Genomic DNA, 288358 nt, shown 5'->3' with positions numbered 1-288358 from the left:
GATAGCCTTGACACACAGCAACAGAAAACACCACCATGACCAAATTCAGAGAAACGCAGCCCCTTGGGGAACTGAAGCACTAGCCTCCCACCCCCTCCACTGCACTGAGACACAAATGCTTCTCCCAGGATGAATGGAGGAAGAGAATGGAAATAAAGATGAGGGAGGAGGAAACGCTAAGAGAAGAGAAGCTGAACAAACCTAACCGAGCTCCTTATTTGCACATCTTAAATAAAGGGCTAATCTAGGTTCCTCCTGCCAATTAAGGTAAACGCTGAAAGATGTGATTTCTGGAGTTGGATGCCGACCTCCCCCATCTCTCTACTGCTCCGTTTCGGAAAGCACAGCTAACTGAATGATAGATGGTGAAGTCACTTGGGCAGTGGCCAGGAGCTATCTCCTTCTGCTCTGAGACCTGCATCCAAATTTGAGCCTGTGAAATGGCTTGGGTGATCTTAATTTGACAGTTGTCAACATTTCAAAATCATTGCCAAGTTCAACCAAATGGAAGTCTTTGATCAGGCATGGCTTTCTGTGTATGTGTGCATGTGTGTGTGTGTGTGCCTGTGTGTGTATATCAGAGAGTTGCCAATCTGAGCCCAGATAATACACCTGTGCACCCTTCTTCCGTCATATCTCATTAGCATCTCTCTTCGTGATGAATTCTGTGGGAGGGTAAGAAAAAATGGCACTTCAACTTCAATAAGTTTGGTCCAAGAAGGAACAAAATATGCACATAAAAATTTTGGATAGTGGATTCATTTAAGCATCACAATCTGAAAAAAAGTAAATTATTGCACAGAATATAAAGAATATAAACTTGTACATAAAACAAGATATAATCATGAATGAAACACTTCTTAGTATTATTGACTCAGTGCATACATTTTTCAGCACAAACATCTCAGCATAAGCTAAATTTCAGAACGATTTAACCAATTCAACATCAGTAGAAAAATCACTAATAAAAGTAGTAATAATAATCATAAAAACAAGGCTTGGCGTGGTGGCTTACACCTGTAATCCTAGCACTTTGGGAGGCTGAGGTGGGTGGATTGCCTGAGGTCAGGAGTTAAGCCTGGCCCTAACACAGCGAAACCCCATCTCTACTAAAAATACAAAAATTAGCCGGACATGGTGGTAGGCCCTGTCATCCCAGCTACTCCAGAGGCTGAAGCAGGAGAATCACTTGAACCTGGGAGTGCTGAAGTTGCAGTGAGCCGAGATCACACCTCTTCACTCCAGCCTGGAGTGAAACTCCGTCTCGGGGAGCAGGGGGAAGCAACAATGAGATTTGCCACATACAAGATATCTCATTTGAAAATGAAACTTTTGGCACCGTAAATATGGCATCAGCTTAGGGAAGTTATTGAAATAAAAATGCAAAAAATCTAAATACTCCATGTAACAAATACAGCTGTGGGTTTCGGAATCTTTTTTCTTTATTCTCTAAGGGGCACTCACAGAATCTAAAGGTCATTTCTATCAGTGCCAAATATCAAGAAAGCAGATAAAGGACGTGTTTTTGAGGCTTTCCCTTTTTTTGGTTTCAATGTGTTGAAATGATTGCTTCCCAAAAAATTAAAGTCTTCATAAAAGTTGTGTGTGTATAAATACAATGTTTGTTAGATAAAAATAGGTCAGAATGGCCTATTTTTGGAAGTATCTAATAAATGTTTATGGAATAAATAAATGGACAGCCAATGAACATAAACAAATCCATATAGTTCCATAAAGCAATAAAAATGTTTTTAAAAGCTGAGATTTCTGGTTAATTCTATGGTAAAAATATTTCCAAAACTGTCACCAGGTGAACTGTGCTAAGTTCATAAGTTTCGAAGATATCGCCAATGCACTTTGACATCCTATAATCAGCTCACTGGAATAGTAACTAAGCATCAATCTCTAAAAAGGTCTGGAATCTTGTCCAATAATCCTAATCAGAGCCTCTGAACAGCTCAGCCTCTGGAGTCAAATACTCACCTGTGATTTGACGCAAGGTGCTTCTCATGCAGATGTGTTGACCAACATGAGGGTCTGCCTGTCAAAGGACATCAAAACTTCCTCAGCTGCCTTTTCCACCTGGCCTATTTGGGTGAACTTGGAGTGATCAGATGTTTTTTAGAACTGCCCCATGACTCAAGGTAGAGTCATGCACCTCCACCTTGTGATTCTATTGCAGGGCCAATTAAGTTTTGTAGAGGAAAAAGAACTCGTGAATATTGCGATGGTTTAGAGAAAGAAGTTTCTTCATGGCCATGGATCCACGTTTCATATTGACGATGGCCATTCACTGGAGTGCCTGCAATGGTCACAGGGTTCCAAGTTTTCCATCAGCAACCAGATATGACTGCCCCAAATAGTCAATGAACTCCAGAAAGTATAGAGATGATTGTACCCATGATAAAAGTTTTATATGTTAGAAATGGAAGGAATTATCAGTAATCCTACATATTTGTATGCCAATAGTTGGGGGGCTTGATTAAACTTTTTATTTTGAGATAATTGTAGATTTGCATGCAGTTGTAAGAAATAATACATAAATCCAGCACTTTGGGATGCCAAGGTGGACAGGTTACCTGATGTTAGGAGTTCAAGACCAGCCTGGCCAACATTATGAAACCCCGTCTCTACTAAAAATACAAAAATTAGGTGGTGGCATGTCCCTGTAATCCCAGCTACTCGGGAAGCTGAGGCAGGAGAATCACTTGAATCCAGGAGGCAGAAGTTGCAGTAAGCGGAGATCACGCCACTGCACTCCAGCCCAGGTGACAGAATGAAACTCCGTCTCAAAAGAAAAGAAAAGTAGTAATACAGACGACCCCTTACACTCTTTCTCTGGTTTCCCTGAATGGTAACATCTTACAGAACTAGAGTGCTGCATCTCACCAGGATTAACCTAGCCGGGATGCAGAACATTACCTTCCTCACAAATCTCCCTCCTTTCACCCTTTTACAGGCACACCCACGTCCCTCCACACCCACCCCATCTTTACCGTGGAAACAAGCTGTTCCCCATTCCTAAAAAGTGATCATTTCTAGAATATTATGCCAATAAAATCAAACAGCATTTAACTTTTGGGTCTGGCTCTTGGAAACAAAATAATTCTCTGGAGATTTGTCCAGACTGTTGTATGTATAAATAAGACTCCAATTTATTGCTGGGTGATGATCCAGCAGTGGTGTGGTTGCTGCTTCTAGGGTGAGGTTACTATTTACAAAGCTGCTATGAACATCCATGGACATTGCTGGTGTGAAAACACATTGCATTTATTTGAGATACACGCCCAGGAGTGCGATTGCTGGATTGCATGTTAAGTGTGTTTCATTTTTTTAAGGAACTGCCCAACTCTTTTCTAGAGTGGCTGTACCATTTTACACTCCAACCAGTAATATATGAATGACTCCATTTCTTTGCATCTTCACCAGAATTTGATGTCGACCCTATTTATTTATGTTAGCCATTTTGATAAGTGTGTAGTGATATCTCATTGTGGTTTTAATTTGCATTTCCCCAACGTTGAATGATGTTAAACATATTTTTGGATGCTTATTTTCTATCTGTATATCTTCTGGGGTGAAATAGCTGTTCATGACTTTTGTCTGTTTCTAACTGGCTTGTTTCCTTATTGTTGCATTCACTCCCAACTCACTGACTCCTCCTTCCCCTCGTTCATCCCTTAAACCTGCCCATTGAAATTTTATTCCACTTACTGTATTTTTCACTTTGACAATTTCAATTTGCTTCTTTATACCTTCTACTATTTTGTTGAGGCTTCCTATTTCTTTGCTGGGATTCTCTATTTCTTTTCTCTGACTTTCTGTTTCATTCATTCGTTTCAAGGGTGTTCATACCAGCTCGTTGACACGTTGTTGGGGGCTTCTTTCAACCCATTCTGGATAATTCTAACACTTCTGACCTTTGGTCTTGACAGCTCCTGATCATCTTTTTTCATTTCATTTGGGATCTCCCTGATTCTCCATATGACAAGCGGTTTTCCACCGAAACACAGACATTTTGGGTACTGTCTTATGTGGCACTGGGTCTTCTCTAGACCTTCCTTTTAGCTGGCTCCCTCTGGCACCCCTCCAGTGGGGAAGGGGGTCACCACCTCATCACTGCCGAATGAGGACAGAAGTTCAAGAGCCTCAGCTGCATGCCACTGACACCCAGGGTGGTGTTGGTCATTACTGTGGTAGAGGTGGTTTCTGCCCTCCCACAGGCCTCTGCTGATAATTTCCTGTCCAGAAGGGGCTGGAAAGCCAGTCATCTGCTCCCTTCACAGCCTTGAATGACACCAGCACTCTGACCCCAAACCAGAGGCGCAGGAAGGGGCCTCCTTATCACTCAGACTGCCAAACACTGGGACATCTTAAACCACAAGCGGTAATTTTCTCATAGTTCTGGTGGCCGGAAGTTAAAAATCAAGGTGCCAGCAGAGCCCATGTCTGGTGAGGGCTCCCTTTATGGCTTGCAGACAGCAGCCTTTTTGTTGTCTTCACATGGACTTTCATCCCTCTCTTCCTCTTTTTTATAAGGACAGTAATCCTGCAGGACCAGGATCTCACTCTTATGACCATATTTAACATAATTATCTCCTTCTAGAGCCTGTCTCCAAACACAATCATGTTGTGGGTTAAGGTTTCAGCATATGAATTTTGGAGGATACAATTCAGTGCATGGCAGGAGGTGAAGTTCAGTTTCCCAAAGTGATCTGCACTGACACAGACATCACTGCCAGCCAGCGGGATGAAACTCCCATCTCCTGGAACGCAGCCTTCTCTGACACCACCCTGGCAGGGAATTGGCTGCCTCAGTCCACGTGTCTAGGTTCTCCACCGGACCTTTTCTGGCGGGCGGGGCCACAGTTTTCCTGCAGTGTTTCACTGATGGAGTGGTTATTGTCTAAAAATTCTGTTGTACTTGGCTGCCTCTTTCCTGCTCCTCTGGCAAGACAGCAAGTTTTATAGGGGCTGCTTTCATCGGAGCATGTTGACTTTTCCAGGTTGCCAGCTTCTTCAGCTGTAAGTCTGACGTATACTGCCTCTCACAGTCTTTTTTTTTTTTTTTTTTTTTTTTTTTTTTTTTTTTTTGAGATAAGAGTCTTGCACTTTCGCCCAGGCTGGAGTGTAGTGGTGCGATCTCGGCTCACAGCAAGCTCCGCCTCCCGGATTCACGACATTTCCCTGCCTCAGCTTCCTGAGTAGCTGGGACTACAGGCGCCCGCCACCATGCCTGGCTAATTTCTTGTATTTTTGGTAGAGATGGGGTTTCACTACATTGGCCAAGATGGTCTCGATCTCCTGACCATGTGATCCACCTGCCTCGGCCTCCCAAAGTGCTGGGATTACAGGCGTGAGTCACCGCACTCGGCCAGTTTATATTTCTTAAAATAATTTTAGAAACATTTGTTTTTAAGTGTATTGGTATAAATACATTTTTTTTTTTGAGACGGAGTCTCGCTCTGTTGCCCAGGCTGGAGTGCAGTGGTGTGATCTCAGCTCATTGCAAGCTCCACCTCCCGGGTTCATGCCATTCTCCTGCCTCAGCCTCCCGAGTAGCTGGGACTACAGGCACCCACCACCACACTGGCTAATTTTTTTGTATTTTTAGTAGAGACACAGTTTCACCGTGTTAGCCAGGATGGTCTTGATCTCCTGACCTTCTGATCCTCCCGCCTCGGCCTTCCAAAGTGCTGGGATTACAGGTGTGAGCCACTGCACCCAGCCCACAGTCATCTTACGTGTGTTGTATATATCGTGTCCAGCGGGGTTAGCTGTGTGTAATGAAAGGAAGAGAGAAAACTATATTTACCCCATCTTTCCAGGCACAGAAGTCTCAGTTATTGTTTGTTAAGGAGTTGCAATTAGTTGTCAACATTTACAAATTTTCTCTAACTCTGTTTCTATGTTTTCTTAAACAGTCAGAAACACCATTCCCTGAGAGCAGCAGAGGCAAGATCTACGTCTTGTCTACTCCCTTGAAAAGGTCACAGTTACTCTGGTTGCTTCAGCTCCCACCTGAATGTTCATGCACACCAGTTACCAGCCCAGCCCTGATGAAGGAGGCTGAGCCAAGCTTGAATGAGGGTCTGGGCTATTGCTGAGCGTGTCAGTCAGTGTTCCATTAGAAAAACAGAACTCCTGGAAAAGACACACAGACACATAGAGATAGAGAGAGATGGAGAACTGTGTGTCAAGAATTGCCCTGTGTGATCGTGAGACTGAAAAATAGATCTAAAATCTCATAGGGCAGGCAGTCAGGAAGGGTGGGCCCAGTGCAGGGTGAGCCATGGACACCCTGATGCTATTTGGAGTCCAGAGCAAAGAATACCTGAGCCTTCCTGTGCAGTGCTCTGCTGATCACACCTCCCAGCATGCTGAGAAGGATTCAATGGCATCTGCAAAATCCCTTCACAGCAGACCACAATGAGTATTTGGTTGAATAAGCAGAAAAGTGTGTGCATGCTACACAATGGCAGCTCCTCCTGCCTCCTGTCCTCATTCAGCCTAGCTTAGTTGACGTCAATAAACATCACATGGGTGGAGGAACAGGTACTTCAAGGGAGGGCTAGTGTCCTGCACACTCACTTCCACATGCTGTCACTCATTTCTCATCATCACAGACATAACAAGCATCATACCAACCTATGCTCATTTTAAAAATTTTTCAAAAGGTATCACTTGCTCCACTCCTAGGTATATAACTAAAAGAATTAAAAACAGGTATCAAACAAGTACAAGGATATACAAGGTCACAGCAGCATTGTTCACAATCACCAAAAAGTAGAAACGACCCAAATGCACACTGATGGATGGATGGGTAAACAAATTGTGGTATATCAATACAATGGAATATTATTCAACCATAAAAAGGAATGGAGTACTGACATGTGATACAACATGAATGAACATTGAAAGCATTATGCCAAGTGAAATAAGTCAGACACAAAAGATCACATGTTGTATATCTATTTCCACAATAGGTAAACCTATGGGGACAAAAACCAGACTAATGGTTCTAAGACTAGTGGGTAGGAGGCAAGGAAGACAGGCTGCTGACTGGGTACAAGGTATACTTTTGGCGAGGTTAAAAGGTTTGGGGACTAAATAGGGATGGTGCTTATACAACATTGTGAATGTACTGAATGACACCAAAGTGTGGACTTTTAAATTGTTAAGCATATGCTAATTAACATAAATGTATATATTCTAAATGGTATCACTTTAGGAAAATGTGCTCAAGGAAGAAAGTTCTCCCTGCTGCCCTCTCTGTGAACCTGAAATACCTAATTCAGGCCCGACCTTTCACATACGAGGCTGCTAAATCACCTGCCCCAGGCCAAACAGGTAAGGAGACAGACAGGGCAGGGACATCACTCTGAAAAATGACGACTCTTTAAACACTAAAACTGCTTCTCTCTGCTAAATATGGTGAGTGTGTGGTGTTGTTTATATTATTTCTGGGAAAGCACATGTTGTGTTGTTTGTTTGTTTTGAGACAGAGTCTCGCTCTGTCGTCCAGGATGGAGTGCAGTGGCGCCATCTCAGCTCACTGCAAGCTCCGCCTCCTGGGTTCACGCCATTCTCCTGCCTCAGCCTCCCAAGTAGCTGGGACTACAGGCGTTCGCCACCATGCCGGGCTAATTTTTTGTATTTTTTTTTAGTACAGCCGGGGTTTAACTGTGTTAGCCAGGATGGTCTCGATCTCCTGACTTCGTGATCTGCCCGCCTCGGCCTCCCAAAGTGCTGGGATTAGAGGCATGAGCCACCACGCCCAGCCAAGCACATATTTTTAAGAAGAAAATAAATGCCACCACATCTGCCTGCCTAGTCAAATTTCTGCTCATGACAACTTGAGGCTCAAAGGTAAAGAGAAGAAAGCCAGAGATGGGAAATTTGATAAGCCTCACAATATAAAGAAAGGAAGGAAGTCAAGGTAAACCCCATGAGATAATAAATCCACTACTGTATTTCTCAGAGAGCCCTTTCCCTTGAGTTAAACCTAAACCTCGTCAAGGGGAGCAATGCGCATCTGTGACTTCAGCAATAGTCAATGGCTGTCTCTGATAAGGAAATCCAGTAAGGGATCCAGAGAGTAGAGGAAGAAAAGAGCAGTCACTGCAGGGCAAAAAGCAGAGGCCACCCCACTGCACCCACCCAGATTCCCAAGACATCTGGGGAAGAAGCTGCCAGGCTCAGTCATGGGCCACAAGCACAGAGCGCTGTGTTTTGCTGCTGTTCCCATGACTACGTTTGCCTCCAGCCTGGAGGGAACAGGATTCCTTCTCAAACTTGCTGCTCTGGTGAAAGTGTTGACCGGCATGCCACCCTCCACACCCCTCCCTGCAGAAGCACAAAGGGAGGTGGGACAGATTCTCAGAAGCAGAGATCAGCACAGCGTGCTGGGATCCGGGGTGGATCGGGTGGATGTATGAAGGCAGAGGAAGTGAAGGGGCTGCAGGGACAGAGAGCGACTGGACTGGAGCTCAGACTTAGGGGGACCTACTGCTTCTTGGGGGTTTCAGTTTAAAGCCACACTAAGTGGGGTGACTTAAATGCTCATGGAATTGGTCAGGCTACGGGTTTGGTATTTCCTATCACTTTCCAAACAGGATTGCATGAGGAGGTTTTGTATTTCACAAAGCTCCTTGGAGAGGAATAGTCTATGCTTTCCTTTGGTAGCATATTCCCAATCTTACTAACACTCCATTTCCGCAGTCATTTTCTGGTTTCACTTTTTTTTTAAATTAGTAATGTTTGTTCGCTTGTTTGTTTGTTTGTTGCATTTCTCAAGCTCTTTTGTCATTAAGGGGAAGCTTTGTGGCCATCCTAACCAGTTCACACACTAAAGAGACTATCTCAGGTTACCCTCAAAACTACCTACACAACTGTCTTTCATAAAGAATGTTCATGCCAATGGTCTATGATAAGGAATCCTTTGAAGTAAGTAGAGGGAAAACTACTTTCTTAACTCTGAGAGAGGAAATTTAGGAAGCTGGTGTTGTATTAACGAAGGATGGATTTCTTCTTTCTACAGTAAGTGTTTATGTACATAGCCTTCAAGTAACAGAAGCAGATATGTAAATAATTGAACTTATGAGACATTATTTACAGAAAAATCTCCGTTCTCTCCGGGATCAAGATATAGAAGAAAAGTTAATTCACTTTCTAGTGTTTACACATAGCAAATGATACCAATTTGAATACTCTTCTAGGTGCTTTACATGCTGTCTTTAATTCTCACCGTAATTCTACAACTTAGTCTGTATTGATCTCATTTTACAAAGAGAAAAACAGGCTGACAGCCTGCCCAAGGTCTAACAGCTCATAATTCTTTTCTTAGCCTAACCCTGGACTTGGGTGACACAATACTCTTTGATCGAAGGAAAAATGCACCAGTTAGCTATGCCCCAAATAGGACCACACATCGACAATAGTGTGGATTACTGTATTTGAAAACTCACATTTTACCACTATCACTGATATATGAGATTTCTCCTTCCACTTCGTCACTTCAGCCTTTCCTAGAGAAAGTCTCTGGGTTTCTATTATTTTCTGTAATTTCTCAAACTGAATGTCTGTTCAAGGCCAGAAAAACCAGGCAACCTGAAGCTAAGTTGCTATCGAGTTTCATTTTACATCTATTTCTTTTGGTTTCCAAACTGGCTGTATAGATTTTCTTCATTTCTATAATTTTATTAAGGAAAGAAGTCGTTAATGAAAATAGAGTGAGAAAATATGTAAATTAGTTAAAACAGACAGAAAATTAATATCCATAAAACACAAGGAGTTTCTTCAAATCAATGAGAAAAAGCCAAGCAAAAAGGCAGTGGATATAAATAAGCTTTCCACAAGAGAGAAATCAAATGACACAAAATTTGTGAAAATACGCTCAAACATACCTCTAATCAAGATGAGATCATGAATTCCTCTTCTGTTAATAAAAGAGTAGCTTGTGTTAGACTAACTTCCAACAGATAAAAAAATATAAATTTTGAAAAAAATATAAAAATCACTTAATTAGAGATTAATGAAAAGGAGGCACAAAACCCGAGGGAACTTAATATTTTAAACAGGGGCCTGCACAGGGTGAGATGCAGGATTATATGGCTTTTTCCTGAGAGCACACGCTCACCTGGGTGGAATAAAGTTGCTGAGACTCAAGCAGAAAGCCAGCGATTACCGCCTTAAGAAGTCAGAATACAAAATTTGGGAGGGATTACCGCCTTAAGAAGTCAGAATGCAAAATTTAGGACCACCAGAGTGTGGAAATTGAAAGAAGAAATCACAGAAAGGATGATAGACAAATGAGAAGTTCTACTTCCAAACATAAAGTCTGCCCAAAATTTTAGCTAATGTCTGATTTACATATGCACAGGAGAAACTTCAGGTGGATCAGCAGAAAAGATGAGTAAAAGGGAGAGATTTTAGTGGTGACAGAGAAACAGGGTTTGGAGTTTGAGTTCAGTCAGGGTAACTCACTGCTAGAATGTTCTTCAAAAAATATATAAGAAAATCCAATGTCTGCAGTGTAATAGCCAGACTCTCAAGTACGCAATCAAAAATTAGTAGGCATGCAACAACAACAAAAAGCAACCACAGCCAAGAGAAAAAGCAGACAATCAAAACTGACTCCAGCCCAGCGCGGTGGCTCACGCCTGTAATCCCAACACTTTGGGACGTGGAGGCGGGGGGATTACGAGGTCAGGAGATGGAGACCATCGTGACTAACACGGTGAAACCCCGTCTCTACTAAAAATACAAAAAACTAGCAGGGCGAGGTGGCGGCGCCTCTAGTCCCAGCTACTCGGGAGGCTGAGGCAGGAGAATGGCGGGAACCCGGGGGGCGGAGCTTGCAGTGAGCCAAGATGGCGCCGCTCACTCCAGCCCGGGTGACAGAGTGAGACTCCGTCTCAAAAAAAAAACAAAACTGACTCCAAGATGTCGTATATGTTAAAAATTAGCAGAAAATAACTTAAATCAGATATTATAAATATGTTTAAAACCTTGAAGGAAAATATAGTCATAATCAATGAAAAAATGACAAATACAGCAGAGTAAGAGAAACTATTAGAACAAAACCCAAATGAAAATTATAGAACTGAGAACTCCATTAACTGAAAGAGGGAATATAGTGAAGTAGCACAGGAAAGAATCAGTAAAATTGAAAATGAATGTACACAATAATACAACCTGAAGAACAGAGAGGGTCAACAAAAAAGCAAATAAATAAAAGGACAGCATCTCACAGACCTAAAGGAGAATATCCAAGTTATAAATTTATACGCAGGCCAGGCGCGGTGGCTCACGCCTGTAATCCCAACACTTTGGGAGGCCAAGGCAGGCAGATCATGAGGTCAGGAGATCAAGACCATCCTGGTCAACGTGGTGAAACCCTGTCTCTACTAAAATACAGAATATTAGCCGGGCGTGGAGGCGCGAGCCTGTCCCGTGCCTGTGGTCTCAGCTACTCAGGAGGCTGAGGCAAGGGAATAGCTTGAACCCGGGAGGCAGAGGCTGCAGTGAGCCGAGATCTCGCCACTCCACTCCAGCCTGGTAACAGAGCAAGACTCCGTCTCAAAAATAAATAAACACATAAATAAATCAATAAATAAATAAATAATTTATACACATAATTGGAGTTCCATAAGGGCAAAGCAAAAAAAAATTAAGAAATGACGTTGAAATGTTTCCAATTCAGTGAAGAATATAAACTTACAGATTCAAGGTTCTCAGTGAAGTCCCAGTAAAATAAAAATTTTTCAAAGAAAAAAGAAAATCTTGAAAATAGCTGAAGGAAAAGGCACATTACATACAAGAAAACAACATCAGTGTTATTTATCTTCTCACCAGACACAGTGGAGGAAATGGAATTAACATCACTAAAAGTGCTGAAAGAAACTGTAAGCCCAGAATTCTTTGTCAAGTAAAATTATTATTTAAAAATGAACATAAAACAAAAACATTTATTTCTTGTTCTGTATATCTGCGTAACAGGTAAATTTTTGTAGTCTGAAGGCAAATGACACCAGGTAGATCTATAAGAAGGAAAGAAGAATACTAAAAGTGGTAGTTGTATAGGTTGCTATCAAAAGTTGTAATTTTCTCAATTTAACACATATCGCTATTTAAATATTACAGCAATGCATTGTAAAAATAATAACATACATAGTTGTAATATACATATAACAACAATAGCACAAAGGATGGAGGAACTGTTATAAATTTCTTACTAATTATGTGAAATAATATATTAACCCTAAGAAGAGCATTATTAAAGATGCAGTGTAATCTCTGCAGCAATCACTAACACATAATGTAAAGTGTAACACATAATGTAAAGTGTAACACATAATATAAAGTACTAACACATAATGTAAAGTGCTAACATAATGTAAAGTGTACCACATAATGTAAAGTACTAACACATAATGTAAAGTGCTAACACATAATGCAAAGTGTACCACATAATGTAAAGTACTAACACATAATGTAAAGTGCTAACACATAAGGTAAAGTGCTATAGTCAAAAATACAATTAAAGAATTATATTAGAAGCCTAAAAGAATATTTGAATAACCAAAAATAGGAGAGGAAAAGAAGAATAAAGGAATAGTTCAACAAACAAAAAAAGATAAATGAAAACAAAAGAGAAAACCACAAATAGACTATATTAATAATTACATTGAGTGTAGGTTAATTTTCATCCAAGTAAAAGGCAGGGATTCTGAGACTGGATAAAAAATGTAAACCTCAATGATGTGCTAGCTACTAGATTCCTGTAAATATGAATATCAACGTAAAACATAAGTATACAGGTTGGAAGTAAAAGGGTGAAACATACATTGTATATATCTTATAAAAATAAGCTGTAATAGCTACATTTTATTTTTAATTTTCGTGGGTATGTAGTAGGTGTATGTATTTAAGAGTACTTGAGAGATTTTGATACAGGCATGCAATGTGTAATAATCACATCAGGGTAAATGGGGTATCCATCAACTCAAGCATTTATCCCTTGTGTTACAAACAATCCAATTATACTTTTAGTTTTTTTAATGTACAATTAAATTATTTTAAATCAGATTATTATATTTTTTCCTATAGAGTTGCTTGAGCTCCATATTCTGTTTATTAATCCTTTCTCAGATGAGTAGTTGGCAAATATTTTCTCCCATTCTGTGGGTTGTCTCTTCACTTTGTTGATTTTTTCCTTTGCTGTGCAGAAACTTTTTAACCTGATGTGATCCCATTTGTCCATTTTTGCTTTGGTTGCCTGTGCTTGTTTGGTATTACTCAAGAAATCTTTGCCCACTCCAATGTCCTGGAGAGTTCCCCCAATGTTTTCTTTTAGTAGTTTCATGGTTTGAGGTCTCATATTTAAGTCTTTAATCCATTATGATTTGATTTCTATATGTGGCGAGAGATAGGGGTCTAGTTTCATTCTGCATATGGATATCCAGTTTTCCCAGCATCATTTATTGAAGAGACTTTTCTTCATACAATGTATGTTCTTAGAATCTTTGTCAGAAATTAGTTCACTGTAAGTGTATGGATTTGTTTCTGGGTTCCATATGTGTCTATTTTGTTCCATTGTTCTGTGTGTCTGTTTTTATGCCAGTACCATATTGTTTTGGTTATTATAGCTCTGTAGTACAATTTCAAGTTAGGTATTGTGATTCTTCCAGTTTTTTTCTTTTCACTTAGGATAGCTTTGGCTATTCTGGGTCTTTTGTGGTTCCATATGCATTTTAGAATTGTATTTTCTATTTCTGTGAAGAATGTCATTGGTATTTTGACAGAGATTGCATCAAATCTATAGATTGCTTTGGGCAGCAGGGTCACTTTAACAATGTTGACCATGTTTAACAATGTTCCAATCCATCAACATGGAACATCTTTCCATGTTTTGATGTCTATTCAATTTCTTCCATCAGTGTTTTATAGTTTTTATTATAGAGATCTTTCACTTCTTTGGTTAAGTTAATTCCTAGGTATTTAATTTTATTCATGGCTATTGTAAATGGGATTACTTTTTTATTTCCTTTTCAGATTGTTCACTGTTGACATATAGAAATGTTAGTGGTCTTTGTATGTTGATTTTGTATCCTGAAACTTTACTGAATTTATTTATCAGTTCTAATAGTTGTTTTGTAGAGTCCTTAGACTTTTCCAAATATAAGGTCATATCCTCTGCAAACAAGGATAATTTGATTTCTCCCTTTCCAATTTGGGTGCCCTTTATTTGCCTCTCTTGTCTAATTCCTCTAGCTGGGACTTCCAGTACTATGTTGAATAACAGTGTTGAAAGTGGACATTTTTGTCATGTTCCAGGTCTTAGAGGAAAGGTTTTCAGGTTTTCCCCATTCATTATGACACTAGCTGTGGGTCAGTCATATATGGCTTTCATTATGTTCATGTATATTCTTTCTATACTGTTTTTTGAGGGTTTTTTTTGAATCATGAAGGGATGTTGAATTTTATCAAATGGTTTTTCAGTATCAATTGAAATGATTATATGGTTTCATCCTTCATTCTGTTGATATGATGTATCACATTGATTGATTTGTGTATGTTGAACCACCATTGCATCCCTGGGATAAATTCTGCTTGGCTATGATAAGTGATCTTTTTAATGTATTGTTGAATTTTGTTTGCTATTATTTTGTTGAGAAATTTTGCATCAATATTCATCAGAAACATGGGTCCACTTTTTTTTTTTTTGATATGCCTTTGTTCGGTTTGGGTATGAGAGTAATACTGGCCTCATGGAATGAGTTTGGAAGTATTCTATCCTCCTCTACTTTTAAGAATAGTTTGAGTAGGATTAGTATTAGTTCTTCTTTAATTGTTTAGTAGAATTCAGCAATGAAGCCATCAGGTCCCAGGCTGTTGCTTGCTGGGAGACACTTTATTATGACTTTGATATCATTACTTGTTATTGGTCTTTTCAGGTTTTGAATTTCTTCGTGGTTCACTCTTGGTAGGTGGTGTGTGTCTAGGACTTTATCTATTTCTTCTGGATTTTCCAATTTATTGGCATACAGTTGCTCATAATAGCCATTAATCATCCTTTGAATTTCTGCAGTATTGATGGTAATGTCTCATTTTCCATCTCTGATTTTATTTATTCGGGTATTTTCTCTTTTTTTCCTAGTTTGGTGAAAGGTTTGTCAATTTTGTTTATCTTTTCAGAAAACCAACTTTTCATTTTGTTAATCTTTTGTATTATTTTATTCATTTCAATTTTATTTATTTCTACTCTGATGTTTATCATTTATTTTCCTCTACTAACATTGAGTTTGGTTTGCTCTTGCTTTTCTAGTTCTTTAAGATGTATTGCTAGGTTTTGAAGTTTCTCTTTCTTTTTGATATTGGTGTTTATAGCTATAAACTTCCCTCTTAGCACTGTTTTCACTGTATCCCATAGGTTTTGATATGTTGTGTTTCAATTATTATTCATCTCAAAAAATTTTTCAATTTTCTTCTTTATTTCTCCATTGACCCACTGGTCATTCAGGAGTATATTATTTATTTTCTATATGTTTGTATAGTTTCCAAAATTCCTGTCTTTATTTATTTCTGATTTTATTCCATTGTAGTCAGAGAAGATATTTTATATTAGTTCAGTTTTAGTGAATGTTTTAAGACTTGTTTTGTAGCCTAACATATGGTCTATCCTTGAGAATGCTCCATGGGCTGAGGAGAAGAATGTGTTCTGCAACCATTGGATGAAACATTTTGTAAATATTTATTAGATCCATTTTGTCTTTAGTGTAGATTAGGTCCAATGTTTGTTGATTTTTTGTCTGCATGATCTGTCCAATGCTGCAAATGGAGTGTTGAAGTCTCCAGCTTTTACTGTATTGGGGCCTGTCTCTCTCTTTAGCTCTAATAATATTTGTGCTTATATATCTGGTTGCTCCAGTGTTGAGTGTATATATACTTACAATTGTTATATCCTCTTGCTGAATTAATCCCTTTATCGTTTTATAATGACCTTGGTCTCTTTTTATAGTTTTTGTCTTCAAATCTATTTTGTCCAATGTAATTATAGCTGCTCCTGCCCCTTTTTTGGCTTCCATTGGCATGGAATATATTTCTCCATCCCTGTATTTTCAGTCTGTGTGTGTCCTTATAGGTAAAGTGTGTTTCTTGTAGGTAATAGATGGTTGACTTTTGCTTTTTTAACCATTCACCCACTCTACATCTTTTGATTGATGAGTTTAGTCTATTTACATTAAATGTTATTATTAATAAGTTAGGACTTACTCTTGCCATTTTGTTGTTTGTTTTCTCACTGTTTTATGGTCTTCCTTCTTTCACTCCTTCTGGTCTTCCTTTTAATGAAGGTGATTTTCACTAGTGGGATGATTTAATCTCTTGCTTTTTATTTTTTGTGTATCTATTATATGTTTCTTGATTTTGAGGTCACCATGAGGCTAGCAGTTCATACCTTATAACTGATGACAACTTAACATTGATTGCATGAATAAACAAAGCAAAAAGAACATTAATGAAAACTCTACAATTTAACTTTGTCCTCTTGCTTTTTAACTTTTTGTTGTTTCTACCTATATCTCATTGTTTTGTCTATGTTTTGAAAAAAGTCGTAGTCATTATTTTTTATTGGTTCATATTTGAGTCTTTCTACTTAAGATAATAGTAGTTTATGTTCCATAGTTACTGTGTTACAGTATTCTGTGTTTTTCTGGGTATGTACTATTACCAGTGAGTTTTGTACCTTCAGATGATTTGCTATTATTAGCGTTCAGATAAGTTTAGTACCTTCAGTGAGTTTTGTTCCTTCAGATGATTTGTTCTTATTTGCTAATTAGTGTTCTTTTCTCTCAGACTAAAGAACTCTCTTTAGCATTTCTTGTGGGACAGGTCTGGTATTAGTGAAATTCCTCAGCTTTTGTTTGCCTGGGAAAGTCTTTATTTCTCCTCCTGTTTGAAGGATGTTTTCACTGGATAAACTATTCTAAGGTTAAAGGTTTTTCCTTCAGCACCTTAACTATGTCATACCAATCTCTCCTGGTCTCTAAGGTTTACACTGAAAAGTCTGCACCAGGCATGTTCGTCCTCCATTGTAATTTATTTCTTTACTCTTGCTCCTTTTGGGTCCCTTCTTTATCTCTGATTTTGGGAGGTTGATTATTAAAAGGCTTGTGTTAGTCTTCTTTGGGTTAAATCTACTACATTACTATAAGCTTCTTGTACTTGAATATTGGTACCTTTCTCTAGGCATGGGAATTTCTCTGTTATTATCTCTTTGAATAAGACTTCTACCCCTATCTTTCCCTTCTAATGCCAATAATTTTTGGATTTGCCCTTTTGAGGCTATTTTCTAGATCTTGTAGGCAGGCATGCTTCATTCTTTTTTATTGTTTCTTTTGTCTCCTCTGACAGTGTATTTTCAAATAGCCTGTCATCAATCTCACTAATTCTTTCTTCTGATTGATCAATTCTGCTATTAATAGACTCTGATGCATTCTTTAGCGTGTCAATTGCATTTTTCAACTCCAGAATTTCTGCTTGATTCTTTTAAATTACTTCAATTACTTTGTTAAACTTATCTGATAAGATTCTGAATTCCTTCTCTGTGTTATCTTGAATTTCTCTAAGTTTCCTCAAAAGAGCTATTTTTGAATTCTCTGAAATATCACATCTCTGTCTCTCCAGAATTGGTCCCTGGGACTTATTAGTTCATTTTGGGAGGTGATGTTTTCCTGGATGGTCTTGATGCCTGTGAATGGTCGTCAGTGTCTGGGCATTAAGGAGTAAAGTATTTACTGTCATCCTTGCAGTCTGTTTTGAGCTGCCTGGAGCTGGGGGAGGGATGACACAAGCACCCCTACGGCAACCACCACTAGGACTATACTGGGTCAGATCTACAGCCAGCACAGTACTGGGTCTCACTTACGGCCTGCAGTAATCTAGGCTCCTCTCTGACCCAGGACAGGTCCAGAAATGCTATCCAAGAGCCACGCCCTGGAATCAGGGTCCCCAGGAGCCCACTTTGTGCTTTACCCCACTGTGGCTGAGCTGCTGATAAGCTGCAAGGTACTCTTCCCTCTGTTTTTCTCAAGCAGAAGCAGTCACTCCTCATAGCAGCCACAGCTGGGAATCTACTGGATCACACCTGAAGCCAGCATGTTTCAGAGTCTCAACCAAGGCCCATAGTATGTACTACCTGGTTACCACAGCAGATTATTTATTGCCAAAGGGCTCTTTAGTCAGCAGGTGATGAATCCTGCCAGGTGTGGGTCCTTCCCTTCAAGGCAGTGGGTTCCCTTCTGGCCCAGGATATGTCTAGAACTGTCATCTGGGAACTAGGACCTGGAATGGGGGTCTTACAACTCTGCCTGGTGCCCTATCCCAGTGTGTCTGAGCTGGTATCCAAGTTGCAAAACCAAGTCTTTTTTTCTCTTCCCTCTCCTCAAGTGGAGGGAAGGAGTCTCTCCAGGAGCTGCAAGCTGCGCTGCCTGGGGTTGGGAGAAGGTCATGCAAGCACTCTCATTGATGCCCCATCTGGTGTCCCACTAGGTTGTGTGCCCTACACATCTATTGGCTTTGAGCCCAGCACAGCACTAGGAGATGCCGAGGATGTATAGAGGAGAAAGAGGCAAAGAAAAAATACCAATCTGAAATATCTATTGTCTCCAGTTAATCTTTAGTTACAAGAAAATAAACAACACTAATGTTTAAATTAAGGAAGAACGGGGGGAACATAATAAAACAAATCCGAGCAGAAGATAATAGATTATTTGGACAGAATACTCTAAAATTTCTCATCCAAAAGAATTTACCAAGTCAATATATTCAATCAATTCATAGAATCTTCAAATAGGAAGATTCATATGCACAGTTCCAAAGTATTTGTCCTGATATTGTATTATACTGATTTTGTGGCATATTTACTATAGAAATTAAGTTTTCCTCAAGCTAATGGTCAAAATGACTTACATTATTCCCACATAAAGACCCCAAAAATGTATGTTAGGTGATAAAACCTCAGGCTGGGATAAACACTGTACTGTGCAGAGTCCATACAAAGTTTATCCATGTAGATTTGAATTTAATTTTCTTTCCCAAAGCAGAGTCTCAGATTAACATTTTTAAGTCTTTAAGTTTCGAATATTGTATATTATGATGATCCACCAATAAATTCTAGTAAATTCAAGGAAGTTAAAAATAAATAAATAATAAAACATAAGGATTAACTCACTATGGAAGACTGAAGTTAAATCAAAGTGTAAATATTTTCTTAGCATGACTTTGATGAAATGACTCTTCTTCTCACCCATAGTAGCAAGTGTCAGTGACCTGACTTCACAAGAACAGGAAGTTTGTTCCTAACCCCCCTCAGGGTGCCAGATCTGGTGCCAGCCAGGGTAGAGTACCCCATAGGGGATATAGTTCAAGACAGGAAATACTAAATTAACACCACAGTCCAATTATCCACTTCTTCCTAAGGACACAGACAGTGAATGGTTGAAGCCAATCTGGCTACTGAATTTCTATTCAAATGTCTAAAAGAGAAGTCCTATCATGGAAATATGGAAGCAACAACATGAAGATACCTCCTTCCCTCCTAACACAACCAAAGGAAACATGTTTCCTCTCATTCCTCACCTAGGTGTAAATCCATTGGTTCGAAAAGGGAAAAATAAGGTTTGGCTTGGAGCCTTCAAAGGCGTAAAGTTTAGCTAAGTATTTAAACAACAATATCTTGTTCTGTGTAAACTGAGATGATGAGAGAGCCTGCAGTGGCCTTTGTGTTTGTTTTGATAGTTACTTTTAGTCCCACTCTATCAGCTTGTGCTAGGAAATATTTCAGAAGTCTCAGAATCAAAAACTGAAATTCAAACACGTGATGGCGGGGGGGTAAGCATGGTTCATTTTTGCTTACATTTTTGGGAACAGCTGATCTAGTTGCTGAGAAAAATGGGCAAAGAAAACCCACTAAAACATACTTTGAAAGGTGGGAGTTCCACAAGCTATCTCCCAGCCAGGAAAATGCAACCTAGTGCCCAGAGCGAAAAGGGAGTTGGGCTAAACCTAAGGAAAAATGAAGCAAAATAGCAATAAAGTCGGGTCAGCCCAAAGGAGATGAAATGTTCTCTTCAGTCTTGTAGTTGTCTCACATTTATTTCCACAGGAATCTCTGTTTCTCAGAAAAACTGTGACTTTGGATGTCTTCTTTCAGGACAGAGTTGGGTGGTGCAGTTCACTGACCAGCTCATGGATGAGTGGCACGGAACATGCCCTCTGGAATGGGCTGGAAGTTGAGGAAAAGGCCCAGTGGTCAGAGCAAGACATCCAAAGAGCGGGGCTGAGGACCTCAAAAGTCATCACAGGCCACCAGAGGGACATCAGGGTGTCCCAGTAGGTATGGATCCCACAGTGGTGGAGACTTGGGCAGCAAGTGGTCCTCAGAATGTCCAGTCCAGGTGGCACGTGGCTTCTTCCTGGGCATGCCAGGAGCCCTGGATGCTCCACTCAAGTGTGTCCAGCTCACAGCTGGAAAAATCGTCTCCCAGAATGTCCTTCCATGCTCCACATAAGACTCAACCCCTCTACATTGCAAAGCCACATGCCCTCTCTTGATCTGATCTGTTCAAACCAATATTGAGTTGACTGTGGGTTTCAGTTCCTTCCAAGACACTGCCATGAGCCCAATATTTTAGCCCTTGGGAAAGATATGTTCCTGGCTCACACATACGACCTTACATACACAGCACCCCACAGACTCCCTGTACATACACACATGGCCCAGGCTCTTGGCATACTGGCATAGATCTTCAGGGCGCATTTTTCCAAAGGAGTGACCTGACCTCAGGAAGTACTTGGTATCCAGAGAATACTTCCAGAAACTCTATCAGCAGGAAGCAGGGCACAACCCCTAAAGTGCAGTAAAGGACAGGACAGTGTAGAGTGACGGGTACTGCAGCAATGATACATGCTTCCAGTATATTGCATGGGCTAGAAGCTAAAAAAAGGCCATCCCCTAGACTTGCGTGCAGCTAGCAATCCAGTTGCAATTTAGGTTCTGCACTCAAAGTCCCCTTCCTCAGGGGACCTGAATTTGAGATGTATTAACCAGTACAGACTGCTTACAGCATCTGTTTCACTGATGCAGGTTTTAGTAGGTCCACGTGGCTCTGGGGCCAAAGGTTTCGAGAGTGGTCTCCCATCATCCGATGGCAGTTAGGATACCGTGTCCTAGTGAAACAGTGGCGGTGGGGACTTTCTGGTCTGCAGACTGTGAGTGTGGAGATGTGGCCCTGAAGAAAGGATGGGGGCAGCAGCTCCCCAGGGTAAGCCAGGGTACCCTTGCCAAGTCCCACTCTACTGGTCAGGGAGCCAAGCTGTGCCTGCTTCTCCAGCCTTCCAACAGTTCTGTGAACATCTAAGCCCCTGTGTGGAACCAACATCTGCTTGGCACCTAGGAGGCATTTATTGCTGTCATCGAACATCATAAATAATAATAAATACTTACTGGCACAGTAGTTGATGACACAAATGATGCAGGCGACTGCACTCAAGGCTTGCCACTGGGGCTTGGTCATCTGACCACATTGCATTGGTGACGTGGGATGCTGGAGCCTATGGCCCCGTGTGGAGATGCAGTCATGCTAGTATCACCTGCCATGACCTGGGATGTGTCTATCTGGTGAAGGACGGCTGTCGCAGCAACACACCAAGGCCCAGGGAACAGGCACTTTGGAGATGCTTGGCTGCTTCTCTCCACACTGAAGAATTGAAAGAAAAGAAACAAAAGGCTGAGAGCTTTACCTCCTTGGCTCACTCACAGACACAAAGTGGTTTTACGATGGCTCTAAGTTTTCTCCACAGCCCCTGGATGCTTCAGCACAGGCTCACATTCACAGCACGGCCCGACAGCCTCCACAGAAGTCTAATTGTTGGTTGGGAAAGAGTGGGACCCAGTCCTGGGGTTGGTGACATTTGGTAGCACTGGTGTAAGTCCAGTTTCACAGAACACCAGGACATCACAGAGCCTCCCACGCCTAGTGATGCTGACACCGGTGCCTGACGTGTGATTGATGGAGATCCTGCCCTGTGCCACCATCATGGGTACAAATACAGATAAAACACCACAGTCTCTAATCTCCCAGATGTATCACCTACAAGGAGAACTGGATGTGCTTGTAGAGAAACAGAAACAAAGCGCTGTTGGAAATCACAGCCGTTAACCAATTTGGGCTGATGTGGGGGTTGGGTTTGGGATTTGGAGACCGTGCTACTGAGGAGGGTTTTCATAAAGACAGTAATATTCGTTCCAGCTTTTGAAAGTGAGCAAGGAATTCTCAGGTTAGTGGATGGAAAAACGTCTGAGTACAGAACAGAATGACAGTTTTGGAGAATGGCACATACTTCAATACAGCTGGATCCCAAATTTCCCTGGGAAGGTCAGAAGGAAATTAGTCTAAAAAGCAGGCCAAGAGTGGTGGTTCACGCCCGTAATCCCAGCGCTCTGGGAGGCCAAGCTGGGTGGATCACCTGAGGTCAAGAGTTCGAGACCAGCCTGGCCAACACAGTGAAACCCCAGCTCTACTGAAAATACAAAACTTAGCCAGGCATGGTGATGCACAACTGTAATCCCAGCTACTCAGGAAGCTGAAGCAGGAGAATCACTTGAACCCAGGAGATGGAGGTTGCAGTGAGCCGAGATCATGCCACTGCCCTCCAGCCTGGGCCACAGAGCGAGACTCCATCTCAAAAAAAAAAAAAATTTAATCCAAAAAATAAAAATAAAAAGCAGGCTAATGTCTTACTAATGACATTTTTGCTTTACAAACAAGTCGGGATTCATCCTGTAGTTAAAATGGAGCTAGAAAAGTCCTCATTAGGGTAATAAGATGATGAGATTTCAATTGCAGATAAGTTGTTCTCCTATGATGCGGAGGAGACAAGTTGAGCCTGGCTCCAGACAGGCAGTCAGCAGACTGTTCACAGGAGAAATGGAATGATGCTGGCCTGAACCCCCAGACTTCTAGGCCGAAGGAAGGGAGCTGCCCAGGTACATGCCTCTGCAATGCAGGGGTGGGGGCAGGGGCGGAGAGCGCAAAGAAATCTAACTGCTCAGTTCCTTCTTCCCCGCCCATTCTTCAGGGGCTGAGGTCACCATTTAGATCCAAAAGGTCTATGTCATTGGCCCAAAGCCCATGGCATCCCCTTGGCTGCCACCGTCAATATATTCTCCTTCAACTAGAGTCACAGACCCTGTGCCTGGAGGAATGGCTCCGGGCAAGGGAAACCAGACATGATGTTTTCCTAAATCCATAAAAGAGTGGCATTTTATTTCAGATGTCACATTTTAACAAGAACAAGGGAGGGTCAAAGAGAGCAGGCAGCACATAAAAATGGACAGCTACATCTCAGCACCTAAAAGAGGGCGTAGCTGGGGAATCTCAGCCCCACAGAAAAGGCAAGCATTCATGGGGGAATGGAAACATGTGGCCATGAGTCTCTAAAGTATTAAATAGCACAATCATTGCATTTGGAGGGAAATCATGAATTAAAATTCAGAGCAATATAATTGGCAGTAGCCAGATTTAAATTTTGTAAAGAAAAATTACAAGTGGCTCACACTTGTAATCCCAGCATTTTGGGAGGCCGAGGCAAGTGGATCACATGAGCCCAGGAGTTCGAGACCAGCCTGGGCAACATAGCAAGGCACCATCTCTACAAACAGCACACAGATTAGCCAGGTATCGTGGCGGGTGCCTGTGCCAGGCATGGTGGTGTGCCACCTGTGGTCCCAGCCACTTGGAAGGCTGCAGTGTGAGCATCACTTGACCCTGGGAGGTCAAGGCTGCAGTGAGCACTGATCACTCCACTGCCCTCTAGCCTGGGAGAAAAAGCAAGACCCTGAAAAAAGAAAGGAAAAGAGAATGCGAGAAAGTGAAAAGAAAAATAAGAAAGAGAAAAGAAAGAAAGAAAGAAAGAAAGAAAGAAAGAAAGAAAGAAAGAAAGAAAGAAAGAAAGAAAGAAAGAAAGAAAGAAAGAAAGAAAGAAAGAAAGAAAGAAAGAAAGAAAGAAAGAAAGAAAGAGAAAAGAAAGAAAAGAAAGAAAAGAAAGGAAAGAAAGAAGAAAGGAAGGAAGGAATGAAGGAAGGAAAGGAAAAGAAAGGAAACGAAACGAAATGAAAGGAAAAAAATTAAGCCAAATACCACAAGATATTTCCTCAGAAACCTCTGTACATAATCACAGCCCGTGGGAGTGGCACAGCTCTGAGTCTTATGAGATTAAACAAAGCATCGGTCAAATATTTTGAGAAACAAAAGGCAAACAGAAGGGATCTTTTACTAATGCAACTTGAGATTACTGAGATTTGAAAATATATAATATGGAAAGATATTTTTGTATTGGGGAAGAGGAGGAAGAGAGCTCCATTATTTAAGGGAATATGTGCCTTTTTTAATCCAGCTAAAATTTGAACTAACTAAATAACAGAACTTTCTGTGCACATCAAAACAACCCCAGGAGCTCTTGGCAGGGATTCCAAGCTCCTGAAAACACCTGCCCACTTGGAGAGACACAGCTCTGACCGGCTAAAGGGCATGGACACTCTGAGCACAGAAGGTTTTATCAGAATTCCAAAAGATTCCATACACACCCTCTACAGAGGGGCCCTTCAGAAATATCCATTTTTGCTAATGTTTGTATTTCTTTTGCTGTTATTTGAATCTCAGTGGGAATCTCAAAATGAAAAAGGAAAGACTGTTTTCTGAAATCAGTTCTCTACTCTTCCGCCTTCCTGAATGAAAGCCAGCACTCAGCCAAGACTCTCATCTGTATAGGTGTAAACACACCGGACGTGTGGAAAGCTCCCCTTTCCCATTCATTACGGTCATCGATTTGAAAAGAAAAAAGCAGGGGTCATTTATTAGAGGTTATTTTTCATGCAAAACACCCCATGTTAGCCGTCATTCAAAGGACTTTAGTCTACGCCCTCACTCGTATATTAGCAGGGCTTCGGGTCATAACCTTTTATGGCATTTGGAATTCCAGAACCTCTGATTAGTGCAGTATTTACATATCCTTTGGTAGAAACGTTCCTCCGTGGAAATGCATGAAGTGTTGTAAATTTGTTTGGCCTTTAGTCTAGACTATACATGAACTCTGAATTCAAAGCAGGGTACATTAAACGATATTACTTTATCTTGTGATAGTGTTTCCATTAGTGGGACTCCAGTTAACCCGTTAGAGATAAACCAGTCTTTCAAGCCAGGAACATCAATTGAGGGAGGTTTTTTCCATAAAATTAATAGTTGCCACTTACTTGAACTACCTTGACCATCTGATCCCATTTATATGTTTCCATATGAGAGAAGTATCCGTGTCAAAATCAGCCTTGATTTAATGGCCTCAGTGGGATTTGAAATGGTGAGAATTTACTGGAAGTTTTAAGAACATTAATGAATTATTGCATCATTACCTTAGAGGAAGACATCACTAATCCCTGACTTTCTGATCTACAATAATAAGAGAGCATCTTTTGTTTGCATTTCAAGATCAATATATGCTTTGTTTTTAATTTGCCAAATTATATTGTTCCACTAGCTGAGACTACTAAGTCTGCACCTGACTTGTGAATTTAGCCAATGGGTAGACGGTTGAAAATTGCCATACTTCAGTATGAAAAGAGTGGCCCAACAATCTACCAACTCAATGTTACTTTACAGGGTAATTTTTGTTAATAAGTTTTATGTAGAAAAGATGTCCATAAGCTATGGCAGAGGTCTGCCAGGAAACAGATGACTGTATGCTTATTAAAATTCCTGTGCCACTCAAACTGAAGAATATGATGTGCTTTTTCAGAAACAGTTTACAAATCTCCCTTAATCTGCTACTCCAGCTGCACTGGGGTTTTTTAAAGACACATGTGTTACTGTTATCTTCTTCCAAAACACGGTCTTCCTCCTGCGAAATCAGACGTGTGGATGCCTCGTGTAACATCAAATTTCAAAAAGAATTTCATCTCAGACAGCCTAATTCCCACCTGAAACTTCTGAGCATCATTTAAAATACATTTGGTTGCAAGGGGTATCCAATGAAGACATAGCCGCATTTTTTAATTTTATGTTTTTGAACTGTCCACTCTGCGCTGAATTGTGAATGTTGGAATCCATCTTCCACATGTGAAAAATGACAGGGCTGGTGAGTGGTAAGAGGCAGGAAAGGGTTTGAAGATCAAAGCTGGGTGTGACCTGTGGACACTTACAACACTCAGTCCCATTTACAGCCCCTTCAAAACATAGGACGACGGACATGTTTACTTTAGTCTTGAGGCCATTACTCACAAGCTGCTTCTACTTTTTCATCTGACATTGCTTCTTCTTCCCCGTCTTCCAACCCTGTTCTCTTTGCTTGAGAACGGTTTCCATCTTTCTGACTAATCACCCACCAGAACCTTGTAAACAAATGATATGTATCTAATACAGCTGCACTTTCCAAACACCTGTTAACAGCAGATAACAAAATCATATTAGAATTCAATCCATAAAACAGAAAAATATCATAACTGCATTTTATAAGTCAAAAGAATATTAAAATTAGTCATTTCTTCCCAGCCTCTAAAAAGATATGTTAATTTTTAGCTTGGTTTGAGAAACAAGTGTGGTTGAAATAACACAAATTGTCTTGGAAGGAAATCTTCACTTTAGCGTAAGAACATTCAGACTTGTTTTTTTTTTTGGGACCCCTGGGTATTTGTTGCAATCAGAAACATGGTTTGCCAAATAAAATTAGCAGCTACCCTAACTGCACGTGGATATTGGAACGACAATAAGTTATATGTATTATATTACTTAGTACTCACTGTTAATACCCCTGTGGGTGTGGAAATTGTATCTTCAGCTGCGGACCCTGAGGTTCAGAGAGGGAAATTAACTTGTCTAGGGTCATGGCTGGGTTAGTGGTGGCAAGAAAGCGATCTGAGCTCTCTCCCCATCTGTTCTTATGTCCAGCATCTCGGTTGTGATGCACGGGGAGGGGTTGCACCCTGAAGATGCCCTAGTTGTGAGGTCAACCTGATCCAAAAGAACTTAAAGCTGCCCCTGGCCTGAAGGAGGCAGTGAGTAGTGTCCAGATGTGAAAATACAATGAAAAAGCTGATTCTCGTCTCTTTTGGAAACAGACTGGCCATTATCCATCTTTGTTATGGGATCTACAGTCTTCCTGGACCTACTGAAAATGCAGGTATAAACAAATGCAAATGGTCTGAGGATGACCCAGTGTTCTGGATTCTCCACTCCATGAAACACTTTTATTACTGCAGGGAGTCACAGCATCTGCCAAAGTAAAAATCTGTCACACAAAGAGGAATAAATATCTGACTAAATGGGTAAAACAAAATCAAGCAAACAGGACATGGTCTCACCAGCCACCTGTAGCTCTCCCAACACACATGAGAGGAGGCTGAGCATTTTATCATCACTATGATCATAATCATTTTATAATCACAACCGAAACCTACCAAATGACAACCAGGCTTCCAGGACAGGCTGTGCACACGCTGTCTGAGGGAAACGGGGGGACACCCACAAACTCTACAGCATTATCCTGCTAAAGTAGGTCAGAGCAATGAACTTGAGTACTGTGTGAGTAATCCACTCTGATAAGAGTCTAACATGACTTTAATGGGTAGAAAGGGAAGTTTAACTTCAACTGCAAGTCCCAGCAACCTCCTCTCTGTGAAGACATGCTTACCGTTGTGTTATTTCTCTTTCTTAGGCATAAAAGTGAAATTCTGACATTCTGTTTAAAAGAAAATAAACATTTGTTATCACTTCTATAGAATAATTTTACTTCTGCTGTGGTCATTAAAGTCTACATGAATGGAGAGGGTGCAGAGGGGCAGAGAAAAGTGGAGGACATTTGTAAGGGCCCAGGTGGGCTGTTTGGAAGGTGTGAGGTACGCGAGGGAGGAGCTAGTGATTAACGCATGTGGTCATCACCTGTCCCTTATTGCAGCCAAAATCTGGAGCCGGGCACAGGCACCAGCATGTTCTCTCTGGTTCCACTAACAGCCCTTGCTCAGGCCCCTCCACAGTCATTTCTATTCAATCTGGGCCATGTCCCTTTTCCTTTTAACAGTAGAGAGGGGCCGGGCGTGGTGGCTCACACCTGTAATCCCAACACTTTGGGAGGCCAAGGCAGGCGGATCACTTGAGGTCAAGAGTTCGAGACCAGCCTGGCCAACATGGTGAAACCTCATCTCTACTACAAATACAAAAATTAGCTGGGCATGCCTGTAATCCCAGCTACTCGGGAGGCTGAGGTGGGAAAATTACTTGAACCTGGGAGGCAGCAGTTGCAGTGAACCAAGATCATACCTCTGCACTCCAGCCTGGCCCACAGAGTGAGACTCTGTCAAATAAATAAATAATAAAAAGCAGTAAAGAGGGAAAATCTGGAACCTGCTCAAAGCATCTCCTTGTCCAGTGAGTCACATTCCTGCTGTCTTACTCTCAAATGGACAATGGCTCATTCTGCCCAGCATGTGGATTTGATAAAGGTGGCTGTGCATTAATGTGGAAAGAGGGGCAGTTATTTATTTCAGTCATCAGTCAGGACCCTAGGTAGGAACAGTTCTCAAACACAACTACAGATTCCATTCTGGAACGCAGCTTTAGCTCCAGCAATCACTTCCACCACAGAGAGAAATACGTCCAGCTGTCTTAGGAGCAGGTATTCCTCTCTTCCACAGTAATATTTGCTTGCCTGACCCCCGGCAGTTTCAGAAACAGAGACAAATCCATTTGCTTAAGAAGACAAAACCACGCACAATGCTTAACTCATCAGAATGATTTAGCCGTGGCTGGGTATTGGTTTTGGCTGAGTGCACTGGAAGAAGTCCTGTGTATACAAATTTTTAGATTTCATACTAATACTTTGTCTCCTATCCAAAATATTCCCAATCCAAGACCATGCTCCAAGTCCTGTGGCAAAAAAAAAAAAAAAAAAAAAAAAGGCTACATAAGAATTACCCTGTCATGGAGACATTTGCCAAGCTGGTTTTAAAAATTAACTGTAAATAAACGTGATTTTATGTATGTGGTGGCCGTGAGTTAAACAATCTGGTAGAAAGGCAGGCTCCATCTCATTTCTTATGCACTCAGATATTTGCTAAGCAAATGTAACCACAGTGATAACAAACAACCACATCATTGTACCCAAATGCACCCTTTTCTCCAACATTTATTTTTGTTCCCCTTCTCTAAAAAACGTTCATACCCAGAAAGAAAATAATCACAGTGTGGAAGTCCAGAGCCCGCAGATCAATACTCCCCATTCTGCGAGGACGTTTCTGTCCCCTCTCTCATTGGCTTTTTGAGCATAGAAGATATAAAATAGGCCTCTGAGATTTCAATGAAATAACTCTACTTTATGCTCAGATCACCCATAAAATGCACAATGAGAATCATGAATATAATTTTTATACCCAAATTGAATTCCTAGGCAAGGCAGCAGTTGTACTTTGACTAGTTGACTGGGCTAGTTATCTTCAGCAAACTGCAAGGATAGGTTGTGGACTCCACTCTTTGCTGGCCTGTCAACTCTGCTCTTTTCTGTGGCCACAGACAGCTCACCTAATACCAGGTGAATGTCTTATACTTAAACGTCATCAGTCACAGAGCGTTTGGACAAGAGAATGGGAAGGAAACCACATCATCCTAACTCCAGAAAGCTAACACTACCGAACGCTGGTCGGTCTTACGTCTGTGTGTGGTGGACTGAAGGAGTGAACGCTGAATGAATGTGTGAATAATAGCTTTGAAAATGGTGAAGTGCCATACAAATACAAGTTTTCACAAGAGACCAAATCCAGAAGGTCTGGCAAAAACAGAACTAGAAAGTCGTTGTTATGCCTACAGTCTGAACCAGGTTTCTTATTGCAAGCCCTTCGCTGAAGTTATAAGTGGTTTGTGATTTGATCATGAATTGAAGTATGGCACATATTTAGAAATTCCAAGTTACAAGAAGCTGTAAGCTTATCTAAATCCAATGCCCTCACTTTACTATTAAAAAAATATTCAGCTACTCGGGAGGCTGAGGCAGGAGAATGGTGTGAACCTGGGAGGTGAAGTTTGCCGTGAGCTGAGATCACGCCACTGCAGTCACTGCACTCCAACCTGGGAGACAGAGCAAGACTCTGTCTCAAAATAAATAAATACTAAGTTGTTGTGAGGATTTAATGTGCTTATGCACAGGAAAGGCTTCTCACTGTTCCCGATGCAATAGATACCTCCTCATAGGTTAAATTACGTGCACTACACTACGCCTGAATTTGTAACACCTTGCCAGGTTACCCTATGCTCTTCCTCGCAACTTTGCAAATTCCCATTGTCACCTCCCCTGTGGAGTCTTCCTCACTTCTCCCATCCTCAAAGCAAAATTAACCCTTTCTTCAGCATTTCCTTCAGAGATACAGAGAGCACTTATGTTATGCCAACGGTGTAGTTTCTTTTTCATCTCTGTCTCCCTGTTTCTAACAGTCTGACTCGTATCCAGTATGTGTTCAATAAACTCATGTGAAACCTATTTGTGTCCTTTGGGGCTTAATGGCTGGTAACCAGAAGTGTCATTTTCTCCGGAGAGGCAGACTTTGTCTTGGCCATGAGTCATTCAAATTAGTAATTCCAACAGAGCTAGTTGGTAAATATCACCATGCAGCTATATGCAACCAGTACTAAATGTGCTACTGGCTGAGGCTTTTCTTTGGCAACAAGAAGAAAAGACTCCTGTTAATAATGGAGGAGAAATCACCAGGTACTCTTACTGCACTGTAGTTAGCATCTCGAGTTCTCTCAGAGAACGGCAAACTTCTAATAAGAAGTTCAAAGACATCCTTAAGAACGTGCCATTCAAGTTACATGAATACATTCAAGATGTGAGGAGAACCCTCAACGTAAAAATTACAATACAGGCCGGGTGCAGTGGCTCATGCCTGTAATCCAAGCACTTTGGGAGGCCAAGGCAGGTGGATCACCTGAGGTTAGGAGATCGAGACCAGCCTGGCCAACAAGGTAAAACCCTGTCTCTACTAAAAAAAAAAAAAATTAGCTAGGCGTGGTCGCAGGCACCTGTAATCCCAGCTACTCAGGAGGCTGAAGCAGGAAAATCACTTGAACCTGGGAGGTGGAGGTTGCAGCAAGCCGAGATCCTACCATTGCAATCCAGCCTGGGGCACAAGAGCGAGACTTCATCTCAAAAAAAAAAAATTACAATACAGATAGGCAATCTTATTTTGCATAGAGCTCATGTTCATTTTGTCACCTGAATACAGCAGATCAAATAGTACGGTACCTACAGTAAATCTAGTCAAGCCTCCCAAAGAGGACCCTCTGCAGTGAGAAGCTAAATGTTACTTGGTGCAAATGATTCAGCAGCTGGCATAGCTGAATTTAGAAGCTGGGCTGAGAAGTCTGATGCGGTGAACTAGATTATATCACGTGATGCATCATAAAGTAATTGATATATATACTATGTGCAAAGAGAGAGCTGGGTCAACTTAAACTGTACAGCTTTTTTTTTTAGCTTTATTATGTAATCGTCCTCAATTCATCACAAAGATTTTTAAATCACAAAGATTTTTAGAAGACTCCCCCTGCTTATTGGTAAAACTTAAAGGGCAACTTTTACAGCTGTTTTCTTAAGAAATATAATGAGTAAGCATATTGAGACATTTTTAAACACACACGGGAAAATATTTTTGTCATGTAAATTTTCCAGGGTATGGTTCAGAGAGGCAGTCATTTGGGTTAAGCTATATTAACATGCTTATTTAAAAAATAACTCCAAATTTGACAAGTTGCTCTGCCTTTAAAGGAAAATATTCAGAGAGCTCATTAAAAAACCACAGAGAGAAAACTAAAACCTTCCAAGAGGTATATCTCAACTTCTTCCAAGCTATGCAATTTAATTCAAGTCTTTTTTTCTAAGTGTCTATATTTATTCAAAAGTGACCTGACGCGAAGGTTGGATAATTACTGGAGCGTCTACGCTGATCCAGTACCGATTACTGCGCCGGCTCTTACATCTCAGTCGTCTATCTCAAACACTATTAAATATTAGGGATTCCTGTGATTTGTTTTGTCATCTCTCTACTTCCAACTTTCCTGCCACTCACTGCCGAAAGATTGTGAACAAAAGCCTGCTGCTTTAATCTCAATTTGTTACACTAAAAATGCAAAATTAAAGAAAAATGAGGAAAGTTTAATATTACCAGGGAATGTGATTGATAACATTGTGTCATGTTACAAGTTTTAATATTATAAACTGAGTTTTATGTTACTCTCTTCTAATAGTGACATATTTAACATTTTAAGACTGGATATAATAATTTTATGGGGTAAAATGGATATTATTAGATGATTAGACTGTAGTACTTTGTCAAATTCTTGTATATTAAATACAAGAAAATACAATAAAAATAAGAGACTCTCCTACCGTCTGCTGAGTGAAAGAAGATAATGCATCCATCTACGCGTCCCCCTTGTGCTCAGTGCCATCCCGGACCCTGCTCAGGGCTCTGCGTCACATCGTTCCTGTGGCACCAGATAAAAACCAAACATTGTCTCTTATCTCCATAAGCAACTTACAATCGTTTGTGGCTGGCTATCGTGGCTGAATCTTTGTTTTATTCTCAGGTGGTGCTCCCCGCCAAATCTCACTCATTCCTTGGAACGCATTTCCAAAGCAAATTCGAATCCAAGTCTTGAAGGACAGTTCCCAGGTGACCAGTTAAAGAGGGGTTGATAGGAGAAGAGTTTATTCAAGCAATACCACGTGAGCCTCTTCAATAACAGTAAAAGGCAGATCAGACTTCCGTAGTAGAGTAGAAGTTGCTTGGGGGGCAAAGATTTGACATAGTTCACAATGTGGGCAGGTATGAGACCTAACAGGGGATGTTCATGAAGGAGTGAAATAAGGAAAGGTGAGAAATCAGGTTCTGCACTCAGTTGCCAAGTGAGCTATGATCTAACACCATGCCACCAGCAGCGAGTGGGAAGGTGAGTATGCGGAGACCTGGGGAGGTTCCAGTTCTTCAAAACAGCTGAAACCAAACAGCAACAGGGCTCATCAATTACTATCATCAACAACCACATGCCATCTGTGTTAGCTCTTTCCATGTGCCGATACTGAGTTAAGCATTTCATATACATATGAAATACAAATACTCATCCTCACAGTATTTTTAAAGCATATACTATGTGTATTAGTTTACAGATTAAACTGTAACTCCTCTGCTCTCCTTCCTCTTCTCTTTACACACACTTCTGACTCACAGCCTCCCGTGAGGCAGGAACATCGTAATGTTAAAGACTTTCAAAGCCCCCCATTTCACAACAGCTTAAGATTTGGCACAAGTTGGAGGGTTCAGTAGGGGTACACTCAAAGACAGAACCCAAACTGATTCTAACAGTACAGCTGTCCATCTGGTGTACCTGGATCCAAGCCTGAGAAGTCCTGTTAGCCCATCACCTACACCCAGGTGAGGACAGGCAGAGGCTCAAAGCCCGGGCTTCTCAGTACCGGTTCACCTGTTAATGATTCTCCAAAATCCACGGTTTGGATAAACAGAGGACTCCAATCACCCTTGAATTCACATTCACAATTTTCTGAAAACAGTAAAAGTGAAAAACAAAAATCAATCTTCATTTTCAAATGCTAAGAATGCAATTTCATCCCAAACATCTTTGTGGCTTTTCTCCTCCCTGCCCTCTTTCATTCTCATGCACATGTATTCTATGTCTATATTGGTATTGACGTGACTAAAAAATGCAAACATAGACACAGGTGTAAGTAAAGGTACAGATGTAGTTTAGATTTAGAGTATATAGATATACATATATCTGGTTATATTTCTGTCACATTTTGCGATCTAAATATCTGTGGTCATATTAGCAAGCCAAGATTTTTTAAATCTACTAGAAATATATCAACCAAGAAGAACGCCCACCAGGCCAGTACCCCCTGGTTCTTATGGACTGCCTGGTTGGTCTTTAGCTTTCTCAGGTCATTTGAGAGGTAAAACAGGATCAGTAACATCCCATCCTTATTTTCCACCCAAAGAACCTGTAAGAAAAGCAGGCCCTGAGGCTGGTAAACGTTTGGGTCTTCTGACTCACAAAGTAGAAATGCAGCCCAAGGTCAAGCGCAGGTGGAAAAATCCATATCAGTAAATGCAAACACTGAGCCTCATTTCAGCTACAAATGACGGATTTTTGGTGTGATTTATTATTTCAATAATTCAAGTTCCCTGACCCAAAGGGGGCTTGTAGAGCAAAGTGGTAGCCACAAAGAACAGATAATATATGGAAACAAGCCTTCATTCACACGACTGCAGCCTAAAAGATGTCAAGACAGCCTCGCGGAGCCCAAGCCAAGGACTCCATGGAGATTAGGGTTGGAATTGCAAGAACAGGGCTGTGTCACTCAGACAGTCTTCCTGTCACCCTCTGCTTTCAGGAGGTGTGACATCAGTAAAGACTGTTCACCTCTCCCTTCCGGACAGCAGGTTTTTCCCTGTTAGGCCAGTGGTAAGAACTGTGGGGCAAGGGGCAGGTATTCATCGGCTGGGAAACGAAGAGCAGTCCACAGAGCGGGCCTGAGTTATCGCACCTGTGCCCAAGCTGGCCCACGGTCTGCACAGTTGCTGAGTTTGAAGTTATCTGGAAGACTGTGCGGATGTGTATATTCCAACACACTGTTGGTACAGAACTTGTCTATCTTCCCACACGGAGTAAGATTCTCAGCCTGGGTCCAGCCCCAAGACATTATATTAACTCCACAGTTTTGACAAAAGCCTCTAAAATGTATTTGGGCTTGGAAAACAGTTGATTTCCAGTTGCTTCTTGTTAAAGAAAAGCAATCTGCTAACCAAACAAATTTTTAAAATAGATTACAAGTCAAAACTTTTCTCAAAAATTATTGGTGTTATCTAAAGACTCAAACTGTTCAACTAGCTTCTTAGTTGTACAGATCTACCCAAAATTTAGCCACCTAAGGCCATCAAATGGATGAATTTAGTCATGATAAGTGTAAACAATTTTACATTTGGTCGCTGGCTTAAGATGTTTAAAAATGCTTCATGGAGGCTCAGACTTACTGTCCTGGGGTGATGGGTTTTACAAGGTAGGTCCTGTGGCTTTCTTTAGATGATACAACTAGTTGGATAGGGCTGCACTCCCTATATGGTGCTTTATCCACTCTGCCTGACTAAACACTACTCATCCCTCAAGTCTCAGTGGAGTTCCCAACACAGCCCTTCTTTGGAAGTCTCTCGTGATACCCCGGTAGGGCTAGGTGGCTCCAGGAAGACCCTCTAGCCTCCGTTTCAGTTCGGTATCTCGATCATGACAGGTGCTGACCACAGGCTCACTTCTCCTCCTGCACTCTGGGCTCCATGAAGGCAGAAATCACATCTGTCTTGCCTTTGTGTATCTGATCACCCAATGAATGGATGTGGGCATCTTTTAATCACCTCCTCGCTCTGACACCCTGTACCCAACATAATTCCGGGAGCGGGGTCGAGTTATTGCAGTTATTGAATGTGGTAGATGCTCAAAGAACACACCAGTAAAACAGAGCAGAAGGTGGAGAAGGCTTGTGGCCTCTGCACCTATTAACAATGAATTTTATTGCATAAAAGTAATATTATTTTCATGTTTGAGATTGTCACATGTGCCCACACAGGTCCAGCAGTAAACAAGCTCTACAATACCAGAGAAGACTCGAGTTGCCTAAGTGAATCTGATGTACTGAGAGCAGTAGAGCAGCAAAGTGTTACTGGGAAAAACAAGTCAGACAGTGGGGCCAGGCAGACCCGAGTTCAAATCCTGGCTCTGCACGTTTACAACAGAGACGTTTGATAAGTTAATTAACCTCTTTGAGCCTCCAAGTGGCAATATTAATATTTTCGCATCCCCAAAGTGCAAATAATAAAATCATCCTTAAAAGGTTGTTAGTAGATATAAATAAGATATGTATATGAAGAACACAACAATATGTTTTAAACTAAAATAACTCATTAAAATGCCATGAGAAGCCAGGGTATGTGGGAAGAGCAGAGAATGAAAAGCCAACTTCGAATTTAGTGAGAGAAAAAAGCTCAGAAGACATTTAGTGATTCAGCTGCACTGTTATTAATGTTATTATTTATAAAGCATATTGAGTGCCTAAGACATTTTACCAAACACAGACAATAACTTGGTCTCTATTTTTACTTAACAATCACAAAGACATAAAACAAGCCTGCTAATGTCTGACAGAGTAAGATGTGTTCATGGTGTTTTAAAGAAATGCAGAAACCATGTTGCTGTTCTTACTGCTTCACGTTACTTATGTTGGCAAAGTAAATATATTATCACATACGCCCTCCCAAAACCCTGAAGAAGTTGGAAAAAAGAGAGGGAGACTTGTCATTGGCAATATCATTATCCCATAACAACAACAACAAAAATTCTTATCAAAGTTAGAATGGCACCAAAAATGTCAAGAAATAGAAAAATAATTACTATTCTGGAAGGAATTACTAGAACTACTAGCAAGTGTATACTTTAGATCAAAACCCGAGTCTGGGCCAAGATATAAAAGAGGTAAAACTTCAAAGGTATGTTGCACTGATGTGCTCCCTTGGGTTGGATTCTTTCTCTAACTCACAAAGGTCAGGTGATGGCACTCGACACTACTGACAAGGGGGGCCTGGGTGCTGTGTCTGATCCCTGCAAGGGGAGTGTTCTATACATTACGGCTTGCAATATAGGGAGACGGTTGGTTCATCTTGGCTCTTGCCCCTATCAAAGCTAAAGAAACATCCATCTCATAAACGAGGGTGTTTATAGGGAGCACTTTGGTTGAGTTTCAAATTGTCAAAAATTATAAAGCAGCCATTTTCTAAGTCATCGTACCACCGAGCTAATCGCAGCGACTATTTTCTATTATGACATGTTCGTGGCACAATACGATGGTAGCACATGGACTTGTCAAAACAAATAAACCTTTTTTTTTAATTTAATGAAATCTATTGCACAAAGAGCTAAATAAATTATGGGGTTGAGGTAAATGTCTACTACACCATCAGCATTTAATACCTGAAAAAAAACAGTGGAAACTTTCAGGAATTGACTGAAAACTTAACTGAGCACAAATGAAAGACTCTGTTACGGATGGAAGGACGTACCAGGGGCCAGTGCGCCAGGATCTGAAACACAGTTTACCACTCAGATTGCAAATGACTGTGTGCAGAATTTCCGAAGAGATGGTAAGGCCATGCTGTGGCTAAGAGAGGGGACAAGGAGATCATTCTCAGGTTATCAGAGAGGATTTATGCATGGCCACTGAAATGCAGAAATTGGTTTAGCACCCACATTGCTACTTTCTTGTTTTCAATCAGAGAAGAGATCATTGGCCCAAAACCAGAAAGGCAAGTAGACAATAACTGAATGGACAATTTTAAAAAAATAGAAAGAAGCCTCCTTTAAAGGGAAATGAATGGCTGATGGGTCATCAGCAAGATGGCTGATTAGAAGCCCCTAGCCCTCATCCCCCTACCAAAGAAAGCCAGAACACAAATAAAACAAGCACATTTTGGTGAAAATAACTGAGGGAGAACACCCGAGTACATCAGAGAAGTAACAGAAACCCTGGTGAGCCCAGACACCCAGGATAGCCATGTAGAGAGCAGAAGGAAAAGCCAGGCCTCCACCACCCCATCGCCAACCGGGATCAGCTGGGAAAAAGAAGGAGCTTCTCCCTACAGCCAGGAGGCAAACAAGAGGATTTCAGCAATCCCCATCCACACCTTGGACACCTACAAAACACCGCACCACTCAGGTCCCCTACAGTCCCCACCAGCACCAAGTCCAGCTGAGGGAGCTGCCCAGAGACCACACAACTGTGCTTTCTCCAGAGAAGGAGCCAACACTGTCCCCACTCCCGGTGCAGCCACGTTGCGGTGCCATCTTGCAACTAAATGATGGCTGGAGCATGTCTTGCTTCAGCAGCAAGTAAGCATGGCTCCGCTTCATCCCTGAGGCTAAGTCACTGATGAACCAGCCCAGCCTGATGGCCCGACATCCCTAAGCTGAGCTGCAAGCAACTGTTATCTCTCTCCCCAGGAGGCCAAGCAGAGGTGGGTCCCTTCCACCTACCCCTCCTGCACCCTCTCCAGCCTGAGCTGAAGCAGTGCCCTACCTCCTGGGAGATATAATACCTTGACCACTCTGAGAAGTTAACGCCTCCTCTGTGCCTAAGCTGAAGTAGAGGCCTGCATCCTGCGGAAATGTCTGGGCCACACGGAACAGTCACATATTCTGCACTTGAGCTGAAGCAGCACATCAACCGCTGGGGAAACAGTGCCCAGGCCAAGCTCAGCAGCACAGCGGCTGTGCATCCCAGGACTGAGCTAATGTACTATCCTGCATCTCAGGGAAACACAGCAGTGGCTGAACTGAGACACCCTGCCCCACAGGACAAACGATTCTAATACCCTACTTTCCTGGAGCTGCACTAGCCCTCTAGAGTCTGAGCCTTCGAGATACCCCTCTTTCCAGGGAGTGGAGTCATCACTATGCCATTTTCTGATCCCTCTGTGCCCAAATTACAGCTGTGCTCTGGAGTATTTGCTGCCACTGAACCTATCCTCACAGAGTCCCAGATACTGCCCCCCACCCCCACCCTAGAGTCTAGAGTCACTACTACATGGTGCCTCAAACCCTGGGACCCAAGATGCCACTGAGCCCTATTGGCTCACATTCCCAAACTGCAGCCATACCTGCTCTTCTGGCCCAAACCTCCAGAGCATTCTTTCTTCCCCAGAGTCAGGCCACGGTTGTGCCCTGCCCCCCAAGGGCAAAATCACAGGTACTACTCAGTCCCCAGACTTATACTACTAAGAGGTACCTCAGAGTCACAGATCCTGGCTCTGTGAGCAACCTACATTTAATCCTGCTAGAGAGAGCAAACCTGTACCCCCAAGATTCCAGTGTCATAATAAGTTTGTGAGACCCCAAAGCTAGAAATCTGGCCCCAGAGCCAAACACTTGCACCTGGAACACAGCACTCCTTCAGCTGTTTATAGGCAGTCTCAGACCTGAAACCAAAAGGGAATCTTCTCAGCTAAGTCTCCCCATTATGGGGAAAACAAGAATAGGAAGACCCCAAAAGCCTTGACACAGAGGTCATTAACAACCTATGCTGCCCCTGCCATAAATGTCTACAGCCTAGATCACTGAGGTGCCCACAGTTTTTGCTGATATTGAACACAGCTGAAGAAGCTGCAATGGAGACTATGCCACGACACCTATCTGGAAACTGTTACTATACCCTTCTCAATCAGCACACTAAAACCCAACTGCAAGTGAAAAGCCTTTCTCTATGAAAGCCACTGTAGAAAGTTTGGAAGAAGCAATTGTTCCATCAGATGCACAGACATCAATACAGGAACATAAGGAGCATGAAAAAGCAAGAAAAGACGATGCCACCAAGAGAACATAACTTGTAGTAACAGACCCCAGTGAAAAGAAAATTAATGAAGTGCCAGAAAACGAATTCAAAATAATGCTCTTAAGGAAACTCAACAAGACACTACACATACAGGAAAATAATTCAGTGAAGTGAGAAAAATAACTCATGAATAAGTAGAAAATTAAACAAAGAGATAGAAATCATGAAAAAGAACAGAACAGAAATACTGCAGCTGAAGAATGCAATGAATTAAATTTTAAAATGCAATAAGAGCTTACACAGTAGATTTAATCAAGAAGAAAAAAATGATCTCTGAACTTGAAGATAGGTTACTTGAAATTACCTAGTCAGAGAAAAATAAAATAATGAAAAAGAGTGAATAAAGTCCGTAAGACTTACAGGGGACACCATTAAGCAAACAAATACACATATAATGAGATTTCCAAAAGCAGAAGAGAATGAAAGAGGCATCAAAAAACCTATTTAATGAAATAATAGCTGAACATCTGGACATCCAGGTCCAGGAATCTCAAAGATTCACAAATAAATTCAAACCAAAAAAGATCCTCCCTGAGGCACATTACAGTCAAACTGTCAAAATTGAAAGACAAAGAGAGTTTTCCAAAAGCAGCAAGAGAAAAGTATCTAGTCAAATGTAGGGAATCTGCATTAGACTAACAGCAGATTTCTCCACAAAAACCATACACATCAAGAGAAAATGTGATAATATAGTCAAAGTGATGAAAGAAAAACTTGTCAGTCAAAAATATTATACTCAGCAAAGCTATTTTTCAGAAAAGAAGAATAAATAAAGTCTTTCTTTGACAAGCAAAAACTGAGAGATTTCAATACCACTAAACCAGCCTCACAAGAATTCTCAAAGGAGTCCTATATCTTAAAGCTAAAAAACAATAATCACTATCCTGAAAACATGCAAAAGTATAAAACTCACTTGTAGAGGAGATATGCAAAAGAGAAAGAGAAAATAAACTTTATCACTACAGAAAACCACCAAACCCCAATGATAAACAATAAGAAAGGAAGAAAGGAACAAAATAGCCAGAAAACAATTAAATAAATGACGAGAATAAGTCCTTACCTTATAAAAGTAACATTAAGTGGAAACAAATTCTCCATTTAAAAAACATACATGGCTGAATAAATGAAACAACATGACCCAACTATATGCTGCCTGTAAGAAACTCCCTTCATCTGTAAATACACACACAGACTGAAAGTAAAAAGATAGAAAAATATATTTTGCACAAACGGAAACCAAAAGCGAGCAGGAGTAGCCAGACTTATATCAGGTAAAACACACTTTAAGTCAAAAATTATGAAAAGAGACAAAGAAGGTTATAATACAATAATAAAGGTATCAATTCAGAAAGATGATGTAACAATTGTACATATGCATGTGCCCAGCATGGGAGCACTCAGATATGTAAAGCAAATATCATTTGATCTATAATATAATAGATCAAATCAATATAATAATAGTTGGAAACTTCAAAATTCCATTTTCACCATTGGACAGATCATCTAGACAGAAAATCAATAAAATAAATATCAGATTTAAAGTGACTTCTAGACCAAATGGACCTAACAGACATTTACAAAACATTTTATCCAACTGCTACAAACCACATATTTTTTTTATTAGCACATGAAACATTCTCCAGGATGGACCATATGTTAGGCCATAAAACTATTCTTGACCAATTTAAAAGAATTGAAATCATATAAAGTATCTTTTGTGACCACAATGGAATAAAACCAGAAATCAGTAACAAGAGAAACTTTCAATATTATACAAATACATGGAGATTAAGTAATACATTCCTTAAAAGACCAGTGAATCAATGCAGAAATTAAAAACAAAATTTAAGGCCGGGCGCGGTGGCTCAAGCCTGTAATCCCAGCACTTTGGGAGGCTGAGGCGGGCGGATCACAAGGTCAGGAGATCGAGACCACAGTGAAACCCCGTCTCTACTAAAAATACAAAAAATTAGCCGGGCGCGGTGGCGGGCGCCTGTAGTCCCAGCTACTCAGGAGGCTGAGGCAGGAGAATGGCGGGAACCCGGGAGGCGGAGCTTGCAGTGAGCCGAGATCGTGCCACTGCACTCCAGCCTGGGCAACATCGTGAGACTCCGTCTCAAAAAAAAAAAAAAAAAAAAAAATTTAAAAGATTTTTGGAACAAAAGAAAATAGAAACACAACAAACCTATGGAATACAGCAAAAGCAGTATGAAGAGAGGTTATAAACACCTACATCAAAGAAGTAGAAAGATTTCAAATACACAACCCATGATACATTGCAAGGAACCAGAAAAACAAAAACAAACCAAATCCCAAATGAGTAGAAGAAAATAAACAATAAAAATAAGAGAACTAAATTAAATCGAGACTTAAAAAATACCATAGATCAACAAAAGGAAAAGTTGGTCTTTTGAAAAGACATTTTTAAGTCAACAAACCATTACCTAGACTGACCAAGACAAAAAGAAGACCCAAATAAATTAAATCAAAAAAGAAAAAGAAAACATTACCACTGATATCACAGAAATATGGAAGACTATTAATGAGTATTACAAACAACTATATGCCAAAAACTTACAAAACAAAAAGGAAATGAATAAATTCCTGGACACAAACAACCTAACAAGACTGAACCCAAAAAACAGATAGAAAACCTGAACAGACCAATTACAAGTAACAAGACTGAATATTTAATAAAAAGTCTCCCATTAAAGAAAAGCCCAGGACCCAATGCTTTCACTGCAAAATTCTACCAATCATTTAAAGAAGAACTAATACTAATTGTCAAACCCTTCCAGAAAATTAAAGAGGAGGAAATTCTTCCAAATTCATTCAAAAGGCCAGAATTACTCTGATACCAAAAACAATGAGAAAGGAAAGGGAAGGGGAAGGGGAAGTAGGGCAGAAGGGAAGGGAAGGGAAGGGAAGGGAAGAAAGAAAAAGAAAACTATAGGCCAATACCTCTGATTAACATAGATACAAAAATTGTGAACAAAATACTAGCAAACTGAATCCAGCAGCATATTAAAAAGATCATTCACCATGATCAAGTGGGATTTATCCCAGGGGATACAAGCATGGCTCAAAATACAAAAATCAATAAGCATGATATATCATATTGACAGAATGAATGAAAAAATCATATAATCACCTCATAGAAAGAAAAAGCATTTGATAACATTAAACATCTCTTCACAATAAAAAAGAAACTCTCAACAAGTCAGGTACAGAAGGAACATATGTCAACAGCATAAAGGCTATATATGACATACCCACAGCCAACAGCAATCTGAATGGGAAAAGTTGAAAGCTTTTCCTCCAAGAGCTGGAACAAAAGAAGGATGCCCATTTTCACCACTTTTATTCAACATAGTACTGGAAGTTCTAGCCAGAGCAATTAGGCAAGAAAAAGAAATAAAGATCATCTAAACTAGAAAGAAGAAAGTCAAATTATCCCTGTTTGCTAATGACATGATCTTATATATTGAAAACCCTAAAACTTCCACCAAAACCTTTTATAACTGATAAATAATTTAGTAAGGTTGTAGGATACAAAATCAAAGTGCAAAAAAAATTAGTAATGTTTCTGTACACCAACAACAAAATAGCAGAAAAATCAGTAAAGTGGAATTGTAAAGCAATTCCACTTACAATAGCTATTAAAAAATAAAATACTTAGGAATAAATTTAACCAATGAGGTGAACAATTTCTGCAAGAAAAACTACAAAACACTGATGACATAAACTGAAGAAGACACACACACACACACACACACACACAAAACGGAAAGATATGCAATGTCCATGAACTGGAAGAATTAATATTGTGAAAATGGCTGTACTACCAAAAGCAATCTACAGATTCAATGCAATTTCTATTAAAATACTGACGACATTCTTCACGGACATTAAAAAAAAAAATCCTAAAATTCATTTGGAACCACAAAAGACCTCCAATAGCCAAAGCAATTTTGAGCAAAAACTGGAGTCATGATATAATCAGACTTCAAAATAAATATATTACAAAGCTATAGTAACCAAAATGACATGGTACTAGGGGAAAAAAAAAACTAAAAATGTAGAAACAGACACATAGATCAATGGACCAGAATAGAGAAATCAGAAATAAATCCACATGTTTACAGTCAACTTGTTTTCAACAAAGACATTAAGAACATTAACTGGAGAAGAAATAGCCACTTAAATAAATCGTACTGAGAAAACTAAATATCCATATGTAGAAAAATAAAACTAGATCCTTAACTCTCACTACATACAAAAATCAACTCAAAATGGTTTAATGACTTAAATGAAAGACCCAAAACTATAAAACTACTAAAAGAAAACATAGGGGGTACATTTCAAGACCTTGGTCTGGAGAAAATTCTGTGGAAAAGACCTCAAAACACGGGCAAAAACAAAAGCAAAAATAGACGAATGGGATTATAGCAGTCTAAAAACTTTTGCACAGCAAATGAAACAATCAGCAGAGTGAAGAGACAACTTGCAGAACGGGAGAAAATATTTGCAAACTATTCACCTGGCAAGGGATTAATATCCAGAATATACAAGGAACTCAACAGCAAAAATAATAATAATAATAATCCAGTTTTTAAAATGGGCAAACAAACTGAATAGACCACTCTCAAAAAAGACATGCAAATGTCCAATGAGTATATGAAAAAATGCTCAACAGCATTAATCATCAGGGAAAATCAAAACAAAACCAAAACCAAAGTGAAATATAATTTCACCCCAGTTAGAATGACTATTGTCAAATATATATATACACACACACACAAATATTGGCAAGGATGTAGAGAAAGGAGAGCTCTTATACACTGTTGGTGGGAATGTAAACTAGCTCAACCATTATGAAAAAAAATATGGAGTTTCCTCAAAACAACTAAAATTAGAACCACTATATTATCTAGCAATCCTGTTACCTGGTATATATCCAAAGGAAATGAAATCAGTCTGTCGAGGAGATTATCTGCACTCCCATGTTTATTGCAACACTATTCACAATAGACAAAGTATGGAATAAACAGAACTGTTCCTTAAGAAAAGAATGGATAAAGGAAATATGGTATATATACACAATGGAATACTATTCAGCCATTAAAAATAAAGAAATTCTGCCATTTTTGGCAACATAAATGAGCTTGAAGGACATTGTGTTAAGTGAAATAAGCCAAGCACAGAAAGATAGACACTGCATAGTCTCACTCATACGGGGAAGCTAAAAACGTTGATCTCATAGAAACAGAGAGTATTACAGTGGTTAATAGAAGCAGGGCAGGGGACGGGGGATAGCCGGAGGTTGGTTAATGGATACAAAATTACAGCCAGATAGGAGGAATAAGTTCCAGGGTTCTACAGCACTATAGGGTGACTAACAACGATTTATGTTGTAATTTAACAACAATTTATGGTATATTTTTTAATTAGAAGAGCGGATTTTGAATGTTCCAAACACAAAGACTTATTAAATCTCTGAGGCAATGGATATGCTAATTACTCTGATTTGATCATTGCACATGTATTGAAATATCATACTGTACCCTATAAATATGTACAGCTACTATACATCAATTAAAATAATAAAAGCAAAAAGGAAATGGATTAAAATGTGTAGGGAGACATTTAGCACAGGTCCAGGGAAGTGGGCCCTGCCACACTATGCTGCTGAATCAGCCTTTCTGGGTGGATGGTTATTTGACAAGCGGTAGCAATTATCTTTAAAAAGAGCTACAGTTTCCTATCTAGGGGATGTCCCAAAGAATCAAATAAGAGTACATAGATGGGTGAGCAAAATATAATTCTCAGATATTTGTTTATATTAATTTTAAATATATATATAAAATAATCGATAAGCCCATCAAAACAGAATTGGTGATGCAAATAGTACATCCACAAAATGGATTGCTTTTCAACCATTAAAATAGGGCTTATGAGCACAAAAGCTATTCATGTAGCAAATTAAATAAACCATTTATAAAACAGTATGCAAAATACAATCTCATTTGGGGCAACGTAGTATATTATATCCAATTATAGATCATATCATATATAATGTATTATTTGGAAGCATATATTATTTGAAGGAGTAGTTATCTCTTCACTATGGGGTTTCAGACTAGTTTTTTTGTTTGTTTTTTATTTTGTTTTGTTTTGGCTTACTTGTCTTTTCTAATTTTTTAGAAAATAAACATATTTAACATTAAAGGAAAACAATTTGAAATAAAAAAATAAAGTGACATTAGAAGAAAACGTTGACACTAATGCAAACTAAAAAAGAAAGAGGAGGAGAAAGGAAGGAGGAAGGGGAGGAGAAAAGACATAGAAAAAAGAAAAGCTCCACAAATACGTAGCAGAGAAAGGGAGACAGCAAGACAGCTATTGGAGCCACTGCCAGGCTTTCTTCCCTCAACCTTCGATCAACCAGGTTCATTTGTTTTCAAGCACTGCTCACAGCCTCCCTCTCTGTTTCTGAACATCATTTTTAAAAATAAAATCCTGCATAACAGGGTGGTGAGGACAGCAAACGCTGCTTGACTTTGGGAGCCACAGTCCAAGGGTCTAATAGTTCATTATTAGCTGGAGACGCAACACACATCACGTGCTACCCATTGAATTTTTTCCTACCAATTTATTTTAAAAAATAGTAACCCTATTATCTAAATGAGATAACACTAAATCTAAAATGAGGCCAGACTTCCTGGACAATAGTAATTCATTAGACAGGCTGGCATTCACCACCATGACATGTCTTTAAAATAAACATGGGTGTGAGACACACCAACAGCCACACAGATCTAGAATCAGACTGCTGCTGGCTAGAGGAGGGTGATATTGGGTAGGACCAGAGGCTCTGTTCACCGGGTAACCCCAGATGGCATCCCCAGCGCTTGGAAATGGTGAGGGACTAGGAGCTGGCAGCCCCTCCCCAGTAAACAAGAGGCCCTCTGCATAGAGTCTCAATGCAGCACCCAAGGGAACACAGAGGCTCCCAGCCTGCGTGCCGGGGACAGCAGCTGCGCTTCGGAAAGCACCTGTACACTCCGATGGTGATGGGTCTCAACAGCATTTCCCCGTGTGAAGGTTTCTTTGGTTTACATCATTTGGAGAGTGAAGGCAAGTCTATTGAACGCGGGATGGATATAATATCACTTTCCACTTTCCAGGTTCCTGGAAATTCCCACTTTTTTTGTTTGTTTGTTTTTCAGTCGCTTGCAGGGTTTGGGTGTTGCTGCCAACACAAACCTGTAAAAGAACTGTTTTTCAAAAGGAAAAGAGTTTGAATGAACGCCCCAGGGACACAGGTTTGCTTCCCAGGTCAACCCCCTGTCATGAGAAGCCAGCTGCGGGTTCTTGCCTCTAACCTCTGCACAGGATGAGGCCCCTCTGTACCCCTTGTAACCCCACGTCACAGAGCCCGTTCATGCATTAGCAAGAACACTCACAGCTAACGTGGCTCTAAATCATTTCAATGCGGGAAAGGAAATCAAGCAACTTCTGACAATATGTGAAAAGCATGCATCGTTTTAATACAAACAACAGAGGGGCTATAACAATCACTTGATCCAAACTTTGCTTTTTGGTTATGTTAGGTTGTGTTTAGTTGAATACCTCCCAAGGACACACTTAGAAGAATTGCACACATCATCTGATAGCATTTAGTCAACATCACTTTACAAGGAGCAGTGTTTACGTCTCTCCAAGTGAAGGATTCCGACGTGAGCACATTCACAGGGGAGAGGTGAACATGAAGAAATGCTGAACAGGATGTGCAACATCAATGTGTATTTCCTGTGTATGGGACACCATGCGTCATGCCTCACCACCGAGCCTCGTGTGCTGTGTGGTCCATAATTATCAATGTGTATTTCCTGTGTATGGGACACCATGCATCACAGCTCACCACCGAGCCTCATGTGCTGTGTGGTCCATAATTACCATAAGTCCCCAGGACACCCACAAGAGCCTGCTGAGTTCATCCCGGAATTCCAGGGGAACTTATGCATTTGCAGCTTAAAATAGAAAGAGCAGTGAACTTGGAGGAAGAGAACTTGGGGCCTCGCTCGCGCAGCTCCAGCCCATCATAAGGGCTGTGTCCGCAAAGCACAACTTTCTGTGCCTCCGTTTTTCCAAACTATAAAGCAAAGTTAAAAAGTATCCCGCAGACGTACCCCCAGGGGTCCTGTGACAATGAGGGTAAGAGCACAGGGCAGAGTGGAGAATGCCTTCAAATGTCCATGCTGTTGTTTCAATTTCGGCATGTCCAGAGTAAGGCACATAGTCCGTGACGTTAGAAGATGGGAAATTCGAGATATGTTGATTGGCAAAACAATCTGCCTTAATTAATTTGCATTTGCTGGAAGCCTCATCTGCCCTTGAGGAAGGTGCCGTGACAGTACATGGATCATTAAGCCAAGGTAGTGCGTTCTCCCTCCGTGGGGCTGGAACTTTTGGTGTGAGGAGTAAGAGAGATCGAGCTTTCTTCCTTCACTTGACTTCCTTTCTTTTCTCCTCCACTTTCGAGCAGTGAAAGGTGACACTTACGGAATAGGTGAGGAGAGCTTGCAGGCAGCAGAGAGCTTCTTCAAATGAGCCAGTGAAGGGCCAGGAGCAGTGAAGAAGAGCTGCCAAGGTTGGAGCTGAATCAGAGGGATGGAGACGTGGGTTATAAAATATAAAAGAACATCAGTGAAGGTCACACATGCGTCAGATCAGCTTCACAGGGTGGAAGTCAAAGTTCCAGCCAGCAAAAACAATTGTGTGGCTGAGCTCCCCTGGTCATGTCCCTGGGGAGCCTTGAGCTGATGGTGGACCAGGATTCGGGATTCAGGATTCAGGCTCCTGACTTGAAAATAACTAAATCAGTTGGATTCTAACTTTGCACCAGGGTCTATGTAGGGCCATGTAAGGCCCTAGGCACAGATTTGTTTGCATAGAACACAGGCGGGAGTCGGGAATCACTGGAGGGACTCACTAATCACACCTCTCCCATCTCTAGAACACACTGCTTGACGGATGAGAGAACCACAAGTCACCTACGGATGTGAGTCGGACCTGAAGCTACCCTGAGGTTCGGTTTGTGAGACCCACGCACTTACCCATCCAAACCCAAAGAATGGACTCGGAGGCACAAAGAACAGCAGAAGCCAGACTTTTAATGGCGGTCCTGCAAGATCGGGTGTCTGGTAGGCGGGCACACCCAGAGCAGTTCCAGCAGGTAGTTTATCTGCTATCAGGCAAATCCCTCCCCCAGTTCCCCACTGGTCAAATACTCTGGGGTTACAATCTTCCCAGACATCGCCCAAGTTCTATTATCCCCTTATAAGGATATACCCCATCCCCTTCCCTACTTAAGTTTCAATTTCCCAAAAACAAAACTTTCTTTCTTTTTATGGGCTGACCCCTCCTCTACATTCTGTTCACTTATCATAACCTTCTAGGTGCATGAGCCATGCGGTTTGTTACATTCGCAGGCTGGCTACCAGTACTTAGATTTATCATGCCTTAAAAATGGACCATTTAAAATGTTTTCTTACAAGTATGTCTGGGCATGCATGAAGAATGGCTGGGTAAAGAGAGTCTCTAGCCAGTGAAACAATGTACCTAATATCATCATGCCCACTGGGTCCCAATGACTCATATCAGGGAAAAGGGGGGCCCTGGGCAGGAGCTGATCAACCTATTCTCACAGCAAACCATGGCGGACACTGCGGGGACACTGGGGTTCTTGTTGGGATGTGCCAGTGACAGAGTTGGGGGACAGACTCCCTCATCATGGGTCACAGCTGGTATGCAGCAAGGGATGCCTCTGGAGCAGCTGAGCCTTGGCGCGTTGGACACAGAGTCAGCACTGTGAGAGTGGACCCCCTGCCCACCATATGTGCCCCATGGCCCTTGGCAGGCAAGAGCAGAGAAGAACAAGACTCTGTGACCTGGAGGGGCCCTGGGGATATGAGAGGCTCAGGGACAGTCAACACCGAGACGAATGTTCCCACGGAATGCTGCAACTTGGGTTATCGTTTTAATCTCTTGGGATGAATACTACAATAATATTGGCAAGCATTTATTGGGTACATGCTGTGTGCTGGGAGCTGGATTATACACATATTGTTTTATTTAATGGTAACAACAGCCCTGGGTGGTAAGCAGAGTTATTTCCTCATCCTCTAGATGGGGAAGCAGAAGCTTCAGGAAGTTGGCAACTCCCCGGCATCATGCAGGAAGTGAGCAGCCAAGCCGACATCAAGCCCGGACAGGCTGATTCCAGGGTCCATGCTCTTGGCTCTGATCATCAAGCAAGCTGTGTCCAGGACTGGCTTCTGGGGCATGTAACCAGGGACCTGTGCTTGGGTTCTAATGCTCTGTGAGTGCCGTCTTGAAATTCATAATGATTTTATCTTTTAATTTGTGTTTTATAAGTGAAATCCACTGGAATAGTGGAGCATGTGTCAGGGGCTTGGAGCTTTGATGGGGCTTACACGCAGTCCTACTGTAAAGGTAGCAATGGCCTTGGAGTCACCCATTCATGTGCGATGGGATCGCAACTACATGGGAGGGGAAATGCCAGGCTGAACCTTTTGCCTCATCAAGGCTCCACACACCAGCCCAGGACGGACAGCACTTGTGCCAGGTCATGGGGTGGCCCCCAGTGCCCGTGAAGGTCTGTGCCAGGCCCACATGCATGTCTGCATCTGAAGGAACCTGATGCTATAGAGTAACTAAAAATCACCATGATAGCAGAGAGAGAGAGACCCAGAAGAAACGCAAAATATTTCTGTGGCACCTGTCCCTCTAATGACATCTTTCATCTTGCTTCTTTAACAAAGGGCCTCCCTGCATTTTCATTTTACACTGGGCCCTAAAATTATGGGGCTGGCCCTGTGTGCACAAATTTCCGTGGAAACACAAAAGACCTGGCAATTAAATCTGCATGAAAAATTTGGGAAGGGGTTCATAGGAAATTTGAACTGGATAGTGATACATTTGTTTGTGTAGGTATTCAAAAATATCTTTTGAATTAACAAATAACTCATGCGCAAGCCTTTGCACAATGGATTGGAAGATAGGCACCTGAGGCAGAGGACACAAAAGAGGCAAAGATATAAAGATTCATGCATATGTTTATTTAATTAACATATTTCCATTGAGTGTTTCCCTGATGCCAGGCACTGAGCTGGTCACTAAACCCCTCCAGGGAGTGGGAAAAACTCCGCAGGGGAAGCCCATGATTGATTGTGACTGGAAGCTATGGTACTTGGATTGAGAGAAATGACAGTATGAAGAGAGTTGAGTTTAGAGCGATCGATTTGGGGTCATGTGAAGGGTGACTGCTTCAGGAAAACAGAAGCCAAGCTAGGTATTCTCCGTTTAATGCGGGAAATCATTGGAGGCTTCCACAGCCTCCTGGAAGGCTGGAGGGTGAAAGATGGAACCCAACTGCTCAAGCAGATAATTTTCAGGATACTCAATGCCACCAAAGCTTTCAGACATCCCAGCAGGAGCTCTCCCCCAAGCACAGCTGCAGGCAGTACCAGGTGGATGTTGCTCAAGAATGCACCTTCCACCTTTGTTTCTGCCAGCAAGTCTACTGGAGAGTAACAGTTCTCCTTATCCTCCACCTTCCAAACCTCCCAACAGTGCCTCTTGGCAGTCTTTAACCTAGAACCCTGCAGCAGAAGGGATGCTGGTCAGTGTAGCTGCGGGCTTCTCTTCTGCAGGGCACAGGAGACTCTGGAAGAGATTGAGGCACAGTTGACAACAGATACAGCCAATGCCAACCAGAAAAATATGCGAGTTTTAATACTGTCCGAAGAGTTAAATGGTAGTTCAGGATTTCATTTACAAAGTTAGTTATAAGCTTTGTGGTGGGTAGATGGAGGTAAGAGAAGATGGATGCAGAAAATTCATTTGGGAGGATTTTAATTTTCTGAAGGCAACATGGAGCAGGATTAAGTTAACACAGTGGTGGAAGACTTCCTTGAGAAACATTTTAGAAGAATCAACAATAATTGATGACTGGTTGGCTTTTGGAGGGATATAAGAAGTGTGAATTTACATACTGTTGGTGTCCACAATATCACAAATGCCATCAAAGAAAAGTCATTGCAATATGGCGTTTTGAATTAAGTGCCACTAGGATCTTTTTCATACCTTTCAGCATTTGTCATCTAAAAATCAGGCTCCCATGTCCTCATGGCAGTCGTTGAGAGGAATGCTAAAGAACATATGCCCTCTGGCAGCCCCATACGAATTAGTCCACTGGCCTCCACTGCATTTCACCTCAAAGTTGACTTTGCATTGTCATCCAGGTGTCTGCTCCTCCTCTAGTGATTCTCCTGCTCAGGAGATGCTCCTCCCATTATGCCTCCCAGAAATCTGGAAGCCAGCCTTTCCCTTCAGCCCAGTCCCCATCCTGTCTAAGCCATGACAAAATCTTGCCACTTTGCCTCCTAAATATGTATTGATATTGACCAAGGTTTGGCTTCTTTCCACCACCTTTTCAGACCAAGTCACCATCTTCTTGCCCCCAAACTATGAGAGACTTCCCCTTCCAGTCCGCTCTCCACCCAAAAGCCATGACAGGCTTTGACAAACAGAGTTTAGATAATGTCATAACCTACTTTGAAAAACCTTCAATGTGTTGTGTTTTCACTTAGCATCAGGAGTAGAAGTCCTGGCCCTAACATAACCCATCCATCCTGCGTTTCTGGCTGCCACACAGCACTCCAGTACAATTCTGAACCATTCTGATCCTACCTCACCATTCTTTACCTACACTTCTACTCTCATTTTCTCTACTCAGCCAAGTTTCTTCTTTTGAAACGCCCTTCCCCCACCATTCCCCTGGCAAACTTCTACTTTTCCTTCAGACCTCAGCTTCAACATTACCTTACTAACAAGTCCCTGACCCCCTTCCTCCAAATCTAAATCAGGACTCTCATTTTTAAAATGTTAATTTCTTGCTATATGTCTATTTGTGTTGGTATTCATTAAATATCTTTTGAATTAACACATAACTCATGAAGAGACCTTCTCATTTGTATTAACATCCAGCTCATATTCCTCATTTTTCTGCAAGGAGAGCTTGCCAAACGCCGTGCTGCAGTCCAGATACATCCTCTCTCTCTTAATTTTCTCACTTTCTAAGTTTTTAAATCTTTCAAAGGAGGAAAGGCAGTTAGACTAACAATGCTTGTTTTAATAATTTTTATTTACTCAAAGTTCATTTTCAGAATACCAATTCTACATGAGCACTGGGCTAAGAGATGAAGACATGGTGGGGCACACTGGCATTGTTCTTGGTGAATTGCTTTCCCTTCCAGGTGCTCTCAGACCATTTCTTTAGTAATGTCTTCCAGAAGACTGCTCAAGCAAACCGGTATGCAGTGTGTGAATCTACCATCTTATTACTTTTAAAACAAGAGCAACATTTGTCTACTCTTTTGGCACTCCCTCAGTTTTCCCAATCCCTCAAAGGTCACTGACAGTGCTCTCATTTGCCCGTGGTTTCCATGTCTTCAGCTGGAGGCGATGCAGTACAGGACATTCAAATGAATTTCAAGCATCCTGGAGACTCTTGCAACTCCTTCCTCTACCTTTTCTTTCCCTCCCTCCTTTGTCACCTTGCTTCCCTCCATCCTTCATCAAAACGCCAGATGTAGTGTAAGGTATTAGGCACATAAGCATGGCCCTGTCCTCAAGAAGCATTTCCAACAAATCAACCCATGGTTATATAATCTAGAATGTATCTAAAGGTAATAAACAGCCTTGTCGATGCCAGATATCTTATCTTATAATCACTTATTTGCCTTGCAATTATGTTGCTAAGAAAATATTTCAGTGACATTGTAAGTTCATCACAACTGAAGAGTTCACTATTTTTTCTCCTCTGCAATCTTACATTTAACAGAAGCTTCTTCATCATTTCCTAAAGTAGTACTATTATAAAAGAAATAGTCTGGAAATCCCCAATGACAATTTTCTTCTAAGAAACCATTTTAAAATTGCATAACTGATTTACAGTGGCTGCTGAATTCTTTCTATTAATAGTGCAAATTTAAATTCTGGTTCTCCATCAGACATTGCAGAAAGGGGATTGTTATTTTGGTTAATCATAAACCCAGCAGGTGTCCAGCAAAGGGCCTGACTTCTGTGGGCTTCCCTGAGGTGCAAGGGCAGCTGAGTGGTAGACATCCTATGATGTCTGGTGCTGTGATAGGTGCATGCTGCAATCTGAATTCTGTCCACCACTCCATGGAAACTGCCCTTCCACATCAGCAGAGACGGGCTCTTTCTAAACACAATGGCCTCATCTAGATTCGTGTTTGCTTTGATTTAACTTCAGCTTTGAGTGAGACCTGCCAGCTCCATATCTGAACCCATAACTAGCTACATTTCCTCTTCCCTTACTCCTATAGGAGCATCATCACCTATTGATACTTTGGCTTCTTTTTCATCTTTATTTTTTTCTTAGAGAGTTTACACATTTTCATGATTTAAGCATGAGTCTAATCACACATGAATCTCTATTTTCAATCTCACCTCCTCCATAAACCTTCTGGCCTATATTTCCAATTAATTTTAGCATGGCATGAATTACATATGAGGATAATGGCAATGATGAGGATGATGGCAATAATGATGGTGAAGATGGTGATGACAATGACGGTGATGGTGAAGATGGTAATGATGATAGTGATGAAAATGGGATGATGGTGATGATGGTGATGGTAATGATAATTGTGATCATGGCAATAATGGTAATAGAAGATGGTAATGATGATAGTGATGAAAATGGGATGATGGTGATGATGATGATGATAGTGATGGTGATAATGGTGATGGTGATGATGATGATGATGGTGCAGACAGTGGTGATGGTAACAGTGATGATGATAGTGATGGTGGTGATGGTGATTATGATGATGATGATGGTGGTACAGATAGTGGTGATGGTAACAGTGATGATGATGTGGTGATGGTGATGATGATGGTGATTATTATTATGGTAATAATGCTGATGGTGATTATTATGGTAATAATGGTGATAGTGATGATGGTGAAGATGGTGGTAATGGTAATGATGGCAATGGTGATGATGGTGATAATAGTGATGATAGTGATGGTAATGATTATTATGGTTAAACAGTGATGAGGACGGTGATGGTGATGATGATAAAGGTGGTGGTAATGATGCTGCTGCTGATGATTATGACGGTAATAATGGTGATGATGATGTAGGTGATGGTGATAATGGTGATGAAAATGATAATAATGGTATCATCAGAACCTCAGCCTTGACCTCGGAAGAATCCCTATCTCAGGAAACTATGGTCATTCAGAAGACAGTTTAGAGAGATAGAGAAGGACAAACCTATTCAAAGTAACCTGATAATCTCAGAAAAATAAAGATACCACTTTTGAGCCCCAAGTCTAATCAAAATACATGAACTTAGTACTTGTCACAGTGACTTAATGTTTTTAGAAAAGGAGACTGATTCCTCAGGCATTATAGAGATAAAACCTATGAAAAGAGAAGAAATCATAGAAATTCAGAACAGGACTAACCAAATAGGTCCAGAGCTCTCCATATGCAAGTCCTCATGTATATCAAAGAGGGAAGATTTTAGTGGAATTTAGTTAGCTTTATTTTGCTCACTAATTGCTTTAGGAGTTCATCTTTTATGTTATAAATTTACATAGATAGACACACATGAACTTTCCCCAGAAGCCTTCCCTGCACCCTAAGGTTTGGCTAAGTCTCCTCTGTTCTCACAGGGTACTGTGCATGCTTCTACTGTTGCACTCAGCACATTATTTGTGGTAGATTTATTACAAAAATACTTTCAAATCCTTAGCCTTCCCTGTATTCACATTTTTTGCAATGCTACTTGCAGACCATCCAGTCAAGAGGTGGAATCTATTTCCCCGCTGGGCTGGCTTTGGGAATTACTTTGGCCAACAGAATGGGGTGTGTGGAACCAGAGGCTGGTCTCTGTCTTGCATATCTCCATTCTGAGTCTGGCCTCTCTGCCTTCATCACCAGGGTCCTGCTGAAGAGTGAGACCCAAAAAGCAACAGCTGCCCCAGCTGACCCCCAGGCACATGAGAATGCTCAGCCATGATCAGAAACGCCCCCTCGCTGATCTGCAGCTGACTGCAGATGCATGAGTGATCCCTGGACCTGGTCAGCCTAGGTCAGCAAAACCACTCATCTCATTAATGGTGATGGCAATGATGGTGACAATGATGATACACAAACCTCCATGGTCATTGTTGTGTGGATATTTGTTTTCTAGGTCATGAAATAAAGCAGTGGCAGGCAAGACAGTCTCTGCCTTTAGGGCATTTATATTCTGGTGTGGGAGACAAATAATAAGCTATGTTTATGTGTGTGTGTATATATGAATATATACATGTATATACCTGTATGTATATTCATGTATACATATATACACGTATATACCTGTATGTATATTCATGTATACATATATACACGTATATACCTGTATGCATATTCATGTATACATATATACACGTATATACCTGTATGTATATTCATGTATACATATATACACGTATATACATACATACACGTATATACATATATGTATACATACATATACATATACATACATATACATACACATACTCATACATACATATACATATACAGATACATGCATATACATACATATACATATACACATATGCACACATATATACATATATGCACACATATATACATGTATATATTCATATATATTCATGTATATATATTCATGTATATATATACATGTATATATGAGTGCATACATGTATATATGAGTGCATACATGTATATATGAATATATACATGGTTAGTGTGTACATATGTATATGTATACATATATACACGTATATACATACACATATATACATATATGTATACATACATATACATACATATACATACACATACAAATACATATACATATACATATACACATATATACATATACATACATATACATATGTACACATATACATATATACATGACTATATACATGTATATATGAATATATACATGGTGGTAAGTATGTATATATGTATATCTATACATATATACACGTACATATACACACCTATATACATATATGCATACATACACATGCATATACATGCACATGCATATACATACACATACAAATACACACATACATATACATACATACATATACATAAATATACACATACATACATATACATATATACATATGTGCACATATACATATATACATATATGCATGAATATATACATATATATGAATATATACATGGTGGTAAGTACGTACATATGTATATGTATACATATATACACGTATATACATACATACACACATATACATATATGTATACATACATATACATACACATACAAATACATACATACATATACACATACACATATATACATATACATACATATACATATATACATATGTACACATATACATATATACATGAATATATACATGTATATATGAATATATACATGGTGGTAAGTACTAGAAAGAAAAACAGCGGGCAAGTGGATAGAGCATGATGAGGGAGCATTCCAGCTTCTACAAGCAGCCAGGGCAGCTGTCTCTGCCCTCTGGGAAGGGGCATGGGGGCTGAGACCTGTGAGACCCAGATGAAGGGAGGCAACAAGCCAAGCAAAGGCCTAAGGCAAGAGTATTCCAGGAAGCACAGGTGCTTCGTTGAGGACAGTGTTTCATTGGCCACATGTGGCCTACTTCCCAGGACAGAGATAACATTTGGTATTTGTCGATCAAAATATGGAAAAACACAGGGTGTCTATTATTGTGCTTCTGAAAGATTTCCAAATGGTGGCCAAAATTAGAAGATAGGCGTCTTTCCCAAAACCAGAAATATTTCTAGCTTTAGTTAAATTCACTGTATTTATAGGTGGGCTAACTGTCAAGCTTTCATCTAGAAAAATACTTACATTTGAAAATCTAGGAATACCTTAAAAGTCTAATCCACCTACACTTGACTCATCAAGAGTTGTTTTCCAGAACCTTTCTATTTTTCTTATTATTTCAAAAGGTGAAGAAAATCCACAGTCAGGGAGTCATTCACAAGGGACGAATGAGCCTCCAGTCAGTGCCACACAAGGGCCAGGCCCTGGCTGCTGTGTCCTGCCTCCCACCCTCCCCATGGGCTCTGGATCTGCATCTGAAGGGTGGCATCCTTCCTGCCTGGCATCAGCTGAGCCTGCACTGCCCAAGGTCCCCAGCGGTTGGTTGAAGCTGACTGGTCAGGGCCGGACCAGCGGGGCATGAGTGGCTCTCGTGGCCCACCGTTGGCCTGCAGAAGGTAAGCAGGGATGGCCACGTCCCCTCTTAGGAGCCCAGCCTGGGATAGGGGAAAACTCTGCCTGTGGGCTCCCAGCCGGAGCTGAGGGTCGGGTAGATCCAGGGGCTGGTGCAGCCGCTGGAGGCCACACGCAGGCAGACAGCTGAGCAGATGAATTCCATCCAGACAGGGGACGGCGGGACAGAACCCGGGGGTAGACTCAGGGCTGGGGCCGTGGACGGCCAGGACCACGCCAGGCTCCTGGGAACACTGGGTCTCTGCGGGGGCCTCACTGCACGTCCTCTCCCCAGAATGCCTGAGCCCTCGTTTTAGTCTGAGAATCCAATGTCATTTATATCGGGCCAGCCTGAGGAGGCTTTGCTCCTTACGGCAGTCCCAGGGGGCACAAGGCCCCTCAACCATGACAATGTGGGCGTGACAACCTGGGCAGCCCTGCTTGGCCACCAGTTTCTCTCTGAACAATAAGCTCTTGGCTTCCCAACTTTCAAACCAGCCATTGGCTCATATTCTCCACAAAACACTCCACCGGTAAAGATGACGGGAGGCAGCCCAGCCCCACGCGCCCCACCTGTGAGGAGTCACGGCCTGGACCCCTTCTGTTCCCTGCCCTAACTGCGTCCCTTGCAGGCACCGGGGTGCTGGCCTCTGCCTAGTTCTTTACCACATTGCAACCTCCCCAGGCGACAGAAAGCCCTGAGGTTCACACCTGCCCGGTCCAGCTTTGGTGGGGCCGGTGCTCAGGAGTCAGCCCCAGGCAAGACAGGGAGGAGGCATGCCTTGCCTCAGTTTCCCCTGCATCATCCATGAGGCCTATGTCTGAGTGGCCAGGCCCTCCTCTTGCACCTGCTCCTCCCCAGCCTCCTCCCAGGGTGGGGGTCCCTGCTCTAGGCTAAGCTTCATCTCCCTGTCACCTGCCGCATGAGACCCTCACCCCCAGCGTGACTGGTGTGGAGACAGGGTCTTTTAGGAGGTCGCGAAGGTTATGTGAGGTCACTAGGTGGAAACCTGATAGGACATGATGGGTGTCCTTTTCAGAAGAGGAGATTCAGACACAGAGGCCAGCAGAGGGATGAGTATGTGAGGACACGGGGAGGAGACACTTCCTGCAGCCGAGAGAGGCCCAGAGGAGCCAGCCTGCAGCCTTGGCATCCAGCCCCCAGGACCTGTGGAAAGAGGCCCGGCTGTGAAGCTGCCCAGGCCTGGCGTCCTGTGTGGCAGCCTGAGCAGGCAAATGCACTTCTGTCCCGCTGAGGAAGAAGGAAACTGTATTTCCCAAAACGGAGCGTCTGTGTCCTCTGCCTCACACCTCCAGCTGGCCCAGTGAGAGCCGTCCCCAGATGCCCCAGGCGCCCCCTCAGCTGCCGCCCCCCTCGCGCTCCTGGTCACTGAGCCCGGCTGTCCTCCTCCTGCCCCCTCAGCCACCTGGGCAGCCTCTCCCTGTGCTGCTCTGGCCTCTTCCCCTCATTCTCTGAACCCAGGATGAAGGGGTGCTCCCACCGCTCCTCCAGCTCACTCCAAGCCCCGCTCCGCCCTCAAGGCACCCACTCTCCAGCCTGGAGACACCTTCTGAGCACTCAGGGTTTCCATCCCCAGCCCCTAGCTGCCTTCGCGAATGCACACCCATGTGAGTAGCTGTGGGTGATGCTTCCCTGAGCCCCCAAGAACTCCAGGTCCTACCCCCAGATCACGCGATCCTCTCCCATCCTCCCCAGTGAGGTGATGGCACCACTTCACACACCCCGAGGCCCAGGCTCCCAGGCCTGAGGCTGCCCCAGGTCTCAGGCTGCTCAGTCAGGCCCGGAAGGCCGGAGGCATCCACTCAGAACCCTTCTCTCCTCCAGCCACGCGGGTCCTGTAAGCCCTACAGCCCCCGCCTGCCTGTTCCAGCCTCCCCCAGGGCCTGTGAACAATGGCTTTCAGCTTTTGTGTCCACACCAAAGTACATTCCACACAGGCAGGGGGATCCATTCTGCCAACGGTCAACAGCCAAGAGCCAATTTATGTTTGTCTTTGACAAACACAGATCAGATTATGTCACCCACTGGGCAACACGCCTTAGCAAGGGCTGCACGGCCGGGAGAATGCAGCCACGCACCCAGCTCTCCGGCCTGCCCTCCCTCCTGCTCCTGTGCGGAGCTCCTGTGTGGAAGGCCTCCCTTCCTTGGGCGCACACAGTAATCTCCCTCCAGTCCTCGTCCTCTCCTGTGCCCTGAGTCCTGCTGACTCCTCAGCCTGCAGGCAGAGGCCCTGGGATGAGAGCAAGCTCCCTGCCTCCAGACCCCCTGCCAGGCTCTGCCTGTCGCACTTGTCTCTTTCTGAAATGTCTGCATGTATCTGCTTGTCTGATTACTGCCTGCATCCCTAGGAGAACGCAAAACCCCATGAGAGATAGGCCTTCCACTTCTGAGCTGCCGAATCCCCAGTGCCAGGAAGTGAGCCCGAAATGTGGCAGGGATTCGGTCAAGATCCGCGGGCAAAGCAGCATATACCATCGTCACTGTGGGCCTGTGTCAAACCCTGCCAAGCAGCGTGAGGCCCCAGGGGCCAAGCATGTCATCTTCAACTTGGTAACCCCTTCCGCATGCAGCGGGCGCTTAATTTATGCCGGCTGAAAATAACGAAGTGAATGAATTTGCATTCGGGGTTGCTTCACATTCATGTGTGACGTCCATCTACCATCTAGTGGTAGAAGAGGGCAACTTCAGGCAAATGAGCTTTTGAGAAGAAATTAGAGGAGCCCTTCAAAAATGGATAAAGGCAGATGGGTGGTGGAGAGATGGGCGCTTTGACTGTTGATTTACAATCACTTCCATCCCTGCTTCCTAGAGAAGCGCTGAGAATTCCCCTGGGAACTGATTCTGGCACATTCTGCGGGAGGTGAAAGTACGAAGGCAAAGGCGGGGAAGCCCCAAGGCAAAATCAGTACTTGTGCTTCTCCTGACCTGCACACCAAGAGAGGACAGGTCCTTACATTCCCCGGGCACTGCATGGGGCAAGCCCGGGGCAAATGTCGGAACACGGGAAGGCCGTCTTTCCTGCTTCTTAGTAAACGGAGAGAATGTGGGGAAAGTTAAGCTACATTGAGAAGAGTGAAGAATGCAAAACCAAGGGGGCAAGGTGGTGAGAACGCAATAGAAAGAAAAGGTGCTTAACACAGAAAACCTGAAAGGCAAATGTAATTTTGATGATGTAACAATAACAGAAACACAGAGTAAAACTGAAGAGGCTCACTAAGGACCTGTGAACACACGGCACCTCCAGACCTCAGCTCCGTCTGCCTGATGGAGAATGTTAGACTACCTGGTCCCTAAAGAGTGTTTGAACCTTCGAGTGTTGTAACTCTCTGATTTTAAAATTAATGTAAGGTAAATCCCTGACAAAAACCTCTGTATTTGTCACGAGACATTTCTTTGAATAACTGCCTGTCTCGGCGGGGGCTCTTCTCATTCTGAAGGGGGACACTCCTGGATCCAGGGTCGCAGGTTGAATTCACACCTGAGCCTGTGCCACGGTGTAGGACGCCCAGCAGCAGCTTTTGGAGAGCAGAGAGCCGGGGAGCGGCCATTTCAGAGTAGGCCCAGGACAGCTGGGGCCCAGGGCCTTCCCAGCACAAGGTGGGCCAGGCCCCACAGGTGGCCCCAGAATTGCAAAGCCAATGGCAGCTTCCTAAGTGGTCACCGAAAAGCACTTTCAGTGTGGAGCCCCTGGCCTGTGCAGATGCGGCAATCCCAGCCATCCACCTGACCTCAGGCTACGAAGACGATGGTGGCTGGAGCCGGCTATTTGGGAAAGCAGCGGGACCCGTGGGGACGTGGGCTGCCCGCCACCAGGCGTCAGGCCCACTCTCTGGCTGGCACCGCGTCCTGCTCACCTGTGTTGTGGTGGGCTCGCAGAGCAGGCCACTTGACAGGGGGCATCCGGAACCGCCTGGTGCCAGCACAGCCTCAGGGAGCAGCCCCTAAGTTGCCCTGTGACAGCCGATCGCCCACTTTCCCCCCGCGGGAAGTCTGTGTCGTGGTCAGAGCCTCTCACCCTCCCAGGGCCCCCACGCGGTGGCCTTTGCTCTGCTCAGCACCTCCCAGGGCAGCGGGCAGCTGCACCCAGAAAACCGTCACCACCTGATCCCGCAGAGAATGCCCCGTCCTCTCCGGAATTCTGCCCAACTCGCACTGAACTCAACAAAGAGGAAAAGCCTTTTTCTTTTTCCAAATCCACCTCCATTTCAGAACGGACAGGGCAGCTTAGGACACTTACAAGCCCGAGAAAAGAGCCAGATAAGGTAACGTGTGAAATGCTGAGAAATCGGCTCAGTTTTCCTTTACCAGCCCAGTAAAGGACCCATCCCCGCAGGCACTTCATCCCAGCAGGGCTGGAGGCCTGAAACTACAGGTCTAAACATCGCGGGGTGTTCACCAGTTTCTATTAATTCCTGTCCTTAGAGAATATGATCACTCTTCTTTAATAGCTGTCAAATAATAGTAAACAGTTCTCATTAAGAGTGCCATCAGTGGCTGGGTGCGGTGGCTCATGCCTGTAATCCCAGCACTTTGGGAGGCCAAGGTGGGCGGATCATGAAGTCAGGAGTTCAAGACCAGCCTGACCAACATGGTGAAACCCCGTCTGTACTGAAAAAAAAAATTAGCCAGACGTGGTCGTGCGCGCTTGTAATCCCAGCTACTCAGAAGGCTGAGGCAGGAGAATTGCTTGAACCTGGGAGGCAGAGGTTGCAGTGAGCTGAGATAGCGCCACTGCACTCCAGCCTGGGTGACAGAGTGAGACTATCTCAAAAAAAAAAAAAAAGTGTCATCAGCTTGCTTTTTTTTAAGTCTACCTGAAACCTACACTTCTGTGGACAGAAGAAATCCAACTGTTTACCTAGTTAAAAAAACTTATTGAACAAGGGAAAATGACTTACATCTTGTGTGTCATAGGTAATAGAAATTTCCAGATTCATAAATGCAATATAGTTTAAGGAAAAAAAAGTTGGTGTCTAGAGACCATGTTTATTTAAAGACAACCTTACGGGACTTGAAAAAAACATTGTCACTCAAATTTCTCGGAAGTAATTCCAACTTACATTTATATATTGCATTAAAGTTGACAAAATGCAGCCCATATCACAGTAACACCAATACCGGGAGATGGCCATTCCCACTGTACAGCTGTGGAAACTGAGGCACGCACTGATCATGTGTTCATTTAAGAAACATACACATGGAAAGCCATGGGCCTGGCTTTAGTGCAGCCACAGAAATGCAGTGCAGTGCGTCTGCCCTCAAACACTGCCAAGCTCAGCTCAGTGGGAGGAGGCAGAGAGGGTCTATTTAGTTTCAGATGTTGTGATTGGTGCAAAAGCACACCAGGATATCCAGAGAGCTGGGGGAGTACAGAGCAGAGGCAGGAACCCAGCCTCCTCTAGCCTGGGAGAGGCGAGAAGAGAAGTCAGAGTGGCCAAGGCTCCCGGGCAGCTCCCCTCAACTGGAGCCTCTGAGAAGGCAGGAAAACCGGCGCACAAGAGCGCAGCACCATTCACACACCTCGTTTGGCATCGAGTGTCTGTGGATGACTTGTGGGCGTCAAATCGTGAAATGATTTGCATGGCACAGGGAAGCATCTGGGATGTTTCTGGAGGTAACAGAAAATTACTGAAAGGTTTCAACCAAGGTGGTAGAATGATCTGTGTTCCGGGAAATACCTGTGGCAGCAGCACAGAGTGAGCTGGGGTGAGTTGGCAGGTGTGTAATCCCAGGAAGAAAGACCCAGGTGGTCTAGGCGGTCCTTCCGCAGGGTCAACACAGAGGGCAACAAGGCCAAAGCAGTGGACGGAAGGAAACGTAGCATTCACAGAGAGATACATAACTAGATCTACAGATGATACCTCAGTTGCTCCGAGATGCACACTGAGTTATTTACAGTCGAAATGACACAATGTCTGAGAATCACTTTGAAATATTCCAGGACAAACGACAACAAAGGGTAGAAATAAAAGTTAGCAAAATATTGCAATTGTTGCATCTGGAGAGTGAAAAATATATAGAAATGTGTGTGTATGTAATGTGTACTTTTTTCCTTTTACTCTACATTTTATCCTAGCTTTATTTAAGGAAAAATAATTATACTCAATGACTATGAGGATCTTGATAACTTTGAGGAGAGACATTTCAGTGAAGTAGGCATTGGTGATATAAAGCTAGAACAAGGAGGGTAAAGTGATCACGGATGATGTTTTAGGAAGGAGGAACGGTAAGGACACAACAGGTGTAGAGGGTTCTGGGGTCCCAGGAAGGTGTTTCCTTGGTGGTGTTTTTGGGAAGGGGGTGTCTTGAGCATGTCCACATGAGTAAGGGAAAGAAGTAACAGAGGAGGAGATAGAAATGGAAAGAAAAAGGCTACTGGACATACCCATTTGGCATGCAACACACCTGAACTCACACCCAGGTCTGCAGAGATCCCAGCGTTCTTACCCCCATGCACATTACAGTTGGACTTACAGAAGGTCACCCAGAAGAAGCCTTGATCCCTCTGAGGCAGAAGCTCAGAAATCCGTAACATCTTGTTTTGATCCACTGAGGACCTCCAATCGTCTCGCTGACGGGATCCACACCCCAGGTTGCTGCAGTGATCCATGCGGGTAATGGGTGTCTCAGTGTTTTGGAAAGTAGTAACACGTGCTATAGTTTCGATATGTGTCCCATCCAAACCTCATGCCCAAATTTCATCCCCAATGTTGGAGGTGGGCCTAAGGGAAGGTGTCTGGGTTATGGAGGCAGATCCTTCATGAACAGATTAATTCCCTCCTAGGGGTGGGGTTTAAGGGATTTCTTGCTCTACTAACTTCCAGGAGGCCCATTGTTTAAGAGCCTGGCACCTCACCCCCTTGCTTCCTCTCTGCTGTGTGATCTCTGCACACACCAGCTCCCCTCCACCTTCCACCATGAGTGGAAGCAGCCTGAAGCCTCACCAGAATCCCAGCAGATGTTAGTGCTGTGCTTCCTACACAGCCTGCAGAACCGCGAGCCAAATAAACCTCTCTTCTGAATAATTACTCAGCCTCAGATATTCCCTTATAGTGATGATCGACAGGGACATGAAACAGGGATGATCCTTCTTACTAACTGCATGCATCCCTCCAGTCAGTATAACAAAGCAGAAGAGTGCAGACTGGTAGGTCTGCACGCACAGCAGACATGGACTCCACTGGTGTTTCCACAGGTTACTGGCTGTGTCTCTTTGGGTACGTTACCCTTCTCTGTCAGTTTTCATCTATAAGATTGAGTTAATAGTGCCTACGTTGAAGAGCACTGTGAGACTTGAATAAGATAAATTAGATGAAAACATCTGAGTTCCTGGCACACAGGTAGCCCTTTTAAGTATTAACTTTTTTTTTTTTTTTTTTTTGAGACGGAGTCTCGCTCTGTCGCCCAGGCTGGAGTGCAGTGGCCGGATCTCAGCTCACTGCAAGCTCCGCCTCCGGAGTTCACGCCATTCTCCTGTCTCAGCCTCCCGAGTAGCTGGGACTACAGGCGCCGCCACCTCGCCCGGCTAGTTTTTTGTATTTTTTAGTAGAGATGGGGTTTCACCGTGTTAGCCAGGATGGTCTCGATCTCCTGACCTCGTGATCCGCCCATCTCGGCCTCCCAAAGTGCTGGGATTACAGGCTTGAGCCACCGCGCCCGGCCTTAAGTATTAACTTCTTATAAATCTCTCTCTCAAGACTTAAAGCTGTATTGCCTACACATAGGCCTAGAGAGTCACTGTACAAAATGTCTATCTGATCCATGCTGTTCCCGTCACAGACTTCCTCTTAGCCTCTTAACTAATCCATCTCACTTTTTCTACATCTGATGTTGAAGTTTCCCCTCAGCCACTGTGTTGTCCACCTCTGGCTTTTGTCTAGTTCCTTGAATTTTAGTAACAGATGCACATATCAACTCAGTAACAGGCACACGGTACCTTTATGGCGCTGGTGGGCCACCGTGCCATTTTCCCCACAGTCTCCTGCCTGCTGATCCACAGGCTACCAATTTTGCTGCCTGAAGCCTCACTTTGAATTAATGTCATCAAGGAATAGTTGACAACGATCTCAGTCTCTTTCCTCTGTCAGATTTGACAAAGTATGTTCTAATTGTACTACGGGTTATTTCCAAAAATACACTCCCTTAGCTTTTCCTCACTGAAATTTACGTGTCACTTGTCTCTCCCATCTTAAGATCTTCTTACAGATTTTCCAAGTCAACTAAGGTTTACTATCAGAGGCAAGTTTTAATGCCACCTAATTACCCCATTATATCACATCCTTCCAAAAGTTTCACGTGGGTGTCACCTGATTAGATCCTAGATTAGATCTGATTAGATCCTAGACCTCACTCCCCAATGGAAGAGGCTCCATTCTTCTTCCACAGACATTGTGAGCTTGTATGTATTCCCTCTGAATTACAACTCATCTTCTTTTTGTTTTTTGTTTTGTTTTGGTTTTTGTTTTTTTTTTGAGACAGTCTCGTTCTGTCATCAGGCTGGAGTGCAGTGGTGTGATCTCAGCTCACTGCAACCTCTGGCTCCCTGGTTCAAGCGATTATCCTGCCTCAGCCTCCCGAGTAGAGCTGGGACCGCAGGCGCCGCCACCACGCCCAGCTAATTTTTGTATTTTTAGTAGAGACGAGGTTTCACCATGTTGGCCAGGATGATCTCCCACCACGCCCAGCTAATTTTTGTATTTTTAGTAGAGACAAGGTTTCACCATGTTGGCCAGGATGATCTCCATCTCCTGACCTCGTGATCCGCCCACTTCGGCCTCCCAAAGTGCTGGGATTACAGGTGTGAGCTACTGTGCCTGGCCTAGAACTCATCATTTTTAGACCCATGTTCCTCCTCCACTGTGACAGCCCAAAAAGCAGGTTCCGTTTTGTTCATCTTTCTATGCCTGCACCTATTTCAGTGCTTACTATATGGCACAGAATTTGTTAAGCAAATTCATACAGTTGAAAACTTTCTGTATGATTTCTACAGTTTTAAAGAAGCCTAAGATCTTCTGATTAAGTGAAACTTGCATGTTTATCTGGTTCCAATTTATTTCTCCGAGTAAGGACTCTGATATTGTATTCCTTAAAAATGAATGTTGAGTTTCTGCTAGGACGCAGGGTCAGGGCGAGTTATCTGCTGCACAGCCTGACCCACGGGTGGCGTTTTATGTTGAGGCAGTGTCAGCCTATTCCTTCCACCACACATCGACAGTTCTATAATCAAAATACCCATACCAGACCTCCAAATATTTCACAACGGTTCACCTAATTTTGTGAAGTCTGTCTTAAACCCTCCCTTTAGACCCAGTAACCCTGTCCTGGGAACATTCGGTCCATCAATGCCACTCTTATGAATGGAAGAGCAGGACATAAGGAGATTGATGTACGGAGTCAAGTGGGTCTCATGCTTGTGACCTGAATACTGTTCTTCCGTGGACAAATCTGGGCACATAAAAAAGCAAGATGGAGTCCCCTTGTCCTCCTGCCCTTTAAAACTTGAAACTGTTGGCAATGAAGTTAAGAATTTACTCTTGGCAGATGGAAAAACCCACCCAAGGACTTGGAATGGGAATCTCCACATCTTCGTCAGTTGAAAAATGAAAACAGGAGAGAGCATTTGCTACGGTTTGAATGTCTGTGTTCCCACCGAATTTCTTACGTTGAAACCTGACACCCGATGGGTTGGTATAAACAGGTGGGGTCTTCGGGAGGTGATCAGGGTCATGAGGGCAGAGTTCTCAGGAGTAGGATCAGGGCCCTCATCAATGAGGCCCGAGGGGGCTTGTTCGCCTTTCTCCACATGAGGACACAGCAAGAAGGTTCCATCTATGAAGCGAAAAGCTCTGCCCAGACACGGAACCTGCTGCCACCACATTGATCATGAACGTCCCTGCCTCCAGAACTGTGAGCAAAAAATATGCCCAGTCTTAGGTATTTTGTGATAGCAGCCTGAAAGGACCGAGACAGCATTCTCGTTGCAATTGTTTCACTACATTTTTCCCACCCATAAGGAAATCAGAGAGGGATGTGTGACCGTCAACCTGCGCCAGATCCCTAAGGAAGTTCCCCTTCCTCAAAGCCATCATAAGCCCCCGTGCCTCGGCGGACAGTGAGGAAATCACACATCCCAAGAACTTGTCACACTGGTAAAGACCAGGGCATCTCACGTTCTCTTTCTGTAATTTTACAATAGTATCCTTTTAAAAGGTTAAGATTGAGAACATTAGTAACACACATTAGAAACGCACCACCGTTTTCAAACAGCTAAGGAAGGGAAAGTAAAGGTGCTGGGATGAATGTATTAAGGTTTTAGATTGTTGGGGGTGGGGGGGCGTCACGATCCCCAGCTTCTGCGCCTAGCATGACATGGACGAATTGCAGACACGGGGGGGCGTCACGATCCCCAGCTTCTGCGCCTAGCATGACATGGACGAATTGCAGACACGGAGACCGCGCACCACTGCCTTCCCCCATTTCCCACCCAGCGAGACCTCCAGAGCAGCCGGTGTAGACGTTGCGCCCTCACTGCTGGGTGAACAGGAGGCGGATAAAGGACGTAAAACTGCCTTCCGTGGGGAAGCAGCTTGGTTACTTGTGGAACCAAAGGGTCTGGGATGCAGCTATAGCAAACACCAGTAAGCTCCTGTGCTACCGGGGGGACTGACCATGTCCCGTGACACAGGGAGATGTAGGCCAGGGTTTTGTTTTGTCCTAACACAAGTGTTCTTAGCCCTTCGCTTCAATTACCTATTAAGGACTTTGGTGTTGCCACTTCGTTTCAGATGCACGCCCTTCTCAGAAGAACCAGCCATCCAAGAGGAAGGAGGTTCTAAACAGTGAGGCATAAACCTCGGCTGAGTTAGACAAGCTCCGCACTTGACGCAAAGGCCTTTCGGATCATCAAAGGCCTTCCGAGGCAGCATTTTCACCGCAGAGTGGCGCAGAGGGCTAGAGGCTCGGGTGGGGGGAGGGACGCCCACTGCTGTTCAAAGTTCCATTTCCTGCCCAGCCCATCTGGGAAGCCACATTCAGGAACTTATCTAGTCCGTCCTTTCTTCAGCCAGTAGAGACACAGTTATATCTTTTAATTTAAAAACACATTTTATCTTTTTAAATTAGAATCTTTATTGCATCTGATGGTCCTGTCTCATTTTCGCTGTCTCATCAGTAAACCATTGCAAATCACAGCGCCAGCCCCTCTGTGTCCCCACGTTTGACACAGTAATTTCCTCCAGGTGTGGCTGAGTCAGAATTCCTTCTGCGTCCATCCCTATACGTCCAGTATGGGTGACAGTGCAAGGGTAAGAACAGTGAGTGTATTCAGTGGGGAAATAAGAGGTGCTGCAAAAAAAACTGAGAAAAACACAGCATCTTCCATTACAAACAGTGAATGTCCCGGAGTCCACAAGAGTTGAAAAAAAAAAAAACTCGGGCCATCTGGGCATCTTTTCAGATGAACGATCTTGTGAATCATCCTAAAATTCTTCTATAAATAAAGAGCATTAACACTTTGGTTTATGTTCAGCCAACAAAAATAAATAACCACAGATCAAAGCGGGCTGTCAAACGATGTAAGCCACCCTCTGAAATTGGGGAAAAATGTCTTACAAATCTCAGAACTCCAAGATGTTTTTATTTATTTCAAATTCCAATAGAATGAATATGTTTTATCTAAATATTTTTATCACACAACTAAAACATTGAATTACTTTTTCAGAAATAGAGTTAAATACATCAATCTAGTTACAAATTCTAATATAAAGAGTACAAAATATAATGTTATAAATTGTATTTTAAAAAAGGAAATACAAATTCTATGGCCTTTTGCATTTTACTGCCTCAAAGTAGAATTAGCAAAGCTGATGAAGAATGAACATTTTCCCTTGGGCGGGTGGCCCCTGGATCACTTCCCACAGGCATGTTACCGGGCCCCAGAGCGGGCTCCCACCAACCACCAACCACGGCAAACACAGGCGTCCTCCTCACTTGAAGTCCTGGCCTGTGGTGGTTGCATCTTTTTTTGCTCAGTGAACAAAACGTTCTGAAATTAGAACTCACCCAAGTTAAAAGCAGTAAAACAACATATGCTACTTAAGACGTTCTGAAGTGGAAAGTAAAGCTATATGAATGCCGTCCTTCCTTCCTTCCCTTTTCTACAGCTTGGAAACCTCTGAGAATGTGCTGGGGGTGGCAGAGGAGGGTTTGTCTAGTTTGAAGGAAGGAATGTTGGCAGACAGTCTCCAGCCACGAAAGCCCAGGAGGTGCCCTCTTCCACACAGCGGACTAAGCACTGCACCCACTTTCTTTGATCCAGAAGGCATCACTACTGACCCCGTAAGCCACACCCTGTCTCTCTGTCCAAAGAACAGAGGCCCACCAGAGAGGCCCCCCTGGAGAGGCCCCCTGGAGAGGAAGCTCCCCTTCCCGCGCTCAACCCTGCGCCCTGAAGGCGTGTAAAATGATGAAACCCACATGTGCCGGAGCCCCTGCAGAGGTGTTCTCGTGCCCTCAGCGACCTGTGCACAGTGGCCAGATCAGGGGCGTGGCCTGTCATACTGGGCGCTCCCTTCTCTGACGAAGTAACTGTATACAACTCCCAACTGCTACTTCCTGAAGCACCTGCTTTTCAGGAAACCAGTGTCATTCTTGGCTTAAAAAATAAATAAGTAAATATTGGGGAACCTCTTATAACATTTAATACTTTTCACAGCCTCAAAGGTAAAATTCACCGGGCTTTGAAGCCAAGTCTGTATGGTGCTGAGAACGGAATCTGTCCGTCTAAGATGGCAATAAGGCCTTCCGGGACCAGGCAGAAAGGTAGGCAGGTACAGTGGCTGATTTCCCAGGGAAGATCCTCAACAGCTGACTTTTGAGAGAATTTAAATATTCATTCTTCAAATTAAGGGATACGAGTGAACAACCTGAAAGATTTTTAGAAGCTCATTAGCTGTGTGTTATTTGAATGCAAAAATGAGGAAGAGATGTGAGCAGGAAACAGGAAGAGTGTGGGAAGGCAGGCCAGGGTGGAGCCAGGCCCCAGCAGGGGCAGAGGGGGAAGCAGCGAGCGGAAAGCAGGGGAGAGACACAGAGAAGCTGCAGTGTAGACAACCAAACCCTTTATTGTCTAAGTTACATTAGACGCAACACTGTAAAAAATCCTGTTAAGAAACAAGGAAACAGCAGATCGGGAGAGGTAGTAGAAAGTCTGTAACAGTCAGAAGACAACGTACAGAAGTGTATCATGCAGAAATTACCATTCGGAAAAAAAAGGGAATCAAACAGTGGCTAAATAAATAAGAAAACACAAATCATATTAAATACTATGACTGAACTGACATCAACAAATTAACAAACCAATACAATACTGATGATTGGTGAAGGAAGGGACCACACACCTCGGCCTGCCCACAGCTGGCCTCAGGGGATGGCATTCTTGGGGGTGTCCCCCCCGGTCTGTTTAGCTGGGTGAAAACCTTCCTCCTGCACTCTGCGCGGCCCCGCAAGCTGACTGTCCTCCACGCCTGCTCTCCTGCAAGCCAGGAAGGATCCAGCCCGCGGCCGGCGGGGCCCCAGCACCAGCCCACTCCCCACCAGACTCTCCAGGATGGAGACTCGCCAGCAAGACACTTCCAGCTCCAAAGGCCAACTGCACTTTTCCATGCCGCTTCTGAAACCGTAAAAATGTAGACTACACTTTTGTGTCACTTTGGGTCCAGAATGTCTTTTTAATTAACTAACACACAGAGAAACGGGACTGGGCCACTAGTCCCTGACATTCCTAACAGTCACCGTTCACTTCCGGCCAAGAAAACAAAAGCCAGAAAATGCAGAATGATCACTGTGGGGAAACTACTGAAATGATTAAACATAAATCAACACAAGAGTCTTCTGATTTCTTAGGTGGACAGAGGAATGTGTGTCTGCAACTCTGCTCAAAATAACTTTACAGAACAGCCAATTACAGTTGCTTAACTGTATCTGCATGGACATTCCTAATTACACCCACAGAACAGATCATTTTCGTACATATCTGGTGTAAGAGGATCAGAAAAAAATAAGTAAAAAAAAAAAAATATATATATATATATATAAGCTAGCCAGTTACATTGCATTGTTTGAAAGTGTTGCAAAGTAACCTGAACCGTCAAGTAATTTAAACTCAGTAACAAGTAGAATCCAGAACCAAACATTAACTAATAACAATAACAACAACAATAATAATAATATTATAATAATAATAATATTCAACAAATCATTAGAACAGGAAACCCACACTTTAGGGTGTGTGTGTGTGTGTGTGTTTAAACAAGACTTTGTATCAGAAGCCCACTGTCTACAAAAACTGCACTAATCCATTACTGTATTAAGTAAACTGTTGCTCTCACCAGTATTAAAGGTTAGGATAATTTCTGTACATGTAAAATTATTGCTTTTTTGAAAAATATATTTAGCATGCTCGTTTTAATCCATTTCCTGCCTTTACAAAATTTCACAATTAAAAAAAAACCTAGTAAAGCTTTTGCAAAAAATTTCACAGAACATTTTCATTCAAGGCAGCAGTAACTTTTGATAATGCATAAAATCATATGTGCAAAAATCTGAAACTCTCAGAAATATTACCATCACACATAGTGTCACGGCAATGGGAAAAGAAAATATTTATATCTGTGGAATACAATTTCAATTGCGTACACTGCATGGTTTAAGATCCTTTGTTATGGGCCTTAACCCCCACCACAAAAACTCGCATTTGCATTACTGAGGAAGAGGTATATAGAGCCGTCCCCACCCAAGGGGCTGGTGATCCCCACCCTTTATGAACGAAGTTACTCATCCTGTGGAGGTCACCAGGCCCAGGGAGAACACACACCCACTTGCTGGGGTGGCTCAGGGAAGGGGCGGGGAGGCAAAGAGTGGGGACAGAAGGTGCCAGAGCTCAGCACCCTAGTTATCTAGGGCCCCTGAACCTGCTCAGGGATTCTTCTGCCATTACTAAAACAGGTCCGAATCGGGAGGACTCAGTGGCTAAATAATTTGTTAAGACGTATAGTCTTCCTTTGTAAGCAGTTTGCAGAATGTAGCCCTGTTACAAAAAGGTCCTGAGAATAAACAAGAAGCCTGCTTTTCTTAGTGTTCCACTAGCTCTCTTCCGAGGCAGAATCTACGCATTCCCACAGACGTGTCGCCTTTGCCAGATTCGCTCAGTTCGAATGGTGGAAGGAATGGAACAGGCACACGACCCTCAGGGAGAGTGCGACGGAACCAGCATGAGGGTCCCATCATCATGCCCCTCCACCAAGCCTGCTTCCCACAGCACCTGAACCTTCCCCTCTCTCATTTACTATTTTAAATACCCACTAAGACAAGGAGAGGCAGTAGTATTAATACTCGATCAACCTCAAATCCACCACGGTTTTTGCTGACATCATCTCCACAGTCCCTCTTAGCATGGGAGGCCCCTGTGACAGTGCTCAGCCTCGCCACTCTGTCCAACACACGTAACAAGTATCTTTTTTTCCAGTGTCTCAAACTTGTCTTGAATAAGATAGATGCCTTGTGCCCCTACTGTGCCTGCCAGTACTACTGTTTATTATAAGAAAATATGGGACTATGGGCGATGAGCACGTAAATGTGTATATAGTATCTACATGTATTTCTAGAGTACAGCATCTTCATTTATTTCTGAACGTTTAACAAGGAGAGGCATCTGCCTTCAGGTTCCACTCCAGCGCAGCGGCTCGGGATGTGAGGTGTCTGCTCAGGAGTTCTCCGGCTGTTCTTCCGTGGAGTGGCCAGGTCACAGGTGGGAGGCTGCGGGGACATCGTGAGGGTACTGCTAATGGCCGTTACGGGGACCTGGGGTGCGTCGGAAACACGCCTTTAGGTTCCCTTTCTGAGAGGCACTGTCTGGACGGTACCTGTGTTAGAATGGTCTCTCCCCTGGGTGAGAAAAAGGAAAGAACAGGAGAAAAGCTCATTTCTGCCTTCTGGTTTCTAAATGCATTTTTCCTATTAATTTTCTAATCAACATCCAAGAACACAAACAATGACCTTCACAGAGCAAGCCAACCAAGTAGGCAAAGACCTGACTTGAGCTGTAACTCATACTATAAAACAAGCATGAAGTAAGTTTAAATGTGCCTTGCTGCCCTAAAGAGAGGCGGTTTGAAAAAGAATCATTTCCAGTGTGATTTAGAAAGGATCATTAGACTTCTCTGATGGTTTCACATGTAAGAATGGCAGATGATAACGTCTGAACCAGCTCTGGAGAGAAGGTTACAAGTTGGCAAGATGAGGAGGCAGCCAGATTGTAATTTGTATAGTACAAAGCGGATTTACAAGTGAACGGTAGTTCCAAAACAAGGCTGAATTTGGGGCCATACAAACAAAAAGCACGGCTCTCACACACGTCTGTCAGAACTTCAGCGCGTTTTCACCCATTTCCATCAACAATTACCACACCGGAAAAAGGGAAGGGGTATTTTACAGTGAACTGCGAGAGAAAACCAAGCATAAATGGGGGTCCACAGCTTTCAGAGAATGCTCTCCAATGACATGTGAAGCATCCCTGTTTGAACAATAGCGTTTACAATCTGAGGACAAAAACAGTATGGCCAGATTTATCTTACTTAACTGCATTAACCTTCAGCTAAAATCCTGAAGTGAAACTGACCACCAGAAATTAACATGCATACGTAAACCAGGGGATTCATGTAAAATTCTAACTGTTTCCAGCTAGACCTATAGGAACCCCAGAAATAATGGCGGAGTGGGGGAAGGTCTGGTTGACATAATGAATTAAAGGCTTTTCTTAATAGTTCCAGAAAACTCCTCCTTACAGCTGGCTCTGTGTTCATGGCATCTACCAGTTGACATGCAGTGGAAGACAGAGAGATACTCGACAAAATTTTATGAGGGCTTAGGGGGTGGGTGCAGTGGTGGAGACAGCAGTTTATTTGAAATGATGGAAACAGTAACAGAATGAGAGATGTGATAAAACTTCCCTAAGTAGATGGTGGATTTCCTGCAGTAAACGGAGAAAGATTGTTTTACATTTTTGTACAGCGACATCAGGCTGTGAAGAGATCTCTGAGGTTCTGACGGGAAGTATTCATCATCAACGGGGCTCACCAAGAACCAATTCCAAATACATTCGGGAAGGAAAATGGTCTTGTGTTTACCGGAAGAAAACTGGGAGTTACAGTCAGCTGTTGGGTGGTTGGTCTTGACCGTCTCTGCATAGTGAAAAGAGCCGTCAGGGACCGTAAGAAGTGGTCAGGGGGTGCCTATGAACACAGGGGCTTTGTGTGCCTAGATTTCACATGGACGGCACCCCCAGGGCACATCCACCTGGGTAACTCTTCCTTTGGACCAGAAGTCACAGACTTGCATTGGGTTAGGCCTCAACGGACTGTTCTAGAGGCGACAGGAAGACGGCCTCTCTGTCCATGACGGGCTAACGTTTCACATTACAGGGCTCAGACGGCTTTAAAAATATTTATTTTGGAAGCACTGCAAAGTCCGGATAAACCAAACAACTAGGTGGTTAAACTGTGTTCACAAATCCAGATGCAGAGATGCCTATTGTCTCTTCATAATTGAAGGGATGTGTTCCGATACCTCATTTTTTAAGAGAGTTGTTTTAAGTTATTGATTCACCAGAGGCCACCATGTCATTATTCAATAAAGCAGCCCCAGAGCATTTTTAAGAAATGAATAAAACATGGAAGAAAGGAGGCACAGAAATATTCAAATTAAGTGGACACACTGTAATCTTTTGAGCACATCCACATCGCCTTGTCCTCCGGAAAGGGAAAGAGCAGTCAAAAAATGGGAAGCCTGCTTTTAGAAGATTGCGCTTTTCTTTTTTGCAGCGGTGAATTGTGGGCTTTTCAGTAATGCTGAAAGAAATACTATCTTTCTGGAAGGTATTTCCGTGTTGTAGGGATGGATATTGACTACTGGAACTTTATGAGGTCTACTTTCTCTTTCTTTTAGTAAGGCAAGGGAAATGTGTATGTAGTGGTGGGTGTGGATCAATGGCCTGCACACAAAACACCCACCATATGCCCCAGGACACACGGGGCACCTCTCAGCCTTCAGAGGGAGGTCAGCCTATAAACAGGGCTTGCGGTCAGCCACGCAGGCAATGCTAAGTGCCTGAGGACCAATTATGCACGATGCTTTATTGACTAAAACCTTACCCAACAAGCCGTAAACAAGGGCTATGCGACTGGGGTGATTTTGGATAAGTCACCAGGTCTAATTCATGATTTTTGGTAGCATATTTTATTTAGAGAAAATGGAAAATGTGTTTTTAAGATGCTTGTTTGGTTTAATAAACAAGAAAAGCTTAAGCAAATGAGCTGAATTTCAAACTCTGATCTGTGATGCTGAGACTCTAAAAGTGATACTGAAAATAGATTATGCATATATTCAAATGTACCAACCTACGTGATTTCTCCATCATTTGCATTATAATAGCCACAGCTAAAAATGAGACAAATTAGGTCGCCATTTATTTTTTCATTTCCTGTTATTTTGATTAATGGAATTATTTATCCAGCTTAACTATTTTTAAATAACATTTAGAATAATAAGAAATAAACTATTAATCATAGTCTTTAAATTCTGGCAAGGAATCCAAACAAATCAAAACACCAGATTTCATATTTCAGCAGTCATGCTGGTCTTTTAATAAATCCCAAAACCACGAGGTTGGGGGGAATAATTTTTCTTGGTTTCAAAAATCATTTTAATTTCTAATGTTTAACAACAATGTAACAAAAAAAATCAATTTATCTGCAACACCAGAGAAACTTCCTAGTTTTTCCTCTAACATCCACAGGACAAAACACCCAGATTTCAACATATTGTTTTCAAAAAGTGTTTCTAATGATGAATACTGATGATTACTAGAAATTAAACATTTATTCAGTTGTGCTGAACGGATGACCAAGCATCTTTTAAACGACAACATGCATGAGCTCTTCCCCTCATTTAGAATTTGATTTGGAGGATCGGCAGTCCTTGGCATTAGAACCATCTTAATCCAAAACACAGTAAAAGCACCAAGGACAAGCACCAGGGCCACCGCTGGGCTGGAAGAATCAGCCACAGGGGCGGATGCCCTCACAGTTGGGCTCCTGAGGCCCAGGGCCCGGACCCTCTCACCATCTTCCTTCCAGCTTGTCTACGATTGAGGCCAAAGAGTGAGATGCCTAGAGGGGCGTGCTGTGAGCATCCACAGCCTACGGGGAGCCCTGTTATATTTATCCTCCATCTCTGCCTTCCAAGGCTCCAGGCATCCTTTCCACCCTCACCGCCTACCAAAGGAAGGTGTTCAGAAAGAAGTGGCTGCTTGACTATCTGGTTTTCATGATGTCCTCTGCGGTCTTAAAGTAAGTGTTTGTAACACGGAAGAGGTTTAAACAGTGCATGTGCTGAAAAAGACTGCTACTAGTGTCACCACGAAAGGAAACTACTTTATTTCTCCTCAAGCTTCAGGTGTGTGCTGATGAATTAAACTGACTTTAATTTAATTATTTATTCTTGATTCTGACCTATGGTGAAATAAATCAATTTCAGCAGATTTACCTGGCCCTCGTGCCTGTTGAATTGTTTAGCTGAGATAGACGGTGTATCATGATTTCTCAGAATTTTCCAGTATAGAATATTCAAATATTAATATGACAAAGTAAGGGCAATTGTTCTACAAAAACCAGCAATGTCTGTCTACCAACCGGAGGGCTTTTGAACAGAATGTAGCAAACGAGGTAACTATGCCTATCCTGACAATACTTTTCTCAAACTCACAGTTTTCCTGCATCCTCTCTTTAATGAATAATTAACGACAAGTCTCTTAAACCAAACAAAACAAAGAGAAGCATGCTGGCAGGTTCCAACAAAGCCACAAGACACCAAGTAAAGAAAACATGCCGTCAAACTGAGTTCATAAGCAAAATCTACTAACCGGCTTATCAATGACAGTCATCTGTCCACACAGGCGTTATGTGTGTAGACGTGTTCACATGTGAGCTCACCACAGAAATGCTCTCCAAGTATGTGAGTTTCCTCCAGTTATTAAGGAAAATTGCTTATTTTTGGAATAAATGACGAGGTCACATTGAATGTGTGCTTCATGGCGTATGTTCTAACTTGATTTCCACAGCAAGTATACAAAATAAGCACCATTATCATTATTCTATAGATAAGGAAACTTAGGTTACATTATATGTCTATGGTGGAGGATCAACGTTAAAGCCTCTACTCAATAGCCCAAGAGATTAGTAATTTATATTATCTGGGTCTCTAAAAGTAGCACTGGCTGACCTTGAATGAATTTAAATGTTGATAGCTATTAGATATATTTAGTCTCTGCCAGGATCTCTCCTCTCCACTTTAAACCCGTATCTTCGCCTGCCTATTGGACATTCCTACCTGGGTTTCCACGAAGCTCTCACTTACCCTGAATTCCACCTGGAAATGTTTTACCCTGCTCCTCCTTCCAGCCTCAGGGAAATGGATCATGCCTGGGGCCAGCTGCCTGAAGCCAGACCTGGGGTCAATATGATTCCCTCCTGTCCCTCACTTCCCACACCCAATCCCTCTGTGTTACCTCTCAAATCTACCCGCTCTCTCCAGCCCCATGCCAGCTCAGGCCACCTTGTCTCTCGCTGGGATCAAGCGAAGCGCCTCCCAAGGGCTGCTCCTGCCACCAGGAACCACAAAGCCCATTCTCTGTGGCGTGTGACCTGCTCACTCTTCTCACGCTACAACTCTGACGGTGTCCGTCCTGCCCCTGGGCTCTCTACCCCCCATGGGAAGAAATTCATGAGTCTCAGCAAGGAGACCTGGTGCTCCCTAGACCCTAGTCCCGAGCCTCTGCCCACCCACTCCGGCTCTCCCTCCCTGAGCGGACCCCCACCCAGCCCCTCCAGTGGAATGTGTTCCTCCACTCTGGGCCTTCCACGTGCTGAGCACTTCAGGAACGCCCATCCCTCTGCCCCTCCAAAGTCTTCCAAGCGCCTCCAGCCTCAATGACAGGACCCTTCCCATGTCACAGCGCTGCCCTGCTCTGCCCTATTTCCTGTCTAAGCCACCCATGGACCTTTGGAACCAGAGAAGCAGGAAAAATGGTTTTCTTGTCTCCCCAGTACCCTGTACAGGCCTGGCACACAATGGGTGGTCAATAAATATTGTTAATGAGTGAATAAATTATTATAAAATGGAATTTCCAAATGCTGTTTCAATTAAATAATTTAGCATCTATTATGTATATCTATAAAAGTCCATTGACTTTTAAGTGTCACATCAAATAATTTCTGCATGAATACACAGTGTTGCATGATCCAAAAAAAACACAGCCATGATCCCTAGCATCTAAAGCCCACAGGAAAAGAATCTGATTTAAATATTAATGAATGTTGGTAAAGCACTCTCAATATGAAAAAGAATATGATTGGTAAGTATGAATCACATTCCAGACATACATAACTACAGAATATTTTTCTATAAATCTATAAGGTATTCTAAATTTAACATAGCTACTGTGATTTCTGTAAACAACGAGAACTACAGGATAAGAACAAAGAACCCTAGGATTTAAACCTCTACCTATTACTGATGTGTTTTGCAATTATCCTACGCAACAAATCTGTATGGGAATGCTTAAAGATATAGTTCCAAAGTACGTTAAGGAAAATGCAATTTCCTTAGAGAACCAGAGTATTCAGTGGTAAATCACCAAAAGCTACTTTAAATGTAATGAAAGACAAAAAGTACTATCAGAGGCCATGATCTCTTATACAGAATTTAACAAACTGGCTGCCACAGCAGGAGACGCATACAAATCTAGCTCAGTTTTAATGCCAAGGCCTGAACTGTCACTGTCCTACGAATGCAAGGGAAGCTGGTCCACTGAGATCTTCACACCAACAGTGAATACATAAGCTAAGTCTGAAAGATACATTAACTCAGACCACAATATTGAGTTACTGTAAACTCGAAACTAAGAGTTAGCTGGTGTGAAGTGTAAAGTAACAACGTTTTAGTCTAGAGAGACAAAGACAATGATGAAACTACATCTTTTCTATATCAGAAGCAGGAATGAGTAACAATTATTATAAACTCCCAGCATAACCAATAAGTAACACAGAAATTATTGAAAATACAGTCTACATCAGTTGCTTTTTGATCTCCTACTTCTCCCTAGGACAAGAGCTTTTCAAAGGGGCTCAGGCAGAATTAATAGACAGCAAATAAAACTGCCATGCATTCCTGAAGAATCTCATCAACTTGTTCATAGATCTGCCTGGCCTGGCTTCCCGCCCCCGTCAAACATTCCTACCCAAAAGCCAGGTCTTTGGTGGGTTTAACGGGTCACCTGTGCAAGCAGGAACACTTAGGACTCACTCCAGTTGTAACATCAACTTGTAATTCTCAATTACGGCATGACCTTGCTGTTACTACATCCCACAAACACATGACGGTGACTGTTTGTGGCAAGAGGGTTTTATTTCTGTTAAAAAGGACAACGCTTCCTAACTGCAGTGGAGGTCGTGCATTTGGAAATCGTTTAATTCCGTTTTCAGAAAGATGTTTTATTTATTTCATAAGTTGTCATAGTAGTGGGTAACTGTGGGTTTTATTAAGAAAGGCAGAAGCTAATTATTTAAAACCTGTAATAAATGGCAAGGCTTTTTGTCAACAATACGTGAAGCAAAGGCCTTTAACAACACATAGAAATTCTACCAAGGCAATAAAGGAAACGAAATCACTAATCAGGTAATGTCAATTTGACATCCAGCCCAGCTCAATCACTCATTAGCAGCGGGCCCTTGGTGAAGCCATTTCATGCCTCTCACACCTTTTTCCTCCAGAAATAAACTAGAATGATTCTCGAGTTTCCTTTGAGATCTCACTAGATCATACTGAGTCTTGGGATCCCTCGGAGGTCTTAATCGCCCTCATCCTCACCAGCAACCAGGAATCCCAGAATTAGATTTGTCAGGGCAGAAGACACAAACTGAATTCAACCACCCAGACAAGGCTTGATTGTCATGGCAAAGAAACTCTTTCCTCAGTGACAAAGGAGAGCGTTTGTCTTTGGAGAAAGCCAGAACGTTATTTAGAGAATGCTTGTGCAACACGGGTGTGACGTCCTCCGAGGGCAAAATGGGAGAGCAATGAAGATACACACTCTCACCCTGAAAGAACGCAAGAGACCCGCTGCGGGCTGTGGGCGCCGCACTACTTTACAGCAGGACTCAGAACCGCGTGCTGACGCAAGGGTCCTGCACACTCCGTGTATACTGAGTGGTGTATGTACACAAGTCACACCTGGATGGAACGGTGCATCACGGGCACAGGCACACAGCTACCTTCAGGCACTCCGGCCATGCCAGTCGTGTTCGTAATGCAGAGAAACAAAGCACAAAGCCGCAAGACACAACGCTGGACGTGAAACTTTTCTTACAGAATAACACAAAATTAATGTTCCTCAAGGAGGTTAACCATCATTTGTTCTCAAGCAAACTCATATCCAAAACCATCTCGGAAAAAAAGGGAGTTTCTAGTGTTTGCAGTCACCGCCAGTCTGTCCTGACTTCCTCCTCCCCAACACAACCAACAAGCAGCGGTGCGCACCTAGACCCTGCACCACCGGCTGGGAGGGCTTCGGTGCGGGGACTGCCCACAGACGGCCCCGAAGGGTCACGTTCCAAGAAAGTGTATAGGATTATTTACACATCTTGTGAAAAAAAACAAAAAGGAGGTCATGCTCCAGCGATGAGCATCATGGTGCACCTTTCCCAGCTACTGCATCAAAACCCAGACATCCAATTCATCATGAGACCTACTTGTTTGGGGGCGTCTGCGGAGGTGGTGTGAACTTCAGAACCCCGGGGTCCATCGGACTCAAACACCACTGTGGGAACAAGGGGTTTGTTAACAGATGAGCGTGTGAGCTTCAGGACGTGCACATTAAATGAGTCCATTACAGATTAAGTACTTTCACAAAAAAAGACACCAGCGCCTAGCCTGTGGCTGGAAAATACCAATTTACCGTAACACTTACAGTAAAGAGACTGTGATAATGGCTGCCTGGGGCCACTGCCCTTTTTAATTCAGACCTCGCTGCTGAAAAAAGCAATCACTGACAACATTAATTATCGGTGTGTGTGTAAGGGACCCTCTTCTTGCATTACTTACCATTTGGCCTGTGTCATCTTGCATCAGACCAGCTTCTGTGTGCATCCTTCACAGTCCTGATAGAGAACCCCGTCTCCCCATCTCTCTAATGCCCCTGCACTGTCCTGACAGTTTCCAGCCTGATCGGGCGCAAGCTCTCTACATAAAGGCTGAGGGATTTTGCAGTACATCCTGCCAGGTAAAAAGGGGCCCAGGCGTATCCCACAGAGTCCAGTCAGTGCCAGCGAGGACACAAAACCATGCCTACACAGTGCTAAAAGGGTACTCTGATTAAATGTGTGCTGGTGGCAATGCCGTTTATTAGCATATTCATTTCTGAGGAGTCAGTTACTCTCTAATTAAAATGGAACATTTGCAAACAGGCTTATCTCAAATTAAACCACATGGCACATGGATACCAAAAAAATCCATTTCAGGTGTGGAGTGGGGGCGGCCGGTATACGATCCCGGAGGCAGATGGCGGGGCCCCCCCATCTGGTAGGGGCTGAAATCTCAGTATCTCCCTGGCTGCGGATGGTCAAGGCACTGACGGAAGAGACCCCTCTTCCTCTGCTTCCCTCAGGGACAGCTGGGCGGGAGGGCGGTACCTGAGTGTGCCCGCATGTGGGCCCTGAGGTGGCCGGGCTGGTGGAAGCTCTTCCCGCACTCGATGCAGACGAACTCTCCTGGCCGGGCCTGCGTCCGGAGCGTCCCTGCGGTGGCGAGGTGATGGTAGTGGCAGTGGCGGTGGCAGGGCCGTGGCGGGGTTGGCGTGGAGGTGAGGAGGCAGGAGAGCGAGAGGGAAGCGAGAGGAAAACATCATTAGTCTGTCTAACGTGTCATCATGTGAGGCTCCCTTCAGGCCCTGGTGACAACTGTCAGCCTTCATCTCGGCTCTGCTGACAGGCCAGGCACTCTCAGGACTACAAGGATGCATAAATTACAGCGAATTAAAAACCGCTCCCCGGGACGGGAGGCGCCCGCCAGGCTGCACGTCCGGCTGTGCGGCTCCGAGCATCTGCAGGCTGGGCCCAGCCATCACCCAGCTCTGTCAAGCGGCTCATCCGGCAAATCAGAGTGACACCAGCGTGACAGAGACAAGGCTCATGGAAAATAGGAAGTGAGCGGGACCAGAGCCCGCCGTGACCCGGCCGCGATCCTGGGAGACCTACACAGAGTGAGTGCAGCCACGGGGCGGCCCCACTTCTGGCCCTCTCTCCTGCCTGCCTGGGTGGCTCTGAGGCCACGGCCCCCAGCAGAAGGGAGGAGACACCTGCAAGCACCAGGCAGCAGCCCCCAAGGTGCGTGCACTTGCTGGCCATCGGCAAGGTCGGAAGTCCCCAAGTCCCACCTTCTCCCCAAAGATCTTGCCACATCCCTGTACTCAAAGGCCGGGCTTTGTGTTTCCTTCTGATCCAAAAAGCCACACGGCTTTTATTAGAAAGGGATGCAGAGTGTGTGTCTGCACACCTTTTCTCTCTGAAGAAAAGGCTTGTTTTCCACATGCTGGTAGCTCCAAAGACATTTCTCTGGCTGGGAGAGTCACTGTCACGTGCAATAGTAACTCAACTCAGTAGGAAAAAAAAATAATAACTAGAAAAAGTCACACCTGTTGCAATAATTTTTTTAAAAAGCTGCTTTACGCAGCTGAGTTTTTATGTATCTAAAGGCTGACACGTGAATGTGAACAGCAAGTGAAGAGAATGACAAAAGGCGGCCGGGCGCGGTGGCTCAAGCCTGTAATCCCAGCACTTTGGTCCGAGACGGGCGGATCACGAGGTCAGGAGATCGAGACCATCCTGGCTAACACGGTGAAACCCCGTCTCTACTAAAAAAACAAAAAAAAATACAAAAAACTAGCCGGGCGAGGTGGCGGGCGCCTATAGTCCCAGCTACTCGGGAGGCTGAGGCAGGAGAATGGCGTAAACCCAGGAGGCGGAGCTTGCAGTGAGCTGAGATCCGGCCACTGCACTCCAGCCTGGGCAACACAGTGAGACTCCGTATCAAAAAAAAAAAAGAGAATGACAAAAGGCACCTTAGTCACACTGGTTGAAAACAAATCTTCAATATTGTTTCTCTCACTCTAATTGAGAGTAGCTCAATAGGTAAAAACATAAAATCATGTTTACGCTATAGATGTTTATGGAAATAATAAAGAAATGCACGAACTGTGAGGCACATCTTGTCAAATTTCTTAAATGACAGATCATTAACATGAATCAGAGAAATTTAACACCTTAGCCATTGACTACTCAACATTCCCATTGCCTTACATACACAAAAGGAATAAGAAGAAACATTTCAACCAACACTCAAGTTAACAGGGGCCAGCTGCGGTGGCTCACGCCTGTAATCCCAGCACTTTGAGAGGCCAAAGCGGCAGGATCACTTCAGTCCAGGAGTTCAAGACCAGCCCAGGCAACAGAGTGACAGGCCTCATCTCTACTAAAAATGTAAAAGCTATCCAGGCGAGCGGTGCATGCCTGTTTCTAGCTACTCAGGAGGCTGAGGTGGGAGGATCACTGGAGCTCAGGAGGTCAAGGCTGCAGTGAGTTGAGATCACACCACTGCACTCCAGCTTAGGTGACAGAGTGAGACTCTGTCTTCAGAGAAAGAAAAAGGAAAAAGGAAAAAAAGAAGAGGGGAGGGGAAGGGAGGGGAGGGGAGGGGAAAGGGAGGGAGGAAAAGAAGGGCAGAAAGAAAAGAAGGAAGGAAAGAAAGGAAGGCAAGAAAAGAGATTTTTAAGCTATTTTGCTCCCCCATTCATTTGCACTAGAAACACCAGCCAGTGGAGCTCCTATGAAACAAATTTCTGAATACTTTGGTTGTCTGGATTTTCCCAGGTACCATCTAGACTGCATCTGCAGGTGGAATCTGACCACACCTACACAGAATACTGACTAATGATGACGACATGCAATGTCATCTAACATTCAGAACTTTCAAAAATGAAGTCATTCTCATTCTTTTTTCAAGTAATTGTGGTAGCTATTTCCTATCCAAATGAGCAACAGAGAAAACACGGACAGTCCTCCCGCTCACCTGTGCTTATTTCCTTCAATTAAGGGTGCATGAGCACGCGTGCACACGCACTCACGCAGGCGCACACACTCACGAGTGCACGCGCACATATGGTTTTCCCACACATTTCACCATATCACTCTCTCTTTACTTTTTAAAGACAGGGCACTTGCCCTTACGGCCAACAATGTTATGCCCAAGCTACCCCAACATTCCGAGTTAATCACAAAGGCGACAAACTCCATTTGAACAAAGACCACCTGGTGAGCACGCAGCTCAAATGTTCTCACCTAGAAATTCAGGTTGTGTTTGGAAAGTGGACTTAACAGTGAAAGAAAAAGGCCTGGCGAACTTCAGAGGGGTCACCCAGTCCTGCAACGTTGTGTGTCATTATGGGGTGTTGTGCTATCCATAGAGAAAGAGGAGATGAAAAAGACTCTACAGAGAGAGATCAGACTGCAAGGAAGCATAAAGCTTTCATCACCATAATATGAAGGCCTCCTTGGTACAAATGACTTTTTTTAAGTCCTAATAAGAAATACCATCTATTTTATCTGGAATTATCTCATTTTATTAGCTTCAAATTTTATTCTAAGATTCATCGTATCAGATCATCTAGGCTGGCCAAAAGGTCTGAAAACACAGATCACGTATTATTTTATTGCTATTGTAGCAATAAGTCATTTATGTTCTATTCCTGTATGTTTACAGACTTGGCAGTCACACTGTACAATGATCACAGAAAATGCAGTGAGTTTTTCTTCTTAAATGGTCAGGGAACCCCTAAGGGAGGTAGCGATAGTTCTTTTCTTACTGTTTGGGTAGAGTTTTTAGACTCTCCCTATCTACAGAAACATCACCCGAACACATGCGGGGGGCGGGGAAGTCTCTGAGACTCCCGTTTCCTAACTTCTGAATAAAACCTGTCTCAGAAGCATCCTGCAATAGCAACGTTCTCTGTATAAATGGAACACGTCCACTGCAAAATAACAGAATCACACTTCTAGCATCCACAACTGTTGCATGTACACATGAGATGACTTCCGGTTCTCTGAGACCATTCTCCTCTGCATATTTCTACCTCCTCAAACTACAGAATCATGCTACAGCAATAGATGTAATCAATGACCACGCACAGAAAAGTTGTGACCTTTAGATCTGCAGACAACACCCACCTAGCAGACACGTAACAAATGCATGGGGTGAGAAGACCAGAACGTACAGATACACTTGTATAATAAGACACGTCAAAAAGACCAATTTGACCAAGGGAGGAATGAAACAAGATTCTAGACTCATGACTCAAAAACTACAGGTACACCACAAAAAATAAACAGCTGAACAGAAACAAGTGGAAGAAAAAAGTCCTAAGAAAGTGTAGTTACTCCAGTATTCAGTAACACTCAAAAAAGGAAATCTAGGCTGCACAGATGTCCTGGGTTGCACTAACAGAAATCGAGTCTCTGTAACAGGAAACACGAGTGTTCTGTTCACCTTTCCAATAGTCTGACCACGCCAAAGTTGCTGGGTTTCCTTCTGGCTACAACACTTTAAGGGCGTCAGAAACAAACATTCAAGTATGGAGAAAGGAAATGTGGAAGGTCCTGGAGACCAGACAGAGGATGGACGTGAAGGCCCTAGAGACCAGGTAGAGAGTGGACAGGGACGGCCCTGGAGACCAGGTAGAGCATGGACGTGAAGGCCCCAGAGACCAGGTAGAAGGATGGACACAGAAGGCCCCAGAGACCAGGAAGAGAGTGGACGTGAAGGTCCCGGAGACCAGGTAGAGAATGGACACAGAAGGTCCCGGAGACCAGGTAGAGAATGGACACAGAAGGTCCCGGAGACCAGACAGAGGATGGATGGGAAGGCCTCGGAGAGCAGGTAGAAGATGGACATAGAAGGTCCCGGAGACCAGAAAGAGAACAGACAAAGAAAGTCCGGGAGACCAGGTAGAGGATGGATGTGAAGTTCCTGGAGACCAGCTAGAGAGTGGACAGGGACGGCCATGGAGACCAGCTAGAGAGTGGACATGAAGGCCTCGAAGACCAGGTAGAGAATGGATGGGGAAGGTCCCACAGACCAGGCAGAGGATGGATGGGAAGGCCCCGGAGAGCAGTTAGAGGACGGACAGGGAAAGCCCTGGATACCAGGTAAAAGATGGACGCAGAAGGTCCCGGAGACCAGACAGAGGATAGACAAAGAAGGTCCCGGAGATCAGGCAGAGGATGGACGTGAAGTTCCTGGAGACCAGGTAGAGAGTGGACAGGGAAGGCCATGGAGACCAGGTAGAGAGTGGACAGGGAAGGCCATGGAGACCAGGTAGAGAGTGGACAGCAAAGGCCCTGGAGACCAGGTTTAGAGCATGGACGTGAAGGCCCCAGAGACCAGGTAGAAGGATGGACATAGAAGGCCCCAGAGACCAGGCAGAGAATGGATGGGGAAGGTCCCAGAAACCAGGCAGAGGATGGATGGGAAGGCCTCAGAGAGCAGGTAGAGGATGGACACAAGAAGGTCCTGGAGACCAGAGAGAGAATAGACAAAGAAGGTCCCAGACACCAGGCAGAGGATAGACAAAGGTGGTCCTGGAGACCAGGCAGAGGATGGACGTGAAGTTCCTGGAGACCAGCTAGAGAGTGGACAGGGACGGCCATGGAGACCAGGTAGAGGATGGACGTGAAGCCCCACAGACCAGGTAGGAGGATAGACACAGAAGGCCCCAGAGACCAGGCAGAGAATGGATGGGGAAGGTCCCAGAAACCAGGCAGAGGATAGATGGGAAAGCCCCGGAGAGCAGGTGGAGGATGGACAGGGAAAGCCCTGGATACCAGGTAGAGGATGGATGCAGAAGGTCCTGGAGACCAGGTAGAGGATGGACACAGAGGTCCTGGGGACGAGGTAGAGGATAAACACAGAAGGCCCTGGAGACCAGGCAGAGGATGGATGTAAAGCAGGGATGCTAGGTCCAGGAAAGACAAGAGACAAGTGTCTGAAGGTTTAAAGGACTATCACATAGAAGAGCTCTCAGCTTGTTCTGATGGCTTCAACACAGAGACCTGCAGGCAAGGGAAGTTCACCAAAGCTAGGGGCCCAGGAGGTGCCGAGCCCCTCACCAGAGGCGTCCCATCTGGAGATGCTCAGCACTTCTCAGGTGCGCTGACCGAGTATCTAGACAGGCTGACCTCAGGTACTCTATACCTGGGAAGCCAGGATCCTAATAATGCACCTACTAACAGGTGTATTTTAAGACCAAAAAAGTGAAAGCACTTCCCTTAAGAAATCCAATTTAGAGTAGACTTAGAAACCATAGATTTGCTGACTCACGCTATGTCTCGATGTGTACATTATAAGAATAAATAACCCAAGATGAGCCCATGTGCTTTATGACTAGTATTTTTCACATATGAAAGATAAATATTTAACCTCTCTCTTTCCAAAAAAAAAAAAAAAAGGCCTTAGAACCATTTATTTTTAAAGATGTCTGTAAGAAAAGGGAAAATACTTCAGCCTATTTTGGACTTCAAATTCTATCATCCGAAATTTCAAATCCTTACCTTAGAACTCACTTCTACTTTCTCAGAAACAGCAACTATGCCACCCACAGGGCAGCTCAGAGGCCTTTTAAAAACTGGGGATGCCACTTTCCAGGTGTAAGCTGACAGGTTTAGAACTTAGGGTGTGTGCAGGCTGTGAGCGCGTGACTACATTACGGGTCAGGTGGACTAAGCGGGCGTCAAACCCCCCATGCTCTGCTGGGAGGCAACCACGAGGGGAAGGACAGAGTGGGCAAGGTGCAGCCAGGGACACCCAGCTTCCAAGACAGCGGAACCCTCACCACTCAGCCTTCTCTGCTTCGGGTTCCAAGAAAACCCACATCTCCAGAAGTGAGCTGGCATCACGTCAAAGGGCCACCAACAAACTTGTTTTTCACTTTGCAGCAAATAATCTACATGACTGAGAAACCCTGCTGAGGCTGAGAGAACTCACTCACTTTAACTGAACACGGGAAAAGTCAAACCATCAATCCACATGGCACTGCACCGCACTTCCCACCCGTGACGGCCTCCTCAGGTTACACCATCCACCCAGAGCACACGGGCAGGGAGAAGAGATGAGGATCTACGACCCCGCCTCAGGGACCCCCACTCCCGAGTCACACCTCAGCCCAACACATCTCACGAGACCCTCGAGTGTCCGGGTCTCGGCCTCATCCTAAAAAGTTCACAAGCGCTCAGCGGTCTAATGTAACAAGGTCGGCTGGAGTAAGGCCTTCGCCGGCAAATCTGTAAGGCGGCAGCAGACCTGCGATGTCTCCTACTGGAAAACACCTGGGGTGAGCATCCCTCATGCCAAGACGGCCCCAGCAGGTCACAGATCTAGGCTGGCTCTGAAACCCCAGCCTAAGCCAGGAGCTCAGCAGGTGACTCCAGCACCCACTGGGACATCGTCCCACGGTGGATCTGGGGAAGCTCACTGCTGACATCTCAACTCCCAGACCCAGAACCACACCCTTCACAGTCCTGCCAGCGGCCTGAGTTTGCAGCCCTGGCTCTCAGAGGCCATTTCTAATGGTAACCACTTTAAGAAACCGCAGGCTTACGATGTTATTTATTTATTTATTTATTTATATTTTTTGAGATGGAGTCTCACTCTCACCCAGGCTAGAGTGCAGTGGCACGATCTCCGCTCGCTGCAACCTTCGCTTCCTGGGTTCAAGCAATTCTCCTGCCTCTGCCTCCCAAGTTGCTGGGATCACAGGTGTCCGCCACCACGCCCAGCTGATTTTTGTGTTTTTAGTTCGAGATAATGTCTCTCACTGTATTGGCCAGGCTGGTCTTGAACTCCTGACCTCGTGATCCGCCTACCTTGGCCTCCCAAAGTACAGGGATTCCAGGCGTGAGCCACCGCGCCCGGCCACAATGAACAATTCTAACAAAGCATGGTTAGGACTTCTCAGGTAATGAACTGAGACTGTGTTTGGTTTTGGTTTTTAACAGAACTTGGGTTTCTTTGTGTTCTGGACGTTAAGTGAGAGTGACCTTCAATTTATGTTCCAGCACAGGGTGCCGCATGCAGGGCAGGGCGCGCACCGGGGAGGCAGGAGGAAAGCAATTCCTTCTCAGTGTTACTGTGACACAGCAATACTAAGGCAGAGGGAGAAGCGAACACAACCCTTTCCAAGTATTTTTTTCAGGAATTTTTGCACAAATCCCATTCTCCAGACTTACATGGTATATCCGTCCTCTGCAAGGCTCTCCTTACTAATACTAGAGAACTAAATAGGTGTTTTTTAAATTATAGATATATAAAAATATATTAAAAAATATATAAAAACCTTAATCACACTACATAAATATTCTTGTCTTTGGAGACACAGGACAATGAACATCTACGGTTTCTGTTTAAAATGACAAACACGTGAAGTGCAATCACGTCTGCCTGCTCCTGCAGAATGTCGGTGTGGAGGAAACATCCTCTCAGCAGGAAGGAAGCCGTGCAGGGCTTGCGACTCCTCCCAGGGCCAGCATGCAGAGGACCACCAAGCCCAGGCAGGCGTTCCCCGGCAGGGCAGTGGCGGAGCCTGGGGGGGCTGTTCCCATCTGCTGTGCTCCCGGGCCAGGGCCAGGGTGTGGCTCTCAGCTCAGCAGTGGGAGGGGGCAGGCTGGCTCTGTCCTCAGAGGCCGTGGGCAGGCAGGTGGGCAGCAGCCCTGGCCTTCCAGGGGTGGCTCTGGAGGTCACATGTGGCCCGGGGAAGAGGGGGCCCGCACATCTTACCTCTGTGCTCCAGCCCAGGGCCGCTGACACCCCAGCCCTGGTAGAGGGTGGCAAAGTCCTTTGGAATGTACGTCTTAAAGATGTTGAGGATGTCCAGGCGCTTCTCATGCCCCTCGGCCACCGGCTCCTGTTTGATGGAGTGTAGGATGGGGGGCGCCCCAGCCACGCCGGGCTGGGCCTGCAAGGCCGCGTCGCCCCTGGACCCCGCAGCACAGCTGGCCAGAGTCCTCAGCTCCTGGGCCGCCTTCGAAGGGGGCTCGCGGGGAGGTAGAGGAGGAGCGCCCCCTTCGCCCTTTGCAGGAGGTGGACCCTGAGGCTGAGGGCTGAATTTGGCTTTCAGGGAGTCTGGGGCACTGTGCTTACTTGTGGGGGCAAAGCCAGCCCCCGCTGGGGGGACCCCAAACTTCTCCACGGGCTTGCTGTTAGCCGAGGGCTGCGCGCCAGCCCGGGTGATGACGGTGGGCGTGGGGGTGGCGCTCCTGCTGAAGCCCCCGCCACCCGGGGCAGGCACCGGTTTGGAGCTAGCCTCCTGCCTGGGCTTGGCCGGGGGCCCCTGTGCGGCCGCGCCATGCGGCTCCTGGCCGTGACAGGGTTTGGTCTGTCGATACCCGTCGGGGCCGGGCGCCCACAGAGCACAGGGCCCTCCGGGATGGCTCTCCTTATTCTTAGGCATGCTAGCGGCTTTTGTGACCCCTCCCAGGGGAGAAGAGCCACTTTTGGGCCCTGGCACCCCCCCTGGCACCTGAGTGCGGGTGAACCGAGCAAGGAGCAAAGGCTGGCATTCTTTGCCACCGAGGGCAGGCGGGGGGCCCGTGCGTCCGCTCCGGGAAAGGAAAACCAAATTGCTTCTGATGCTTTTGTAACCGTTGGGCTGAATCCACGGGGGAGCCACGGAGTTGCAGCTGACGCGGTGCCAGATGCGTTTGTGCATCCACAGGACCTCGGGGTAGTAGGTCTTGTGGCTGCAGTAAGGACACGGGTGAACGACTAAAGCCGCCTGCAGGGAGGAGGCTGTCTCCTTATTGCTGGGGTCATCCCGCGTCGACCTCGCACTTAAATCCAGCGGCACGAGGTCTGAGGCCAGCGCCCGCTTCCCTCCCCCAGAGTGCTCCTTGTTGTGCAAATCGGACAGCTTTTCTGCAGGGTGACCCGTCTGGCCCTCCGCTCCCGTACTGGAAGGGAACTCCACGCCATCACCAGGAACGGGCACCTCCTGCTTGGGGTGAAATGCTGGCATTTTTAAGTCCGTAGAAAATCTGTGCTGCTCTTGCCTTCTAGAAGTCTCTCTGCTACTGTTTTCAAGTATGGACACAGAAGCTGCGATCCCCGCCTTGGACTCGCCGGTGTCTCTTTCCGAGCCGTTATCTCCCAGCTTGTGACTCTGGTCTCCATTGGAGAGCTCGGTCGAAGTCACCTCTTTGGGAAAGCAGCAGCGGCGCGGCTGTCCCCCTAGAGGAGGCAAAACATGAAATGGGAAGTTACCATTTCTCATCAGAACACAGCACCACACAGCGCACGTACAGCTACAGCACATTCCAAGCGCATCTGTCTTCAGCGGGACAAACCACCCTTGAGTCTGGGGGGGGTCTCATAAAATCCATGAGGGGCCACCCAGACAACAACAAAAGGAGGCAGAGTCAGGCAGGGTTTCTTTCCTCAATTTAAATGACCGGAAAGATCACAGGGAAAAAAATACAATAGCAGTGGTGTATCTAGTTACACGTAACTATGCTGTCCCTGGTTAACAGAGGGTGACTGGCATATTAAAACTCAGGAAAAAAAGTAATTGTTCAGCAGTATAAGGTCTGTATGACTTTCAAGGAACAAGGAACTCTCCATTTAGGGCTCTTGTGGAATCTTCACAATCATTCATTACAGGGTAAGAAAACCAGAGAAGTTGGGTGGAGCCCACAGTCACAGAAGCAGGCTAGGGTAGCAGCTTACTCTGTCCAAAGAACCCCAGTGTCTGCCTCCGGAACCACCAGGCTACCGACCACCTTCCACCTCAGCCGTAGGGCTGCCTCCCTACGCATCTCTCCTGTGAGGTCCAGTTCTCAAGCCCAAAACCGTGATGCCCCAAGGTCCCCCAGAAGCGCATGAGCAAAGGGCAGCCATGCTCTCCACCTCCATGCCGCCACCTGTGGGCTGTCCAGGAGAAATGAGCCTGGGGTTCCGCCCCCAAGCTCTGCACCCCTGATGGTCCGGCCTTGGCCTTGACGGAGTGTGTGTCTGAGCCATGGTCTGAGATGAACTCTGCGGTGGGAAGGGATGGTGAGGTCAGAACCCTCCCACTTTACCTAAGGAAAGTGTGTGACAGGGAGAAACACAGCTGAGGTGTGGGTTGGGCTCAGAGGTTTTAAGGCTTTTCCAAAGTCAGAAGAGACTGTATGTACTGCAAGTGGACACAACACAGGGTAACAAAAATTGGGTTTTGTGTTTTGCATTTACGGCCTTGGGTTTATTTAAATCTAGACATCAAAACTGGGCAGGAGTACAAGTGTTTCTGGATATCTTAAAACTCTCTGAACTACAAAACACGAGATTCTTTACCACCCAGCCGCCATCTGCAGTCTCTTACAGCCATGTCTCAGTGGGTGTCCACTTACGACGACAAGGCCCCATGTTCTTGGTTTTCAAATAAGATTTTAAGAGATTTTTAACATTCAGTAGAATGGAGGGATCTGCTAACTCAGAATGTTCCTTTAAATTGTTCTAAGTATATATTTGGAGATAACACTTAGGAATCCCATCAAACTGGTAACAAACCTATTCCAAGGGGTTCTTCATCAAGGTGAGACAGCGTCTGTCACTGAAGGCACTTGCCCAGATCTGAGGGACACATTAAGGCTGGTTTTCAATTAGTGGGCAGTTAATGTGCAATTCATACGCAATGTTAAAGGATATGTCCATGTACAAAAATGTCAGCAGTAAGGGCTGATCAGCAGAACTGATGAGGAGATGAGACAAGGAGGAAAAATCTATCCAACTCCTACCGGCTCCTAAAGGCTAATATTTAAATAGTCAGGGTAGACACAGTTGCTTATGCCTGCAATCCCAGCACTATGGGGGACCGAGGTGGGTGGGTCACCTGAGGTCAGGAGTTCGAGACCAGCCTGGCCAACTTGGTGAAACCCCATCCCTGCTAAAAATGCAAAAATTAGCCAGGTGTGGTGGCGTGTGCCTGAAGTCCCAGCTACTCCTGGAGGCTGAGGCAGGAGAACCGCTTGAACCCAGGAGGCAGAAGTTGCAGTGAGTTGACATCATGCCACTGTACTCTAGCCTGGGCAACAGAGCAAGACTTCATCTTAAAAAATAATAGTAATAATGATGACAAAATAAATTTTAAAATAAAAAATAAATCAATGAAGTCAGGTATATGAGTCTGTCATATGCAGACACTGGTATGAGAAAGGAGACTGGGCAGCGCTAGGATGCACCACGGATAAAAACGTGGACTTTACTCGGAATTAAGTGCATGAAAGAGGAAATGTTAGCCTTTGTTTAAGTCAGACTGGTGCTCAGTACATTCAATTCAATTCTAAATACTCAAAAACAGCAACATCTGGCAGGGACAGGTCTAGGTTTCCCTGCAGTAAAGGAATCAAGATTTCTGAACACACATGTTCAAGACTACTAGTGGAGTTTGTAAGTTGAAACAATGCGGCTGTGTAATCTGCCCCTGTACCTCTGTGGGTTTTCAAAGCACGACTGTCAAGCTTCCAAAATGTTCCCCAAAACAATCATAAAACATCACCCAGGACTTCCGGTACTTCTGACCAAGACACTGAGTAATAAACTAAAAGTGAATAATCTGCAGGCACATTGGCTCAGGCCCATAATCCCAGCACTTCAGGAAGCCGAGACGGGCAGATCACTTGAGGCCAGGAGTTCGAGACCAGCCTGGCCAACACGGCAAAACCCCGTCTCTACTAAAAACACATAACTTAGCCAAGCAAGATGGCATGTGCCTGTAATCCCAGCTACTCGGGAGGCTGAAGCAGGAGATTCGCTTGAACCCGGGAGGGAGAGGCTGCAGTGAGCCGAGATCACGTCACCACACTCCAGCCGGGGCAACAGAGCAAGACTCCGTCTCAAAAAAAAAAAAAAAACTGAATGGCCTAGCCGAAGTGATCGAAGTCACCGGTCGGGAGTGAATGGCAAAATGCCTCAGGAACACACAGACCCTGCACAGAGTCCCAAGCCACCCCAGGTGGGCGGGAGAGAAGCATGACCACGAGTGGAGGGGCAGAGGCGAGAAACTGAAGCTATTGACAGAAGCGGCTGATGAGCAGACAGACTGAACAGCTTTCCAAGGACCTCCTTTCTTTCCAAGGAAGAAAATATGTGGCTAACTGGAGAGGTGCAAGATCCTCAGCAACAAGGAACCAAGCACCTTCTCAGCCAGGGAGCCAGGACCCTCTTCCCCAGACTCTCTTCTAGCCGAGGTTTCTTCAGTTACAGGATCAGGGCCACTGAAACAGCAGAGCCTCTAGCCAGCTCCTGATCGGGCCTCAGGCCTTGGTGTGCAGAGAGGCCCAAGTGCTCCCCGCATTGGACATTGGTCATCAGAGCCCCAGAACAGACAGCTTTGCCCCTCGTCCCTGGCTCCTGGACCCAGTGCCGTTGACAAGGACCCTCCAGGGGCCTCCAATCACGGGAACAAACTACTGCCAATCCAGTGGGCCTGGCAAAGTGCTGCCACGTAGCACAGCCAAGGTCTCCTTACTGCCACCAAGGTTTCGTTGCAGCCAGGCCAAAGCAAAACTAAGACAAGGGGCCTCCCAGGCGGCCCAAGGGGACCACGACACCCATCTGCTGTTCCCAGGTTCCTGAGTGCCATTCTGACTTCATCTATTCCTTCTCTACACTCCCCATTCTCGTGTGGAGCACAGCGGCATTCCATCGTCACACGCAAGGTGAACCTCCCAGAGAAATACGCGCCAGCACTGGCCAACGGGCCCCCTCAGGGCACCCCACAGGTGGCAGCAGGCACAGACACACTTGTGTCCCCTCCACGGCCCCACGCCCCCACCACGGCCCACGCCCCTTCCTCCATGGCCCCCACACCCCCACCACGGCCTGCGCTCCTTCCTCCACAACCCCGACGCCCCCACCATGGCCCACACTACTTCTTCCCTGGCCCTCCGCATCCCCTCACGGCCCCCACCCCTCCCCGTCTACGGTTCTCACGCCCCCTCCACAGCTCTGACGTCCCCACCACAGCCCGCACACCTTTCTCCATGGCCCCCACACTCCCCCCCTCCACAGCCCCCACACACCCCCCTCCACAGCCCCCACACTCCCACCTCCACAGCTCCTACACCTTCCTCCACCGCTCCCACGCACCCCCCGCCTCCACAATTGGGACTCAGCGTTGGTGGCTTCTGATGTTTCAGTGGCCCTGATCCTGAAACGGAAGAACTCAGCTAGAAAAGGGTCTGGGGAGGGGGGCTCTGGCTGCCTGGCTGAGGAAATGCCTGGTTCCGTGGCTGCCACGCCACGAAGGGAGAAGGTCTGCAGGAAAAAGCACTTCTGCTCCTCAGTCCTTGCCAGTCTGACAGCCCCTTGGTGGCAGTGCTCACCGGGCACTTTATTAGAATTAAACAAAGGAAAGAGAACGGTGCTGATCTGAGAACGGCGTGGCCTTGCACAGATGGCTGCCTCTAACCCTAACCGCAGTGCCGAGGGTACACACCAGAAAGGCTGTGTACTGGCTCAGAAAGGCCTGGCAGCAGCCCTGTGCAGAAGGGGCAAGATCTCTAACACGCACCTCATGCTCTCTGGGTGCACGGAAGCATGCGCCAGGAGGAGCCAGCCGGGTCCAAGCAGCCAGCCGGGTCCGAGCAGCCCTGGGGAAGGCGCACGTGGTTCACGACTGAGTGTGCACGCACATGCCACGGACGGCAACACTGGCGGCTCTGCCCTTGGCCCAAACACACCGGGGGCTCCCGGGTTCCTTTCTAAGCAGGACCTTCCTGATGTGTCTTGGAAACACAAATACGGAGCAGGTCTTGGGTGACTCCACTGCATCCCAAGCTGGCCCTGGCCTGGCTGGTTCCGCACACCGTGGACAAGAGTTGCACACGGGGCCCAGGGAGTGGCGGACTGGCACTGTCTGAAGTCCCTGAGGCAACATCTTCAACACACACAACTGCCCTCAAAAGCACAGACATGCCGTGAGGGCACTTTGTATAAAAAGTTACTCCCCTTTCGCTTAATTGTTTTTATTATTATTGTAGTAAAAAATACATAACAAAAAGAAGTCTGCAGCCACGCAGCCACGCAGCCACGCAGCCACGCAGCCACACAGCCACCCTGAGGTTCTCCCCTTCCACGCTTGTGGCTACTCTGGGGCTGCCTGCTCATCTTGTTTTCGGTTTTCCATGGGTTTTTAAGGCACTTCGTTCTTAGTGCACATTTGTGCCTCTTTTCTTCTTTGCAAAATAAACAGGACCCCAGGATCACGCTGCTGGCTATCACTCCAGGAGGTGCAATGGGCAGCAAGCCTGGGTCTGCGCCTGGCTCTGGTGATGCTGAAGAACCAGGCCTTGCGTCTAGGGTACTGCTGCGCCCCATCCCCCGGGAGCCGTACCCCCACGGGAGTAGTCGCCTCTCTCTCTCCTTCCCAGGCTGTCCACCTGCAGGAGGCAGCGCCAGCCCCGGCGCCAGGACCCTCATGCCCCCTGTGCACTGACAGCACATCCTCCAGCCTGTTTCCTGAGCTGCTACTCCTACAAAGCAGCCCTTCCAAAAACCAGCTTCCTCCTGAAACGCACCCCCACGCTCCCTCTGCAAGACACTTTTCTTGCCTAACTTCTTAAGTGTTTAAAATGAAGATTTTTCCCATTTCTGCCCCCTCTATACTGGGCTTCATAAAAACCATTATTTATTTCCATCCATAACAGATACAATTTAGTTAACTCCGTGAACAGAAAGGGGTGTCTGTTCTCTCCGGGTTTCTAAGTGAAGGTTAGAGGCCCTGCCTGGGGACTGGGAGCTGTGGTGCTTTGCTGGGCTGGGCTTTGTTGCACACACAGGGTGACTGCAGGCAGGCTCCCCGCTCCGCACAGTTGTTGGACCCGTCTGCAGTCAAGTTCATGGCACAGCCTGAGCTCAACACCGGGGGCTCCCCTGCATATTAACAGGGAGTGAGAAGGGAATGAACAGGTAATTGCAAGCATCACATTCATCAGTGACATCTGTGATTCAACTTTAGGCTGACAAGGAAGAGGGGACGGGAGGTGAGGGAGGAGGGGAGGAAATGGTACTACTTTTATAAAGGTTAAGAAAAGGTAAAATTCCACAATATTAAGATTATACAGGGAAGAAAGTTGATGCTCTTTTAGAAGACGAATTCAGTTCAGCGACCATAATTCTAAGGAGCCTTGGGAATAAAACTTCTCACCTCCCAACCTACAAACGGCATCAGAACTACCAGAAAGGGGCCGTTTAATGAACAACTGCATGTACAGAGACTTGTATGAGGACTTTTATCTGGTTCTAAATTTTTCAACCTTATCACAATGATTTCCTTTCTAATGGATAAGACAGCTTGACTTCTGAAGATTTTCCAGTTCTATGACTGACAATTTTACTCACACATGTCATTTTCATTATGCAGCCACACATCTTAAATATCTTATTCTACAATTTCAGCAACCAGTTTCAGCTAACAATTATGTTACCACATCCTTCCCACAGGAAAAAACCTGCCGAGGGCATGAGGAACCCGTAACAACCCAGAATCTCACTGGACTGATCTCTCGGCACGGGCTGATCGGACACCCACTGCCCTGAGACCGGAACCCATCGCCGGAGCCCCGGCCACTGGCAGGACCGTGCCCCGCCCCTCTGAAGCCTCCGTCATCCACGAGGACTCGGTTCCTAGGACACGGCCACCACGGGACGAGCCCACAGCCCCTCTCATTTCAGCCACATCAGCTCAGGTCAGACACGTGCACAGCATGCACACTTCTTCCAGGCACCCCACCACGATAACAGAACAGGAAGAATCTTTGCAGAGACGTGGCATATCCACGCACCACACCTAGGCCAGTTTAGTAACCTACGGGATGATCCTTAGATGCCTCACACATACTTTGCTTTTCCAATACATTGTACGTTGGCAGGACTGAAGGCACTGAACAGAAAGGGAGGCAGCCCGCACAGGTCCGCACACGCTCTGCCGCTGACCTGCTACAGAAGCAAATGAGATCAATTCTGTGTGCGGTGGTAGGTGTATAAAATACAAATCGTTTCAATCTATTATATCCCAGACTTGGCAAGAAAAAAGGAAAAAAAAAAAAAACAGTCATGCAAAAGTGCATCAACTATATAACGTGATTTTAATTTTTCAGAGGATTACTAAGCTGGTAATGTAGGAGGGCTGAAGCATGCATGGACCTGGTCTCTCCCTGACAGTCTTGGGGACAGGAAGGAGAACATGGCTGGGTACAGTGCACAGAGGTCAGCTGGGAGCAGGCCCGATGCCTCTGCCCAGGAATGGCCATTCCTGAATCTGATACGGACAGGAGACAGGGAAATATTGGGTAGAAGAGAGTAGTTCCCTAGCAAAGGCCCCACCCTGAAGCTTGAAAACCTGTGGCCCTAAATGGGAACAGGCATTCCTGTTTTCGAACTCAAATGTTGCCTTTTGGCCCACCATGCCTCCCTATCCTGCACCCCCAGAAACCCCAAACCCCAGACTCTGAGAGCAGAGCAAAAGACCAGAAGACTAGCAGAGTGGCAGAACGGCACGGCAGAGAAGAGAAGGAGCATCTGAACATCTGGAGGAGTTTGGCTGGGGACAGAGAGGAGGTCGGCCGTGGGACACCTGAATTCTAGGGCAAGATCATCTTCCCACTCCATCCCCTTTCCAGCTCCCCATCCATCCCCGAGAACCACCTCCACCACTCAATGAAATCCCTGCACTCACCATCCTTCAAAGCCCGTATGACCCAATTCTTCCTGGACACCAGACGAGGACCCAGGTACCAAGAGGGCAGGGTGTAAAAGGCTGTCACCCTGATTCTCCACTGAGCTGGTTGAACACTTAGCCATCTGCAGATAGCAACTGCTAAAACAGCATTAATTGTCTAAACACTACCATGGGGCCGGTGCCCAAAAGCACTCACCCAGCTCCTGCACCTGCCCATCTGCTTGCTCCCCCTCCTATAAGGGGGTTTGAGTGCAAATGAGCAAATGGCAAGTCCCGCGAGGGGTCAGGGAACTCACCTGTTTCAGATCCACAAGGAGGGAGGTCTCAGAGGTTGCTGTAGTGCCCGCCCTCCCATGAGCCGCCATCATGTGCACTGACGACCCAGATGGGGAAAGGGAACTGGACAAGCTTATTGGACCAGGGCTGACACTCAGAGATGAGGGAGACCAAAGCAGCACTGAGACTCAAAAGCTCTCGATGAGATGCAACAAAGGCTTGAAACTAACAAGATGAAATCCCGTAAGGAAAGACAAAGTGCAAGAAGAAAAAGTTCTGGCCACGGAAAAGACCCTAAGCTTCCAGGAGACCACAGGCTCAGTGTGAGTTACTCGGCTCAGGGTTGAGATCAAACAGAAGCATTCTCAGCAACAGCCGGGGATGGAAGGTCCAGGACAGGTCTGGCCAAGGGTCCTCTCTCCACACTAGGCAGCAGGAGCCCAGCCTGGGCTCTGAATCGTACATGGAAGAGCATCAAGTGAACAAGAGAGAGCGCGTCCAGAACAAGCCCACGGGAGGCTTCCGGGAACCAAGTAATACGAGAATGACTGCAAGAATGTGGACTGTTCCACCCAAAACAGGGGGCTGGTGGGTTGGGCTGCCGCAAACCCCGATGTCACTCGGTGAGCACTGAATGGACACAGGAAAATCAGTTCATCCAGGACAGCCTTGCAGGTGGCATCTGAGAATCATCTGTCAAGGTCACGAGCTACAGCTGGCAAGAACTAATCAAGGCCAGAACTTGGCCTAAGGTCCAGGTTTCTGAGGGAGTGGCCTGCACATTCTCAAAAAAAAAAAAAATCTCTGGGTGATTCTAATTGCAGCCAAGATTGAGGAGGGCTGGGCAAGATAGGACAAATAAACAGAAATCAATGAGAATGAGATTTCAGGGGAGGCCAAGGGAGAAGTGTTCATCTGAGATAAAGAGTGCATCCCTCACCACCGAGAGGGGCAGGCAGAAAGCAGGAGGCAGGAGGCAGCTCTCAGGAATTCCGCAGGGACAGACCCTCCATCCGCACACACACGGAAACATGCTCTCCCCCTGTCAGTTCTAAGGTTCTAAGTTTTGTGTATGGAAACGACCCAAAAACTGCTAACCAGACAGGAGTGATTCATTTCTTATGTACTCTTCAATGTCATTTTTATTTTCTATTCAATTCCTTGTGACTTAGTTGATTTTTGCAGAGGTGTTTCTAAGCAGTACAAAGTAGAAACACACTTCTTTTCTAAAAAAATGTTTTGTCATTTCTTAATCTCTACCTTTAAAAATAGCAAGCAGTGATTTCACTCTGAGGAGCACTTACACAGCCATCACTGGCAGCCACCACTGCCAGCACCCCTGGGACCTGAGGGGGAGATGGGTGACTCCGGAGAAAAGGCCGTTTCGTACGAGTCTCGCTGCTAGTCCGGCTCGGTCCCATGACCCCCCCCTGTGGTCATGAGCGATCGCGGGCAGCATGCTGTTTTATTACATGAGGCAGTGTGCCTCCCTGCTCACGCTTATTATAGCAATAATTTCAGAGCTTCTCACTCTTGGTTAAAACACAAAACAAAACAAACACAAATGCAATACCAAGCATGAAACCATGAACACCTTTGAGTACCTGGGCTCTTCCTCCTACACAAAACGTCCCGCCGGGTCCCTCAGAGTGAATCTGTGGTCACGACCCAGACCCCTGCTGCCTGTGCACTGAGTGTGCGCTGAGGTTTTTTAATACAACCGGCCTCTTTCTGTTGTCTCCCCAGTTGCTCACCCCAGGTAGCTGGGTACTAAACGCAAACTGGTCATTCTGATATGAGAACGAGCAAATCTACCAGAAAATTACGAGCCATGAGTGTCTGTAATGAAATCCACAAGGAACCATGACTGCAGTTTCTCGGTCCCCATGGCACACCTGTGTCGGGGTTTATGCCAGTGGCTTTAATGATACAGCCCAATGCACACACCTGTTGCAGGGCAGAGCAGGTCACCCAGGGAGGCCAGCCCCAAGCCGGGGAGCAGCACTGACGTGCCCAGGATGCATCCCAGCTCACCAAGGACCAGGGGACTTCAGGGAAGAACCAGACAGGCCTTGGGACGATGGCCAAGCAGCCTGGCTGCCAGTGCCACCCCACAAGTCTCCAAGTCTCCAAGGAAACAAGGGACACAGAGCAACCTGGGTCCTACACACAGTAGGCCCATGTGGACGTCAGTCATTACCCTTTGGAGAGGAGAAGCTGGGTTTGCAAACACAGCCTGAGCACTGCATTCCCCAGCCAGAAGCACCGAGCGGGGGTGTGATAAAAACATGACACTTCCCAGGTTCACTGGGTGCCTGGAACCATGCCAGGAACTTCACATCCATGACCTGCCCCTCGGAACAGGTCTAGGGACGGAAGGTAACTGTCCCATTTTGTAGATAAGAAACCTGAGGCACAAAGCAGCTTATCTAAGGCCACCAGGCTGAGAGCTGATGCCAGCTTCAAATGCGTCAATCTCAGCCCACACCCCACAGCACTGGGCACATCGACACTGGCAGGAGGTCCCAGATCCCAGGAGGGCCGTCAGGGAAGGAAACCAGGCACAGCAGGTACGGGGTGGGGGACACCAGGGGAACCCAGGAGGGATGGAGATGGCACAGAGAAACCAATAAGGGGGCTGAGATATTTTGAAAAGAAAAGAGAAAATGATATGAAGAGTCTGCACTTTAGGAAACAGGATGTGGGGTGAACGGGTGTGAGCGGGAGGGGACTGACAGAGGAGGGTACTACCGTAAGCATGAGCCAAACCCTAACCCTAAACCTAGCACTAACCTTAACCCTAACCCTAACCCTAGCACAAACCCTACCCACAGCCGTAGCAATACACCTAACACTAACCTAACAACATGAACACCTAATCCCCATCCTAACTCCTCAACCCTATCCGTGAGCCAAACATAACCCTAAACCTAACTGCTAACCATAACCACTAACCCTAGCCCTAACTATTAACCCTAATCCAACTCTCACCCTAACCCTAATCCAACTCTCACTCTAACCTCTACCCAATTCTCACCCTAACTCTAATCCAACTCTCACCCTAGCACTAACCCAACTCTCAACCTAACCCCTACCCAACTCTCACCCTAGCACTAACCCAACTCTCACCCTAACCCTAACCCAACTCTCACCCTAACCCTAACCCAACTCTCAACCTAACCCTAACCCAACTCTCACCCTAACCCCTACCCAACTCTCACCCTAACTCTAACCCAACTCTCACCCTAACCCTAACCCAACTCTCACCCTAACCCTAATCCCACTCTCAACCTAACCCTAACCCAACTCTAACCCTAACCCTAATCCAACTCTCACCCTAACCCTAACCCACCTCTAACCCGAACCGCTCCCACTTTAGCCGCGGACTTGCCCGCAGCCAGGTCCTCCTGCGAACCCGCACGGCTGTTCTTGCCAGGACCCCATCCCGGACACGTGACTAGGCAGGGGTCCCCAAACATGACGTACCTCCTCCTAGTGGCCTGGCCAATCGCACCAGCCCTACAGAACCTGTATTAAAACACCAAATGAGAAACAGGAACTTCCACAGGTGCCCAGGCGGCCAGGTGGAAAACCGCAGACACAGAGCTCGCAGTCAGTCCGTGGCCCCAGCCTCACCTGTGTGCTTTGGGGACAAGGCTGTTATCTCATCCGTGCCCTGAAGACCGGAGACCCCATCAGACCGAGACAGGCAGAGCCAGCAGGAGGGGGCCAGGCAGGGAGGCCCACAGCAGGGAGGCCACAAGAGCAGGGAAACACGAAACACAGAGGGAGGGGGATGGCGAGGCAAACACCACCATGGTCCTCTCTGCCGTGGCTCACGATGCCGCCCCTGGCTTCCGGGGAGCACACAGCTGAGGAAGAGCCCCATTTCCACCACCAGCGATGACAGTCGCACCAGAGAGCCAGCGCAGACTCAGCCACTGGACCAAAGAAACACAGCACAGCCAAGGGACAGGCCTTACATCCAGGGCTCGGGGTGGCCTTTTCCTCGCTGTCCCCACGAAAATGAGACGACTTCACAGGAAAGGAAAGCAGCATCTTTTGATATACGGGAAAGACTCTAGGTTCTAAATAGATGTAAGATCACAGGGAGTGTCACTAATAACACGTTATAGTTTTATAATCTTCTGGTCAGCCACAGGCTCTGGGGTTGGCAAACAGGGCTCTTCACCCAGAAGGTGACATTCACAGGGCTCAAAATATGTCCCAGGCAGCACAAGTCACCAGGAAGTAGCACAGCTTGGGAAGCCCTTTGCGTGTTCAAGAGCAGAGACCAGGAAAGGCCAGCTGGGAAGACAGGTGGGAAGGCTGGTGGGAAGACTGGTGGCCAGGTGGGGGAAAAGCAAGTGGGAAGGCAGGTGGCCAGGCAGAAGGCAGGTGGGAAACCAGATGGTCAGCTGGGAAGGCAGGTGGCCAGGTGGAGGGAAGGCAGGTGGAGGGAAGGCAGGTGGCCAGGAGGGAAAGCAGGTGGAGGGAAGGCAGGTGGGAAGGCAGGTGGGGGGAAGGCAGATGGGAAGGCAGGTGGCCAGGAGGGAAAGCAGGTGGAGAGAAGGCAGGTGGGAAGGCAGGTGGCCAGGCAGGAAGGCAGGTAGGGGGAGGGTAGGTGGGGAGGCAGGTGGGGGGAAGGCAGGTGGCGGGGAGGCAGGTGGGGGGAGGGCAGGTGGGAAGGCAGGTGGCCAGGCAGGAAGGCAGGTAGGGGGAGGGTAGGTGGGAAGGCAGGTGGGGGGAAGGCAGGTGGCGGGGAGGCAGGTGGGGGGAGGGCAGGTGGGAAGGCAGGTAGGAACACAGGTGCGGGGAAGGCAGGTGGCCAGGTGGAAGGAGAGCTGGTGGGAAGGCAGGTCAGAACACAGCCTCCAGGAGAGTGTGCTGTCCACATACGGGAACTCACCCATTGCCCAATCACCACACATGCCCTTTCTGACTGAACCATGGTTGACTGGGGGAACTGGATGATATCCCAGGTCTGCACTTTTCAAACTCAGTCCCGATTCCAACTCCTTCTGCTCTAACTCAACACCCGAGTGAGCATTTGGTCATCTCAGGCCAGGCAGGAATACTGGAAACTGATAGAGCAAAGTCACAGAGCAAGCCTGCGTGCCATGTTTTCAGGTTGTAAGGGAATGAATGTTAAACCATAAGAAAGGCGATTTTGGCCCTAACCCAGCAGAGCGGGTTTCCCACACAGGCACTCCTGCCGCCGCAGGGCCTCTGCACTCGCTGTTTCCCCTGCAATTCACAAGGCTGCATCTCCTCCTAAACGAGCATCTCCCCAGACACCAAGAATGCAAACCTTGTTTCACAGCTTCATCACCACTATCTAGTGCGTCTGGCTCCTGGTAGAGCGACCATCAACAAACATGTATTTATGGGATGAATGAGGCGAGTAGAAGACGTCATTTAATATCCAAGACTCACAGGCAATGAGACAGTGCATAGGAAAGTGCTCTAAAAAGCATGAAGAGCAAGATGAACATGTTAATTCAGCAGGTATCTCTTAAGGGCCTGCAGGTAAGAACAGTAACGTTAAGTACAGGCAGCCTCGGGGCAGGTATGGAGTCCTGGCAGCACAGAGCACAGCTCTTAACCCAGTTACCAACCTCGAACGGGTGCTGAGGTGGACATCCCAGAGCTACAGTAACTGGACTCAGTGACGACGGACAGGCTGGAGGCCATGCATTCTGGATGAGGGAGTCTCTCTCCAAAACAAAATGCACCAGCATGTGCCAAGGAAATCAAGCTCAACATGACGGTAAGATAAAGCACTTCCCAAATGACGGCTCCACCCCGGTCACACTGCAGCCGGCCCTGAGGATGGGCTAGCAGCCCTGCAGGAGCCAAGTATTTCAGGGGCAGGAACCCGCTCCTTGTCCAGCTCCCCCCACTGCGAGCTTCACCGTCCGGAAGTGTGCAAAGCTGCAGGTGAAACAGGAAGCTCTGCCTTCTCCCCAGCGTCCATGCTCTTGACCCAGAAGGTGATCCATGTACAACCTGAAGTATGAGATTTCATTAGCAGCCCACTCTCTTAATTAAAACCCAGATGGAATATTTGCAGTGATGGCCTCGAATGGTAGACAGTGCTCAGGGTTGACGGCAAATGGGATAGTCAGGTCACTGGTTCTCCCACCCCCAGCAGCTATGATTAGGAGATGGCCATACTCCTTCACTTTCCTCTTCTTAGACGTTCCCTCTTATTTAAAAAGAAAAATCTATGAAACTAGCCCCATACAAGTGTATGGGGGTGGGTAACAAATAGGTATTTGTGATACAAAAGCGAACAGCCTCTATCCAAATGACACTGGTGATTTCAACCACATATGGCGGGCAGGGTCACCCTCCTCCCAGGGTGAACACGCACGGCGCCAGAAGCCTGACGCTGTCTCAGAACTCAGGGCCGCTGCATTCAGAATCATTTCAAGATCTCAGCATGTACTTCTAATATTTGTGAATCTGTAGTAACTTTTATAACAGACACTACTAGTCACCAAAAACCTGGATTTGACAGCAAGAACACCACAGTCATCAACAGTGTTTCTCAGAAGAAGATCCATCCTCTATCACTTTTAACCTGTCCTGAAAGGGGGAAACTTGATGAAATCAGGCATCCAGATTTCAGCACAATTTGAATTTCTAAGACAATCAAAATGCCAGAGACTCAGAAAGAGAAAACTCCATAGACATCTGGGGGGAAAAAACAGCCCCTGGAAAGATACTCAAGCTGAAAGGATCTTGGCAGCAGGCAGAGTGGTTCTCCAAGCCGTGGAGAAGAGAGGCCGTTCCGCTGAGAGTGAAGGCCGGAGCACGCTGTCAGATGATGTTTTTGGACGGGATGTAGAAAATACTCGAGGAAAAGTTGTAGCTGTAATATCCGGGGTGGGGGGGGCTTTTCCAATAAAAACAAGACGTAAGCTGCCTGTGCAAGTGCAGCCAAAGAAGTGCTTAAAACCACTGCCACGGGCTGGTGTGATCTGCAAGTTCTCCTCCTCAAACATACAGAAATAACCAAGACAGACTCAGTGCTTCAGAGGGACACAAGGGGCACAGAAAAGCCGGGGGACACACAATTGCTTTCAGAGGCTACGCAGTTCAGAAGCAGGTGCAGAGCCAATCAGGAAGCCACGAGCCCCTCCAGAGGCACCGAGTCGGGGAGACCCACGCCCCAAACACCAAGGCCATGGAGCAGGAAAGCGACAACGTGGGTCTTGCCCTCATCCTCATCAAAGGGCAGCCCTGGGCTTTCATACAGAATAACAAACGCTGCTGCCAATCGTCCAGTTCAGTCCTATGGCCAGGAAAGTTTCTTCTAAAGAAATGTTTTAAAGCTTTCTCATTCTTATCAAGACACACACAATGTAAACTACAAAAAAAAAAGCCTGAATGACAAGAAAATGCCAGGACTAGAGCAACGTGGAAATGAATGATATTATAAAATTGTTATAAATTATACCCCAAGATGTTTATTCTACTTTTTCTGGATGACTGAGTATACATGTTTTCATTTTAAATGATAATCTATTAATATAAACGACCTGCAGAAGTATGTTATCTGCGTTAATAGAAAATTATGTAAATATCTTAGTACTCTGGACACTATATTTTATTTTTGAGACAAGGTCTTGCTTTGTCACCCGGGCTGGAGTGCACTGGTGCAGTCACAGCTCACTGCAGCCTCAACCTCCCAGGTTCAAGCCCTCCTCCCACCTCAGCCTCCTGAGTAGCTGGCTCTACAGGTGTGTGCTACCACGCTTGGCTACTTTTTTTTTATTTTTTGTAGAGATGGGTCTCACTTTCTTGCCCAGGCTGTTCTCAAATTTCTGGGCTCAAGTGATCCTCCCTGGCCTCTCCAAGTGCTGGAATTACAGGCATGAGCCACTGTGCCCCCAGCCTTGGAAACTGTATTTTGATGTCCGAACAAAAACAGTCCCAAATTAAATACAGAATTTCTGACTAGACAAATTATTCATGTTACTTTTTAAATCGGTGAGTACAAAATCAACAATTTAAAGGTTAATCAAATACCTCCAGCTTCCATGACAGCTTTCAGTTAAACAGCAGTTCATCCAGCATAAAACATAATCACGTTCTAGAAACCTAGAATTCACTAACTGCTTCCTATTGACTCGACCACAAAGAAAACGTGTCGCCCAGGTTTGGTTTTTCTGTTGTGAATCAAATGCTGAAGTGAATCGAATTCAAGCTGGCTCTCACGGCTACTCTACGCTTTACACACCCTCCTTCATCCCCAAATCCTAGCAGCAAACCAAAACACATCCACTGGGGAAAATGCAATCAATACAAATATTCTTTTATTATTTTTAAAAACATGGCAAACCATACTTTAATTAGATAGCAATGAAGATTTCCATTTACAAATTTATCCAAGTTGGCAAAAAAATAATTAGCTAGCACAAATCCTTTCTTGCATGACGCGGCGTTCGGAACCAGATGCCAGCTAGCACGCGGGCCGCACATGAAGTCTTATCAAGAACGGTGGCGGGGACTGTCGGGAAGAAGGTGCTGACTCCGCTTGTAGATGTCAGAACGAAAATAAGGAAGCATCGAGTAAGGAGGACAGCAGGAAAGCCTGGACCATAACACAAGTTTTGCATTTGCTTTCTGAAGCAATGGGGGCCTGGAATCTTCCAACAGGGGTCACAAAGAATACGATTAAACCACTTGTGTGTTTTCTCCTACACAGAGTGTTTTAAGAGACATAGGAGGGAGGAAGTCTCAGGAAGAGAAGTAACACTGTACACGTCTCCAACTTACAGCCAACTAATATACACACAAACTAACTAGCATCTGCATGGCTTTCTACAACTTTTTCTGCTGCAACGCATAAATGTCCAAAAACACAAAATCCAGATTCTGTGTCTTTTACAAAGAAACTGTAATGGTTCTTTAAAAAAAAAAAAAATCAAGATCACTTATTAGTAGAGTCTTCAGATTTAAAATCAGGCAAGTGTCTGACTTGCGGAACAAAGGCCATTTCATAATACAAGCAGTTTCTGTCCTCCATGACAGAGGAAGGCGGATTTCCCTGAGGCACCCTGGCAGCCCACGCAATGCATGGAAGCTACCACTAGATGGCATCTGCGCCCAAGCTATAGCCTGACTCCCTCCCGGCACTGGTGCTACTCGTGTGGTCCCCGTAGGTTAGAACCAGCGTGGAAGAGCCATCCACTTTTCAACACAGGTATTTATCTGCAAAAGACTTAACACTAAAAGATTGCCTTAAAAGGTCATCAGGACAAATGCATACGTCTTTTGAAGCACAGCGCTGTCAGTATAGCAATGCACTCTTTTGATCTGCATCTTATATTTTAGTTTGCACCTTCATCAATATTTTCAGAGGCTAAAAATGCAGAGGGCTTTAAATTAATAATACACTTGTATTTTGGCAAAGATGGAATTAAGCAAAATATGTCCGTGGGCATTTGATTTGGAGAATTATATATATAGCCAGCATAACTTCAAAAATGCCCAACCTTGCAAAAACGTATTCAATGTAATGAGTTAGCAATTGACTTAAAATAGGTTAGTCATTTAGTAACTGACTTGAAAATGCTCGCCATGCTGGCTTCAAGGTAGCTCATCTCAGCGAAAGCCTCGGTGTGTTCTAAGGGCAGGAGAGGGGGTTCTGGAAAACAGCGCCTGAGTTGTCTTCTATCACTTCTAGACTCAAGGTCCAGAGGTCTGAGTTCTAGCCCCAGGGCCCCCCGATACTGTATAACTCAAGAAATCCTCTCATCCCTTGAATGTAGCTCTGGGAGACACTGTCCATTCAATACCAGTCCCAGGCTGTCACCACCTGCAGCAGGAGACCCAGCCGCCAGCCCTCACCACGCTTCTGCCTGGAACCAGCAATAATCACTTGAGATTGTGAGGGACACAGGGATGAAATGGAAACTACCAAGATACCTGGTTCCTTGGCCTAGTTTGGCCTCCCAGTGGGGTGGTTTCAAGGGTAAGGATGTGCCTCTCCCATCGTGGGATGAGCAGATAATCACCGCAGGGCAATCAGCTCTGCACAAGGGCAGCAGCCCTTCTGAAAGTGGTCCCTCCTTCACACGTCCCACTTCAGCAAACTGAGGCAGAAGGGTGTGGAAGGGCCGGAAATTCAGAGCGAACAACTGGGAGGGGAGACGGAGGGACAATTTCCCAAGAGGCTGACTTGGGGCAGAAGCCAGCGAGGGAAAAGGACAACGGCCAGGTCTGAGCCTAGGCCAGAGATGAACACGGAAGCAGGTGAGGCTCGCGGTGTTCACGACACAACTTCATTTTCTAACTTCTTTCACAGAGGTTTATGTTACAATTCTTGTCATTCTTTGGGTTTTGTGATGTGTGTCTTCTGGTAAGATGGACTAAATAATTCTAGGAACAACTGTTTCTGGGCACTTGCTAGGATTTGCTACCTAAATGCCCACAAAGTTAAAACGTCATTATTTTAGGACACTAAATAAGTAAATAAACATCCCAGCTTGCCCCATCAGACATTCTTACTCTTATGGTGCTGGTGAATTCATAACCTGGCTGGTACTGACCCCGTACTTGGCTGAATGTGGATTATAAAGCTATGAGCAGAGAGCGGTGACCGAGTGGAATCGAACCACATAGGCACGGCCTGTCTGGTTAGGAAGCTTGTCCACCCAGAAAGCTGGGCAGAGCTAAAGCATGTTATGGTGACATATATAAACAAACGTGAGACATGTAGGTTTTCTACATCTCCCACATGCAGAGTTCAAACTATTGTGTAATAGAAATACTGAGTCTCAGAAGTTCCACTCCACCATGGATACCTAAGGAAAAGATCTGACATTTTACTTAAAAGTTTCAGCAACTCTCCCCAAATCACATCACTATATTGTTCCTGAAATATGTTGGGCAGGCTTCCTTAGTCACACTGTAAGGTGTAACAAAAGGGTTGTAATTATAGTATCCATTAAAATGATGCAAACAAAAAACATATATTTCTCCTTCAGACTTCATTCCTTTATTTTCCTCTTCTCTATTTTTAGAAAGAGGAAATAATTGTATTTTTCTTTCCTGTACATCTTAACCCATTTATGCCTAGTGTTCCACTATTTGAACGCTAAGCCCATGGGAGTTATTTACATCCTACTGCTCAAGGTCATCACCAAGGTCTGATTTTTCACCAAAAAAAAAGAAAGAAATTTGCAACCTCCAGTATAAATGGGTTATGTTTTGCTCTTATAGTTCACCTTCAATTTATCTGGTTTTTTGTAAGAAAAAAAAAAGAATTTCAAGCCCCAATTGAACAATGCCTGAGAAAAATCTGCAGCAAGCCAGGCCCTGATTACTGCATTTATCTTCCCAACCACTCAGCCATATTTCCATTTTGAGAAGGAGCTACCGAATAATATCTCTGCAACTGTTTCCCCGGAGCTCGCTGGCCAAGCTGGAGCCCTAGATCTAGGAATTCAGAATTTTGAAAGCTAAGTAAGCTGTTTTCCATCAAGCACTACATCAAATAGCTGGTCACAAGAGGCCAAGGCTAAGCCTGTCCCTCTCCACCCACGGGCTTCTCCGAGGCCATCTCCGAAATGCCCTGCATCTGCTGGCAGAGCCCGCCTGGGCCGCGATGTGGCCCCTGGACAGAAGGACGGCAGTCCTGGGGCAAGGTGAGCCCAGAGCACAACGGGCCTCGCAGCCGCTCCCTCCCGGAGCCCTCGGAGCCAACCACGCACCTGCGCTGCATCTCCCCACTACTGTTTTATAGGCTCTCAAGTGGGATACAGAAAACCAGCATTGTTTGAGTGCCAACTCTGCATCGGCAATTTCTAGAGAATGACTGCACACGTATGTGCGTGCCTGTGTGTGTACACGTGTGTGTGTGTGCCTGTGTGTGTACACGTGTGTGTACACATGTATGCGCGTGCCTGTGTGTGTACACGTGTGTGCGTGAATGTGACCAGCCATCTTTGCATCCCCCAGGGAGGGGAGGGCTTCTCTGAAAAGAAATTGTGTATGCACAAGCCTCAGCCCCACGCCTTCTATTTGCTGAAGACATCACCTCGGTCAACACTAATGAATTTATTCACTCTGTGAATACAAATCCCGCCAGTGGTCGCAATGTCTCTCGCTGAGTTCAGCGGTGAACGAGGCACACACTGGGCTGTCCCACAGCTGCCTCCAGAGGAGAAGCCGAGAGTAAACCTGAAGAAAGGGTGTCCTGCCCTCCCGTAACCTCCTGGAGCCACCACCCAGAGAACAGGAAGGGTCCCCCAGGCCCCTTCAGCTTTACCGTCCTAAGACGCCCAGGTCAGAGGACATTTCCTTGTCATCCAAGCTACAGGCATCCCGCAGCTGAGAACCCAGACCTGTGTGACCTGTGCCCCCCCTGCCACCCACGTGACAGGACAGACCGTGGACCAAGTGGCCCCACAGGGACCCAGGCTGTCCGAGGCCCCTGCTGGGGGACAGAGGAACCCATTACTTCTCCAAGAACACAACTGACACTCGGGCACTCACGGACAGTCGTGATTGCAAAACGAGAAGTGATCTGAATAGTCGCAACGGATCTGAACGTCTAAATTCCGCTACTTAAACGAACTTCTTCAGATTGGCAGTGACTTGACAGGTTTGACACTCACGTGCTTTCTCCTCTCTGAACTAAAAGCGAGCTCCATCGGGCCGCTGTGCTTCTGTCACCTTGAACTGATGCCCTCCGTGTTCCGACGCTGGCAGCTGCCGTGTGCGCTGTGCAGGACCACAAGCGATTCACTGGCTGTGCCACAGAGTCGAAGCCACAGGGCCGAGAGCCGGAAGTCACCTGCAAAGGGAGACTGCTCACCTGTGCAGCTTCCCAGCTGCTGCGGAACCACGTGCCGGCCACCAGGCCAAAATCACCAAAGGTGCTGGGCACTACGGTTGTTTCCAGTATTATCAATGGCTATGACTATTTCTCTATAATTATCCATGTTTATCTGCCCTGCGTTTACTATACACAGGAATAAAACACAACTGCTTAAGTTGTTCAGATCCATCTGGAAGTCCATTCAACAGTACTATATTGGTGCACCCGTAAGACACTTCCCTTGCCCAGGGCTGCCTGCACCTGTCTGCTTGACCCGGTTCATCTCTTCTCACACAGATGCAGTCAGATGAACAGCCACACACACAGGCAGGCTGCCACACACACCAACACGGGCACACACACAACACAAGCATGTGGTCATGCATCCATGGACATACATACAACTGTACACACAGCCACACCTGGGGGGCACACACGGCACAAGCACATGTGCAGTCACACACACATTCGCACAACTTCCCGCAAGAGGATCACAGCATGGTCTCGGCTGGGAGGGACTGCAGGGGTCGGCGCCTGTACAACGAGACACAGAGCACCCGGCCCTGACCCTCACACACCTCCTACAACCAAACACAAGGTCTAGAGTTTCACACTCATGAATCCACCATTCTTTAAAGCGAGAACATGGGTGCATGTTTGGAGGTAATTTTTAAAGCTGAGAGCATCCCATCTATATCCTTCATAACCTGGGTAAGAAATCACACACATGCCACGAGCTAAACACGTTATAAGGGCCTCACCGTCTCCTATTGACAGATTTTCATCAATTTCATGATCTATATGATGCACTCACATCAAAACTAAAAGATGCAACTGCCAGTAATGAAATGCTTATTATTTCTAAAATCTGGGGACACATACATAACCCTTGCAATAATCCCGACGTCTTCAAAAGGCACAGGTCCAAAGACTAAGCATTCTGCAAACAACAAGCACCGACCGCCACTCCCTGTGGCTCCCACGTGGGTACCAGGGCAGGCAGCAGACAGGCTGGCAACCTAGGGCTCCTGTCCACTGAGCAGGGCTGGGGCAAAACTGGCCTCCCCACTCCACCCTGCGGCTCTTCAACACCCCTGGGGACTTAGCAGTCTCCAGTGACAAATGTTGCTGAAAAGTCACCAACCCCAAGCCCTGGGCAAAGGGAAGACCCTCTGAAGCAGGTGGTCCCCCATGGTATCGCCCTCTTCCATGAACCCCAGAGCCAGGGGCGTCCCCAAGGACCTCACATGCAGCTCCACACACGCACCAATGAGGACCTGGGAGAGGTGACGCGATCCCACTTGGCCCCCTCCAGCATCTGGTGCATGTGGACCGTGTGTATGTGAGTGCATATACTCATGTGGACCGTATGTGTCAGTGCATATACTCATATGTGAGTGTGTCAGTGCATATACTCATGTGTATGCGTCAGTGCATATACTATGTGTGAGTATGTGTGAGTGCATATACTCATGGACTGTGTATGTGTCAGTGCATATACTGTGTGTCAGTGCATATACTATGTGTGTGTATGTGTCAGTGCATATACTCATGTGGACTGTGTGAGTACATATACTCATGCATGTGTGTATGTGAGTGTATATACTCATGTGTGAGTGTGTATGTGTCAGGGCATATACTCATGTGGACCGTGTGTATGTGTGAGTACATATACTCGTGTGAGTGTGTATATGGGAGTGCATGTACTCGTGTGAGTGCGTATATGGGAGTGCATGTACTCGTGTGACTGTGTATGTGGTGAGTGCATATACTCGTGTGTGTATATGTGAGTGCATATACTCGTGTGAGTGCATATACTCATGTGGACCGTGTGTATGTGTCAGTGCATATACTCACGTGGACGGTGTCTGAGTGCATATACTATGTGTGAGGGCGTATGTGTGAGTGCATATACTATGTGTATGTATGAGTGCATATACTCATGTGTGGACTGTGTGCATGTGTGAGTGCACATACTATGTGTGAGTGTGCATGAGTGCATATATTATGTGTGTGTGCATGTGTGTGAATGGCAGTTTTAGAATGTGTGAGTGTGGGGTGAGCATGAGTCTGCACGTGTGAGTTTGTGCATGTGTGTGAGCAGGAGTTTGTGCATGTGTGAGCATGTGTGTATGTGCATGTGATTGCATAAACGTACTGTGTGTGAACATGAGTGTGTGAACGTGTGCATGTGTTTGTTCGTGAGTTTATGTAATGAGTAAGCATGTGTGCATGTTAGTGTATGTGCGTATGAGTGCACCTGTGTGAGGATGTATGTGCATGTGTACATGGGTGAGCATCTGAGTTTGTACCCGTGAGCATGAATGTGAGCATCAGCACATGCACGTGTCTGCATGTGATCAGCATGTGCATTAAGCGTGTGCATGAGCATATGAGCATGTTTGAGCATGAGTGCATGTGTGAGGCATGTGCATGTTAGCATGTGTGCACGAGTTTGCAGTGTATCACTGTGGAACTATGTGTGCATGTGTGAGCATCTGTCCATGTGTGGAGAGTGTGAGTGTGAGCATAAGCGTGTGGGGGGGCCATCCCTGCAGACAGGAGAGTCCTAAGCCATGGTCGACGGTCCCCTACCCTCCTTGGTCCCCTCGCCGCACACGCAGCACACCAGGTATAAGCAGTACCCTGCCCTCTGCTCCAGGCAAAGACCTCAGGCGCTGGGCCCATCGCAGGCACAAGCTAGGCAGATACTCGCTCTCCTCAGCACCTGATGAACCAGCTTCCCGAAGCCAAGGTAACGACACACCGTCGAGGTCATCGGGGACACGGTTTCCAGGGAACAGGGTCTGCACTGGCACCACAAACCCAAGCGCCCCCCAAACTGTACAGCCTCCCATCAGACAGTGTCCCATAGATTTGTGCACACGGCAAAACAAGGCAGCACTTTTTTTTCCTTTTTTGAGACAGGGTCTGACTCTTGCCCAGGCTGGAGTGCAGTGGTGCGATCATAGCTCACTGTGGCCTCGACCTCCTGGGCTCAAGTGATCCTCCCACCTCAGCCTCCACCCCTCACTGCCCACACCCACCAGTGCTACCTGCATAGGACAGGACACTCAGGAAGGGCTCAGAGGGGCACAGACAGGGCGTGGGCGACGGGAGGAGGACTCTGCAGTGCACTCAGCAGGAAGCAGCTGAGCACAGGCAGCAGGCAGCAGGCCCCAGCCTGGGAGCAGGAGGCGCGGAGCTTACAGGGCCTCCTTCTCCGGCTCTTGCCTTCCCTTCTAACCCTTTTACTTTCGGGACACTCGGTTCTGTTGTATTCTCATCATGGTTCTGCTCGCAGTTCACTCAAGCACCACAGTGAAGCATTCGTCCCTTCGGAGACATTCAGTCACCAGGCCTGCAGTACTTTTACAAAACACCCCGATGTGAGTTGGTGACTCCGCTGACACACGCGTGATGAATATGTGTGTTGTCCGAGACACAGAGCCACGCCGTCACACTCAGCCCGAGTGTAGAGACGGCGTTTCACCATGTTGGTCAGGCTGGTCACACTCAGCCCGATGACGGCTGCCCTTCCCCATACTGCAGTCGGGGTCAAAGGCGACTCACCTTCCTTTGGAATCCCGTCGCCTCGTCCCAAGGGTGACAGGTCCATGCCAACCCCATCGGTCAGGGACTCACCTCGCATGGTGGCTTCTGTACGGGCTGGTCAGATCCACCTCTGACACACTGAACAACTCAAAGTGGTCATGCCTGGCCCTCACACCCAACATCCACACGACAGGTGTGCTGAAGTGTCCTCGGCAGGCCCAGCTGCCATCAGACAACAGCACCCGCAGGTGAGGGGCCTCCTTCAGGGCAGCAGGCACACAGGACACCCTGCAGCCCCTTCTCCAGAGGGCACCACCTGGCCTGCAACTCGCCGGCGCCACCCGGAACCCAAACCTCTCTTTTACCCTGACTTCTTCACCACCACGTGGCACCTGTGCTAGATTTCTACTCGGAAGCCTTATCCATCTATTTACCCGATCTTCCTCTTAAAAACAAAAACAAGGCTGGGCGCGGTGGCTCACGCCTGTAATCCCAGCACTTTGGGGGGCCGAGGCAGGTGGATCACAAGGTCAGGAGTTCAAGACCAGCCTGACCAACATGGTGAAATCCCGTCTCTACTAAAAATACAAAATTTAGCTGAGCGTGGTGGTGCACACCTGTAATCCCAGCCACTCAGGAGGCTGAGGCAGGAGAATCACTTGAACCCTGGAGATGGAGGCTGCAGTGAGCTCGATCGTACCACTGCACTCCAGCCTGGGTGACAGAGCAAGACTCCATCTAAAAAGAAAAACAAAACAAACAAGAAACCATAAAGCCAGAGACAGCCACGCTCCGTGTCTCCCCTAAAGCTCCCCTTTCCTGAGCCTTCCTGGCTGTGCTGGCCTGTCTGCATGTTATCATGGGTTCCAGGCTTTCGCCAACATGTTCCTGTAGACCTAAGAGATGTCAAAGTTCCCAACAGTCAATAAAATTACCCTCTTTCTCACCATCACAGCAGGAAGTCCCCACAGAACCCACTGATGGCCCAGGAGGGCAGAGTCTCATCCTTCTCAGAGACAGACCCACACAAGCACCGCCTCGAGAATAGGAGACAGCAGCCGAGTGGCCGCATCTGAGTGTCTTCTGCCAGGCCGGAGTCCCTGAGCTCTGGGCACACAGTGCTCCGGGCACACAGTGCATCTCCGTCTACCGTTGGGTGAGACCTCGCCCAGTCAGAATCCAGGTTCTCTCATGCACAGGCTGGGTGGACAGGTTAGAATGGCTCTGGATTCCTCCACTACAAAATGTGTTAATTCTACTTTGTGAGGTGGATTCAAGGACACCCAGGGCAGGCATGGTGGCTGATACCTGTCATCTCAACACTGGAAAGCCAAGGCGGGAGGATCACTTGAGTGCAGGAGTTCAAGACCAACCTGGGCAACAGAGTGAGACCCCCATCTCCACAAAAATAAAAAAATTAGCCAGGCATGGTGGTATGCACCTGTTGTCCCAGCTACTCGAACAGCTGAGGTGAGAGGATCCCTTGAGTCCAGATCAAGGTTGCAGTGAGCCAAGACTGCACCACTGCACTCCAGCCTGAGCGACAGAGACCCTGTCTCATAACAAAAAAGAAGCGGGGAGTGGAGAGGAGGAAACCCAATAGCGCAGGTTCAATGCCGGGGCAGGGGCTCGGGCAGCAGCGCCCACGGTTAACGGGAGACGGGGTCATGTGATTGGAACCCCAGCCTTCCTGGCACAGACAACACTGCCCTCTGAACACAAGCCATGCCAATCCACTCATCCACCACCCAGCATCATTCTAGCAGCGCTGCCATTTCCCCCTTAACTCTCTCATCCTTTCTGACGGTAAAACACCATTAGATACAGAAAATACCCAACATGACGTACAGTTTAATCAGTTATTCGAAGGTGAACACCCTTGTTGCTACAACCCGCCAAGAAACAGTCATTGCCAGCCACCCAGACACCCCTCCACGGGGACCATGGGCTCAGAGCCCCTCCCCAGTTTTCCACAGCGTTCACTTCTCTGCATTACTCTGTGTAGTTCAAACACGCAGCCCTCTGAGCTGCAACCCCGGGTCCTTCCCTGATGTGTCTGAGGGTCCCCGGCCCACGGGCTGGCCCACTGCCTGCTTCCCACCACCTAGATGATGCCAACTGCGCCCTCTTGGTGCAGCCCGCGCTGCCTCTGTCCTCTGTATTTTTGGCACGCTAGCCATGCACCGTTTTAAAAGGACCAGAAGGCTTTTTCCCATATGGTTCACGGGATGACAAGGGAGGCAACAGTCTCTGTGAGGAGCGACCCAGAGCCTTGGAGGGACAGAACTGGCAGGACCAAGACAGTAGACCTCGCATGAACATTCTTAATCGCACGTCACTGTGACCTCCCCGCTGTTATCGGAGGCTGAGTTCCTAGCGACAGAATGACTGTTTCCAAGGTGGGTGAACAGATCCTCATCCAAGAGCTGCTGCAGGCTGGTGTGGACGACAAGCTCCGCGGAGGCTGCGGCGTGCATCTCTCCTGACAGCCACACACTTGAGACTCTCCGGGAGTTCCAGCTGGGGTGAAAGCAGTCACAAGGGACTGGCTCAGGTGTAGCTCGGAAAGTACACTGTGAGGCTGAAGGGATGGTTTACTGCATGGCTCGGGTGTAGCTCCGAAAGCACACTGTCAGGCTGAAGGGACGGCTTAAAAGAAACCAGGAGGTGAAAAACCTCTAAAGGTGGAAGGCGTCCATGTTTGTCACCCAGTTAGGAAACTGAGGGCGCATGGCTCCCAAGGCTGTGAGAGACTCTGGCACCCTAAAACCAAGAAGAACGTGGCCGCTAACAACAGAAAGAGGAGTAAAGACAGGTCTTTCCAAACTGACCCATGTCAATGTTCACATGATGACACGTTTGTGTTCGCTCATTAATTCACGTGAAACGGCTTCTACAAAGCTGTCCTTAGATTTCCAGTCATCTATCACCCTCAGCTGACAAACATTTTCCTATGAAATACTTAGCACCCACTTCTAGTCCTCTGTCTCCTGACACTGTGAAGGGAAGCTACCATGAAGCTGGGCTCAGGACACTGATGAGAGCTGCTAAACTGAGGCTCAGACTGAGGTTCCGCCCCCATTCAGAATCCAAGCCAAAGATACAAAAAGTTAAATGTATTCTTATCTATCTAACCTTCAGAAAACAAAGAAGCTATAAAAAAAAAAACATAAAAGTTTTATACTTGCAGTGAAATATACAGCAAATAATAGATATAATCATTTATATATAAGATCTCCCCAATATAAGCAAATAAAAAATATTTACATAGCCAAAGTGGAAGAGCAGCTACAGAAAGATTTCAGGGAAATTAGACTTCGCTTAAATGTGGTTGTGGAATCCATTTTCTCTGCACAGGTATGTTCTGTACATTTATAGAAACTCTATTTTTATACACATCAGGAACACCAGAGTTCTCTGATGACTGAATTTTCATTACCAGATTTAATCACAAAATATTCATTATCAAAATTAATTAAAATGTATTATCAAAATTAATCAAATTCTATTTCTTAACCTGATCTCCAAAATGACTGCAAGAAATGCTACCATTGTCACAACTAATTTGCCAACAGAAATTAAAAAGAAAAAATTCTAAGAAGCTGATTTTGAAGTTACAGTAAAAATTAGTGTTGCAAAAAAAAAAAAAAAAAAAAAAAAGCACCTACATTTCATCAAACTAGAGACTGAAGAACAATCAGGTGGTGGGCCAGACTGTTATTCTGGCAAGAATGATATTATACCAAATATTACACCAAAAATATGCTCAGTGGCCAGTCTGGATAACTCTTCACATCTGTCCCGGGCTCTCTGGATTTGCTACTTCACCGTGAGCCCACGCTCCCTGTAGCTGGAGACGGTGGAAAACCGAGAGAGCTGCATGTCCCAGACTGCCTTGCAGCTAGGCTTTGCTATAACTTACATGTCCCCAAATTAGACGCACCAGTGAGATCTGGACATCAGAAGTGGTATGGTTTGGTTGCGTCCCCACCCAAATCTCACCTTGAATTATAATAACCCCCATGTGTCAAGGGCAAGGCCAGGTGGAGATAACTGATTCACGGGGGCACTTTCCCCCACACCGTTCTCATGGTACTGAGTAAGTCTCACGGGATCTGACGGTTTTTATAAAGGGGCGTGAGTTCCCTGCACACACACTCTTGCCCACCGCCACATAAGATGTGCCTTAGATCTTCCTTCACCTTCCACCATGATTGTGAGGCCTCCCCAGCCATGTGGAGCTATGAGTCCATTAACCCTCTTTCCTTATGAATTACCCAGTCTTGGGTATGTCTTTGTTAGCAGCGTGAGAACGGACTCATACAGGAGGCTCCCAGCTGCCAGTGCCGGCAGGCAAGGACAGGGAAGCATGAGGGGTCGCCACTGTTGGGTTCCTTCTCCAGACCCCCGGTTGTCACAAAACAGTGGCAAAAGTGAGAGCTTCTTGATAGAGCTTCCCGATTCTCGGGTCAGGGCTTCAGGTATCCATTCTCTGGTTTCCAAGGCCTCAAGAAGCGGTTTTCATTGACTGTGGTTTCTTCCTTTAAGCACAAAGAAAACAGCGCCCTGAGATGGGCTGACTCTGTCACTTTCTGGGAGCCACTGGAGGAGGCCTTGCCTAGAACAGGTCCCGAAGCTCGCGCAACGGCTCCACAATGCCCTATACAGCCTGCATTCCCGCTTCAGGTACCCAGAGGTTTTCTCACTACATTGAACTCTGACAGGTAAAACTCGCTTTCTGGGAGGAAAAATCCTATGATTTTAAAAACTTCAATTTGTTTTGATAGGATGGACATCTTCCCCTTGCAAATTTATTTTGGGAATCCAAGAAAATAAACCATTCACTTGTGGGTGACTTGAGAGTCGGCCGGGGTAGAAAAAGAGAAATTTTAACACAGGATTCTATCTCATCTCCCAATGTTCACCACGCAGCCATAACACACAACACACATCCAATCAGCAGCAATCTCCCGGGGGAGTTTTTTTAAGATCTCAGGTTATGGCCAATTAAACACATCAAAGAGTAAACACCTACACCTTCAACTTTCTAAATGAATACACAACAGTGTTGTGCTCAGTCTGCCTTTCAATGTATCAATGAGAAGCACTTGCAGGTCCTAAAAGGACATAAAACTTTCAGATTGAAGACATAAAAGACCAGCTAGAATTCTAACACAGCTTTGCTGCTATGAAACGCTTCCATATTCAGAAGCTATGTTCTCAAGACAATTGAAAAGCACGTGGACCCTGTCCAACAGGTCCTCCCCCGGGATGGAAACGGTCTCTAAATCTGCCGTGTCCAACACACAGCCTCTCGTGGCCAGGGGCTACTCACGAAGGACCGCGCAGCCTTGAATGTCATGGTTCTGTCATTCTGGATGCAATGGGTATCGTGCACCTTTCCCAATACCCCGCAGACAAAATGCCTCACTGCACCCCAGCTACACACAGTGCAGACTCTACATCAACAGCCTCCAAAATATACTAACAGAGTTCCACTGCACACCACGCACTGGAGACAAGAACATCTCCAAGCACTTCAGCAAGCGAGTCGCTGCTTCGACAAAAAGATTTCTTAACCACAGGTAATTCTAAGGTTGGATTCTTCACTTAGGATCACTGACATCAGAGTTAATAGATAAGACACTATTCCATGGCATTCAGAGGAGAGCAGCAAAGGTGGGGAACAAAAACTATAGAATACTTAAAAGTTACAAAATATGCCGAAAGCATGGAAAGTTGTGTCGAAAACACCACAAAAAAACTTAGGCAACACAAAAGCCCAAAGCACCAAACTCAACAAGTCCTGAAATTACAGCTTGACTATGGAGAGGGCTCAGAAGGCTCCAAAGACCTAAAACCTCATCCTGACCTTCCTTTTTCATCCACAAAATGAGGAGGTGCACGGGACATTCCCTGTCAGGAGCCCCCTGCACTCAGGCAGTGGGGAGACAGTGTTTGAAAACCCGTACCACCCCTCCAGCATAAAGCAGTTTTTAAAAGATTTAAAATACCGCTTTTTATTAACACATACTTAGATAAGAAAACTAGCAAAGCACACAGGTCATCTTAACCTTAAAATACTCTTAAAAACATCTGAACCTCCAAAGGAGTCAACCCAGGATGATCCCGGATCATAAAACGCATCCTCTCCAAGACCGTGTGGGTGTGTGTTCCAGATTTTTCAATGACCTCGGTAAAATGCAAGAGCAGCCCAGAGACCACCATGTAGATGGTAAATAGTGACACTGTTGCAGCTGAACGTCAAAAACTATTTTCAGAGGAAGCAGCACTAATGATTCACGGCTCCCGGATGAGGCTGCATTCCAAAGTCCGGGACCACGACCAGCGAAGGTCGCCACGCTGACTGCTGCTGACTGCCACTGACTGCCGCTGACTGCTGCTGGCTGCCACTGACTGCCGCTGACTGCCGCTGGCTGCTGCTGCACTCAGAGGGGAGAACACCCTGGCAATGCTCTCCCCTTCCATGCTGGGGACAGAGGGGACGCACACGGCGTCCAAAGGGACGGCCCGAAACAGGAAAACCTGAAAACGGCCCAGACTCTGGGTGGGCCACTCCAGCCCAAGGCTTTCCTCCCCTCCTGGGAGGGCCATTCCTACTCTTAGCCCTACTGCATACGGGCGTGACCCCAAACACTGCCTCCACTCACCAGGGGACTGACAGGAGTCCACGCACTCTACGAACCCACCTGGCGATCAGCAGGGCCAGTCCTAGGAAAACAATGGCCATGGAGACTGACCTCGTCTCTTCCTCGAGGACTGCAGTGCGCTGAGTAATGGAGGAAGGGAGGGGAGGCCAGAGGACAAGGACGCACCGTGCCTCCTGATGTTGAAGCAGGAAGTCAAGTCATTGCCAAGATGTGGCCACACGTGACAAAGTGACCGACAGCACCTGAGGGAGCTCCTGGACTCTTTTCCTCTCAAGATTTTGTCTGGACACAGTTTTGGGCAACCAGGAGTCCATGGTCCCACTGAGTCCTCTCCTCTCCCAAAGGACTCCGGGTCTCCTTACTAGTCTTTCTCCCTCAATGTCCCAGGACACCCGGCTGAGCGTGGCATCCTCCCTCCACCTCACCCACCTCTGAGTCCTGCCATAACCTACTCTACCCGGAACCTACCAGAACTTAGCATTACTGCACACCACCGCAGTGAGCCCTGCTCAGAGACCCACTTCTCCTTAGACATGAGACACTGCACCCACCAAGGTGATGCTGAAACCAAGAACTCTGTGAGGAAGTGGGAAGTGGAAGCAGAGGCAGAAACGAACTGCTATTATTTGGAAACTGGACGTACTGCTGAAAATGCCATATGGCTTATTCCCATTTTTAAAAAAAGGTTTTCTGTGGCTTTAAAGTTGACCACACTCTCTCTTTCCTTAGTGACTAATTCAATCCTGCAAACCTTGCCAAAACAATAAAAATGTAGTGTAAGAACTTTAAGTAGAATTTAGCAGTTAAATCCTACTACTACATGACTTTAAAATTATATATAAAGTACATATATCTAAGGCACATATAACATATAAAGTGTATTCATGTCTGCGTGTATAGTAAGTATAATTTCTGGGTAAAACTGGCATATCCCTGTGTTCCAGACATGCCGCATGTTACGGCAGTACAGAGGCTTCTCTGGCGGACGCCAGGCGCCTAGGCAGCAGGGAGTGGGTATCGGTGATCTTGCCCAGCAGCACCACACCCAACAGAGGTCTGTTCAATCAGTCAATTGATAGAAAGACGCTAGGACTAAGGAAGAGAAAGGATCCATGTTTCCCATGCAATCCCATTATCAATCAACAAACTACATTCACTTTTTATGACTGTATGAATAAGATAAAGTACATTTTTTGTTTCAAAAAAATATTACGTCATGACTGGTTCAATTTCATCCTCTCGAATACTTCAGCACACCCTGACACCCACCCCCAAATATCTGGGCTGCCAGGGTTTCCTCCACCCAGAGCTGATTTTATGCTAAGATATATGTTTTCCTCATCTAACCCACTTTGGGCAGGGGTTCAATGTGACTGTATAAAACTAAAATCGAAACAGGTCTTTAAATGATGATGTAAAAACCAATAATATTGGAGAACAAGAAAAATCTTCATAAAGTCTCATGAACAAAAACGTCCCGTCTTCACACAATTTTTTATGTATTCAAGACCACTGAACATCTGCTTATTTAAAAGGTTTTGTTAAATATTAAACATTGAAACAGAAAGTTTTCTTCTTGAGAAATTCTTAGGCCATCAAAACATTCTCTTTTACCCTTACTCAAAAACTTCACTTTTAAACTGTATTTCTTACAGAATTTTAAAGACTAACATGTACATATACAGATTCCTATGTATTTACATTAAATTAGTGAAATCCTTCATTACTGTTTGGATTTCAGCATTACCGACTGTGTACAATCCAGTTGTTTCAAAAGCCTACTTATTCTGAAACAAGTCATTTTCCTACCTTCTTGAACAGCATACTAGCACATCCTTAAGTACAATTTCACTGAAAAATAATCTTATTTGAAGGTGGGATACCAGCTCCACGTGTTATTTTCCTCAACTGGGTTTCAGTTTTTTTTGTTTTTTTTTTTAAAGGTTTTCATCCCTAAAATGTAATATACTGTCTTACAATGTAGCTGAGCACAGAACAAACGCCCTCCGTCACTATGTACCCCAGCTGGCAATACAGGCAATACTGAATGTACACAGCTTTCGTGTCTATGGTGGTTTTCAAAAGAGTTACACATGTAAACCACAACCTACTATTTAAATCTACATACTACTGTCGATCAAAGTTCTCTTTTCAGGTTTTCTTTAACTTTCTTCACCCAAAGGAGGTTACCTACTTCATTAGCACTGGAGTTGTTTAAAGGCTCAATTAAGAATAATTATATGAATGATAAACCAATAAATTCTAAAATTTGGTCTTAAATTTCTTAAAATGACATAAAGTCATGAGAAGGATGGGCCATTCATGTTCCCACAACTATGTGATATTAAACACACAGAGAATCTGGCTTTTAATCTATTTTTCAAATCAAGTAATATGTGTGTGCACACACAGACACCACACATTCTTAAATGTCTCACCACAACGGACCAGTTCTGCGTTCTAATACAAAAAAAAAAGTTGTTTACGCCGGGCACGGTGGCTCACGGCTGTAGTCCCAGCACTTTGGGAGGCCGAGGTGGGCAGATTACCTAAGGTCAGGAGTTCGAGAGCAGCCCGGCCAACCTGGTGAAACTCCGTTTCTACTAAAAATACAAAAATTAGCCAGATGTAGTGGTGCATGCCTGCAGTCCCAGCTACTGGAGAGGCTGAGGCAGGAGATTTGCATGAACCCAAGAGGTGGAGGTTGCAGTGAGCTGGGATCGCCCCATTGCACTCCAGCAGCATGGGCAACAGACCAAGATTCTGTCTCCAAAAAAAAAGACAGAAAAGAAAAGAAAAAGAAAAGAGTAGTTTAGAGTCAGCTGAGAAGAGCTCTTAACAGAACAGAACTGATAAGGCGTGAGTGTTCCAAGCGCACTTATTCTCGGGCCACCTCATGTGTGTGACAATGGCCTGGCACTGACGGTGGTCACAGCAAGCCTGGCTGTGGCTTTGACACCCATCTAACTTTACTAGATGTCAATTTTCCAACCACAAGTGCACGCCTCTGAGCCATTGCCTTAGACTGGAAGTAAGTGGATGTACATTCCATCAAGGGGCTGCAAAGAGGGCACAGCCAGCTCTCCACGGCGGCCATGCAGGGCCTGCCTCTCCTTTGGATTCTTCGCAGGTGGGTTCTGAAGGGCAGCGGCTGCAGAGGAGTCGTCGGGGTTCTCAGGGAAACAGCCATGGAAAGAGCCTGTTTTGCTGTTTGAACCAAGTTACACCTCTTGCCCAGGAAAGAATGCTTCTAAATAGAAGCTTATTGCAAATTGCATTTCTCCCATTTCAACCGCAGAAAGAAACCAGCTCAAAATGCACCATGTCCTGAACAGAGTTCGGGGTTTCTGATTCAGGATATGTCTGCACCACTCAGGTTCCACGAGGCATAAATGAGGCCCTGGATCCCTTAACAATGTGTATCTTCAAAAGTTAGCACTTCTCTGACTGTAAAAGCTACGGGTTTAAATACTTGCTTCAGTTCCAACCGCCAATTAGCTCAGTTTGCAAATGAGTCAATATACTGTTAGCAACCGTTTTCAATAACTGGAAATGAAGTTCATTAATTTATACTAACAGAGTAAGCTGTTTCTAACAATATATCCTCCTATACTAAGTGTGCAATCACTATGGAATAAAAGGTCAGCTTGTAGCACAACAGCACACAGAATCACTAAATCTTACTGAAAGGAAAGGAAAAACTCTCAGAAAACACAAATGTTCACTTGGTAATGAACACCACTTTGCACCAAGACATTTTAAGAAAATCATGTTTGGAAACCACACTTTGGTCCTCCTTGGAAGACATGGCCAGTTCCCCAGGAAGAACTGGCCCTCCTGTACTACACACCAGGAATGAACTGCCCTGGCCTTCACCACCTCTAGACAAAGCTGGTGATGCTCCCCAAATCTGTGATAATGCTGAGATGTTCTGGGGCACAGTCTACACTGAAATGTCACCCATGCTTTACACCATGTCAAAGGTCGTGAGATTTTTCCATTAATAACCAAGGAGGTATAAGTTATCCAAACTTACTGTTGGACGGTTTGGGGATTTTAGTCAAATACTTAATCCTGTTTCAAATAAAACTTTAATCCAAGCACAAATATTAGCTCAGGAAATTGTGATTTGGATTTTCTGTAGGCCTGAAGAGCCAGAAACCAATAGTTCCTCATTTAGACTTCATGAGAAACATCTCTGAATAGTAAGTGTGAGGACCATCGCCCACACACGTAAGCCTTTACGATAGTTGAAACTAAGGTTTAAAAGTTTCATATAAAATAAAACTTTGAACTTCAGTGATTGGCAAAAAGCAAATTGAAAATATCCATTAAAACACATTGTCCCGCTTCTTAAATTCTGCCTCCTTCGTCACTGATTTTAGATAAAAGAACATATCCTTCTTTCATTTCTCCATTGTCCCTCCTCAAATTAAAGGGGGGAGGGATTTTAATCTCAAATTACCGCTGTTGTTAATAAGCAAACAAAAAAGAAAAAAAAAACGAAAGCAGAAATATTTAGCTGTTCTCATGCCTGGGAAACATAACCCAAAGACCTCCATAAATAACTTGGAGAATACAGGGTCAGGGCAATCTGGGATATTGAGAAATAAACAGATTTTCACAATGCTTCTCAGCTTGCAACCATTCGATGGTTGCTGTGAAGTTTTGAAATGAAATTTGGCAAATGGTCTCAGTGAGATGCCTTTGAACTCCAAATGCCTCGATGCTGTGGCGGCTACTGAACAGCTCATCTGGTCCCTCATTCTCAACTTCAAAGAACAGGCTCTCCTTGTCCCAGGCAAGGGTAGAGAGCTGGGTGCACAATTTTAGCCTTAAATGTTTTACTCTACACTCCTCCTGGCTCTTTCAACATTTTATTAACCCATGAAAGCGTGGAAACCAAAGCTGTAAGAACAACGCCAGGAATCTTGAGAAACTTAAAATCTCAAAAGTCTTCTGCCTTCAATAACGGGAAAACATCAATGACTTTTTGTTTTCACCAAAGATGTTTGCAAGTAACTCATCATTTTTTCTAACTCATGCTTTGTAGACACATTTAAATAGGTATATAATCCAAGCATGGATTTTTCCCTTAATGTATCATATTAAAGATTCTTCCATAAAAACCTGTTTCAGAATTTACATCTGATACTGCTTTGTTACTGAAAGCCACGAAGTAATAAAACTTGAAAGGAATTTTTCTCCCTTTTTGATGTAATTATATTAACTTGGTAGCTTTCAATTAGAGAAAATACTAAACTCGAGATTTTCTTACTATTCCTAAAAACATACGTATCATTTCCTTTATGGAATTATGACTACCACTGAGTTTCTGCATAAAAGTTTCAGAAAGCCCTAAGAAGTTAGGAAATACTTGTATCATCTCAACCTCTGAAGAGAAATGATATTTAAATATACAAAATGCAAAAGAGTGTCACTTATTACATGTGAGATTCCACAATTTTGCTAGTTATCTTACAAAGGATTCTTGGCCAGAGGGTCAAACATAACAGTAACATTTCAAAATTGAATTATAAGCAGTTTCTTTGTAAAAATAAATGTCAGTTGAATAAGAGGATTCTACATTTCTCTTTCCCACTGCTTGTGGCAGCCCCACGACTGTTTCCCTACCACATCCATTCACTGTCAACACACACAGAACATAACATACACTGCAACACATGCTATAACATGCACAGTAACATACACTGTAACACACACTGTAACACATGCTGTAACACACACACCCTATAACACACTAACACATGCTGTAACACTAACACATGCTACAACACACTGTAACATACCACTATAACACACTGTAACATACACTGTAACACATGCTGTAACACACTGTAACACACACTAATATACACTGTAACATGCTATGACACACTAACACACTGTAATATACACTGTAACACACTATAACACACTATAATACACTAACATACACTAACACACACTGTAATATACACTGTAACATGCTATGACACACTGTAACACACTATAATATACACTGTAACACACTATAACACACTAATATACACTAACACGCTGTAACACACAACACACACTGTAACATACACTGTAACACACTGTAACACATGCTGTAGCACACACTGTAACACACACTATAACACACTGTTAACACACACTATACCACACACTGTAACACACACTATAACACACTGTTACACACTATAACACACACTGTAACACACACTATAACACACTGTTAGCACACACTATAACACACACTATAACACACACTGTAACACACACTGTAACATACACTGCATCCTAACTCCCCGGGTCACTGGTGCAAACACACAGGCTTAAGATATGAAAAACAAATGATTAAGAAATAGAAGACTGTGCTTCTGGGTGACCTCTAAATGTGAAAAAAGGAAAGTGGAAACAAAAATCCTTTAGCAATAACTTTATTTTAAATGTAATTATAATCTCAATTTTCTTTTTGGAAAGCTATAATGTAGTGCAAAGCCGGGGAAACCGATGAATTTAATTTTAAAGCCAAAATTGAACACAAGATGTAAAATCCCATTTACAAGTAGAAGTTAGAAAGCCTTGTGACCTAGGATAAGCAAAGGAACAGAAGCCTGAGGGCGGAGGGTCTGCAGGGCGGATGGGTCCCCCTTCCTCCAGCCCAAACACCTCATTCTGCAGACGAAAAATGTGAGACACAGAGCAAGCTGGTGCCCAGCTGGTACTGGACCCTGACAGGATAGGGGTCCACTTTCATTTCACACCACCTCACCAATAAAACACATCCGTTAGGCACAGATACTGCGGGTCACAGCCACTCCTACTCTGGAAACCTGAGTCTCTAAATGCCAGAAATGAGTTACATCTCTACTTTCTGAGACCCTGGGGGCATTCAGAATGGTCCAGGATTATACATGAGGCTGTATACACGTGGACAACAAAAGCTCACAATATATTAAGTTGAAACAATGGGATAGAGACAAATATTTTCCAGATGTGCTAGGTGTATGTGTGTACACTCAAGAGAAAAACATACTAAAGGGACATGTGTATCAAATGTGTATACACAAAGGATATTCGTAGACAGGTGCAGCCAGTCCAAAATATCAAGTCATTACCTGTGAGCAGTGACACCTTCTTTGTCTTTTCCCTCATCTGCATTTTCTACGACGATTAAATTATACGTAATGTAACAATACATAAATAAAATACGTCCATTTTGCAACAGTTTGATATGCTCTGGTTGCGTCCCCACCCAAATCTCATCTTGAATTGAAGCTCCATAATTCCAATATGTACTGGGAGGGACCCAATGGGGGGTAACTGAATCATGGGGGTGGGTCTTTCCCATGCTGCTCTCGTGACAGTGAATAAAGCTCACGAGATCTGATCGTTTGATACAGGGCAGTTCCCCCACACAAGCCCCCTTGCTTGCTGCCATGTAAGACATGCCTTTGCTTCTCCTTCACCTTCTGCCACGATTGTGAGGCCCCCCCAGCCATGTGGAACTGCGAGTCCATTAAACCTCTTTGCTTTATAAATTAGCCAGTCTCAGGTATGTCTTTACTAGCAGCATGAGAAGAGACTAATACAAGTTCATGAGAACATATACAATAAAAATATTACTTGTCTCATAAACACTGCTCCTTTCATATTCGTTCCCAGCCCGGAAGCCAGGAGTCCCCACTGTGTGTGAAGACCATGCACGTGGAGCGAGAGGCAGCCCCAGTCTTTCTACTGACCTCACACAGGTGATCATGAGGGAGTGACTCCAGGTACCCGCGGATCCCATGGCTCCCACAATAGCCCCAGGTGCTGAGGTGCTTTTGTTTAGTAGGCATTTAATATCTGCCATTTCTATAGCTTTTCATTCTTGGTAGTCAGTTTTCACTGCTCTTACATCTGCACTAAGCTTAAGATCTAAGTAAGCCTGTTGGAGATGGTGTAAAAGGTGCAGCACTGCAGATGCTAATTCTCCAAATCTGTTGACGTTTGCTTGACTATCCGAACTCCTCCAACGTCCTTCTCACCCTCTGGCCCAAAATCTGCTCTCTACCCCCAACCCTCATTGCTGTCTCTATTTTTTGCTCATTTCTATAAAGGTCATCTTACCATACACCGAATTCCAGAAAGGTCATTTGTCAAACTGCTGATATCAGTAAAGTATCAGATCATAAGGAGCAAACTCAACCACACTGCTCATTTTACGTATATATACACTATTCTCAGGACTATTTGTATGTGGAAAATGGGGAGTGGCACATGTTATTTCATGGAAAACACTGGATACTTAAAAAAAATATTCTGGCCAGGCGTGGTGGCTCAAGCCTGTAATCCCAGCACTTTGGGAGGCCAAGACGAGTGGATCACGAGGTCAGGAGATCGAGACCATCCTGGCTAACATGGTGAAACCCCGTCTCTACTAAAAAATACAAAAAACTAGCCAGGTGAGGTGGCGGGCGCCTGTAGTCCCAGCTACTCGGGAGGCTGAGGCAGGAGAATGGCGTGAACCTGGGAGGCGGAGCTTGCAGTGAGCTGAGATTGCGCCACTGCACTCCTGCCTGGGCAACAGAGCAAGACTGTTTGCCACCACGCCCAGCCAGAATATTTTTTTTAAGTATCCACTGTTTTCCATGAAATAACATGTGCCACTCCCCATTTTCCACATACAAAAAAAAAAAAAAGTATTCTAAGTAGGAGAAATGATCAAAAAAACGTGCAGGTAAAAGCAATTCCTGTGGTCGTAAAAGTTTATGCTTCCCAAGCCTCTATTATACCTTGCCATGCTGGGCTGGGGAGGGGTTACACCTCCTGAATGTGTCATATTCTATAAACCAAAAGAAAAGTAGTTATAAACTGGCTGTTCAAAACTAAAAATGCACTTTCATCAGAAAAGTTTATGATCAGTAATGAAATTCCCAGATCAGTCCACGAACAGGTACTTCATCCACAATATCAGTAAGTGTGATTGAATTTCCTTAGTGATGTCTTTTGAAAACACCAATAGACCAAAAAGTGGATTTGCTTTCTAAATCATGAATTTTGGTGGTGCCCAAAAGAAGAGAAATGGAAGAGAACAAGCAAGGAGACTTCCCAGGATGATTCTGATTCTGACTTGAGCACCTGGACGTGGACAATTTCTAACAGCTCCTGCCCTAGAATGCAGTGTGCGCTGCGCCTCCTGCTTACGATCAACCTACATCCCAAACACCTCTCCTGTGCACAATATGCATGTCCAGGGTCAACTACGGATACACGTTTACAAAGCAAGATGAATTACCCTTAGGAAGTCCATCCTGCATTTAGGCTGGTGCATACTGGAAAAGGGCTCTAGAGACAGGGTTTGAAGTCAAGTTCGGAAGTCATAAACCTCCCAAGAGGAGCAGGGCAGCTGAGGCTCTGAGGCTGCTGTCCTGGCTGCCGGAGGCATGGCGGGCTACGCCTTAGGTGACGGAGACGCTGCGCTGGCAGCTGCTCCAGGGCTTCGTGCTTTAAGGAACAAGTCCCACGTCCCAGCTGGTACCCTGGTCCAGTCCGTGAGGCCAGACCTTGTCTCGGAGCTGGAAAGCAGAGCCCGGGCTGAGCCCCCATGAGTTCTGTGTTTGCAAAGCTACCACTGGGTCCCTCCCTCTGCTCTCCATAGAACCTGCTAGACAACTCAAGGGTTCGCTTGAAGGGGAAATGGGGCAAAAGAATTCCACACTAAGTTCCTAGAGTCTTTTCAAAACATCCAAGCCACAGGGAGCAGGTCCTAGGGGTGAACATCATCCCAAAATAAACCTTGTAAAATGTTCCATTATTACAGAGGACACTACTTCACACTAAGTATCACCTATGTTTTGCCAACATCTCACACTTCTTTGATTTTACCTACAGTAAGAAAGTACACAAAGGGCCACAGCATAAGTATTTTCAAAGAAGAGACAAGTTTCTGAAAAAGTTTCTGCAGATCTCAATCACACGGTGGGCCAGGGCTGGCGCCCAAGTCATCACGAATTTCTCTGCCTCACACATGGATCAAACTGTATGACATTGGCCATTTTAAGGCAAGTGGTTTTTTTGTTTTGTTTTTGCTTTTTAATCTAAGAAATTAAATAATGCACCAGACTACCATGAGTATCACTGTTATTTTAAACAACTCCATGGCTACATGAGCCAGTTAAGGTAAATCCCAGAAAAATTCAGCCAGGGTATCTACGCTAATATCACCCAATTGGAATTTGGTAGAGTTGCCTAGAATTCAGGAAGACATTACCATCAGCTAGAGACGTGGAGTTAGACACAGCAAACAGTTCCTGGAGAGGGCCCTGACCCAGGAAACCGGGAGACAGCTCCTGCCACAGCCATGCAGAGGAGCCTGCGGAGAGCGGGCCGGTCCCTTGGTACTCCCTGCACTGCGGCAGTGAGGAGCAGACCACGGTCTCCAGGGGCGTCACGGCCGATGACCGGGTATTCATACACTCAGGCTATGCAGCAGTGCTGCACCTGCAAACACGTGACTGCCCTAACTTTCCGGAAGCTAAATGTAGGATTCAGAAATGCAGACCAATCGACAGTGAAAACAACAAGCACAACCTCAGAATTAAATCGACTCATTATGAGGCAGTTCGAAGGCTATAAGAGAAGTGGGACTCTGTATTTATGTAGAGGTAGAGAATTAAAAGATACCCAGAAACCACCATTACATAGAAATGGGTTGTGAAGTAGACATACCCTAGTACAGAGCAAATAAATGGAGGGCTCCAGCCAAAAGGCAAAAGGCAAGGACAGGATGATGGGGGGCAGACATGGGGCACTGGGGAGGCATGGGAGGAGAAGATATGAATTCCATTTATCCAGAGGATAGGACAAGCAGAAACTGCATCTACTGTGGGCAGAACAGCTTAGAAAGAAATCTCCAATCGTGAACTATGACAAACTGGAATAGATAAGAAAAAAACAACTAAATGAATTCTCCGCCATACAAATCCTAAAGAAAAGCAAAGATAATTTATTTTTGTCACCGGTTCATTTTTACCTGATAAAGGAAGACAAGACGTACTCTCAATATCACACTGAGCTCTGTAACTAAATCTGGATGTGTCTGGCCACCTGGAGTTTGCACGGAGACCCTGGGCTGTGCACACCGCAGGACTCTCACCTGGAACACTCGGAGACCCCAGGATTCAAGCACTCTGCAGCTGGCCGCACAATCTAACAGAGACCCATTAAAATGGTTGTCCACAACAGAATTTACACACATTCTTTACAAGGGAAGGGATGCGAACACATTCCCAAAAGAAAAACAGCCACAAGTTTTACAAGCTAGGAAAGGAAAAGCTGCATGGATCAAATGCTAGGGTTCGTGAAATTCCTCTGAGGAGAGAAACAACACAAAGCCCTTCCTGTGTGTTCTCGTTAATACGTCCTTAATGTGAACTGACAGTACCTTGCCTCAAACACCTTTTAAGCAACAAGACATGACAAGACATATGCTGGCAGGAGATAAGGCTCACCCCTGAAACACACGCAGGTGAAAAGGTTCCCCCCCGAAACACACGCATGCAAGTGAAAAGGTTCCCCCTGAAACACACACACACAGAGGTGAAAAGGCTCCGCCCTGAAACACACACATGCAGGTGAAAAGGTTCCCCCATGAAACACATGCATGCAAGTGAAAAGATTCCCCCCAAAACACACGCATGCAAGTGAAAAGGTTCCCCCTGAAACACACACGCAGGTGAAAAGGCTCCCCCCGAAACACACACACGCAGGTAAAAAGGCTCCCCCCTGAAACACAAACACGCAGGTAAAAAGGCTCCCCCTGAAATACACACGCAGGTGAAAAGGCTCCCACTGAAAAACAGGCAGGTGAAGTCGCAACCTCCCCTACTGGGAAGGGCCTTATCTCGGAGCCACACCAGGTTCCAGAACCTTCATCAATTATACATCCATCTCTCAAAAAAAAAAAAAGTGTGAGATCTCTTTGCACATGGAGGCATGGGAAGAACCCACTGTTTTATGCCTTTTTCATTTGCCCCGTGGAATCTACAACTAATCCATCAGTAATTCTTCAACAGTTCAAGCACAGGACACAGAATTCCCAAGAGAATGGCGATTGGCCACTAATTTTTTCACACATATTAACTTAGCATTTTTAAATCAAAACTAAATAAGGCTAGCTCATGCATAGACAAAATCAATTTAGAGCCAGAGGAAATGTGTCCACCAAAGGAACCACGTCACAATGAGGGCTGATATCCTCACACGCTGTGTGCGATCCTGACCACTGATTCCCCATCTCTTGTGAAAATCACAGGCCACAGACCACATGCCGCTGAGACAGCTAAACATTTCTCCACATCCGGGAAGCCCACATCTCAGGAGGACCGAAGGAATTCTTGGGGCTGTTCTGATTTTGAATTCAGGAGGTATGCTCATGCAGATGACCTGACGCCTCTTGGTCGGAGCTGCGTCTTTTGTCAACACCTGAACTCTTACCAGAGCTTGTCCTGCATTTTCCAGGGTCCCACAAAGCAAATGAAATGTGATAGACCCACCCACGCGGCACTCAAGTCACTGACAACTCACGATGGGTCGACGTCCAGGAAAGAGACACCACCAAAGCCTCAACACAGAAATTCACCTGCAAAAATACCCGAGCCCAATCAAGCTTCCAGGTCTGACAGCTGACATTCACGCCAAGCAGGCAAACCCCCCAGTGCTGGGCACAGGGAATTTCAGACGTCAAATTAACATAAAACTGCCTTCACGTTGCATAGCAAACTTGAGTACATTCCTTCATCCTAACTCAAGAAACTTTTAGAGAACCATAGAAAATGCCAGCAGTCACTTTTTTAATTCAAATGAAACAGAAAGGTTATTTGTTTTCTTTTAAATCTCTATTTCCACAAGCATTGTTCTGACCCTCAATAGAGCTAATCCACGCGTTTAAAGTATTAACAAATGTAAACTGCAGAAAGAAAGCAAACTCCACTGAAGGATCTCCCCTCCTCTCCCTCAGCGAATTATTCTTCCAGCCTTTGCTGATGTGAGGTAGCCAACATCTACCATCTAGTAATGAACAAAAGGAGTTGTGCTCAACAGGCTTTGATCAGCAACAAGAACAGACATTTCCGCCATGCATTAAAAGAACATAACCTACCAGAAAAGGTTTACTCACAAGACACTCACCAGCTCAAATACCGCATGTCCGGTTATCTAAAATACAGATCTTCAGATAAATAACAAATAAATCTTTAGTGTAAGTATATCCCAAATATTGCATGGGACATACGTAAACCTTTTTTAAAAAGTATTTATTGTTTATCTAAAATCCAAAGTTAACCAGGAGTAATGTATTTTTATGTACTAAATTTGGCATCCCTAACTTCTAAAACAAACACATTATTTGAAAGAATTACTTAAAGGAAGCCTCAAGAGTCCAAAAAAAAAAAAAATGTGTAAAGGCTGATGTCAACACATACACATGGATAAAGAGGAACATTATTTCTCATCCATGTGCAGCATCATTAGTTCACTGGGAGGAGTGGAAATTATGCACAGGAAATGGAGAAAAAGCTAGGGGGCGCCGACATCATCTCCCAAAAACCCAATCCTCAGAGCCTCAGCGGCCCGTCAGTACTGGACAGGGCCTCTGGATGGACAACACTGACCCCTAGCGTCTCCTTCCAGGCAAGCAAGGATCCTGGAACCGAGGCACGGTCCTTTCCTTTCTGTCTGGACAGGCTACGGAGACATCCCACCTGCAAGTCCCAGCCCAAGGGTCCTGCTATCTGGGCCCTGAGTAGGGACTGCGAAGGTGAGGATCAGGGTGGAGACAAGAGCCTGAGAGAGAGAACAGGCACAATGCCAGGAAAACAGGGCAAGTTCCTAGCCTTCATTTCTCCATCTTCCTGCCCTTCTTCCCTTCACACCCTGGTGGCATGTCATAATATATTATTATATCTTATTGGTTTCAACACTTATGACTGGAACCATCTTGAGAAAGTTTACTTAACCCTCTAAACTTCAGATTTCCTATCTGTGTTTTGAGACAAGTGGCACCTTCACCTCATGAGGCTATGCTGGAGGTTTATATGAAATACAGATAAAGCACACAGAGATTGAGCCTATGACAAGGTTACTACATTAAATCAGTGGGAAAACATAACATAACCTACCAGAAAACATTCACTCAACTGATTGTTGAATAAATTAGGTTGGAAAAACCAGATCAATGTGGGAAAATGTTTAAAGTACCTCACAGAATATATACGAGGTTTTACACGGGTTAACACAATGTGGAATAAAGCAAATGTAATGAAGCAAACTAGATTGATTAAAACAATGAGGATAGTTTAATGGTAGGGTAGAGAACGTCTAAAGTATATGTAAAATCCAAAAACCCTAAAGACAATTCTGATGTTTTAGAACTTCTACAATAAAAGACTTCAGAAAGTAAAAGACAAATGATAAACCAACAGAACGCATTCAAAACATGAGAATCAAATCCACAATATATAAAGAGTTTCTATAAATTAACAAGAAAAGGACAACACATTTTTTAAATGTGCAAAATTCATGGACAATATACATCAGGCAAGAAATACAAAGGCCAGTAAACATGAAAACATGCTTATGCTCACAAAAAAAGAAAAAAAGAAAATGGAAATTAAAGCAATAAAAATATACCATTTTTTTTCTTTCAGACAGGCAATTTTAGAAAATTTATAATACTAAGAACTATTGAGGGCGTGGAGAAACACACACACAAAACTCATAAGCTTTTGGTGGACATGAGGATTATTACACCCAGCAGCATCTATCAAAATATAAAATGCGCAAACTCCTGAAACTACCAATTTCACTTAAAGAAATCCATCATGGTCCAGGCGCAGTGGCTCATGCCTGCAATCCCAGCACTTTGGGAGGCCAAGGTGGGTGGATCACCTGAGGTCAGGGGTTTGAGACCAGCCTGGCCAACACAGTGAAACCCTGTCTCTACTAAAAATACAAAAAAAAAAAAAAAAAAAAAAATTAGCCGGGCATGGTGGCATGCACCTGTAGTCTCAGCTACTCAGGAGGCTGAGGCAGGAGAATCACTTGAATCTGAGAGACAGAGGTTGCAGTGAGCCGAGAGGCAGGAGAATCGCTTGAATCTGAGAGACAGAGGTTGCAGTGAGCCGAGATCGCACCACTGTACTCCACCCTGGGTGACAGAGCGAGACTCTGTCTCAAAAAAAGAAAAGAAAGAAAGAAATCCATCATGAAACACTCCTAAGTGCTGTCAATGGCCTGTCACCAGTATGTTTACGGCAGCACTGTCTGTAATGAAATTTGGAAAGGACTTGAACAATGATCAATAGGCAAATAGAACAAGATCACCCAGCACTCTCAAGCAGTCCAAGAGAGGAGAGTCCTCCGCCCACACGGGGAGATTCCCAAGACATGCTGCCACGTGGGGAAGCAGGCTGAGGAACAGGACACATCAAATGCTCTTACTACATACCAAAACAAGAAAAAAATCTACACATACACGTATACCAGAAAACACATTTTAAAGACCAAGGAGGGTCAGAAGTAAACTCTCTGGAAGAGGGGAGGCCAGTCAGGACAGTCAACAGAGGAGGACCGCTCCTTTCCAAGCACTTCCTCACCTTCTGGATTCTTTACCATGTGCAGGTGTTCACAAAAGATGTGTGGATGTTCTAAAGGACGAGCAGAACTCTAAAACCAGGAGCCTAGCATGGGTCTAGCCCAGGAAATGGGAGCTCCTCCGGCCAGAGCTAGCCCTGAAGCCCAGGCAGAGGCCAAGAGGCCGCTCAGGAGGAAGGTGAGCAAGCAGGGCAGGGAGGTCAGCACACGGAGCAGGCTGACCCCGGGGAAGTCGGGCCTTGCCTCACCCTCACTCCCGCAGGGATAGGACCAGCAGCACCTGGTAGGGGATGAGGAGTCCTGAGGCAAGAAGATGGATCTGGGGTCTCAGGTCTTGTTTGGAAGCCCCTCCCCGAGCACAGGGCATCACAAAGAGCTGAGAAGTGACAGATGCAGATGGCACCCAGAGCCAAGGGCCTGAGGGTCCCAGGAGGAGACAGGTGTGTGGGGAGCAACAATGGCACATGCAGGCACATAGAGACTGCTCCTGGTCTGGGATTTTGTCCATGGCCTTGGGACAGATAAAAGACAATAAGCTCAGGCATCCTCTGAGATTGGACCTAGAGCCAGGGCCTCCAGATCCAGCCATCCACGCTCCCCAGCCTCTGGGCTCACCAAGGTGTTTGGTGCTAAGATGCCCCCGGGCTCCTGACTCTGCCCATTTTAGTAGGAAGAGGAGTAGGGGGAGGAACAGAGGTGCCCACAGTGAAGGTAGACAATGACCAAGGCCAGCAGTGCACAAAGGAGGGTGTGGGTGACCCTGGACACCCTGTAACCAGGGAAAGCTGCACACTGCCCAGGAGACTTCCACAACCACCAGCAGCAGCATCCCCCAAATCAAGAGATCTTTCAACTCAAAGAAAAAGATCTTCCACTCGAGAAAGAAAAACCAGGAAATTCTGACCCAGAACGGAAAATGATGCGCCGAGCAGTGGCGACGGAAAGAAAAGGTATCAAGGAATCCGACGTCTGCCAAATGCCGCACGGCTACCGGGCTCTTCCGCAAAAGCAAACAGGGTGCCCTTTTGTTCCTGAGGTTTCAAAACAACATCAAGAATTTGTTTCTAAGTGGAGTGCAGGCTATCGCCATAGAAACCGCAGAGACTCTGTCTTGCTGGTGTGACGCACAACCTGTCCAGAGCCTTCTGTTCAGAGCTTCTGAAAATTCCCGAGCCAGTACCTTCCAACGGCTTTTTTCATACCTGAACTTCAGGAACTTCCTGAGGCACCTTCTGGGGGCACCTGTAACTGCATTTCAAGGCTCTTACCGACGCTTCCCTACCCGTCCATGATGCTTCCGAAGGTTGACACCTTGATTTCAGCCTCATGGTCCTGGACCTACCATCTTCCATCGTTTTTGAAAAAGTAGAACCCAGCAATATTTCTTAAAAATGAAAAATGTCAATCCATTCCACTCCTATCACATCCTAGTCTAATACCAAAATAATCTATAAAAATCATATTCTCATGAGTCACGTAGCAATCAATTTTGAAAAACCAGTGACAACACAGATTAATTTTAAACCAAAGGAAACAGGATTTAACTAGTCAAATTGGAAACCTGACCATCATTTCAGTATCAAAAATGTTCTCTAATTGTCCAGTCCAATGAACAAACTATCCCAATAGCGTCTACACTGGAATCAATCACGAGATTATCATATGTACCAACAACCTAACTTCACGACATTGAAGGCAGCTGCCACTCTCCATCGGGCTTCAGATACGAGATTCAGGCACGTATGTAAGTTTTCTACAGGATGGCCAGCTCAACAAATGGCACCGCAGAATTATCATTTTAAGTGATACATTTCAGTAACCAAGTAGGTTATTAAATAAAACAGTAATTGTATTAAATGTAGAAGAGAGTTTATTCATAGTGCTGAAAGTAACTATTCTGGAGTTAAGAGAAAGAACATGAGTAACACTCAGATTTGGCACATCTATACAGGAACATATTTGGCAGCTAACAGTTCGCCCAAATGTCTTACTAATCTGTGAAAATACTTCTTTCAAATCAATGGCTTCCTTTGTAAAGAAAGCAGAAAACAAGGCCTCCTGTAAATGGATATCGCTATGTGAACCACGCACACAGAATCAGGTAAAATCTCAGTAACTGGAGTCTTACTTTCTAACCTTTAATCCAGAGACAAATATCCCCAGCTTTTTAAAATTCCAGTAAAATACAGACCTAAAATGGCAATCCATTTTAATATGCAAAGGCTTATGCAAATTATATATGCAAATACTGGATCCTATCAATAGCCAACAAATCCCTCATGAAAAACTAGCCTCAGATTAGGTCCAGCACACAGAAAATTATCTAAGAACCACAAAAAGAAAAACCATACACACAAAAATGAAAAATTAAAAACTTGTCCCAGAGACGAGGACACACACACAAAAAAACACTTATCAAATAAAACTTAAATGCTGCAAGCATTTAAAAGAAAGTCTAAACTTATGAAATAATTCAATGTGCCCATGATGAAAATGCAGACTAAGAATGATGCAAATCAAACTGCAAGCCACAGTTTCCTTTAAGAGCTGACTGAGCCTAAGTCATACAAGGAAGTCAATCCTGAAAGCAGAGAGAGAGGAGTTGCTCTGGAACATCCTGCACCGGCGTGATATGGCTTGGACATCCGCCGCCTCCAAACCTCATGTTGAAACCGATTCCCTATGTTGGAGGTGGGGCCTGATAGGTCGTGTCTGGGTCATGGGCGTGGGTCCCTCAAGAATGGCTTGGTGCTGCCATTACAATAATGAGTTCTCATTCTGAGTTCACGCGAGATCTGGTGGTTTCAGAGTGTGTGGCACCTTCCCTTCTCTCTCTTGCTCCCACTCTTGCCATGGGACACATGGGCTCCCCTTGACCTTCCACCATGATCCTAAGCTTTCTAAGGCTTCACAGGAAGCAGACGCCGGCACCATGCTCCCTATACAGTCTGCAGAACCGTGGGCCAAAATAAACCTCTTTTCTTTATACATTGCCCAGTCTCAGGTATTCCTTTACAGAAACACAAGAACGGACTAACATGCAATGCACTAACAGTGCCCCGTGCATTCCGCCTCCAGGTGCGCTCAGGCGGCCCCGCCCACCACTGCCCTGGCAGGAACAGGACAGGGCCTGCTATTCTAAGCAGCCACCAATGCCAGGGCCAATGGCAAAGTGCCCGTGGATGAGAAGCTTTGGAGATGGTTTCTGCAGATGTCACCAGTTGAACAAGGAAGGACTCCTTAAGGAAAGGACAGGCTTTGGGCTCTATGTAGAGGTCCTCAAAATGTGGCGCCCATAGCACTCCTCAAACAGTGAGACGGCCAGTCCTCCAGCACCTGCCCTCCTCCGCAGACCTCTGCCTTTGGCGCCAACACCGTGCAAAGCACCAGCACCATGGACACCTGCTCACCCCATAGGCCTGTACCTTGAGTGAAGAAGCTGTGCAAAGCCTCAGTAATGTCACTACCTGCTCTTCCCATAGGTCTCTGCCTTTAGTGCCAACACTGTGCAAAGCACCAGCACCACTGCTACCTTCTCACCCCGTAAGCCTCTGCCTTCAGTGCCAATATTGTGCAAACGGCCAGCACCTTCACTACCTGCTCACCAGGCCCATCACCTCACCTTAGCTGAAATAGAGAGCATGCATTCAACTGTGTCCTTGACAGCCCACTCTCCTGTGTCACCTGAGCCCTGTGTGCTGGAGCTCAGTGGAGAGCAGCCCCAGACGGGGGTCCAGAGCCTACAGCCCCACTCTCTGGGCCCCAGCACCAATGAAATTCATGGATCTTTCCACAGCCTCTGGCCTCCGAAGGCTACCAGGCCCATGGCCCTCTGTACTGAGGTGGGAAACCATCCAATGGCCTGAACAACCTCTCTAGGAAGCCTGCCGTGACAGTCCGGGGCCTAAGCAGGACCCCATGCCCAGGGTCACTCGATGTTAGCATCACTCTCTACTGGGAACGGGCTTAGCCAGCTTCTGCTCCTGGTCCACAGTAACAACGGTTCAGAAACAAAGGCCCCAGACACAGCAACTCGGAGCCTCAGCTCCAACAGGAGGCGTGCAGGGTCAGAAGAAGGGAAGAAGAAGGGAAGAAGAAGGGAAGAAGGCGACTTCCCCGAATCCTCACTCCATTAAGTCTGACAACACCAGAAGCGACACCCGGCCGCACGTCCTGAGTGGCAACAGCACTGAAATCCACAAGTGCAGCACCCTCCACTGAAGACTCTGTAGGCTCCCGAGATGCTCCCATTAAATACTAACTGTAAGGCCAGCCTCTGCTGTGACTGCTGGTCATCCTGTTTCTGTGATCAGACAGGAAGATCTCTAGAGTCTAGACATCCAGTAACAAGGACTACTGAGCGCTGAGTACTCCTGTGCAAAACTACCCACTCCTGAATACATTTCTCCACGTAGTTCGCTGTCAACTCTGAAGAACAAGATTCATCAAGGTGCAGCTCCAGCCACTGTTCTTAGCGTGAGTCCTGCGGGGCCCTCTAGAAAAAGAAAGTCCGGCCCCCGCCTTCAATGAGATGGCAATTCCAGGACGCCTGACCCAAGGCGGATGCTGGGGACACAGAGGTTCATTCTGCCTGAAAAGAACATGTCCAGGCTAGAGAGGGGCGCAACGGGGAGGAATGGGGCTAGCCTGAGGCCCAGGTTTGCATTCCACCCTGGGTGCTGCATCGCGGCTGGATGCTCAGGTCTTGTGGAGGAGACATGGTAGCCTTGAGTCTGGGCATAGCTGTCGAGGCACAGCAAGGTGGAGAGGGGAGAAGACGGGCAGGTGCCAGAGCTGAAATGTATACAGAGCTGGGAGCCTCCTCGGCTCGCAAGGAGGAACACCCAAGGGCTGAGCAGAAGGGTGGGTATCTGTGCTTTAAGCAAACGCCTAGTGAAGTATTGAGAAGGGATGGGCTTAGACGCAGCACATCACAGATACAGGAGGGTGACAACACAACCAACATGGGAGGGTGCAGAATCATCAGTCAGAATGACTGGAATCTCCCGGACAGCTCAGCAGCAAGGCACCCTCTCAGGGTGACACAACACGTGCAGGGTGCCGTGTCCCCAGCTCCACAGGGGTGCACACGGCTCCATGGCATCACACCTCTCCTGGCCGGGAAACCCCACCGTGAGCACCAGCACCTTTTCTCACAGGTGCACAGACCCCTCAGCAACGCCTGACCCAGCCCAGCACCTGCTGCTCCGGCTGCTGCTGTCCGTTCTTCCAGCTGGTCAGGAACTGACGGCTCGGAGTGAAATCAGACCTCCCTCTTTACCAGGAGCGATCCTGCCTGATCCGTGAGATGCCCTATCTCGTGGGAACGGGGTGCAAAAAGCAAATTCAGGTGTTTCTGTTCACTGTTGATAGATGAAATCTACAAAGAGGAGCCCTTCCATTTTAAGCCAGAGTAACAAGTTCAAGTCACACCTGGGAGGACCGAGCGCCACTTCTTCACGACACGGCAACAGTGACATTCACCCAACAGGTTCAGGGCTGAAAGTCGTATCCAGCACCACCCCTCCTGCAGACTGGAAAATGCTAAATCTAGCAGGGAAAGGAGAATTGAAGTAAAGAAGTTTAGCATAATAGGCAAAGAAAGAAAAGGCTGAAATCTGTTCCATCCGATAAGAATCTGTAAACGCATCCATTGGCACTGGAGTCCGAGAATATTACGAACTTCTCTTTCAGTGAACATGCACTGAATGTCTATCCTAAGTAACTTCCCACGTGGCAGGAAGGAAACTCGGCCCACCCCACAGGACTTCTGCACAGGGTACCATGGCCGTGGCTAGGGGGCATCCTGGCCTGCGTACAACACGGGTACAGGTACAGATGCAGAATCTGAACCATCCTGGGACTATGCATTCCTGCCCCTCGTGGACACACCAGGAAGGGGACCCTTTCCCAGGCTGGACGCTGGACGCTGGACGCTAACAGGAAGAGTGTGTGTGTAGGATACCCACAGTGCGCCAGGCACAGACAGGAAACGCAGCGAGGACAGCAGCTTCGGTGGGAATCACAGCCCCCCACCCCGCCACTGCAAGGCAGGACACTGCAGATTCCCAGGGGCTGAAGAACTTATAATACCACGCTGTGACTTGGTGACTAACAGATAATTAAAATCCACGTGTCTGAGTCCAAGCTTATGTGCCCTCCACCGATGATGTGCCGTCTTTCAGCAGCGCATACATCATTCGGCATAGGACAAAAGCCTGCCCTGAGCCCTGGATTCCTTACTGATAAAACGGGAGGACAGAATGGATACCTCTTAGTTCCCTCCCACCTCAAAAATTCTATGATTCTATCTTGAGTCAAAAAAGAAAGAGAAAACACGTCGAGTGTTTGAATTTTCCTAGCAAACCAAAATGTCTGCCTGATGTTCGTTTCACGGTACCGAGTACGTACATCCCACATGTTATTTCTCAGTGGCGGGAAGAAAACCCCAGAGTATAATCTCTAGAGTCTTAACGCCTTTCACAGTCTAATAAATTCATTCTGGAAGGTCACAAAATGTAGCACTCTGTTCAAGCAAATATCAGCATGCATGCCATGCATAGATTATCAACGCTGAAAGAATCAGAATACAATAAAACGTATTTAGGAGACACTACTCTCCTCATAATTTAATCTTCCTCTGGTAACTCGGGAAGCACACGAGGACACCCAGGGCCGTACGAACAATCACCGTCGTGTCCACGTGTGCGGGAGCGCGGATTCGGAGTGGACTCCGGTTGCTAAGATGCTGACTACATCACAAGGCATTCTGCATGTGACTGTCAACTACATCTGAATATTTCTCTGGAAGAACACTGCTGCATTTTTAGACTAAACAACAATTTATTATCAGGGTTTTCCAACTCATACTTTACTCCCAACGAAATAAACTCCTCAGAACTCAGTACAGGGTAAAGCCATGGAGGGTGTCTTGGCTCCAGGTAGAGCCCTTAAGGGCCCTCTGCGGGGCACACGGTGCCAGCTCTTCCGAAGCCTGCGATCAGCCTGCAGCTTGTGACCTCGGTCTCTGTTCTTCTGAGTTTCTGTCTCACCAGATTCCCACTCTGGTTTTGTTCTCTGGCTCATCTGGTTAAACACCCCAGGGAGCCCTGTGGGGCCTGGCACGGGCCACATGGCAGACAGCAGCACTCACTTTTTGGGGGCACCTGACTTCGGGACGGCCTGTCACCCCTGCACTTCAGAAGCAGTAAAGCAGTCTATGTGTGAACATTTATTAGATATTACGCAAGAGGAGCCCGGGGCTGCGGCGCGATGAAGGAACTGGGCCGAGTCCAGCCGAGTGAACCTGTCAGGATACTAAGGGGAGCTGGCCTGGTGGTTTTTACCTTTACCCATTCTGCAAGCTCCTGTTTAACAGAGGGTCCCAATGCCACCGAGACCCCTCAGAATGAGCACATCCCACACCTCCAGGCCGTGGAGTGGCGTTTGCCATGAAATTGTTCCCAGCCGTGTGTGCTTTCCTTCCCCCAGCTAAACTGGATGCTATTCCCGCCTACACTTCGAACTTCCCCTGAATGAACGCACTTCACTCGTTTTCCCTCCTCCTTGGTCCACAACCTCTTTCTTTGAATCATGTTGAGCCTCCCACGGGACCCACAATGAAGCATGTGTGAGGACAAGAGCTCTTCCCAACCCAGGACTCGGCTTCAGAGGGAGCCTTGCCCATGGTGCGTCCGAGCCAGGACACCACCAGGCTTCAGAGGGAGCCTTGCCCGCCGTGCGTCCAAGCCAGGACACCGCTGAGTCCCCGAGAGACTCAGCATCGCGACTGGATTCGGCTGCAAAGTCAATGTGCGAAGGCACTGTGAGAGCTCCTCCTGCTCTACCTTGAGGAAACGCTTAGAAGAAGTACCATATAAAGGCTGTCCACGCCCAGCAGGCTTGGCTACACAGGGAAACACCTCTCCCAGCTCACCCCCTCTTTCCATTCTCCCTTCTGCTGGCCAGATTCACCCTCAATCCTATTTCAACGGGTGAACGCATCCTCCAGGCCAGGTGCAATGGCTCACGCCTGGAATCCCAGCACTCTGGGAGGCTGAGGTGGGTGGATCGCTTGAGCCCAGGAGTTCAAGATCACCCTGGACAACATGGCAAAACCCCATGTCTACCAAAAAAAATACGAAAATTATCCAAGTGTGGTGGTCACCGCCTGTAGTCCTAGCTGCTCTGGAGGCTGAGGTGAAAGAATGGCACAAGCCCCGGAGGTGGAGGTTGCAGGGAGCTGAGATTGTGCCACTGCACTCCAGCCTGGGTGACAGAGCGAGACCTGTCTAAAACACACACACACACACACACACACACACACTCTGTCTCTCACCCTCCCTAAGCTATTCTAATTGCTGTCTGTAGTTCTATTAGAAAGAAGGAAGGATGGTTGTGGAACCTCTGTGCAGCTGCACAACTACAGCCTGGCCTTCCTCACAGCCAGCGCACCAGCACGGACAGCCAGCCAGCCTCCAAGCACGAGCTCGGCAAATACCTTACGGCAAAAGCCTGAGTGTGGTTGGTGATGGTGGAAAGAAGATGGGCTCTAAGGACGGGACTATTGGGCTGCAGGGCGGCAGTGAGGCAGCCAGCCAGGGGATGGGAACCAGGAGACACTCTGAAGGTAGATCCATTTCCTCCTTTAATTACCTTTCCTTCCCTTGACCATTTTTTTCTTCTTTAAACACTCTTTCCTTGATTCTTCAAATTGCATATAATACCAAGGCAACTGTTCCAACCACTCTTTTTATTCTCTTAAGTTGAGTCATATAATTTGCCATTATGTTGATCAAAAACAGTTGAACACAATTGTCCCTTGTGGGACTTCCCCCAATTCCAGGCCTTCCCCCAATACCGAAATCCAGGATGCTCAAGTCCCTGGTGTAAATACCTGCATGTAACCTAACCGCATCTCTCGTACACTGTAAATCATCTCTAGATTACATATAATAATGCAATGTAAATGTTCTATAAATTCTGCTGTGTTTAGGGAATAATAACAAAAAAAAGGCCTGTATATGTTCAGTACAGAAACAACCATCTATTTTTTTTTAATATTTTCAGGCTGTGGTTGGTTGAACCCAAAGATGCGGAATCCACGGATACAGAAGACCAACTGTACTTCTAACTTCCCACAACGTCATCTAAAACTTGAGGCTGTCCCATCTATTGAGTCGCAGTGAGTATCTAAAAAGTGAGGGTGGGTTCAACAGGACGGAATATGGATTTTACATGACAGATATTAGCATAACAAGAAATGGTGAAAAACTGAAGTAGTAAAATTAGTCTTGAATGGTATGCAGCTAAACGGTGGACTGTGCATTACGAGTACCTCAGAGTATCTGCTGTGGCCTGGGCAGCAGGCAGCCCAGTCAGGCACTTCTCAGGATGGCATGAACTCTGAGAGGAAGTCTTCCAGAGACGTGCAGACTCTCTGCGTGCTTCTGTTATTCCTGAATCGCCTAAATGCTTTCTGAGCAGAATTCTATTTCGGCCCATACACTGAAGGTTTATATGTCTCCTTGCAAAGCAATATTCGTTTTTCCTTAGTGATGGTTTCTAAGCTCCCTGAGCTTCCTTGTGTTTGGGAATGTGGGAAATGTTGATTTTTATAAACTCCAATTAGATGCCCTTTCACCCCTCTTTCCTACTAAAAATATTAATTTTTTGTGAAGTCCAAAAGCGGACTTTCTGTTCATGTCACGTCCCTTTCTCAGTGGAAGATTTAAATCTAGTAACATATTCCCAATGACTGGCTTTTTTCAGAATTTTGCACTTCTACTATTTTAAGTCAATAATGAGAGCTGCTGCGACCAAGTCTTATACGGGGATAAAAGTAACGTGAATATCGGAACTTTCCAGAGGAATAGATGGCAACATTCAACTGAGAAAACATGTTCCATAAAAAAAAGGAGAGGAGTTTCTTTCAGTTAATCTAATAATGCAAATTATTTCCAGATCCAGAAACAGCATTCAAATCAATTCCTAGATGTCAAAGAAAATGTTCGGGTAAAATTATGGCACAACTGGGTTTTACTGGAATGGTCGCATAGACCTGAATTCTAATTTCAATTCTGCTCCCACAGGCAGGCTGGCTGCTGCTTATGAGAACTACCATTATCTTTCGTTCCTCAATTTCTACATAGCTGCTCTACCTAACAGTGCTAACCAATCATCCCATCAGAGTTCTGAGAATTTAAAATAACCTAATGCTCAAAGAACTAAGTCATCTTTTTAGTAACAGGAAAGGCAGACATTTTCCAAAGTTGCATGTATTTTTTCAGAAAAAGAAAGGAACGCCGCAGATTTAAACGTTAAGATTCAGAATACCCAGTTTCTTTTCCAGGCTAGCCCTGTGAAAGACCTGGGCCAAATCCCACAAATCGCAGTGTTTTGAGAGTAGTTAAATCGATGGAACATGGTCTCTCTCCTTAAGGAATACCCACGAATTAGTAATTTGTTGCTACACTAGACTGTTAAAGGGGCTGTTGTAAGTGAAAAATTTGTGTTTTTAGGTAGAAAGATACTGTCCTTTGGGATTACGGAAAGTGACCCACATACACCTAACAAGGCTCTTGCATGTTTTATGCCTCTGTCGCACCATAAATTTCTGTCCTCTCTCAATAAGCTGAAATATCCTATTTATTCTATCACCAACTGTTCGTTACATTCAACTATGATATATGTCTTGTTACAGAATCAGCTGAGATCTATATTAACTTTCTCAAAAAGTTACATATAGAGAAAAATATACATAATGTCTTTAAGACATAAATAGCAGGCTCTAGGGCCAGGCACGGTGGCTCACACCTGTAATCCCAGCACTCTGGGAGGCCGAGGCGGGTGGATCACAAGGTCAGGAGATTGAGACCATCCTGGCTAACATGGTGAAACCCTGTCTTTACTAAAAAATACAAAAAATTAGCCGGGCAGGGCGGCAGGCGCCTGTAGTCCCAGCTACTTGGGAGGCTGAGGCAGGAGAATGGCGTGAACCCAGGAGGTGGAGTTTGTAGTGAGCCGAGATCGCACCACTGCACTCCAGCCTGGGGGACAGAGTGAGACTCAGTCTCAAAAAAAAAAAAAAAAAAAAAAATCAGTCTCTAAAATTTAATGAGCCTGAAAAGAAAAAAGAGTATCTTCCAATTTATGATGGAAATCATTTGATCTTTCCAACTTCTTTATTTCTAAAAGCACTACTGGATTAGCTTTTTATGAATCATGTGACCACCATCATAATCAATGGGGTGAGTGAGGCCCAAGAGCTTTTCCAAATATTAAGAATATTTCTCTTCAAAGTGGAAAAAAAATAAAAAAACCCATAGTACTAGCCCAATATTTTATCCAGCATGTGCTCCAAAAAGTGCCGGAACATAACCAGTAAAATCTATATTTATAAAAATAAAAAAAGAATACCAAGAATTAAACTTAAAAGACGTCAACCAAGTGTCATGAGGGGGTCAACCCGGTTTCACATGACAAATTATTCAAAGAATCCAAACATGTTCACTGAATGGTCACTGCATTTTCAGAGAAGGCCATGTTCTCCTGTTTCTCCCACGGGGACCAATGACGAAGAAATGAGAAGTTCAAATTCGCATTACTGAAGACTCATTTACCTATGTAGACACTCACAACCTGGGCATGGATTCAGCACAGGTTTTGCCACAGGAGAAAAGACTTGCCTTCTACATATTTGTTGACTCAATATGCATTTCAGTGTAACAGACCCTCATATAACACACTGCATAAGACTGTAATAAACTCTGTCCAGGTTTGGCCAAATCTCTAACAAGGAAAAATGACACTGTCTTTTGTTTTGTTGTGAAATAATATAGCATAGCAGTCATCTTCTTCACCACAGAATATAAAGAGCCCTGCCGCCGGCTTTGATTTCTAATACTCTTGAAAGTCCAGGTAAAAAGCAACAGTCAGGAACAGCGTTGCAGAGAAGGGAAAAACATCTTTGGCTTTGTGGAGAAACATGCAAGTTCTATCACTGAAACATCACTTTCCACTTAAAACAATTACGCAAAGCAAAAAATAATAAAGAAAATATCAAAATGTTTAAAATTTATAGAAAGTAGGAGAATTATGAAAACAAAGTTAGCCAAGCATCTTTAAATATTTACATGGCTGCTATGTGGAAAGTAATCTGTTCCAATTAACTGTCTCTAAACCCACAGGGTTACTTGAATCCAAGGAGATTAATTATAACTGCACACCAATTTGAAGACAGTCTTCTACACAGCTAGAGGAAATTGAGAGAGAGAGAGAGGGAGAGAGAGAGAGAGTGTGTGTGTGTGTGCGCGCGCGCGCGCATCGTATGGTGAGAACTGGGTCTGAGGCAGAAAAGGGAGGGGAGGGAATTTGTCTCAGAAGGGATCCATGATGGTGTTCTTTGCTCAGAAATTAGGATTACAGATGCTCAGGTGAGACCATCAACCCTAGAGGTCAAAGGTGTGTGTATGCATACACTGAAAGGGGCTGCAAGGGGCCCTGATGGGTGTCTGTATCTGCACTCAGCAGTGCGAGCTCCAGGTCCATACTGGGGATAGATTCCTGGGTGTGGAGTCACCTGGGCACAGGGACCCTGGGCAAGGGCACAAGGCCGCCTGGGCGTGGAGTCCTGAGGCCCAGTGTCACCTGAGCATAGGTCTAGCTGGGTAACGGGCTAATGAGCGAGGCTACCTGATTATACGTTTACCTGGGAGCAGGAACCCCCTGAGCCTGGGATCCCAGGACCTGGGCCACCTGGGTACACTTGCTCACCTGGTACAGGTTCGGGGGCGCCCTCCTCACCGCTGTCTTCGGCAGCCTCGTCCGCCAGGCCAGAGCCTGGGGAGTCGGCAGCGGCACAGGCGGAGCCGGGGCTGCTGGGCTGGGAAGCCGAGTCACCCTCACTGAGTGATCCGCAGCGGGCCCGCGCCGCCCGGTCCCCGTCACTGTCCCTGTCGCGGCGCGCGCGGCGATGCACGCGCGAGTGCAGCACCATCTGATGATAGGTGCGGAAGATCTTGCCGCACTCGAAGCACTCGGAGGACTTGCCCTGGCCAGTGGTGGCTGCGGCCCTGCGGTTGGGGCGCGCGGCCGAGCGGGGATCGAGGTGGCCAGTGGGCGCTGGATCCCCAGGCCCAGTCGCGCGCTTACGCGGGGGCCCCTGCGCGGCCGGTGCGTCCTGCTCACGCTTGCGCTTCTCCTGGCTCACCAGGACGTACTCGCGCCTGTCCTTGTCGAAGGCCACGTCCCCGGCCAACGCCTCGTCCCAGGCCCCATACTTGAGGTACTCGGCCGGCTCGGCCACCTTGCCCCGCGTGGCCAGCTGCCAGGCCTGGTAGCTGTTGACCGGGTCCAGCTCGGCCACCCGCCGTCCGGCCTGTGCGCCTGGGCACGCGTCGCCGGCCGCAGACGGCCTCAGGTTCAGGCACTGGAGGAAGAACTGCTTGGTGTCCGGGGGCCCCTCCGCCCCCTCCTCGGCCGGGGCGCGCGTGCGGCTGGCCTCGACCCGGCGGTGGATGGCGTTGTGGGCGTTCAAGCTGTCCAGGTTTGTAAACAGGTTCCCGCACTTGGCGCAGACCTCGTAGAGGCTCAGGCCGGCGACGATCACCTCCTCCTGGACCACGTTGTTGATGGTGGCGATGGGGTCCAGCTCACTCTTGGGCCTGTTCCTGCTGCCTGTCTTGGGGCCGTGCGCCTTCATGTGGTTCTTGAGGAACCAGGGCTCCTTGAACCTACGGCCGCAGATGTGGCAGCCGTGGTCAAAGGAGCCCCGGTGCTTCTTCATGTGCGCCTTCAGGAACCAGGTCTGGCTGAAGGCCTGGCCGCACACCTCGCACGGGAACTCCCCGGGGCTCAGCTCGGGCTTGCCGTTCTCCACGCAGGCCCCGCCGCCGCCGGGCCCCTGCGCGGTGATGTGGTCCCTCTCGATGTGGCTCAGCAGCGACTCCTCCCGCAGCGTCGCGTAGCTGCACAGCCTGCACTTGAACGGCTTGTGCGCTTGGTGCACGTGCAGCTCCAGGTCCTTCTTACGCTCGAACTGGCTCTTGCAGAAGGAGCACTGGGCTGCGGCCTTCGCCTCCCCGGGGGCGCATGCGGACCCCTCCGCCCCCTTCTTGCTGCTCCGCAGCAGGACCCTGCCGCTGTCGGCATGCGAGGCCCCGTTCAGAACCCTGGCGCCGTCGGCCTGTGAGGCCCCGTTCAGCAGCCGGTTGCAGGCCGAGGCACTCTTGGTGGGGCTGGCGCAGGCGTCCAGGCCCTCGGAGGCGCGCATCTCGCCCAGCGGCGCCTCACCCGCCTCTGGCTCGTGTCCCTGAATCAGAGTCCCCGTGCGGTGGCTCCGGATGTGAATCTTCAGGTTGCCCTTCTGGGAAGCCCGGTGGTCGCAGTAGGGACACTTGTAGGGCTTCTCGCCCGTGTGCTTGCGCATGTGCTGCGAAAGCGAGCTCTGGAAGGGGAAGCTCTTGCCGCAGATGCAGCAAGTGTGGCACGTAGCCTTGTCCCCATCCACCTCGTGGCCCCGGCCGGCCCTGGTGGGGCTGGGGCCTCGCCTCAGCTCCATCTCGGCCTCTCTGTTGCGATCCATCCGAAGGACGGGCGCGGCCGGTGGTGGTGGCACAGCTTTCTCTCGCGCGGGCTGCAGGGACCGTCCTATCTCTCCATGGTCAGAAGAGGCAAAAGACGGGCCAGCTCCCAGGAGGTGCACCTTCTACATCGGGGGCGCAGCAGCTGGCAGCCAGCACCTAAAACAGAGAGGGAACATCATCAGCAAAGCTCCTGGCGAAGAGGGCACCGGCATGGCTGCGGGAACCCCCACACGCTCCCCAAAACATACCCATCCAACGCACACTAAGAAAAGGGGCACCAACACCACTTCAAACAGAGGCGAGAGTAGCCGCTTTCTTTATTAAAAATCAGCATGTTAATTATCAATAATGAATTGTGTTAAATCATTAACATAAATAATTGTTAATGATTGTGCACCAAAATAATTATCTATTCCCAACAAGGCATCGAATCTTTAAGGAGAGACTGTAGTACCAGAGTGTGTAGGAGTGTGAGGAATACAAGCTACTCTGCAAGACCATGTGGGAATCAGGGACAGAGGGAAGCAAGGTTTGGGAAAAGCCCAGTTCCTGGGCTGATGGAAGGTGAGCTGCACAGGTGGTGACAACAGTTGATGGCACTTCACAAACAGTCACATGCCACTTAGCCAATGGGATACGAGCTGAGAAATGCATTGTTAGGCGATTTCGTCCCTGTGCAGACATACTACCGTGGACACATATACACCCCCAGATGGCACAGCCCACAACACACCTAGGCTATATGGTGAAGCCCATTGTTCCTAGGCTACAAACCCATACAGCGAGCTACTCTACTGAAGGCTGTAGGTAAGTGTAACACAATGGCAAATTACAGCACTGTAATGCAATGGCACCACTGTAGTATATGTGGTCCAACACTGGCACATCCCTATGCAGTGTGTGCCTGTATATAATTGTGTGTAGACGTTAAAGAAACGAGTCTTTTGCTAAGAGCACAGACGACTTCATAAAGGAAAAACAACACGGTGTGGAAAGGACGCCCTGAGCTCCCGAAGTGCCAGCTCCAGGACCCTGCGACTGAAGCCGTCCTGCCTGACTCTACTTCTGTGTGCGCTTGACCACGAGACTAGTTACACATCAGCCCCTGCTGGCCGTGGTGCCTGCCGCCCCTTAGACAAAGCCCGTTCTCTGGCCTGGCTCATAATCGCCTTTCCTTCTGGGCTTTGTGCTTTCTCCCCTGGTCCCCTGCCCACTCTCCCCAAAAAGGAACCTCAGGCTTTGGCACAGGACTGAGTGCTGATCCCCAGATGGGCTGAAGAGCCCCATCCCCAACCTCCTGAGACCATGCGGCCTCTCCTCTCTGCCCCCCACTATGCCACAGGTCAAATTCTCACAGCATCCTCCTAGTAAGGGTGGGTCTGCTCCCAGAGATTGTGCCCAAGCCTGAAAACAGCATCAACTACCCTGCATGCCCACTGCCACCTGCATGCCCATCCCACCCACCAGAGTGTGAGGAGGGCAGAGGCCCGCTCCCTCCAGGCACACAGGCAAAGGGCAGCCTGCCAGAGTGTACCTGTGTCCAGCACAGAACGGGCCCCCACCAAGGACGGGGGATGCATGAATCAAAATGCTTGTATCCAACCAGAGGCCTAAATGGTGCAAGGAGAAAAGCAACTCTTCAGTAAAAACAGGAATCCCACCTGACACAGGGTAAGGGAAAGAAGCAGAATGATGAGCCAGTTAGGAAGGATATGAGAGATGCCGAGTCTCCCAGATCAGTGCTTGAGTGTGTTCGAGAGGGAGGGGCTGCACAGACAGCTCCCCAGGGACAGGCTCTGCTCATCCGCTCATCTCTGTACAGAATACATCCATTTCCTGCTTCCAAGGGCCCAGAGAGGGTCTCCCTTCCGGGGCCGGCTCCAGACCTGCACAGTGAGGCACCCAGACGGGCGATGTTCTGAAAACCCAAGTGACTTCACACAGAAAGGAAGCGTGTTTTTATAAACCTACAATCTCACACACACTAAGAACTCCGACTTAAACATCTATAAAACCCAAAGCAGCTCCGAATTTCTGGCTGAGAAACACACAACACATCCACACACAGCTTCTGTGCAAAGATGACAGGGTCTCCCTGGAAAAGACCTGGGGTGGCAGGTCCCTGTTTGCTCTGAGTTTTGCAGCCTGGAAGGTTTTCACAGAAGCAGATGGGACGCAGAAAAGAACACTGATCATAGACCTGAGGGGGTGAAGGGGCGTGAGCTAAAAAATCAGTGTCGGGTGTCAAGCGTGTCCCGTGTCCCCAAACCTCCCCCACGGGGGGTTTGGGATTCTGAGCATTTTGTATTAATACTTCAACTCCCGAGGGCCCAGACAACAGCAAGACAGCAGCCTCCCGAAAAGACCCCATGCTGTACCCTCTCGCAGGCAGATACAGCGCCAGGTAGAAACCTTACCAAGAATTACAGGCTTCACAATGTCTTTCTAGAAAGCCCCCTGCTGACAAGCTTTGGAGGCACCTAAGGAAACAGGCGCAGCCTCAGCAGCAAATGAAAAGCAGCAACACAGAGGTTCTGCTCCTTCCTCCAGGGACGCACCCAGCACAGCCAAGCAACAGAGCGGGCACGAGAGAGATGCCCGCCCGGAGGAGCCAAAACCCACTTGCTCCAACAAAAAACAAAAATTAGCCAGGCATGGTGGTGCACACCTGTAGTCCCACCTACTCGGGAGGCTGAGGCAGGAACGTCACTTAAACCCGGGAAGCGGAGGTTGCAGTGAGCTGAGATCACGCCACTGTACTCCAGCCTGGGTGACAGAGCAAGACCCCATCTCAAAAACAAACAAAAAAAAAAAAAATTAAAATTTCCCCCAAAACTGGAGAAATAAATAAGCTTACCAAGAAGATTTCTTAATGACCTTTCACTCCAAGCTAATTTAAATGATTTTGGTCTTGGCACACATTGTGGATGGCTGTGTAATGATTTATGATGATTTTACAAGGCAAGTGATCCACAGGAAGCCTTATCTTTCCCCAGGCCCCAGTTCACTCCCCCACAAAAATGCTGAATCTGATATTCAAAGTATGAATGAAGCACACTGTTTATATCTAACTTAGTGACTGGATGTGGTATAAAAACCTTACAGTGTGAACAATCATAGAAAATACGTTTACAGGGAGGAAAAAAAAAACAACTAAAATCCTGGAAATTGGTGGCTCTGAAATAATTTTACAGAATCCCCTAGACCTCCAACGTTTATCTATAAAGGACGTTAAATGTCAAGACAGTTCTCTAGTTCAAGAGAATTAAACTGCCAGAAGCCAGCTACGAAGACAGGATTCGCCGAGGAGGAGCCCAGGCCTGGTCAGGGCCGTAAGAAGGAGGCCTCAAGTGCAGCATGAAGCAAAATGAGATTTGTTCGGTGCAAAGACTCACACCAATCACCAAAACTCTGCGCTCTATGGCTATCGGCTCCTGCCTTCTTTCAGAGCAGCAGCTCCTGTGGGGTCTGCGCCCAGAGAAGCAGCCTCCGTGCCAGACAGCTGTGTGCCAGCAGCTGTGCACCCGTCAGCGTGCAGGTCACAGGGTCACGGCCAACACAGGGTATTCAGTACAAAGTGCACACGTGCAGTTGGGAACCCTGGTCCCAGCCCTCATGCTCCCAGTCACCAGCCACGTGCCTTTCTAGGCATGTCCTTCACACCCTCAACCCGTCCCCTCCTATGTCAGGCACAGAGAAACAAGAAGCAAAAGCCATGTGTCACTGAAGTCCCTTGCAAATGCCTCCTTCTATAAAATCCAGTGACCACCTGAGAGCCCACAACATCCAGACCCCAGGGACATCCAGGCAAACACACACCTGGCACTTAGGCTCCTCTTCTCATCCTAGGCAGCAGCTTGCCCTGCTGGGGCCTTCCAGGAGTGCTGGGGAAACACAGACACTCTCGCTCATGGATCACCAGAGCCCCCAAACACAGCCCCCTCTAGCCCAGCTCAGCAGCACCACCCCAGCATCCTGGACCATGACCACGGCTGAGCAGAAGATGGCACAGTATCAAGCAGCATGGCCCTTGTACATCTGAAAGGGCCTTGTGCCAGCATCGGACCCATCCCATCCTTGCACAGCCTTGAGTCCCCAGTACCCCAACCCTAGCTAGAGCCTGAACCCTGGCCCTCAGGCACCCGGCGACTAGAGAATGCAGTCTCCATTTCCTTCAACTCACTTAAACACTTTCCCCAAAACTTGCAGAGCCCTGCAATTTACAGGCAGACGTTCAAGGAGGAGCATCAACAACGATGCCCTGTGATCAACAAAGCAAGCTCTTCCTTGTCTCCGATCTCCTGCTCACTACCTCTCCGCCTGTCCCATCTTTCAAAAATAAGCCCTGCTATAAATCCCTGTGAGAACTGCACAGGATGTGTTTTTAGAGGACTTAAGAACATTTTGAAGGGAAAGATACATAAATGTAGAAATGGAAAAAGTGCTGAAAAAGTAACCAAGTTAATCCCAAACCGCCATTATCTTAAGGAAACATGAGCAAAGCTGCCTCTGCCCAGGGGTCCATTAAGTGATCCCCTCCTGATGTCCATGGTTGACTAGCAGAGTTTCTCAAACTTTAAAGAAACAGTCAAAAATTAATTCCCTGCAACTAACTCTCCTAAGGGGTTACTCAGTGGCCAAATCGAAAGATCTTTGTAATCATTCTTTTTAGCTGCAGGCAAAAATTGCTATTTAAGACAAGGGCATCCCTTCCAAAAAAAGAACAAGAATGCTGTCCTCAGAGCTTCCAACTTCAAAACACACCATGGGCGGCCGCCCCAATTAGGAGGATTATCAGGACGTCAGCCGCCCTGCTGGCATGATGGGATGTGCTTTAAATCCCGCCAACCCCTGTAAGCCAGGAGGGCTTCGACGGGATGCCTTCTCCACCTTTATCCTGGTCCCTAGTGGGGCGTGCCTCACATAGGAGCAGAGCCGTGTGATAAACTGTTACCCACCTCAGTTCCAGCCACAGACATTTCCATCCTGGGCTGCCCTATTCCACTTTCTCAAACGCACGCCAAATCCAAGTTGTTGTTCCAACTCTCCCTGTAACACATGGGCCTGGAGATAACCAGCCTTATAAAACTTGTGCACGCAAACCTGCCACCCAAACTACAGTGAATACGGCAAAGTTCTGCAACAGCACAGATGTTCGGAGCCAAGCTGGAGGGTACAGCATGTGTCCAGCTGACATGCAATATGGCACCCACGCACACCGGACGGCAGGGACCCATCTGAACACACGGTGTGCCTGTGTGTTGAATCACAGTTTTGATGTTAGGGTAAGACGTATTACAAACTTTTTCCAAGGCTGGAATTGGGAACTTGCCAGACAAAACTGTAATTTAATTGTTTAGGCATAAATATGATTTGCTGATCAGGGTTTTAAAGCAGACTTCCAATGGATCTCTTGCTCTGTGTGTGTGTGTGTGTGTGTGTGTGTGTGTGTGTGTGTGTGTATGTGAGTATTTACCCAGAGGTGTAATGAACAGTTTGAGGCTTTTTTAAATGCCTTATACAATTTTTGAAATAAAAAAATTATTTCATTTTGAAAAACTTAGGTAACAATCACATTTATTAAAAAATAGGAAGAAGTAAAATGTTTGAAAGAACTGTTTACTCATAACATAAAAATACATTGTAATGGAGAAAGGGAGAGGCTAAAGAAAGGACAAAATATAAAAGTAGAAAATAAAATACGTAGCTACACTTTAAAACTAATCATGTAAACATCTAAAAACATCTAAAGACATATATATTAAGGCTGCTGCCGTACCGCTGGATTTTTTTTTTTCTTTTCGTTGTCTTTCTTTTTTTGCCTATATCATACAATTGAAATTAAGTGACTTTCTCCAGATTACTTATATTTGCTAAATTTGGGATAAATTTACTCTGTGGGCCAATATTTCAACTAATCAATCCCTTCTGTAAGTGAGGAAGAACTGCCTTTTTGACCTAATACAGAGCAGAAAAGTCACTTCCTGACACACACCCTGGTAAGCTGCTGAGACACTTCCCGGTGTGAAGAAATGTGTACCCAGGTTAACCCCACTGATGCTACAGAAACTTCTTTAGAAACAAGCACTGCAAAGCCTTGGTCCAACACACTCAGCCAGAAGGAAAGCCATGTTCACAAAGCCAGGGGTATGTACAGCACAAACGTAGCAGAAGAACTCTGTCCACATCCCCGAGGAACTTCAGGTGACGGCAGGTTCCTTATTAGAGGTGTTCCAGTCCTAGGGCGGTGCGGTCAGGCGCTAACGAGGGGATCTCCGCACAAGCACTTCCTGAGCACCTAGCAAGTGCTAGGTCTCGTATCAAGAGCCAGAGATCTAAGATGACTCAGAAAAAGCACCCGGCTTCGAGGAACTCAAAGTCAGACAGGGAAGCATACCATTATCAAAGCATGCTGGCAGCGTACCAGTAAGACAAGGAGAAGTTTCCAGAAGGCCAGGAGGGAAGCAATTCACTATATTTGCAACGACTGGCCAGGTCTTCCCCAGGGAGCCTGAGGCTCACCTGGGAACCACACTGGTGTGGCTTGAATTCTAAGTACTTTTCATGACCCAAGCACAAAACACCAGGTCCTCCCTGGCTCCTCCCTCCCCATCTCAGCAGTGCCCAGTAATAACCCCGCGTCCTGTTGGATGCACCTCCCAACTCACTCTTGAATCCATGTGCCCAACTCAAGCCAAAGCCATCATTCCACAGCACAGACAGGGCCTGTCTCCAGGAGACTCCCAGCCCTTCGGAGGCTCCCTAAGTCTGCAAGATGAAGCCAAACTCCTCACCTTGGCTTCTCAAGGTCTGAACCCCACAGCTGCCCTGGACCCCCACATCTAGAGCCCGGAGCCCTACTCCGGCCCAGCAGCCTCCCAGTAACCATGCTCATGATGCTCCCCTCTGGTCCTCACGCCTGCGTCCCTGCCCCACCTGTGATGGGGCTGACCAACCGTCACCCAGGTACAGTACAGCCTCTTCCTGATTTCCTTCAGCCAATGGTAAGAGTCTGGTGACCCAACAGGTCGTGAGGGGCAGCCAGAATACCTGGGATTAAAACCCAGTTCTGCCACTACCTGAGGTCAGCTGTGTGACCCTGAGCAAGTGTCTCAGCCTCTCTGTTCCTCAGTCCACTTCTTCATCTTTAAAATGTAAATGATAGCAATATCTATTTTATCATACTCCAGTACAATTTAAATTAATGCAAGCAAGCCACAATGTTTACTACACTATAAATCTTCAATACATCTTAGACAGCATTAGTAATTGTTCAGTAAGTGAATGAAATATCAGTGCAAAGGTACCTGGTCACTGGCAATGACAATACATGGTTTAATAAATGCAAAAGGACAAAATAGCAGCTAGAAAGCTGGATTCCAAATAGCTAAATAGGAACACCTCTTATTCACTGGGCTCTTACAGTTCATATTATAACAGGTTATTTAACACAATTAAAAACTCTGACCAACAGCTATAACCATCTACAACAAGCACATTCAAACACACTGAAGCTCCAGAACTCTTTGTAGAAATTAAACCTCAATATGGACTGGGTATTAGAGGATATTTGAGAACTACTGTTACTTGTGTGAAGCTGGTAATATAGGAGAATGGTTTTATTCTTTGGAGATGTGTAATGAAATATTCAGAGTTGGTTTACAAAAGAGAAAGAGAGAGATGGCAAGAAGGCAAATGCACCAAAATGTTAACAACTCCTGTGATGTTTATTTGTAACTCTTTCCATTTTTCCGAATTTGGCAAATCTTTCCTAAAAGTTAAAAAATTAAATCCTACTTGCCACTCCCGTAACACAACTGAAAGCAAAGCAGCTCTGGGGGACCCGGTGGGCCTCTTCCCCTATCTGATCCTCCCCCTCCCCCACTCCCCACCCTCCCCAGGACCCAGGGAAGCTCCAGGGCTGTAATAAACGCACGTTGGAAAACTACCTTTAGTTAACCCAAGTTTTCGAAAGAAACTCAAAGAAAAATCATCTGAATAATAGGAACCTGTTGGAATGGAAAGCAGTGTTTTGTTTTAAGATTGCTTTCCGATGTTTTAGAGGCCTGCCCAGAGCCATTAAAGAAACCCACCGACAGGCTCCAGTTGCAAAGCCTTCTGTGGACAACACGAACTCTCACGAACATCTGCCAAAATTCAGTGTATTCTGGCGTTGAGTGTATTCTGGCGTTCCTAACTATCCCTTCCAGCACTTCACGAGGTAAAAAATCAGTAACACGGTGGAGGTTTCCCCTTCCTTATTTTCAACAATAACGTTCTGACCAGTTAAATATGGCGTTACCAGGGAAAAACTGTAAAACATCTTATATTTTAAAATAGTAACTATGTCTCTGAAATCAACAGGAAATTTTGCCATTTTCTGCTCTGTGAATTAAACCAGTAGGAAACAAAAGCTGAATGGTTTTGTACTGATTTCCCCACAACTATCAAAGTTGACTTTATCAAAATCTTATCCCGAAAAAGGCACCAGAAGGCTACCCAAATATGCTCTCATATTCCAGAGTCATTTCCGAAACAACCCAACTCTTAAAGTTTGCGGAAACCAAGCAAAGCTGACTGGGAGACACCAGCGAGGAACAAAGGAGCAAGAGGAAAACTGAAAGTCCCGTTTCCTGCACGAAGTCCCCGCAAGCAGCATGTGTCGGGGGAGGGAAGCAACGCTGAAGTGGGTGCTGCTTTCCAAATGCCTATCTAGCTTGCCCTTTTTTTCAGTTCTGGTTCATGAATTAACCTTATCGCCGTCCTGAAACAGCCCTGGCTCCCTCGACGCCATGTGGCTTTACTTATCCCCGTCTGCGTCCTCTCTGACCACCTTCCGGGGGGCATCGATGTCAGCCCGGGATGGATGTCCGCGGGTGCAGGGGGGCGACGGCCCCGTCCTGCGCACACCTCTGCTGACAAGGCATTCCTCAGGAGGGGTTGGAGTGATCGGGAGGAATCGGGGAGGGAGGGGAAAACGCCAAAAAGCTCAAAGCAGACAGAATGCTTCAGATATTCACAGGGCTGTCTGCAAAGGCATATCATGGCTCCAAAAGGCAAACCATCAAATCTAAAAGAGCAACTACCGCTGGTGCGTTTCTGAAGGGCGATTCTCAGACGCGGTTTGTCCCGGCCACAGCTACCACGGGGTCTGCGCAGAAGCCCGTGCGTGTGCTGAGTGGGTGCAAGGCCCAGTTGGTGTCTGAGTATACTGTGTGTGTTTGTTCTCTGGGAAACAATGAGACGGGCTTCACTAGTTACACTGTAGTATTATGAACCATGAATTAAAATACATCATTAACATCCTGGACAAGCTTATCTTACTACTGAGACAAAAAGCCTATTCTCTCAACAAATGGGGGAAAATTCCATCACAACAATGAAGAGTTCCTCTCCCTACAAACCATTCTGTACACCAGTAACAATTACAGGCTTATAGTCCCCAGACTGGGGTCCCGAAGAGCCCCATGAAGTGATGCATTCACTATTGGGAGAGTAAGTACGGCCGATGACAGGCCTGGAGGCGGCTGCTGTTCTCAGACCAATCAATAATCCATTATGAACCAGCTACATTTCCACTCTAAGAAGAAGAAATGAATAAAAGGCGACCAGAATCGGCAGCATTCACAAGAAACTCCACCCACCTCCCCCACGAGGGGAAAGAGGACACAAAACACCACTATCCCAGGCAGCAGCCGCGAGCAGAAACGCGGCCCCCTGACCACAACAGACCTGATGTGGGGGCAGCCAGAGAACAATGTGCTTAGGTCTTTCTGCTCAAAACATTCATTTTAGAGGTAAGTCTCCAGCTGGCTTTGTTCAGAAAACAAGGTAGAGTGAAGGAGAATGAAAAACTCCATTTTCTAAAACAAAGGTTGTCTTTAAATTATTTAGCACCCCCCAAATAAATCAAAGCAAGTGCCAACATGCTAGTCCCCCAATGTAAGGAACTGTCTGTAATAAGGCTTTAGTATGCGAACTCTGATCCTTTAAGCACAGCCTGCTCCGGCTCTGCACCTCAGACCACGGGCTGGAGTCATCACGCTATTTATAGCCAAAATGCATATATGACCTAAATGTTATTCTTCCGCAAGTAGGTTACCTTTTATGAAGTTGTTTACCACAAACTGTCAAAAAAAAACAAATTAATTCCTGGTCCAAGAGAAAAGAGAGAACTCTATCTTCCACGTAAGTTCAAATACAAGAACATTTGCTAAGAATAAAGACAGTATCACAATATATTCTCGAAGTCCCTTGAACATCACTAGTATGAAGCTGCCCGTGTGTCCTTTTACTGAAATATGACCTGGGGGAGGAGGGCAGCTGAATACACAGTGTAATTATGGATTACATTCAGAAAAGTCCAAGAAAAAATGAGGAAGGATATGGAAATTTTCTTTCCACAGTCATTAGCATGTCCTGGGAAATTCAAAGTAGTTCTAGAGACGTTAATAAAGAAGTGTCCGTGTGAAAATGAAGAAAAGGGGGTGGCTATTTTTATATCAGAAGAGAAGCAGCCTCCAAAATTAATGCATTATTTTTACTGTCATTTACTATTTACTATTTCCCAATTCTTAATATTAAGTAGTTGCTTTGCCAATCACTAAAACAGTAAACTTCACAAAACTAAAAAATAACAGGATCCAGAGCCTGCCCCATAATTTTCTGCATATAAATGTGCTGTTTAGAGCCCCCTCGTCTGCCACAAAGAGCTGGCGTTAGGGCTTTGGAGGTAAATCCAGGCTTCTGGAGCAGCCGGCGTTGCTAGTATAGTTAATGATCTTGTCAACATTTCCATTAAGAGCCCCATTTCCAGAAGCTCAGAATTGCGTCTCCCCCAAACCCACGGCTCAGATGAAGTCCTGTGGTCACTGAGGGGCCGCTCTGCTTCCCACAAAAACAGAACAAATCACTCGCTCCTCATTACAAGAGCCGTGGAAGCACCGGATTTTCACTTTGACTCTGTCTACATCCTACACCACGATAGTTAAAGCTGAAGTTACGCATAACTCAGGGACACTGAAAACCTGGGGAACACCAGAGAAAACGAAAAGTCATCAATTTCTATTTTTAAAACAAATATGGAAAATCAGAAGGCCTTCGATGAACTGCAGCGAGAACCCAATTTAAAAGTGGCTTAAAGATTTTACGGAACCTAAACTCAAAACTGTGGAAACTGTTAACTAATTCAGTGTGTCTTAATATAAAATCTCTTAAAATTTTTCTTAGAAATGATCAGCAGTGAAAACAAAACAATCGTGCAGAAACTTGTAGTTTTTTACTGGGTGACACTTCCTATCGTTACTCAACACGCTTTTTTGAAATTTCCATTAGTTACCATAAAATATATTTTATCTGAAATTTGTTTCTACGAATGAGCTGTATATATACTGTGCCATGTAAACCAGTAGCAAAGAACAACGTTTGCCTCCCAAACACACAGTCCTATTTTCCAACCACTTGATTAAAACCAACATTTCTCTCCCAGTATAAGAATACAGATTGCAATTAATGCCTATCTGACATTTTCTCATCCCTCTGTGCTTTTTGTGAAAGACCCTAGAAGTCCCCACCATCAAATGAAAGAAAGAACTGTGCCCAAGAATACAAAGAGAGATAATTATATGCAGTAAGCCATAAAGCATTCTGTTAAACATTACCTTCCGAGGTAGTGCTGTTTAGCACAGAAGTCAGCGCCCAAAAAAATCCCTTCATTAAGAGCTCATAGAGAAAAAATAACACATCAATAATCAATTTTACTGAATTCTAAGCAATTGCTTACACATTTCGTGTTAAAAGAAAAAAACAGATACCCTGAAACTGAAAAGATTTTGATAGGATAACTGAAAGGCATATCGTACAAGGCATTACTTAAGATTTTGTTTATCACTGTACAAACACCAATCAATACTATAAGACAATCAAAATTACTAAAGGACAAATCTTCCCCAAATGCTTTACTTTATATAGCACATGTACTGTAACCAGTTTAAATTTTCCAGCTCCATTACTGCCAATAATGACTGTAACATGACCTAGTTTATCACTAACATACACAGCACCTCTGAAAGCAGTCGGCTATTTCAGCCGCTTAAGGAGAGTGATCTATCAGAGAATGTTTACAAAGAGCAATTCCTGACAAAAACATGAAGTCACATCTCCATAGGATCTACCCTGCACTGCCTGTCTAAAAATATTTTTTCAAACACACTTAATGACACATTGCTGCAAGTTCCAGGTTTTGAAGATAAAAGAAGATCTATTCTTTCCTTGCAGGGAACAAAAAAGGATAAACAAGCAAAATTCCACTGCAACTCCCTGTAACAATGTTGTTACATTATTCAGCTACAAAAGTTAAGCAAACTTTACACCTGAAGTGATCATAAACAACCTTGCAGAAATGAGGGTGGGCGCCTTTTTCTAAGCCAAAACATCTTGCCCAGCAACAGCTTCTGGTAAAAATAAATATAAAATGTAACAAGGCATAATGTTTACCTTCAAAATTGCCAACCCCCGCCCCCATCCCCTTGGTCCCCAAACAGGAGAGCTATCTACTCTTTATCCCAGCCCGGGTTATATGGGAATAAAGTGTTACATGTTAATGGGGGAAAGCGGTCCTAAGTCAAACAGAAAGACAAATAGCAGTCACACGGTTGCTTTGCAAACATTTTCCAAGAACTCAAAGACCATGGCACTAATTCAGTGACTACAGCTGGATAGTCCGTTTGGTCAGAGAAGGTCCATCTTTGAAATTAAGGTCAGAACAGTCATGGGTCTATGCAGTGGAATAAAGCTTTCACTCCACGACCACGGTCATTTTCCTCTCTCTCTTTTCCTCCCACCCCAACCTGGAGGCACACAGCAACACACAAAACCCTCTACTCCTTTTCTCTGATTTGTCCAATGCAAATGTTGTGAACAGATGTGCAAGGCATTGCTCGGGGACAGATGGAGACTGGAAAGCATCACTGCCGGCACAGGTGGGGGACTTCAAGGACTCAGGCCCACCCAGGCCTCTCTGCTCCCATTCAGCAGGGTGGAAGCACAGCCAAGGGCAGACAGGAGAGCGAGGAGAAGCCCCTGGCAGCCCATGCTTGTGTTTCCAGATACTATCACGTCTGGTTCAAGAAAACTACATTCGCCTTTATGAAAACAAACCACAGAAACAAGTACCTAGGTGAAAGAGGAGGCTACTTATAAACTTACTCTCAACAGGCACGTGAGATGCGCCAATGCAAGTCTGTCTCACAAAGACTCTGCACTTACACACGTGACGTGCTACACGGAGCTCTCCATGCACGAGCCTCTGTGGGAGAGAAAGAAAATGAGTGCGGGTGTGTGGCTTGCCCACTGAACCAACAAGGTACCGACAAATAAAATGACTCCAAAACGTGCTTCCACCTCGATTATCTACGTGAGCTGCTATTCCATGATTCTTCAATAAACACAACTGACAACCAGAGAGACCATTGTTACCTCCCTGTTCCCCTCCCCGAGACTGAGCTCGGCGTCCTCGTACAGTCAGGTGTCGTCTGTAACTCAAGGAGGATGGCAGGTCCCATCAATAATGAGATGCCACCAAACTCACTCACTCCTTTGTCACTCCAGATAAAGACAGCATCGCTGCTCGCCCTCTTCTCAGGAGCCCCGGCGAACGTGAAACAATAGATGCTCACTTTAGCTCACGCTCCTGGCCTGATTGCTTTGGCAGCTTAAACTGCTCAAGCAGATCCTTTTTCTGCCTGGCTGACCCTGGGGTGATGAGCGGTGGTGCCTATTCAGGGACCTTGCTGCAAAACAAAATCTGGATGACTAAGAATTGGAGGCAAAGAGGTAAGCACGCTGGAGACCTTGCTCAAATAAAGGCCCCAAACTCTTGCTTCCATTTATCCATCAATAACTACGAAGGAGACTGTCATCCACTTAGCTGGTGTTAAGTCACATAAACCAGTGTGTTAAAGTCGGCTCAGGGATTAGCCTATCCCGGCCAGCCTTCTGGGACCCACAGCTTCAAGCTAAGGAGGAATCCACCCAAGTCCAGAGCATCAGGATGCCCTCAACGTGCTTCATAACTTTAGCCTGCCATCCACAGCCCAGGCTTCCTCCTGGGAATGTGTGTGTGCTCATTCTCACTGGGCCACACAGTCAAACCCGACGGTCAGAATGCAGGTGCAGGTCGAGCCCCCGCTGCTGCATCTTTATCCAGGTAACGTAACTCAAAAGGCAAAACTCACTGATTCGCGTGGGTCGGGGATGGGGGGCTGTGGCTCCATCCTAAACCCAAATACTTTCTCAGCTCTACACCTAAAATCCTTTTTCCAAGCTATTCATGCAAACATGTAATGCTGCTTTCCATTTCTTGTTTTACATTTACTCTGAGTTTTGTTGTTTTCCAAAATCCCTCTGCTGCACTAAATATGCCTCTGTTCTACTGTGCTGTGAGGCCGGGTACATCACGCGCAGGTACCACCTGTTTTATCTGCAACAGTGGAAGCCACAGAAAGGGAAGACCACAGGCTTCAGATTTGTCATCAGGCTAAATTAAGCTGACAGCGCAGAAGGGTTATGCGGCCTGCCAGTAAGACAGCACTCAGTGAACAAAAAGACATTCCCCTTTAAGCATGTGTAGTATACGTTTATTACACCACACGTATGTGGCAAAGAAAAAGATCTACAAATGTTCCTTGCATGGAAGATTCCTTTCTGGAAAGTTCTCAAGGAGCTTCAAGATTTATAAACAATGTTAAGCTTTCTCTCCTTCTTAAACTGAACATAACTCCACTTCTGATAAGCAGAGCCATATTTGTTTTCTTTAAGAAGGGCAGTTATCTCAAACTAGTTCCTAAATCCCTTAAGGGAAACTATGCTAAGAAATCTTCCAAAACTAAAAACCAAGTGCAAAATCATGCTTTAAAGAGGGAGGTGGGCGGGGCCTGTAATGCCAGCACTTTGGGAGGCTGAGGCGTAAGGATCACCCGAGCCCAGGAGTTCAAGACCAGCCTGGGCAAAAAAACAAGACCCCATCTCTATATAAAGATTAAAAAATAAAAATTAGCCGAGCGTGGTGGCGCATGCCTGTAGTCCCAGCTACTTAAGAGGCTGAGGCGGGAAGATCTCTGCCGCTGGGGAGGTCGAGGCTGCAGTGAGCCATGATCACACCACTGCACTCCATCCTGGGTGACTGACTGACACCCTGTCTCAAAATAAAAATAAAAAAGAGTGATATGGGGGCAACTCCCACCACTGACTTGGGTCTCAGGAACAGAAGGCTGCCAGAAATAATCAACATTTGCTTAAACCCAAGGAGGTTCCCTTTATAAGAACATGTCCATCCAGTCTTGGAATCCAGCAGGAAAATTCCTTTCCATGCCACTCTGAAAGGCAGCTCACTAGGACACAAATGGAAAATACTGTTTTACTTCTGCAGAGATAAGCTTCTTCTCACCTTCAAGACCCAATGTACTTTGCAGCTATTTATGTGAAATGATACCCACCTCGGCTGGATACGTTTACCTCGCACATCAGGCGTACCACGGTTTTAAATACGCAGAGGGCTATTTTTCTCCTGACGCTTCAATGCCATCTTTTACTTAGCTAATAAGTGCCACAGTAAGTCCCCAGTTAACATCATCTATAGCTTCTTGGAAACTGCAACTTGATGCGAAATGACAAACAGAAGTCCTTGATAAAGTCGTTTTGTTTTAAAGCTGATGTGAAAAGGAAACATGAGTTTCATTTTACATCGTTTCTCACTTAAAGTTGCAGTTTCCAAAACCCTACAGACAGCACTGCGGACCTGCAGTGCATGAAGCTCCAATTCCTGACCGGCCCAAGTCCTTACAAAAAGATGCTTTGCGAGGAAAATTATGAAAAAGAAAACATGAGTGGGGTGGAGTTAAAAGGTTCCTATTTTCAGAGACTCTTGTGCTTCTCTCCCAAGCAAGCATCCTGCACGAGGCTCACTCTCCCTCCCAACACAGATGTGTCGGGGGCATTTTCTACAGAGGTATGAAGGGAATCCCGTCCCCGAGAGGACCAAGGGCACAGGAGTAGCACTCAGCACCCACAGGAGGGGGCACGCGCTGCGGCCAATGCCAGGCCTCACTGTCATGTGTGTGCATGCCTGCGTGTAAGGGTTAGAGTGTATAACGGTGAGTGTGGAAGCAGTTGGGTAGACATAACAGAGACTGTGTCATGTGTGAGCATGTGCTAGTGCGCCTGAGGGTGTGTGTGTCTGAGAGAGAGAGAGCACATGTGTGTGATCTCTTAACCTACAAAAGCACTCATTCAAATACCCTACCTGGAGGCAAACACGCATGTCCACTTCCAACAACCTACCAGCAACACTCGCGCCTATGTGCCTGGATTACCAGCTTTGCACAGAGTCAGTCGCTGCAGCAGTGACGGGGTGCTGGGCCCACCTGCCGTCCCTCTCGTGTGTCGGGCGCTCTATCCCTACCCTGAGCTTCAGCTTCTCTTCCATGCACGGTCACTGCAGGAGGCACACACTAGACCCAGCGCCAGCTTGGGAAATCCTGGGCCAGTGACAGCCCTGACCTATGGCCACCATCCACTCAACATCACTGCGCCCTTCCATAGGCACCCAAGCTCTCTGAGGACAGCCATCCTAGCCTCCGTTGTGGGAGAAAACTCTAGCCCTCCACTGCCAGCCAAGGAGGCTTCTCATGCCAAGCTGGCCCTGAGCTCGGCCCAGGATTTGTGCCCTTCGGGATGCGGCGGCCGTGTGCACCCCATCGGGGACCGTGTCGCCTCCCTTGGAAGGTATTCCAGCACTGTCTGCCATGATGCCAACAGTAACACTTCTCAACACCAAGCCTTTAAAAGTCCAGCAGCCGGGAGAATGGCGTGAACCCGGGAGGCGGAGCTTGCAGTGAGCTGAGATCCGGCCACTGCACTCCAGCCTGGGCAGCAGAGCGAGACTCCGTCTCAAAAAAAAAAAAAAAAAAGTCCAGCAGCTCCGTAGCCCAAGTCAGAGTGGCCCAACCTGCCCCGGACCTGACGCGGGGCTTCAGGAAGTGGCAGGGCAGGAGGGAGAATGGGAAGCCTCATGCCACACCGGGCACTGCTCCTGGAGTGCAGTGGGTATCCCATCACAACACGGGCAGATTCAGGGCTAACTGCAGGCCCCCGGAGATGAGGCTAGACGGTGGCAGGCAGGCTAAGAACGGGCGATCCAGCAGGCACAAGAAAGAACATGCTGATGATAAAGAAACGCCAGGTGGGGTCTTTACATAGGCAGCCTCCTTGGCATCGGGCAGGTCTGTCTCAGCAGTCCCAAATAATGAATCACGTCCACCGTGCTAGAATGCCGTCTTTTAACCACTATCAACATACGCCAAGGAATGCTTCCACTAGCAAATGGGAAGAATGCCCAGAAAACACCGCACTGCATTTCTGGACCAGGACTCGTTCATCGGAATGTGCCCACCAAACACAGCAAGGGGCAACACTCATCCGAAGGCTGAAACAGGCGGAACTCCTGTGACTCCTGGTGCTGTGAGCAATCATAAATCCTCATCCTGGCACAGAGCTCAGGAGGCGCCTCTGCCTGCACTCACCGTCCTCCGCCTGCACTCACCGTCCTCCGCCTGCACTCACCGTCCCAGGCCCTCCTCCGTCTCCGAGAGACGGACGAGGACACTGAGGGTCCAAGCTGTGAGCCACACCCCTCGCCAAGGCTGTGAGCCCATTCCCTATCTCCCTGCCTCCCCATCCCCACCTTCCAGGCCCCCACCCTCTGGTGCCTGGAATGAGCATTCTGGAGTTGTCAGAACATTCCTTGACCTTCCAATAAAAGGGGTACAATCGAAATACAAAGTAACGCCAGAGGCTACAAAAGCGACCACAGTGGCCATCACCTATGACCCTCTAAGACCCCAAATCAACACAAAGCAGGAGGCCACCATTCTGAGCAGCTGGCAAGTCGGCCACCGACCAGGAACAAAAACTGGGGGGAAGGGAGGCTGATCGATCCTGTTTTCCTCCCTTTTTCAACGAGCCCAGTTGCTCATGAAAGACAAGTAGACAGCTCTTCTCTGCTTCTGTTCAGGGCTAGAGAGGTTCTGGAATTGTGTAAGCGACGCCAGAGCACACCCCAAGACAGAAACCACTTGCAAAAAGCTAGAGTGAAAATAAGACTCAAAATTCCCAAAATGGAGAAGCCACGCCACATGATCGCCTCATTGGTTCATGGCGGGTAATTACTTACCCCTTTGGTTTTCCAGAAGTAATTGAAGGGCCTTTTTAAACAACACACTGCCCGCCTTGGTGGCGCACACCTGTAATCCCAGCACTTTGGGAACCCGAGGCAGGTGGATCAATTGAGGTCAGGGAGACCAGCCTGGCCAACACAGTGAAACCTCCTCTCTACTAAAACTACAAAAGAAAATTAGCCAGGCATGGTGGTGCATGCCTGTAATCCCAGCTACTTGGGAGGCTGAGGCAGGACGATCACTTGAACCCGGGAGGCGGAGGTTACAGTGAGCTAAGACCGTGCCACTGCACTCCAACCCGGGGGACAGAGCCTGACTCTGTCTCAATAAATAAGTAAATAAATAAATGAGAATAACAACATACTGAACAGGGCTGACTTATCTGCCTAAGCCAAGCTCCTCCTGGACGCTCCCTCATCACCGCACACTGACCATTCAATGGTGAGGCCGGTGCCTCTAACAGAACACTGGTCACTGTGAAAACCATGCTGGCTTCCTCCGAGCCCTGCAGCACACGCCACTTTTCCCACTCTCTGCTGCCTCCCCGACCACGATGGCCCAGGGAACCAGCATCTCCACACACCTGGGACCCAGCTGTTGGTCTACACCACTTGAGAAGCCCTGAATCACCCTATTTAATGTGGCCCTTAGAGGAAATTTGGGGGTGGAGGGAGTCATTTGTCACCTATAATTTCTGCGATTGTCGGAAATTCATTTATAGGACACAAACGTTTTGCAATCTTGCCACCCAAATGTAAAATCAGAAAACATACATCAGGTGCTTAAACAGGTGCCTGGCACACAGTAGGCGCTTGGCAAATTCAAGATTCCTTCCTCTTCAGGTCTCCATCCGAGGTTCAGCAGTACCAAAAACATGCAGGGATCGCACGGGTCCATCCGAGGTTCAGCAGCACCAAAAACATGCAGGGATCGCACGGGTCCATCCGAGGTTCAGCAGCACCAAAAACATGCAGGGATCGCACGGGTCCATCCGAGGTTCAGCAGTACCAAAAACATGCAGGGATCGCACGGGAACCAGCTTGAGGCTCGTCGCCAACAGGTAAAGGGCCCAGGTCTAATCAGATGCTCAACAGGTGTCCCCCGAGTGCCCACCATGGGCCGGACCAGCTAGCAGGCAAGAAACCCTGGGCAGCCTCACCCGGACAGGAAAGGTGCAGCGCCCAGCCCTGCAGGCGTGGGGTGTGGGAGATATCTCCTCCGCCCTCCTCCTCTGACTCTGTGGAGATGACCTTGCCCAAGCCTGGAGATCAAGCGTGCGGGCCCGGGCTCCCACCCTTCCCACATCCGATTACCTTTTAAATTAATATCACATTTTGTATCTTCCTTCCAGCATCTACCTTTTTTTCAAAGTGTTTCTGCCACAGAAGCTTTTGTCCAGCCTCCGCTGATGAGTGCTGGTGACCATGCCCACAGGACACACTTCCACGCCACAGGCCACCCCATCGTGGTGGGGAGTGGGCAGGACCTGCACCGGCAGTTCCAGATTTGCAAAACTCAGAGACAGCTTTGTCCGAATCCCAAGAAAACCGTTTCACTAATTAAATGATGACCCAAAACCATTTTGCTACTTTAATCCAATGATGACCCAATCAATTACTGAGAAACAACAGAAGATAGTTCACACCACGTCTTCCTGTTCCTATAAAGGACCTACGGTCCAACACAGGCACTCCTCCAATGCCCCTTTAGTTTAGGAACATCGCCATCAGGGCAGGTCTCAGCAGCGAGATGAGCGGTCCACCTCATTAAAGACCTGCCTGGTAGCAACCGAAACCTGTCCCTCTGCGGACGCAGATGAAGCCTGCACCACACAATTCCATCACTGCGTCAGGCGGCTCTGCTCCGGCACCTCCCAGAAGGGAAGAGAGCTGTCTGCCCAAAAACATCGCCCAACTCTAATAAGCTGTGCAAACTTGGGCAAGAAAAGAAAGGGGGTCTTATACGCAAGCTAATGTCCTCAAGCAATACTTTTCCGGATCATAAAAAGGAACGGACCCCTGCCCCAGGAGCACCAAGTTCTACGATCAGCTCACACTGGCTGTTTCTCAGCCGAAAACCCTCATTCACACTGTGATCCCTACGTCCTCATCGAAGTAGCCCACGGAGGCAGCTTCACAGTTACGTGCTCTGGTTTAATTAGTTTTATTCTATTTACCATCATTTTACATTTTTCTAGCTATGCCAAGAAAAGTAACCCTACACCACAAAGTAAAAACTGTTGTTTTAAGCTTGATCAAAACTGCAGGTCTGTGAAACAGCAGTCGGACGGACTGACAGGAAGGTGATCCAACTGCACCTACCTGGGCTTTCCTGGGAATGTGGAAACGCAAAGACAATGCTCCCAGTTGGATGCTGGTACTCTCAGCTAAAACTGTTCAGAGAAGGACCGAACTCCACTCGGCCTCTCTCAGATTCTGAAATGATGAAAAGTTTAGTATTCATCGAATTATGTTTTTAAGAACCGTTTGCCACTGCTTCTCTTTAAGAAAAATTAAGACAATGCCCAAGGACTTTCTGGGGCTACCGTAGTTATTTTCAGAATGAATTAAATCACCCCAAGTGGGGCTGCTAGCAAAATCCCACAGAGTGCGGTTTCTAATAGGACTTCCCACATCTGTGAGGGGCAGCCAGGAGCAGGAGAAGCGTTCAACAGTCACAGCACAAACTCGGCAGCAGAGGTAACCAGGAGGACGCCTAACTGTAGCAGCGGAACAATCTGCATTTGGTTGTCAATCCAGGCTATTAAAACGTCACCAGGGAACACCTGCTATGCATATGCACTGAGCTCCTGGCATGGCCTGTGCTTGGTGTGCACGTCACACTGCCGACCGCCAGAAATGCCAGGCCCCTGGGTGGCTCTTGCTCTTCCTGGAGATGGGTCTGTGGGGCAGCACCTCCCCACCTCCCCTGCAGCATCTGAGTTTACAAACAGACCGGGGACTGGGGAACCAGTCTGTGACCACAATGCAGACATGCCCACTGAAATAGGTGTCCCACGTAAACCTGGGACCACGAAATCCCCAAATGTTTCAGGGTGTGGCACAGCTCTCACCAGACTTGAAAGTCATTCCCAAGAGATTTGACAGCGAGCTTTAAAATGGACACTTACAAAATATTCATAATAAACCATTTCCACTGCATGAGCAATAAGCAGTACTTCAAAGCTTGTTCTCAGTCCTGAATTATACACGCTTTTTCAAAAAGAAAAAAGATGAAGATCCACCGAAACAAGATCTCCCCATCACTTCCCGTTCTTTACAGCATCATGCAACGTTTCTCCATCTAGAGTCTCAGAAGTGGGACTCAAGGCTGGGCGCGGTTGCTCACACCTGTCATCCCAGCACTTTGGGAGGCCGAGGCAGGTGGATCACTTGAGGTCAGGAGTTCAAAACCAGCCTGGCCAACACGGTAAAACCCGGTCTATAATAAAAATACAAAAAAAATTAGCCAGGTGTGGTGGCGTGTACCTGTAGTTCCAGTTACTCGGGAGGCTGAGGTAGAAGAATTGCTTGAACCTAGGAGGCACAGGTTGCAGTGAGCCAAGATCACACCACTGCACTCCAGCCTGGGCGAGAGAGTGAGACTCAGTCTCAAAAAAAAAAAAGAAGTGGGACTCACAGGTGGCATGGCATGACCGGCACCTTTGCTGTCTCAAGCTGGCAGTCAGATTTCTCAGAAGCATCGCTGGGAAATCCCAAGAGTCACGGAGACAGAGGTGCAGAGCCCCCAGACCTGTGTGGAAAGGCAGGGTGATGTGCAGTGACAGGGGACAGTGGCCTCCTGGACTTGCAAGGCCTCTCTGGCACCCCCAGCCTTGTCATCTCACTTACGGAAAAGTTAAAAAGTCTCCTTTTTTTATGATTTAGTCAAGGCATCTTTTGAAGGGTAGGGGATGAATCATGGGAGCCTTATGCGGTTGGAGGAGCCCAAGTGGGAATGGATGCCAGAGCCCCAGTATCTTTAGTGATGCAGAGAAACTACTGGAATGCGACCCCAGGGATACAGCTGTGCATCCGATGAGGGCAGCTCTACCCTCCTCACCTTCAGGCAACCTCGAGGGGAGCCGCCAGGGCCCAGGGCTCGCCGCACAGCTCAAGGCTGGCATGCATCGTGCACCAAAATGGTGTGGTCATCCACGCTATCTGCTGGACACTGTGTCTTCAACATGTGTCAGTTTTTTAAACTAAGCACAAGCTATTTTCTGGCTTAGTTTCCCCTCTTCCACAGGCCGCAGGGGTTGAGACCAAGGTTTCAGGGTTATGCGCGTGCAGAGATGCTTTCCTGCCCCTGGGCACCAGCTTCAGACCTGGCAGTTACAGGTGGAACAGGGCAGAAGAAACAAAAATGATCTTACTCTTCCACAGCAGAAAAGGAGAGATGCTCTAGTCAAGGAAACTCAAAGGGGAAACAGGCCTTTTTAAAAATCTGTTTCCCTTGGGCCAAGGGGGCCCATCTATGTCCGAGGAAGTCGGACCCTGCAGCATCCCTGGACGGCATATGGGAGAAATGCTACAGGTTCCAGGGACAGACAGGGAAGAAACTTTACACCTTTACTTTCAGATGTATTCACCAGTAACAGACAAAGGCAGGGCTGGAAAGAGGCAAAAATACAAACAAACGTTTAAAGACCAACCCCTGATGTGTTGTGATGAGAAGGGCCTCTCCCCTGCGGGTCTTCCTCCCAAGAATGATTACCCTGGACTAACCAATCGGAAAACACGGAAGAACCCAAACTGAGGACACAGAAGTCCCCTCACCAGGACATCACCAGGACCTGGAGCCCGGCCAGTCCTCCTCAGAAGTGTGATGGTCACGGAAACAGAGATGGACCAAGGAGCCGTCAGGGACCAGGAGGGACTTGGAAGAAGGATCCGAGCGCAGCACAGGCTCCCAAATGAGCTCCTGGGACAGCAAAGGTGAAATCCCAGGAATGCCTAGATTGCGCCCAAACCCTTCTGTTCAACACACTTCCCAGTTCAAACTTCTGCTGGCCAGAGACACACCATTTTAAATTTAAAGAGGTCCCAAGCAGTCCTCTCGATGCATTTTTTGATGATCAACTGTTTCTTCCCCCTACTTCTAACATCCCTGGGTGACGGTCTAAGCCATGCTGGAAACCATCACATTCCCTTGGGAGCGATGTTAATTCAGGATCTCGGAGAGATTTTATTTACGACACTAATTACTGGGTTTACTCCTAGGATGCTTCTCACAGATAGACTCCATCCCACCGGAGGCAGCCACCTCACTTTCTGCTGCTTCGCAGGCAGCGGCACAGGGAGGGTCCTTGCACCAGAGACTCCATTCCCTTGGGAGTCTCAGGACGTCCTGCCCCTTTAGAACAGCATTTAGGTCTCTGTCAGTTCCCCACTCCCATAATGGCGCACCCATGCTGCCACGCGAACGGGATGCTGGCCCGGAGGCCGAGGCTCTGCATGCTCGCCAGCCTACCAGCATCTGGGAGGCCCACAAGGACCAAGCCAGGTGGGACGGCGGGGACACCAAAGAGGCTGCTTGGCTGGTACAGCCGGACCCAAGTGCTCCCTGCAGGTGCCGGGGCCACACATCTCCAGGAGATCTAGTCAGGGAGAAAGAGGCCCTGTGGACAGGCTGTCTAGACAGCGGGGCACGGGGTACGCAGTGGCGCCTGCCAGCCAAGCCTGGGATGGGTGTGAGGGAAGACACCCAGTGGGCACATGTGTCTGGAGCAGGGGCTGGAAAAGTGGAGAAGGGACCCTGGATGTGCACAGGGGGCGAGGGTCATCCCTGCTGGGACACGCACAGCTGACACAACAGGAGACAGGATGACACAGAAGTCCCTTCACCAGGATATCACCAGGACCTGGAGTCTACGGCGGTGATGCCACAGGCTTGTGAACGTAGGGAGCAAACACGGGAAGGGGAGGCCCTGGGGCAGGACCCCGGTTCTGCAGTCTCACAGGGAGGGACCACCCAGAGGTTCAGGCAAAAGGCCCCGGGAGGCATGGGGGCCCCAGAGAGGGAAAACCCAGGAGACGCTGGCCTCTGGGAAGTAAAATCAGGCAGAGGCAGCCTTGGCCTCGCTGAACATGCAGCTCACAGCCCCTCTGGGCTGGCAGGAAGTCCTGCATGTCTCTCGTCCCAGAGAGGAAATGATTTGGGCAAAGGCTCTGCCCTGAGATCTCTCTCGCCCTAACTAGATGCTAAACACACCTCGGGGGCAGTGCTGGAATTACAAAGTCCACAGGTGCTGGGCTTTCCTGGAGGCTGCAGGTTAAGTGCTCAGGCAAGGAGGGGACACCAAGGCTTCGGAGAAAAGGTGGTGGCGGGGAGGTCCAAACCAGAGCGGAGTTCCTGCTGCTCCTTCCTAACTGGGATCTTGAGAAAGACAACAGCCCCAGACCACTCAAAGGCCACACCTCAAAAGCATGTTGCAATCTACATGGGCCGCCTCATTTTCAAAGCAGAAGTTTAGCAATTTCCTGCATTTGCAGGCATGTTCAAACTGTAAGCCCGTTCGATTCCTGAGTTTTCTTTACCAAATAAATTCAAGTCCAGTTATCGAATAACTATATGCATCCCATCCCCCTCAGGGCAGCTACACATAAAGTAATAAACGAAGGACACAAATGAGTGCTTCAACTTACTCTCTGCTGACTGCAAAGTCCCGCTGTCATACCAGGCAGCCTTGCAAGCAAGAGTAGCTGCGGCGTATTCCAGACCTCCCCACGGGCAGCACACGACGGACGGCCTTGCGGGACTCCCAGCAGCAGCCAACACACCCCAGCCAGCCTGTGCCTATCTGTGAACTGACCGTTTCGGGCTGCTCAAGGCACCCCAGGAGATTCTCTGGCTCTGATGGATCAAAAAGGTTGAGAAATAGAGAACTTCTGTTCTCTATGTACACAGAAATGCATTTTTTATGTTTATCTAAAATTAGACATATCAAAATTAAGATTGGCCATCAATGTTCTAGAATACTTGTGTGTGATTTGGAGCAGCCTATACTCCTTTAGTAAGAAAAACAATCACGCTCGCTTTCTGGGCAATTAAAGTCCAAGTCTGTCCAACCCGCGGCAGCCCAACACAAATTCATAACCTTTCTTAAACATTATGAGGTTTTTCTGCTGGTTTTTTTTTAAGCTCATCAGCTATCACTAGTTTTATTTGTTTGGTTGGTTGGTTGGTTTTATTTTTTGAGACAGGCCGGAGTGCAGTGGTGCAATCTTGGCTCATTGCAACCTCTGCCTTCCAAGCTCAAGCAATCCTCCCACCTCGGCCTCCTGAGCAGCCGGGACTACAGGTGTGCACCACCACACCCAGCTAATTTTTTTTGTATTTTTTGTAGAGATGAGGTTTCACCATGTTAGCCAGGCTGGTCTCAAACTCCTGAGCTCAAGTGATCTACCCACCCTGGCCTCCCAAAGTGTTGGGATTACAGGCATGAGCCACCGTGCCCGGCCGTGTTAGTATCTTTTATGTGTGGTCCAAGAGAGCTCCTCTTCCGCCAGCCTGGCCCGGGGAAGCCAAAATATTGACACCCCTGAAAACTCTCACTTTAGAGGAATAACTTAAAATGCTGAGCCATCTTCCCCATTACTTCCTTGTTTAGTCCTCAAAGAGTCTTTGTTGCAAGGACTTTATTTATCACTCCTTTGTATATTACATGTCCTTCAACAATGGAAGGTCCTGAACCGCTAAACCACCACGCTGCTACAAAGAAGCACTTGGTGAGAGCCTCCAGGTCTGAAGAGTTCTAATGTCTCCAATTTCCCAGACCCATTTTAAAGGCATTTAAAGTTCAGTCTTGAATAGTTTTGGTTTTTGTAATGAAGTCATGATGTTTCCACATGTTTAGCTCTTTATGCCTGAATATAAATAACCGAGGTAGTCAAATCAGGGTGTGCGAATGTTCCCTTTACTGGAAGAAAGTTTTCGCCTTCTCCCAGCAAAATATAAAATTAGTCAACTGTGCAGTGTGGTGAAATCACCAGCCCAAAATTACACCCCAAACATATGATTATTAAGGATTTGCAGTCCTATTTTTTGTATTACTAAAAAAGCCACCCTCATTATATCTTTATATTTAGAGGGCTTTTTAAAAATAAGTTTTAATAAATATCTCTGAATGTATACATCCCACAAAATGGACAGTTAAAAGAAGGCACTCATGATTTTAGGTTACATATTTTCCTTTCTACTTTGAAATAACCAAAGATCTAGTAATAGTTTCCACTACTACATTCAGGATAAAAGAGCTTTCTTTCAGTGTAAGAAGAAATTAAAATTATTGGGTTGGGATAAGGGAGGAGACTCACTTTTTAGATAAAATGAATTATGGTAACTTTAGTCTTCTGACCAAAAAGTTTAATTTTTTAAAAATATAATTTAATGTTGGGATTAAATCAAAATTTCATTTTCTATTTTTATCTTCTTCCGTTAGAAAGTCCTGGAATCTGAAAGGTTAAACCACTGTACTCAGAAAAGCAGACAGAGCTGCCTCATGTTTCTTTCAACTAGAATTCATTAATTATAAAAAAACAATACAGGCACTGAATTGTACACTTAAAAATAGCTAAAATGGCAAACTTTATGTTACATATATTTTATCACAATAAAAAACACAAGACAAAAAGTATAGGTTTTAAATGCTTAAAATCATTTGAAATGCTTCAAAATTATACTCAGGAAATCATTATAAAATATAAATGAGATAATATTTATAAGGCACTTAAGTCAATAATCTACTGTTAATACTGCATGAAATATGTTCATCTTTAGACGGTATTATCCCAAATAAGGATCATCAGAGGTCATCACCAGAATCCATAAACCATTTATACAAACAAAACAAAACAATTTTTCTAGATGGGAGAGCCAGTTTTCACGTTCTCAGATTTGAACTGCCTGTTTGTGGATTACCCGCTTTGACAGTTCACGTTCACTGGAGTTATCTGAGCTAACAAATGTGCAGCTTCCCTTTGCGTGGGGTGTTCCCCCCAACTTTTAACTCAGATTGGGAAAAAATCACAAGTGGTCAGGATACAACTCTAATTCATATACATACAGAAAAGTTCCATTAAGGGAATATTTCTACCCAACACAGGTATGCTTTAACAGAGTTATTCTTTTTGCACTAACTGCTTAAGAAATTCCAAGCTGAAGTTATTTTAGATGAGACATTTAACGGACACTGCACTGTTCTGATCCAAGGAGCCCTTATATACATCAGCTTTGGAATGTTCCGCTTCTTCCTGACTGGAAATTCCATACGAACCCTATGCCGCACGCTCTGGTTTATTCTGAGAATTTTACTCCATTTGATTTTTGTTACAAACATTTTACAACCACCCTTGGCCAAAATCTCTGAAGTTCTATCCTAATTCATTAAGGACTTCTTATCTATGATTTTCTATAAATCCCTACTTACTGTAAGGCTTGCCCTGCACATAAAAACAATTCCACAGGGCCGGGCGCGGTGTCTCATGCCTGTAATTCCAGCACTTTGGAAGGTCGAGGTGGGTGGATCACGAGGTCAGGAGATCAAGACCATCCTGGCCAACACGGGGAACCCCTGTTTCTACTAAAAATACAACAAAAATTAGCCAGGCATGGTGGCGGGCGCCCGTAGTCCCAGTTACTCGGGAGGCTGAGGGAAAAAAAAAAAAAGAAAAACAGTTCCACAAAAACCTGATTTTTTACATTTCTTTTCTATTCCTTTCTCCTTCCTGAGCAGTTTTCTTCCTTCAAAGATATTTTTGTAAGTGGATTAATTTTTTAAAAACACCTTTCAGATACTTTCTTTTACCTACGTCAAAAATATGATTTACAGTATTCCTCACCAATCTGTTGGGGAGAAGAAATAAGAAACACAGATGAAGATGATATTATGAAACACTTGTCAGGAATAATTCTAAAAGTATGCATATCTGGCATATCGGTTCAGATGATTATTATACTGAGCACATCCTCAACACAGAAAAAAAGACGTATTATTTCAGGGACTTCTCCGCCTTACTTTTTTCCCGAAAAAGGTGACAGAATGGATTGCTGCAGCTCCTGAATCACCTCTGACACCTGGCAAGAGAGGGAAGCAACTCTAGACACGGACTGATTCCTGGGCCAACTCTCATTTCTCTAGTCAGGCATGTGGCCTTAGATGGGTCATTCTCTTCTTTGGCCCTTGTTTTTCCCATCTGTGAAATGTGTCATTTGTAACGGACAAATTGTGAAGCCTTTTCTAGTTCAGAAGTTCTCTGACCTGCGGTGGGCCCACGTGAACAGCATTTCTGGTGTCCACAGGCCACCACTGGTGGAAACACTCCACACAAGACAGCTGGGCCTCAGCCCAGCACCAGTCGGGGCCTCGCTAGATCCTGTGACGCTAGATCCTGTCACATCGCTGACTGGGAGATCCCAGAATTGGAGCCGACTTCCCCCAGGAGCTGAGTCTAGCACGCATTCATGCTGCCAGTCCGTGGAGGCTACACACCCTAAGATCCCTATCTTACTGCAGGTGCCCCCAAGACACCCATGGCAGATGGAAGCTATTCTGGGACTCCGGCCCCACCTGAAGTGTCTACCCTGGATGTCTCGCTCCAGGACATCATGCCCACTAGGACTGTGTCCCTGCAGAGTCCTACCCAGGAATACAACAGCTGCCCTGCACCCTCCCTCCCTCATGACGCATCCAGCAGATGACCAAGTCTTACAGACTCTAGACCTTCCGGAATGAACCAAGTCAGAATCAGGGCACTCTGCTCCAGTTTCTCAGTCACAAATCCAGCCCAGAGCTCCATCCTCTTCCTGTTCTGAACCATCGAATCATCTTCCCTTCAGAAACCTCCTGCTGGTCCCTTGGTCAGTGTCCCTGGCCTGTGACGCTTCCTCCCTGCTGTAGACTGGCTGAGGGACCCTCCACAACATCTCTTCCCATTGCCTTTGGGACAGAGTCCATATTCTTCAAGACAATTCACAGTCAAGATGATGTGGTCTTTAACGGCCTCTCAAACATCAGCTCTTGGCTACCACCCAGACACGCCCGCCATCCCTGACATGCATGTGCACACTTGCATGTGTGTGTGCGCATTTGCACAGGCTCACTACACGGGCACACTTGCAAACATGTACCTACACATAGGTGCACTTACACGTGTGGATACTCGCATGTGTATGTCTGTATACACACATGCATTCAGGCACTTACACACATATGCACTTGCACACTGCACTCACATGTATGAACACACACATGTATGCACCTCTGGCTTCAGCAATATGAAATTTCCTCAGCTCTCCTGAGCTCTAAGCCACTTTTCTGTTGCTTGGATTCTCACCCAGCTCAGGCTAACTCTTCCATAAGGACCAGTGTCCTCACCAGTGTCCTTTAAGAGCAACCTGGAAACGTCATCGGGTCAAACAGGATGGCTCCAAATGAAGGCCTCACAGGAAGAAAAAGCAATAATAAAATCCTGCAATGATCACTAAATCCAGTAAGCAAGGAAATAAATAGAAATAGAATTACATCCAAATAACTGCGATCTACACGTAAAATAACCATGTGATTCTTACATGTCTTGAAATAAAAACTATGTCATGTAAAAATAATTAATACTAACAAACTAAAAAAACAGCCAAAAAAGGAATGACAATAGCAATGTGGAAGCGGGAGGAGATGGGGAAAGAAGAGGAAGGTAATAGAAGTGTTCTAACTTCTTTCCCAAAGGGGAAGTCAAATTGTATTATTACTGACGTTAAAACATTAAGAAATACAGCTTTAAGAAAACATAAATATAGCCACTAGTGGAACCAAAAGCAGGATATGCTTTCTATATGCTTTCTGATTTTAATAAAGGACAAGAAACATAATTCATATTCCAATAAATAGAAAAGAAGAAAAAGGGAGGAAGTACAACACAAAAGTTTTTTTTTTCTTTAATTAGGAAAGAAGACCAAGTCAGTTTCAGAAATAAATATAAATGGAATAAACTCATTTACTTATTTAAAAAAAGACTCCACGATAGGGTTAAAAATTACATTGACTTTTGCTGTCTGGAAAAAAAAAAAAAAAAAAAAAACACCTATGACTAAGGAACTCAGAAAAGCAGGACACATAGAGAAAAATATATCAGAAAAATACAAACAAAAGCAACATGGAAAAAATATCATTAAAAGTTTAATGTGTGGTCACAAAAGGCAATTATACAAAAGTAGTTGGCCAGGGGCGGTGGCTCACGTCTGTAATCCCAGCACTTTGGGAGGCTGAGGTGGACGGATCACGAGGTCAAGAGATCGAGACCATCCTGGCTAACACAGTGAAACCCCATCTCTACTAAAAATACAAAAAATTATCCGGGCATGGTGGCGGGTGCCTGTAGTTCCAGCTACTCAGGAGGCTGAGGCAGGAGGATGGTGTGAACCTGGGAGGCGGAGCTTGCAGTGAGCTGAGATTGTGCCACTGCATTCCAGCCTGAGCGACACGGCGAGACTCCGTCTCAAAAACAAAAACAAAACAAAAAAAAGAGGTTATCTTATAACTATAAAGGGTAAAGTAGAACTCACAAAGAAGATATAATTATCCTAATATTGGTTTTGTGGGTGGGGGAATGTTTTGAGACAGGGTCTTACTATGTTGCCCAAGCTGGCCTCAAACTTCTGGACTCAAGCAATCCTCCTGCCTCCGCCTCCCAAGAAGCTGGGATTACAGGAAAGCGCCCCTTCCCCAGCTGTAGTTACGCTATACTTTCAAGTCAAATAACACAGAATACCACAAACACAGAATAAAATACATTTAGAAACAGCCACAGTGAATACCTGGAAAGATAAACAGAGAAAAATGATCTGGAAAAATTGGCAAATCTCTCGTAAGCATGGCGGATTAAGTAAGCAAAAGTAATAAGAAATAGAGGGCTTGAAAACTAAAGTAAGGCTTATCTAATATACGAGTATCACACTCCACAATTTGCCATTTTGCTAAATTGGCAATAGAACATCAAATGCCTCCATATTAACCACAAGGAAGGCTCTAAAAGTTCCATAAATTTGGAACAGTACAGGTCCCAGGAGCTCCATAATACAGCACCATGATACTAAAAATTAACAACAAGCAAAAACAAGAACAACACTCACGGAAGTTCAGCCGTTTGGAAAATTCTAAACTCTCTGTAACAACTCCTGAAACAAAGAAAAAATCAAAGTGAAACTGCAAACTCTCTTCAAAGTACCAGTGTCAAAATTTATGGTACACAAGAAAGCTAAAATAAACTCTAATGACTTGCTACAGTAATTAAAAATAAATATTCAATTTAACCAGCAACAAAAATTACAATAAAACCCTTAAATTTGAATTTTAAAGAGTAACAGTAAATAAGAAAAAATACAGTAAAACTGATTCACAAAATCAGTAATTGGCTCTATGATAAGCCCAATGAATGAGATAAATAACTAGCTGGCCTAATCAAGAAGAAAAAAGAGGTTGGGGGGAATTAGGTCTAATAACCACAGACAGAAGGAAAATTAAAAAAAAAAAAAATCATACAATGTTTTTCAAACTCTAGGTTAATACATTTGTTAATATGGATGAAAAAAAATTTTCTGGCCGGGCGCGGTGGCTCAAGCCTGTAATCCCAGCACTTTGGGAGGCCGAGACGGGCGGATCACGAGGTCAGGAGATCGAGACCATCCTGGCTAACACGGTGAAACCCCGTCTCTACTAAAAATACAAAAACTTAGCCAGGCGAGGTGGCAGGCGCCTGTAGTCCCAGCTACTCGGGAGGCTGAGGCAGGAGAATGGCGTGAACCCAGGAGGCGGAGCTTGCAGTGAGCTGAGATCCGGCCACTGCACTCCAGCCTGGGTGACAGAGCTAGACTCCGTCTCAAAAAAAAAAAAAAAAAAGAAAAAAAATTTTCTAATAAAATCTAACTGTCCAAAATTCACTCAGGGACAAAAAACGTAAACAGACCAATATTCAAGCAAGAAACCAGAGCTCTCTCCTCCACCCACCCAAACGTGAGAGATGAGTCAAGTCTACACCTGAAATCTTTCACACATTTTAAGAAACAACTCACATATAGGCTACCTGAATGTTTCTGTATCTTGAAAATATATGTGATGGAAGATACAAAACTAGTTACCCAAAAACATATTTGTAACTCATAAGCAAAAGACTATTATCCCCAATAAACAAAATATTCTTATAAATCAACAAATCATGAATAACTTCACTGGAAAATGTGACAAATTAACAGGTGATTCACAAGGGAGATAAAACGAGCAATAAACATTAAGAAATCCTCATAATCACTTACAATTTTTAAAACGCAATGGTATTTTCCTCTATTACGTTGGCCAAGACTTAAAAGATTGATAATATCAAGTGTTAACAAACAGAAAACACCGAGTTTTGCAGGGAATGTAAAATGTTACTTTGTTATCTTTGTTGGTAAATTTGGCAGTATCTGTCAATTAAAATGCCCCTCCATCCCCAAAATTCCACCTCAGGGAACTTATCCTAGAGAAATACTCCCACAAGTGCGCAAAGTCGTATATCCGAAAAGTTCCCTGCACACTAAGAGAAAGCTGGTAGCAGCCCAAATGTCCAACGGGAGACAGGACAAAGGCAGTTCCACAGGGCAGCAGTCAGCTGGCACACACGGGCACCTCCTGCTGGCTGCTCACAAACCCAATCTGCGCCAGTGGGTCCATGCTCTGGCCATAGTGGGCACTGGGCATCCGGAAACCACTGAGGGTGTGTACAGACAATAGCACCCTATACATGCCTTAAAGAGAATACACTGAAATGTTATGCAAAATTTTTTAAAAAACAGTTGCAGAAAAACTCATAGAACGTTGTACCATTTTAAATTCTTTAAAACGTATATATTTAAAGATCTTACTATGTTCACCAAGCGAATGTATTTAAATGCCTAATGCAGTGACTGGCATAGAGCAGGCACTCAATAGTAGCTTGCACAAAATAAACTTACACCCATGTTGTGAAATGTCTAACACACTTTCTCCTCAAAATGCAATTTCCTCTTTCGATTGTAAATATCTTGATGGCCAAGATGATGAAGACTTTGTCGTGTATAAACTATGCACTTTGTACAATTATCTGAAAAGAAATGGTTTAATTTGGGCAAGGAGAATGTTGCCGTAAGTGTTTGGCTCTAACTAAATTACCCAAACAAATCTGTGGTCAGAAAACCAAGTAATGAATTATCTGCAGTGAGTTCCACAACCATCATTTCCTTTTATAGTATGAAAAGAAAGGTGCTACATATTCACACCATTTTGTGAAAAATCACGGTATATGTCTTAAACGCAAAGTGCCTCTATCTATCTTGATCCCTTTATACAAGAGAAACAAACAGTAAGGCCTTGAGTACCAGCTGTCAATGTTTTATTCTGGTTCAGTAATTAAAATGGGGAGCTTCATATTAATTCCCTGGAAGAATGACATTCAGATCAACTCACTTCCCAGCAAAAAAAGTGTCTACATCCAGGAGCTGCAGGACAGGGAATATGATTGTTCTCAGCTACTGTAACTCCTCTCATTTAAAAGTAGGACACAGTGTACATTCTAAGCTCCAACTTCAGACGTCTTAAAGCATATTAAACAAAGTGGTCAAACGAATATGAAAGAAATTCTGCCAAATGATTACATGTAAGCTTGTAGTTCTATGTCAGTTTTCTACTAACCTCCAAAACCAGTCACGGTTCGTCTAAGAAAGGGATGTTTTAATCAGAACACCTTCATTTATTGTGATACTGAAGTCACCTGACTAGGTGAACTGTAGGCAACTGAGCAACTATAAATTTCACATGACTGGATAGACACAGCCTAAGCTCTTGAGCCCCCCAGATGTATGGCGGGGGTGACCTGCTATGGAGGCTTAAATCACTTTCAAGAGAAGAACCCACAGATGAAATTGCACTTGTGGAGACTCAGACGGATTTGCAAAGCTCTGAAAAGAATTTTGGGCTGGTCCACTAATAAACGGTGGTCCTAAAAGGAAAGGTCTACATTTTCCCTTTAAGCAGAAATATTCCTCTGCCTACATTTGCGTAGATCCAAAGCACTGTTTTTGCTGAGTCACTGAAACAGAAAAAAGATAAAACAGGACTTTTTATCCCAGCTGAGTCATATCATTTGGACTTTGTAATTCTACCTGAATGCGCTAGTCAATCTTATGTTCAAAAGTCTGATGAGTTTTCTGAACGTTGATACTGCAATTCCACAAGTAAGACAGGAAACAGAATTCTAGTTTATTTCAATATCATTTGACCAATAAAAAGAAGCATTTCAGTGACTAATATACAAGAATGAATACTGACCCTCCGTGAAAATAATGAACTTGCTGCTCTGAACATCAGATCCACAAGCAGGAGTAACAGGTAATCTGAAGTGTCACCTCCAAGAACAGGACCCAGCCCCACAATGAGGAAGCAATTTAACTCTGCCTTAGCCTTGAAAATGTGACAAAACTGAGTTGAACAGCAGTCTTGAGACACACGGGACAAAAGGCGAGAGTCGTTCTGTCCAGGAAAAACAAGGTCAGGTTTTTGTGCTTACTTTGTGGCACTTTTAAAGACACATCAACAAAATGTGATTCTCTTGCAATTTTGTACTTCAAACCCCCTATATTTTCCCTTCCACTTGGCTTCCAAACCACCCCACACGTTCTCAAACACTCACAAAATGGCCCACTGGAAAGGATTCCTTTTTATCTCACTGTAATTCCCAGTAGCATGGGAATAAGACACAAACAACACTCAAACCTGCTGAAACAAAGAAATGCAAACTCATTACACTGCATTTAATTCTCATCTCCTTAAGAAGCATCTTCTTAAAGGAGCTTGGTTTGCTTTGAGTTACTTCACTCTTCCTTCTGAGAAACAGCTTTTCTGAACCAGTATTGTTATCCATTTTTTAATTATTATATCTAAATGACCTACTTAAAAAGGGCTGAGGAAATACACTTTGTTCCAGATCTATTCTGAAGGGAAAAAGAGGCTATCTTTCCCACCAATGGATCTCCTAAGCGAAAAGCCCCAAACTTAAATGTTTTTGTAAACTCTGGTAGAGAGTAGAAAGTGTACTAACTTTTACTCCAGCAACTGTATTTCAGATCTTTAGGACAAATGAGTGACAGATTCATCAAGACGGTGACAAATTCATCGATGAAGAATGCGGGGAGAGGAGATGTGTAAAACCATCATCTCAATAAAACATTCCTTCTTCAACAGGAAGGGTATTTTGTTGCTGTTCTACCACTACAATAATGTTAAGAAATAAATTAACTTTGGGGTTTTCACTCCAGGTACTCCTCCATCCCTAAGCAAAGTCAAGAGTTTCTATGTTTTGTCAACTTGTTTATATTGCGAGGTTAGCAAAACTAAAATGCAGCAAATTATGAAAAAAAAGGTTTAAGGCTTAATATACAAGTAACATCTACCTAAATGAATTGTATCGCAATTCCCTCTTTTCTAAAATAAACAATTTTTTAATCTGCAAAAAATAGGAATAACAAATCCCTTACACAGTTTATAGGCTGAATGTAAAATTATTATGAGATGACATAGAGAATATATATACATTCATGATCCAAAACTTCAAAAGCAGAAAAACTTTTTCTAGCAAAGCAGAAAAATGAGTGTATTTCACATACACTTTCAGTACTGTATCAAAGTTTATTAAAATGCTTAAGTCTGCAGCTTTTCACTTAGATCCACTGTGGGGCTGGGCATGGTGGCTCACACCTGTAATCCCAGCACTATAGGAGGCCGAGGCAGGCAGTTCACCTGAGGTCAGGGGCTCAAGACCAGTCTAGACAACATGGCAAGACCCCGTCTCCACTAAAAATACAAAAATTAGTTGGGTGTGGTGGCGGGCACCTGTAATCCCAGCTACTCGGGAGGCTGAGGCATGAGAATCACTTGAAGCTGGGAGGCGGAGGTTGCAGTGAGCCAAGATCACACCACTGCACTCCAGCCTGGGTGACAGAGTGAGACTCTGTTTTAAAAAAAAAAAAAAAAAAAAAAAAAAAAAAAAAAGAGGGAGATCCACTGTGGAAGAGAAAACCTTTTTGTTCCTTCTCAGAACAGACCTGGAACAATCACCAGGATACCTCAGTGTGTCCACCAATTCCCTTGGTGCGATTTTAAGAGTCACATGACTTTGGGATGTTTGAATAAAAGGGGCCTTGACTTGGACCTACAGGGCAGGTGAAATGGTCAATGGTCATTCCAGCTCTTGCTGCTAAAGAACAGAACATCCCTGTGAACACGGGCCACATTCTCTCAGCAAGCCACAACAGAAATTGTTCGGGAAAAGAATAAACTCAATCTATCATGATTTCCTTCTGTTTTCTGAAATTCTCCCGGCAAGTCAGTCTGCATCTGCAATTCTACCTGCTCTGTAAGCGATCCTTTGCACAGGGTTCCAGCTCCCCATTGTCCAAAGATGTCCCGGGGCATGGTCCTCTCCTAACCCCTAGGGCAGGCCAGCTTCCCCTTTCACACCACAGACGGAGGGAAGATGCTCAGGCGTTCATAACGGCCCGAAAGTCACACCACAAGTGGAACTAGATTCACAGCCACACTAAGGTTCCTTCCTGCAGACCCACAATGCTGGAACTAATAAATCTGAGTTATCAAATGCTGCACCAGAAGTGGAGACCTGCGTGCAGGGAACGTGGAAAATACCAACACAGGGCCCTCTGTTGCAACTGTCCAGAGGGACAGACGTTGGCAGGGTCAGGCCCTTCGCCTCCTGGCTGCCCTGCGGTCTCCCGAAGAGACGCCTCCCCTCCACACCCAGGACCCCGGCACTTCCACCACTGTGGCACTTGGGACAGAGTCTGAGGTTATTAAAAAAGAGCCCTTTCTCCTTAAACTGCTGGGACCCCCCAGAGCCAGTTTTAAAGTAATGTACCTTCCCTCAGTGTCCTGGTTTGAAAACAAACAGCAGAAATCAGAAACAGAGGAACCTGCCTGGAGATTTCTAACTTAACCCCGGCACCTGGCCGAGGTTTGCGGCACGGTCCCCCTAGAGCTCTGCCATCCTATCTTACACGGCTGCCAAGTGACCCAAACTGGGATGGGCTGGGAAGGTAAAATGCACACGGGGACACTGAAGATTTTGCATTAAAAAAAGAACAAAAAAAACTTGGTAGTAATTCTTGTCATTTACATGTTTAACGTTTTGGATTTTGGATACACTGGGTTAAATAAAACTATCATTAACATTAATTTTACGTGTTTCCTTTTACCTCTCTTGATGTGATCACTAGAAAACGTAAAGTGATAGACACAGCATGCATGGTACTTCTCTTGGGCAAAACTTCCCTCGAGTGCTGGGTTAGTGAACTGCAGGCCCGCGGGCCAAATTCTTTCCACCTCCTGCTTTTGTACAGCCAGTGAGCTAAGGCTGGTTTTTACATATATATACACACACATATACACACACACGCACACATATATACACATTTACACACACACACACACACACACACACACATATATATTTTTTTGGGGGGGAGGGACGGAGTCTCGCTCTGTCGCCCAGGCTGGAGTGCAGTCGCACGATCTCGGCTCATTGCAACCTCCACCTCCCAGATTCAAGTGATTCTCCTGTCTCAGTTTCCTGAGTAGCTGGGATTACAGGCACCACCGCCACGCCCAGTTAATTTTGTATTTTTAGTAGAGATGGGGTTTTGCCATGTTGGCCAGGCTGGTCTCAAACTCCTGACCTCAAATGATCCACCCACCTCGGCCTCCCAAAGTGCCGGGATTACAGGCACGGGCCACCGCACCCGGCTGGTTTTTACATTTTTAAATGGTTGGGATTAAAAACAAAATCAAAAGAAGATCATTTTCTGACATGTGAATGGCATAGAACTCGGATGTCAGGTGTCTGTAAGTAAAGTCCATCTCTTCGCTGCCAGGCTGCCTCGGGCTGCTCCAAGCTATGAGGCCGGTCCTATCAACTACTATCCGGTCCTTTACGGAAAACCTTTGCTGACCCTGCACTGGAGTTCTGCAAATACAGACCCAGGCTTCTGAGCTGAGGAGGGTCTGGCTCAAGCCCCTTCTGGAACTGCACATGGGCTGACCTAGGATCCAAGGCCACTGAGCCCGGTCAGAGGCAGGACGGGACCAAGTCCCACCAGCTCACTGGGATGGCTACAGGTGACCCAGGAATCTTTTTGGCATCAAATTCTCTTTAGATCACTCTCTTAAGTTTCTCATTTGTGATGAATTAGTCAAAACTTTTGCTTATTTTCAGAACACAGCAGGCCCACAGACAGGCTGGGGACCCCAAAGGGGCAGACAGCCTGTCCCAAGCCCCTCTTGGATGATGCTTCAGAAACCCCAGCCATCTAGAAAGAAGAAGGGTGGAGGGACACTGGTCTCCCATAGTGTCATCTCTAAAGCTCTATCATCCCAAATGGTTCGGACCAAAACGAAATGAACTCCACACACGGTAACAAGCATGACAAGGGTCGGACACTCAGGGAGATGGCCCAAAAGGTGGGCTGCTTAATAACTGGTGGTGGGACTCTGATGAAGTTACTTACCTGTGCGGGCCTCAGTGTCCTCTCGGGTAAAAGGGGGTGGGAATTACTACCTGTTTCCTAAGACCTGAGCATACTGAGTAATACATATAAAGAACTCGAAATAACTCTCTGTTCATAGTAAGCACTTGATCAATGTTTGTTGAAAGGAAATGAGCGCTGGTGGGCTACTTATTTGGGGAACTAGTTATTGAGGCATTTGCCCAATTTGATTCAAGTTCGTAAGTTCGTAATGAAAATAAAATTTGTATTAATTTAATGGGAAACAGTAATGTTGATAACTTACATCATACTGTCATCGTGATTCAAAAAGTAGCTCTCAATACCTTGTATTTTGTTCTTATGCCCTTGGCTTTTTGTATCAAAGTAACCACAAGGAACTACTTTCCAAAAGCTACAACAGCATTTGCCGTAAGAATGTTACTGAAGGCACCGTCTATGTAAGAATACATAGCCTGTATTAAAACAACCAGTATTAAAGTCAACATTCAGAAGTTTACCTTAGCACTAATGCTAAAAGAGGCTTTTCCTTCATGTGAGAATTGATGCATTTTTTCCTGAGAATCAATGCAACACATCAACGGCTATGTTTTGCTTTTTGTTTTAGGTGCCAGGAAGCTCACATCCTAAGTTTTGGTTCACATCTACCAATGGGAAGGAATCCTAAGATGTACATATGTGATCCAGCTCTTCCCCTCGTCGAAATCTATTATTCCATTGCCCGTTCTTATTTTTGTTTGTATTTTACTACAGATAGTCTCCAACTTAGGAAGGTTTGACTCACACTTTTTCAAGTCTACCAGGTGAAGAAGCCACAGGCAGTCAGCAGAAAGCAGTAAGCTGCTCCCTCTGCAGGCCCGGCAGCGGCAGCCCCACGATCTCCAGGGTGGACACTGGCACTTCACAGTGACCTGCACTTCCAGGTGCCCTTGTCCAACCATCGGCTAACATTTACCCATTCCAAGCACAGGTAAGGTAGGTGAGGCTATGCTACCATGTTCAGTAGACTGAGGTATATTAAACGCATTTATGATTTAATGGTATTTTCAACTTACGATGGGTTTCTGAGGAGGCAGCCCTGTCGTAAGTTAGGGAGCGTCTGTCTGTATCTAACGTGTGACCTTACGTGCACGCTTCATTCCCTCATAGGTAGAAACAAGCAAACTATTATTACCAACATACAAATAGTGAGATTTCCATGACCAGATACTCAAATGAGCCTGCAAAAATCCTCACACCACAGCCTACAGGATGACGTCCATAAATCACTACACTGATTTGTCTTTGCACTTCTTCATTTACATTGGTCCTATTTTGAGAAATGTCTAGAAAGGTAGCAACATCACCTTTTACATAGGTTCAGGTAAATAATGAAAAGTACTCAGTACTGTCCTCTTAAGAAAAGGAAAAATAAATTCTAAATTTACTAATTATTTCCTCTTAAGAAAAAAAATCTAGGGTGTTGGCTACGTTTGCTCATGTTGAGAATCCAAAGGCCACTGTTTCTTAAGTGGCTCTTGCACAACAAAGAAAAACTACCAGCTCCCTGGCCCAGCTGCCTGCTTTGCTCAAGAAGGCAGGCGCGGTGGAGACTCCTCCAGGAGGTGTCTAATAATCTGCAAAGGTCCAGACAGCAACCCGGGGCAGACACAGCTCAATCCGGCCAACCCGACCATCAGAAAGGAAGGAGGAGGAGGCACGCCTTCCTGGGTTCAGCTCTCTGGGGTCCCCAACACCTCCTCTTAGTGGCCATCTTGTCCACTGGCACCAAAGCTGAGCTCAGAGGAAAGCACCTGCCCTGATCCAGTCTGTCTCTGCCGCCTCCCTGCCCACTCCTGTGGGACGCTCCCTCTCGGCATCTGTCCGTCATCGGCATCTGTCTGTCATGGGGCATCTGCCGCACCACACTGCAAACCCACCAGTGCCAAATGTCCCCCGTCAGCCGGCCCACCCGCACTTCATCTTGCTGGCTTAAGAAGGTGAGTCTCAGGGCCCAGCAGTCTATCAGAACTGACCTGGTCTTCTCTGACCCCTTTCCCTATGACTTTTTGGTGACTTTTTTTTCTTTTAAGATTTTCTGTATCTGACATTGGTCACTTACACTCTGTATTTACTGCACTCTTATTAAAAATATGTTCCTGTTGGTGATAACCATTGGGTTTCCCAAGAAAACCTGTATCCTGGCACCCACTGCAGGGCTGGGAATCTGTGCAGACAGCTGCCTGGTCTTTGGTGACCAGATTTTCCACGTTCCTCCTTGAGCGCTGCCATGTGACAGCAGCCTCAGACGGCAACAACTGGTCCAGTACCCAACTCGCACAATATCCCCGTGGAAAGATGCAAACATTTACTCAGTATGTTTCTCTCTGTGGAGCAAGCTCTAAGCATCCAAGTGAAGCTCAAGGGGGGCTTTCTCCACACTGCCCTAAACACCTGGTTATATGCCGGGTCCACACTTGGCACTGCTGACTCAGCACGACAACACGCTTACCAAGTTCCTTTTCAGAGTGGACTTTCACCTCCCCTTATCCTGTGCATTCAGCACAGTGTAGGGAGAAAAAGACTAAGCTGGGAATCAGGATGCCTGGGTTTGAGCTCTGCACCATTCCTGCGGCCTTGGCCCAGTTATTAAATCTTTCTACATTTCAGTACCTGTAAAATGTCAGGATTCACTCACAAATCATCTCTAAGTTTCCTGCAGTTATAACACATATATGACTCTCTATATTAACCTTCTAAAACAAGTCCAAACACAAATAACGTAAATTTACAAAGAAATGTAAACAATCATGAAAGCAAATGCTTCCCTTCATGGTCATCACACTGAGTCAATGGAACACTCCTAACATAAAACCATACTCTAAAATGGCAGCCGCCCTAACCCTGTTTGGGCCAAGAAAGTGCAGGGATCTAAATGGAGGTTTCCTGGTCCAAAACATCTAAAAATGCTTTCCACAATGGTCTACCATTCCCCTGACAGGATTTAAGGAGGGCTGCCTAAAATGCACGCTCTCAAGGGCCCCCTTAATGTTCATGGCTAAGCAAAAGGCCTGGTTTGTAAATCATCTCCCACACACATGTAAAATCCCAAATTCTAACTGTAATAACTTTCTTTTTTAATCAATACCTACACTTTGAAATATGTAAATATTAGGAAAATTAACCTTACTTTCTAAAGTTCAAATTCTTAACAGCCCATAATCTTTCATCAACCTAGAAAATAACTGATAAGCCAACCTTCCTGCAAAACCATTAACAGATTCTGCTTTTCTGTCACCAGGGTAATTTACTGAGGCTAATTTTAATCCTACCACTAAACCACTAATCCCATGACTTTACAGAATTGTCCCCAAGTTTATGTTGCTACGGCAAGTACTTTCACATGAGGAATTCACTTACTTATTAATACTAAGTGTTTTATTTTTTAAGTTGGTTTTAGGAATGAGATCATCTTGCTTGCCTCTCATTTTAAAAAGTAAAAAGCCACTTTTGAAAAAAGGAAGCCACGTGAGCACCTGGGGTTGGACTGCACTCAACACAACAACGTTAATGTAAATTATGCTTGGTGTTACTCAAAAGGACAAATTATCATCATTATGCTAATGGTCATGCTAAAGACATGAAAAGCTTTGAAATGATTCATCTAAATCTGGTGGGAATATGATCATCAATGTGAATGATGGTATTTTCTCAAACTGGCATAAAAATGTTCTGTCTGTGTCACTGATAATGTCAATATAAATGATGCATCACCAAAGGCAACGTGCACTCACACGCTCTACGCTCACGTTCCCGGAGCAAAGCCCCAGCCCACCTTTCAGTCCACATATGCCTTGCTTTGGGGACACACATGTGGATGAGTAGAAATTTATTTACTTCTTTTGTAAAACAGAGAAAACGGGATGATTAACGCTAACAAGACTGAGACAACGAGAGAGGTGTCTGGAGACACATTTGCTTTGGTGTCGACTCGACAGCCATACAGAACGTTTAAAATGGAGGTGGCATCTTCTGTGGCGTTCCGTATTAATAAACTCCTGCAACACGGCTCTTACGCGAGCCACCCTGTGAATTCAACACAGGTCTCCCCAAAAACCCAAACCAGCATGTGTAAACAAAACATAGCCTAAGTGAATACACCTCAGTTCTGCCTGTAGATAATTCCAGGGCAGTGCCACAGAAGCTCAGGAGAACTATTAAACAGGACTGTCCATTTGTTCGTTAATTCACTTTCTTTAAAAAAAAAAAAAAAAAGATGGAGACAAAACCTAAGTCGTTACGACAAAAATAATAATAATAAACATACTTTTTTGCTCTAGATTAAAATCACCGGAATAATCAGGAACTAAACAGTGAATCTTCTCTTTCAGACCTGCCCAACTCTTAGCCTTATCTGTGACCAGCAGAAGTCTTAACCACTCATATTCAAGTCTGTGTTTTCCTGAATTAACACAGTCACTCAGCATTGAACGGCAAACCATTTCTCACAAAAATTATATCGGGGAAAAAAAAGTGAAACTTGTTCACTACACCCTTAAGTATCAACTGAGTAAGAATCTGCTAAAGCCACAAACGACCTCTCTGTACAACTTTCAATGCATCATTTACTGTACTAAATTTCAAAGAACATTCTCAAATGCTGAAATAAATCAATGCCCAAACACAGCATCTCGTCAGCTCATGCAATATAGGTTAAATAGTACCATATGGCACAGACAGACACATGCTGCCCTTTTCTGAAACAAAGAAAAAAATTCTTAAACAAATGTCCTTTACTTTCACATGGGAAGAGTGAGGGATTAGAGAGTTCTTCAAGTGTTAATAGTGCTGAAAAATTTTTAACTCTTAGCCATTAACAAGAAATTATAGTTTTAATAGAGAACCTTGATTTTTAAGCCTGTCTTTAACTGTGTCCTGAAAACTAACACCACATCTTCCTCCACGCACACCATCTCCTAAAAAAGCAAGAAAATAACAGGACAGCTGTATCCTGGAGGCTGAGCCGGCACCAGTAACTCCCCAGGGCGGCGAGAGACGTTGTCTACCTGGTTTTGAAGGAAAAAAAACACCAGATTCCCTCTGCCTTGAAAATAACAAAACACACAAAAATCTCATCCTATTTTCACCACTCAGTTGAGGAATTGTCTGGATTTCACAATTATATACGATATATATCTCTTCTTGGCCCAGTAAATTCTGAGATTCTACAGACTTTATTTACTTCCTGACCAAGGTTGAGGGGGAAGATACAGAAACAGGAATACAAAGTAAATCTACCAGAATTAACAAAGAGTTAAAATACAGTATATGGTAAGATGTATCTAAACCTACTATGGTTGTCTTTTAAATAATTTTTCCTACTCTCCTGCTTGTGTTTTAGTCATTACTTAACATATATTTACATGTTTGCTTTCTAAAAATAGTTGCATTTCTAATTACTCCTGCTTTGTAATTTTCAGTACCATTTGAATTAAAGATTAAATGCCAGATCTTTTTTGGAAATGACTTTTAAGGCATGTTGAGAGCCACAAATTACACTTCTTTACAATTCGAATGTATACCACTGGAAAACATCTCATGCTAGACATAAATACGATGATGGCTCTAGCTTTGGAAAGAGAAGCTTCAGCTGTTCAAGTCACGTGTGGCCAGATGCAGAGCATAAAGAATGCAAAACAGACAGTTGCAACTGCTGGTTTTCACCAGTCCATCTAAAATACACTTCATATACTTTAGTGGATACTAGAAATTTCAAATACAAACAATGCATTTATAGCCCTTATAAATGTATCCTTCTTTATACTATTTATAGCTATTTAAGTCATTCCCCTAAAATATTCTTGTTAGAAAAATTAATTTTAAAATAAAGATACTTTTTAAAGAACAGAAAGAGACATTCTAAAGTCAAAGTTGTTCTTTATTCCTCCTCCTCCCATAAGGTTAATTTTATTAATCATTCATAAATGTAAGTATTTGATATGATTCTTTTCTTAAAACGGGTTTGCGACTTTTCAAAATTCCTGAAAATCAAATGATTTTGATAGTTCTCGTCCAATGGTGGGTGGGAGGGTGGTCTTAACTGAGGGCAGAGGTCATTCCTCTATCAAAGAGAACGTCCCGCCCCACTCCCAAACTCACTGGTTCCTGGGACCAGAGAGAACCAAGGCCAGGGCTTCCATTTGAAAAACACTATCTTCTCTACGGCCCCTAGATACATTCCCATCATAGGCTGCTGCCACTACGCTTTCGGCCAGTCAGGTGGAAGGACTGAGGATGAGAGCCCCAGGAGGGGAGGGAGAAGAAGGGAACAGCTACACTGTCAGCTCATGCCACCAGTTAGCCACCAGCCCAAAGGGAACCTAACCAAACAGTGGAACCACCAAATAATCACTGCTGCACAAACAGAGGCCTGTCCACAGCCTCCACCTCCATCTGCCTCTGAGAACCTCCACATCCCTCAGTGCCTCTCACACACAGGGAGATGTAGTCCAACCATCACCCACTCAGACCTCACAACGGATGCACAGTCTGACACTACAATTCACTTGAAAAATGCAAATCTAAATGACATGCAGTTCCCAACAACAGGGTAGGGGCCGCTTCCAAGGTCCTGTGAGCTAAACACAGTAATAAAATTAGTCCTTCACGTTTAGCCATTAACAGTGCTGGAAGTGAAGCTCTAAGGTGCCAAATCGCAGGCCGCCAGGAAAGGCCTTTTTGCAGGATGCTAGTTAGGCAGTAAATGCAAATTCAGGGAAGTAAGGATGTGCTAAGGAAGTCAGAGCGGCACACGTCCAGCTCCCTGAGCAGTGAACAAACCCACGGATATTCTTTGCACTACGTTCAGTAAGATAGGCAACTGAACTTTTCCACAGCTTCTAGAACTTTTGAGGGGGAGGGGTCGGGACAGCAAAGAGATGCATTTTTGAAAGAATTGACTGTGTCAGAATAGCTTCATTCAAGCACTAAAATGTATAAACATTCACAGCATGAAAGATGTCTGCTTTTGAAGAAGAAATGTTACTTCCAAGTTCAAGCATTTATAAAGCAGATACCTAATCAAATAAATTTAACTTTCTTCCATTACAGTTATATTCCTAATAATTAAATCCATGTCTATCACTGAGAAAGTTACACATCTCCAGTTAAATTTGGCCAGCTGAAAACCAAAGAGAAAGTGGATCGTGTTTCCTGCACATTTAACAGCAATGCCTTCTTCAGTCAGAATCTAGTAATAAGCGAAATACCATTTTTAATTAGGTAATTAACACAAGTCCTTTTCTCCTGAATTGAAAATGGAGTAAAAAACAAAACAGTGCATGTCTTCAACATTTAAACAAGCATATTATACAGGAAAGTGCACACGTTTGGACAAGCTCCCTGCTGCAGAATGCAGTCAGCTTATATTTCAGTCTCTATCTCTACGGCATTAAGGTATAATGCAGCTGAAACTCTAAACACAGTCTCCAGTCAGACTTACAACCACTCCCACCAAATTCTTTTTAAAAGATGCCTTCTCTTAAATTATGAATAAGACCAACATGTATTCTGGACAATGAATAAATAAAAATCCACAACCACCCAATACAATGAGTACTAGTTTTTCAAGAATAATCCATGACTAAGCTCTACGTCAATTGCTAGGCCATGTTATCCTTTTTCCCCATTTGGTAAGACTGAAAACCATCTGTTGGAGCATACCTCATTTCAAAGTATTCTTTAAAGAAGTCCCCTTTCCTTTTTCACATATGCTGCTAAACTTAATCACATCAAATGCTTCACTTATAAAACTCAAATATCTCCTTGCAGGAGGAAGTTAGGTAAATGGAGTTAAAAGTTTCATTTATGAAAGTGAAGACAAAGTGCTTTTCACATTGTGACCTCTTTTCAAAGACCTCTCTCATTCCCTTCAGTCAATTTTGGTCTCTGGGACAACATCTTACAAAAAAAAAAAAAAAAGTTAGAAATGTAGGACTTCAGGATTCCAGGAAAAATAAAATCTCTGAATTAGTAGACGCTGAAGCTGGTTTACAAATAACAATGGGAAAACACTGGTGAGGTAAACTATTCTCAGGATGTCAACAATTCATAGCAGACACATTTCTCAAAGTTCTTGATCTAGTGCATTTCAGGATATTAAGCCATTTGGAAAGATTATTCTAATAAACAAAAGCTTTCCGAAATAAAAATAAGCAGAACTCCCATCTCTCTATGCATTGTTGAAAGCTGTACACACTAAACCTGCTATTTTGGTGTTATTTCATTTTAGAGAGGCATTCCCGTTCCTCTTGGTTAGTTTTATTACAGATCCACCGGGATTATTATTTTTTTAGAAGGTTAATGTGCTCTGGTGTTTCACTATATTCAAATTAGCAAGTGTAAGAAAACAAAGCCATACTAATGAATTAAGAAAAACATTAGACATGCTTGTACCTTACACCAAAATTCAAATTCAATTACCAGAATACTTGTGAGTCTTACACAGAGTTGAATTCATCCCAGAGCCCATTCAAGATGGCCATGGGGGTCACTCCTGTGAAACTAAAGATGTCCTCCTATAAGTAACCCAACTCTCAAACTCCTGACACCATGGCAGGCTCCTACGCAGTTTCACTCTCCAATTTTACTAAGAGGGGGCGAGGGGTTCTCAGACCCATGCACAATAGTGGTGTGCGGTATATTTAATTCTGGCTGGTCTGTGTAAATATAAATAACAGTTACTTGACGACATAATCAAAGAATGCAAGTGAAAATGAAGCTGGAACAAACCAATGACAAAATGAGCTCTTTTTATTTTACATGGTAGTAGCCAGTATCCTAATAAATAACATGCATGCCTAGCTCTTTTAAGCAACACATCCCTAAACCAAAATACTTCAATCATATTAATAGGCTGGTTTTTTTAAAAAAAAGCTGAAAAAGCTCCTTTTGGGAGCCTAGCCCCCTTTGCATCTACTGGAGCCATTATCTTTAATAGTATTTAGTCCATAGCCCCATGGTGAACGTACATCACTCAGCTTTTAAATCACCTTCAATCAAGATTGGAGACTGCATGGCAGGTTGACAGGCGCAATGCCTTTCTGCTGTATGTGTAAGTCGGATCCCCACTAAAGTTCCTTTTGTGACTTGCTGGTTAAGTCAACACGGCGAGTGGACCGGAGGGTCCGAGGGCTCCCTCCTTTGTTACGCAGGGGACACCCCTGGAAGGCCAGCTGAACGCCCACGGGCACATCTGGGCTTTTCCAGGCAGCCCACAGAGCCATCCCCGGCCTCTGTACCGCCGAGACACTGTGAGGTCACACACGCAGGACACAAAACCCGCACGCAGCAGCCCCTCGCGAGGCGCCCCGAGCCCGGGTGCCGACCGCCAACTCCCACCCCAAATCCGCTCGCGGGCGCAGGACCGGTTCAGGTGTGAACACTTATGTAATCGTCCTCGGGGCCACGCCTTTCCCACCGCCCCACCTCCGCCAGAACAAAGTGAAGTTTAAAATAGAAACCAATTACCTGGCCTCCGCCGCGCCTCGGCCCCCGGAGCCCGGTCCACGCCGCCGCGCGGACCCCCGCCTGGCCCGCAGCCCCGCGCAGACCCCAGTTCCGGACCGGACCCGCCCCCCTCCCCGGCCCCGGCCCTCCACACCCCCATCCGCTCGCTCCCCCCTCACCCCGCGGCCTGCCCTTCCCCCCGCAGCCCCCTCTCCTCCTCCGGGCCTCGCTCCCGCCCCCGCCGGCTCCACGCGCCCGCCCCGCTCGCCCCCGCCCCCCGGCCCGCACAGACCCCCGCCTTTGTTATGGTGCGAAGTTGGGCTGTGGGTCCGTCTCTTTCACTTCTTGGGTTACAGTGCAGCCGTGTGACGTCCGCTCCACATGACGGGGGCGGGGGGCGGGCGCCGGGGGGCGGGGGCGGCGGGCCAGGCCCTCCCCGTGCTTCTCCGCCCCTTCCCGCCCCGCCCACGGCCCTCCTCCTGGCAGCCCAGCAACAAGCGGCCACCGGCCCCACCCCGGGGCGGGCAGGTGAGTCCCCCCGCCCCGACCCGCCCCCAGCCCACACGGCCGCCCCGCGCTCCCGCCCCCGGCCCCTGGCCACGCGAGCCCCAGGACCCTCAGTAGCGCCCCAGCGCCGCTGCAGCTCAGACACACCGAAATAGGAATGATTTAATCCAACGACACCTCCCAGGGCTGCCCAGTCCCGGTTCCGCCAGCTCCTGAGATTGGGGAGGGGCAGAATCAGGTGGAACTCGGATTGGGGGGCGGAAATGGCCCGAGTGGGAGGGAAGGCGCGGGGTCGGATGCTACCTTGTAACCGAGTTAGGTTCCTGCAGAAAAGAAGGACGAAGGTCGTCCACGGACCCTCGGGTGACCTCGGCGCGGCCTGGTGGCCAAGAACACCCGTGCGTGGACGAGGTCCCTTCCGGGGGTCTCCCTGCAGGGGTCTCCAGGGAGGAAGTGGGCATGTGGGTCCTTAACCTCTCCATTGCATCATCCCCATCCCGGTGGGTACAGAAGCGCAGCAACCCCGCGATGCTCCCGGAAGACACCGCGTCTCCAACATTTACACGGAGATGGTGCTCGGCTCAGGTCGGGTCCGTACGCTTCCCGAGGTGCGTACTACGAGAGCCACACACATCACTACCGATATTCCTGGGAAAGTCAGTGCCACAGTAAGTCAGCTGCAAGCGTGGGGTGGCCGGTGACGCGCTCTGCCCGTGAATACGCCCATTGTGCAGGGCAGACGCAGCCAGGGCGCAGCGTTCAGGAGGCGGGTGGGCAGCCGAACTTTCACTAGCCACAAGCGCTTCACCTTCTAGAATTTGCCAGGGACTAAGCATCAACTCCCAGTGAGAAAATAAAATGTGAAGTTGGAAGACACATGCTGCCCTTCACTTTTGTACGGAGTTCACATCAGTTTCAGCAATCCGCGTTCTCAGTTCGCTTTGCCCGGGCGAGTGGGCTCCATCACCTGGACCAAAAACGCACCAGGATGCGCCTGCCCGGGGCAACGAGGCCGAAGAAACCGCACGTTTCGAGTCCCCAGTTGCTGAGAAACAATCACAGCCCTCCTCTTTTCTTTCCCTCTTGCAGGTTCCGACCTGAATCCGAAAGTGCTTCTAAATCCCATGCTTCACAGAACGTTCGGAAGGGGAGGCGCTCCGTGGGGGCTGCTGCGTGCCCATGTAGCTGAACCGACTCGAATAAAAGCGTGTCCACGTCTACATCACACATCTGTGTAAATGCAGAAGCCTGCGGATGCGCGGAGCTGGCCAGACTTCACAGTGTGCAGACACATGGGCTCATGCACGCGCGCGCGCTCACACACACTCACACCCCAAATTACCTCCGGGATGGAGAAAGCCGCTGCTTATTGGCCAACAGAGCCGTCACTCATGCCCAGGGGGCAGGGAGACTTCGCAAAGCTGTTTCCTTTTTTTTTTTTTTTCTCTGCTCTCCTCCCTACCGTTTCATTTAATGGTAAAACAACAGCAGAGCTCTGAAAGTTAGCCATCTGCGCGGAGTTTGCCTTCTTTAAGGAGGGAGGCGTCAGACGATATCCATTTAAATATATTTTGTACTTCCACAAAGGATAGAAAGGGAAATTAACGAAGGGAGTGGAGGCGGAAAGGGAGCTCCGAGTAAGAAGGAGGGGTCATCCCGCGGGGGGGGAGGGGGCGGGGGCCGAGGGCCAACGCTGGGGAAAGAGTTGTTCTCTACACCGAAAAGGGACTTTGACCTTCCATTGATCTCTCAAAATTAAAAAACGTTTCTTCACAGGTCAGATTGCAACAAACGCTCGTTCCTAATTTACGAACTCGTCCTTTTGATTTTATTATTTAAGCATGCGCCAGCAATCGTGTTTCCTTAAGAAAGAACTGACCTATTTTTGGCTGGAGATAAACGATCATGTTAACAGATGTTAATCTTGTAATCTGTTTTTCCTGTAAGCACTTTACCTACCCGGGTTTCAGACCTTAAAAATAACATCTTTTCCAAAAAGACCTGACGTCACAATTCACTCCCTGAAAAATCACACTCCCCCTCCGGTTTCTTCCCCTGCAATGATTTCAAAGACATTAAATCTTTTCCACTTTATAAATGCTGATCTGTTCTGCCTCTACTCCCACAGGCTCTTATTTGCATTTCAAATTCCACAGGTTACACCAGTCGCCTTTTCAAAAAATGTAAACCAACAATGAAGCAGCAAATGGCTTTTTGTGCATCTGGATTAAATAAAGCACAGAATGAATATATTTGAAAAGAGGACTGCGCAAGTTGATCTTTGCACACCCAGAGACCCAGTGACTCTTTATCAGCGGAATGAGTAAGACACACAGCCCCCAGAGCTCCCTGTCTGATCCCGGTCTGCTGCGGGAAGCTTATTAACGCTGATAATAGATGGGGCTGACTTACAGACCCACATTTTTCGGATAAAAGGCTGGTTCCCTCTGGTCCCTAATTGCGGGGGTCCACTGGCTCTCCTCACCGCACACATAAACTGCTGCTTTTAAATACCCCACTCGGCTGCAGTTTAACAAACTTATTCATACAAAGTTTCTTTAAAACTTGAGGCGGTTTAATCTAAATACTGATCGTAACTATTCAGTCTGTTAGTTCTCCCTGGAAATGGCAGCGGAGGCGCCTCCCCCCACCTCCCGCCCAACCACACACACCCCACCGCATTCTTCCTTCATACACCCGGGTTCATCTCGCCACCGAGGCCTCCCCCACCCGCGCCCGGCGGGGCTCAGCTCCGAGGAGTCCCTGCCCACCACTCTTCGAGTCGGTGCCAGACCCTCGCCCCCACCCCCACCCCCGCCCGAACTTCCCTTCCAGGACCTCTCACTTCTTTAACGTTAGGGTCACTTAGAAGCTCCCCGCAGACTGGCAAGCAGCCGGGGAGGGGGCCGTAAAAAACAAGGCCACCCCCCCTCCACGCAAATACGTCCCCTAGGCAGCAGCGCGCTGTGCCCACAGGCATCGATCCCATCCGCCAAACCCTTAATAATTGAAGCGGCTCCTCGGGCCCGCAGCCCCATCACCCACCTTCATTAGCCGGAGCGTTTTACTTTAAAGTAAGGCAATTTGCTCTTTGTCTCCTAATGGATGGAGAGCGCATCCGAGCTCCCCTCCTCCCGCGTCGCCTTTGACGAAGTGTACAAAGCCAGAGCCTCTTCCGCGCTCCCACCCCGGCCCCCACCCCGCCCCTCCACTGCGGTAAAAACCACCTCCCGGGCGCTCGCCCCGCCGCCCGAAGTTGCATCTTCCCCTATCCTGGAATTGCAGAGCAGACCAACTACCCACAGGGAAAGCCAAGTAGCCCTCCCCGCGCCCGGGGGGCCCCTCCCCGGCGCACCCCCCTCCCCGGCGCCTCCCCACCACCCCCAGCGGCGCACACCACAGTCCGGGGCACGTCGGGGCTCCGGGCCCCGCGCCCACCGCCCGCCCGCGGCCCCTGCGGCGCAGCCCTCCCCCCGCCCGCGGCCCCTACCTTGGCGGGGAGGCGGCGGGCCTGGGGAGGAGGACGCGCACGCCCCGCGCATCTGAAGGTGAAGCCGAGCGCCCGCGGCGCGGAGCCGAGCGCTGCACTAGACCGACCGCGCCAGCTGCGCCCGGGCGCGGGGGACGCGCGAGGGCGCGCGGGGCCCACCACGCGCCCGGCCCCCTCCCCGCGCCGCCCGCGCGCGCCCTGGACGCGCTCGCCCTGCGGGGGCCCCGGCGCCGGCCGGGCTCGGGGGGCTGCGCGGCACGGAGAGGGGGCCGGGCGCCCACGGCCCGGCGCAGGCCGGAGGCTTCCCCCAGCCCGGGAATGGTCTGCCCTGTAGGAAACGCACACTCCACTATTGTCTCATCAGCACAAAGTTCTGCCACACTGCGGGGACAGTCTGGAGGCTTGCAGTGACTCAGACACAGCCAATTCCTCCCCTAATAGCACTGAATCACGATTCCAGCGGCCAGTGGTCGCCCCTCGTCAAGGTCTAAGGCTGCGGCAGCCCCGGCTCCCGGAGGCCGTTTCCGCGCGCACACGCGCATCCACACGTACAGACGTGCTCGGGATGCGGGTCCCGCCGGCGGGCACCTGGGCACTGCGCCCCAGCTGGACTGAAATGGGGACACCCCTTCGGGGGTCCCAGGTGCGTGTGCATTACACACGGCGTAGCGTGTGCGTATCACTCAACTTCCTGGTGAATGCCTCTGGGGGTGTTCAGACGCAGGATCAATACATTAAGTCCCGAATCAAGGGTCACAGAGGTCCCGCTGGAAAGACTTCAAACAGCGGCTCTGCCACATGGCCATTTAAAAATGAAGGGGTTGTTTACTGGTAGCCTTCAAAGTTCAACTCTTATTTTTCTGTTCTTAAAACTTCATTTCTTCACCTCACCTACTCCCCACGGGCAGTAGTTAGTTGTAGTAAGTTGAGTCTGGGACTAGAAATCCCAATTGGACTCCAAAATGCTCTCCTGGTACAGGGCAGGGAGGGCTGGGGTGGGGGAGGGGAGGGAGGGCGCGCGGGGGCGGGGGAGGGGAGGGGCGGGTCGGAGCGAGCGAGGGCGAGCGCCCCTTCACCGCCGGTGACGTAGACCCGGGGAGCTGCGGCCTGCGGAGGGGTAACACTAGCTTCTCCCACCAGGCTCCTGGCCATATTGTTCTCCTCCTCGTGATAACTCCGCAGTGGAGGTGGATTCTGTCCAAGACGCCCAACGTGGCTCCGCGCAGCAGTCAGCGCTGCAATCCTGGCGGTTACCTCCGCGGCGGCGTCTCCCTTTGCGCCTCATACTCGCGGCCCGCGGCCCTCCCCAACTTAGGGCGTTTACAAAAGAAACTACTCCAGACGCGCTGCAAAGGGAGGCGCTTGTGCCCGAATGCTGGAGCTCAGCCGCGGGGCCATTCTGCATGTGTGATGTTTGAGGGGGGGGTCGGGGTGGGGGTCGGGGGGCGGGGGGAGTCAGGCAGAAAGACAGGGAGAACCTCTGCGATGAAGGATCCGCGAGTCCTAAAATGTAAGCTCCGTGTGACTGACGATCTGCACTGATTTGGAGAGCAGGCGTGTTAAAGGTCACGGACAATTGTTGCTGGCTTCAGCATGAATGCCTAAGTGGGATGTATTCTTCAACAGTCACATTTAAGTCTGATTCACCGAAAAGTATTGACGTGCCCACCATTCATTTCAGTACACTGTGAAAATGCACAAAGAAAGTATCCCCAAATTCAACTAATTACAAAGCTATAAATGGCTTGTATACACATACTACATGTAGGTAGTAACAAAGATTAAAAGTTGAAGACTTGACACTTTAATAGCTTTTTGGTAGGATTTTGGAATGAATATAAGTCAGTGCTATAGACCTACATTCATCTGCATTCTTGGGTCTATTTAAAAGTACAATCTTGCACTAATAATTTCCATGTGTTGAAAATGGACAAGGTAGATCATTGAATGGTGATCAAGACTTCCAAACCCCTCCACATAAAACTGTAAAATGTTCATGACTTGCTTCCTTTTTGTAGCCGGTTTAGGGCCCTGTCTTAAGTCACCCACGTGTGATTTCACTCAGGGCATTGTCTGTCTACAATAATATTGTGCTTTTAAACGATTTCCTTTCTTACACATTTATCTACAACGCATCTGAAATCTGAGAGCATACTTTGATGGATGAGCAAGAGTTAAGTCCTGGTGTCTGGTGTGGCAGACCTAGAAAATGGCAGCTGGAGAGCCAGCATCATTTTGTTACAACTGAAACGTGTTCACATTGATTGTACACAAGTCACTGGTGGTCATTAGTCAATGCACTATTCCTAGCTCACTCCACACACACCAAAAAAAGGTGTAAAAATCAAATGTTTAATACAAGTTTCCATACTATTCCTGTAACCATATTTAGCGTTGCCAACATTTCAACTGTCTTAATGGCTTCAAACTCTTAAAGTAACCGTTAGGCAGTAAGGACACTGCCCTTGGAATGGCCCAGGAGAGCTTCTCCTCTTTTGAAATGTTTAAGTAAATTATACTATTTGGATGGAGCAAAGTCAGCAGTATTAACGGTTGAATATTAATGGTTGATTTTGGCTACTTGTTTTCTTTTAGTGATATGTGATATTTTACACATGTATGGAGCACATGTATTTGTTACAAGCGTAGAATATGTAATGATTAAGTTGGGGTGCTTAGGGTACTCATCACCTGGGGTATTTATTGTTTCTATGCGTTGGGAACATTTCAAGTTCTGTCTTCTGTCTATTTTGAAATACACAATCCATTGTTATTAATTGTAGTCTCTCTAGTCTGCTACCAAATATTAGAACTACTCATTCTATCTAACTGTATGTTTATACCCATTCACCAACTTCTTCATTTCCCTCTCCCACCCTCTGTAATTTTATAACAGACAATAATTTTGGTTAATGAAATAAATGGGGGAAAAAAGCATTTTCCCTTGCTATTGTCTAATGAATTATTTGTTCAGCCTTTGGGATTCCACTCCTTTCAACGTGTGATGAAATGGCGTTCAATGGTTATGGAGTGATTGAGCACATTTATGTTAGAAAGGTTCTTGAGGACTTCCATTATAAAAAATAGCTCAGAGTAAAAACCAAAAAGAACTCCGCCCACCGCAAAAAAAAAAAAAAAAAAAAAAAAAAACCAAGGCCTTGAGTGCGTAAAAGCTGGAAGTGAAACTGCCTATACTATAGCATAAAATCTAAGACAAACTAAAAAATATGTATTAAATATTCATGCTCAAAAATTTAAGTGCTCTGATTAGACAGTTGGGTGTGCTACTCATTAGTAAACAATATTAATCCTATCTGTGTAAATTTATTAGGATTGTCTAAATTATATCTGAGAAAGAAGAATTATATTACGCAACTAAGTCAAGGGGTAATCTTTTGTTTTCTGAACTAAAATTTAGAGATTTCCGAGTGGATTAGGGATAAATTTGATTTAAATTATCAAGAAGTATTCCTAGGTAAAGACTGTTTTAGGAGTACAGCTGTTCACTCCCTTTGTATTGTTTGGAATGGGTAACTATTTTGTGTATGAATGGAAATTGGCTGTTTATTTAATCACTGATGCTTTCAAAAATATTACACTAATCCTAATGTGTTGGGGTTTTTTTTTCCCTAAAATCTTTCCTTTTCATGGAACTAAAAAATTCAGAGAATACACTGCATTTGAACACGGAGGAGGGAAGAAACAGCCCTTCCGCACGGGTGTATCGATACAGAATTTAACATAGGATAATCCCCTTCGTGGATGGTGTGGCAAAATTATGATTATATTTTAAATAGAGTCTTCTATAAAGACTGCTTGAATCTAAAGTTAACAGAATATTTTAAATCTTAATTTAGGAAACTATCTCAGTTCTTGTACACATTTCTTAAAAACACACACACGCACACAAAAGAAATCACTTCTAATGTGATCTACACCCAGAGTCTTCCGTGTTTACCCTAAGATAGCTTCTTACCGAGCTTTCTCTTGTGGGGTCTTTTATTTACAGGATAATTTGAGGTCAAACTGACGGTGACTTAGGTTTAATCATGGTTGAGACTTGCACGTTGCTTGAAACACTTTTGTGAAAAATTTGTTCCTCCCTCTTCTGTATTCAGGTGTAAGGATGCCTTCAACAGGTTCTATGCCTGAATTTTTAGTTTGCTGAATAATCCACAAAGCATCGCCTCAAGATTGGATGCAAAATGCACCCGTGTGTGGGACAGAGAACGCCTTACTCATTTTCCCAGTAGCAGAAATCTTAAGAACTTTCCCACGGAACCAGCATTGTTAACAATCTGTCCTTGTTTTCCACACAGAAAAAAAAAAAAACCCTTGCTGACCCACACACTATTGTTATCGCAACATAGATTTTCCTCTTACTGATTTTTGTGCATATATTTTGAATAATGATAAAGACGACATTGACAAATACAAATCTTGGATCACAGAGTTAGGGTATTTTTGCAATGGCGGCGAAAGCACTGTAGAAAATGTACTAGCAGTTCAAGCAAGGCAGTCACATTTTCTCACCATTTGCAGTTTTTGGTAACTCCATCAGGACTTCACAGCAGGTAGACGACCCTCAAATCTGTTCTTAATTTCAACTTAAGTAAAAGACTCTCAGCAACAGCTGGCTTCACAATTGCTGATACAGAATTCCACAGATGTGGTTGAGAACGGTTTGAAGAATAAAAGGAACTAGGCCACAGACCAGAATTCATTTAAGGAAAGACAAATTCAATCAAGATTCCTCTTTTGAAAGATTGCCCATGTTACGGAAGAGAGGGACTTGTTTTTCTTATTACCTTTTCTGATAATCCTACAGTATGTTAATTACTTAGCAGACAGGTTGTGACCTGTTAACACCACACTTTCTTACAACAGCAAAACCACTGACTTTCTCTGCCCCCAAAGCTCATTATGGCTCACCATGCATAACTGATTACATGTGCATGTTTATGCAAACTTTGCTAACGGAACTGAAAATGAAATAAGGGAACCAGCAATACCTCCTTCGCTGTGGGCAGGCTAGGTACACTTGTAATGAAACTGAGTAGGGAAGACCTTTGCGTGAGATCTCATTTGACACATGCATGATACAGTTCGAAGGAAAGCCGACTTGGCATTCAGGGGGTTCGCTGGTGTAAGAAACAGAACCAAAAGAAAAGAAGTGGTCAGCATATGAATGAGTTGTCATAATTAAGGAATAAAGACATTTTGTTGATGGAGAGGTCAGCCACAATTTTGGCGGGGGTTGGGGGGGGACTTTTTAATACACATAATATAAAATTAACCATTGTAGCCTTTTTTGTTTTGTTTTTGTTTTTGAGACGGAGTCTCCCTCTGTCGCCAGGTTGCCAGGTTGCCAGGTTTTTTGAGACGGAGTCTCGCTCTGTCACCAGGCTGGAGTGCAATGCAGTGGTGCGATCTCGGCTCACTGCAACCTCCGCCTCCCGAATTCAAGCGATTCTCCTGTCTCAGCCTTCCGAGTAGGTGGGACTACAGGCGTGTGCCTCCATGCCCAGCTAATTTTTAGTATAGTGTCCTCAAGCTCATCCATGCTGTAGCATGTAGCTGGGTATAATTTTGCCTATCTTAAAGACACATAGACTGTACACGCAGGAGATAACTTTTAGAAAAAACTGATTAATAGAGTGACTATAGGCTGGACGCAGTGGCTCACACCTATAATCCCAGCACTTTGGAAGGCCGAGGCAGGCAGATCATGAGGTCAGGAGATCGAGACCATCCTGGCTAACACGGTGAAACTCCGTATCTACTAAAAATACATAAAATTAGCCGGGCATGGTGGCAGGCGCCTGTGGTCCCAGCTACTCGGGAGGCTGAGGCAGGAGAATGGCTTGAACCCAGGAGGGGGAGCTTGCAGTGAGCCAAGATCGCGCCACTGTACTCAAGCCTGAGTGACAGGGCAAGACTCCATCTCTAAATAAATAAATAAATAAATAAATAAAATAAGAGTGACCATAATTTCACCAAAAACAACTCTCAAGAATTTTTCTTCTGTTACCTAAAATGACTGATTTCCTTATTTGGCTGTCTTTGTCTTTTCTCACCTTGTAAGCTTCAAAAGCAATATGACAGAAAGCCTTACCGCCTTCCCAAATTGAAACTGTAACAACATGAAGCCACCCTATGGCCAAATTGGTGTTACATTCTTTCTGGTTAGTATTTTCAGAGCTTATTTATGACTTACAAGCAGATGACTTTAAGGAAAAAAAAGAAAGGAGGGGCCAGGCACAGTGGCTCACACCTGTAATCCCAACACTTTGGGAGGCCGAGGTGGGTGGATCACTTGAGGTCAGGAGTTCGAGACCATCCTGCCCAACACTGTGAAACCCCATCTCTACTAAAATACAAAAATTAGCCAGGCGTGGTGGCAGGCACCTGTAGTCCCAGCTACTCGGGAGGCTGAGGCAGGAGAATTGCCTGAACCAGGGAGACAGAGGTTGCAGTGAGCGAGATCACACCACTGCACTCCAGCCTGGGTGACAGAGCAAGGCTCCATCTCAAAAAAAAAAAAAAAAAAAAAAGGAGGAGGAAAGATGTAACGCCCAGGCATACTAAAAATCAGAAAACCAAAATTATAATCAATATAAAGAAACAGAATGGTTGACAGGTCAGGCACATGGGTTCATGAACGTGGCCAAGCGCTAACACACCCCCAAGCTTCCTGGCCCTAAGGAAAAACCTTCATTAAGAAAATTTATCTTTGTGGGGACTGAACTAGGACAGGTGTGGGTCTCTGGGCATGACTGAAGCATTCCATTTTAGAATAGATGGAGGTATTTTGGTGTGCCCCAAACAGATGTTAAATCAATGACATTAAGTTAAACTTGGGGGATCAAAATGGAATTTTTGTAAAGAGACAAATAGTTTGATCACGCTAATTGAGTAAATTGTACAGATTCTCACGCTTTTGTGCACTTTTGTTTTTCTTTTTTTTTTTTTTTTTTTTTTTTTTTTTTTTTTTTTTTTTTGAGACGGAGTCTTGCTCTGTCGCCCAGGCTGGAGTGCAGTGGCCGGATCTCAGCTCACTGCAAGCTCTGCCTCCCGGGTTCACGCCATTCTCCTGCCTCAGCCTCCCGAGTAGCTGGGACTACAGGCGCCTGCCACCTCGTCCGGCTAGTTTTTTGTATTTTTTAGTAGAGACGGGGTTTCACCGTGTTAGCCAGGATGGTCTCGATCTCCTGACCTCGTGATCCACCCGTCTCGGCCTCCCAAAGTGCTGGGATTACAGGCTTGAGCCACTGCGCCCGGCCGCACTTTTGTTTTTCATGGCAGCATTATAGTGACAAAAGGAAAATGTGGGGAAGTGATACGAGACGGCTAAGACATTTTATACACTGAAAATCTAAAAAAAGCATTTCAGGCAGGCAGTCATCAGTTACAAAATGACAAAAGTTTAAGAAACTTCCACATCTTAATTTTTCACATCTGTGCATTTACTTATTTATTCCACATTTACTATGTAAGCCAGGCACTACATCAAGTGCTCATTTTAAAAGCAGTATGTATTACGTGCTTATTATGGAGGGAATCTTCCTAAGAGCTTACATTTTATGTCACTTAATATATCACAATAACCCATGAGATAGGTGCCACTATTGTCCCATTTGGCAGATGCTGAAGGAGAGACCCAGAGTTCACAGCCCCACCCACCTCACAGAGCTGGCGAATGTCAGCCATGGATTTAGAAACAGCCTTGACCATGACGCCAACCCATACATCGACCTAGACTGGGCTGTATGCAGCCGAGACACCACAGCCCTGGCTATTTTAAAGATAATTTTATAGATGGACAGAGCCAAATACATGTTTTCTCACAATGTTTAGGAACTTGTCACACACTCTCATGTCTAGTTCTCGTTCTGCTTATTGGTCATTTGCACTTGTGTAAGCTACGCAACTTCTGGTTCTGTTTATGTCATCACGCACTTTGGCATTTGCCACTTATCACGGAGTGTTGTTAGTCTTCCACACACCTAATGTGTTACATATTTGTGCAAGAATACCTACTCACTAGCTGGTGGAGACAGAATCTCCATGAAAATGTTTCATTTGGTTTCTCAAAGGAGTTGAGCTGGCTTTTAAAAATATATAAAATACAAAAGCAAAGCTTCAGCAGTGAGAGGAACAAGGTCAGGAATAATAAGAGTGGAAAAACAGAAAAATCAGGATCAATTTCAGCTCAATCAGTCTTAACACCAGCACACATGGATACATGTCTAGTCACCCTTTAAATTGTCAGAAGCGGCAGAATTTTCCCCTGAGCTTCCTAGTACCCAAAGCAAAGAGGAAAGCACTATCTTTACAAGATTTGTGCTGTCTGTGAAACGAGAGTATAACAGACTGTGTTCAACCATAGTGTCACCAAATAAATTCTGAGAGTGTGCCGCACAATGATTTGGAGACAAAAACTATCAACCCATAATGTAATGAGAATTTATAGCAATTACTTTATCTGCAAAGTGAGAATCACACAGAGTTATTTTTAATGAGAAAAATTTAAGTGAAAATCACTTAAAACTGTTTTCGTACTATACTATATGAGCAAATGTAAGTTATTTTCTTAATAGCACATGTCCCCTTCCCAAATAGCTGTTGATGTAATCAATAGCATAAAACTATATGTTAATTTAAGATGTTTTAAAGTATCTGAAGGCATAAAAAAGTTATCTCTGTGCTAATACTCTTGAAATGGAAGTCATTTCTAGAACCGTTCCTTTCTCCCGCAGATTTTAAAATTGTGTTTGTTTTCAGAATGTCCTTGGTATGGTCATGCCTAGCAGAATCTGAGATTCACACCTCAAAGTGTGAATGTTTACAAACTGTTTTCACTCAAGACCCAGTCATGCTCTTCCCCTGTGACTGCAGCCTGCCTCCTCCTCCCAAGGCACCCTGTCTACTCCGAGGCAGGGCCCCTGTAGGCCAGTGCTTGGGTTTCAACAGACATGAGCCCAGAGGCTTCCTGGTACAGAACTCGTCAGCACTTTGCTTTTTCCCCGTTAAATTCCAAAGCTAACCAGCCCTGCACCTCTGGAAGTGAGCGGCAGGCCTCTGGACAGGCTCCTTGGTGTGCAGAAACTTCTGGGGTGTGGACTTCAAGGCATTTGAGTGAGATGCAGCGTGTGCAGGACCTGGATGGGCAGTCTCACTTCTTTATTTCCTACAGCTTAAGCCCTTTGGCTTCTAGAAAGCCTTTCTTTAAAATAAATACAGAAAAGATGTGTTACACTGTGAGTTACAATACAATACAATCATCCATTAAGTACCAAACTCTGTTCAAACAAAGTTCATGGATGGACTGACAAATTTACAAAAGCAAGGAAATCCAAAGAGGAGGGGCTGCCACTCACCCCGGGATCTCCCTGTAGCGCTGGGCAGGCTGTTTGGGAAAGTGGGCCAACAGAAAGAGCTGCAGGACCGTTGTTTTTCTTCTTCCCTCTCGTTCGATTCTGAGTTCTAACACCTCAGTAAATTCAGGGTATTAGCAAAAGTGAAAAGGAATACTTAAGCACAGCTAATTTTCTATACGTTTCTTTATTTCCAGAAAATCAATTACCCCATCCTTACATGGTGGGGAAAACAATATTCCACCGCCCCACCCCTCCCCCACATCTCAATTTTTTTTTTTTTTTTGAACTTGCAATTGAGCTTATCTGGTTTTTTTATATTGGGGCTTCGCCTCAATGGAGCAGAGAAGAAATTTTAGGCAAACTAATAATAAACTTCTATAAGAAAATTCTACATCTTGTATTCTTTAGGAAACCTTCTTTGATAATACGATTTTACCAATATTTCCACTTGTAGAAAACATTTCTTTGGAGCAATACAAAAAGTCTAATAAAAAGGCCATATTTGTGAAGTATTATATAGACAATTGCTAAACTATTCTCATCTTTTCAATGCTAGGAAATTTCATCTTATTTTTAAATACAATAGTGTGCACACATACTCCTATATTAAAAACTTTGATGAAACTTTGTTTCAAATTACCAATGCCACAAAAAGAATTTCAAAAACTGAAGTTGGCTTTGTAAGTACCCGTAACAATATTATTTTCATTTTATATAATGTCCTTCTTTCCCACCATGAGACGTTATTGTGCAATATTACGTCACCCTTCCTTGTTGTCCAAAATTGCAAGGCAGTTTAATAGTGGGAATATCCTATTCATTTCAGTACCTCTTTGCTCTTGACGAACCTAGGCAGAGAATAAAGCTGATACTGCTCATCCATATAACGGGACTGGAAAAGGCCTGGCTATCTAGCGTGCTAAAAATATATATATATATAGAAACCAAGTAAAAAACAAATTCTGATTGAAAATGTTTAAAATACTGCACCAAAAAGTGATTTCCAAAATGCGATGTCCACATAACGACAGAGTTATACATCTACACAATTGTTTCTCTCTTTGATGTATGAAGATGCCCATTTTCAAAGATAATATGCAGACAGTGCCATAGATGTGAAGGTGGGAACAATAAATTATCAATGATTATTTACAAGACAAAAAAAAAATGAGTGATAAATGTTTGAAATGTCTAATCTTCCAGCGACCGGAGTAGTGGTGGTTGTGAGTTTATGTGTCCTCATACCTGCTGTGCAGAACAGGTGACCACAATATTCCTTCTGAAATAGCAACGGAGGGTCTATTTTATGGACTCATAATAATCACATGTACTATTCTGAAGTGTTTTCTCATTCATTCTCTTTAACTCTGCTCACAACAGCAAAACGGAATGGTTCAGAATTATTCACACCATTTACAAGTTTAAAACTCATGGCAAAGTTGTTCTGTTTCTTACATGTCACAATTGGTTTTTTTTGTTTTTTTTTTTTTTTTGAGACGGAGTCTCGCTTTGTCGCCCAGGCTGGAGTGCAGTGGCCGGATCTCAGCTCACTGCAAGCTCCGCCTCCCGGGTTCCCGCCATTCTCCTGCCTCAGCCTCCCGAGTAGCTGGGACTACAGGCGCCCGCCACCTCGCCTGGCTAGTTTTTTTGTATTTTTTTAGTAGAGACGGGGTTTCACCGTGTTAGCCAGGATGGTCTCGATCTCCTGACCTCGTGATCCGCCCGTCTCAGCCACCCAAAGTGCTGGGATTACAGGCGTGAGCCACCGCGCCCGGCCTCACAATTGGTTTTGAATGGTTTTGAATCCATACATGTTTTTAAAAATTATGTGTCTCAGCATATAGTTCTTAAAATCTATCTTCCCCCTCGATGTACTATAAGGAGCTTTCCTACAGGCTTTATGAGCTTCACCCTGCTGTATGATGAAATCAAGGCAGAACAGTGTCTTCAGCAATGATGCATAATTTCTAAACCCCCGATATAATGGACACTGAGAAATTTTAGTAAGAATGATGATTCTCTAACCAAGATTTTCTTGTGAAACGTATCAGTGATAAACTGCAAATCTGTGACAATTCCTGGATGGACTCATCTTAATCGACCAACGTCAATTGCATGCATGATTATAACTTTAACAGTCTCCAAATAATGAATCATGTTAAACAATATTTAAGAGGCTAAGGGAACACAAGGAACATTGTGCGTAGTGCCAGTAAAACCACCAGTCATATAACCTAGTGTTAATTTTGATATGGTCATGGCACTTGGCATTATCACAATGATAATATTAGACACATAAGATGAGCAGAGAACCAGTTGTTCATGCATTCAACGGATATGAGTATTTGTTGAATTCACATTCCCTGCGAGTCGTGGCGCTAGGCCCAAGTCTTCTTCAGTGCAGACAGTGTCTCAGCCCGCAAGAAGTTTACCAGGCCTGCATAGATTTTGTACTAGGCCAGGGGACTTTGCCAAGCATTGGATTTTGACTGGAACCCCAGGCACAGGTCTCACAGCACTGTCCCTGCCCCTGTCCTATTGGCTGAAATATCTGCTGTGGACCCTGTGGGTCGCTCCTTCCTCCATCCTGCATGGTGTCCACTGTGCATGGCCAATGGCTGCAGGAATGTGGACTAAAGCCCCAGCCTGCAAGAGGAGGAGGCAAGATTGATCTAAGCCAATGCGGTTGTCCCAGCCCTGTACTCCCAGCCCCTGCCCTGCCGGCATTTGGAGTAGATACGTCCACATGATGTAATTATGGCAATGGGACAGCAGGGAGAATTGGCTGGGGTGGGACACGGGGCTTCTAGCAAGGGGTCTTCTTGTGGAGAAAAGGAATCCCACATGGGGAAATGGTGACTGGCTAGTCCTGGGGCCGGTCACCAGGAGTAGCAGTAATGTGGGAGCAGGACGCCAGTGGCTGTGCCACCCCAGGGGAGAGGGGAGCCCGGGGAACCAGCCAGGAGGCAGAGGGAAAAGAGGGGAGGAAAATGTGGTTCTGAAGCCACCAATGTCACCCAGCTTGGAACAGAAAACCTCCATTGGACTTTAACGAATTTTCCTTATTGTTTTAGCCATTTTATTCATGGATTTCCATTTCTTTTCTTTGAAAACAACCTAAACCTGTGCTGAAATGGTGGTTTGCTTTGCTCTCTTCCTCACCAGTCTGTGAACCCAGTGAGTGGCAGGGACAGTGCAGGCGGAGAGGGCAGTGTGCGATGGTCAGAGGGAGCCAAGGTCAGATCACCGAGGAGCTAGGGCTGACAGTGAAGAGGCAACACAGCCGGAAGCATGGCCAGTGGCCACAGATGGCCTCTGAGCAAGAGAAGACACAGACAGATGTGTTTTTTGTTTTTGTTTTTTTTTTAGAGACGGAGTCTCGCTCTGTCGCCCAGGCTGGAGTGCAGTGGCCGGATCTCAGCTCACTGCAAGCTCCGCCTCCCGGGTCTACGCCATTCTCCTGCCTCAGCCTCCCGAGTAGCTGGGACTACAGGCGCCCGCCACCTCGCCCGGCTAGTTTTTTGTATTTTTTAGTAGAGACGGGGTTTCACCGTGTTAGCCAGGATGGTCTCGATCTCCTGACCTCGTGATCCGCCCGTCTCGGCCTCCCAAAGTGCTGGGATTACAGGCTTGAGCCACCGCACCGGGCCCAGATGTGTTTTTAAAGATTGCTCTGTCCTTTGAAACAGATATGTTGTAACAATTGCTTTCTCCTCTCACTGAGGAGGAGGGTGTGGTGGCAGAGAGTCAGGAAGTCAGATAATCAACCTGCAGATCAAAATCCTCAGTCGTCTCACGGACAGGTGGAGAAAAGGCTGTGTCTCTGGAGGAGACTGGGGAGCCACAAGGAAGAGACGCTGGGGATCAGGGAGGTCGAGAGAGACGTTCATCGGGAGACCTGACTCTTATCGCCTTTTCCTCGAAGACCTTGAAAGACGTGCCCACGAGTGTCAGATGCCACAGACGGGGCAGTTGGGGAGTGGACAGCGGCGCTTCTGTTCAATTCACCAACAAGGACATGGCAGGGGCTGCAGGCGAGTAGCTTCAAAGGGAGCTTCAAACAGCAGCCACCAGAGCCCTGCCACGGAGAAAGGGGTGGTGGGGTCATGGACCCTCAGAGCTATACTCCAAGGGTCTTGGGATGATGGACTTCTGTCTCCTGTCATGGTTGTTTTAAGATGGGCGAGATGGGAGCATCTTGAACACAGACACAGGCATCAGCAGAGATGAAGACGACGGATGATTTTAGAGAACGAAGACAGCACTGCAGACGGTAGCGAGACCCCTGGATCCCCACACGCAGCTCTTCCTGCTCCTCCTTGGCGGAGCCACTTGACTGACCACCACAGTGTGCAAAACACTATGACTCATGGGTCGAGGAGCCGATGTCGCTCCCACGAGTGAGTTTTCAGAGAGCACTGGCCAGTGTTTGGGTGAGCCAGTGAGCAGGTGTCTCCTCCGTTCATAGGATCCTTCCTTGAAAGGCCCGTTCTGAACACTGTGGAAGCAGAAGTGAACTTGCCCTTGCTCTGCTGCAGGGACCTGTCCTAGCAACCATCCTTCTGTCCTTGCAGGCCTGAGACTGGTCTGCATGCCATTCCAGACCCTAGCGGCCCCTCCGTACCTGCCGCCTGGAGGAGGGAAACCCCCTCAAGGTGCAGGATTGCAACAGTTTCCTTTCCTTTGGCCAAGTATTGTTTGAGCAACCTCAGGGCCTAGAGTTCTTCTGAACTCCAGACTAGAGGAAACTGGGAATAACTTATATATTTAAAAAAAAGAAAACAGAAAAAAACAGCAGTGAGGAAACAAACCAGGAAAACATATTGCCCCATTTAAATAGGTGTTGGCTGTGAAAATATAATCATAACTATCTAGGATGGCAATCCCCCACAGTCTGAAAACAAGAAGAGAAAGAAAAGGCACAATAAGATTTTTTTATCTTTGTTGGATGGAAAACAGGAAAAGTTTGTTAATACCGGACATTGACAGAAAATCCAAATATATGAGTTTAAAAATTATGAGTAACAGCTAGGAAAAATAAGAAGAAAAGTTTGTTAAAAACTTGAAGGAAGCATGGCAAATAGAAGCACAGTTGCAGAATAAGTTAAAGCACATTGGTGATAAATGAGAAGGCTCTAAGACTGGCTTTAAAATCTAGTTATATGCTCTGCACGAGAGACAACCCTGAAACAAAACAAGAAGGGTGAATATGAAAGGAGAGACACCAGGCAATATTAACAAATGCAAATAAAACGTAATAGTATAAACCACAGGCAAAACAATTCGTGATGAAAAGAAATAAGACAGCTCATGTTGATGAAATTAAAAGAAGATTAAAGTTATGTCCATTTATTTAGCTAATACTATAGCTTCAAAGCATGTAGAGACCAGGCACCATGGCTTAATCTGTAATCCCAGCACTTTGTGAGGCCAAGTGGGGTGGATCGGTTGAGCCCAGGAGTTCAAGACCAGCCTGGGCAATGTGGCAAAATCCCAAAAAATATAAAAAATATAAATCTTAGCTAGGCATGGTGGCACGTGCCTGTGGTCCCCAGCTACTTGAGAAGCTAAGGTGGGAGAATCACCTGAGGCTGGGAGTTTGAGGCTGCAGTAAGCCGTGATCGCACCACCACACTCCAGCCTAGGCAACAGAATGAAACCTGTCTCAAAAAACCCCAAAACAAAACCATATAAAGCTAATAAATATCAAGAAAAAAGTGGACAAATCATCAATTATATTAATGGACTTTCACGTCTAACAGAAATAATGGATCAAGTATGCAAAAACAGGTGGGAATAGCAATGAGTAAGCTTCAGCTAGTAAGACACAGAATACTATTGCTAATGAAGAGAGAATACAGCCTCCTTGCAAATACATATGAAGCAGTTACTTAAATGAAGACCCTGAGAACTTACTGACAAATTCCCAGGTGCAGAAACCGTGAAGGCATTGTTCTAAACCACAAGACAAATAACTAGGAATTAACAATAAGAAAATAGCAAACCCTTCACTAAAAAAAGAGTAATTTAAAAATTGATGCCCTGAACCTGAAATAAAAAGTGGAAAGAAAAAAAGAGCAAAAACTTAAAATACCTTACTTTTGAAAATACCTATTTACCTACAAATGTAAAGATTTTAAGAGAAAAACATTAATCAGAAATTAGAAAGTATTTAGAGAAAAAATAAATGAGGGATCTAGGTATCAAATATATGGGGTCTGCCAAAGCAAAACCCAGAAAAGTCTTCAACAAAAATTCATTATAAAAGACATGAATGAGGGTTTCAACTCAGGAAGTCAATCACAGAAGTTGATGTCAACAGAAGTTATCAACAGTTATCCACATTTATTTTCAAACACAATTTAATGAAATAAATAGAAATAATAATCATTCAGTTGAACAATAAAATCTAAAGCTATTTATTTTAATAAGTAAATTATCAGATAAACTTTGCCAAGTCTAAACAATTGAACAAAATAGAATAAGCATAATAAATCAGTAGGAATAAATAATATAAAAATATTTTTATATTATAAAAGAATAACGAATTTATACCAATACGCTTAAAAACAAATGTTTCTAAAATTATTTTAAGAAATATAAACTACTGGCTGGGCGTGGTGGCTCATGCCTATAATCCCAGCACTTTAGGAGGCCAAGGTGGGTGGATCACGAGGTCAGGAAATCGAGACCATCTTGGCCAACATAGTGAAACCCAGTCTCTACCAAAACACAAAAAATTAGCTGGGTGTGGTGGTGCATGCCTGTAATCCCAGCTACTTGGGAGGCTGAGGCAGGGGAATCACTTGAACCCGGGAGGTAGAGGTTGCAGTGAGCTGAGATCGTGCCACTGCACTCCAGCCTGGCGACAGAGCAAGACTCCATCAAAGGAAGGAAGAAAGGAAGGAAGGAGGGAGGGAGGGAGGGAGGGAAAGAAGGAAGGAAAGGAAGGAAAGGAAGGAAAGGAAGGAAGATAAACTACCAAAATTGACTTGAAGAATAAGGCTGGGCTCAGTGGCTCACACTTGTCATCCCAGCACTTTGGGAGGCTGAGGCAAGTTGATCACTTGAGGTCAGGAGTTCAAGAGACCAGCCTGGCCAACATGCTAAAACCCCATCTCTACTAAAATACAAAAATTAGCTGGGTGTGGTAGTGGATGCCTATAATCCCAGCTACTCAGGAGGCTGAGGCCGGGAGAATCACTTGAACCTGGGAGTCAGAGGTTGCAGTGAGCCGAGATAGCGCCACTGCGCTCCAGCCTGGGCGACAGAGCAAGACTACATCTTAAAAAAAAAAAAAAGGCCTGGCGCGGTGGCTCAAGCCTGTAATCCCAGCACTTTGGGAGGCCAAGGTGGGTGGATCATGAGGTCAGGAGATCGAGACCACCCTGGCTAACATGGTGAAACCCCGTCTCTACTAAAAATACAAAAAAAATTAGCCGGGCATGGTGGCAGGCGCCTGTAGTCCCAGCTACTCGGTAGGCTGAGGCAGGAGAAAGGCGTGAACCTGGGAGGTGGAGCTTGCAGTGAGCCAAGATCGCGCCACTGCACTCCAGCCTGGACGACAGAGCAAGACTCCGTCTCAAAAAAATAATAATAATAATAATAATGACCTTAAGTAAACCAATAATTATGGGAAAAAAATTGAAAATCTAGTTAGGTCTGGCCAGGCATGGTGGCTCAAGCCTGTAATCCCAGCACTTTGGGAGGCTGAGGTGGGTGCATCATTTGAGGTCAGGAGTTTGACACCAGCCTGGCCAACATGGTGAAACCCCACCTCTACTAAAAATACAAAAATTAGCCAGGTGTGGTGATATGCACCTGTAGTCCCACCTAGTTGGGAGACTGAGGCAGGAGAATCAATCACTTGAACCAGGGAGGCAGAGATTGCAGTGAGGTGAGATCGTGCCATTGCACTCCAGCCTGGGTGACAAGAGTGAGACTCTGTCTCTCAAGAAAAGAAAAAAAAAGAAAACATAGTTAGGTCCTGAATTTCAAGAGACACCAGATTAAATGATTGTATGCAGTTGGATAATTTAAACTTTTTTAAATTATAGAAATAATACATGCCCATTTTAATTAATGCAAACATACGTAAGTAAAAGCATTCCTCAGAAATGTAATGCAAACATACGTAATTAATTAATGCAAACATATGTAAGTAAAAGCATACCTCATCTCTGGACCATCCTAATAAGGCAAATATCAAAATAAAATGAATCACGCAAATGTTTTTAGTTCCCAGTGCATATAAAGTTATGTTTACACTATAGTGTAGTCTATTAAGTATGCAATAGCATAGTGTCTGAAAAACTAATGTACATATTTTAATTAAAAATTACTTTGTTACTAAAAAGTGCTAACAATCATCTGAACCTTCAGTGAGTCGTGATCTTTTTGCTGGTAGAGGGTCTTGCCTGGAGGCTGACGGCAGCTGACTGATCAGGGTGGCAGTTGCCGAAGGTTGGGATGGCTGTGACAATTTCTTAAAATAAGACAACAATGAAGTTTGCCACATAAATTGACTCTTCCTTTCGTAAAGGACTTCTCTGTAGCATGCAATGCTGTTTGATAGTATTTTACCCACCTAGAACTACTTTCGAAATTAAGTCAATTTTCTCAAACTCTGACCCAGCTTTATCAACTAAGTTTCTGGAATATTCTAAATCCTTTGTTGTTATTTCAACAATTTCATGGCATCTTCAGCAGAAGTAGATTCCATCTCAAGAAATCATCTTCTTTGTTCATTCAAAAGAAGCAACTCCTTATCTGTTTAATTTATACCATGAGATGGCAGCAATTCCGTCCCAGCTCAGGTTCCACTTCTCATTGGGGTTCTCTCGTTATTTCTACCATGTCTGTAGTTACTTCCTCCACTGAAGTCTTGAACCTGAAGTTAATTCCCACCCTCCAAGTCATGCATGAGGGTTGGAATTAACTTCTTCCAAACTTCTGTTAATATTTTGACCTCCTTCCATGAATCATGAGTATTCTAGAATGGGGAATCCTTTCCAGAAGGTTTTCAAATTACCTTGCCCAAATCCATCAGATATATTACTACCAATGGCAGCTATGGCCATATGTATTTCTTTCTTTCTTTTTTTTTTTCTGAGACGGAGTATCGCTCTGTCGCCCAGGCTGGAGTGCAGTGGCGTGATCTCTGCTCACCGCAAGCTCCGTCTCCTGGGTTCACGCCATTCTCCTGCCTCAGCCTCCCGAGTAGCTGGAACCACAGGCACCCGCCACCACACCCAGATAATTTTTTGTATTTTTAGTAGAGACGGGGTTTCACCGTGTTAGCCAGGATGGTCTTGACCTCCTGACCCTGTGATCCGTCTGCCTTGGCCTCCCAAAGTGCTGGGATTACAGGTGTGAGCCACCACACCTGGCCCCCAGAATGTATTTCTTAAATAACAAGAATTGAAAGTTGAAATTACTCCTTGATCCATGAGCTACAGAATGAATGCATGTCAGCAGGCATGAGAACAACATTAGTCTCTTTGTACATCACCATCAGAGCTCTTTGGTGACCAGGTACATTGTCAATGAACAGTAATATATTGAAATAAATCTTTTTTTCTGAGCGGTAAATCTTAACAGTGGGCTTAAAATATTCAGTAAATGATACTGTAAACAGATGTGCTGTCATCCAGGCTTTGTTGTTCCATTTCTAGAGCACAGGCAGAGTAGATTTCCCATGGTTCTTAGGGGCCCTAGGGTTTTCAGGATGGTAAATGAGCACTGGCTTCAACTGAAAGTCAGCAGCTGCATTGGCCCTACTAAGAGAGTCAGCCTGTCCTTCAAAGCTTTGATGCCAGGTATTGACTTCTCCTCTTTAGCTATGAATGTCCCACATGGCATCTTTTTTCTTTTCCTTCTTCTTTTTTTTTTTTTTTTGTCACCCAGGCTGGAGTGCAGTGGCGCGATCTCTGCTCACTGCAAGCTCCACCTCCCAGGTTCATGCCATTCTCCTGCCTCAGCCTCCCAAGTAGCTGGGACTACAGGCGCCCGCCACCACGCCCAGCTAATTGTTTGTATTTTTAGTAAAGACAAGGTTTCATCATGTTAGCCAGGATGGTCTCGATCTCCTGACCTCGTGATCCACCCACCTCAGCCTCCCAAAGTGCTGGGATTACAGGCATGAGCCACCGTGCCCGGCCCATCTTTTTTCAATATAAGGCTGTTTTGTCCACACTGAAAATCTGCTGTTTAGTGGAGCCACTTTCATAAATTATCTCAGCCAGATCTTCTGGGTAACTTGCTGCAGCTTCTCCATCCGCACGTGCTGCTTCGCCTTGCGGAGGTGGCCTCTTTCCTTAACCCTAGTGAACCAATCTCTGCAGGCTTCCAGCTTTTATTCTGCAGCTTCCTCACCTCTCTCAGCCTTCACAGAGATGAACACAGTTAGGTCCTTGCTCTGTAACAGGCTTTAGCTTAAGGGAATGTTCTGGCTGGCTTGATGTTCTATCTAGACCACTCGAACTTTCTCCGTATCAGCAATGAGTCTGCTTTCCTATCATTCATGTGTTTACTGGAGTCGCACTTTAAATTTGCTGCAAGAATTCTTCCTTTGCATTCACGATTTGTCTAACCATTCAGCACTACAGGCCTACCTTTAGATCTTTCTGGGCTTTGGACATGCCTTTCTTACTAGGCTTAATCATTCCTAGCTTCTGATTTAAAAGCAGAGACGTAGCCAGGTGCAGTGGTTCATGCCTGTAATCCCAGCACTTTGGGAGGCTGAGGCAGGAGGATCACTTGAAACCAGGAGTTTGAGACCAGCCTGGGCAACATGGCAAGACTCTGTCTCTACAAAAAAAAAAAAAAGAAAAAAAAATTTAATTAGCCAGACATGGTGGTCACCACATGTAGTTCCAGCTACTCAGAAGACTGAGGTGCAAGGATTGCTTGAGCCCAGGAGATTGAGGCTGCAGTAAGCTGGGATCGTGCCACTGTACTCCAGTCTGGGAAACACAGTGACACCATGTCTCAAAAAAGTAAATATATAGTCAGTAAAAATATTTATGTGATCACTTGAACACTCAGAGGCCACTGCAGGGTTACTAATTGGCCTAAGTTCAATATTGTTGTGTTTCGGAGAATAGGGAGGCCAGAGGAGTGGAGGGACGGGCCTGCCAGCGGAGCGGTCAGAGCAAACCCAACATCTATCCCTCACGTTTGCCGTCCTATATGGGCATGGTTTGTGGAGCCCCTAAACAATGACCATAACCACAAACCTCACCGATCACAGGTGACCATAATAACGGACATAATAGAATGCAGAAGTTTGAAATACTGTGAGAATTACCAAATGTGACACAGAGACACACAGTGAGCACCTCTGTTAGAAAAATGGTGCTGATAGACTTGCTCAACGCAGGATTGCCACAAGCCTCCATTTGTAAAAACAAAAGCACAAAAACACAGCAAAGTGCAATAAAACAAGGTATTACCTGCATGTAGACAACACAGAGAGAATGCCTTACCCCCTGCTTCATCCTAATCCCGATGCCTGGGACTACGAACTACAGATCTTTTACTGTGGGTGTGAAACTATATGTATCTATGGAAAATTTACAAAAATGGATCTTGTGACATTTTGCTTTGCAACTTTTTCACTTTAACCACAGACAATGATGTCATGCCATACTAAAATATGATAGATTTATAGTACTGAATTGTATGAATGTTCTGTCATACACTGTAGAATATTTAGCTTCGGTTTTTCCCTTGCTTCAGTGAAATAACATGTATAGACAATTTTTTTTTTTTTTTGAGACGGAGTTTCACTCTTGTTGCCCAGGCTGCAGTACAATGGCATAATCTCAGCTCACTGCAACCTTCACCTCCCGGGTTCAAGAGATTCTCCTGTCTCAGCCTCCTGAGTAGCTGGGATTACAGGCGCCCGCCATCATGCCCAGCTAAATTTTTGTATTTTTAGTAGAGACGGGGTTTCACCATGTTGGCCAGCCTGGTCTTGAACTCCTGACCTCAAGTGATCCACCCGCCTCAGCCTCCCAGAGTGCTGGGATTACAGATGTGAGCCACCACCACTTCTGGCCCAGTATCTGACTAGATATTTTCCAAAGGAAATATGCAAATGGCCAACAAGCTTATAATACATGCTCAAAAGCATTAGCCTTCAGGGAGATACAAATAAAAACCACAATGAGATACCACTTCACACCCACTGGGCTGGCTGGAGTCAAAAGGCAGATAATAACAAAGATTGGCAAGGATGTGGTGAAATGGGAAGCCTCATATACTGCTGGTGGGGATGGAAAATGATGCAGCCACTTGGAAGACAGTCAGACAGGGTCCCCGAAAGGTTCAACATGGAGTTATCAGGTGACCCAGAAATTCTGCTTCTAGGTATACACCTAATATAAATGAAAACACGCATTCACACAAAAACTGGTACACAGGGCGGGGCGTGGTGGCTCATGCCCGTAATCCCAGCACTTCGGGAGGCCCACATGGGCGGATCACAAGGTCAGGAGATTGAGACCATCCTGGCTAACAAGGTGAAACCCTGTCTCTACTAAAAATATAAAAAAATAGCCAGGCGTGGTGGGGGGCGCCTGTAGTCCCAGCTACTTGGGAGGCTGAGGCAGGAGAATGGCGTGAACCCAGGAGGCGGAGCTTACAGTCAGCCGAGATGGCACCACTGCACTCCAGCCTGGCCAACAGAGCGAGACTCTGTCTCAGAAAACAAAACAAAACAAAACAAAACTGGTACACAGATGTTCACAGCAGCATGATTCATAATAGCCAAAAAGTGAAAACAAGTCAAATGTCCATCCACTGATGAACAGATAAAGAAAATGTGGTGTAATTGATGGAACACTACTCAGCCGTGAAAAGGGGTAAAGGACACACGCCACCACACGGATGAGCTTCTAAGAACAGTATGCTGAGTGGAAGAAGCCAGGCATGAAAGAACGTGTCGTGTCTGAGTCCGTTCATATGAAATGTCCTGAACAGGCAGATCCAAAGGGGCCAGAAAGTGGATTCGTGGTGGACTGGAGGTGAGGACCTTTGGCGGGGAAATGAGAGTGACAACTGATGGATATGGGGTTTCTTTTCGGGGTGTTGAAAATATTTTGGTACTGGAGAGAGGCCATGGTTACACGACATTGTGTATACGCAAAAAGCCATTGAATTGTACACTTCCAATGGGTGCACTCTATGGTAGGTAGTTATACCTTAAAAAAGCTGTTACTTGTTTTAAATGACAGGGCTGTTAAATACACACACACACACACACACACACACATACACACACACGTCAAGTGGTCGGAAAGACAGTGTATCTTCCCAGATACCCAGGAGGAGAGAAATGGAAGGCTTGGCTTCTTGCCCTGACTTTGCCATTTACCAGCTGTGTGATTTTTCGTAAGTTCTTTAACCTCTCTGGGCTTTAGATAGCTCATCTGGAAAACGAGAGGCTGGAACTAAATAAATCCTCCCATATAAGACCATATAAGAGTTCTATGATCTAGGTTTAAAGTGGAGCTGTATCTGCTCATATGGAAATAGGAACATAACTATGAAAATAGTACATATTGTACCTATTTATTTTTAAGATCTATAACAATATATAAATTGTGGCTATCTTATATGATGGGTGTTTCAGGTTTTGTTTTTATCCTTACACGCTTCCTAATTCTTTCATAGCAAGCATATTTTATGTTATACTTGGAAAAGCCTTATAAAAACCAAAAAAACAGTGTTGTATTGCATAGGTTAAAATGTGATAGCTTGATAGAAATACAAGCCTGTTAAATCTATAAATACAGATGTGAGACATTTGTAATTGCCCTGTGATGTATGGAGATACTTGAAATCCCTCCGTGTTTTTAAAATTGGGATTTTTTTGTTTTTGTTTTTGGACGGAGTCTCACTCTGTTGCCCAGACTAGAGTGCAGTGGCGCAATCTCAACTCACACTGCAACCTCCGCCTCCCTGGTTCAAGGGATTCTCCTGCCTCAGCCTTCCGAGTAGCTGGGGCTATAGGCGCCCAACACCACTCCTGGCTAATTTTTCTGTGTTTTAGTAGAGACGGGGTTTCACCACATTGGCCAGGCTGGTCTTGAACTCCTGACCTCGTGATTGGCCCAGCTCGGCCTCCCAAAGTGCTGGGGTTACAGGTGTGAGCCCCCATGCCCGGCCACAATTGGGATTCTTCCATATGAATGAAGTTCTCTGTTTAAAGGTGATCTTTGTTTTCAAATAGAATGTGGTCCTTGACACATAGTTTTGATTTGTATAATGTATGTGCATGTGCTAAGTTAACTCACTGTAGACATCAAGGTAGCGAGGGGGCCTCTGGTGCCTCTTTCCCAATAAAAGGGAAATGGAAAAATACTGAATCTCGCAATTTCATATGCAAAACTCCGTCACTTACAGTGAGTCTGGACTGAGAACAAGACGAAAGGTATGGTAAGTTATACCATGCAATCAGTAATTTTTCTATGAAGGAGGTGATAGAACGGTGAAGACTTTCTTTTTATTTTAGGATTCCAAACTGGGAAGGTAAGATTTACAAGAGCATTTCGATTAAATTTAAAAAAAAAAAAAGCCTTTCTTTAACTGAAGTAATTTTAGTGAACATATTTGAAGTGGCATTGTATCTCTATGAGCACGAAACAAAGGTCATGTATGTTAAAAAGTGAATACAAACATAGTGGAAGATCTTACATATGAGGGTGGGTTTTGGGGGGACCTCAAAAATCCATCCACATGCGTCCCTCCAGGTATTTGCTTGTTATGACTGGAAAGGGATCTGGAGGTCATGGTGGACCTCAGAACCCCCTGAGCAAATAAATGTGGCTGTGGCTGGCTTTTACTCTAGGAAACAAACTGCCCCTTCCAGTGTGAAGGCGACCAAGATAAACACTCGTCCCTTTGCCTGTTACCCTGCACAATTAAGAGGCCAGCAACAGGACTCTAAGCATGTTGGTTATTTCTGCAACTCGAACACACAGAGATGGAATTGGAGATGCATATGTTGTGTTAGGAGCACCCCTTTCTTTTTGCCTGGCGTCTTGTCTTTGTTATTTAAATATCCTGTTGTGTACGTATAAAGACAGGAAGTGAGTTATACAAAACCTGACAACAGTATTGAGTGTCAGACAAGCCGATGTGCCTGGTGTTTGGGGAGTTCATATACATTCAGCTTTCAGAAAATGTTCAACAGTACCACATTTTCTCTGGGAGAAACACTCTCAATATTTCCAAAGCAGCATGGCAGCGCTGCATAAATATTCTCCGGTGAATCACAGGCGCTTGGGCCTGGGAACAGCAGACTTTAATTATGGAGCTCTCTGCTTTATTTGTGTTTCTTTCAGAAAACTAAAATCTTGTCTTGCACGGTCAGAGGAAGAGAGGTGGGATCGATGTCCTCTGTCTATTCCCTGGTGCATTGTTCCCGCCTGGGCTCCGCAGGGCTTGATGCTGATCAGAAGCTCTGTGCACACAGGAGAGAGATTCTCTTTCCGGGCACAGGGCCGCCGGTGTCCGGCCGAAGCTGCAGCCCCGGGTGCAGGGCTCACGCCCCCCACTCGGCAGAGAACTGTGGAGAGAGCTCCTTCGGCACCCCCTGTTCCCATCTGAGCATTTTTTGCTGTTGTTCGCCCCTTCACATTTCCTTGGTTGTATTTTGCATTTAAGATTTTAAAAATCTATACATTTTCCTACGTTGGGTAGTAAAAAAAAGAATTTTGATTTAGAGTAGAAAACATGTTTGTCACACCCCAAGGACTTAGCTTCTCAACTCTTGTGTTCATAAAATAAACCGGTTAAGATATAGTACAATGGCGTTTTAGGAGAGATTATAACAATTATTCATTTTATTGACAACATTGAAAATGAGACTCCCCATTGCTCGCATAGTAAAGCAGCCCCTTTAATGGTTTCAAATGCAACGCTGAACTCTGGGATGGGAAATGGAGAGGAGTTCGAAGAAGAGTGTGGAGCGTTCCCATTAGTTTCTGAGCTGGCTCTAAACGCCAGAAAAGAATGAGTCGTTCCTGCGGTGAAAGCTCCTCGGCTCCCTCCCCCTCCTTCTGGTGGACGGGAGCAGATAGGTTCCATTTTCTGCTTCTAAAATGATCCTGAGCCTCGTGATGCTTTATCTCTACAACCAACGCCACATAGTAATTGCGAGCCCCTATTTTTACACAATGAATGTAGCTCTAGCTTAAACAAATAACACATTCTCCTTAAAGTTTCTCAGAAGGATCTCGAATTTGACAAAATGTAAAAGGATATAAACTCAGATGTGCGGGGGAAAATGTACTGCATTTTGCTTTTATGTTTTTCAGGCTGACAATTTGCATCTATTCATTCATTAGTTTGTGAACTTTATTTAAGACCTACACATTTTAAAAGTCATGTTAAAATTAGAGAAAGTGATTCAAATGTACCATTTCAAAACAAAATCAAGAGCAACCTAATTTCTTGTCACTGTTTCAGCTTCATTTTTCCTTTGCTTTTTTTTTGTTCGACTGTAAGAACTGTTATTCTGAAATCAGTGTGCACATTTTTGAGCAAATCATTCTAAGTAGCTATTTGTATAAAACTTAAACTTAATAAGCTTCGGGGCAGCATTGTTCGGTGTCTGGATTGCAAGGTGCCCACCCTTTTCAAGTGGCATTAGTGAATCCCAGCTTAAAAAGCTTAATGAACAAGCACATCCCACTCAGGAGGCAGCCTTGTTAGAAACTACAATTTGGTCCAAAGGCAGCCTTTTTATTTATTTGATTTGCTGATTTCTCAGAATTTAGGTAAACTATTGCTGGTCCTACTGATTTATGTTAGCATCACTTGAAAACATCATTTGGCCAGCTATGCTTTAAACATCTTAGCTTGATCTGTTTCTGGGTTTTTCTCAAACACTGAAAATAATCAATGGTCCTTTGGCTACTTGAAGCCTTATTCTTTATTTCCCTTAAATAACATGAAACTTCAGGCATGCATTGCAGTATCATAGTATGTGTGAATGTGTATGTATATATTTATAGATGTTGTATTTGTAGCTATAGTTGGACATTCTCTTCCAGTTATGATTCTTCTTTGGTTATCATGTGCTGTAGGATTCCTACCCTTAGTGGTAATGTGATAACAAATGGATTCCTAAAGTAGTATTTAATGGCCTTTGGGTTTGATACAGCAACTGTTCTTATGTTTATTCACGGGCTTTGTAACAAAACACAGTCCAGTTTATTCCTAGCACCGTCATATGCCCTAGGAAATAATAGCTCCTGACATTTGTAGGATTAAAATATAGGATTAATGATCAGCTTTTAATGTGCAAATTAAGTATTCAGTCTGAGAGTATTCAGCCTTCCTGTTACCCATCTTATTTATCCCAAATTCCCTGTTGAAATAAGTGCAGGTACAGAGTTTCTACCTCAGCCGGCAGGAATCACACTGGTACAAAACTTCTAGACTTTTAGGGTAAAACAAAAAAAAAAAAAACAAGGAAGAATACTGTGGAAAGTAGCATATTTATATTTCCACTGAAATGCCATCAAGATTTCAGAGCAGTTAACGATTAACTTTAAAAACTGCAAGGCCTGAATCTCAACCTAAAAAATAAAAAAGCTGACAGCTGAGCAGAGCTTCCTCCTCCCTGTTGAGTCCTATCCACTTAAATGGGGAGAAAAGGGGAAATTTACGGCTTTCATGTTCTCGTAAGAGAAAATCGTCGTCTTGTTCTCAGCAAAACTGGGAAAGGTGCTTTTTTTCTGAAAACTACGGCATAGCTGTCTGCCTTCTTTAAAGGCTTAATAATGTTCTTTGTCAGTCTTCACTCATGGCAACCTATTTAGAGGCTACTTATATGCACCAAATTATATGGTTAAAAACCATTGCATATTTTCGTAACTAGAAAAAGCATTTTTAAATATAATGTTTAAAAGACTTTTCTATTGTCTATGCCACAAGGGGGGACATTTAATTTGCAACAGTTATCTGCATGGCAATAACGAGTTTCAGGACTGACATTTCTCCAGCTAAATGAAGTCCCTTTCTTTATTTATAAATTTTTTTTATTTTCAAATAACCTCCTTCCTGCCATTTTGGTGGGTTTTAGGTTTTGGGAGTTGACTGATTTATTACAGCATACAAGACTGATTGGCGAGGCTTTATTTTTCATTGGTATCACGTTTGAAATTATTCTTCGGTCTCAGTCACACAGGTTGACTGGACACATGCATCCCGGAACAGCAGCCCTCACGGAGGCCTTCAAGAGCCACACACAGAAGTAAGAGCAGAAGTAAGAGCATGGCTCACACTTGCCATGGGTGCGTTCACGAAAGGCACACTGTCATGCACACTCTCCACTTCAGCAACTCACAACGCTTCTCCATCATTCTTTATCCCATAGTATGCAGACGAACCGGAAAAGTACAGTTCAACTACTTGGGAACTTTGGTCCTAACAAACTGCTTCTCAATGGCTCCGGGGAGATTTCTTTTGTTATTTCAATAACAATGCCAATTTAAAAGAATACCTCTGATTTCTAAACAATCCAAAGCAATATATTGCTAAGACCCTTTGAGAAACTTAAACCACATATAAATTAACCTTACAGATTTTATTTTCCGTGCACTTAGATAGCCATGGGAAGCAGAGGTTTTGGAGAGAAGCGGGTTTTAAATGAACACGGCCTCGCAAAGAGTAAAGAAGACTATAAACATTATGACGCACACACGGGCTTTCAGACAACATCCTTGATTTCAACCAGTGAAAATCCTAGGAAACTTTTTAACAAAGACTAAACTCTTTTAAATGAGCATTCAGCCAGAGCTCCCTGTGTTTATCACGGGGCAGGCAGATTTGGGGGAGTGGGAGCGTGGAGAGGTTGAGTGAAGGTTAGGGTGAGTACTGTGCGCACAGAAGGCCGGGCGGGCGTCCTCACCCTGCTGCAGCCACCTCCTTTCATACTAAATGAGCCGCCTCTTCAGACACAGAACCGTCTGTGACTAAGTGGGAACTTCGTTCCACGCACAGCAGCAGCGAGGTGCTCCCGGGCCGGCCTAGGGAGGTCTGTGTGCTTCTCCGCCACTACGTGTTCCCGTTTGTTCTGAAAGTAAGCAAAGCAGCCATTCCTGAAATGCTGTGCCTAGGAGCCTGGGAGCGCTGGCATCACAGGCCACATCCAAGAGACCACATCATAAATAAAGCGCTTCAGAGAAATCCTTGCTCATTCGATAAAGACCATTTAAAAATTGCATTATTTACAATAATACAAATAATTACAATATCCATAATGACAAAAACTGGCAGTTACGAAGCATTTATTTTCCTTCTCTCTCTTGCTTGCTTCCTTCCTTCATTCTTTTTTTCTCTCTTGTTTCTTTCCTTTCTTCCTTTCTTTCTCTTTTTTCCTCCTCTTCTTTCTTTTCTTCCTTCCTTTCTTATTTGTCTTTTTTTTCTTTTTTCTTTCTTTCTCTCTCTTTTCTTCTTTCATTCTTTATTTCTTCCTTTTCTTTTTATTTTCTGAGATGAAGTCTCACTCTGTCACCCAGGCTGAAGTGCAGTGGCCTAATTAGGGGTTACGGCAGCCTTGAACTCCTGGGCTCAAGCGATCTTCCCACCTCAGTCTCCTAAGCAGCTGCAACTGCAGATACACAGCACCACACCCGGCTAATTAAAACAAATTTTTTTTGCAGAGATAGAGTCTTGCTATGTTGCCCAGACTGGTCTCAAACTCTGGACTCAAGTTATCCTCCTACCTTGACCTCCCAAAGTCCTGGGATTATAGGAGTGAGCCACTGTACCAGGCTGGTATTTTTCTTTTCTTTTTTGAGACAGAATCTCGCTCTATCACCCACGCTGGAGTGCAGTCGCGCAATCTCAGCTCACTGCAACCTCCGCCTCCCTGGTTCAAGCAATTCTCTTGTCTCAGCCTCCTGAGTAGCTGGGACTACAGGCCACATGCCACCACGCCTGGCTAATTTTTTTTGTTTGTTTGTTTTTTGTTTTTGTTTTGTTTTGAGATGGAGTCTCGCTCTGTTGCCCAGGCTGGAGTGCAGTGGCACAATCTCGGCTCACTGCAAGCTCCGCCTCCCAGGTTCATGCCATTCTCCTGCCTCAGCCTCCCAAGTAGCTGGGACTACAGGTACCCGCCACCACGCCTGGCTAATTTTTTGTATTTTTAGTAGAGACAGGGTTTCACTGTGTTAGCCAGGATGTCTCAATCTCCTGACCTTGTGATCCACCCACCTCGGCCTCCCAAAGTGTTGGGATTACAGGCATGAGCCACCATGCCCGGCTCCCCAGTTTTTGTATTTTTAATAGAGACAGGGTTTGACCATATTGGTCAGGCTGGGGGTATTCTTATTTTCTATAGTACATATCTTATGTAAGAAAACTAAAGTAGCGATGGGATTTACCTAGTTTATCAGGTTGCTAAGAAACAGGTGTTTAAATTGTGCAATGTTGTGTAGAGGACTATTTGGCAAATATTGGTAACTTCAGCAATCCCTTTGGAATCTGACTTCCCAAGCTCCAGCTGATGCCCACCTGCCCTAACATTATGGTGTCTCATCACAACCATGCAGAGCAGTTTCTATTGAAGTTTCTTTTCTAAATACATCTCCAGGGGTGCCAATTTTGCACTATCGAAAGCCCCATAATGCTTGGGGAGGTTAATATTTTTAAAAGGCCATTTCTTTCAGACAATACCCAGGTTTGAAATCTGGGTTGAGGATGTCGATCAGGACAAACCCACAAAGTCTTCATACTAAGAAGGAAAGATCTGCTTGAAAGAATGAAGTAAATATTTTAAAATTAGAAAAGGAAAATTAAGTTGACTTTAACATTTTCTTAACTGATTTTTGTTACCTGGAAATAACTTCTAAAGGAAGTTAAAACACTTTAGTTTGTTTAAAGTTAAGTGGAAAATGGGGGTAGAAAACAATCTTCAGGAATGAGAAAAATGCTATTTAAACAAAAAAACTACACTATTTATAACTCTATTGAATAACTATCAAAAACATTCAGAGATTGTCGAGACTAACTGGCAAATTAATAATATTTTTAAACTAACTGAAAAGCCTGATAAAAGGCACCTGAAACTATTCCACCAGCATGCTGTTGCTGCGAGGTTGTTCAAGACAGCGTTGGGGTTTTCAAACCTTAAATCAAGTAGAATTGAAAAGTTGACAGACACACAGAATACACACACACACACACACACACACACACACACACACACACACACACACACGGCTGAGTTCAATTATGTTTTGCAAGAAAAGTGACTGAGTCACAAAAAGTAGGCATGGAAGATAGATACAATTTCACAATTAACGTCATAGTATACACATTGGACCACGGTCAGTTTCTATTTACCAAAGTCACAAAATAATGAACGCTTTATATGTTTCCATATGATTTTTGCATTTAGAAAATGTTTGTAAACTGCCTATCTAAAAAAAAAAAAAAATCAGACTTTCTTTAAATGAAAATTTCCATTTACTTCTTCATCACATAGTTGTGTTTTCTAATTTATCTGTGGTTCTTTAACCAAGATCAAATATACCATTAAAAATAAATAAAAATAAAGGACATAAATGATACCTACAAAAGCAAAACATAGAAGCCTATTTATCGGGTACTCAGAGGGTTGAATAGGCAATTTTCTTATTTTAGAAACCATAAAAAGAACGGTGTGTTAATTAATTTATTAATTCTTGAGTGAAACTGCCCCAGCGAGTAGCTGTGTGCCAGTGCCAGTGCCAGTGAGGCGCCAATTATTATTCGCCCCACACATGACAATATGGAGAGTGCTATCGGAGAGAACGCCAGGGCTTTTCACCGAGTCCTTGCTGCTGTTAGACTCTCAGTTGTTTGCTCTGTTTTCTTTATTTAGCCATAAGACCATGATCTGGGGTTTAGGACAGCAATATTTTTACAAAAGGCGCACTAAACCTCCCACATCTGCACAGCTCTCCTGTCGATCTGATCTGCAACCAATGCCGTGTTTTCCTGAGAGTAATATGTCCGCTGTGTCTTTAAAAGAACCACTGTGTCAGCTTTCATCTAGCTGTTTGCACTTTTACCTGTAATCTGATTGTGGGGAGAAAAGGAGAACTTGGGTATCCCTCCCTGGCACCCTGTTACCAATAGCATTTGTTTAGTTAGTAATTCTATCTCGGCCGGGACTTTTCCCATTCGCTGGGTTTGTTGCACTCTGTGTACATAGCTGCATCTCCATGGCAATGGAAAAACATGATGCTGGAGATTCAAAAGGGGGCGAGGGAGTGGAGGAAACACTACCCTCAGGTGCCAGCCTCCCGGGAGGGGCTGGGCTAATTTATATGTCAAGTTAAGGGATGTTGGGACTCAGAGATCAAAGAAGGTCAAAACTGGGCTCTTGGAATGGGAGGTATTTATTGTGTTTAATATAAATACAAATGTGTCCAAGAAGAGAAATTGAAACCTTAAAAGGCATGTAGATTGTGATTGGTAAACATAAATAACACATCTGAAAATGGGTAGATTGCTAAAATTAACAGGCACTTTTAAAAGCCGTCTTAATTTAAATCAGGATAAATTAAGACAGTGACAACCTCAATTGAAATTGAAAATACAAATCACTTGAAAACGTTGATTAAGATTTCTAACTAGACTTTAGAAATGTCTTGTAATACCTTCTGACTATAAATGCACTTTAGACATTTCTGGTTTCACTCCTCAGCTACATGTTTTGTTACTAAGAGCATTTGTTTCATACCATTAACAATATAGCACTAGTTTGACAAATTGTGGTATAGGGGTGTGAGTGCCTGATGCAGAAAGGGGCTTTGTCTTTTGGGGGGCCCATTAGTGAAACAATTAATAAGCCTATAGCAAAACTGATATGATGGGAAATGACTTCTATTCAGTTAACTCGATTATTAGTGCTAATTGGGGCCAGGTGAAGCATGGATAATTGAAATTCACAGATAATCCAAAAACCTCTATTTAACCAATAACTTCAAACTTCTTCCCCATCAAACCAATTACCAGAGGAGCTAACAAATAGAAAAAATGGATTAAATTGAATTTCACTTCCCCAAAGATTACTACTATGATGTCTTTTTTATTGATTAATTCAGAGCAAGAGCCAAAGATTAACTATATTTTAGAGACTAAATTACAGATAGTCCCCAACAATTAAAAAGAAAAAGATTATATTCCAAAGGTTTGTTTCTAAGTCAGTTACTTCAGTTACTTGAAGCTCAGAGTGATTTTTCTCATAGAACAAAGCAGTCGATTGGGGTTGGGTACCAAGGTAACACACAGAGGTCAGCCAGTAACCCAGTGACACTGGAAATATATTTAAGATTCTCAGCTCCTTAGTCAAGCTCCTTTGAATCCTAAATCCCTACCCTCCAACCCCTAAATAAATCTCTCTGAACCTTACATCTATTTTTTTAACTCAAGTAAAACTCACATAGCATAAAATAAAAAGTGTACAATTCAGTGGCATTTAGTGCATTCACAGTGTTATGTAACCATCACCTCTAGTTTCAAAACACTGTCCTCATGCAGAAAGGAAAGCCCTCTCGGACCCATTAGCAACCATTCCCCATCCCTGACTCCTCCAGACCCTGGTCACTTCAGATCTGCTTTCTGTCTCTATGGATCTGCCTGTTCTGGACATTTCATACAACTGGGCTCATAACAATCTATGGTTATTTTGTGCCTGACATCCTCCACTCAGCGTAAGGCTTTCGAGGTTTATCCACGTTGTGGCATATGCCAGTGTTCCCTCCTTTTCATGAGTGAATAATATTCCATTGTGGAGATACAGCACACTTTACTTATCCATTCACCCGCGGAGGGATGCTTGCGTTGTTTCCATATTGTGGCTACTGTGAATGCTGCTGCTATTAAACCTGATTTTGACCCTGTGGTGGCCTAAGGAGCTCATCAGGGTGAACTGGAGGGGGTGTGCCCCAGCTCTGGTGTCTGGTCAGGCAAACCCTCACCCCTTGAGAGAGGAGTCAGTGGGAGACACCTCTCAAGTCTCCATAATGAGGGACAATTTCAGGCTGGGACAACATGGTGGAGGAAGGACTTCTTCAGAGAGGAAATGCACGTAAGGGCCAAGGACCCTACAAAGACTGGTGGGGCCTGTGGAGAGCATGCACGTCCCTCAGATTAAAGCTGGTCTGAGGTTGGGCACAGTGGCTCACGCCTGTAATCCCAGCACTTTTGGGAGGTCAAGGTGGGCAGATCACCTGAGGTCAGGAGTTCGAGACCAGCCTGACTAACAAGGTGAAACCCCGTCTCTACTAAAAATACAAAAACTAGCCGGGCGTGGTGGCGGGCGCCTGTAGTCCCAGCTACTCAGGAAGCTGAGGCAGAAGAATCGCTTGAACTGGGGAAGTGGAGGTCGCAGTGAGCCAAGCTTACACCACTGCACTCCAGCCTGGGTGACAGAGCGAGACCTGTCTCGGAAAAAAAAAAAAAAAAAAAAGCTGGGCTGAGTGCAGAATCAGTCCAATCCAGGGAGAAATCTGGCACATACTCTTGGCCAGCTCCTGCTTTTCTGAAAACATAGGTGCCAGAAGAGCATCCGGTAGCAGCTGCCAAGTTCAATACTAAGACTCCACTCCACAGGCAATTCTGTCACCCCATTGTGGGTGTCCTGGATGTCCAGAAAACCCACATCTCTTGATAAAGTCCTCCTGTGGTAGGTCTGCGACCCCTCTGCACCCAGCCCCTCTGCTAACACCCCCTCTGCACCCAGCCCTCTGCTAACACCCCCTCTGCACCCTGCATCTTTGCCAAGTGGGGAGAGATGCATTCCAGAACTCCAGTGCCAGGATCTGCCCTTGCCGGGATCACGCAGACTTGGCATTTTCCAATACCTACTGTTGCCTGATGTTTCATATAATAGAGTAGGATGAGCGACACAATTTCTGGTTTAGTAATTTGGTACCAATATATGTGTTTTATGCATACATGTTATGTGTGTCCATATGTAAACACAGCGATACATACATGTTTATGTATACAGATATATGTCAGCGAATACCTAAATATATAATCGTATGAAACAAGCTCTACTTATCCCTGTTCCATAAACTTCATATCAATTCAATAAATAAAATGTGTTCAAAATCCAGTCATCCCAACACATTAACATTTAATTTTTCCATATTTTCTGTCTGTGTTTGTCATTGAATATTAAAAGTTTTGCTTTTTTTACTATTGCACCTTTTTTCTAGGTAGTCCATAAGTTTAAAACAATATATATGGCACCACTTGGTCTGCACAGCTTTCAAGACAGGGCTGTCAAGACAAGGACACTCCTTAGGGGACCCTGTCTCATAAAGTCAGATTATGCGGGATGACTCAGGGACGCAGGAGCTAAAAACAGTGTCCCTTTAAAAATGTGCATGCCTTTCAAATGGAATAAGTAAAGTACTTGCAGATGCAAATGGTTTCAAGTTTCACTGGAGACCGAGCGAGAGCGGCTGTTCTCAAAGTTGCCAGGCAGTGTGGAAACGCCTGCTGAGGGGCACACAGTGAGGCGGCCACTGGCTCTGTGTCCTTGGGGAAGCCCCTTCTGCGGTCCCCTTCATTGTCTGCGTGACAAAGTGGACGTAGAACTCCCCATCTGCTGCCCAGGGCGGGTGAGGACCCTGCACACACGCGCGCGCGCGCACACACACACACACGGTGTGTTTGTGAGCTGTGCAGAGTGGGGTCTCCCTGGCAATGGCCACAGCCTCCAGGGGCACTGACACCTCCCGTCTAACTGGTAGACAGTTTCTGCCTCTTCCTTTTTGGGGATTGGAAAGGGAAGCGTGTCTGGATGACTACTAGGGTAAATACGGAATCCGCAGCGCGTCCTCCCTTTCTTCTCTCCCTTCCCACGCACCTGCCTGGCTCTCTGGCTCTCCTGCCACGGCTGGAGTGAATGAGAGCTGCAAAGTCCATATGTGAACAGCTGTGGGCAAGTCGTGCAACAGTGCTCATGGGGCTTGCTACACATCTAAGCCACTGAACTTCAGCTGGACCCCAAATGGCCTTGGTCACGTTTTGTTTCTGTTTTGTCATTTCCGGCTGAATCTCCCACAACCTCAGCCCTGCTCTCCTTGCTCTGCCTTCTCCTCCCCACAGCTTCTTTGCAGATAACATCCTGGCCGCATTATGCAACTGGATCCATATTATCCGGGGGAAACTTACCCTCCTCTGCTCTAAATCTTCCTTTTCCTTCTGGCTTTGGAGAAAGAGGAGCTCCCTTTCCATCCATAAGGTCAACCTCTTCCTGTTTCCTTTCTTCATTCTTCGTTATTTTCCGCTCCTCAGTTTTGGATTCTTCTCTCGGTCAACAACTACATCCGAATTCTTCCAGCTGTAACCAACAAATGAAAGGCCTCGTGCACCAAGGCCGCCCCCGCGTGCGCCCCCCACCCCCCAGCTGCGTGGCCTCGGCCTGGAGCACAGCCGCGTTGCCACTTTCCTGCACTCCGTGGGGGAGAAGGGCGGTGCACACTACCCAGAAGTGGAATGTGCATTTCACAGCAAATGACCAATTTAAGGAGAAAATTAAAGCAGAAAAGCGGGTGAGAATGGCAGCCGCGTGTGTGGGTCCACGCTGGGATCCCGAGTTGATTTTCCTAAGGCCCGCGTGTTGGTACGCATGCGCGTGCACCCCCACCTCAAATCGTGTTACGACCTGTTTCCCGGCAGCAGAGCCCTGGGTGAATTTACTGTCTTCTCTGTGTCTTTCTGTATTTTCCATGCTTTCTGTGACGAAGAACATCATCATACATATCGCTACTTCTTTTTTTCTTTTTCTTTTTCTTTTTTTTTTGGAGTCTCGCTCTGTCTCTCAGGCTGGAGTGAGCGGCGCCATCTTGGCTCACTGCAAGCTCCGCCTCCCGGGTTCCCGCCATTCTCCTGCCTCAGCCTCCCAAGTAGCTGGGACTACAGGCGCCGCCACCGCCCCCGACTAATTTTTTGTATTTTTAGTAGAGACGGGGTTTCACCGTGTTAGCCAGGATGGTCTCGATCTCCTGACCTTGTGATCGGCCCGCCTCGGCCTCCCAAAGTGTTGGGATCATAGGCCTGTGCTACCATGCCCGGCCACATATCACCGCTTCTATTGTGCGTTCACCGCACACCAAACCTGAGTAAGGACTTTCTGTGCACGTTCTCATTTCATGCTTATGACATTCTGAGAATTAAGACCATTTTGACCCCTGTCTTACAGATGAGGAAGCTGAGGCCTGGTGCTGCTAGAGGGCTTGGTCAGGAGGCGGAGGTGGAGGCGGTGGAAGGCTGTTCCCCTGCGGTGAGTGCTCACACGGTCAGCTGTGATTTGCATGCAGGGGCGCACAGGCCAGTGCTCTCAGGAGCCACACTTGAAGAATGGCAGGACCCAGGGTGGGCAGAAGAAGAAGGTGAACTGAGGAATAGTTGCAACAGAGGCCTGGGCCGACCCCATGGAGGGCTCTGAATCTGGAAGCCCTGAGAGTCGCTCCACCTGAGGCAGGAGGCCAGGTGTTGCAACTGGTCCTCGCTGGGGATAGGCTGTGTCCAGGGAGGGTGTGTCCAGTGCTTGGGTGAGCTTCCCTTCAAGAAGGGCAGTTCCTGGAGAGCCCCCAGATAGGGGCTGTCAATAGCCGGCACTTTCTGCAGCTGGCGGGACAGCGCTTGGTTGAGGGGGACTCTGGGTGGCCCACTACAGTGTCTACCACCAATGCCTACCTGCTCTCCAGGACACATTCAAATCTCGCCTTCCCCAGGAGATCTTAGATTCCCACTGATCAGAACGGGCCTGGGATGCTCTCTTCCTACGTCCCTCAAGCTTGCTTGAACTGTCTCAGGCATGACAGCTGTTGTGGGTTGGAAAGGATCTGCCACTAAACTGTGATTCCCTGGGGAAGCAATAACCCTCTTGGGGACATCACTGACTTCCAAATGCTTAAGGATAAAAGGCCAAAGACCTGCCCCTTTGGGGACATCACTGACTTCAAAACGGTTAAGGGTGAAAGGCAAAAGACCTGCTTCTGTGGCCAGGCAGCATGCCTTGGGTGTCACTTGTTCCTGGCTTGGAAAATGTCTGGGGATGACTTTGGGCTGCAGTTGGTGTGCCTGGAAGGTCACAAGACATGGCTGCTCTTCCAGATTTGGTGTGGGTGAGTTCGCTGGGAGTGCTGGCTCTTTGGAGTTCACACTGCTTGGAGGGTTCTGTCCCCCAGTGTAACTCACCCAAACTCACAAAGGCAGCAAATGGCAGCTCCAAGACTTAGCCCCAAGGAGGTGGACATCAGAAGTCATTTGATGAGGAAAGGACTCAGGTGTGGCCATACCTGGCTGTCTGTGGGTGAGGGCCTGGGCAGTTGGGTCCTGGGCAGATGGCTCCTGAGTAGGTGGAGTAGGTCTTGGGCAACTGGGTCTTGGGCAGGTGGAGTGGGTCTTCAGCAGGTACATCCTGGGTAGGTGGGTTCTTCTGGGCAGGAGGGGTGGGTTCTGGGTTCTGGGTGGTTGGATTCTGGAATAGATGGGTCCTAGGCAGGTGGGTCCGGGCAGGTGGATTCTGGAATAGGTGGGTTCTGGGCAGGTGGATTCTCAGCAGCCAGATTCTGAGAAGGTGGGTTCAGGGAAGCTAGATTCTGGGCAGGTGGGTCCTGGGCAGGCAGGTCATGGGCAGGTGGATTCTGGTCAGGTAAGTTTTGGACAGGTGGGGTCCTGGGCAGGTGGGTCCTGGGTGAATGGGTCCTGGGCAGGTGAGTTCCAGGCAGATGGCTCTTAGGTAGGTGGATTCTGGGAAGGTGGATTCTGGGCAGGTAGATTCTGGGTAGGTGTGTCCTAGGCAGGGGAGTTCTGGCCAGGTGAGTGTTAGACAGGTGGGTCCTGGGCAGGGGAGTGTTAGACAGGTGGGTCTCGGCCAGGTGGATTCTGGGCAGGTGGGCCCACAGATGACAGGGCTGAGGGGGAAGGGGAATGGAGAGGCTTACAATTGTCATCCAAGTTTCATCCTTTTATGGTTTGAGGCAAATTGCTTTTCAAAGCCTGGTGTATACAGTTGATTAAAATAAAACCTTCCCCACACAAGACAAAAGAACAAAGCTTGGGAAGTGGATGCTCACAGTTTGTTGGAGGCGGCACAGTGCGGTTGTTGGGACCGTGTGCTCTGGGCAGGCTGCCTGTGTTTGAACACTGCCTCTACTGCTTCCCAACTGCAGGACCAGCGGCCGGGCCACAGTTTTCTCCTCTGCAAATAGGGAGAGTGGCAGGACCTACTTCGTAGGCTGTGTGAGGCTTAAGTGAGTTCATATTTTTAAAGCATGTGGAATAGAGCATGATACAAAATAAGTGCTACATGGCGATTCAGTAAATAGGTTTGGTTGAAAGACATATGAGAAAGCACTTTGAAAAGAATCAAAAACTGATCTAATCACTTGATCTGTGATGTGGGAAAATCATTGCATCCTGCCATGTCAGCGTATTTAACTGTGAACTGGGCATAGAGTTGCAGTTACTGAAAGCATGCCTGTGTATTTGTTGGTGTTCTTTAAAGAATATTATACTGCTCTGATAATGGAACTTTGTAGTTGAAAGGGGTTGCCCAGAGGTCATTTGCTCCCTAAAAACTTAGCAAGGGGCCGGGCACGGTGGCTCACATTTGCAATCCCAGCACTTTGGGAGACTGAGGCAGGCGGATCATGAGGTCTGGAGATCAAGATTATCCTGGCTAACATGGTGAAACCCCGTCTCTACTGAAAATACAAAAAAAATTAGCCAGGTGTGGTGGCGGGTTCCTGTACTCCCAGCTACTCGGGAGGCTGAGGCAGGAGAATGGCGTGAACCCAGGAGGCGGAGCTTGCAGTGAGCTGAGATCGTGCCACTGCACTCCAGCCTGGGCGACATAGGGAGACTCCATCTCAAAACAAACAAACAAAAAAATAAAAATAAAAAAAAACATAGCAAGGAAGGTGAGCAGACTACAATGGAACTAATACACAATATTGCAAATTGGAAAGGACGTTCGTATTCAAACCACATCCCTCTGCCCTGGTGAAAGTGAGATGGCTTCAAATGGCTTTGCAGCTACCTTCAGATGGAGGTGGTCTGCAGGCACAGGGTTTTAACCCTTTCCAGAACCTCTCTTCTCCCATCACCGTAAGCCATGTGCTTGTTTAGAAAGCAGGGCATTTGTATGACATTGAGTAGCTTGCAGAACCTGTTTTTTCCCATCCCAATTGATAGTGTTCCAGAATGTACATTATTTTAATGGCATACAATTGTTGCTGGAGCCATGGAGTTTTTACAGTGGGATGATCAATGTTGCTCCCATCTTAGTTAATTTGTGATATTGGATTGAATGCATTTATAATATTTTTTCTTCTTTTTTCTTTCTTTTTTTTTTTTTTTTTGAGACGGAGTCTCACTCTGTCACCCATGCTGGAGTGCAGTGGCGTGATCTCGGCTCACTGCAAGCTCCACCTCCTTGGTTCATGCCATTCTCCTGCCTCAGCCTCCTGAGTAGCTGGGACTACAGGCACCAGCCACCATGCCTGGCTAATTTTTTGTATTTTTAGTAGAGATGGGGTTTCACCCTGTTCACCGGGATGGTCTGCATCTCCTGACCTCGTGATCCACCCGTCTCAGCCTCCCAAAGTGCTGGGATTACAGGCGTGAGCCACCGCGCCCGGCCGATACATTTATAATATTAAAGATTCATAATATCTTGCAGGAGAACACAAATATCTAAGTGTACATTTGTGACCTTTGTAAAATCCACAAAAAAGCAACATTAAAATTTAATGTAAACCATCCCAAATGATGGGTTTTGCTTTTTCTGTTTTTTGTTTGTTTGTTTGTTTGTTTTTTGAGACAGAATCTCACTCTGTCTCACATGCTGGAGTGTAATGGCACGATCTCAACTCACTGTAACCTCCTCTTCCTGGGTTCCAGCAGTTCTCCCACCTCAGCCTCGCTAGTAGAGGGGATTACAGGTGCGTGCCACCACACCCAGCTAATTTTTTGTATTTTTAATAGAGATTGGATTTCACCATGTTTTTGGCCAGGCTGGTCTCAAACTCCTGACCTCAAGTCATCCGCCCGTCTCGGCCTCCCAAAGTGCTGGGATTACAGGTGTGAGCCACAGTGCTTGGCCCCCAAATGAAGGTTTTTAGAGCAATATCTGTGTCGTCACATTGGCCACGGATATTGGTTTTGATGACTGGTTCACCTGTTAGGGGTCCCTGCTGGGATGCAATCAGTGTGACATTCTAATTGGCATTATAGATGGAACTGTCTACAATGGTTACACTATGATGTTCAACAAATATGCCCAAAGGCAGTAAAGATTCAACTACTCACCAAGGACTGAGGCCGCATTTACTCAGTGTTGCGGGTGGGAATGCACAGTAAATGGGAATAGCATCCCCCTTTCAAAGAGCCGCCCATTCAGGAGAGGTGACAGACACACATAGGAGGCTGAGGAATGCCATCCTGTAAGCTCCAGGAAGAGGAGGAGCTGTGCAGAAACAGGCAGAAAGACGCTCGGGTTAGTCAGGCGGCTGAGTCCCAGTGACTGTAGCTACAGATGTCATTGATGATGATGATGATGGTGGTGATGATGACATGAAGGCAGGCCTGTGGGGTGCAGGAGCTTGGCTGGCAGGACTTGTTTCCCTGGCTTGGCGGGTTGCTCGGCAGGAAGAGAAGGTGAGCGCTGAGTGGAGATGCAACAGATAACGGGGTTCTACCAGGCAGAGCCCGAGAAAAGCCCCAGCAGGTGGGTGTCTCAGTTCCTTCTCTTTCATTTCTGTCCCAGGACAGTTCCTCTCCCCTTCCCATGCCTTCCCTTCTTTAGTCGGTGTGGAGCCCCCATTCATGAATAAAGGTACCAAGTGTCTCTTCCATGCCACACGCTGTGTGTTTCATAGGTATACAAAAAATTTCATTTCGTCCTCAGATGTGCTGGGCAGGCTCTCTTGAAATTTCAGCAAACCAGCCAAAAATTAAAATATCATTTGTTTAACTTCCTTCCTCCAGCACCCATGTGCCCACACGCCTCTGCCCTGCTTCCATGAAATTGTGTGCCACTCCAAGAAATGACCATATCCTAAAATCAACTTTAATATAGACCAAAAACTCATTGAAACATCAAGATGATTATAATAATGAGCAATCTCATATAGGGTTTTTCCAAACAAATTTGTCCAAGTATAGATTTAAAGTATATGAATAACGTGTGTGTTCATCCTATGTCGAGTGAAATTTAGTCACCAGTTCCTCCTATTTTCATCTGACTCCTTTTCTAGGAACTACTATAGCATATAATTTAGGAGTTGAAAAGAAATAATAGTGCATGAAGAATACAGTTCCCAAAGTGAATAGATGGATCTGTCATTTTTCAGTATAGTGTATTTAGAAGAATAGATGGTTTGACTTTTAACCATTTTGGTATCTTATTGCTCTAAACACTGGCAGAGCAAAGTCAGAGTCTTCATTGGCAGAGGAGAGCATCTCACTTGAAAATTCTCTAAAAACAGTGTTTCTACTTACGTAGACCTAGTCGCTTCTGTGAAACTCCCTGCCGCTGGTGGTATCTGGTCAGAAGATGCCTCAGGGGGTGAGCCGGTAGAATTTCTCGCAGAATGAGGCTGTGCTCATCAGTTGAAGCAAAATCTCCACTTGCCGAGTGCCTCTGTTTTCTCTTGAGTTTGCGTTCAGAGCAATTTTTAAACGCACTGGAGGGAGCCAGGCAGAAAGTGAGGCCCAGCAGCAAGGGATGCGATGGAATGCAACTCCGAGCCGCCAGGGTGTTCTTTCCTTTTTACAATTTTAACTTCAACTTTTATAGACTTGCTACCCTTTAGGCTCCCATAACATATTCTTTTCCTTTTAGTAAAGAAGTTATTTCATTGTCTTAGGATGACTGGTTCCTTACACTCCACCGTGCGCTGCTGGAAGGTACGATATCTGCCAGCCCAGCTGGGTCACGTTCATGCGGGAGACACCGTCTGCCGGACGGGCGCCGCTCCTCCTCCCTGGTATTTACTCCAATCCCACTTCCAACCTGAGGACCTTTGTTCCAGGGACACCTCACTGGGATGCATTTTGCTCATTTGTTTTCTTGTATTTATTTATTTGTTTTATTTATTTTGGAGGTGGAGTCTTCACTCTGTCACCCAGGCTGGAGAGCAGTGGTGCAATCTTGGCTGACTGCAACCTCCACCTCCCAGGTTCAAGCAATTCTCCTGCCTCAGCCTCCCAAGTAGCTGGGATTACAGGTGCCTACCACCATACCCAGCTAATTTTTGTATTTTTAGTTGAGACAGGGTTTCACCATGTTGACCAGGCTGGTCTCAAACTCCTGACCTCAGATGATCTGCCCGTCTTGGCCTCCCAAAGTGTGCTCGGATCACAAGCATGAGCCACTGTGCCCGGCCTGTTTTCTTTTCTTTTCTTTTCTTTTTTTTTTTTTTTTTTTTTTGGAGACGGAGTCTCACTCTGTCGCCCAGGCTGGAGTGCAGTGGTGCCATCACGGCTCACTGCAAGCTCCACCTCCCAGGTTCACACCATTCTCCTGCCTCAGCCTCCCGAGTAGCTGGGACTACAGACACCAGCCACCATGCCTGGCTAATTTTTTGTATTTTTAGTAGACACGGCGTTTCACCGTGTTAGCCAGGATGGTCTCGATTTGACCTCATGATCCGCCTGCCTCGGCCTCCCAAAGTGCTGGGATTATAGGCATGAGCCACTGCGCCCAGCCTCTGTGCCTTTATTTCAATACATATTTACTTTGGTTAAGGCAGGCCACTAGAAAACGTCCTGAAACCTAAAAGCCAGAATAAAGCCTATTTGGAAACCTGCTGACTCAATACACCATTCTCTTGCCACCAATTCCACAGCATTTCCCTGTCCCCCTGATTGGCCTGACAGGTGTGATCTCTGTTCGGCCTCCTGGGTCCTATCCCACACGATGTCTGAGCTCTGAGTGCCTGGGAGGTCGTCCACACCCAGCCTTTTTTTCTCCTCTTTCCCCTGTGTTTTCTTTGCCATTAGCACTTCTAAAGACGGGGTAGGGAGGGAAATTAAAGTGAGGTTGGGGAATATCTGTGGATTCACTATTTCCAGACCCTAATTAACAGGTCATTTAGGACTTTTTCTCCACTATAAGCTTACCAGGCTCCAGGACCCTGATGCCGGCTTCCTGTCACGTGAGCCAATCCCTTAAAACAAATCTGCCTCTCTCCATATATTTTCATTCCATAGGTACTGTTTCCCTGGAGAACCCTGGCTAGTACGAGGTAGAATTGGACAGTATTTGTCTTTTCTGACTAGCTTTGTTCACAGAACAGAATATTTTCAAGATTCATCCAAGGTGTAGCCGGTATCAATGTGTCATTACGTGGGTATCACATATTGTTTATAGATTCTTCAGGGTGGACGTTTGGGTTCCTTCCACCTTTCAGTTATTATGAATTGTCTCTTCTTTATCTAAGTCATTCTGGTGGTGGAAGGCATACATAGATCACCCAGTCCAGGCTGCAGTTGTGTTTGTTCTACAGTTTTTACAAACAAACCTCAACAAATGACCAATACTTTAAATGGAAGATTTTACATCTAAATCCCACATCTGGCTCCTCTCAGAGATGAGGCAGTGCCTGGCCAGGCCTGCCCTTCCTCGGGGCCACTCTGGGTCCCCGCTCTTGCCAGTGGTCCCTGGCTGCTTCTCATGTGGACCACACCCCTGAACCAGGAGGATTTGTATTTACCAAATTCAGCTGCCTCCTGCCCCTGGGGACTCAGCCTGGAGTGGAGGTGGGTAGGGGTGCTCACCAGGCAGTCATCTCGTCTCAGAGGTTGGAGGTCATACTCATCATTAAATATCTTTAATGTTATTTGGCTTAGAGCTTAATGTAATATTTTCTTCCTTTCCTCTTCCTTTTTTATTACAAAATACTACTTTTCTAAAATCCCCATCATGGTTTAAAAATTCATATATCATCTAAGGACCACAGTTGGGATTCTAAAATGCAGACGAAACCCATGATTCTCCACGGACTTTTGAAATTCCACCACTCGGCGTTGCCTCCTTCCTGTTGCTCCAGCTCTTGGCATCCCTATCCGGCCAAACAGCTGTCCCCTAAAAGTCTGAATGTACAGGGCGGGGAGAGTGCCATGCGTTGGCTGCCCGAGTTGACGCCTTGGGTGCAATTGTGCAACTGTGTGAGCTGGTGTGGAGCCCCTCGGCAAATACCTGCTGCTGAGGACTGGGTGTGTGCATGAGTGTGTGTGCACAGGTGTGTGTGCACGGGTGTGTGCATGAGTGTGTGCACAGGTGTGTGCGTGTGTGTGCACGGGTGTGTGCGTGTGTGCATGGGTGTGTGCACGGGTGTGTGCATGTGTGTGCACGGGTGTGTGCATGAGTGTGTGTGCACAGGTGTGTGCGTGAGTGTGTATGAGTGTGTGCGCACACATCTTTCCATGAGAAACTTTCCCCAAAGCGTAGAGCCCTGTTTCGGACCAGGGAAGGGGAGGGCTGAGTGGTGTGTATTGCTTTCTTGGGGGTCCTCTGGCTGCCTGGATGGCTCTCCACAAAAGAACTGGGTTTATGAGAGGCAGGAGAGGGAGATACACTGGTTTCCCTTTATTACTTGAAGAAAAAGGAAAACTCCTCACTGGAAGAATGACAGCTGTTGATACTAACAAGTGTTTTTGATACAATCTATCCTCCTAGCCCAATAGAATGAAGGTGAGCATTTTGCTAGGAAATGCCTTTTGGAGAAAAAAGTTATCACACACATGTTTGGATTACTTTATAAAAACATTCATTTATGTACTTGCTTGTTTTTAAATTGTGGTACGATATAAAACCATTCCACCACAATTTCCCTTCTCTCAGCCCCTCTCATCTACCCTCATCTACTTACTGTGGCTATGAATGTGTCTATTCTAGATGTTTCATCTGTGTGTGATGGCTAATGTTAAGTGTCAACTTGGTTGGGCCACAGTGTCCAGATATTTGGTAAACATTATTATTGTGGACGTTTCCGTGAAGGTATTTTTTGGATGAGATTAACATTTCAATTAGTAGACTTGGAGTAAAGCAAATTCATCTCCACAGTGCAGATGAGCCTCATCCAATCAGTTCACAGTTTGAGAGAAAAAGCTGGTCTCCCTGGAGGGACCTCTGCAGCTCTTCCCAGGGTCCCCAGCCTGTCCACCTGCCCCAGTCAATCATGGCCTTGCCTTCCTCCACAGTCATGTGAGCCCATTCCTTAAACAAATCTCCCGGCCAGGCCCAGTGTCTCATGCCTGTAGTCCCAGCACTTTGGGAGGCCGAGGCGGGCAGATCACGAGGTCAGGAGATCGAGACCATCTTGGCTAACACAGTGGAACCCCGTCTCTACTAAAAACACAAAAAACTTAGCCAGGCGTGGTGGTGGGCGCCTGTGGTCCCAGCTACTTGGGAGGCTGAGGCAGGAGAAGGGCGTGAACCCGGGAGGCGGAGCTTGCAGTGAGCCAAGGTTGCACCACTGCACTCCAACCTGGGTGACAGAGACTCTGTCTCAAATAAATAAATAATAAAAAAACAAATATCCCTGTCTCTCTATATTTTCATTCCGTGGGTTCTGTGTCCCTGGAGAACCCTAGCTAGTACAAGATGGCATTGGACAGTATTTGTCTTTTGTGATGAGCTTCGTTCACAGAACAGAGTATTTTCAAGATTCATCCAAGGTGTAGCCTGTATCAATATGTCATTACATGGGTGTCACATGTTGTTTATAGGTTCGTCAGGGAGGACATTTGTGTTCCTTCCACGTTTCGGTTCTTACGAATCTAGTGCTACTTCCAACATTAGTGCACAGGTTCCTGTCTCAGTCCCTGTTGTCAATTTGTTGGTTGAGGTGCTTCCTAAAGAGACCTGGTTCTTCTGAGTCATCCCCGCAGCCCCTTGCCCTAGTTTCCATGTCAGGTTCCAGTCAGGTAAACAATGGGGCTCTGGCTCAGATGCTCACTTGACGGTCACCCTGGCCAGCACGTTGGCTTTAATTACATGGATTGATTTGTGAATTGTCATCTCACCATTTTAGCAATTGTAAATATCGGCAGTGCTGTGTTTCCCTTTACCACTCTCTTTTGTGGGAAATCAGCTGATCAATGTGTTCTCAAGGTCTGGTTTTTGCCAAAGTATCACATTTTTTCTGATAGAAATTTACCGTCCCCTTGGCAAGAATCCATGTTATTGGAACATTTCCAGGAAGCCGTTTGGTGGCACCCGAGACCTGGCTCCGTGGCCACTGGACAGATCTCCTGAAGCAGAAGTTTCGGTGACTCCTGGAACATCACCTCCTCTATGGGGAGCCAAGAACTCCCAGGAAGGGGCGGGCCTTGGAGAGCACAAGCCACCAGCTCTGTCGGCTCTGGGGTGACACGAAGAGAAAGAAGAAGGCGGCAGCTCTCATCTCAGTGTGTGTTCATCCCATTCATCACTAGGAGCCTCCATTTCAGTGCGTTCGGTGATCAGGAGATGATGTTTGTATCTTTCCTAATGTGCTGATATTCACGGGCTGCACATCTGGCAGAAGGGGAGAGAGCAAGACGTCTGGGACGCTGTTATCTTGGCTGGAGTCCAGACCCCCTTCCGACGTCTTGAGCAGATGACTTAACTTCTTCAGCCTCAGTTTCCTCTTTGTGACATTGGAGCGATGCTGTTACCCACTTCTTAAGGACGTTATAAAATACCAGCACGTAAGAGCTGCTTTAAACTACGAAGAACTTTGTAAATGGTGGTAAGATTTTATTTAATAGGAAGAGAATATGAGGAGGAAAAACTTTATTCATTTTTAAGATATAAAATGTGTGGAAAATTACAGTGAATAGATTTTATAACACATCCTCTTTCTCTGTGTGCATTGCAGATTTTCACATAATTTTTAAAACATCACCGTATGTCTGGAAATCTTGCCTTAAAGTAGGTCTTTTTTAAAAGATACTATTAGGTTGAGCCACATAAAATTACCACTCATTCAGTCAAAAATGGTCAAATATAAGCAATTTCGTGTGGTTTGTCTGGATATTTTTCTCAAAAAAAGTTTTAGTTGGAGATTGTATTCCTTAAAAAAATTGACATCAAATAAATGATATGTTCATGATTAAAACAGTATGCCATAAAAGCAAAGCTGCAATAATTATTGATGCCTACACTAATTTTAAATAGTCAAATTATGCTCCATGTCATTGCATTTCAGAGCTGAGAAGCACCTAAGAGATCATTAATCTAACATTATTTTTAAGATATGGAAATTGAGTCTCAAAGAGGTTAATCACACATCCAGGACCAGAACTCATATTTCCTGATTTCCAATTCAGTACTTTCCCCCCATTCTATACGGCCACGCTATACAACATGCATATGGAACAGCCTGATTGTACAAGAGCCCTAGTGTTTTGTCACATTTGCATATAAAAAGATTCTAAGAATTCACAGTTCTATTATAGCGTAAATAAGACCTAAATGAAAATATTAGCTGTTGAAATATTAAACATGTACTTAATGCTTTTGCTCACCTCTTTACACTTCAGGGCAAATATATATGACAGTAGATTTGGTCCAGCTGTTTCATGGATGGTCTTCAAGTACCTACCCGGGACTCTGCCTCCCAAGTCCCTGAAGCAACTTGGCCCCATCCACCCCACCACCAAAAATGTGAGGAAAAAAAGATGTGGTCAGGTGCGGTGGCTCACGCCTGTAATGCCAGGGTGGCTGGATCACGAGGTCAGGGGTTTGAGACCAGCCTGGCCAACATGGTGAAATCCTGTCTCTACTAAAAATACAAAAATTAGCGGGTATGGTGGCATAAGCCTGTAGTCTCAGTTACTCGGGAGTTTGAGGCAGGAGAATCACTTGAACCTGGGAGGCAGAGGTTGCAGTGAGCCTAGACTGTGCCATTGCACTCCAGCCTGGGCAACAGAGCAAGACTCTGTCTCAAAAAAAAAAAAAAAAAAAAAGATGTATCCTGGTCTTTTGCATAATGTGCACTTTCCATCTAGGGCTGATCACGGTCACGTTCCTGCAGGCAAGGAGGCGCCAGAAAGACATGTGTAGGAGAGACAGTGAGCGTGTGCCACTCAGAGCTTAGAAAGTGCTGGTCGTTGAATTGAAATCTGAACATGCTGATCTCATTCTTATGTTTGTAGGGGAAATCCCAAATTGTCAGCAACCCATCACTCCCAGGCAAAATCCAAACTGCTGGGCTGTCCCCTTGGACTGATTTATGTGCTGGTTTTGGGGGACAGCTATCCTCTGCACAGTGGACACCAGGCTCTGTTAAGCTGACTTCTAACGTGCTTTGAGGTAGGTTACCTTTGTGAGTTCTCTGTCCTCCCAGAGTTGGAGAAACCCTCCAAGGCGAGTTAAACTGGGTGGGTGATTGGCCCCAAACCGGAGGACCAGAGGGTTAAATAACAGAAGTTATGCTGGAGTCAGGCTTGGAGGGTTTGGCTTCATGATGTGCAGAATTTTTTTTTTTGAGATGGAGTCTCGCTCTTGTCCCCCAGGCTGGAGTATAATGGCATGATCTTGGCTCACTGCAACCTCCATTTCCCAGGTTCGAGCAATTCCCCTGTCTCAGCCTCCTAGGTAGCTGGGATTACAGGCACCTGCCTCAGCACCTGGCTAATTTTTGTATTTTTAGTAGAGACAGAGTTTCATCATGTTGGCCAGGCTGGTCTCGAATTCCTGACCTCAGGTGATCCACCCTCCTGGGCGTCCCAAAGTACTGGGATTACAGGCGTGAGTTACTGTGCCCGGCCTATGTGCAGAATTTCAAGTGGCATCACGGCTGTGGTCATGACAGAGACACACAGACTGGGAAAATCAGTCCCTTCGTTACCTGCTACCTCCTCAAGGCCCCACAGCTCTGCTGATTTGTTAGAGCATTTGACCATGTTTCGAGTATATAGCTCTGTTTCATTTCTTTGGCTGGGAGGCTCCTTCGGGCAGGCAGAGTGCATTTTTTCTCTTTGGGTCCCCTGTTCCTATTACATAGGAGACATTCACTGAAACTTTGTGGAATGAGGGAACGGATGAATGAATGTGCATGTGCTCCGACTAGGACTTTGTTTGATGAATAGGCAGGGTGGACTTATGTAATATGATTTGAGTGGCATCGTCTGCCACCAATTTGTGGAATGACGTTATTAAACATTCATCTGGTTGGATAAAAGGCTTCTTCCTGGCTGGCATGGCTTTTGAAATGTAGCACCCTGCAGGGGTAGAGCAGGGCAAACCTCTGAAGTCGTTACCACCCATTAGCAGCTGAGTGTGGACTGGTTCATCAGCTCCTGGCGGCTCCCTGAGAGCAGACCTGGAGGGCCCTGTGGGTCTGGGCTGGTGCAGAAGAGGCAGGGGGGTTTCGGGGCTGGGTGGGCTAAGTGTCAGGGAAAGACCTTTGGAGAGAAGCAGCAAGGAGCTTAGAGGGGAAGGGGCTCCAACAAACTCCTCCTAGCTTTTCTGGGAAAGCTGTCCTGGGGCCTCTGATAGGTGAGCTGGGACCTAAGACGCCGGCCACCCCCAAGATCAGGGGGATTCCTTTATGTGTGTGTGTGTGTGCGCGCGCGTGTGTGTGTGTGTGTGTGTGTGTACTTTTGCTTTTCTACTTACTCTTCTTAAAGAAATTACCCATAAGCTGCCTAACAGTGCCCGGTCTACATAACACTCAATAAATGTTGAAAAACAGCAAAATGTGGAAAGCATGGTTTTGCAAACCAACCCTGACTCTCTCAAGAGTCAATAGGATGACGCCAGGTCAGTGGCTTCCTCTCTTGAGTTCTTTCTTCAGCATCAGTTGCTGATCAGACCATGGCGCTGATGGGGGCTCGTGCGCGCGCATGCATGTGCATGCAGGAAAGCGCGCGCGTGTGTGTGTGTGTGTGTGGGAGGTGTGCGTGCGGCACATGGTGGGGGTGTGCATGCATGTGTATCTGTGTGTGTGCACACGGGTGCATATGTGTGTAGGGGGAGTCACTGTGAGTTGGGCTATTTAAATATTTAAGGAAATGATCAGTATCAGGGCAGTGTTTTTGAATAGTTAAATGTGATTCAAGAAAACTGTTTTAAGAAAGAAATAAATGGTGCTATGACAACCCGAGAGTTAAAAAGAGACCTGCATCTGGAAATAAGGGGTAATGTGCCAGGTTTTGGCAAGTTGTGTCCCAGCCCCTCTGTTGGAAGACCTCAGTCACTGCAAACTGCTTTGGGGGCAGCTCAACCAAGGCACGTCCACAGTGCAACATGCCCCACACAAGTCCAACAGCCCAGCACTCCTTTCCAACACACAGGCCTGTTTGCCGCAGAAGGCACACAACTCACACATGCTCCGTTTCCATTTTGCAACCTCACATCCGTAGGTTTTTCTAACTTTGTTATGTCCAACAAATTGCATCTTTTGTGGCACATGATAAAAAGAACTAGGTTAAGCTGAAATCGTGTAGCCACTTCCCATGGCCTGGTGAGGAAATCAGAGTGTGTTTTGCTTTGTATTCCGTTCCCACCTCAAAGGCGGGATTAAAATAGCACTGCTTGTCACGTCTCATTATGGAAATCGGTGTGGCCCTCACAGGGGCGCAGTCAGTTGGGACTAGGAGCTGCTCTGAAGGTGTGACCTGCCTGCGGTCCAAGACCACAACCTGCCATTTCAGAGCAGGGAAGAACAACCAAATCTCCCACTAGCCTGAATCGTATTCACAAAAGCAAAAAAGGAGGCAGGGGGTCATAGGTTTCCCCACTCCTTAAACTGCTGGGGAAGAGAATGGATTTCACAAATGACTCGCTTTGTTTGCTTTCTATGATCACATTGCACGGGCAGAAAGAGGCATGTTTTCTTCTGTTTTAAAGTGTGCAAGAACCAGGGACACAGATCCCTGTTTCAAGAACATCTTCCAGATGGAGACGATTAGAATGCTCCCTCCTTACTTTCTTCATGCCCATCTCTTCTAATACGTTGGCTCTTCCTAGCCGGAAGTCAAGGAGCAAGCAGTAAGGAAGTGCACGCCTCTGCATTTGTTCTCTTAATTGTCACAAATAATTGGATTTTGGGAGAGAGACAGGAAAGGTCGAGGTGAGGCTACCTTATGTGAGGAGGCAGGAAGAGTTGTCCCAGGATGTTGCATTGCTCTGTTTTGTTTCTTTTTTTCTTTCTTTTTAGAGCTCTGAGGGTCAATCTGATTCTTCTGTATTTTTTTTTTTCCTTTTTTGGTGAGCTTTGTTTGGGGTTTTCCACGCTGTCATTATTACTAACAATGAACCAGGGGAAGGGGGTAGGGAGAAAAAGGTTTACTGGAAATAATTACGAGGCTGCTGCACAAACCAGGAGACAGGATGGTATAGAATTTTATTTTATTCTGTCTCCTCGCACTTGAGTCTCAAGTAGGCTTCCCATAACGATGCAATTAATCTTGACATATAAAGACTGACCAGAATTCTAAACCTTAGGAAAACACACCTCAGCAAAATTCCACATGATGTTAACATAAAAAGCATCGGACAAGAAGGGAATTTAAATTATTAAAAATAATTCTAATGTCGTTTCACCGGGGTCATCCATACCACTGCATTTCTTGAGCCTTCATTACCTAATGCTACTCCGAGAGAGAAGAGCCTCTGAAAGCGATGTCTGCTGCGGGGTTGTCTCTCCGTTTATTTCTTCCACTCCCCTGTCTTCAAGGCTCTTCCAAGAATGGACCTCACAGTCTCCTTCAGTCATTCACTCAAAGACATAACCATCCTCTGGGCTAGGAAATGCATCCTTGCAGCTGTCTAAGCAGCTCTCAAGCTGTTTGCTCTCCACTCTTCTGACCTCTCTTCAGAATGACATTTCTCAGAGAGCAAAGTCCCCCTCATTTGCCTGGGAAGTCTGCGATGCATTATCTAATACAGCTCATCCTCTAATAGATATGATAGAAATCGATTTAAACCTTTACAGCCCCTATTAATTATACACTTGAGATTTCAATAGCTGGTGAACGAAAACTTCACTAATATCCTGTAATCAGGCAGAGCGAGACAGCGTGGTAGAAACTGTAAATGTGTATCAAGCCAGGTACATGGAAGAAATCATCCAACATGTGTGCACAAAGGGTAAAACCGTGAGTGTGTGTGTGAGCGAGGCCAGCTGTGAAGCTCTGACCTGCCTCCGTACCACTCCGGCTGCAGCTTAACGTGGTAACCAAGAGAGCAAGGCCCGCGAGGTTTCTTAAGAGACCGGTAGAACCCCAGACTGGGAGTTTCCTAGACCATTAAAGGGCATCTTTTCTTTTCTTCTTCTTCTTTTTTTTTTTTTTTTTTTTTTTTTGAGATCGAGTTTTGCTCCTGTTGCCCAGGCTGGAGTGCAATGGCGCGATCTCGGCTCACCACAACCTCCGCCTCCCGGGTTCAAGCAATTCTCCTGCCTCAGCCTCCCGAGTAGCTGGGATTACAGGGCTGCACCACCAAGCCCGGCTAATTTTTTTTTTTTTTTTTTTTTTTTTTAGTAGAGACAGGGTTTTTCCATGTTGGTCAAGCTGGTCTCCAACTCCCGACCTCAGGTGATCCACCTGCCTCAGCCTTCCAAAGTGCTGGGATTGCAGGCCTGAGCCACAATGCCTGGCCAAGGGCACCTTTTCTTAAAGCTTCATGCAGTTCATCCTTAGATTTGAGAGAATCCTGTGTGCAGCATGTGCTGAGGCTTCCCAGAAAGATGCGTGGTCTGAAGTCACAAAACCTGTACCATCAGTGGTGTGCCCGGACGGTTCGTGTCTCCATTCTCCCTGTACAGAGGGTCGCGTTAGCGGGTCTTCTCCTCAGGCAGGGGCCGGGTCGGAACTCTTACAACTCAATAACAGAAAGACAACCAATTTAAACATTGTGGGCAAAGGATATACATAGACATTTCTTTTTTTTTTTTTTTTTTTGAGACGGAGTCTCGCTGTCGCCCAGGCTGGAGTGCAGTGGCCGGATCTCAGCTCACTGCAAGCTCCGCCTCCGGGTTCCCGCCATTCTCCTGCCTCAGCCTCCCGAGTAGCTGGGACTACAGGCGCCGCCGCCTCGCCCGTCTAGTTTTTTGTATTTGTAGTAGAGACGGGGTTTCACCGTGTTAGCCAGGATGGTCTCCATCTCCTGACCTCGTGATTCTCCGGCCTTGGCCTCCCAAAGTGCTGGGATAACAGGCGTGAGGCACCGCGCCTGGCCCTACATAGACATTTCTTTAAGACAGATGTATCAACAGCCAACAAGTACATGAAAAGAAGCTGACCATTATTAGTCACTAGAGAAATGCAAATAAAAACTGTAATGAATTCGCTCGACATGGGTTTTTGCGCCTGTAAATCTGGCTACTTGGGAGACTGAAGAGAGAGGATGACTTGAGCCCAGGAGTTTAAAGCTGCAGTAAGCTCTGATTGGGGTCACTGTACTCCAGCCTGGGCAGCAGTGAGACCCTGACTTAAAAACAAACCCAAAAGACCCCACCGTAATGCAATACTACTTTACACCTACCAGAATGGCTATGATGAAATAAATAGAAAATAATGAGTGTTGGCAAGGATGTGAAGATTTTGGGAGGGATAAAAATGGTGCAGCCAATGTGGAAAACACATCAGCAGTTTCTCAAAATGTTAAACATAGGGTTATTAGATGACCCAGCAATTGTATTCCTAGGTATATACTAAAGAGAATTTAAAAAAAAAAAAAGTAAAACATGTTCACACAAAGACTTATACACAAATATTCATAAAAGCATTGTTCATAATAGCCAAAGAGTGAAAAGAATCCAAACGTCCATCACCCAGTGAATGGGCAATGAACGTATAACGTGGTGTATCCACATGATGGAATGCTACTTGGCAATAAAGATGAATGGATTGCTGATACATGCTACAATGTGGACTAACCTTGAAGACACTGCACCAAGTGATAGAAGCCAGACACAAAGGACCCCCATTGTGCTCATCGTGGTGGGTTACACTTGTAATCCCAACACTTTGGGACACGGAGGAGGGCAAATTGCTTAAGTCCAGTAGTTTGAAACCAGCCTGGGTAATGTAATGACACCTCGTCCATACAAAAAGTTTCAAAATTAACCACACACGGTGGCACACAGCTGTAGTCCCAGCTACTCAGGAGCCTGGGAGCTTGATGTTGCAGTGAGCTGTGATTGCACCACTGCGCTCCAGCCTCGGTGACAGAGTGAGACCCTGTCTCTTAAACACACGCGCGCACACACACAAATAAAATATACTATTTGTATGAAATGTTCACAATAGACAAATCTGTTGACACAAAGAGTCATAAGTGGTTGTGCAAGGCTAGGGGTGGGGAGGAGAGGTTGGGGAGGGAAATGGGAAGTGACTGCTAAAGTTGCACAACTCGAAATACACGACAGCCGTTGATTGGTAGGCATTAAGTGAGCGAACTTTGTGGCATGTAAATTACATCTCCTAAGAGCTGTACTGTTTGGTAGCGCTCCCTTGTAAAGCTATCTATGGCTGAGATGTTTTGAAAAGGGGAGATCTTTAATGCTCATTTCAATTTTTTAAACACCTTTTGGTCTATTTATTTCCCATGTTTCTCCCTGTGTGAAATTTGGCATTTTTTCTTTATACGGCTTTTCGAAGTTATTAGCAGTTGTTCACAGTGGCGTTTTTAATACGTTGGGCCGGAAGACATTGCCCTATTTCTTTGTGCATCTTGAGCTCTGGGTCATCTCTCTTCCCGTCTTCCTCTGTCTGGCTAGAAATCTCACCCATTAATTTGTTTCAATAACCAGCCTTTGCTTTTTAAATCTCCTCTAGTGTTTTTGTTGTCTGTTTCATTGAATTACATCTTCATTTTCATTGTTTTCTCTTTTATTTAGTTTTGCTGTGTTGTTCCCTTTTCGGCTTCTTAAATTGAATAACTGGCTTATTTAAGTGTAATTTCATTTTCTCATAAATGTATTCGAGGCTAGCAATTCCATCCCTCCGAAGCACTGCTTTTATGATGTCTCACATTTTTTTGTTGTATAGTGGTTTCATTATCACCTAGTTTTAAACATTAACTTTCTTTTTAATCCAAGAGTTACTTAGTAGTATGTTTTGTTGTTTTGTTGTTTGCAAGCAAAGGGACTTTTTTTTTTTTTTTTTTTTTTTTTTTTGAGACGGAGTCTCGCGCTGTCACCCAGGCTGGAGTGCAGTGGCCGGATCTCAGCTCACTGCAAGCTCCGCCTCCCGGGTTCACGCCATTCTCCTGCCTCAGCCTCCCGAGTAGCTGGGACTACAGGCGTCCGCCACCTCGGCCGGCTAGTTTTTTGTATTTCTTAGTAGAGACGGGGTTTCACCGTGTTAACCAGGATGGTCTCGATCTCCTGACCTCGTGATCCGCCCGTCTCGGCCTCCCAAAGTGCTGGGATTACAAGCTTGAGCCACCGGGCCCGGCCTAAGCAAAGGGACTTTTAAACGACGATCACTGTTTTAGAAATTTCTTTTTGTTGCAGTATTGTTAGAGAGCCGCATCTGAATGATACTGATCCTTTGTGGCCTAACGCATGGCCTATTTCTGCAAATGTCTCGCATGTGTATTCACAAACACGTGCACTCTCTTAGGTATGGAGTTCTTCTTATCTCTGGTAGCTCAAGCATATGAATCATATTGTTTGGATCTTTGACATCCATGCTAAGCTTTTGTCTTCTTGCTCTGTCCGTTTTTGAAAAAGATGTACTAACATCTCCAACTACAATTATTGATTTAACTATTTCTCCCTGCCGTCCTGTCGCCCGTGGCTCAGTGTGCGTTGAGGCTGTCACTGAAGTTCATGAAGGACATCACTTCTAGCTCTCTGACTGCCTTCATCAGTATGTAATGTCATCCTTTGGCCTCATGGTATTTTTTAGCCTTATATTCTCCTTTGTCTGATATTAAGATTACTATACCAACTTTCTTTGGGTTCATAGTTGCTTAATATAAACTTTCATTTCTTTTACTTTTAACATTTTTTTTTCGTTTTGTCTTCCATGAGTTTCTTTAATATTCTTGTTTTTAACTCCATGTTGACAGTATCTGTCTTTCAGTTGGTGGATTTAACCTGTTTGTATTTATATTTACTCATATTTTAAAAGCTTACTTCTGGTAGCTTATTACATTTTTAATTTACTGAACTTCTCATTTCTTTTTGTTTTTGTTGCTGATTTTGATTGTATAGGTCAAGTTTTCTTCTGCTAGTTTAGAAGTTGTTTTTATTTATTTTATTTTTATTTTTTTATTTTATTTATTTATTTATTTTTTGAGACGGAGTCTCGCTCTGTCGCTCAGGCTGGAGTGCAGTGGCCGGATCTCGGCTCACTGCAAGCTCCGCCTCCCGGGTTCACGCCATTCTCCTGCCTCAGCCTCCCGAGTAGCTGGGACTACAGTTGCCCGCCACCTCACCTGGCTAGTTTTTTGTATTTTTTTAGTAGAGACGGGATTTCACCGTGTTAGCCAGGATGGTCTCGATCTCCTGATCTCGGGATCCGCCCGTCTCGGCCTCCCAAAGTGCTGGGATTACAGGCGTGAGCCACCGCGCCCAGCCAGAAGTTGTTTTTATACTTGTTATCCTTATCTTAAGATATAGTCTCATGTTTACTTATCCCTATTGACTTCTCGAACTTATTAATATCTGCATTTTTCTCCTAAGAGGAAAAGTACTTTGTCATATTGTCATCTGCCTAAATTTAATCTCTTGATACTGCCCAGAATTTAACTTCTGGATTCTTTTGAATAATGAATATTACCAAAGTATTTGGTTTTCACTAATTCTCTATCTCTTATAGCAATTTTCAGGGTTCTGTTTCTCTCTCCTTTTTTTTTTTTTTTTTTTTTTTTTTTTTTTGATACAGGGTCTTATTCTACTGCAGCCCAGGCTGGATTGCAGTGGCACACTCAAAGCTCAGTGTAGCCTCCACCTCCTAGGCTCGGTTGATCCTTCTGCCTCGGCTCCCAGGTAGCTGGGACTACAGGCACACACCACCACGCGCAACTAATTATTTTTTATTTTTTATAGAGACTGTGTTTCATCATGTTGCTCAGGCTGGTCTCAAACTCCTAGGCTCAACTGATCCACCCACCTCAACTTCCCAAAGTGCTGGGATTATGGCTGTGAGCCACCACACCTACTGTGCTTCTCTTATTTTTATTGCTTTCTCCCAAAATGTTTTCTCACAAAAAATGAGTCTTTGTATGGCAAACCATTTGAGAGCTATGTGAGAGAGTACATTTATTATACCTTCAAATTCGAATGACAGTTTGTCTAGAAAAAATATTCTAGGTTCAAATTTCTTTTCCTTCAATTATTTAAAAATATGGCTGTACTGTTTTGCACTCAGTGCGGCTGTTAGGAAATCGAATGGCGGTCTGGGTCTTGTTCCTGTGCAGGCGAGCTGCTCTTTACTTATGAAAGCTCTTGGAATATTTTCTTTGTATTTGATTATATTAAATTAACTACAACATGTCTAGGTGTGGGTTTTTCCTTACCCCCTGCCCTGTCTTTTTGATTCTATCAGTCTTTTTTTCCTTCAGAAATATATCTTCATTAGTTTAAAAAATTTTCTCCTGTTGGATTTTATTTGTCACTCTTTCTGGGATTCCTATTATCCCGATGTTGGCACTTCGTTTTTGTTTGTTTGTTTGTTTTTGTCTGTTTGTTTTGTTTTTGGGGATGGAGTCTCACTCCATTGCTCAGGCTGGAGTGCAGTGGCACAGTCTTAGTTCACTGCAGCCTCTACCTCCTGGGTTCAAGTGATTCTCCTGCCTCAGCCTCCTGAGTAGCTGGGATTACAGGCGTGAGTCACTGTACCCTGCCGGATGTTGGCATTTCTATCCTCATTTCCCTTAGCCTTTCTTTTCTCTTTTCTATCTCTATCCTTTCCTTTTGCCTTATAGGAGAATTCCTCAATCTGATCTTTGGACTTTTCCATTCACGCTTCAGCTGTTTTCACTTCACTTTCAGCCTACTCATGGCTTCATGTTGTTATCGTTTGTGGTTTTTGAAAATGTAGTTCTCAATTACAACAATATTTTTAAATGTATCAAAATAATAAATGCGGAATGTAGTTTCCCAGTACATGAAAGTTTGTCATATTAAAAGTTTTGAGCCAGGTGCGGTGGCCCATGCCTGTAATCCCAGCACTTTGGGAGGCCGAGGCGAGTGGATCACTTGAGGTCAGGAGTTCAAGACCAGCCTGACCAATATGGTGAAACCCTGTCTCTACTAAAAATACAAAATTAGCTGGGCGTGGTGGTGGGCGCCTGTAATCCCAGCTACTTGGAAGGCTGAGGCAGGAGAATTGCTTGAACCTGGGAGGCGGAGGTTGCAGTGAGCCAAGATCACCTCACTGCACTCTAGCCTGGGCTACAGAGTGAGATTTTGTCAAATAAATAAATAAATAAATAAATAAGTTTTGAAGTCAGAAATTGACAAGCGAGACACCTTGACATCCGGTGTTGCACTGGCTTTGGAATTGGTCTTTGCCCATCATGATACTCTCTCTCTCAGGACTTTCTGGCTGCAGGTGACAGAAACTCCATTTGCACTAGCTTACGTTAAGAAAAGAGGAGGGAGGGCCGGGCGCGGTGGCTCAAGCCTGTAATCCCAGCACTTTGGGAGGCCAAGACGGGCGGATCACGAGGTCAGGAGTTCGAGACCATCCTGGCTAACACGGTGAAACCCCGTCTCTACTAAAAAATACAAAAAACTAGCCGGGCGAGGTGGTGGGCGCCTGTAGTCCCGGCTACTCGGGAGGCTGAGGCAGGAGAATGGCGTAAAAACCCGGGGGGCGGAGCTTGCAGTGAGCTGAGATCCGGCCACTGCACTCCAGCCCGGGCGACAGAGTGAGACTCCGTCTCAAAAAAAAAAAAAAAAAAAAAAAAGAAAGGAGGGAGAATGTGGTCACGTGACCCCGGGAGTGATGGGGAACACAGACGGAGTTTCTCCCTGCTCTGGACAGCACATCTGCTGGCTCCCAGCTTATGATCGTGAAGGGGATGTCTTCCCCTGGGGCTTCAATTTGAAGAATCCTGAAGAGGACCCTGACGGCCTCTCGTGGTCCGCGTGCCCCTTCTTGCACAACCGTGATGGTCCTATCCACAGACGCCTTCTCTTGGGTTCTGTGGTTGGATGGGGAGGAATCATCCATCGTCTGTAGTGGGAGGGGAGGGAGGACACACCAAGACCCTGTGGCCCCAAGAGCCGTGAGAGGAGCAGAAGCCCGACTGGTGCCTCTTACATGTCACTGCAGTCTGGGGGGGCCGCCAGGGAAAACCCCTGACATCCTGTTCTCTAGTAATGGCGTGGCTGGAATCATTCGTGCACCAAATAATTCACCCATTTAAAGTGTACAATCCAACAGTGATTGGTATACTCAGAGTTCTACAACTCTTACCACAGTAATTTTGGAACATTTCTATCATCCCTAGCGACAAATACTGTATCTTTTTTATTTTTATTTTTATTTTTTGTGAGACAGAGTCTCACTTTGTCACCCAGGCTGGAGGGCAATGGCGTGATCTCCACTCACTGCAACCTCCGCCTCCCGGGTTGAAGCAATTCTCCTGCCTCAGCCTCCCGAGTAGCTAGCTGGGACTATAGGTGTGTGCCACCATGCCTGGCCAATTTTTGTATTTTTGTAGAGACAGGGTTTCACCATGTTGGCCAGGATGGTTTTGATCTCCTGACCTCGTGATCCACCTCCCAAAGTGCGAGACTACAGGTGTGAGCCACCACGCCCGGCCAGCAAATACTGTATCTTACTAGCACTTTCCGTTTCCCTCCAACCCTCTAATGGTTTCTTTTCCACAATAATCTAAACGTTTAAGGAACTGGTTTGCTAACTCATTTCTTAATGACAAGAATTAAGCCAGCACAGCCTGGTTTCTCACATTCTTTCCCTACGAAGTCATTCATCATTTATCCTTGTAAGGGACTTCCTTCATCTCTGTGCCTCGGGCTCACTTCCTGACTGTGAGGATCCGCTCCCCTCACGAAAGGTGAGTGGGGAGTACCTGCCATTCAACCTCTGTCACTACAGGAGAGAGATGCCATGGATGGATGATTTTCTCACTGAGTCTTGCCATTAGTTCATTGGGCAAATATTCAGCTTCCAGATAAGTGGCGTCCCGTGGACTGGGCTTGGTCCTGTTTCCCCTGGAAGCACTGCTGGGAAACCAAGCCCAGCCTTGCAGGGCTTCCTCCTGCTGCCGCCCACGCCATGATCAGCCTCCTTGTCCCGCCGCAGCCCCGTCAACTGCACCGGTTTCATCGGTCACACGTCCAGCTGCTCTTCCGTGGCCTCTGCACCTCTGCACAGGCTGCTGCCTCTGAGGGCCGCCCAGCCGTCATCTTTCTCATCCCTCCCATGATCGTGGCCCTGAGGTCACCTTCCCATTGGCAATGAACAGTCCCATTGTCACTCCCCATGGGTGTGCCTACCGGAAGCTGCTCATGGGCAGCAGGGGAACTGTTCAAGCTGGTTTTTCCAGCCCCTACCACAGCGCTGGGTGTGTAGGTGGACAAGAAAGTCATTAAGTATGTAAATTAGGAAGTGCATGAACACCTGAGTGTGTGAGACTTTGGTGGGGTGAATGCCACCCCAAATGTGTGTCAAATATGATGGGACTGAATGAAAATGAAAGTGGGTCAAGGAGATACTCAGAATAAAATGAGCAACTTTTCCTCATTATGTAGTCATTGCATAATTAAACAATGAAAAAAACATATTACAAAAGAGTAATAAAATGATAATATAACAACAATGATAATAGCTAACATTCATCAGGCACTTTCTATGCCCCAGCCCAGCTCTAAACACTTTATATTCATTACTGTTTTTCATCTTCACAAATGCAATTATCATCCCAATTTGACAAGATGAGCTGTTGGAAAGCACGTGGTGCGCATGTGTGTGTGCATTGTGTGTTTGTGTGTGACAACATCCAGAAGGGTCGTCAGTCATGGTAATCTCTGTATAGCCCTGAGATAAGCTTGTGCTCAAAGTGCCTGTCTCAAAGTAAGCTAAAAAGGAACTACAGAGTCAGAGAAAATTGAAAAGAAACATGATTTTAAAAATTGCTCCCAAAGGAATAGAAATCATTCTACCATAAAGACACATGCAGGTGGCTATTCATCACAGCACTGTTCACAATAGCCAAGCCGTGGAACCCACCTAGATGCCCATCTGTGTGTCAAATATCATGGGAATGAATGAAATGAAAGTGGGTCAAGGAGATACTCCGAATAAAATAAGTAACTTTTCCTCATTATGTAGTCATTGCATAATTAAACAATGAAAAAGACCATACTACAAAAAAGTAACTTTTATCCAGTAGACTGGATAAAGAGAATGTGGTACATAGACACCCTAGAATACTAGGCAGTCATGAAAAGGAATGAGATCATATCCTTTGTGGCAACATGGTTGGAGCTGGAGGCCATTATACAAGTGAACTAATGCAGGAACAGAAAACGAAATACTGCATGTACTCATGAGTGAGAAGTAAACATCCAGCACATGAATACAAAGAAGGGAACAACAGACACTGGGGCCTCCTTAATGATGGAGGATGGGAGGAGGGAGAGGATCAGAAACCGACCCACTCATTACCTGGGTGATGACGTCATCTGTACACCACACCCCCATGACATGCAGTTTACCTACACAACAAACCTGCACATGTACTCCTGAACCTAAAAGTTAAAAGAAACCTTCTCTTAGCGAGTAGTGATGGCTTCATTTAAATTAGTTGGGGACTAGAAAGAGGCAATGATTTATCCTCACTGTGAAAGATCCTGGCCATGTGTAATGAATGGGCCCTGTGAGCGTGTGTACATGTATGTGTGTGTGTGTGTCCACACTGCTGGGTTCCTAACCCTGAGATGCCCTGATGGCACTTGGAGTGGGGGGTACGGAGGTGGTTCCCCCTCAGAGGCAGAGGGCTGGGTGTCAGGTTCAGAGTTAACAGTTTAGTTGAATGGGAAGTAAACTGTGTGTCACCAAGTCGCATTTTGCTTGTGTGTAACTCGGCGTTTCTGTAACCGCAGGTACTGGGCTGGTTGCCGTAGCCTCACTCCTGGGTACTAGGGAGGATGAGGAGGCCCCCACGGGGCCTTCTCTCTCTCCGCAGCCACATTGCCGGCTCTCCCTACACGGACCCAGCATTCATCCTGTCCATTCTGTTGGCCACAGGGCATTTTTGTTTTGTTGATTTTTATTTTCTCAAGGACGGGAGGTGACACTCCAGACAGCAGCATTAGTGTTTCCTCCCAAAAAGAAATATATATTTTTAACAAGGGACGATCGTTGTCTTCAATATCCAGTTTCTTAACCTTTTTCTTAGCATCCTAACCTGTGAGAAGAACTGTGTGAAAAATTCTGGAGCTTTCCTCTCCCAGGGACAACTGGAGGCCTTGAGGATTGAAAGAGAAAGCGTTGGAACCCCGGCCCTCGGCTGCTTCCTGAGGAGCCTCTCAGGCTTGTCATCCAAGTGCTAGTCCTGAAGAGAAAAGAAGGTATCCCCAGGTGCCCCGCCCATCCCCTCAGCAAGGACTGTGGTGCCCCGTCCTCTCCATCGTCCTCCAGCCTCTGGGACCCAGCTCCAGCCCTCCTGCACCATACTGGCCTTGCATAAATGTCTCAGATGCAGGGAAGAAGCTTTGGCCACTTCTGAGACCTGTGACCCTCTTCTGAGCAGGGTGTGGAGAACGCTTTGCTGACTGTGGGCGGGTTTGCAGGTTGCTGTGATGGGTCTGTAGCGATGACCCCAGGCCGCTCCTGCTGAGGACACCCGGGACGCACAAGCACGAGCTGGGCGACCCCGGCCACCCGAGGGCTTGGCTGCTGTGCGACCTGACAGGAGAAAGGGCGCGGGCCTGAGCGTGCAGTCCGTGGGAAGGGACTCTCCCTGGGCAAGGCCTGGAGAAACGTCCTTGCTGAATAAATGATGCTCTTTTCTCTGAATGTGTGGAGCAACACGCAGCTGATTATGAATTTCAACGTCCCAGATACCTCACAGGGAAGAGGGTAAATGTAAGAATCATAGAGAGGAGACATCTCATCAAAACCCAGCACATTCTCCTGGGGGACAATCTGCTCCACGGGAACCCGGAGCTTTGTCCGTTTTGTTCACTAGATGCACGGCGTATGCTCCATACATGTGCTGAGTGTTGTGTAATCCTGGTCAACAGATTAGTGAGTTCTGGCTTGGGTAAGCTGGGGTGGGCTCTGATGGTCTAATCACCACCACAACAGAGCCAAACTCAAGTTTCTGGATGGACAAGTCTGGAATATGGTGCTTCTATCAGGACACCGTGGGGTCAGCATCTGTTCTGCCCCAGAGCCAGCCACTTCCTCAGTGGGGTGGGTTCATTCTGCAACAGACCTGGTTTTGGTCTGCCCTGCCCATGCTCCGCGAGGCCACTGTTCCCCCGCAGACATGCCAGTCGCCGGTGTCCATGCTGTGTGGACGCCCCTCTGCCTCCTGAGGTCCCTGGGGCGGCTCGGCTCCCAGTGGCTGCTACGTCTGTGTGGTGTCCAGTTCAGCATCTCTCACTCTGGGTGAGATGGGCAGGGCCGTCCTGAGACAGGACAGGTGCGCTCCTGCCGCTGACACCAGAGTCCCAAAGGTGCCTGTCCATGGGGTGGCGGGGACCATGCCCACTGACGCAGGAGCTGCACTCAAAACCAGTAAATGCGGCTGGGTGTGGAGGCTCACACCTGTAATCCCAGCACTTTGGGAGGTGGAGGTGGGTGGATCACGAGGTCAAGAGATCGAAACCATCCTGGCCAACATGGTGAAACCCCGTCTCTACTAAAAATACAAAAATTAGCTGACCGTGGTGGCGCACGTCTGTGGTCCCAACTACTCGGGAGGCTGAGGCAGGAGAATCACTTGAACCCGGGAGGAGGAGCTTGCAGTGAGCCAAGATCATTGCACTCCAACCTGGCAACAGAGCGAGACTCCATCAAAAAAAAAAGAAAACCATTAAATGCTGATCAAACTAGCATGAGTCATGTCAGTGTTTTGAAGGCAGCTGAGTCATCTTTGTCTGGATCCCCTGTGTTTGTAATAAAAGACTGGTTTTCCTTACATGTGAGTGAGGAACTGGTTCTGGGATGACAGAAATGGCAGAACACAACAGAGGCAAGAGCTGTCCGGCTGTGAGGACCCAGCTTTCTGTGGCGGGTGCCTCTCATTAGGCCCTTTGCACCTTCAGTCTATCAGTAGGACCAAAGATTTCCCTTCTAGAGGATTAATGGCTACATAAAAATAATACTTTTAGAGGCTACAGAATCCAATGACAATTTTCTCCAGATGACTTTCCAAAAGTCCTTAGAAAATGTGAATTTCTGAATAGACTTTAGAACAGGTGTCACTGAGAAGACTGGAAGTAGCCTTCTCCAGGTTTAACTTTTTTTTAATCGTGGAATTTCAAGTAAGGTGATCTGGGTTCAGAATTTCAATGGCATGATCTTAGGTGAATCATCTGGCTTGTCTAAACCTGAGTTCCCTCTTGCAAACTAAGAAAGTGACTCATATCGGCTATATGCAATTTAAAATGATTTGTACAATGATCAATGCTAAAATGTGCCAGCAAAATGCTCTGAATGACATCACATCGGTGAATTCTCTAATAAAACAATAGTGGTCCATGTCTAGGACATGAGGTCCCTCAACTTCTCTCATTTACATATTGGGCCCTTATCCTTCAATATGTGTAGTCAGAATTCATGTCTATTGTCCTTAATTCTTTCTTAAAGGTAGTAACAATAATGTCAATTCATTTCTTGAATAATGAAAAAGCAATTTGCCATTTATATGGCGTTACTGAATGGTTCACAGACTATAATGGTGGACGCAGTTGATGTTAAAGAGACTTCGGTTAGAATTCCATCTCAGCTGCTTCCTAGCTCTGTTACCTTGGGCATATCCCTTGGCCTCTTCACCTTCCATTTCTGCGTCTGCAAAATGGACATATTCATACCGATTTGGCAAGATTCCTGCTGGGGGTTAGTGATCGAGATCATCTGCGTGCAACCTCCTAACAGGATCTCCAGGGCGTCTGGTCTTGTGCAGAGCTCACGTCTCTGTGGGCTCCTTGTCTTGCCTCTCAAAGCTAGATGTTAGGTGTCAGGAGGTGTTGGCCTCCTGAGAGCTAGAATATTGCCTTCCAAATTTTCCAAAGCTTTTTAACATATTAGGAAGCCTAAGATATGTTAGCCAGAGTGATAAGTCAATTTCACTAATCTCGAAGGTTTGAAAAAAAAAATTGCTGATTCATTTTGTTTGCTGAGTACCGACTTTCAGTATTTTTGTGCTAAAGATTTAACATTTTATCATTTAATTAAAGAAAGCATGTTTATAATCAGTTTGTGCCTGTTCCAAATTGTCCCTTTGTCTTCCCAGACTTTGTCAGAAATTCCCTTTCTTGGAGGAAAAATGCTTTTGTGCAGGCAACATTTCTTAGATGTTTTTGTACTTAGAGTTTGACTTGAGGATATTTATGGACGGGTCTCAGATTTCAGAGTGTGGGAGGAGAAGAGGTCTGGCCAGTGAGGAGGCGGCTTTGCTCGGGTCATTTGCATCTGGCCGCCTAGGTTCCAGCAGTTCCATCACGTTGGTGAAATATATCCTTTGGGGGATGTCACGGCTTTGGTTAAGATTTCCTTTTACTCCTTAGCTGCTAGCGCAGTTTTGATGATAGCTGTTTCACATGTGCGTGTGGCACTCATGTGGGTAGAGCTGTCAGAAGACTGTAAAGTCTCAACCATCCTATGATTGCTTGCACCTGAGGAAGACGGAATGACAATGAATATTCTGTGCCATTGTATTCCTTTGCTCATTCATACACTGATTTATGGCTCCTTGTTTTCCTTTGGCTCAAGGTGACATCAGTACCTACAAAAAAGGAAAATATATGTGAGAATGCTTTTCTAGCAAAATCCTTGTTTGCAAAGGTAATGATGTTCTAAAACTGGAAAAAATGCAACTCAGGCAAAAGGAAGGAAGAAACTCTAACGTGACTTTTTCTTCCCAGCTTTTGTGGGTAGTAAAGTTTTTCTCAACATGCTATCAGATTCGTTCCATTATTTACAAGTATTTTTGACACAGAAAAAAGTTTCGTGTTTTATATTTCGCAATGCGATTTGATCATCTTCCGCTGTTCCAGATGGTGGCTTGCACCGTGCAATCAGACTGGATCTTATACAAAAATCCATTCCAAACCCTGAATAAAGGGCCAGGCCCAGAGAAGGACTTGTGTATCGATTGCCACAGGAACATTACAGGAACGTGCCTCCTAGGCTTGGACACTGTGGAATTCAGGGAGCAATTCTAGTTAGGAATAGTAGGGAGACAAATAATTTTTTCTTTCTTTCTTTCTTTTCTTTTCCTTCCTTCCTTCCTTCCTTCCTTCCTTCCTTCCTTCCTTCTTTCCTTCCCTTCCTTCCCTTCCCTCCCGCCCGGCCTCCCTCCCTCCCTCCCTCCCTCCCTTCCTTCCTTCCTTCCTTCCTTCCTTCCTTCCTTCCTTTTTGAGATGGAGTCTCACTCTGTCACCCAGGCTGGAGTGCAGTGGCACGATCTCGGCTTACTGCAAGCTCCATCTCCCGGGTTCAAGCGATTCTCCTGCCTCAGTCTCCCAAGTAGCTGGGACCACAGGCATGTGCTACCACACCTGGCTGATTTTTTGTATTTTTAGTAGAGACGGGGTTTCACCATGTTGGCCAGGATCGCATCAATGTCTTGACCTGGTGATCCACCCACCTCGCCCTACCAAAGTGCTGGGATTACAGGCGTGAGCCACCACGCCCTGCCGTGACTGGACTTTCTGATGTGGCGCTGTGTCTGGACTCGCACTTTCCTTGGATCCCACCTCTCTAGAGGACGGGGAGCGTGCTGGGGGTTCCTAAAGGCCAGCAAAGAAAGCAGGGGTTTCTTTCTCTGGGGGACTTCGGAGGAGGTGGCCACTGGTCTGAGAAAGTGTAAGTGTGGGTTGGGACTTCGGTCAACTGGGACTTAACTGTGCCCCTCAGACTGGTGTGCGTGCAGTCTCACTTCTGCTGGGTCTGAAGAGGGAGGCCCTGCACCAAAGCCACGTTCCTAAGACGCAGGGTGGAGGTGAGAGGTGGCATCCCATGGGGAGAGCTTGTCTCCCAAAGACTGGTCCCTCTGTTGAAAGAGAGTGTCCTCTCCCCTTATTTCCTGAGAAGCTGCCCAGGAGGGCTCCCTGCTTCCCTCTGGGCTTCACATTGGCCACGGGGACCAGGAGGAGCCCCCCTTCTCCCTTCCCCTACTTGTCTCTCTCTCTTTCTCTCTGTCTCTTTGTCTCTGTTTCGCTCTGTCTCTGTCTCTCTATGCCTCTCACTCTTTCTCTTTCTGTTTCTCGTTGTCTTTCTCTTTGTTTCTGTCTGTCTTTCTCCCTCTCTCTATCTCTCTCCCCCATTCCCCTGCCTCTCTGTCTCTCTTTGTCTCTCTCTCTCCCTCTCTGTCTCTCTCTCACTGTCTCTGTCTCTTTCTCTGTCTCTCTCTCCCTCTCTCTCTCTGTCTCTGTCTCTCTCTCTCTCTCTCTCTCTCTCTCTCTCTCAGGGTGTGGTGCATTCTCTGACCCTCCCCTCCCCTCCTTACCTTTTGGCTGGCAGGTGGAGAGACAGCTAGTGGCTCTTCTGTGGCCCATCTTGGGATGTGGCCCTGGGCAGTACTCACTGGAGGTGGACAGGACAGCACTTGCCACCGAGGGCCCAGCAATCGACTCAGGTTGCCCGTGTGCAGAGAGAGGTGGAAAGTCAGTTTCCTCTTCTGCGTTAGTTTCCCAAGACTCTGCCACAACAGAGCATCACAGAGTGCGAGTCCTAAACAAGAGGAATCTATTCCCCCACAGGTGTAGGGAGGAGAGGTCCAAGATCAAGGACCGAGGGTGGGTTCCTCCCAAGGGCAGGGCGGGAGAATCTTTCTAGGTGCCTCTCCTAGTTTGTGGTGGCTGCTGGCACTCTTGGGCATTCCTTTGTGTGAGGAAGCGTCCCCTGGTCCCTGCCTTCATCTTCATAGGGCCTTCTTCCTATGCGCACGTCTGTCCCCATGGCCACATTTTCCCTTTCCGTAAGGACACAGTCATGTTGGATTAGGGCCCACCCTAATGACCGCATGTTAACTTCATCATCTGCAAAGATGCTATTTCCACAGAAGATACTGGGGAAATCATCCAGCCCGTAATGACTGCCAAGGTATGCTCTGAGCCTGGCTCACCTGGGAGGGGCTCCAGAACATGGGGCAGTGGCCACTCAGGTGGTGAATGGACAGGAACACACCCCCTGCAGACACCCCACAGTTTGGCCTATGGTCCTTGGATCGGGGCAGCGATGCGTGAAGGTGGATATTGTTATGACTCTAAAACCACACTGCAGGCCGGGCGCGGTGGCTCACGCCTGTAATCACAGCATTTTGGGAGGCTGAGGTGGGCGGATCACGAGGTCAGGAGATCGAGATCATCCTGGCTAACACGGTGAAACCCCGTCTCTACTAAAAATAGAAAAAATTAGCCGGGTGTGGTGGTGAGCGCCTGTAGTCCCAGCTACTTGGGAAGCTGAGGCAGGAGAATGGCATGAACCCGGGAGGCGGAACTTGCAGTGAGCTGAGATCGCACCACTGCACTCCAACGTGGACGACAGAGAGAGACTCCGTCTCAAAAAAAAAAAAAAAAAAAAAAACCCACACTGCCGTCCTGCCCTCAGTTCCACCTCAGAGCTAAAAGGGTCCCATGATGCAGTTCTTGAAGTACCCATGGTGACAGCCCACTGGATGAACCCACAATGCACCCCACAATGTGTCGGGCTGGAGCATCCTTGCTGTAAGGGTCCCCCTGCCTGAGCAGCTCTCACAGCTCTCACCCTGCAGATGAGACACGCGGGTCTACCACCCAGCCAGGATGTGCAGAGGGGTGGCTGGGGTCTCAGTGGAAGGGAAGGTGGCTGCTGTCTTTCCTAGGGCTGGGAGCTTTGAAAAAGGGGAAGACTTGTAAGAGTCCCCACTCACTCAGCTGAATGCAGCTCTTGGGGGACTGGTGGCCAGCCCACAGGATAAGAACTGCATTGCAGAGGCCGAAGCCCAGGATAAGGTTCACAGGGCATTCTGAATTTCCACCTAGCATGGGCTCCAAGCACCGTGCTTGAATTTGAAATATCAAGAGTATCGGAGCTTGTGGAACTGATAACAGGTGAAGCGTTTTTCTTTCTTGGCTGGCAGAGGATAAAGTGCAGTAGTATTTGTCTGTGCATGGCTGTCTTTTTCAAATGAGGAGGGGAGCGGGAGGCATGGAAAGGAGATGGTTTGTCCCTAGCGAACTACATTCCAGAATGTTCTCTCCGAGGTTGCAGCCCTTCCTTGGCTGGAAAGCTGTGTGACTCTCCCATGCTCTCTGAACAGAGGCATCTTCATGGTAGGCTTGCGGCTGCAGTCTTTCCTGCGGATTTGTGCCAGAGCTGTTTGTACCAGGGGCTTGTTGCAACTCATCTTGCAAGCGGAAATCCAAAACTCAGAAATGACACAGCATTTTAGAGGTGGTGGCAAGGCAGGAACAGGATAATGGAAGAGAGATTCAAGGTCCACACAGCACTTAGTGTTTTTTGTTTTGTTTTTAACTTATTGGGGGAATAAACTATTAGATTTTTATAACATATATTTTGGGTTTTTTGTTTGTTTGTTTGTTTGTTTTGGGATGGAGTTTTGCTCTTGTTGCCCAGGCTGGAGTGCAATGGTGCGATTTTGACTCACTGCAACATCCTCCTCCCGGGTTCAAGCGATTCTCCTGCCTCAGCCTCCTGAGTAGCTGGGATTACAGGCATGCGCCACCATGCCTGGCTAATTTTAGTAAAGACGGGATTTCACCACATTGGCCAGGCTGGCCTCGAACTCCTGACCTCAGATGATCTGCCCACCTCAGCTTCCCAAAGTGCCGGAATTGCAGGCATGAGCCACTGTGCCCAGCCTGTAATGTAACATATATTTGGACTCACAGGGCTCATGATAAAATGTGGGAGGTTCTGAGTTTCATGCCTCCTCCCACGCTGCGTTCTGATATTTTCCTTGTGCTTCCACACCTGCTCCCTCCAATGAGGTGGAAAGTGTGGGTATGACGGGGTGGCCTCCAGCCACTGGGGGAAACTCTCCTACAATGAGCGTGGCTTGTAGCCAGGTCAGAGAGACTGTGGGGGCCATGGCATGGTGGCGACATCTAGCAAGAATTAGAAGGAAAGACACACCCACAGGTCATGTTCACTTGTTGGCTGAGAGCAGTTTTCCTGGCTCATGTACAGAGTGTCAAGGTTAGCAGACCTCAATGCCATTGGTGAATCCCTTCGCAATGTTTGCATGAGGAGAATCCCGTAGCTGCACAACTGATTTATTCCGTTTGTCGTTGGTGTCGTCATCGTCACCCTCTGTTTTCCCGTCCTCATCTCTGGCTTTGTGCATTACGATGAAAGTCGTGAGATGCAGTGTGAGTCTGGGCTCCGTCATGTGGGCGCTGGTGAAAGCTGGCACGCGAGTTACTCCACCTGTGGGGTCCGGCGTCCTCAGTCTGAACATGAAAGGACTAACACCTTTGTCTATGACCCAGAATGGCTGTGGGAATTAAACAAGATGAAAACAGGTGGAAATCGAAGCTGTTCAGTTTGCCCCCCAGAATGGACACTGAGACCAGTGTGTGTGCTGGGGAGTCACAGGTCTCACTCTTGGGAGGACGCCTGCACTGAGTGAAGAGGGAGCCGAGGGAGGAGTCTAACCGGCCAGCAGCTGCAGCCAAGGCCTCTGCCCTTTCCATGGGAGTTCTGGACCTGGAGTTGGGGGGGCCTTCAAAGCGGCCCCGAACAAAGGCGAAGGGGCGAGCCTTTGTACCCGTCCTGCAGGCTGTTCAGTGGAGATGATGCAGCCTTGGTGAGGCCACGGCTCTGCATATGTCCATTTCAAATACAACAGCAAAGCTTACAGGCAATTTGGGATTTCATGAAGTCAATGAAAGTGACATTGGAGAATTGCTCAGGACTTTCCCACGGTCACTGGCACACAGTTAACTACAATTAGCAATTAAAGAGCAGTTAATCACTATGGAAAGTGGCACAACAGCATCGAGAGATCTGCATCTGTGCAGCTCCGGTTAAAGACGCCTTTGAGAAAAATGATACAGCGATACAAGAGTTTTACAGATGTGACCTTTTGTGGGGGAGTGCTGAAAGCTGGGGGGTGTGTCATCCTCCTGGCTTAGAATTGTGTTGGAAAAATTACTCCAGAAAAGCAGTAACACTGAAAGCCTTCTTTGTTGAATCTAAGGATTATTGCATAATTATAACTTACATTTTATTTAAACTAAAATAAATGTATAATTAGGTTTTATTTGGTTTCAAGGTAGAACCACCAACTGACCTTTTTTTCATTATTTACTATGAAAGTTTTATTCTTGTTTAAAGTGGATTTTCCCTTACATAGCCTTTTCCTGGGAACATGTATCCTGAGAGGACATCAACACCAGCCTCTCCTGCCATGTCTTAGGTCAAACTCAGTCCCCTCTGAGGGCCTCACCTGATGTCACATCTGGATAAGAAAGTGGGACACGCTGTGGAAGTCTCAGTTTTGGTATCCTGCAGGAAGAGTCAGTATCTAGACAGGATTAGCCATCACATCCCCAAGAATGAGCTATGGCTAGATTTCTTCTGCTGAAGATGAGCGACGTCTGCCTGCGAGTCAGCTCTGGAGGGTAAGAAAATCTAGGCTTGGGAAGGTCAGATGGAAAGAGCGGGATCTCTAAAGTCTCAGAATTTCTATCCCAGCTTCAATTTGGCATTTCCTCAGTTGTTCCATCAAGAAATGAGAAAATGACAACATAAAATTGTCATATATGGCGAATTATGCATAAATGTAAAATGACAGCACTGCAGTTTCTGAAAACATTAAGATTCCTAAATAAACACCTGGGGCATTGAGATAGATTGTGAGAAATAATACATAAAAGCGGAGGCATGAAGGAGACCATAGGCCTCAGATGGCAACAAAGTGTAGTGAAACCATCCTGCATCCGGCGGGGCACGATGGTTCACGCCTGTAATCATCCTGCATTCAGCGGGGCGTGATGGCTCACGCCTGTAATCCCAGCACTTTGGGAGGCGGGTGGATCATGAGGTCAGGAGATGGAGACCATCCTGGCCAACATGGTGAAACCCCCTCTCTACTAAAAACACAAAAATTAGCTGGGCATGGTGGCACGTGCCTATAGTCCCAGCTACTTGGGAGGCTGAGGCAGGAGAATCACTTGAACCCAGGAGGCGGAGGTTGCAGTGGGCCAAGAGCACACCACTGCCCTCCAACCTGGCGACAGAGCCAGACTCTGTCTCAAAAAAGAGAAGAAAAAAGAAAACCATCCTGCGTTCACCTCGGTGTTAACCTTGGGTAGCCTGTTTCCCTGATAATAGCTTAGATACTTGCATGCGGTGAGAAAGAGGGGGAAGGGAGGTGTGGGGCAAAGAGTTAGAGTAGCTTTAGTGCATTGTGAAATTTCTACTGCGACACAATAAAAAATACCATGGTCAAACATAGGAAAGATACAGGGGCATGCATTTCAGCAGAAGTAATGTGAACCTACAAATTTTTTTTATAGCATTGAGGTGGGTGGGTACTAATACGTTCAGGATTACCTAAAAATTACCTTTCATGGCCAGGTGCGGTGGCTTATGCCTGTAATCCCAGCACTTTGGGAGGCCAAGATGGGCAGATCACCTGAGGTCAGCAGTTCGAGACCAGCCTGGCCAACATGGTGAAACCCTGTCTCTACTAAAAATACAAAAATTAGCCAGGCGTGGTGGTGGGTGCCTGTAATCCCAGCTATTCGGGAGGCTGAGGCAGGAGAATGGCTTGAACCCTGGAGGTAGAGATTGCAGTGAGCCAAGATTGTGCCACTGCACTCCAGCCTGGGCGACAAAGCAAGACTTTATCTTAAATAAATAAATAAATACAAATAAAAATGACCTTGCTTAAAAACAAACTCAAATATTTCATTTTCCAAGGTTAACTAGGGACCTATTTAGGTTGCAGAATAGAGAAATGACACACAAGGGCAGAAATCTGCTGTTAAGGTTGAAACGGAGGCTGAGATGCAGGTGGGAGAGAAAAGCTTCTGAGAGTGAGCAAGTGCAGCTCCAGAAGCTGGTCCCATCAGTGCCTCTGACCCAGGAGTCAGGGCGTGGTCACCGGGAACTTCAGAGCGGCTGACTACTGAGGACTTGAGGGTTAGAGTCATTTTTATGTGAACTGCAAGAACATCATCTGCAGGCTAGAGCTTCCAAGGCAGGTGGAGCTCCAGGGCTAGGCATACACAGGGCCCTGCTAAAGGGTGTGGGGCCCAGAGCAGAGTCAGGTCCAACACAGGCTGTGTTTGCCTGCAATTGACAAGATAAGCTATAGAACTGAGCTGTAACCATGAAGGTGGAAGATGAATCCCAGCAAAGGGATGACCGTGGAGAGGCGTTTCCATCACTTCCTACTTTCCCTGTTGGGGAGGCAGGGATTCACTTCCTGGGACTACAAGGATGTCCCAACAAACAGCAACTGACACTGAGCAGATGAAATGGACAACAGTTTATTCCTCACAGCCCAGGGAGGAAGACGCCACATGCCACACGGGGCCACACAGGGTTGTGTGTGGGAGCAGAGTGAATCAGCAGGGCTGGGGGAGGTAGCTTTGTAGTATCGAGGGTGGGGGCGTGGCCCCTGGTTCCTATGGGGGTGTGTTGCCCTGTTTGAATAATTCCATGGCTGGTCCCGCTCAAGGATTAGCATGAACTGTGCCTGGTCCCCACGGGAAGGACGGCTGTTCGGTCAGGGGACATTATCCACAGGAGTGGGTGGGGATGGGAACTTGTGTCTAGGTCATTTGAGGCCCTCCCAGTTTTTTTTCTTTCCTTCTTTTTTTTTTTTTTTTTTTTCCAGACAGAGTTTCGCTCTTCTTGTGCAGGCGGGAGTGCAGTGGCGCTATCTCAGCTAACTGCAACCTACGTCTTCCAGTTTCAAGTGATTCTCCTGCCTCAGCCTCCCGAGTAGCTGAGATTACAGATACTCGCCACCACGACCAGCTAATTTTTGTATTTTTAGTAGAGACGCGGTTTCACCAAGTTGGCCAGACTGGTCTCCAACTCCTGACCTCGTGATCCGCCTGCCTGAGCCTCCCAAAGTGCTGGGATTATAGGCGTGAGCCACCACGCCCAGCCCAGCCCTCCCAGTTTTACCAGATGTCAAGGGAGCACATCATATTGGATCTTAATTTTAGATCTGCCACAGGCAGCTACAGTGAGTGTGTTACTCCTCACTACCCAGATGCCTGAGGCCACTGTGCAGAAGTGGCCTGGACAGGATAGCTGGAGCACCATGAAACCTGGTGGCCCCAGCTAAGGCATCCCAGCGACAACAGTTTATGAGTCACATGTCTGGGAATATGACCTGATTCCCAAGCCAGTGGATTTGAGTTGGCCAGGTGGGTGGAAGGGAGTAAATAAAAGCAGGTTGAAGCAATGCCTCTGGCCTTTGCTGGGCTGGATTGTGCTGAGGCTTCTGTAGGGAGGCCTTCGGTGAAAAAGGACCAAAAACCTGGGATTGAGAGAAGCAGGAGAAAGAAGAAAGAAAGAAGATAATTTGGCTTCCTGGTGGAAGAACTGGATCAGGAATTAAAACATTTGTGTTCAGCCTTCACTCTACCTTGGGCAAGACAGTCATTGCTGAGTCACTGTTTCCTGGTCAGCAAATGGAATCATGATAACACCAGCACACTTGTGAAAATAAAATGAGAGAAGTGAGATATTAGGAAATACTTTTCAGATGTAAGACATTGCTGTTAATAAGGCATTATCATGTGCACTTGGCTTCAACTGATTTTACTATGAATGTGAAAATGTATTTTAAGCAACTAGTTCTGAACAATAAGCTAAAGGGTACTTTTTGGTTTTATTTTGCTTTTAAAGATAGCTTGTGTCTTCTGAGTGCTCTCTAAAAGAATGAAAATAGAAATAATATACTTTTTTAGTTGGGCTGTTTTGTAGGAGGCAGCTCATTACAAAAAAAGAAAACTACAGAACTGTATCTCTCATGAACATATAAATGCAAAAATCCTCAACAAAATATTGTAAATTACATAAAAAGAATCAAATGTATAAAAATGTGTAAAAAATATAAAAAGAATTATATACCATGAACAGGTGGGATTTACCCCAGGTATGCAAGGCTGGATCAACTTTCAAAAATCAATTCATGTAACCCATCACATCGACAGGCTAAAGAAGAAAAATCACATGATCATAACAATAGCTGCGGAAAAATATTTGACAAAATCAAACACCCATTCATGATAACTGCTAGCAAACTAGGAATGAAGGGGAACATCCTTAACTTGCTTTACAAAAACCCTAACAGCTAATGTCACATGTAATGGTGAGGAACTCAAAGCTTTCCTGCTAATATCAGGAACAAGGCAAAGATATCCCCTCTCACCACTGCTTTTCAACATTGTAAGTCTTAGTTAATGCATTAAGACAGAAAAAGGAAGTAAAAGGCATACAGATCGGGAGGGAAGAAATAAAACTGTCTTTTTCACATATGACATGATCATCTATGTAGAAAATCTGAAAGAATCAACAAAAAAATTCCTGGAACTAATAAGTGATTATAGCAAGGTTGTAGGATACAAGGTTAATATATGAAAGTAAATTGCTTTCCCATATACCAGCAATGAACAAGTGAGATTTGAAATTAAAAACACAATAATATTTACATTAGCACCCCAAAAATGAAATCTATATGACAGAAACTATAAATCTCTGATGAAAGATATCAAAGAATTAAATAAATGGAGAGATATTCCATGCTCATGGATAGGAATACTCAATATTGTCAAGATATCAGTTCTTCCCAACTTGATCCAAGATTCAATGCAATCCCAACCAAAATCCCAGAAAGTTATTTTGTGGATATTGGCCAACTGATTCTAAAGTGCATATGGAGAGACAAGAGGCCCAAAATAACCAATTCAGTATTGAAGGAGAAGAACAAAGTTGGAAGACTAATGCTATAGTAACCAAGGTAGTGTGGTATTAGCAAAATAAAGATAGAACAGAGTAGAGAGCCCAGAAGTAGACCCACATAAAAATACTCAACTGATCTTTGACAAAGGAGCAAAAGCAATACGATAGAGCTAAGATAAAATGGTACTGGAACAAGCAGACATTGTCATGCCAAAAAGTAAATCTAGACACAGAAGACCTTATACCCTTCCCAAAGATTAACTCAAAATAGGCCATATACATAAATGTAAAAGGCAAAATTATAAAGTTCCTAGAAGATAACATAGAAGAGAACCTAGATGACCATGGGTATGGTGAGGACGTTTTAGAGACAACACTAGAGGCACAATCCATAAAATAAATAATTGATAAGCTGAACTTCTTTAAAATGAAACACTTCCGCTCTGTGAAAGACAATGCTAAAAGAATGAAAAGACAGGCCACAGACTGGGAGAAAATATTTGTAAAAAACACACTTGATAAATGACTGTTATCCAAAATACAAAGAACTCTTAAAGTTAATAACAGGAGAACAAGAAACATACTGGAAAATGAGCAAAAGGCTTTAACAAACACCCTGCCAAAGAAGATATATAGAAGGATGGTAGATAAGCTCCACATTACATGTCCTCAGGAAAATGTAAATAAAAGCAACAGTGAGACACCACGACATACCTATGAGAATGGCTGCATCCAGACCACTGACAACAGCAAATGCTGGCAAGGATGTGGAGCAACAGGAACTCTCATGCATCGCTGGTGGGATGCAAAATGGTACAGCCACTTTGGAAGACAGTTTGGCAGTTTCTTACAAACAAAAACCTACCCTCGCCATATGTTCCTTGAGATTTACCCAACGGAGCTGGAAACTTTTTGTGTCCACATAAAAACCTTCACTTGGATGTTTATAGCAGCTTTATTCTTAATTGTCAAAACTTGGAAGCAATCAAGATGTATTTCAGTAGGTGAAGAGATAAACTGGTACATCCAGACAATGGAATATCATTTAACACTAAAAAGAAATGAGCAACCAAGTCATGAAAAGACACAGAGCGAACCTTAAATGCATATTACTAAGTGAAAAGAGTCAATCTGAAGAGACTACACACTGCGTGATTCCAACTAGAGGACATTCTGGAAAAGGCAAAACTGTGAAGACAGCAAAAACAAATCAGTGGTTGTCAGGGGTTAGAGGGAAGGGGTTATTTTTAGGAGAATGAAACTACTCTGTGTACTGTAAGAGTGAATATATGTCATTATGCATTTGTCCAAACTCATAGGATGTATAACATGCAGAGTGAGCTCCAGTGTAAACCATGGACTTTGGGGGATCACGATGGGTCAGTGGACGTTCATTGGTTGTAATAAATGTACTCTCTGGTGGCGGATTTGATGGTGGGGGAGGCTGTGCATACTTGGGGAGAGGGTGTATAATCTCTGTGCCCTCTGCTCAATTTTGCTGTGATCCTAAAACTGCTCTAAAAAATAAAGTTTATTAATTTGAAACATTACCAAAGTAAAATAAAAAATAATGTTGGAGATAATGTTAGAGTACGATAATGCACCCATGTACACACAAACACAAAGGAGCAAGGTGCACAGAATTGTATGGGGAAATAGACAAGGCCCACAAGGGTAGCTAGTGGGACCCCCCCTGGGGAAGGGGGAGAGGACCAATGTTGGACAGCAGTCAAGGGAACTTTATCTGTAATATTATATTTTTTAAGGAGAAGGAATTTTTTTTTCTTCTTTTTTTTTTTTTTTTTTTTTTTTGAGATGGAGTTTCGCTCTTGTCACCCAGGCTGGAATGCAATGGTACGATCTCGGCTCATTGCAACCTCCGCCTCCTGGGTTCAAGTGATTCTCCTGCCTCAGCCTCCTGAATAGCTGGGATTACAGGCATGTGCCACCGTGCCCAACTAATTTTTTTATTTTTTGTAGAGATGGGGTTTCACCTCGAACTCCTGACCTCAGGTGATCCGCCCAGCTTGGCCTCCCAAAGTGCTGGGATTAAAGGTGTGAATCACTGTGTCCAACAGAAATTATAACTTCTATACTTTACTAGTAATTAGAGATAAAAGAATGAAATGAGCTATTGCCTGCAAAAAACAAGAAAACCCAGTTATATAGTTGCAACTGTCAGTATCCAGATACAGCAGATACTATACATCTCCTATAAATAACAGCAGCAAACAAACAAACAGGAAAATAAAAGAGACATGTAGCTCCTACACCTTTATGACAGCTATTGGCTTAGTGGCCAAAATGATTCTGGCACAAGTTGGTAGGGCATGGGAAACTTGATGGAATTGGGCTGTTTATTAAAATAAAAAGGTAATTCTCTTCCAAGGTGAAGGCCTTGGAGCTTGAACTTCTCAGAGTAAAGAAGTAGTGACTTTTGCCTTTTATTTGTTCCTGGGTTTTCAGAAACCAGGAATATCACTTCATTTCCATGTCCTTCTAAAAGCCAGGAAGGTGAGGTGCAAGAGAATGACTCCAGGAGAATTTGTCCTCCTTCTAGATCTTTCTTTTTTTAAAATGGAACTTTTGTGTTTGTCCTGAGATATTGCAGCGGCTGCTGTGTCTCCAAGTTGGAGTTAGTCTCCTTCGAGACCCAGAAAATACATTGTTCTGTGCGAGAGTTCTTTAGTGTCCACGGCCACGTGCTCAGTTGGCTTTGTGTTGGTGACATTGACACATGAATCTCACATCTCCGTGGTTTGAAACTGCTGACCACCAAAATGTCTTTTACACACAGATACACTGAGAGAGACTCAGGACACTCAGACATTTTGTTTCTTTGGTTTAAGGGCCATAAGTAACTAAAACGAGTTGATTTCTGCCTTTATCAGCTCAGAAGTGGGGCTTTTAAAGAGGCAGGGGCTGGGGAATTGGCTGTAAGGCTGTCCACTTAGATTTGGGGCCAAGATTTTCTTTCCAGAAACTTCATGCATAACTGACAGGTTTCAGGAATCGAATAGTGAGTGTGTTCTCTGGAGTCCCCTGATTTAAGAGGGTTGTTTTTCTACCCCTGAGATAACGTGTTTCTCCAGACTCTACCTGTGCGGCTGACCCCGCCTCTGCTCCAGGCTTTCTCTTCCTCCTCCCCCTCCTCTTCCTCCTTCCCCGCGGTTCCACCTGGTGCCCTGGCGGGGGATCCAGGCCGCACCACTGCAGATGACAGAAATAAACACGTACCTCAGGGCAGGTGCCACAAGGTGGAAGTTTTTAGTGTTTTTCTTTGGGCAAAAAAGAAAAACTGGAAAATGGCCAACGAACCTGCTTTCTTTCCCCCTGGTTTCTCGCAGCTGAGCAGTCGTGGGGCTGAGCTGCTTGGGAGCGGCTTCAGTCCCTGGTCCTAGCGAGCCACGCGCTGGTTCTGACTCGGGCACCAACAGCGGCTGCTGTTCGACTCCGCGGTGCTGCCTCCCCGGGGCCGAGGGAGACGCCCCGCCCGCAGGCTTCCCCGCTTGAGGGCGCCCGGGGGTGCTGGCGCCGGGACTGACTCCACACCGGGGGGCTGGAGGGGACGAAGGGTGGGGTCCCCCCACCTACAGGGGTGCTGCCCGAGAAACGCCCGCCAGCCTCCATCCTGCTTCTAAAACAGGGGTGAGGCGGGGAAGCCGCTGATTCCTGACGGGTCTTCCCGGCCATGCGCCCTCCAGGCGGAGAGAGGAGGCGCTCAGGCAGGCCCAGGAGCCCCGCTTAGGAAATGCTCAGGCCCTTTTTAGTTTTCTACCAGGTGACCAGGTGCTAACTGCCCCCGGAATGTTTACAATGTACCCTAGTGGTGCTGAAGCGTGTGCCTCGGACACACAGAAATAACAGCGGGCTCCTTGGTGCCAGGCAAGGGCGAGCCCAGGAGCCTGCCAAGCCCTCCCTCCTCACCAGGCTCCCTGTGCTGCGCCCGGAGAATAACCAGAGAGCGCACAAGGCTCCTGGCATAGCTGCCTCTCCGTCAGGGCAGGCCGCCGCCGCCACGGTTCCCTTGCTCTCCCTCCTTCGCGCATCGCTCTTGGTGCAGCAGGTTTCTATTGCTCTGCCACGTCCGAGGCCTCTGTTCCAGGCAAGGTGGGTCAGGGAGGGAATATAGGGCAGAGGGCCTGTTTTCAAGGACTTCCAATCCAGCTGGGAAGGCAAGACCTGCGCACAGAAGTCAAACATCATATAAGACAGTGATGCGTGGTGGTCTAGGGCGGAGCCGGTGGATCAGGCCTGGAGAACCTGCTCATGTTGGCCAAACACCTCTGGAACCTGCTCACTACTGAAGCATTTCCGGGACCTGGTTTCCATTGGAAACACTACTGGAAGATGTGATGCTTTGACTTACTTCGTTTGAGGTGTAAATGGCTCACACTGGATCCTTTCTTCATCTGTTATTGCATTTCCCTGCAAGTTGCTGAGGAATTTTCAAAGGAGATTTCTTCCTAAGGACAGGTCTTCATGGGGGAGCTGCATTTAGATCCTCAAGCAGCTGAAGGCCAAGACACAGCCAGCTAGCGCTGGGGCAGCCGGAGTCCACCTCACCAACTTACCTGATTTCTCTAGGACTGGCTCTGTGATTGCAGAACCGTGGATTCCTAAGGCCGCGTCTGTCTGTCCTTCACCAGGCCAGCGCCCCTGAGGAGCATGCAGCCTCCTGTGCTCCTGCACGCAGGAGGGAAGCAGAAAACACGGACCAGGTGCTCACGGGAAAGCAGGTGCTGCGGGCAGGTGGTGGTCAGCGGCCAACAGGATGGAGCAATTTAAGTGGCTCCCTTGAGCAGCCCCAGCCCCAGAGGGAGCCTTGCTGGTGTGGGACACCTGAGACAGGCGGAGCAGGCACCAGCTGGACCTGTGGGACTGGACTCAGGTGCTGGAATCAGGAGCTTCCTGCTGGATCAGTGGCTGGGTGTGGAACTGGTGGCCTGCCAGGGCTCAGGGACATATCTTGCCAGTCTGGCCACTCCTCTTGAGGGCCTTTTGTGCAGTGGTCAGCATGGTTGTGGGTGTTGACAGGGCATTCGTCCACCTCCTCAGCCAGTGTGAGCATTTACATTGGCTCATGAATTGGGAGGTGCCCACCTGGGCCTCTGGGGGGGTGGGGTGGCCATGGGCAGAAGGGCTGCTTGGTGGCAGTCTGTGGGATTGTGACCCAGCAATAACAGAGGGACAAACAGCAGCCAGCGCAGTCCATGGCCATCCAGAGCTTTGCCATCCACGGGCTGTGCTCAGGAGTCCCTGGCTCACAGGATTCAGGAGCCCCTGCTCTCCTTCACTGATGGTGATCAGACTCAGCAGCCCTAGCTAATGTAGCAAAACGGCCCTCAGCCTGCTCCGAGGCTCTCCTGCTCAACCCATTCACAGCTCCTCCTGTTAATAAGAAACATCTTCGTTCACAAGGAGAAGGCGTCGGTCTTCAGCCCCCTCTCTGAAAATCTCAAACAATTAGAGAAGATCGACTGGGCACGGTGGCTCAAGCCTGTAATCCCAGCACTTTGGGAGGCTGAGACGGGCGGATCACAAGGTCAGGAGATCGAGACCATCCTGGCTAACACGGTGAAACCCCGTCTCTACTAAAAAATACAAAAAACTAGCCAGGCAAGGTAGCGGGCACCTGTAGTCCCAGCTACTCGGGAGGCTGAGGCAGCAGAATGGTGTAAACCCGGGAGGCGGAGCTTGCAGTGAGCTGAGATCTGGCCACTGCACTCCAGCCTGGGCGACAGAGCAAGACTCCATCTCAAAAAAAAAAAAAAAAAAAAAAATTAGAGAAGATCAATGGAGACACATTTTTTTTTTACTCTTTTTGTTTTTCTTTCGTTTAACATTGAGTATCTCTTCTGCAAAAATGATAAAGTATTTTATTCTTGTGTCTGTAATACATGTGGATGCTTCACTGCATTCACTAAATTACTTATCTGGTTATTTGTTTTTGTTAATGAGCTGCCACATATGAGGATTTTTACCTTTGGAAGAGAGTGTGGGCTTTTAGAAAACCCAGGACTATGGAAAAAGGTTGAGTCCCTAGAAACTAGGGTACACAGGTTCAGTGAATCACTCCTTGAATGCCTAGCATGTACAAGGCACTCTCTATCTAGTTTTGCAAAAACACGACTCTCCACCACCACCGACGTGACAGTAGCCTGAGAAGTCACCTTAGA

At 45.7% G+C, this 288358-nt stretch overlaps 2 protein-coding genes and 2 long non-coding RNA genes across 13 annotated transcripts; 3 read left to right on the top strand and 1 right to left on the bottom strand.

The window, feature by feature from the left end:
• The first annotated feature begins 65306 nt into the window (after positions 1–65306).
• Positions 65307–68466, top strand: LOC141409008 (uncharacterized). Its single transcript, XR_012427047.1, has 2 exons — positions 65307–66588; positions 66659–68466. It is a non-coding gene; the product is annotated as an uncharacterized lncRNA (long non-coding RNA).
• Positions 68467–69563: 1097 nt separating this feature from the next.
• On the bottom strand, positions 69564–241608 carry ZNF516 (zinc finger protein 516). 9 transcript variants are annotated; one of them, XM_045377931.3, is made up of 7 exons: positions 205732–205805; positions 184800–184844; positions 151628–153594; positions 90934–92382; positions 82746–82850; positions 81807–81874; positions 73601–73887 (listed from the first exon to the last, which is right to left on the bottom strand). In XM_045377931.3, the coding sequence occupies exons 3-7, from the start codon at positions 153435–153437 to the stop codon at positions 73828–73830; spliced, it is 3492 nt and encodes a 1163-aa protein (XP_045233866.2). In that variant the 5' UTR covers positions 153438–153594; positions 184800–184844; positions 205732–205805; the 3' UTR covers positions 73601–73827. The 9 variants fall into 9 exon arrangements, with proteins under 9 accessions (XP_015295094.3, XP_015295093.3, XP_045233863.2 ...); XM_045377930.3 differs by lacking the exon at positions 205732–205805 and adding an exon at positions 205287–205400; XM_015439608.4 differs by lacking the exons at positions 184800–184844; positions 205732–205805 and adding an exon at positions 205287–205400 and having other exon boundaries at positions 69564–73887.
• On the top strand, positions 84509–88610 carry LOC141409009 (uncharacterized). 2 transcript variants are annotated; one of them, XR_012427048.1, is made up of 3 exons: positions 84509–86975; positions 87010–87446; positions 87515–88610. It is a non-coding gene; the product is annotated as an uncharacterized lncRNA (long non-coding RNA). The 2 variants fall into 2 exon arrangements; XR_012427049.1 differs by having other exon boundaries at positions 87481–87612.
• LOC123570013 (putative uncharacterized protein ZNF516-DT) lies at positions 206110–207407 on the top strand. Its single transcript, XM_065533608.2, has 2 exons — positions 206110–206374; positions 206872–207407. Exons 1-2 carry the CDS (start codon positions 206297–206299, stop codon positions 207271–207273), a joined length of 480 nt encoding a protein of 159 aa, XP_065389680.1. The 5' UTR covers positions 206110–206296; the 3' UTR covers positions 207274–207407.
• Positions 241609–288358: the final 46750 nt, after the last annotated feature.

This window comes from Macaca fascicularis, chromosome 18 (assembly GCF_037993035.2).
Source record: "Macaca fascicularis isolate 582-1 chromosome 18, T2T-MFA8v1.1".
Lineage (NCBI taxonomy): Eukaryota > Metazoa > Chordata > Mammalia > Primates > Cercopithecidae > Macaca > Macaca fascicularis.
Note: the sequence above shows the minus strand (reverse complement) of the source record. Positions and strands in the feature narration are given on the sequence as shown.

What these genes read in the sequence shown, in the direction of transcription:
- ZNF516 (XM_065533606.2), bottom strand. Translation starts at nt 153,437, where the DNA reads ATGGATCGCAACAGAGAGGCCGAGATGGAGCTGAGGCGAGGCCCCAGC. An exon ending in CGCCCCCGAACCTGTACCAG is followed by an intron (nt 92,383 to 151,627) that starts GTGAGCAAGTGT and finishes TGCCTCCTCTAG; the next exon opens with GGGGACAGCCGCGCCGCTGC. An exon ending in CCCTGGGCTGGAGCACAGAG is followed by an intron (nt 82,851 to 90,933) that starts GTAAGATGTGCG and finishes TCGCCACCGCAG; the next exon opens with GGACGCTCCGGACGCAGGCC.
- LOC123570013 (XM_065533608.2), top strand. Translation starts at nt 206,297, where the DNA reads ATGCGGGTCCCGCCGGCGGGCACCTGGGCACTGCGCCCCAGCTGGACT. An exon ending in CACCCCTTCGGGGGTCCCAG is followed by an intron (nt 206,375 to 206,871) that starts GTGCGTGTGCAT and finishes TTCTCCCACCAG; the next exon opens with GCTCCTGGCCATATTGTTCT.